Here is a 208,046-nt window from a genome sequence, read left to right as displayed (position 1 = left end):
TAGGCTGCCGTTTTCTTTGTATTACAGTGCGTAAACAAAGCAAGATGACATTGAATGGCATCTTTGCCCCCCCCCCCCCCCCCCCTCAAACCCATCTCTGCCTTTCGGACACTTAAGCAACAACTGTAACTTAGACCGACTTCACTGGGCTCTGTGTGGCCGAGGTATTCTGTTACTTTTTCCACCATTGGCATTCGGGACTGCAAGTGACATGTTAGATCAGAGGTGATTGGAGGGTATATTTACTTGGATCCAAGTTTCCCAAACTCGGGCTCCAAACAATTACGCTGAAGACATTTCAGAAAACTTAAAGGGGACATATTACAGAGCATTGACACTAGTTGCATGGACTGCATACAAACAGTTGTACCTCTGGACTGCTTGCCCACCCATCAAGTGTGAAAATTATACAACTAAATACATCATTTATCATCCATCCTGATTCAAAAAGTGTCTGAGCAAAGCAGGCTTTAAAATTAATGGGTGTCCAATAATTCTTGAAAGTAATTTGACAAAAGCATGTCAGAGACATATTATGGAAACTAGAGGTGTGAATATTAATATACAAGTAGTCGATCGATTATTCGACAAAAAAGAAAAAAGAAAAAAAAAAACTATATACTGGTAATATGTCTCCTTTAAGATGACATGTGGTGTTTACACCTACAAAAGCTGACCTCATACGTAAAAAACAAAAAACAAAAACAATCTTACAAAAATAAGCACTGGTGTTTTTCTCAAGAGGTATGACACGCACGTTCATAAATACAACAAAAGCATTTGGATTAAATCTGATAATTACATTGATACGTACATTTTTATACACAGCAGAACCTCCAAAGTCGAACCAAAGTGATGCAATTCAACCAAATTTTGTTTATCTAATATTGTGGCGCCACCACAGAAGAGTACTATTGACAGCACATGATAAAAAGTGAAACAAAACCAGTAAATGTCAATTACATATACAAGTTAATGATACAATTTCACTTAACCGGTCTGAAAACTATTTACTACAAATGATGTAGCTTTGTTCAGTTATCTATTGCAGCCACATATGGTGTCCACTTTGGAAGTTCTGCACCATTTGCATATTAATGTTCTGGAAATGGATTTCACATGAGCCGCTGAGGACATCTCCACACACACACACATTCAAATACACACGCTCGTTCGGAAGTATGGCTGTACCAAAAACACTGATGTTAGATACAGTAAGACCAGACTACTCGCTATTCACAAATTCACCCCGTGGAACCTCCCCTCGGCTATTTGATGAAAAATTGAGCTATTCCCGACTCGTTCTGTAAAATGGTACCGAAGTCGAATAGACAAGCAGTAACTGGTCTTTGGTAAGCGTGCAGAACTGATCATCTCGTTTAAGATTTTTGCATGTCAGGGAGGAGCTAAATTTATCCTGGGTTGTTCGCAGAAGTTACAGTCTTCTCTTCATCACATATTTTTGCTCTGCTTAGAAGCAATTGCAAAAAGCTCAAGCTAACAAATGGCGAGTGCGTTATATAGGCGCAATTCCGGTGCATTTTTAAAAATCTAATAATTTTTATCGTTATTGAAGTGTTTTGGGATTATAGTTTGTGATATATTCATGGGCGGCACGGTAGTCGAGTGGTTAGCACGTCCGCTTCCCAGTTCTGAGGTCTCCGGTTCGAGTCCAGGCTCGGACCTTCCTGGGTGGAGTTTGCATGTTCTCCCCGTGCCCGCGTGGGTCTTCTCCGGGTACTCCGGTCTCCTCCCACATTCCAAAGACATGCATGGCAGGTTAATTGGGCGCTCCGAATTGTCCCTAGGTGTGCGTGTGAGTGTGGATGGTTGTTTGTCTCTGTGTGCCCTGCGATTGGTTGGCAACCAGTCCAGGGTGTCCCCCGCCTACTGCCCAGAGCCAGCTGAGATAGGCGCCAGCAGCCCCCGCGACCCTTGTGAGGAATAAGCGGTCAAGAAAATGGATGGATATATTCATGGTTTAAAGGTTTAACATAAATATACAAATGTTTTTCAGGGTTGTCAGCTTCTCACGCTTTACTATTCGAAGCCGGGCTCGGCCTTTATCCCCCATTAATAGCGAGGGTTTACCAGAGTTGCCATGGCTGCTTTGCAGCCACAAATCCATGTAATAATGCTATTTCTATCAGTGGAATGCTAATCACTAGCTGTTGCAGTTGTGAGGTAACATTCTCCTCCATCTAAAACCAGGGGTTCTCAAACTGGGGTCAGCAAAACAATTTGGCATTGATGATTATGGTAGTATTATTAAAAAAAAAAAAAAAAGTACATACAGGGGGATTACATCAATTATCCCTGTGTGATTTTTTTGTTTTATAATTATTATAATTATTGTAATTATTACCACAGTAAAAAAATCACAATTTTTCAAGAATTAAAAAGTATATTTTTTCCAAGAATAGTCTTTATTTATTTATTTTTTTAGAATGAAGGTGTCTTTCGAAAAGTAAAAAAGTACTATATTAAGAGAATAAAGTTGTAGTTTTGAAATTCACTTGATAAAACGTGTTCTTCCCTTGCTTAAGTTAGACTATTACATATATTACACTGTTTTCTTGTTAAAAAAAAAAAAACGCTATTTTATTTTCTTAACTTTCATACTGTCAATTTATTCTCATTCCCTCCCCCGAAAGAAAATTCTATTCTTTCTAACATTATGAATTCTCTCTCTCAAAAATAAGCAACTCTTCAATTCCAATGGCGCACAAGGTACTTCGATTTGATTGCAGTTGTTCTCCCCTGAACCTAAAATTTTGTGAACCCCTGGTCTTGACACGTCATTGTGTTCGCCATCAAGGTAATGAGGAAAAACGGTTCAATTTTCCAAGCTAAAGAAATGAAATTCTCGAGGACGTGAAGTGATCATTTGGGGATGGCTTTGCTTTGTGGGGGGTTCTGGCTAGTTGTTGTTCTCTTTGGTGGTCACGGTGACCAGCTGCTTGGCGGCTTTGGCAATGTCGTAGGCGCACTGGATGACCTGCTGCGTGACCAGCTGGACGTCGGCGGCGGCGGGGGGGCACGGCCCGCGGCACTCGCCGTGCAGCCGGCCGGCGCTGGAGGTGAGCAGGGACAGCGAGCCGCGAACAGTCTCCGAGGACGGCCTCTGCCAGGGAAGACAGATGAGATGAGAGACAGACGAGGCGGTCGCTATGGCAACGGCCATGAGTAACCTCATTGTCAGTGATGTAGAATCAAAAGTGCCAAGTTAGCCACTTTTCAGACTAACCTAAGTAGTAACTTTTTCCACAAAACGCACATAGCGGCAACCTTCTTTTTTTTTTTTGTCAAATGCAGCAACTCATGCATTTTTCCGAGAGATTATTTTCTCTTCTAATTATAAAAAAATAAATAAAAAAAAAGACCTGCTTTTAGCTACATGCCCTGAAAATTAGTTGGAAACAATGTTCGTTTTGTGAATGTAAACTATCCAGTAAAAGCATTAACGCAAAAAGCAAGAGTCTGCATGTGTGCACATTGTGCGGTGTTGTTTAGTAAACACATGCTATTGTTGCAGGCTGGGGTGTTGTGTTACCTTGGGAAACAGAGCGGCCATCTCCTTCACAGCTATACAGATCTTCTCTGAACATGGTAGGAAGCTTCCAGGCAGACACAAATACATATGCATGGTCAGTGATATAACCGTGTCATTCATTGTATAAATACATACAAGTATGAATTGCCCTGTTGCAGGACTACTGGTATGGTACTGGGCTTATTTTCTGTTATTTAGTAAATGAGTATATATTAGGAAAAAATCACCACCACACATTAACATAAGCCCAGAGGTGTAGATTGAGGAGTTCATGGGTATACATCCTGTATTTATATAGTGCATTTTCCTGAGTGAAAACGGAAGACCCCACCTTTAATATTATTTAGCTACTTTATATTTTTTATTTATTCAGTTTGTACTTATTCTTATATTGACATTTTATGCTTTGTTTTTATAAGGTTATTAGCATACACTTACATGGCATTTAAATTTTATATATTTATTCATGCATTATATGTTATTTTATTGCATTTTTGTGTATTCTTATTAGCATATTTATTTCTTATATAAATCTTTAAATTTTTATTTTGAACATGTATAAAAAAGTCTGCGATTGGCTGGCAACCAGTTCAGGGTTACCCCACCTACTGCCCGAAGCCGTCTGGGATAGGCTCCAGCACCCCCCCGCGACTCTTGTGAGGAGCAAGCGGTTAAGAAAATGGATGGATGGATGGATAAAAAACAAGTGTACAAGTATATTACAGTAATGTGAAGAAATAATGTTTATATTTTAAATGTATTTATACATCTGTATCATCATTTATTTGCATCAAATTTGTATCTTTTTAAAAATGTATTTATTTTTCTTTAATTCCCAATCTATTATCCTGTTTTATTCCCCATTGGGTAAAGTGAATTTTCACACTGCTGCAACATGTGTAGTGAGTGTAGCATCAAGCCCAAACAAAGGAGCCGATTCACACGCAGGCCAGAGAAGACCGAGATGTCACGCCGATGGCCTCATTTTATCTGTCATGACTCTTGCATACGTTTTTTTCTACTTATGCTAACTGGCTGCAAATACGTACAATTGAATAAGCATTTGGAGAAGGCCCAAGCGTGAAAACGAAGGCAAATGGTGGCGAGCACAAAGGGTGCAATGTAAAGTTTTCTGAACAAAGTCAGCTTCAGGTCACTTCCCGATTGGCTATTGTTATGCTCAACGTCACAATTAGCGAGACTGTGATATTAAATAAAAAAATCATTAGATGTTTGCCAAAGAATATGGCTGCTTCTCATTAGTCGCATTAGCTGCTCAGTTGTGAAAGACCTTATGAATGAGGCCCAGCCTTGTCCTACGCCCTCAGGTCAAACATGACAAACTGATGACCTAGAAATAACTAAGATGTACGATAGACTTATTTAAAAAAAACAAAAAACACCAAAACTAATCAGTCTACTTCCATGGATAACTACAGAAATCTTGAAGACTGAAATTCCAACGATTTGGACAATTTTAAAATAAATAAGGTCTGTATAGAAACCATTAATTAGTTATCAAACTATTTTTCGATTCATTTGATGATTGTTTAGTAAAAAAAAAAAACAAAACAAAAACAAAACACACAACTGAAGGATGACATACCTTTCGTGTTTGGTTTCCTGGGCGGCCCTCAGAAGCTCCTGAATGTTCTTGGTGATCTGCTCTGTCTTACAGATGACGTCCTCCGTGCACGGAAGGGCGGCCGATTCTTCCTCGCCCTCCGTCTCGCCCTCCGCCGCCTCGGAGGCCGCTAAGGGGCTGCTGAAAGCGCACAAAATGGAGGGAGAGAGAGAGAGGAGCTTCACATCATCTAATTGAAGACACTTTAAAAAGTTTCAGAATTCAAACATTTTCGAGAAAAATATTTTGAGGCAATTCAATTCTGCGATCAAGTATTAAGAGAATAAGAACATGAGAGCCATAACAATATTGGTTAGCATGCCTTCCTCTCAGTTTTGAATCTGCTTTTTTTTTCAAATTTTCCTCCAACATAGGCATGACTGAAGACTCTAAATTGCCCATAGGTGTGAATGTGATGATATGCAATTGAGTGGCGACCAATCCTGGGTGTACCCAGCTAACTGGAAGGACTCCAGTTAGCCTATCCACTACTCTAATGAGGAAGAGAGCTATAGAAAATGGATGGATGGTTATTTTTTTTATCTACATATTAAAGATGATCACTCATTTTTGCATTCTCAATCCAGTTATAAAGCGCCAGTTTGACCGAAGAGATTTCTTACCCTGTATCCTCTGCCTCCGAGTGGCTGGTTGCAGTATCACAGTTGAGCATGGCGCTGTGTGCCTCCAAACTGCAGCCCTGTGGGGACATCAGACAATTACCATCCCATCCAAATGTGCACACAAAACCACACAATCATGCATTGGATGCAAAAAGGACAAGCGAAGGGATGCAATTAGTCGATGCAAACAAATGCTGGCAAGAATAGTGAATGTTTTTATCGAGAGCCAAGAAGCACATTTCAACTTTCTTTCAAGGACATTTGGACCCTGCGTCTGTATTTAAGCAGCTCTGCTTCAAGGGAAAGTCAACTTGAAACATTTCTTAACACTAATATGCTATATATGACCTCACCAGTGTAAATATGATATTCTGATTAATATTACATTTGTGGAATATGAGTTATGAAGCAAAATCCAGCCGTTTTTATCCATCTCAGGGGGCGGCCATTTTGCTACTTGTTGTCGACTGAAGATTACATCACAGTTGCTCAGGTCTCAGATAACGGCCAATCACAACTCAGCTTCAGAAAAAAAGGTGAGCTGTGGTTGGCCGTTGCCCGAGCCCTGAGTAACTATGATGTCATTTTCAAAAGACAAGTGGCAAAATGGCCGTCCCCTGAGATGTAGGGATGTGCAATTGATCCAAATTCAATCAAAATTTCAATTATTACATTCCACAATTACAAAAATAAGCATAATCATAAAAAAGGGATTATTAACACTAATTTTTAAGTTGTTTACATTTATAAATTTGCACCTTTTTAGATTTTAAAATAACTAATTTAATCAATTTTGTTCCATCCGAAACACACTTGCATAATTAGTGTTTCAAAGAATTTCATTAGTCTTAATATTTTTTGTTTTAACATTTTCTTGTTTTGTACCAAAAAAAAAATAATTGTCCTACAGTACAGTGCACATGTTGCAGCTTTTTTGTTTTTGCCAACATAAATACATATTATTATAAATATATTTTATTATAAATACTGCTTAGTCCAAAATGAAATTACATATTTATATGGTTTCCATTTTTTTTTAATTGGTCTTAATATTTTTAAACGTGTACACAGTTTCTTATTTTGTACCAAAAAATAAATGACCATCCTTCTGCAAAGTGCACAAGCTGCACTCCAACTTCAAGTTTTTGCCAACAGAAATAAATAAATCTATCTATCTATCTATATATATTTATATTATTATTATAAAAATAGATTATTATAAATTTTGTTTGGTCCAAATTGAAATTACATAATTATAGTGTTTCTATTTATTTTTATTGGTCTTTAATATTTTTAAATGCTTAAACATTTTCTTGTTTTGTACCAAAAAATAATCATTTGAATAACTGATTTTAATTATTGCCAAAATAATAGTGTTTATTATTTTTTCCATAATCGAGCAGCCCTACTGAGATGGATAAAAGCGGCTGGATTTTGCTACTTAACTCATATTCCACTAACGCAATATTAACCAACAAAATACCATATTTAGACTAGTGGGGCTGCATAGCACATATTGTCATTTTTTTTAATTTCCCCTTTTCAGCACAAGTCAAAAGCGAGGGTGCGGCCAGCAAGGCAAGCCAAGCTGCTTTTAAAGAGACGAACGTCAGGTGAGAGGCGACTAGCGAGGGCGGGGGCTGCTTTTTCGTGGAGCCCTCCAAGTACTTAACCCTTCGAGATCTCTCATCCCGCGACCAGGACAGGGAAGAGGGGAAGGATGGCAGGGAGGAAGCGGCTGTTCCCAAAGGACCCCTCCCCATCTAGAAAAGGGTCACACCAAGTTGAGCCAACTCCAATGAAATGAATGAATGATCACAAAAACAAAAACAAACAAAAAAAAAAAAAAACACCACCAGCTCCAAGCCAAGCATTTATACCGAGTCGCGTCAAGAGTCGAGCATGAGCTGCAATGCCCCGGTGGCGCTTACGTTGGTCGGGAAGGGCTGTAAGATGACACCGTCCTCCCGCCGAGCGGTGTCGTCGCGGTGGGGGCACTGTCTGGGGGCGGAGCCCGTCTCGTACATGGACATGGCGCGCCCGCCGCGTGCCTGCCGTCGGCCCGCGGGGCCCTGGACCTGCTGCTGCGCTGCGGGGCCCTGCCACCGCAGCGTCGTGTTCTCCGTTTGCAGGGAGTTCAGCTGGGGAGAAGTGGGACAGAAGGGGGCATTAATAATGGAGGAAATTGCAGCCAAACCTCAAGGAAAAAGCATTTCAGGCTATTTCAGTGCTTCTCAATTATTTTGTGTCATGCCCCCCCCCTCGGAAGAAGGTGTGTCACTTGAGGGTCTGCTACACTTCATACTCGTACTCTGTGCTGTGTGCAAAGCGCGCATGCTCAGTGCAAACAAAACCCCTACACCACCGGGCGAACGCTCCCTGCGCACACTGCCAACGAGAGCGCCACTGCCCCCTAATGTAGTGGAGGTGCAATTGCACTTTATTCTAAGACAGTAAAAAAAAAAAAATAAAAAAATAAAATTAAAAAAGCATGTTCCCCGAGGTCAAATGCGCCCCCCTTGACGAAGCCTCGCGCTAGGGGGGCGCGAAGCTTCGTCAAGGGGGCCCGCCCCACTATTTGAGAAGCACTGGGTTATTTTGAGATACAGTGGTTGACTTACAAGTAAGGATTACATCAAATAATCCGGTCCAGGTTTCAGGTCTTGACTAACCTTGCCCTGCATGGCTCGCAGCTCTTCGCTCAGGTGACAGTTTACTTTGAGAAGCTGCTGGATTTTGGCTTCCGAGGCGGTGAGGGCGCTCTTCACGTCCATGAACTCCCGCACCGTGATGGGGCCGTCCGACAGGTCGGATGACTCGGAGCTCTGGTGCATGTCAAAGGAATCCAATTAGTCAATTAATCAATTCTAAAATTATTCGATAGTGAGCCTGCTCAGCACTAGTGCCTAGCCAAACCTTGGTCCTTCCGTCAGTGCCGTTGTCCCCGCGGGTTGCCTCTTGGATGGGATCCTCATCCGAGGCCACGCTGTCATAGTCGGGCTGGTCGTTATCTTGGCTGTCGCTGCTGTGGCGACTGTTTACGCCTTGCAGGATCAGCTCCACATTTTCTGTCGATATTTAAAGGAGTGAAGTTCATTGTGTTGTTCTAGTAGGGCTGCGCAATTAATCCAAATTTGATCACGATTTCAATTTTGCCTTCTCACAATCAAACAAAAGCCTGATAATCTCCCAAGTAATACTCCCAAGCCCTCCAAAAAATGAATGAAGGTATAGATCATGGGTGTCCAAACTTTTTCATTTGAGGGCCACATACAAAAAATCAGAAGGACGCGAGGGCCACATAATGTTATGAAGAGAAATTGTGTTTAGTCCTAAAAATTGTACAAATAATTTACTTGTGCTTTTGCATATTTAGAAAAATGCTACAGTATATAAACCAATTTATGTGTAATATGGCAGTGGGGTTATAGTTTTGGAATTTTTCATTTTAGTTAGTTTTTATTAGTTTTGAGGGTGGTTCTGTTAGTTTTTATTTAGTTCTCTAAAAAATGCTTAGTTTGTTAGTTTCAGTACTAGTTTTTTTTTTGTTTTTTTTTATGTGTATTACTTGTGCACAATATTTAAAAAAACACCATTGGCGCAATGTCATCTGAAGGTGCTTTTCTATTGGCTGCTGCTAAGATGACGTCACTTCTGTGTGACATAATTTCAAACGTCATTATTCCCGTTTATATCAAAATAAATCTACTAAAAATCACATTTAAAATCATCCCCAAAGGCTCATGCATTAAATTAATTACCAAAAGACTAAAACGAAGGACATGTTTGTTAATTATTATATTATATAATTATTATATTATTAATAATTATAGTTAATTTTAGTTAATTTGTAAACATAAAATGTAGTTTCAGTTTGTTTTCTGACAAGCATTTTCGTTTTTATTTTATTTAGGTAACAATATTGTTTTTTTAATTTTAGTTTTTTCATTAGTTTTAGTTAACTAAAATAACCTTTAATAGCACCTGTATTTTTTTGACACCCTCCCTTCTTACTTTGACCATCTCCAAACATTTTGTTTTGTTTATTTTATTTGAACTAAGTCTAATGCCATTTTTAGCATATGTCGCGGGCCACTGAAAAATGGACGCAAATGGCCCCCGGGCCGTAGTTTGGACACCACTGGTATAGATGAATTTTCGCACCTTTGGGACTTTCACAGGAGTTTCCCCACTGTCGCCGTTTGGCGTCTGTCAGAATGTCGATGACCAAGGTGGCAAATTCATGGGCGCTAAACCTCGCCAACTTCTGACGACCCTGAGTGAGGAATTCACGAATTAAATGAAAACCGTACACACCGATATACGGTTACCAAAAAAAAACTTGCTTGGTTTCTGGTGGAGGAGTACTCTGGGTTGACTGGCAGGAAAGGCACCACCGTGGTGTCTGTTACCAGCGTGCTGTGGTTCTGAGTGGCCAAACACACTAGAAAACATGACAACAGACAAATATAAGTACACATACTACAGAAGTAAAGCTTTTGTGAGCTGCCCAGTCCTGAATGTCTGTTTGTTGTCTTTGTATTACTGTTGTTTTGGGGTTTGTTTGTTTTTTTTTGGTTTGTTTGTTTATGGGAAAAAAAACATTATTCATTTTTCATTTGAACATTTGTTCAAATAGGAATGTACAAATGTTTAAATTATATACAGTAGGAGTCTACTTTATGTTTCTGATTTTCATTGGAGCTGGGAAGTATCTGATAGAAGATGGCTTTGTTAGTTAGGTTTAGATTTTTGGTCATTAATCTGTACTTTCTTTCCTTTATCCTTTTTTTTTCTATTTAAAAATTTTAAAAAGTCTATATATGACTGTATTGTAAAACTTGGCATCATGGCATTATGGTGTTTGTAGTACAATACAAAATAATACAATATATGCGTGTAGTCTCAAATTCAAATCAATATTGTTATGTAGTGGAATGCAATTTTCAAATTGCAAAGGCCGCAGTTTGAGAAAACGGCTTCATTTTGGTCAGTTGATATGCTTTATTTTCATTTTTTTATATATATGTTGTGTATTTATTTTACTTATATAGCGCCTAGATAAGTTTTACATGTCACTGTTTTATGAAAGATAAAAAGTTGAAGTGATAATGCCACAGATTTATTTATTTACTTATTCATTCATTCATTTAAATTAACCTTTTTACCAGGTAAAAATATTTGAGAACTAATTCTCATTTACAATCATGACCTGGACATATTTGTTAGCATTGTGATTGTACTTTGACTTACGTTTACACTTGTTGAAAATAATTTTGTGAAGTTGTCATATCGAGTGCTTAAAGGGATGCAAGTCAAACTGTTAACAAGTATGTCAGTTAACTGTAATCCAAGTAGATAAACTGTCTTTACATTGGTTCCTTTGCCTTTATTTTAGCGTAAGCCTAACCTATGAAATCAAACCTATATGTAAGTTTATATTGTTAATTTTGATTTTTTTTTTTAAATAATAAATGGGAAGACCTTTTATGTGTGCACCCCACCTTTTGACAAAAGTCACAAACTCACTCGCTACGAGGGCTGCACGATATTGGAAAAACGTGATATATTTGATGAATATAGCGATACCGATATTATTGCGATATTTAACTCATTCAATCCCAAAACATTTTTAAATAATTTGTCCTTCCCTCCTAAAAAACATGTTTTCACGTTTTTTTTTCGTTTTTTTTGTCTTTATGCAAGAGCATGCAGAAGGCTTTGATGCAGTTTCAGACATGAAGAGGTGGCTTAAAGCAACGGTAGTTATTAAAACGGCCAGCAGGTGGCTGCAGAGTATAAGCGATCAGCCAGGGCCATGCATGGCGCAACAAGCTCTTTTTATCATTGTTTTCACCAGGAATGTGAATATTGATGAAGCTTAGTTATATTCTAATGCTAATTGATGCCAAACAGAAACAGGTACAAATATACTTTTTTTCCTGATGAAAGAAGAGACTAATCTTTTTTTTTTTTTTTTTTTTTTTTTTTTAGGTTCCATGTTTTTACGATATGCATATTGCATGGGCCAATATCGCCATATCGATATATTGTGCAGCCCGGCTCGCTACCCCAATGAACATAATGGCTGACCTTCTTCAAACACCAATAAAAGGGCATCGCATATCTGGCTACAAATTACAACAAATTGCAATCAAAGTGTGCAGTGACGGTAGCCAACCAAATGAGATTTCTCCCTATTCTCTGCTCCACTGACAAACAATTCAGCTGGAATTTCATTTGGCCAAATGAGGATTAAGCAAGAGGGAGCCAAATTCAGACTATGAAGTGGGAGGGGCGCGCTGGATCCATTAGCAGCCGTGCTGCATTCGAGGTCACGGTGTTGTCACTCAGACATTTGCAATGACACCGGGAAGAACTAAGTCACGGTGACATTGCGCTTTCGTGCTTTTGTTAATTTCCTCTTTCAGAGTAGAACTTTTATGTTGCATTAAAGTCCATGGACTGTGTTTTTTGCTGCATTATACCCGCGTCCGTTTCCCGTCGGTCCACCTCGTCGTAAACATCCATAGCAAGCTCTTCAAACTGATGGTTACTTAGCTGGAACAATACAGGGGGAAAATATAGTTAAACAATAATATGGGATTGAAAATATGTTACAAAGCAGGAGGCCTTACAGACTGGAGCTTCTTCTTGGCAGCTTTTGCAAATTCGGACAAATCTAGACTGCTTAAAAAAAATGAAAAAAGGTTTAAAATAAAAGTTCATACAGTAACAAAAACATGCCAGATACTTACTTATTGCTGTAGCCGTCAAAAGAAGGCAGTGTTGGAAAAAGTATTTGTATTAACTACTATATCTACTCATTTAAAAACAAAGCATGGATCTCTGCTTTAAGAGACCCCTGCAAAATTATACCATAAGTATTGACATGCACTTTTTTGGTTTCTTTTTGTTTGTTTTCTCCAGAGCGCAATATGAAAAGCAGATGTACCTGTCTGCCATTTGAGGGATGACGAAGTGTTGCCCAAATCTGTGATCTGAAACAACAACATCAAAATCAATATCAATCTGTCAGTCACAAGGCCGATGCCGCTCATCATTACCTGGTCTTCGTCCACAAAGGTAAAACGTTAAGCGGTCAGTGAGTTCGTATTGGATCTCCACCAGGCGCTCGGCCAGCTCCTGATGCCCGGCTTGTCTGCAATAAGTTTGAAACATGTAAGGAAACTTCAAGTAGAAAAAAAAATTCTTAAGTACAAGTTCGGGATGCATAAACAGATTTTGTTGTCAGAAAGTTTAAGGATAATTCGACGCATACTGCACACATCTGGTTTTTGGTCCTCTTAAGACTGCAAACGACACACGTTGGCCCGGCTTTACCTGGCGTAGTCAATAGGAGTCTTCCCACTGGAGTCGAGAGCTCCGGGATCAGCGCCGTACACAGCTAACAGTTCGGCTTGTAACAATTGTCCCGCTTTTGCTGCTATGTGCAACGGCGTGTTTCCTTTCTCCTGCGACCCCATGGGGGGAGCGTATTATTAGCAACATGATATCACCTGAACAGGAAACTACACCAACAATAGTCTGGGAAGTTGCACTCACCGGGTGGAAGAAGTTGGCCTGCGCTCCCAGGGATAAAAGTCTCAAGCAGGTCTCAAGGTTCCCCGTCCGAACGCTGGAATGCAGTTGCTGCACACAGAGAACAGAGTTTGGCTTGGATTTACACTGCACTCACCAATTCCCATGTAATGCCAATATCCAATTCTTTTACTCTATTTCGATGTGCATTTCAAATAATATGGTCATGTTTACATACATGATTGTTAATACTTACCTTACTAAGGTCTTTGGCGGTCACGCTGTCGTCCTCCCGACAAGGCATGCGATGGACGTACGCCAACATCTGGTATTTGGCCTTGATGAACTCCGTCTTATTGGGACTAGACACAACAGATTTGGTTTGATTCTGTCATGTAGTATTGAGGAAAGATTAAAATGCCTCCTCTCTAATAGACATTGTGGCCCATTTAACTCATTTGCTCCCAATAACGTGTAAATACGTTTTGTTTTTTTTATGTTTCAAGTGTCCCAATGACGTATTTATACGTTTTTTTTTATGCTAGAGCATACAGAAGGCTTTGATGCAGCCTCTCAACTGCAAAGAACGGTTGCAGAAATGGTAGTTATTACACAACGGCCAGCAGGTGGCAGCAGAGCAAAAGAGATCAACCAGGGCCATCTAGAAAAAAAAAGCTCAATTACTTACAATTTTAAATAGATTTGGGAAAACTGATGAAACTTAACTCTCTTCTAATGCTAATTGCTGCAAAACGGAAACAGAAACGGGGTTTTTTCTGATGAAAGAAGACACTTTAATCTTTCTTTTGGTAGGATCCCTGCTCTTATAGCAATTGAACACAATATTCTGTGGGCCATGCAAAATCAGTCAAAATTCAGTAAAACAGCCCGGAGCGGATTGCTTCTGTGAAAACGGCTGGGAGTGAATGAGTTAATTGCTAGCGAATAATATTAACATGTAGACACTTACTGAACACGGTCTTGAGGGTTGGCTTTACGCTTGCCGCTAGTTGAGGAGGAGGAAGACGATGAGGGGTCGAGAAGGCTGTGCTCCCATATGGAATTGGCTCCATTGCCGTAAAGTGTCTGCACCATCTAAGACGAGCAATTAAACGTGACATTAATGTGCAGGATTGGTCAACAACTACAGCAGTGGGAGGGTCGGTAGCACCAGGGTCACCTGAAACTGGGAGGGGGGCCACACCGAGTGGGTCAGATGTCGGACTTGGGAGCTGTGTCGTCCCAGACCTCGATGGATGCTGCAGCATTCATCGCAGATCAGCACGCCTCGGTTGACTGAGGCCCAGCGAGGCTCTGTAAAGCACACATTGAGAGGTTTGCAAGTGACGTTAGTGAACGCCCACCATTCGTGGTGGAGAGGAACTTAGCTCGGCTGCGATTTGTAACTGCATGTAGATAACACAAGATGGCAAAAACAGATGATCATAAAGCATCAACAACATATGAATGTACACAATCATAAACACGTAGTACATGCAGTTAAATTGACACAACCCACCTTTACCATATCTTTGTTTAAAAAAAACGTAAATGTTATTTTAAAACTGAAATGTATTTGTATTTATAGTTGTGTTTTATTTTCTTTCATTTTCAGTAGGATACTTGATTACTTGTGCAAATGGAAAAACAAACAACTGAAATTGTTTGTTGTTGTTGTTGTTTTTAATACAAATATTTGTTGTAATTACTTTAGTGCTGATTCAGGACAGGGTACAACGCGTCAAGTTGCCCTGAATGGACAAATTCGGATTAGGTTGCCGGTGCAAAAACGCATACTTGTATACAATGACGGTTGACATGGAAACAGATGATGTGGAGTCACAAATAAAACAGATTAGGTCGTTACATGGATGGATGGATGGATGGATATGATAGATAATTAGGATATATATAGAGAAAGTTGCTTTACTCATCCCTCTTAAATCTCATCATAAACATTATACCGCCTCAGTGGTCTGTTAGCAACAAACGTTCCCATTGGTCCTCAGCAGCTAATCTACAGTTGACGATTCCACAACATTGGTAACCGATAAACATTCACGAATAAACAAAATATCGCGAGAAGCAGAAAAGTTCGTAACATCTCGCACACAAACGCATAAGTGTAAGACAATACAGGTAGTAAATAATCTAAGTGATCTTTAATATCAAGATTGTAATACACAATACATTGCACGGTGTATTTGTGATGTTGCGGTCGAGGTTAGCAAGTTAGCACGACGGCTAAGCAGTTAGCTTGTTTGACATACCCGGAGCGCTGCAGTCGGCGCAGACCTCTTTGCTTCGTACTCGCTTTGACATCCCCTCACAGACGCTTATTTTCGGCTACAAACAAAACTGAAGAAGACTGCGCGATAGTTAGTGCGCCAGCCGAGCAGCGGTTACTAATCGATGGCAGAAACAAAAGCAACAACTCTCTCGCTCTCTGTGCCCATCTGCCCTGCCTACTGTTGAACAAAGATGGGACGGACCCGTTCCGCTTCTCTCTCGGGTGCCTCCTTGTTCGCTTCCTCGGTCACTTCCGTTCTCGCGTCTTGGACATCCACTTATTGCCAATTATTCGAACCGCACCACGGATAATTCGGTTGATAATTAATTAAATGTGTAAATTATATTATAATTAGTATTTCATGTGTTATAGAGTCAGTCATTCCACATCTCAAATTTCTCAAGCTCTAAATCTATTTTACTCATTAAAATACTCATTATACAATTTCCATTCATTTCAAGTGGGAAAATATTATTTGAGATAGATTTTGACCGACAAAATGGGGAACCCATATTCTGAAGTCACATTTTTAACATCACCATCTTGCACTGGCTCTGTTTGGCCAAGAAAGTCCAAAACAATGCTGTCAACTGCACTGCTTTGTTACTGTTGCGTGGCCTGATCTCCGCGCCTCTTCATTAGGATAATTGCAGCGACTCTGCTTAATGAGGCAGCACCTGCGACACGTTAACCTACTACAATTTTACTGTAAACACCCCCACCCCCCCACCCCCTGCACGACAGGTTACTGGTGCGGGCTACTGTTTCTTTAAAGGGGTGTTGGTCGACGGAGAGGTAGCACATAGGTTTAATTTAGTCGCAAAGGAACACGGAGTACGTTTTATTTTTTTATTTATTTTTGGTGAGTGTTGTTGACCTCCGAGAAGGCAGCAAGCCGTGCGTGCAACCTGCAGCCATGGGAGGTAAGCCTTATTACGATTATTATTATCATCCATATGCATCGAGATGATCATTGCCTAAATGCACACACACGCAGTCCTGTATTGTTTGTCTATTTGTCGTGACAGAAGCGGAGACTCGTCAAAAATTGCTGCGCAGTGTGAAGAAAGAGGTGCGTTGTGCTTTTAATGGCCTTATTTTTGTGTTTTATTCACACATTAATCGGCGTAGAAGCTAAAAAAGACTTGCACACTGTATATAGCCATGACGGTGATGATGCTGATGACGATGGTGCTGATGATGCATGCGCGCACGCACACGCGCACCGTTTTCCATCACCCTTGCATTACGATGTAAATTATTGTGCCTTTTCTGTTTTCAATCTGGTTTGCATTGAAATGACAGCAGACTGTCATGAGGGAAAGAGAAAACATGGCTTGTTTTTCTGTCTTTTTTTTTTTTTTTTTTTAATTCCCAAGTGAGAAAGAATGGTACTTCCCCCTCACCTGTGACTCATTGCATCTCAAATATACGCACGAGGAGGGGCTGCTTCTTTGCATTTTGTATAGTTTATGAATATAGAGCCCCTGCAGGGAGATTAACTGCAAAACTATCAGTTTCTGATTTTGCCATTTGAGTAAATAGACGTTGTTGTTTTAATTATATAAACTACTGTAATAATAACAGTAATGTTACGATTTAGCTGCAGAACATAGAAAATGGTCACCATACCAAAAACAATAATGCTTACTCAGTTTGTATGTACTGTACAATGTAACATTATACATTTGTATCTATCCATCTCTACACCCATTTTTTATTTCGTTCTTATTTTTTGGTGGGGGGACTGCAGCGTAATTGTACCTTATAGACACTTAGTAATAACGAATAGTATACAATGTGAATAATGTAACAGTTTGTGTGTCATGATTTAATGCTGATATCCATTGTGCTGCTCCAGCTGGTATTTCCGTCTTGGCCGCCAGGAGGCAGTGTAATAGTCATGCAGACCATAATAAAGAATAGTACAGTTTGTACTTATACTATAAGTTCCTTGTTTTTACGCTGTAATATTATGTTTCATGGTGGACATGGTCTACATGTGTTGCAATTCCTCAAAAGTCCAGTTTAAAATGGCAAAATATCAAGTGGACTGAAATGGAGCACTTAACTCATTCACTGCCAATGACGACTATAGACGTCAAAAATAAAATTAAATAAAATTAAATAAAAATTTTAATTAAAAAAAAAGAAATTTCAATTTATTTTTAGTTATAGTCTTCTGACTAAATATAATTAAAGCCTTAGTCATAACTTAGTCACCTGATTGTATTTGAGTTTTAATCCAACTTTAGTCAAAAAAAATAAAGAGCAATTTTAGTCGACTAAATTGACTTCTGGAGGTCGAGACCCAGTTTGTGGTCTCAGTAAGACCAAGACCAATCACTATGCACGATGGTAGCACTTAGTAATGAAATTGTTGTCATTGTTGTTATTAATAACAATTGGGATTAATAACTCTGAATGAAAACAATGTATAACTAAAACTAAATTCAAATTTCTTGTCAAAATTTGCACTGGCTGTTTGCTTGGATTTTTGACGTCTATAGTCGTCATTGGCAGTGAATGAGTTAATTATGCTGGATGCTGTGAGAATTGTTAAAGGGGTTTACTTATTTAGCCATTTTTGGCAGTCAAACATGACTATTTTGCCTATAATAAATTTGCTATTTTCATTATTTTTCATGTACAATTAGTACCTTTAAAAACACATTTTGCAACTTACTGTCGACTGAAAATGACATCACGAGGGCTCAGGTAACTAATCACAACTCATTGTGAATATCACATGGCCAAACCTCGAAAACAGGTAAGCTGTGATTGGTTACCTGAGCCCTTGTGATGTCATTTTCAGTCGACAGCAAGTTGCAAAATGTGTTTTTAAAGGTACTAATTGTATGTGAAAAATAATGAAAGTCTCAAATTAATTATAGACAAAATATTCACCTTTTATTGCTATGATGGGCTAATAAAAAAGTAAAGTATCCCTTTAAGCCTTTTCACAGCAGAATCATCCAACTTGTTGCATGAAAACGCTGCGGCTATAACCCGAGGAGTTTGAATAATGTCAATTTTTCTTTCCTCCACATTGCAGACGATGCTCCCAATGTGTAATGGAAGTCGAAAGTGCTTCTTTTGATTGCTATTCTATCGGCCATGAATGAACACGGATGCTTGTGTCCCACAGGTGAAACAGATCATGGAGGAGGCGGTGACGAGGAAATTTGTGCACGCCGACAGCAGCCACATCGTTTCGTTCTGTGGTAGGAACATTTGCATATTTTCTTGGATGATTTTCCTGTTTTGTTGAGGGTGTCAACATGGCTGAAAACTCCAAATTAACATGTTCAAAATGTCTTGGCAAAGAGAAAATCTGTTTGTGACCCAGTGTTAATTTTGACACAACATTTTTATTTAGTTTTAGTTAGTCTTTTGACTAAAATTAATTAGTGTTAGTCATAATTTAGTCATCTGATTGTATTTTAGTTTTAATTAAATCTTAGTCGATGGAAATAGAAAGCAATTTTAGTTGATGAAAAAAGAGCAACTTTAGTCGACTAAGTTGACAATTTAGCCGACATTTTCCCTTAGCGTACATTTAAACTTTTATACAAAAAAAATATAACTATAGATTAATGCGCAAGGCATGTTTAATAGAACAGTGTCTTTAATTGTTTCAATGAAACATGTTGAACTGACATTAATATGCCATCTTATAACTTATTTTTCACCTAAATAAAAAAAAAAAAGTACATAATTGCTTGAGATTAATTAACAGCTGCACAATGAATGTAAACATGTTTGAATATTAAAGTGTAGTGAACACTGAATAGTTTCTGAGTGGTTCTTTTCTCCCACCGTGTTTCGTTCCTTCTGATTGGATTGTGTGAATTTCCGTCACTGAGTTGTTTTCATTTTCGTTTTAGTCATTGACGAATTTGTCAGTCATTTAAGTTATAATTATCTCAATGAATGGCTTCTATTTTAGTTTTCGTTTCATTTTTGTCTGAAAAAAACATTTTTGTGATGAAAAATATGTTGAAAATGATCACTGTTGTGACCTTTGTTGGCATACAACGTTTTTTAAACTGCAACAAAATCAACATTCGCTCCCTTTGCAAATGCTCAATGACATATGGGCTTTAATTGCCAAGATTTTTGTCTGCACCATTTAACTCATTTACTCCCAATAATGTATAAATACGTTTTTTTTTAATGTCTAAGTGTCACAAAGACGTATTTATACGTTTTTTTTATGCTAGAGCATACAGAAGGCTTTGATGCAGCCTCTCAACTGCAAAGAACGGTTGCAGAAATGGTAATTACACAAACGGCCAGCAGGTGGCACCAGAGTAAAAGAGATCAACCAGGGCCATCTAGAAAAAAAGCTCAATTACTTACAATTTTAAATAGATTTGTGAAAACTGATGAAACTTAGCTCTCTTCTAATGCTAATTGCTGCAAAACGGAAACGGATAGAAACATACTTTTTTTTTCCCTGATGAAAGAAGAGACTTTAATCTTTCTTTTGATAGGTTCCATGCTTTTATAGCAATAGAACACAATATTCTGTGGGCCTTGCAAAATCAGTCAAAATCCAGTAAAACAGCCGGGAGCGAACGGGATTGCTTCTGTGAAAATGGCTGGGAGTGAATGAGTTAATAAAGGCAGCATAAAGTTTTGTCATCACAGGATTAGCGATGAAAAAAAACAAACATGATTATATCTGGATACAATTACAATTCATTAAAATAGCTCTGCTTGTTTATTAACTACACATGAATGAAATGGCTTACAAGCTCTTTTCCATGTACGGTGGTAACCACGGTACATTTTACAAAAGTGACCAGATAAGAATTTTGTGTAATTGATAACACCCCTCGGAGGTGTTGATGCTAACCAAGAGTGAGGTGTGTGTGATTCACATCCCTCATATCCTAGCAACAGTGTTTTTGGTCCATTGTGCCACCTGTGCTTTCCTTCCACCTGGTTCGTCGTTTTTGACGCGCAGCTCACATCAAATTACTGTGGTACCATTTTTGTTCCGCGAACAAGGTTATAACTTCATTTACTTTTCTCGACCCACTGTATTGATGCTAAACTTGTGTTTGAACATTTGTGTTCGTAGCTGTAGTGGAGGCCTGCGTGTTGCATGGGCTAAAGAGACGCATCGCGGGACTGCTGTGCAGCAACAAGGTGGCAGCGCTCTTCATGAAAGTAGCCAAAAGCTTCACGCCCGCAGAGCAACTGTGCCACAAGGTCCAAGAGCTGGAGCAACTTATAGAAAACAGGTGCTCTGCTGCCTCTTTATATTTTGTAGGGCTGTGCAATTAATCGAAATTCAATTACAATTTCAATTATTACACTCCACAATTACAAAATCAGCATAATCGTAAAAAAAAAGATTAATACAGATTTTTGAGTTTTTTAAATTTATATATTTGTACTTTTTTTTTTTTTTAAATAACCAATATAATACATTTTTCCTTCATCCATTCTTGCATAATTATAGTGTTCCAAATAATGTTATTTGTCTTAATATTTTATTTTTTTTTATGTTCAAACATTTTCTTGTTTTGTACCGAAACATAAATGATGTCCTACTGCACAGTGCACATGCTGCACTCCAATTTCAAGTTTTTGCCAACATAAATAAATGTTATCTCATTTGCTCCCAATAACGTATAAATAAGTTTTTATGTTTTAAGTGTCCCAAAGATGTATACGTTTTTATTTATTTATTTATTTATTTTTATGCTAGAACATGCAGAAGCCTTTGATGCAGCCTCTCAACTGCAAAGAACAGTTGCAGAAATGATAGCTATTACACAAACGGCCAGCATGTGGCAGCAGAGTATAAGAGATCAACCAGGGCCATGTTGAAAAAAAAAAGCTCAATCACTCATAATTTAGATTTGTGAAAATTGATGAAACTTAGCTATATTCTAATGCTAATTGCTGCAAAACGGAAACAGAAACGTACTTTTTTCCTGATGAAAGAAGAGACTTTAATCTTTCTTTTGATAGCTTCCATGTTTTTATAACAATAAACACAATATTCTGTGGGCCTTGCAAAATCAGTCAAAATCCAGTAAAGCAGCCGGAAGCGAACGAGATTGCTTCTGTGAAAATGGCTGGGAGTGAATGAGTTAGAAATGTATATTATTATACCTTGCCTTAGCACAAATCCAAAGCAAAATATGCAAATTTACCTGGAAATTTTGCACTGAAGTGACACACCTTGTCCTCTTTATGATTTTAATTGGATCTGCTATCTTATGTCTTCCCAGCAAACAGAACAATTCCTCGCAGGGCAGCGAGCGCAGCCGGCAATCCAAGTTAAACAACCTTCCGCCTCAGGCCCTCAAACATTTGTGGATTCGAACGGCTCTGCTAGAGAAACTCCTGGATAAGATCATCCTGTATTTAGTGGAGAACTCCAGGTCTATCTAGATGCATAATTTCTTTATATATTGGTCAGGCTGGAGCACATCTCAATGAGCTCTCTCTTTTCATTTTTTTTCCTATAGTACTTTTTATGAGAAAGAAGCCATGCTGATGGATCCTGTGGATGGACAAATTCTTGCATCGCTGTTGGGTAATTGCAATTAGCGTTACTGCATAGCTATTTAGCATGTTCATTCTGTTAGGATTTAAACTCAAAGATGAATATTCTTTGCATAACATATCATGTGTAGCCTTGACTTGTATTTGTAGGTGACAACTAGGGCTAAGACTAAAGAAATTGAATAATCAATATCAAATTTATCTTCTTTTGAGCCCAGTATCAAGACATAAAACCATGAATCAATTATTAAAATATATATTTTTTTCCCCATAAATTCTTAAGAAAATAGAATTTTAAAGGCTGATTTTTTTTGTATTTTACTTTTTTCTTTCTATCTTTTTTCTTTAAATTTACAGTTCACATGAATTTAAAAGTATTTTCTGAAATTTATGAAAGACCTGACTTATTGCACTTTAAGTCAATTGAGAATATTTTAAGTTATTTGGATTATGAAAATATTTTCATTTTATCCTTGCTGATGCCAATGTTTGTGTAACACTTAACACGTGTTACTTTAATGAATACACTAACTCATTTGACCAATTATTGTCTCCGCAAAATTTACTTTGGAACTTAATATTTGTAGAGTTTTTATGATGTACTTGACATTTAAGAAGAATTGATGTTCCATAATTAATCGATAGCGGATTGAACTGAAGTGGATCGAATTGGGGAAAATCGAATCGAACAGAACTTGTTAATCAAAATCGAATCGATTGAGGAAATTAGAACGGATACCCTAGTGACAACAGATATTTTACAGATTTGTGTATATCTTGAGTGACATGCTCTTTGACCTTTCCTTCCAGTCGGTCCCTGCGCTTTGGAGTACACCCACGTCAAGACGGCCGACCATTTCTGGACAGACCCGTCAGCTGACGAGCTCGTACAGAGGCACCGCATCCACAGTGGCCGCTGTCGTCAGGACTCTCCCTCCAGGAGGCCCGCCCTGGTTCGTCACTCCTTCAGCGAGTGCCGATTTGAAGTGCGTGAGCCTCCTTTTTGTCATGGTAGATTCAAAAGAGGCAGTCCAGTGGCAGCATGGACGATCGTCCTCTGGTGTGGGCGAGGGAGTACGTGGAATCGCTGCATCAAAACTCCAGAGCCACGCTGCTGTTTGGCAAGAACAATGTCCTGGTGCAGCCGGTATGTCGGGTGCGAGTGTTTGGTCGTTTGAACGCATTTTAGTTAGCACGTTGCTCCTGTGCGTCTTCAGAGAGACGACATGGAGGCCATTTTGGGCTATCTCTCGCTGCATCAATCGGGAGAGCTGATGACACTCAAATGGACGCCCAATCAGCTGATGAATGGCAATGTGGGGGAACTGGATTCTGAGAAGAGGTGGGCCGAACAATGAGTTGCTCTAATGAGCACAAACTTAATATTGTGAGTTTTCCCCCCTTACAGTGTCTACTGGGATTACGCCATGACAATTCGCTTGGAGGAGATTGTATATCTCCACTGTCACCAGCAAGGTAATTTATTTCTGACATCCTAGTGTTAATTTTTTTTAAGAGCGCTCAGAATTGTTCATTCAGCAGCCTTACCAAAAACCCCATTAGCCTTCACCTTAACCGAATACTCCAGAGTCTCGCCAGAGTCGTGAAGGTCAGGAGACCAGAGGAAAAGTTCAAGGAAAGAAAGATGAATCAAAGTGAAATCCAGCACCAACTAAACATCAGCTGCCACCCACATGGCCACAAAACCAGAATCTTACACCAACCCCAGAGACCTCTAAATTCCAACAGATTAGGGAGATCTCAAGAGACCAGAGGAAAAACTACAGAGAGGAAGGAGAGAAGGATAGATGAAGCAGAGGGAGAAGCAAATTCTGATTTAATTTCAGCAGATGCTGGCATGATGGATCTGGCATGCAATTGCCCCTAACACTTTGAAACCTTTCTTCCCAGTGAACAGCGGCGGAACCCTGGTGTTGGTGAGCCAGGACGGCATCCAAAGGCCCCCTTTGCACTTCCCCAAAGGGGGGCACCTGCTCCAGTTTCTCACCTGCCTGGAGACGGGCCTGCTTCCTCACGGCCAGCTTGAGCCACCGCTTTGGAATCAGAGGGGGAAGGTACATCTTGGTTGTTATGTTCTGGAGTTGGCATGGAGGATTCATGTTTGGTTTTGTTTCACAGGGAAAGGTTTTCCCCAAATTGCGCCGGAGGAGCCCGCATAGCTCATGCGACTCTGTGTCCGATAAAGAGGACGATGAGGCAACAGATTACGTGTTTCGGATCCTCTTTCCTGGCAATCAAATGGAGTTCAGTAAGTGTTCAGACTCAACCACATGGTACAGTTGGCTGTCACTTGTTACAGAATAAGATGATTCAAATGATCATGATTTGTCAGGCTTGCTGATGAGCTGATCATTTGAATCAGGTGTGTTGAAGGAGACGATGATGGTGGGGGGGGGGTCTCTCGTTCTGTGCAGTGCCTTTAGAGCTGATGGACCAGGGAATGAACATGTGGCAACCGACGACACCCAGGAAGTCCTCTGGCTCTTCCTGCTCGCAGACTGGATCTTCTGATAGCTCTCTGCCAAGCGGCTGCAGTCAGGAAAGGTATGACCAGTGCCTCTTAACCCACCAAAAAAATAATAATAATAATCTTGTTGCGGATCTCATGAAACGTACTTCACCAGGGCTCCTCTGAAGCTCCTCTGTGACACCATGAAGTACCAGATAATCTCCCGTGCATTCTACGGATGTGGGTGCAAATTCCACTCCCAATCTTTCATTGACTACAACAGTTGTCTTACAAGTTTTTCCTCTCCAATCCAGGGCTGGCGTATTGCCGTCACCTGTCCACAGTTCGCACCCACCTCTCTGCACTGGTCAACACCACTATAGTCTTTCCTGATGTGCCCTCGGATGCCCAGCGAGGGCTCTCTGCCGACGTCTGGACCAAGTTGCTCCAGGACAGCTCTGTAAGAGTTACATAAAAAAAGGCTAAAGTGAGGTACATGTGGAGAAATCTGCATGCGTGTGTACTCAAGATTATTAACAGCATAAGTATATACAAAACAGGAGTCTGCAACCTGTGACTGGAGCCACATGAGGCTCTTTAATCCCTCTTCTGTGGATCCATCCATCCATTTTCTTGACCCCTTATTCCTCACAAAGGTCGTGGGGGGTGCTGGAGCCTATCTCAGCTGGCTTTGGGAAGTAGGCGGGGTACACCCCGGACTGGTTGCCAGCCAATCGCGGGGCACACAGAGACGAACAACCATCCATGCACACAAGCACACCTAGGGACAATTTAGAGCGCCCAATTAATTGGAATGTGGGAGGAGACCGGAGTACCCGGAGAAGACCCACGCAGGCACGGGGAGAACCTGCAAACTCCACCCAGGAAGGCCGAAGCCTGTACTCGAACCCAAGGCCTCAGTACTGGGAGGCGGATGTGATAACCACTTAACCAACGTGCCGCCTCCCTGTGGATCTCTATTTTTATTTGAAATATTCTTATAATTATTAATTATTTAGATTAAAAAATAATAATTAAATATTCAAAAATGTCACTCCAAATTTTTGTCAGAAAAGAGATATCAAAGGTAGATGAAAAAGTTTTTAAAATTACCTAAATGTCCAAAAAGTAACCATAAAATGTCCAAAAAGGAAGAGGAAAAGCAGAACATTCCCATAAAATGTCCACGAAATTGGCAAAAACGTCAGAGAACTGAATTAAAAAAAAAAAAAAAACAGAAAAGGAAATGTTCAAAAAGTAACCATAAAATGTCCAAAAACAAAAGGAACCCCCCCAACACCCAAATTACCATAAAATGTCTTTTGGAATAGCCAAAAGTTGGAAAAATTATTTTTAAAAAGGCAGAAAAGAAAAGGTTCAAAAAGTAGCCATAAAATGTAAAAAAACAAAAGAAGAAATCCTGAAAATTACCATAAAATGTACAAATTTTGACCCAAATTTCAGAAAATTTACAAAAAGGCAGAACATAATGTAAAAAAAAAAAAAAAAAAAAAAAAAAAAAAAACATTTCCAAAAAGGAAGAAGTGAGGCAGAAAATAACCATCACGTGTCCGTGTCACGTGCCAAAAAAGTCTAAAATTTGACAGAACAGCAGAAAAGTCTACAAACGTATGAAAAACAAAGTTTGAAAAATAACCTTTAAAAATGGAAGATGGAAGGTAGAAGAAAATAACAGTTAGCTTGTCTGTTTACGTTAATGTGGTTGCAAACTCTCCTTGTCATTCGTATGGTGAACGACTGGAGACGTGACTCGATGCATGTACCCCGCTTTCGTAACCGCACCCGATTTTCAGTAGTCACGCCTTCTAGTTGAATCAATTGAACTCATTTTCAGGCCTATGAGGAGCTTGAGATACACAGGCTGGTCTATTTTGGAGGCGTGACACCTTCACTGCGCAAGGAGGTCTGGCCCTTCCTGTTGGGACACTACCGGTTCACCATGACTGAAAAGTGCAGGCTGGAGGTATATTTGTACATTTTTTTGGCTTTGTGGACGCTGGTGATTGTAAAACATTCGTTTGTCTGTGCTTCAGATTGACGAGCAGATGCGCCTCATGTATGAGCGGACCATGAAGGAGTGGCGAGGCTGCGAGGCCATCGTGCAACAGAGGGAGCGGGAAAAACACGCGGAAGCCCTTGCCAGGTGTTCGTCCGGCACCAGTGTTGAGCGAGGACCGGTGGTGGAGCAAGACTCGAGCACAGATGTAAGTTGATTTGATAGCGTACACGTGGCAAAGAGGAACTACTTTTCTGACACGCGGTTCTGCTTTTTTGTCGTCTTGTCACTCCAGTCATCGCTAAGCAGCAGCTCTAATCCGCACAACACGCAGTCACAGAGCGACTCCAGCAGTAGTGCGCCGGTAACATTCAAATGCAATATCTTTACAAGTTTTTCTTTGGTCACTTACCTTTCTTCCATTCGTAGGTGTTTGCATCAGTTGATACTGTGGATCCCATTGAGGCTAGAACTGAAGGAGATCAAATAAAGCACAATAGTTCAGTCAAGGACACCTCAGATGGTCCCTCTGGGTCCAGCAACCTCTCTTGCGCGGATATGTCGGAACCACCACCAGCAGCAGCTTGTGACAGCTACCTTCTTTTAATGGAGCCTGATGTTGCACCTGCAACCTTTCAGCAGTCGCTGAAGGCTTCGGACATCTTGAGTGAGGAATCTACGGTTGAATCACTGCCAGACGCGGTCAAAGTGTCAGGGGAAAAGGACAGCAAGATGGAGGGTAATGAAGCCGCTGAGCCCTCAGAAGCTGAGGAGAAACCTGAAAACACAAATATTGCAAATGCAGTCATTGACCTAAGAGCTCCACTGGACAATACCAATGTTATTAGGCTAGAAACAGAGATTCAGAATGAGTATTTCCAAGCGCCACCACTCGGTCAAACTCTCCAAGCACAAAATAGACAAGATCAAGGACCGGATTTGTCGGAAAAAAACGCAACAATCGGGAGAGATCCCGACAGTTCTGAAAGAGCAGAAACATTTGACAACCTGCGCTCGCAATTGTTGGCTGCCTGTCTCTTAGAAGTCCACAATGCAGAGTCTGCAGACCAAGGTTCGTCTGAAGCCAGAAATGTATCCGGCATGTCAAACTCACCAGTCAGACAGGTACTTGACGCTCTCCAGTCGGCATCCCGTGGGAGCCTCTCTCTCTCGTCCCATACCCGGCACTCCCCGGACTCTGACGACTCTCACTCCGCCCTGGAGATGGAGGACATTCCTGCCGGGGTGGCCTGCCTGAACTTCGAGGAACTGAACACCAGGCCCTTGACGGTCCTCGCGGCCCCGCCCGCGCGTCCGGCTCTTAGAGCCAAGCTGGCACGTGAGGACCTCGTCGTGGATCCAACTCTGGACACCGGTTGCAACACCAGCCCTGAGGATACTGACCTGGGAATGTCTGAAGACGAGCCTGATGTGGAAAATGAGTCTTCTGAGGTGGAGGCTGAGTCCAAACAGAAAGACTCCTCAGCTGAACAAATGTACTCTGTAAGTGAGCAACTTAAATACAGAGCAGCCGCAAGACTTTTAACTCATTCAAAGCCAGCCCAATAAAAATGGATCTTTTGACGTCTATAGCCGTCAATGGCAGTGAATGAGTAGTAAATCTATTCCATTGTATTTTAACAATTAAACTAAACCCTCTGACCTTTTCATCACATGCAGCAAGAAACCATGGACATGTATCTAATCAACCTGCATCGCATTGACAAGGACGTCAGACGATGTGATCGTACTTACTGGTACTTCACGCCGGAAAACCTGAACAAGCTGAGGAATATCATGTGCAGGTAACCAAGAGAACAGTTGAGTCACAATGGGATGTACTTGTCATCACTCGTTGGGCTGTTGTGATGCGTTTCATAGCTACGTGTGGCAACACCTGGACACGGGTTACGTCCAGGGCATGTGCGACATACTGGCTCCCCTGCTGGTTATTCTGGATGATGGTCAGTGTTTCATCGTTTCGCCCCTGAGCATTGAGTTGAAAGTTATACAACTGTTTACCGCTACATTGTTGAACAACTCTTCATTTGGTTGAACTAGAGGTGATGGCGTTCAGCTGCTTCACGGAACTGATGAAAAGGATGAACCAGAACTTTCCTCACGGGGGCGCCATGGATTCCCACTTTGCCAACATGCGCTCGCTCATTCAGGTATGCACATGATGAGTCAAAAGATGCAATGTTTGTGCTAATTTGTTTTTACAACACTTAGATCCTGGACTCTGAGCTGTTTGAGTTGATGCAGCAGAATGGTGACTACACCCACTTCTACTTTTGTTACCGTTGGTTCCTACTGGACTTTAAAAGAGGTGATGATGCACCAACGTAACATTGCACGGGATCCTTCTTGAGCTAATCAGCATTTTTGTCCGATCCAGAAATGGTGTATGATGATGTTTTCTCTGTGTGGGAGACCATCTGGGCGGCGGCGTACACCACCTCTGAGCATTTTGTGCTTTTCATCGCACTTGCACTGGTGGAAATGTACAGGGACATCATTCTGGAGAACAACATGGACTTCACTGACATCATCAAGTTTTTCAATGGTAAAGTAGACCACAGTCATATGAATTCTGAGCAAATTACGTCAGATGCCAGGTGTGACACAAACGAGGTTCGTATCCAGACAAAGGTCTCCATCAAGGGATGCATTTCCAGTTAATCCACATGCATTGGGGCCCAGTCGGGCAATGTTGGGATGTTCATTAATTAGGCATTACCCCGCTTTTGTCTTCTCAGAAATGGCCGAGCGACACGACATCCCGCAGGTCCTGACGATGGCTCGAGACTTGGTCCACAAGGTGCAAACGCTCATAGAAAACAAGTAAATCTTAACTTTGCTGTTCATATGCCATTCACTGAACTATCACAATACAAAAATATGGTGTTAAAATGCAGTAAAGGTCTTTAGTGGTTAAACCTAATTGTCAGCTGAAGACGTTCAGTTGTTCCCCATCTCAACTGAGAGAGACAGTTAAACGCCAGTACATTGATTTTTAAGTGTTATTGTTCACCTAGTGAATGTGCCCTTGTTGAAACGGCTTCAGGATGTTAATTTTGCCTTAAATGTTGCCATTTTACAGGGATACAGTTTCATTTTAAGTTATAAATTTCTAATGTCTTATGGCTCTTTGTTCGATTTCAATCACAATACAGTACCTCAAAAAAAAAAAAAAAAGTGAAAGTGCTGGGTGTGTCCAATAACCATTGTTGGCACTCATCTTGAGTTTGTAGGATATTTTTGGTGCTTTTAATTTTCTTAAAGCTTCTTAATTACCACCACTCACATTGTTTTCCGTCCTGGTACTGCTTAACTGCAAAAACGTCATTCCACAATTGTCATTTTGGTGCTCACTTTCAATTAAGGTCAACTTTTAATATCTCATTTAAACACTGCTCACTTACAGCCAATTCGTACATGCAAAATTATGACAATTTCTTATTTTGATGTTCACCTTCTCTTTGACACCTAATCATGCTTTTAAGGTCAACATCTTGCATCTTGAGTGGTATATTCTCAGTGGTTTGTGGCCATGCAGTTACATTTGAAGGTTCTGACTGCTTATGTCAGGCTTTTATCCAAATAAATGTGATATGGAGTTTGAGGTGTTCATGTTGGGGCCGGGGTGGGGGGTGAGTCCCCATTGTAATGCTTAACTGCAAGAAATGTTGCAGCTTTGACCAAACTAAACGATCAATGTTGGCCTCCAAAAACATTTTAATGACTGCCAATTAGTTCCAAAGCCTTGTTTGGTATCACCAATGTTGATCATTGCTTACGTGTCACCATGTGTTCCCCCGAAACATACCAGTGTTGTGGATTGCTGTGCTCCTTTTGTCAAATTTGTTGTATACAACGTAAGACCCATTGTACAAAGCTAGCACATTTATCAAATGCAATACAATGTCTATACATGGAGTTTACTTAACCTCAGAAAAATATTCCATTGGAGATATTTTTTTTTTCCCGTCTTGAAAATGTAACTTGTTAGAATTTATTTATTGTGAATTAAAATATTCTATTTTGCATTTCATGTGCCTTGGGTTTTGTTGCTCAAACTGAAATAAATTGTGGCATTCACTGAAAGGGCAATTTAATGTAAGCGGTACTTTATTTGAATAAAGTTTAAGCCAGTGGCATTTGAAATTCAACTTGATTGGAAATAGCCTAAAAAGTCAAATTTTGTGACATCACATGAAATGCTGATTTAAAAAAAAAAAAAAAAAAAGAAGCCAATCTTGGAACCTGAAATTAAGTTTGTAGTGATTTTACTTGTACAGTGGAGTTTCCTGAGAAGAAAGATAGCTGTTAATGCACACCAACATTTGAGCTACTGGCAAGCTTCAGCCTGCGAGATGGTGGCAGACTATACCACCTCCGCTCAGCATCCTGCATTACTTTTTTTTTTTTGTTCAAACTGAACTCGAACTATTATGTCAACACACCACTGTAGTTGTATTATACGGTGTTACACTTTTACTCTTCCCTAAGAATAAATGGCGGCTAACTGGAAACTTCGACTGAGTAAAATAAACTTTGAATTAATGACATAGTAAGTTAACATTTTATTGGTAAAGAAAAAGATGCACACAAAATGGTATTTTCGTTTCAGTCAGATGCATTGCTTACATTAAAAAAGAAAAAGAAAAAAAAAAAGGTGCACAGTCAACGTAGGAAAAGCTTCACTAATTTGTTCTAAATCAGATTTGTCAAACAATTTCTAAGATAAAACTGAAGAAAACACCTACTTGATATTTTACCATTGTGAGAACTGGTTTAAGCAAACTAATTTACTATGCCTATCAAATGGGTCAAAATTTTGCTTTGAGACAACACACAAGGGTATTAAAATTACACACAAAAATCAAAAGGGAGTAGCCCTGGAATGTGTGGCAAAAAAAAAAAAAAAAAAAGATTCTTACGATGGCGGCGATGGTTTAAAAAAAAAAAAAATCCTTGGTTTCCTCCATGATTCCTGAACCTTTAGCGGTAGTGACGAGGAGGTGGGCTGTGGTTGGACGATCCATGTCTCCTAGGCGGACTATGGCGCGACATGCGAGGAGGGGACTGGTAGCGTGGCGGCGGCGATCCTCGGAAGGGCGGCGAAAAGCGGCCTCTGGATCTGGAGCGGGACCGCGAGCGACCCCAATTGGGGGTGCCTCTATCCTCGTAGACGCGGATGTAGGCAGTCTCTCCCTGCAAATGAGGACAATAGTGAATGCGGGCTCCAGTGGCGGGCCATACAATGGGGTCTTCCAACTCACTTGGTGAGAACGGAACTCTGTGCGGTCCAGTCGGCGCAACGCATAATCCATGTCTTCACGGCGGAGGAATTCCACCACACCCTCCCCGTCACGCTGCACATCGGCAAAGCAGACGTCCCCTGCCTCGCGCATGTGATCCTTCAGATCCTGCCAACTGCCACTTGGCGGTAATCCTGAGATGGCAAACACCAGTTATGAAATCAGTAACTACTTCTGACCCAACCATACTTTTTGATGTTCGTCTACTCAAGTTAGCCCATAAACTAGTCCCAACTAACCCTTCCTTGTGAGATGCAATTCTACCAAATTCTCTAATAATTAACAGAACTGGATTTTGATAGTTGGGGACAATTCTAAAGGCCTAAACTTTAAGGGTCCGGCTGATACAAGGGGTTGAAAGATAAGATTGACAAGGACAAAGTTAAACCTACCAGTCACTGGTTTGGTGATTATGCAGATTTCAGTAACTCTCAACGTGAAATCCAATTAAGCCACCTTGACCTGGAGTCCACGAGGACAGAAATGCAACTCTCTTTAAGACGTCCACATATTTAATGCTTTCGGTCCGCCACAAGACTTCCTTTAGTCCGCCATCAGCTAGACCTGCCTTTGACTTGCGGCATCCATCTACAAGTCCCTTTATCTTCCAGTCTGCCATAAGTCCGCCATGAGAAATGTCAATGACTGTATTCCGCTTTTCTACTTGTCCACTTACACTGCAGTCCGCCATGAGCGAAGAAAAACAATTTCCTACGATTTTGTGCGTTCTTCTTACTACTGGACCCTTTGTCTTTCAGTCAGCACTTTGCAAGACCTGCCTGACTCATGACTTGCACCTATGGGTATGGGTTACTTTATACGGCCATCCCCATGAATGAATGAAAAACATCCGCCAATGATTTTGTATGTCCTTTCTAGTAGTCTCTTCAGTCCACCATTAACGAGACTGACCGCCTATGATTCATGTTGTCCTCTACTTGTGCCTTTGTCCGCCATGAGCGAATGATCAGACGACTAAGGACATCTATCCACTTGTCCCTTCCTCCTCACGATCTCCTTAAGTAAGCGAGACCTATCTGCTTCTGCCTGATTCATGACTTCAGTCTACAAGTCAGATGATAAGTCAATGAAAAATATCTGCCAATAACTTTGCATATCCTGCTATATACCGGGCTTTGTCCTTCAGTCCATCTTAAGCGATACTGGCCTAAGACTTGTGAAATCCATCTAACAATTGTCCTCCAGTCCGCCATGAAGGAGAAGGATGACGCGTCTATGATTCAAGGTTTTCTCTACTTGTCCCTTTACACCGTAGTCCGCCATGGGAGTAAGAACCATCCACTTCTGAATGTCCACTATTCTACCTGTCCTTTCGTCCTGCGGTCCGCCAGAAAAAACTTGACGGTGACTGTAAATCCACTTTGCTCCTAGTCCCTGTATGCTGCAGGTCGCCATTGATGAAAGAAAAATATCTGGCATTGACCTTGGACGTCCCCTTTTGACTTTCAAACTGTAAGCTCGACCTGCCTACAACTCTTGACATCCGTCTGCTTGTCCTGCGGTCCACCATTAAAGACCAAGGGGGACACACCTGCCAACAATTCTTGCCTTGTATCTTACTAGTCCCTTTGTCATTCGGTCCGCCATGAGACACAGTCGCCTGAAATTCCTGACTTCTAACTACAAGTCCCTTTATGCTGTCGTCCGCCATGGGGGAGGGCAAGAGACACCTAAGACTGCATATCCACTTCCTAGTGGTCCACTTGACATCCAAGGTCTATTATTAACGGACTACCACTGTGGATGTCCACCTACCAGTTACTACTACACGGAACTCAGACCGCCGGGTCGGGGGTCCAAATCTTCCTCTGGGTCCTCCTCCTCTATCACCACCACCACCACCACCGCCACCTCCCATTGGATTAAATTTATTAGAGGATCGAGGATACTCCACACGCAGTTTAGAGTCTCCATAGCCATATCCATTCCTTCCATAGACGGCATCATCCGCATCCCTAAGAGAAGAGAGCACAGAACTCCTTACCAAGGTGGGCCGGTTGCAGACATGTGGATCCATTTCCTGCTGGCAGTCACTTGAGGTGCTAGAACAAAATAAAACTTGATACCCGACGGGGACGAAGCTGGGCGCATCCCCAAAACTCACCGTGGGTCTTCAAATCGGATAAAAGCAAACGGGATAGTGCCTCGGTTGTTCTTCAATTCAATCTCACGGATTTTTCCATATTTGTAGAAGAGATCCTCGATATCCCTCTCCTGGACATCCATGGGGAGATTCCCGACATAGATCCGGCCCTCCGACATGGTGAAGGAATAAGTTGCACTGCTGTTGACACAGACAGGGAATGGGGGGCACCTGTTGACTTTAAGTTCATTTATTGTTTTTGTAGCAGTAGTTGGTATCCTAATGCTAGTCCAATCCTCCAATTCCTTATTTTAGTCAGTGATTTAAAAACGATAAACCAAGGCTTGTGATCAGATGACTTAGAATCCAGACCTGAAAGTTTTAAAACACAGTGAAGGTGAAATACAGCTTCAAACATTTAGTTCTGCATGCACAAATTTGAATTATATGCCAAACACATGCACAAAAGCCAGTCATTTATTTTATCTATTGCAGGGTACACAAGGTCCAATCAAGGTCAATATAAGGTGTGACCCTCAAATCCAGATAGTGCCTTTCAAGAGACCCAAGGATGCTTAACAATAAATCATGGCAGTAATTAAAAATGTTGACTACTTTAGGAGTGCCATGCTAGCAAGAGTAGTAGCTACTGTTGGTCACCAGCTCCAAGGAGCCTCTCCTACCTGTCAGGCCTCTAATGGAAGTTTCACCAGGCTGCTAATGGCAGTCTAATCAGCCAGCTCAAGTTTAAGAATCTTTTGAGTTTCTCAAATTTTGATAGGATAAACACATTTTGGACAGCGTCATTACAAAAGAGCTAAACAAAATTATCATATCAGTTTGGGAAATGGATGGATAACATACAGGCAGAAAAATTAAGTACTCCACTAGACCTGAAAAACCACAATGATTTAAGGCAGTGCTCCTCAATTATTTTCTGTTACACCCCTAACGCCCAAAGGAACAAGAAAATATTCTGTCCCCCCTAACTCTTCGCTGTGACTATAAATGGTATATTTTGTCTATTTTTTACAAGTACACCTCTGTATAACATGTTATCCTTGGTAACATTTAATACAAATATATATATATATATATATATATATATATATATATATATATATATATATAAATAAATCCGGGTTAAGTTTATTTCCACTGTTTATATTGCCTCCCTGCATATACCGGCAATGATAGGGTTGGGAAACATTGACCCACACAGCTGACCAGTTTTCCTGGGCATTGACTTGATCAGATTTGTTTGTGGTAAACGACAGCATTGGATCGAAATTTAAAGTTTATTATATGAGTAACACTTTTTTTTTTTTTAACACAATCGTTAAGTGCATAAAAAGGACAAGAGTCAAGGGGGGGACTCGAATCTCCATGCCAAGAAATACAAAGGCGATAATGGCAAAAGTAGCGTTTTCAAAACAATGTTAAACAGCTAACAGGCGAATAGAAATTGAGAAAATAGCCGTGATTGATAAACGTTGTATTTAGGTGCCCAATACACATGGCGATGGCCGACACGTTGACAAAGGGAGACGTCGGCCTAGTCAAGCTCGAAGCGTTGCTAACAAAGTAGCTCGTCACGCCCGTGTCGCTTTGTGCTAAAAGAAGTCTACTTGGGAGCAGTTTCAACACGCGCGTTTATAATAGCAACTGACCTAAAAAAAAATAAAATAAAAAAAAAAACGGCCGAAAACAACAAAATGAGAGCGAACGGCGAGGAGCGAGTACCAGCTGGGTATTGTTCATTTCACTTTTTTTTTTTTTTCTCGAGGCTTCGAGACACCGTCTTAATGCCTTAACGCAAAAACAGACATGAGAATCTCACCGCGTTCGCTAGCTTAACAAAACTATCTTAATTACACTTTGACGCATTGATTAATTACCGTGGAGGATGAACCGAACACCTTATGTGGCGCCAACGCTACCAGCTCGAGCTTTGCTCCGCTTCCGTGTAAGATCGCTAGCTAGCAACCTTGGCTAACATAAGCGCTTCTGGCTTCTTCTTCGGGTCATTCCAGGCAGAAAAGAAGGGGACGTTCTTCTTCTACGATTAAAATCCGGTAGATGGACGTGGACGTGCTGTCGCAGTGCTGCCGTCTTCAGAGAGGAGCGTTTATTAATTAAAAAAAAACAACAACAAAAAACGCGTTTCAAGGACAGCGCAATAATTTTTACGTTTTTTGTTATTCGTTTGGTCTTTATTACAAAATACCAGGGGTGGCAGAAGTACTCAGGGAGAGAGAGAAAATAAGACTGGTAAAAGGCATTGAACTCCTTTCATCATGAAATGTACTAACTAAAAGGTAACATTAATGTTTCATAAATTTTAGTTGCCACAACGAAAAAAAACACATCATTGTTATTAACTTAGTTGTAAATAAAATCCTTAAATTTTATTTATACAGCTACACCTGTCGCTCCAGACACGGGCTCATCGAGCCACCATTCAAGCTTGCCCTTTCATCTGAGAGGTTCTTTTTCCATTTATTAACATCACATGCAGACGCACACTGTCAAGTTAACCGTTGATTGAAAAGCATGTTGGTACTACCACTCTGGTGGCGGTGGGGAGGGCTAGTCGATTATTTTATTAGTTTTATTTATTATTTTGATTGGGATGGATGGTTATCTACCTGTTTGCTATCCTGGTCTGCCCTGCTGTAAATGCCCATTTAATCTTATCTGATCTCTATATTTTTTATATTTATCCATTTATACTCATAAACGAGGTGTGATTGTTATTGTTCTTTCAATCCAATGTTCTGTTTAGTGTTTAAAATTGATATAGTACCTTTAAAGTTTTATTTAAAAAAAACAAAAAACAAAAACACAGCCACTTATCTGTATACATACAACCCACGAGGGTAAACATTTTTTTTGTGTCCAAAATATTTGAGACTAAAATTTTTAAACATTTACAAACACATCAGAGGCTAACAGCCAGTGGCAAAAAGTTTGACTTTGTGACGTCAGTGAAAGCTTTATTAGTGATCACTCTTTTGGAAGGGGCGGGGCTAAGGGGCTGTTGTTATTACATAACACGTCCACAAGGGAGAACCCACCCCCATCTTGAGAAAACATGCCACTTGCCAAGTAAAAGAGGCAGACGTGCGTTTCCACTAGACGAAAACAATGTCGTGCGCCAACAAGCTGTTCACCGCTCTCGTCCGGGCCAACAAGGCTACCAAGCTCCGCTGCCTCCCGGCCACGAGATGCAGGTCAACGGCGGCGGCGTCCACTCAGGGGAAGCAGCAGCAGCAGCAGATGGAGGACGGACGATGCGCCGTGGTGGAGGCTGAGCCCGTGGAGGTCATCAGCCCGGGTAAGAGTGCCCACGGCGGGCTGCCGCGAGGCAACATCAGCGTGGACTTCAACAACACAGAAGAAGCTTACAAGAGTAAGGACAACGTGGAGCTGCTCAGGAGTCTGCTGGTCTTCAAACTGTGCACCGTGGACGTCCTGGTGGAGAAGAACAAAGAGGTGAGGCACTATTCATGAGAATGCAAGGTGGACATTGGATCACATCTGAATGAATATAGTAGCAAATTTACCTTGATACTTAGCATTTAATAACATGATGATTTTATATTATTTTTAGTTATTAGTAGTAGTAGGAGTAACATTTAATTGAAATTAATTAGACAGTTTAGAGAAAATAAAATGTCTTAATTTCTTTTAGAGCTGTCAAAATTAATCGACAACTGTTTTTAAGAATCGAATAATCGTTTGGAGCCATTTCTTAATTCAAAATTGTCCAAATCCTCAGCATAACAACAGTAATTGTTCACTGATTTATGTAGTCTTGCATGAAAAAATACTGATCATCTGTGTTTCATCAAAATAAAACATTTGCAAACATCTGCTTTTACTTTGGAAAACAATAACCGAACCAGTAACATAGTACAACATCAATCCCCAATTTTTAATCAATATATGAATACGAAGTGCAAAATAAACACCAGTTATTAGGGGGGAAAATGCTTTTGTAATACACTTTAATGCAACATTAAAATTAATCTGATTAGTCGATTGAATAATCGATTGTAATAATATTTGATAGTGGCAGCACTAATTTCTCTAAATTCTAATTCATACAACTGTAGGTACATAAGAATGTATTTAAATTACTGTTAGCGCCAATAAAATAATTTGTACATTGTGATTGTGAAGCTGGATGTTTCAGTGATAAAGCAAATTACTTGAACAAATACAGTATGAATTTCAGTGATTAAAAAAAAATTGCATTTTATTATCGCAATGAACTTTTTTGTAGTAATTAAACGTTTACTTTTTTCCTTAACATTTACAATTTGCTTCTTTGTTGTATTGTTTCGCTTTTATGTACTTTACTGTATGCCCTGTTTCCAAATCCCAGCAGGAAGTGTGTCAAACAATGTCCCACAAAAATAGACAAAATAACATTTTGCCCCTGTTGTGCATAATGTGGCTAACCTTTAATGCGGGGTATACATAAGAATGTGTTACATATTTACAGTTGATGGCGCTGAGCAAGAAGGTGCTGGGCAAGTGGCTGTTTGAGAAACTGATGAAGATGACCTTCTACGGGCAGTTTGTGGCGGGCGAGGACCACAACGCCATCAAGCCTCTGATCCAGAAGAACCAGGCGTTCGGAGTGGGCGCCGTGCTGGACTACAGCGTGGAGGAGGACCTGACACAGGAGGAGGCCGAGAAGAAGGAGATGGAGTGAGTTCATGCTTTGACGAGACGACTGTGGAATGTGCTGCTTGTTAAATCCCGTCACGTGACGCTTGTTTTGAAACTGAGCGTGCCCATTAACACGCCTATGTGGGTGTAAGTTACGCTGTTATGTAAGCAAAATCGGGAAGGAGGGGTGACTCTAATTCCCTGAAAACAACAAACATTCAATTCTAAAAACAAGACTGCATGTCCTGCTTCCTGCACCACTATCAAAAAAGGCACAACATGTTTGCTACGCACAAACGCAAATCGGTTGCTCACACGAGCTCGCCCTCTATTGGCTGGTCAGGACAGACCCCTCTCTTCTGATTGGCTGGTCGGATTCTTGTAGGGTTATATAAGGAAAAAGGAAACGTTTCGTCACCTCAACACAAACACAGCCGTCTGCTGGTGTCACCCGCAATAAAAACATTGCGTCTTTGGCTGAATGACAATGCAGATAGCAGCAATCGCTTTTGTAACAGTTGTTTACGTCTCTTGTAATCATCTTTCTTTTGCTTTTTTTTCAGTTCATGTGTGTCTCAAGCTGAGAAAGAAAGTCCAGGTGAGTTGTGTACAGTGAGTGTTCCTGGAAAGTTAGTGCAGGCCATGCATGGTATGTTGTTCCATGCGAACATATGAGCTATATAGGTTATATTTGGACTTGCAGGGGAAGCTTGAGAGGACTTGCCCACTCTTGATTCAGAGAAAATTCTGGTTCGGGTTACATGGAGAAAGCGGGATCATATATTACCTTTACCAAAATAGTAGACACATCTCAGTTCAGTTTAGGTCAATGCAAACTGCAAGCTGGAACATCCGCAGCTGTCAGTAGCCATCCAGTTTCATGGAAAATCTTGGAAATGATCATCAAAACTTTGTATTTGGCTGAAAAGCTTCAAATTAGTATCGAGGCTATGGTGGACCAAAAATGCCAACATAAAAAAATAATTAAATAAATGTGAAAATAAAAACAGATATAAAAATATAATTCAAAAATTAAATGCAAAAAATAAATATTAATGGAATAAAATGGAAATTGAATAAAAATTGGAATTTTTATGTTTTTATTTCCGCTTTTATTGCAAATCCTCAGCCCTGCCTAAAATGGCGTCTTTAACCCAAAATGGCTGATATTCTGTTCAATTTTAGACATGCCTCCTTGAGATTTTATGTGCATCCTCTTGTAAATAACAAGTCTACCCAATGTTGTGTCAATTGGTGAAACTTGGTGGCGGATTTCCCCCCATTTCCCCCCAATTTTATAAAAAAAAATAAAAGTAGCATCAAACTACATGCACAAATGGTGTAGGTTGAAAATAGTCACAATTGTATGTTACCTGTTTCTGCTCGTTTGGGCAAATTCGCTTGGAAGAGTTTGTCAACCTTGGAATTGATTTGTTATAGAGAGGATAACTGCTATAGAACGTTTGCCCTGGGACCCCAAAAGTTCTCACCAGGATGTTCACACTGAGAGATCGAACATTTTGTTTTAGAACCATCCATCCATTTTCTTAACCACTTACTCCTCACAAGGGTCATGGGAGTGCTGGAGCCTATCGCCGCTGGCTTCGGGCAGTAGGCGAGGCACACCCTGAACTGGTTGCCAGCCAATCCAGGGCTGTTTAAAATCTTGCTTGTTTATTACAATACCTACTAGATTACAATGACCCTAAAAACTTAGTAAATCCTCTTCATATGTTTTCCTGATGTCAAATCCACTTAGCTCAGCTGACTCCCAGCCATTTTCACTGAAGAAACCACCTTTACTGGATTTTGACTCATTTTGCAAGGTCCACAGAATATTCTGTTCTATTGCTATAAAAACAAGGAACACACCAAAAGAAAGAATAGTCTTTTTTTTTTCATCAAGAAAAAAAGTATATTAGTATCTGTTTCCGTTTTGCAGTAATTAACATTAGAATACAGCTAAGTGTCATCATTATTCACAAACCTGTTGAAAACACGGGAAAACAGCTTGTTGCAACATGGCCATGGTTGATCTCTTATACTCTGCTGCCACCTGCTGGCCGTTTTTCTTTTTTTGTAATAACTACCATTGCTTTACGCGACCTCTTCATGTCAGAAGCTGCATCAAAGCCTTCTGTATGCACTAGCATAAAAAACATTTTAAAAAAAAAATGTATGAATACATTTATGGTAGTGCAGGACAAAGTATTAAAAACGTATTTATACGTTTTTGGGATTGAATGAGTTAATACTTGACTCATGTCCATGTTAAATAAAAAAAAGATTGTTTGCCTTTTTAACCTAACACATACAAACAGTGGCTGTATTTACTCGCTAGACGCTGATCACCGCGAGAAGAAGTACAAGGCCCATCGGCAGTTCGGCGACCGACGCGGCGGCGTCATTAGCGCCCGCACGTACTTCTATGCCGACGAGGTCAAATGCGACAACCAGCTGGACACCTTCATCAATTGCATCAAAGCCTCGGGTAAAATTATAACTGTACCTCCTATACAAACTTATCAGAAATATATGAACTTATAGTATGAATATGACGTTCCTTTCAGGTGGAGCTTCTGCAGATGGCTTCTCGGCCATCAAAATGACAGCTCTGGGACGCCCACAGTTTCTTGTGAGTGGAACACAATGTCCTCCATATTAAAACTCTTTGACTGCCAAAGACGTTTCATGATGATTAGTAAAATTCCAATGGATGGAATGCGATCTTTCATTGAGTAGCCACATTGTATATGTAGTAAAGGCAAACAATTCTTTTTGCCTTGAAAGATGAGTTAAAATGCTCAAAAGCGGCTGGCACTGTGGATTTTTTTGTTTTGTTTTTATCACGCCTGGCAGTCAAAGAGTTAACCAGAATGTGTTTATATAATTGGTTAATAGGTTGTATGATTATTGGTAGCAACGGAAATCTCAATCTGTAATGACAGTTTATCTCATTAGGGCAGTCAATCATTGGCCATTTATCTGGGAATTATCTCAGGTGGTACATTTGAAGTGGGTGCCAACATATATATATATTTTTTTATGATTGTACTTAAAGTTCATTACATGTTGTGTTATCATTAAGTTGCAAAATAAAGTAATCTGCTTGTTGTACAACAATGACACTATGCAGAAAGAGCTTCTACCAGAATAGTGTCAAAATTGAGCACAACAACCAACCAATAGAGAAGATGATGAATGGCAAACATGTTTTGTTTTTCGAACTCTCCAGGAGGGGGGAAGTCAACTTTAAACTTTTCTTTACAAAATGTGATCTCACTAGTCTTACCATGACATTCTGATTAATATTCCAGTTGTGGAATTTACAGCCGTTTTTATCCATCTCAGGGGGCGGCCATTTTGCTACTTGCTGTCGACTGAAGATGACATCACAGTTACTCAGGACTCGGGCAATGACCATTCACAGCTCACCTGTTTTCTGAAGCTGAGCTGTGTTTGGTTGTTGAGACCTGAGCAACTGTGAGGTGATTTTCACTCGGCATCAAGCGGCAAAATGGCTGCCTACTGATATTGACAAAAACTGCTGGATTTTGCTGCTTAAGTCATATTCTACTAACCAAATAATAACCAGAATACCGTATTTAGACTAGTAGGGCTGCATAGAACATGTTGTTGTCAATAAATCTTTTTTTGGAGTCCCTTCACATATCACATTATATCAATTTCAATGACACTTTTATACATCTGTGTAATAATGTGAAATAACCTTTGAAATAGTCTTTCTGCCTTGCGCTACACAGCTTTTCTGTGATCAGAAATACTAATTAAATCCCATGACCAAAGTTTTGTGATAAATGTGTATGCACAGCTCCAGTTTTCCGAAGTCTTGGTGAAATGGAAGCAGGTTTTTAAGTTCCTGGCGGCTCAGCAGGGAAAATCCGAAATGACTGCTTTGGAGCAGAAACTGGAGCCGGGACAACTCAAGGTGCGTGTGGAGGGATGTTCAGTCAAATTAAAAATGCGAGAGTGTGTTTTGCTTTTTATCATTGTGAAAAATAATGTATTTGTAGGAGACTTTGACTAAGCTGGGTGTCGCTGCTGAGGATGACATTGAAAACTGGTTCACTGGAGAGAAGTTGGGACTGTCAGGGTAAGACGTTGCGATACTTCAATTTTTTTATGTGTTGCAGAAATTCCTTTACTGGAATTGTTTATTGTTTTCGATATCTCAGTTATTCATTCCGTAGTAATTAGTTATTTTTTTCCAGAACCATCGATATGCTCGACTGGAACAGTTTGATAGACGACACAACCAAAATCTCCAATCTTCTCATGGTGCCAAACCTTCAGGTATATTTATAAAATAAAATAAAAAACGGAAAGTTGCAAATTTTCTACCCAGATAAGAAGTTTAATTTATTTTTATCTTTCTGACAGACGGGCCAGCTGGAGCCCCTCCTGAGCGCATTCACATCTGAGGAAGAGCGGCAAATGAAGCGAATGCTGCAGAGAGTCGACGTCCTAGCCAACGTGAGGGCAGATATAAAAACAACTTCCGATGTATGTCGTCATGAATAGTCACAGTTTGAATGCTCTGTCCGTGCGCGTGGCAGCATGCCCTGGAGCGCGGCGTGCGGCTCATGGTGGACGCCGAGCAGACGTACTTCCAGCCCGCGATTAGTCGGCTGACCCTGGAAATGCAGAGGAAGTTCAACACGGAGAAGCCAATCATCTTCAACACTTACCAGTGCTACCTGAAGGTTAGATTTCTTACTCACTAATTGGACAGATAGGAACAAACGTTAGCTCAAAAAGTTTCTCCTTTAAATACTATATTGTGTTTCCATTGAAACATACTTATCTATGGTCCAGATGGTTGGGTAAAAGACACACACAGGTTGGTAAAAACATAGGTAGGTAGTAGAGATAGACAAATGTGTTTTTATTTTATTTTATTTTTTTGGGCCGATGTCGATGCTGATTATTTGTAGTCAAGGAGGCCGATAACCAATATTTGGAGCCGTCAAAAAATGGCGTCAAAGTTTTTAAAAATACAAATGTCAATCTTGACTCTGTTGTAATGTCTTAAAGCATGTTTATAGAACAATTTTTCATACTTTTAAAAATGTAGAAGTTTTTTATCTATTTTTATTTTTTTTAATTTTTATACAATAGACATCCTTTTAAATTTCTAACAAAATATTGAGTGCGCTCCCAAGGTTATCAGTACGTCTTAAAATCTATTATTATTATTATTATTATTATTATTATTATTATTATTACTATTACCACCTTATGTTTGAAGTTTATTGAACATGTAAACATAACATATAAACATAAACAAATAGCAAATAAAAATTGGGAGAAAGAAAAAAAATGCCAAAGGGAGTTGGAAGAAGTTAAAAACTTATCTAATCCTACCCCCTTATTCTTTACATCTTATTTCAACAGTAAATTAACACATCACAATAAAAGAAAACGTGCAATCATCATCATGTGGACAACCCCACTTCAACACACGTACAATTGCCAATAGCGCATGTGCATGAATATTAACTCTTTGACTGCCCCACGTTATCAAAAAAACAAAAAAACAAAAACAAAACGGTGCCAGCCGATTTCGAGCATTTTAACTAATCTTTCAAGGCAAAACGAATATTGTTTGCCTTTACTACATATACAATGTGGGTACTAAATGAAAGATCGCATTCCATTCATCGTAATTTTACTAATCATTATTAATCGTCTTCGGCAGTCAAAGATTAATTTCGTTAACGAAAACTCAACAAAAATAATTTTGCCAATACACATTTTTCACCGGACTAAAACTAGACCGCAACCCTTGGGAGGAATAAGCGGTCAAGAAAATGGATGGATGGATGAGACTAGACTAGACTAGACTAAAACTTTCATTAATAAACAATAACTTGGACTAAATCAGTATGCATTTTTGTCGACTAATGAAGACGAGACAAAAATGTACTAAATAAAAAGTGGAGTAAAATCTGTGCACATTTTAGTTCAAGAACAAAGACGAGATGAAAATTATATGATTTTGTACAACCAAGTGACACATCACTTTTCAAATCTGCAGCTAGGGAGTGCAACATGCACAAACATATGGGACAGACAGGAAGTGGATTCATGGTGAAAGGTTAGAAAACTGAAGAAGGAAAAAAAAAGTAAATAATTTACTCCCAAAAACGTATAAATACGATCTATTTTAAATATTACCATGCTCCCAAAGATGTATTTATACGTTTTGGCTTTGATGCAGCCTCTGAGCTGAAGAGAATGCTTGAAGCAATGCTAGTTACTTAAAAAAAAACAAAAAAAAAACGGCCAGCAGATGGCAGCAGAGTATAAGAGATCAAAAAAGTTCTTTCCCCTAGTATTTTAAAAAGATTTGTGAATAATGATAAAACTTAGCCATATTCTAATGCTATTTGATGCAAAATGGAAACAGATTGATGTACTTTTTTTCCTGACGAAAGAAGAGACTCAAATCTTTCTTTTGCTAGGTTCCATGTTTTTATAGCAATAGTACACAATACTCTATGGGCCTTGCAAAATCAGTCAAATTCCAGTAAAACCGCGAAAATGTCCTGGAAGTGAATGAATGAGATAATAGTTGTAAGGTAACATTAATCAAACGTTCCAACAATAATGTTAATCCAACCGCTAGCTAATGCTGGCTAATTTACTAGCGCATAGCATGGAGTGTGAACTTGTTTTTCATCAAAATGATGACAGAAAATTTTATGCGAAATAGTTCAACATTATCTGCTGACAAAAAAAATACACAAGGGTAAAATGATTGTCCTGACTTTAACTAGACTAAAACATCAATAATTTTTGTTGACTAAAACGATACAAATAAAATGTTTTCTTGGACTAAAATCAAAACTATTGAATGCTAGATTTATAGTTGACTAAACGGTATGAGGTTTACTAACTTTGATAAATGGTGGTTTAGTCAGTCTTAAGTATCTGCACTTACAAAATGTAAACAATTCCAGGAGGCCTACGACAACGTGACAGTGGACGTTGAGCTGTCTCGGCGGGAGGGCTGGTACTTTGGTGCCAAGTTGGTGCGCGGGGCCTACATGTACCAGGAAAGAGCCCGAGCAGCGGAGATTGGCTACGAGGATCCCATCAATCCCGACTACGAGGCCACCAACAGGATGTACCACAAGTAAGCGCGCGCTGCTTTGAGGCAAAGTCGTCTTTGCTACTACATTTCTTTATTGTATGGCTTTGTGGCAGATGTTTGGAGTACCTGCTAGAGGACATCGAGCACGGTCGCAAATCAAACATCATGGTGGCCACTCACAACGAGGACACGGTGAAATTCACCTTGGAGAAGTACGTGTTCGTCTGGGATCGTCTTTGTGTCTAGCGTTGCATAACGTAACGTGTGACGTGTGTCGTTTCGCAGGATGAATGAGATGGGCCTTTCACCCACTGAGAATAAAGTTTACTTTGGACAACTACTTGGCATGTGTGACCAGATCAGCTTCCCGCTAGGTATGTTCTGACCCACTCACTGATACCAACAATAAACAGACGTATGGAGGGCTTGCGTCACGCCGTTATGTGACCAGTCGCTTGGTGTTCTTTGAAGCGGTTGACAAGAGGTGGGCCTATCGGAGATATCTCAGGAACAGTTATCAAGTCCAGCACGTGTAATATTCATACATTTGATGTTTCACAAATTGGACCTCAAGAGCAGATAGATATATAGCAAGTAGTTTTGGAAATTCTTCCACATGCAAGTTCTGTGCCAGATAATTAATAGTTTTGGAATTTTCATTTTAGTTAGTTTTTATTTCGTTTTGTTTTTTAAATTTAGTTAGTTTTAATTAGTTTCCAGGGTGATTCTTTTAGTTTTATTAGTGGTGTCAGGCAATTAAAATTTTTAATCGTAGTTAGGCAAGGCAAGTTTATATGTATAGCATATTTCATACACAAGGCAACTCAATGTGCTTTACACAAGGAAAGGCAACACATAAGCATCAACAAACAATAGTTAACATTCAGAGGAAGTAAAATAAAAATAGGTTACAAAATTTACTAAAAGTTAATTTTCCATTACTTCAATAGTTAACTCACGAATAATCTCAAATTTTATGTTCTAAATGTAAAGTTTTCATACTCTTGTTAACAAAAGTGGAAAAAAATGAAAGTAATTGAAATGAAATATGGCTACATCTTTTAGTCATTTCATTGGAATTCACAAAATTGTGTTAAAATTAAATAAATAATTTGCACTGTAAAATACAAGTGTGATACTACTGATTTTTGTTGAGGTCATCATTCTGCCACTAGATGGCGAGCTATCTAATCTTTAACATGAATTAACTTGTGAAATTGTGCACATTTTTCAAATTGTAAAATACAACTTGACACCAGTCTCCACAAATATATGCATTGTTATTAAATCTATTACTGCTAAATTTTGACTTGGACATGTTGACTTGTGCTGCGTTGCGACTGGAATTCCCCAGTACAGGCTTTTCAATTGAGTCATTAATTGAGCGTTTAAAAAAAAAAAAAAGTGTGGCGTTAAAGGAAGTTTAAATTAACGCAGTAATTTTGACACCCCTAGTTTTTATAAGTTTATTTTAAAAATGCCTAGTTTTAGTTACTTTCAGTATTAGTTTTCGTTTAAAAAAAAACTTGTGTATTACTTGTGTGCAATATTTAATAAACGCCATGTTAAAAAGAAAAAAATAACGCATTTCTTACCTCGTGTTGCATTTTGGTTGAGTTAAAATGAAAAAGCAGGCGAGCCGAACCATTAGAGCCAAAAGTCAAGCACGCAAAATTGTCGCCTAGGAGCGACGTCATCTAAAGGTGCTTTTCTATTGGCTGCTTCTGAATGACGTCACTTCTGTGTGACACACTCCTTGTTCCGGATAAGATCAAAATAAGATCACATTTAAAATCAAGACCAAAAGCTCATGTATTAAATGAATTACCAAAGACTAAAATGAAGGAAATTTCGCTATAATTATAGTTAGTTTTAGTTTTGTAAACGTAAAATGTATGTTTGTATGTATTTTATTTTCTTAACGAAAATGTATTTCAGCTCTGTTTATTTTATCGTGAGAGGCAAGTGCGTCATCCATACGTAAACGATCAAAAGCATTGACTGGCCACAGGTTCGCAGATCCTGGGCAGTGACTTCACCAAAACGCATCTCCTCAGGTCAAGCGGGTTTCCCGGTGTACAAATACGTCCCGTACGGCCCAGTGGATGAAGTCATCCCGTACCTGTCGCGCCGCGCTCAGGAGAACCGCGGCTTCATGAAGGGCTCGCAGCGTGAGCGCAGCCTGCTGTGGAAGGAGCTCAAGCGGCGCTTGCTGGTGGGGAAAATATTCTACAAGCCTGTTTACTGAGTCGCCGGAGGCCATCTTGAGCCCAGTACCCCATCTTGGGATGGCGGTTGTACAACTTTACAACAAGGGTACCCTTATTGGTTATGTGCAGTTTTAGTTTTACTTTTGAGTCCTTCAAATGGTTATTAAACAAGCTACTCTAACGTTCTCGTTGGCCCTTTATTAGTCATAAAAATAATTAACAACAACCTACTAAGTTCAACTTAAGCCATTAAGCCACAAAAAGGTTTATTTCATTTATAATAGGTAACTAACAATAGTTTAAGTTGTGTGATCATTATTTGGCAAGCAGGAGCTGCCCCCTTCCATTTCTAAGAAGTTCATTTATGACTTAACAACCAGAGTGGCTGCTCACTATTTGGCAAGTTATCTATTATAGTTAAGATTGTGATTGTTCATGTAAAGTTTGCCAGTTTATCTGTTTGCTAAATAGTAGGCTCACTACTTTGCCCTGTCAAGTGTTTATAAACAGGTTGCCAAAGTCTTGATAGGCGCTTTGTTAATAATTCATTAGCAGTTATTTATTAACAAAGAAGTGGCTGCTCACTATTTGGCAACTTGCCAAAGTAATTTTGAAAAGTACAAGCAAGTAACTATTAGATGACGAACATAATGATTGGCGCACTGTTTGGGAAGAAAATAATGAATGGACACAATTTCTAAGGGTGCTGCTCTTATTGTAAAGGTTTTAAAATTGCATATAATGCATAGATAAGTTATTTTCTTACGTACTTCTGAAAAGGTGATTTTGTTCTCTTGTATTGCTGTCACTCCAACATGCCTTAATACTTTACGCACAAGATTAGTGATGCAGGGATCCATTTGATGTTGATATGTGTAATTATGGTGCAGTGAATAGATTTCAGTTGCATAGAAACATTCTGTGTTGTAGTAAATGCAGCATGACTGTGTCAATAAGTCTATTTTTGTCCATTTGTCTGAGCCAAAGAGTAGTGTTACAATGTTACATTTCAGTTGAAGCATAGGTATAAATATGACAATGTCATCAATTTCTCATACAGTGGCATAAGAGTTAAGAGACACATTATCACACAAGGATAATGGTCAAACATGTTGCTCTTTTTGTTCATTTGTCTTTTTGTTGCTGGTTGATCACAATTTTGTACAATTGTAAAAATATTCTTTTGATTTAATTAATAAAAATCATTCATGAACCAATGTTGACCTGCATTTTTTTTCTTTGTTGAATGTAAGATCAGAATTGCACATTTTTTATTATTGTGATAGCAAAATAAGAGGCACCATGCAATTGCATTCTGTAGTATGTTGTAATGTTAGTATTATATTGTATAATGTCATTTATGATAGATAGAAATGGATCATGCATTGAATAGTTTGTGATAGAGTGTGCGGTGGTAGGTCACTGACAAAAGTATTGAGACAATGTGGAAGGGAAGAGCATGTGGTTCTCCATTAATGAATGTTTTTTCTTTTTCTTTTTTTTTTCTAGCGTTTTGTTCGACAGCACTGTTCTGTTTAGGGTGCTCAGTTTAATTTGGATGTTTGTTGACTTTGGAATACAACAACAACCTCTGTCTCAGCCAATCAGGACAAAGCAGGATTCTTTGACTTGTTTTGTCACTCACGACCTGCTGGTGTGTCAGTGCTCATCTTCAGGTAAATTCACATCTCTTCTCTGGTTACTTTGGCGAATGCTAGCCATTATACTGTAATATATAACAAAATAATTATTGTTTTTTACATTAAATGTGACAGGATGCCAAGAATGATCACTAAGGGAGACATCTTGTAACAAAATGCCTTTTTGTCAATAGCCGAACAAACTTTTGATGTCTATTTTGGGTATTTTAACGTGATATAATATTATATAGTGTGGTGTGAAATGTGACTCTTTCCATTCCCAACTATAAATATGTTTCAAGTGTAAACATGGGGATTGTCTTTCACTGAGCTCAGTTGTACTCTCTATTCCTGTATCTCTCCTGGCTTTGCTCCCCTTATTTGTTATCTGTTTTCAAATGTCATTTCAGGTTCTTCTAGTGGACTTAAAGAGGTTGTATCTGACATTGCTACAAGGGCTAAAAGGGGGAGGGGCACGTGTCTGACCCCTGGCGAACGTTCGACGGTACGCCGGCGCCATCTAATGGTCATAGGATGAGTTTCCTTAAGGTAATACACAACTGACATTCTCAATGTGGAGTATTCTTTTAGCCATTTTAACTAAAATAATAAAATGAAATTACTTCATTCTATTGTGAGCAGCTTTAACCTAAAATCACAATCAGGACACAAAAGTGAGTACTTCACTGTCAAAATCTCACAAGTATTTATTTTTGAGAACAATAATTTTCCCTTTTTGGTCATAAAATAAAAATACATCTTCAAGAAAAAAAATAAAAGTGCAAAAATATATTTAGAAAGCCACTAAAATTTAGCTGCATTCCTTTCGTTGTGTTCTACACACACACCCACACACACACACACACCCACGCACGCAAGCTAGCTTACCAAGGAAGAGGTTTTCCACCCAAAAAGCGTGGCAGTAAAAGGTCTCCTTGTGAATTCCCGAACTTCTAAAATCACATTTAGACGGGTTTACAATCGCGGACAATTCAATGTTAGATACCAAACAAATGAACTAAGTTTCCTTACCGTTTTTCTTGTTTTACATCCAAAATACACAGTAGAAATCAGTAGCCAGTGCTCATTGTATTTGCGAAGTTAAGCTTCAGTGAATATTTCAGAGCACTACTTCCGGTTTCTTTACTAAATAAACTGCCGGTTTTCAAAATAAAATGCATACGACTAAAAAAATAAAATACAGTAAGTTCAAATAATGATTGGAAATGAATAACGATGATTTGATACTCCTCACAAGGGTCGCAGGGGTACTGGAGCCCATCCCAGCCGGCTTCGGGCAGTGGACGGGATATACCCTTAACTGCCCATTTGAAGAGTGACCCAGAAGGAAAATGGTACTATCCAGACTGTCGTGAAGGACGCCTCCTCCAAAGTTTGCAGAACCTGAAACGTTTACAGCTATTGTGTGATGATCAGAAATGACTTCCTGAATAAAAGAATAAAAAACATCGGCAATGTTTTATTTTTATTACATTTTAAATTCACATTTAATTTCTTATCCAGGTCATCTTAAAAATGTTTCACATAAATATGCAGTCAAAAGGGACAACTGATGGGCACAAATATGTCAAGGCACGGCAAATATTCCAGCTGCAATGGTCATCTCCAGGTTTAGTTATTAGTCAATTAGAGAATTTGATGTTGCCCTGGGTGAACACTCATCAGAGAGACTCCCCAGGGTGCCATTTAGGAACCTTTCTAACTGCATATGCATTTTCTTTTACAAGTCAAACAGGACAAAACGAAGGTTTTAATTATCGGGTCTGAAACTCAGAGAAATGTTTACCCAAATTAAAAGCATTATGTCAATCCTTCACAAGTTAAAAACCTGGGTGTTATTTTCAACTCTTCATCCTGGTTTTTTGTTGGAACAATGCTTATTTGTGGGATGTGGGATTATTGGGTAGTGGCTGGGCATGTATGGTGGATTGCTGGGGCGTGTAGTCAGGAGGTGACTCTTCCCCTGTGTTGCTGGCGCCTGCAACGGCAATCTCAGGTGTAGTGGAGCCCCTTTGCCACTTAGGCCCGTCTCACCTCCCGGTGAGTCCAAGCAAGTCCATTGGTAAAAGTGGGCCTAATTGGGTTGGGTGGGAGGTAGGGTGGAGGGAGTGGGTGGTTGGCCTGGATGTTTTTTTTTGTTTTTGAATTTTACATTTGTTTATTTATCTATTTATTTATTTATTTATTTATTTATTTATTTATTTAGTAGTAAAACATCTTGTGTTCCAGTTTTATGATAAGGTGTTATAGAAATAAAGTTGACTTGACAAAATCTATGGCACAGGTGTAAAAGTCCCGTCCTCGAGGGCCGGAGTCCTGCATCTTTTAGAAGTTTCCTTTGTCCAACACAGCTGATTCAAATGATCAACTCATCAGCACGCTCTGCAGGAGCCTGATGATTGAATCGGGTGTATTGAAGTAGGGAAACATCAAAAACATGCTGTACTCCAGCCCTTGACAACCAGACTGACACCTGTGAATGGGCAGTCACTTCACTATTTTACTTTTTGGAGCTCCACAGCTTGCTGTTGGAACTTTTTTTTGGGCTATACTTTTACTGAAGCAGATAACAGATTTGTACCGTAATAATGAAATTGCAACAATCAAAAATGTGTGATGTGAACCTCGGACAAAAAACAAAACAAAAACAATTTTATCCCAGTGATAGATTTAGCTGTTTTTATTGTGAATGTGGTGTTTAGTAGTTGCGTAGTGTTTAATAGTAAAGCTGTGGGTGGTTTGTGAGGGGAGGTTTGCTTACGTTTACAGTGCAGCAGATAAAAGCGTCGCCATATTTAGTGACCAAGCAGGTGACACATTTTGGGTTCAAAATAGCATATTTTGCCGAAAGGTGAGTCATCTTTAAGCCTGGAGACACCTTTTCAGCCGTACGTGCACATCATGGATGATAGGAAGGCGTTTGAAGAGGAGTACTTTATTCAAGATTATAATCATATCGCATATTGAAAATCCCTTTCAATCAATCATTCATTCACTTACTGGTTATGAACTTCACACGTGTTGCATAAATTGGTCTCATAGTTTTCACGAGCCAAATGAAATCACGACTCGATGGGATAAACAACTCTCGGTCGCCTCTAGGGGCAACACAGCTGTTTAATTTTTTTTTGTTAGGCATACGTAATTAATCGTTAAAATGAAGGAGCTACATTTAGAAGTTTGCGATTTGTTTGATTAGATGAAGGACTAATAATTTGTTCAAACACACGCAGTTTAGACTGGTCTTTGTACAACAAGGACAGGTTTATTCACTATTACTACAACATATAAGTTCAATGCAGTATCTAAACTACAGTTACTTTCAGGAAAAGATACGCATAGAACACAGTGAGTGGTTTTGGCACAAGTCATCATCAACACTTGCCCATGGCACACATAAGAAAATACTAAATACAAATAGATACAACACAAAAATGTAGATTCTTTAAAATCACTGTTCTAACTACCTTGAATAATAATTATGGACAATGTAATTGAAAAACATGGCCGATGATAGTCTTCAAATAATTTTAATCTGCAGTCAGTCTCCCCTGTTAGGTTGATGTAACATTTTTAATAAAAAAGGGGAAAAAAAGAAAAGAAAAAAAGGGAGTAAACTGGGACACGTACAATAAACAGTACAAGTTTACATATAATAGTTTCATTCAGCAGGAGATGCAATTTTTGCACCATCTTTTAAATGTTAATTCAAAATGAGATCATAAAGATTCACTCATCGCTGCTATTCTCACCAGCACACCTGTGCCTACAAGCTTTGTCCTTACTTGGAAATCTTTGACCACAAACTGAACAGGTAAAAGGTTTCTCACCAGTGTGGGTTCTTGTGTGTTGTTTTAAGTGTCCCTTCTGAGAGAAACTCTGGCCACAAACTGAGCAGGCAAAAGGTTTTTCTCCAGTGTGGGTTCTTGTGTGTTGTTTTAAGTGTGCCTTCTGAGAGAAACTCTGGTCACAAACTGAGCATGCAAAAGGCTTCTCTCTAGTGTGGGTTATTTTGTGTTGTTTTAAGTGTGCCCCCTGAGAGAAACTCTGGCCACAAACTGAGCATGTAAAAGGTTTCTCACCAGTGTGGGTTCTTGTGTGTATTTTTAATTGTGTACTCGTAGCAAATTTTTGCCCACAAGGTGAGCAGGCAAAAGGCTTCTTACCAGTGTGTGTTCTTGTGTGTATTGTTAAGCTTCCCTTTTGAGCAAAACTCTGGCCACAAACTGAGCAGTCAAAAGGCTTCTCACCTGTGTGGGTTCTTGTGTGTATTGTTAAGCTTCCCTTTTGAGCGAAACTCTGGCCACAAACTGAGCAGGCAAATGGTTTCTCACCAGTGTGGGTTCTTATGTGTTGCTTTAATTGTGAAGCCACTGTAAACTTTTTATCACAAACTGGGCAGGAAAAAGGTTTCTCACCAGTATGGGTTCTTATGTGTGTGTTTAAGTTTGTATTTGTAGAAAATGTCTGACCACAAACTGTGCAGGCAAAAGGTTTTTCACCAGTGTGGGTTCTTGTGTGTCTTTTTAAGGTTATATTATGAGCAAATGTTTGACCACAAACTGAGCAGGCAAAAGGTTTTTCACCAGTGTGGATTCTTGTGTGTCTTTTTAAGTTTATATTATGAGCAAATGTTTGACCACAAACTGAGCAGGCAACAGGCTTCTCACCAGTGTGTTTGCTCGTGTGCAATCTTAAGCTTCCCTTTTGAGCGAAACTCTGGCCACAAACTGAACAGGCAAAAGGTTTTTCACCAGTGTGGGTTCTTGTGTGTATCATTAAACTTTGCTTTTCAGAGTATTTTTTATCACAAAATGAGCAGGCAAAAGGTTTCTCACCAGTGTGGGTTCTTATGTGTGTTTTTAAGCTTCCCTTCTGAGCGAAACTCTTGCCACAAATTGAACAGGCAAAAGGTTTCTCACCAGTGTGCGTTCTTTTGTGCTTTTCTAAGTTTGCCTTCTGAATGAATTTTTGCCCACAAACTGAGCAGGCAAAATGCTTCTCACCAGTGTGGGTTCTTTTGTGTAGAATTAGTACTGCATTCTGGGTGAATTTTTGCCCACAATCTGAACAGGCAAAATGTTTCTGACCAGTGTGGATTATTTTATGTGCATTTAGGCTTGCATTACGAGCAAATTTTTTATCACAAATTGAGCACGCAAAGGGTTTCTCACCAGTGTGGGTTCTTTCGTGCGTTTTTAAGCCTCCCTTCTGAGAGAAAGTCTGGGCACAAATTAAACAAGCAAAAGGTTTCTCACCAATGTGGGTTCTTGTGTGTATTCTTAAACCTCCTTTGTGACGGAAACATTGGCCACAAATTGAGCAGGTAAAAGGTTTCTCACCAGTGTGGGTTCTTGTGTGTATTTTCAAGGTTACACTGCGGGCAAATTTTTGACCACAAACTGAGCAAGCAAAAGGTTTCTCACCAGTGTGGGTTCTTGTGTGCAATATTAAGCTTCTCTTCTCAGAGAAACTGCGGCCACAAACTGAACAGGAAAAATGTTTCTCACCAGTGTGGGTTCTTTTGTGTACATTTAAATGTTCTTTCCGAGCAAATTTTTTGCCACAATCTGAGCACTCAAAAGGTTTCTCACCAGTGTGGATGCTTTTGTGTGCATTCAAATTTCTTCTCCAGGCAAATCTTTTGTCACAAACTGAGCATGCAAAAGGTTTCTCACTAGTGTGGATTCTATTGTGTTCCTTTAGGTGTGACTTACTACCAAATTTTTTGTCACAAACTGAGCACACAAAAGGTTTTTCACCAGTGTGGATTATTTTGTGTGCATTCAAACTTCGTTTCCAAGCAAATTTTTTGTCACACACTGAGCACGCAAAAGGCTTTTCACCAGTGTGGGTTCTTGTGTGACTTGTTAAGCTTCCCTTCTCAGAGAATTTTTGGCCACAAACTGAGCAGGCAAAAGGTTTCTCACCAGTGTGGTTTCTTGTGTGTCTTATTAAGCTTGCATTCCTAGAGAAACTTCGACCACAAATTGAGCAGGCGAAAGTTTTGTCACCGGTATGGCCAATCATATGTCTTCTCAATTTATACTTGTAGCCAAAAGTTTTTCCACACTGAGAACATTTCCAACGTTTGCTGTCAGTGTGAGATGTCCTATCACCTTCAGACTGTTCATCGTCATCAGTGTGAGAAGAGAGTGACAAGTCGTCGCCATCTGACATTGGAGCTAAGTCTGCTTCTGATCTTCTTGAGCTGCTGCTTGGAAGCTTCACTCCTGGCAACTTTGTGAAATCTTGCTCATCTTCTTCAAGTTGAAGCGGCTCCAAGTCCTCCTCCCCTTTAACGCCAGAGGACACTGGCTTATGCCCCTCAGGACGAAGATATTTTTCATTGACGTCTGCGGGACAAAAGACGTAAAGTAAAAGTCAGTCTGTTGTGACTTTGATGTTGTGTATCTTATATTTTAGATTATTGTTTATTGTTATTAGGGATCCTCATTAGCTTATACCAGAGTGGTTGCTGTTCATCCTAGAGTCACAGATAAAAATCACAATTCATGTGAACATTACTCCATCACATTAAAACAAATAAATGCAAACATTACAATAAAAAGCAAAAACACTGCTTGCACTCAACATGTCTAAAACAAATGAAAAACGACGTCAAATACCAAGTAACAAATGGATATTTTCAGATTAAAAAAATAGAACATAATAAGAGAGTAGATTTGATAAATGACAGCTAGACAGTCAAAACACGCTCGTTGGTGCAGTGTACATACGTGCTGGTCAATGTATGTAGTGTTGTACATTAGGGGTGTTAAAAAAAATCGATTCGGCAATATATCGGGATACTACAGCACGCAATTCTCGAAATCGATTCAATAGGCAGCCGAATCGATTTTTTAACATCCATTTTTGATGGAAAAATATTCAACAAAACATCTAACTTTCACACCTTAATAAGCATGAAAGAATATTATATAAATGGAACATTAAGCCTTTATATTTTATTTCAACGCTGTTCAAACATGAAAAAGGTTACAACCTGTTTGTTAAATACAGTGGCTTACAGTTATAAGACTGAAGTTTCAGATTAATAAATAATACATTTCCATACAAATCTTACAGTGTGCATGTAGAAGTTTACTGAATGGTTTTTCTAAATTTGAGTAAAAAAAAATTGCAACAATCGACTTGTAAATTCACATCGGGATTAATCGGTATCGAATCGAATCGTGACCTATGAATCGTGATACGGATCGAATCGTCAGGTACGAGGCAATTGACACCCCTATTGTACATACACATTTCATCTTCCTGTGTTATATAAAATTATGAAACCTCACTGAATGTTATTTTTTAAGACTATTCCATATGTCAAAATGAAACAATGAACAGCACAACCTGTCAAGCATCACTAGTCCTACAGAAGTGTACCGTAGATTGTGGTGTGAAAGTGGACAGAGAGATTTTTCATGACTCGCCCACAGCTAAATAGTCGAAAAGAAGTTTGAAGTTGAGTTTTTAGTGATATTTATTATCAATTAGTTACACAAACATGATCAATAAACCATGCAAAACTTTATTGTTGATGAAAATACACCTCGAGTCTGATGTACAGTGTTCCCTCGTTTTCCACTGGGGTTAGGTTCCAAAAAATACCCAAAATTCGTGAAGCTGTTAGCTTGATGTTTTAAATTTATTATACGTGTTTTAAGGCCCAAAAACCCGCACCACACAGTTTCTACACTTCTCTCGAGGCATTTACATTTTCTCAAATTCTCTCTTGTTTAAACATTCTCAATGTTCAAACTTTCATAAATGTTATAAAATGTGTATATTACTGTGTTAAAAAAAATAAAATAAAAAATCTTCAAAACAGCAAAGCCATGAAAAGTGAACCGCGTTATAGCGAGGGAACACTTAATTTAAAAAAAAAAAAAAAAACATGGCCTCTTTGTCGCCGACAGCCTGACTAATTTGCCGTTCCTACTGATCACTTATTAACAAACCAGGGTTACTCAAATTTGATATTTATTTAGCTGACAAAAATTGCTATTGTGGGTCTGATGTCACTTTAGTTCCATTGAATAAAATCTATGGGAAGAGATTTGTCTAAAATCTCACTGTTTCAGAGGAAAATAGTTTGCTGACAAGCTTGTTGATTAGCTATCCAAAAATGAAAAGCAGTTGGTTGTTAATTACATGCAAATGTGTTTTTTGTCTTCTGTATTTATACTTGTTTAACCAAAAAGTAGGCTATATACTGTACAGGTAGGTTTTTATTTCTATCCAAATACCCGATTATTCGTTAGAATTTTCAGCAGGATATCCGAATACCAAAATATTTGATAGCTGCAACCCTAATAATATTAATTTTGAGTTGTTTTGAGGCACGCCCACACAACTTATTTCACCAACCACCCCTGTCAAAACTAGATTGCACCCCACAAGTCATATTGCACATGCTGCACCCCAACTTCAAATTTTTGCCAACATAAATAATCATTTATTATTATAAAGTCTGTTTGGTCCAAAATGAGCTTACATATTTTTTTTATTTGTCTTAATATTTTCAAATGTTTAAACATTTTTTTGCTTTGAACAAAAACATAAATAATCGTTTTGAATAATCGTGATTTCAGTTATTACCACAATAATCGTGATTATTATTTTTTCCATAATCGAGCAGCCCTAGTAGTTGATAAAGTTAACTTGTTTTGAGGTTCTTAAGTATTAGGTTATAATAAATGTTTTGACTTGACGGTAGTAGGCAATTACAGTGGCATGAAAAAGTATCTGAACCTTTTGGAATTTCTCACATTTCTGCCTAAAATCACCATCAAACGTGATCTGATCTTTGTCAAAATCACACAGATGAAACAACAGTGTCTGCTTTAACTAAAACCACCCAAACATTTACAGGTTTTCATATTTTAACAAGGATAGCATGCAAACAATGACAGAAGGGGGGAAGAATAAGTAACTGAACCATCACATTTAATATTTTGTGGCCTCCCTTTGGCAGCAATAACTTCAACCGGACGCTTCCTGTAGCTGCAGATCAGTCTGGCACATCGATCAGGACTGATCTTGGCCCATTCTTCTTTACAAAACTGCTGTAGTTCAGTCAGATTCCTGGGATGTCTGGCATGAATCGCTGTCTTGAGGTCATGCCATAGCATCTCAATGGGGTTCAAGTCTGGACTTTGACTTGGCCACTCCAGAACGTGTATTTTGTTCTTCTGAAACCATTTTGAAGTCGATTTGCTTCTGTGTTTTGGATCATTGTCTTGTTGCAGCATCCATCCTCTTTTTAGCTTCAACTGTCTGACAGACGGCCTCAGGTTTTCCTGCAAAACATCCTGATAAACTTTTGAATTCATTTTTCCATGAATGATTTCAAGTTGTCCAGGCCCTGAGGAAGCAAAACAGCCCCAAACCATGATGCACCCTCCACCATGCTTCGCGGTGGGGATGAGGTGTTGATGTTGGTGAGCTGTTCCATTTTTCCTCCACACATGACGTTGTGTGTTCCTCCCAAACAATTCAACTTTGGCTTCATCAGTCCACAAAATATTTTGCCAAAACTTCTGTGGAGTGTCCAAGTGCCTTTTTGCGAACATCAAACGAGCAACAATGTTTTTTTTAGACAGCAGTGGCTTCCTCCGTGGAGTCCTCCCATGAACACCATTCTTGGCCAATGTTTTACATATAGTTGATGCATGCACAGCGATATTGGACTGTGCCAGTGATTTCTGTAAGTCTTTAGCAGACACTCTAGGGTTCTTTTTTACCTCTCTGAGTGGTCTGCGCTGAACTCTTGGCGTCATCTTTGGTGGGCGGCCACTCCTTGGGAGGGAAGCAACAGTGCCAAACTCTCTCCATTTGTACACAACTTCTCTGACTGTCGATTGATGAACATCCAGACTTTTAGAGATGGTTTTGTATCCTTTGCCAGTTTTATACAAACCAACAATTCTTGATAGCAGGTCTTCCGACAGCTCTTTTGAGCGAGTCATGGTGCACATCAGACAATGCTTCTCATCAAGACAATTCTAACCAGGTGTGTGTTTTATAGTGGGCAGGGAAGCTTTAAGCCACTCATCAGTGATTGGGCACACACCTGACTTAAATTGTTTGGTAAAAATTGGTTTCAATTGCTCTTTAAGTATCCTTAGGCAGAGGGTTCAGTTACTTATTCCTCCCCCTTCTGTCATTGTTTGCATGCTATCCTCATTAAATTATGAAAACCTGTAAATGTTTGGGTGGTTTTAGTTAAAGCAGTAGGGGTGTCACGATTCGCCAACTCCACGATTCGATTTAAATTTCGATTTTGGGGTCACGATTCGATTTTTTTTTCGATTTTTTTTTTTTTTTTTTTTTTTTCTCCGCTCCCCCACTTTATAACACAGAGGCATATGCTTCTGTAGGCTAAGGCTAGTCTATGATCATTGGTTCTATTCATTGTACAGTAAATCTTATTTCAAAAGATCGGCTACATATAGGTGATGCAATTTCCATATTATTTTTGTGTAAATTTATGTAATATATGATAATTGACATTAGGCAGGAATGATCAAATTCAAAGAATTTATTTACAATATAAAGTTAACCGTCTTGTTCTTACTGAAGTGTAAAATAAAAAATAAAAAAACAAAAACAAAAAGTCACAGTGGGTGCCTGCCATCTATTGACTGTTTTTGGTTACAACAGTGTGCTGTGCGTTCCTCTTAAAATAATGTGCAATGTGCAACAACAACAAAAAATATATTGTATCCAAAGTCATGGAACAAATACAGCCTGAACAAACTATATCCCAACATTTACAGTTGCTGGGCATACTGTAGCGTGGTTCAAGTACACTAATTAAATGTTTGAATCCAGCGTTTTCCAAGGCTGCAGGTCTGCTGCTATAAATAGACCTATGGATCTGGCGTTTCGCGCGAGCTGAAGTGTGTGGAAGTTTCACTGTAAATGAGGATGAAATAGTTGGTTGGACCGTTGTTTTCCCACTTCTAGTTGAATTTGATAAATCTAAATCTTTGTGATGCCTGCGTAAATGTCCCGTCATGTTTGTCGTGTTTCCCGTTGTTACGGCTGGCGGCTCGGGCCATTCAGTTTGAATGCGCCAGCGCGACACTCTGATTGGAGGACTGTGCCAGCGCGACACTCCGATTGGACGACTGTGCCAGCGCGACACTCCGATTGGACGACTGTGCCAGCGCGACACTCCGATTGGACGACTGTGCCAGCGCGACGCTATTGTGTATCCGTGTATTATACCCCTATTAGTTATTGTTTCTCCTCCGTTCTGTCAGTTCTGTCAAATGCGGTTATTATTTGTTCACCTTCCACTTTCACTCCCTTGTCAAACCCCTGCCTGAAATTTCAATTAAAACTACTCAGATGTTAAAGTCGACCCGTGTTTATCTACTCTATATTTTCTGTTATTGTGTTACTTCCCTTCCCCTTGACGAGCCGGGCGTAACACCGTGGCCGAGTACAGTACGCGCACATAGCATATCTTGCAACTGTGGTCTTTTTATCGACAACGTGAACGTTGTCGACATAACTCACCGGGAACGCAAAATGTTTCCAAACTGGTGACGAGAGAAGCGGGAGCGGCTTGAAGCACCATTGCTGTGTCTGTCCGCGCTTGCCATCATGACTGCAGGAGAAGTCAGCTAACAAGTGCCGTTAGCTAGTAGCTGAATGGCTGCGTCTCATTTGCTTTCCTGGGAGGTGGCGGTGGCGGCGGTGGCGGCGGGCGCGGGGGGGGGCATCGAATCGTGTGTCCTCTCTTCTATTTCGATGCTCGAAATCGTGACGTAATTTCGATCGATTTCGATAAAAAATCGAAATCGTGACACCCTTATAAAGCAGACACTGTTGTTTCATCTGTGTGATTTTGACAAAGATCAGATCACGTTTGATGGTGATTTTATGCAGAAATGTGAGAAATTCCAAAAGGTTCAGATACTTTTTCATACCACTGTACCTTTAAATTCGTAGTTACCTAATAACCTGAGGCTGAGTACAGTACATACTGGTGAGGAAATGTCACATCTCAGGCAATAATTGCATCATTTCATTATCATCATTATAGTAATTATTTTCTGCAAAACACGACCCTCCGCAACTTATAGCGCAGTATCACTTCTGAGGAGACATTGGCAAGAAAATATTAAAGATGTAATTTAAGTAACAAAATGTATGGGCTGAGTTTGCAAAAATGTAAATAGTATAAAAGCAGGATACTTTAAGATTGAATAAATAATGAAATAGATTGAAATATTAAATTCGATAAAATAAATATAAAAGAATGGAGGTAAAATAGCACAAATGCAAAAAGTAAAAAAAAATATTTACTCCAATTAATTTACTGCAATGGGAGGAAATATTGTCAGTTGACGAGCTAATGTGTTCCTGTAATCATTACGACTGTTTTTGTGATGTATTGTGATATATGAACAGCTAAATAAGGATCCCAAACCAACGTGAACACATTTGACACTGCTCGCTTGCTGTACTGACTCACTAGGAATGTAATGGGATCAAAAGTAAAACGTTCGTCTTTATTAAAACCTGTAGAACTAAAATAGTTTCTTTATAATGCGTCAACAATTTTTATAATTTATTTTATCTTTTGCGCATGCGCGTCACCGATCGTGCCGGGTCACCGATAGAGTCTTGACACCCCCGACAGATTTGTGTAATATCCAAAGATGGTTGACCTGTTTTCATGTCAAATGCTTATTTTTTTTATTTTAATATCTTTAAATTGTACAACGATTTTTGTATCTGGTATGTATACAAGACGTATTCTTAAATGTAAAGCTGTGTTGAACTGTGTTAATAAAAGCTTTAAAAAAAAACAAAAACGAAAGAAAAGAAAAGAAAAAAAAGGCCCCCCGACAACAAATTAAAAAAAAAAAGAAAAGAAAAAGAACAAAAAAAAAGAATTCATCTTTTTCAGATCTCAGAGGTACCTAAACTGAGAAAACTGTAAACGTAACGCCACAAAGCGTTTGTTTACAGATTCCTTTCAAAATACAAACGTATTGTTGAAAAGCATTGATAAAAATAAAGTGACAAACCTGCTCTGTTCAACACAACTCGAGGCTGCTTGCTGACGGCTTCCAGCAGTCGACGTTGTCGCTCGTTCTCCTCTTGTGCTCCACAAACATCCTTTGCGTGCATGACGTTCCTTCTTGCGCACATTTCCACACGAAATTCACGACATTTTACACTCGCCCTGGCGTCTGCCGAGCCAAATTTGTCGAAAGCAAACGCGTCTCCTTGGGCGGCTAGTAAGCTAAACAAAGCTGAAAAATGTCGACGGGAATTTCTGAGACGACTAGTTTAGCCGGGTATGAAATGTTCTTTTTGACTTCAATAAATTAGTGACGTCAACAAACCCACGGTGTCGAAGTTTGAGTTTGTCCAGGACGAATTCAGGATTAATTACTGTGTGACACGTGTGTGGCTAAGATACTTAAGAGGAGCTGCAAACTGGAATGGAGGATTTTCTGTCACGTGACATCTACGGCAACTCCACTTGGACAAAACCCACGTCGCTGGGCTCCAAGTGGACGAGTGTGGTCTGTCAATACGTTATTTTTCTTTTTTCCCTTTTTTTTCTTTTTTTTTTTTACTGTTTGTGTGATGTTTTTTTTCTTTTGTATTTTACATGTTTGGCTTTTGATTAAAATTTGGTCAATTAAAAAAAATAAAAAATAGGAATTAAAAAAAAAAAAATGGGACTGTCAATACGCTGTGACCCTGCACGATCGGTGACACGCATGCGCAGAAGATCTCACCATTTTGGATCGCTAACTACGGCAGCCCCTATGGACAATAAGCGATGTGCACATTAAGTTTGCGCATGCGTGGAGGAAAAAAACGAGGCTACCATCAATTTGAATGTCAGAGATTAGAGTGGTGACAATCTTTGCGTAACTGTACACTTTAAAGCTTGCAAATCAACTTCCCCGATGTCAGTAAACCACATGCTATGCATGTTAATAAAAAAACAGCAACTTTCCAGCGGTTGAAACGTTTCTATCAGAGCTGATTCCATTGGATCCAATTCATTTTCAATGACCGTTGGGTAGTTTCGCCTACCCAAAAACTACCCATAATGCACCTTGATTTCAAGATGCGCACATCGCTTATTTAAGCCGCTGGTAGTACGCACGCATGCACGAAACATCGCTATAAACGAGTGTCTCGTGAGAGGAAGCTCGTGTTTTGGAGACTCTGGTTCGATTCCAGCATGAGCCTAAATAAATATCACTTAAACTGTTCAAACGTTGCTTTTGGAGTATTCTAAATTCAGTTTAATAAGAAATCGACACCATTACATGACTAAATGAGTTTTGGTTTTTTATTTGATATGAAAGTCAATACAAATCAAAACATGTCATTGTAGGCATATTTGCCATTCTATTTTAGGAAGTTCTAACAAATATGCCTGTTAATTTTTTTAAGATATGCATAAAAAATATAGGAATGTACGACGGCAAAAAACACAAACACATATTGACCTTGCTGTTGCAATATTTTTGAAGGGGAATATACTGTATTTAATTTGAGACACTTTATAATTAAACATTGTTACAAATCCGCACCACCACACCAGTTTAGCTCTCAGTGGAAAACTTCACTTTCTAGCTTAACGTTCCATTCAAAAGAGGATTTCAATTTGCAAGCCAGCTTTGGGGCTGCACCCATTTACATGCAAATACTAGACAAAAACAACAAGCAGCCCTGCAGTTCTTCAGTCCAGTCACCTACAATGTGGATCCCTGCCAGCCCCAGACATCCATTGTTTCCATCTCACGAGTGAAAAACTGTGCGCTTTGTTTCTCAGACCAAGAAAACGTGGATTTCAGGCTCCATCCAAGCAACAAACGCGCTTCGGGTTTCGCTTCACATCAAGTCAGGCTCGAAGTAAAAGCATTGCTCCGTCCACAGGATGAGTAGCCTTGGAGCTTAGACGTGGGGAGGACCATAAATCCAACAATGCTAAGTGGGATGTAAACAAGGATTGCAGGAGGGAGTCTCCAACTCTCCAACTTGAGGCGTTCACATTACAGACGTCTCGTGAGCCTCTTTTTGCCCCGATCATGGCTCAGTGTGCAGCTCATCCTGCTGTCCTCATCGTTATGCTGGTGATCAGTCTGGCTGCAGTTCTGCTTCTCACTGTACCAAGCGAAGACATTCCCAGGGTTCCCGGATTTATGGTAAGGTCGGTCCCGCGGGTTATTATTGGATCTGTGCTCGTGTCAGGTTAGTTTTGTAAACAAAAACTGTATAAGTGAAGCTGTCTGGAGGAATCTCTGATGCTAAACACTTGGTTTGAATTTAGATCAAGGTTTGAAATGATATTCTTTTATTTTCTGTACATTACAGTTTATGTATTCGTCACACCATATTGAAATTCACAGTGTTTATGCATCCATTATACATCTGCACAAAGTAAATAGCCATTTTTTTTTGTTTATTGAACATATAAACAAGTAGCAGAAAAATTAAAGATTTGAAAGAAGGAAAACCATATACAGTCATCATTAGTCACGGTTTACATGTTCCAAAAGGACTAGGAAGAAGTTGAAAATGTATCTAGTCCTACCCCTTATTCTTTGTATATTTTGACATCATACACTTACAGCAAGAAATAACCATCAGCTTGTAATGGGTGAGTGGTTGTTGGGTGTACAGGAATAGACTCGTGCTTTACCCTTATTTATGAGCGTGTATTCAAATTTTGAAGAAAATGACATTTCAATGAATACGATATTGAATGAAATCAAATACAGTGGACGTTCTAAACACCCCTGAGGTTTTACAATGTGCAACTCAACGAAAATACACGATGAAAGGACGTTGCACAAAACTCAAGACTTTGAACTGCCGTCATGTATAATCTCTCATCTGGTGTGACCTATTTCAGCTTTTGACATGTGTTAAAGGTCAACTCGGGTTTCTGCTGCCTGTACACAATCAAGGCCACAAACTGTTTCTTATGATATACTGTGTGTGTATATAAAATGTGTACACACTACAGCAGAAATAGTACTGTCACTAATAGTTTTAGAATCCGATTCATTTTAATTTTTTTCCTCGATTACTGTTTATTAACCAGTGATTGGTGTTTATTTGGTACTTCATATTCGTATAGTGACTTAAAAAAAGGGGGATTGATGTTGTAGACTACTATGTTACCGGTTTGGTCATTATTTTCCAAAGTAAAAACAGATGTTTACAGAAAATAATCAGTCTTCTTTCAGGAAGTACTACAGAACGGTGAATAATTACTGTTAATATGAGAAAATCATAAGCTTTGGACAATTTTTAATTAAAAAATGGCTCTAAACGATTACTCGATTATTAAAATATTTGTGGATTACTTGTCGATTATTCGATTAATTTTGACAGCGCTAAACAGAAAGGTTGTAAGACTGGTGTCACAAAAAATATATTCTAAAGCCGTTATGCTCCTGATGATCAACAAGCACGTCAACAAAAAGATCCTGTAGGCTTCGTTCAGTGTGTGAAAAGAGATGAGGAAAACTCGTGGCTGTTGTGCACTTTTTAACCACTTTTATTTGTTCCCTGATCTTGTAGTACGGAATTGTTTTGGATGCTGGATCATCACACACATCCTTATTTGTATACAAGTGGCCTGCAGACAAACAAAATGGCACCGGTGTGGTCACCCAACACAGTGAATGCCATGCAAAGGGTATGTTTTACCAGATTCTCTTCAACCAGCATTTTCTAGACCACTTGTTGTGTTTGCTGCCATGCAGTACCTTAGCAATGATTTATGTTTTATTTTTTAATTTACTTTCCAGGTATGATGCTCTAGTTACAACATGAATCGTGTAATGAAGTGCTTCTACCTCTTTCAGGGGGTGGGATATCCAGCTATGCAGGCCAACGGGGAGCGGCAGGGCAGAGCTTGGAGGAGTGTCTAGACCAGGCGGCGCACGATGTCCCTGCGCACAGACACAAGGTCACACCTGTGTACCTGGGAGCCACAGCTGGCATGAGACTTCTGCAGTGAGTTTGTGGACAGTTGAGGTGGAACTTTGCATTATTTTTATTTTTTATTTTTTATTTTTTATTTATTTTATTTTTTTTAAGAGCTCAGAATTGTTCATTCGGTAGTCTTACCGATTCAACGTCTTATCATCATTGCTCTTTTTTTTGTGTGTGTGTGTGTGCGCGTGCGTTTGCGTGTGTGCGTTTGCGTGCGTGCGTTTGCGTGCGTGCGTGCGTGCGCGTGCAAATACGTATAAATTTATACTCATTAATTCACCTAAAGCCTTATAAATATCCCATTACCCTTCGCCTTAACCAGGTACTTCAGAATCTTGCCAGAGTCGTGAAGTTTAAATGGTCAGGAGACCAGAGAAAAGGTCAGAAAAAAATAAAGAGAAAAGAAAGATAAATCAAAGTGAAATCCAGCACTGACCAAACACTTCCTGCCTTCCCCATGATTACAAAATCAAAGTCTTACGCCAACCCCGGAAGCCTCTAAATTCCAGCAAATTTAGCGAGATCTCAAGAGACCAGAGGAAAAACTAAAGAGAGGAAGGAGGGAAGGATTATTTTTTCTTATGTATCTAGAACAGTGGTGTTCAAACTACAGCCCGAGAGCCATTTGTGGCCCACCATCCATTTTTCAGTGGCCCACGACATATATGTACTAAAAATGCCATTTGACAAAGTTGATATTAAAAAAATAAAATAAAATAAATGTTTGGAAATGGTCTAAGTAAAAAAAAAAAAGAAAAAGAAAAAAGGTGCCACTGTTACAAATAAATTAATTTATTATATATATATTAGGGGTGTTAAAAAAAAAAATCGATTCGGCGATATATCGCGATACTACATCGCGCGATTCTCGAATCGATTCAATAATCGGCAGAATCGATTTTTTTTTTTTTTTTTTTTTTTTTTTTTTTTTAGGATTCACACCTTGAGCATGGAAGAATGTTATATGAACGGCACATTAAGCCTTAATATTTTTATTTTAATGCTGTTCAAACATGAAACAGATTACAACCTCTATAAGACTGAAATTTCAGATAAATAAATAATACATTTTCATATAAATCTTACACTCTACAAGCTTACTGATTAGTATTTTCTAAATATGAATGAAAAAAATTGCAACAATCGACTTATAAATTCGTATCGGGATTAATCGGTATCGAATCGTGACCATTCGTATTGGGATTAATCGGTATCGAATCGAATCGTGACCTGTGAATCGTGATACGAATCGAATCGTCAGGTACTAGGCAATTCACACCCCTAATATATATGTAGCATTTTTCTAGAATAAATTATTTGTAAAAATTTTTAGGACTAAACACAATTTCTCTTCATAACATTATGGGGTCCTTGTGTCCTGATTTTCTGTATGTGGCCCTCAAATGAAAAAATTTGGACACCCTTGATCGACAACATCATGCTTGCTTGCATCCTGTGTGGGTTTTCTCCGGGTACTTCCATTTTCTCCAACATTCCAAAAACAAGCTTACAACATTTTACAAGATAAATAGCTTTACATGGAAGTAAATTGAATGAGGTTGTTTGGTGGAACTGGTCTGTGATAATGTTTTTGTTTCACCCTCCTAGCATTTCCAGCCCAGAGCATTCAGCTCAAATTCTACAAGAAGTTGGCCAAAAAATCAAATCATACCCTTTCAGCTACCAGGGGGCCGCCATTCTGTCCGGTCAAGAAGAGGGAGCATATGGCTGGGTGACTGTCAACTACCTCTTAGAGAATTTCATCAAGGTAAGGGACTGTAAAATCATTAGCAATTTGTCTATTAAACCCCTTTCACGTTGAGTTGATGCTAGTGCTGCTTTTGTAGCTTCACATTGGCAGAGAACTAAACAAGAGTTATATTACACCACCAAAATAATATCCATTGTTTGGACAAGTGACGTGTGGTTACCTCTCAGAAAACTAGACTTAGAACTCCCCTGATGTGCCTGTCACATTTCAGGTCTGTATTAAAATTGATACCAAGTGGTCAGCTTGGTCAGTGAACAAGGAACCAAGGAACCCAGGTTTACAATGTCATTGTTGTCAGAGCCACCAAATGGTAGACTGTCCATGACTTCTTTTTTTTTTTTTTTAAAGGCACATACATTTGAATGACATCTGCATAAAAGTGGAACAATATTCCATGTTTCCTGATGGAGGAACCAAATAGTCAAGTAAATAAAAGTAAAAGTAAAGGGGGCCTAGAATTGAGCCCTGTGGGACACCACATGTGATCTAAAAGTCAGAGGCTAGTCAGTCATTCAAAAGATTTTCTTCCACCTGTAGAAAAGGGATGGTACTATCCTTCCGCCAGTTTTGTGATTGGATCTTTTTACATTTAAATACGAATAAAAAAAAAAAAAAAGTGTTATTTCTGGTTTTAACACCGAACTAGCACTGGCACCAGATCAGGGTGAATGGGGTATGAGCGTCTCATGACGGACTGGCTAAAAAAGGATGGTTAAAAGTAGTGTTGTTCCGATACCGATACTAGTATCGGCAGAGGTGCCGATACTGCATTAAAACAGTGGTATCGGTATCGGTGACTACTCACAAGTAACATGCCGATACCTTTAATTCCAACGCTAATATGGGATTTTGGATGCAGCATCTCGTGTGCACGACATTCACTGGTATGTGACATGTTCACTGCATGCCGATCTAAGATATCCTATTGGCCCTTGAATGCTCTGAACCAATGGCAGGACAGCTTTTTCATGTTGAGGAAAAAAAAAAAACTTAAGTATCGGTATGGTATCGGTATCGGCCGATACTTTAAAGCTGGGTATCGTATCGGTATTGGGAGGCAAAAAAACGGTATCGGAACAACACTAGTTAAAAGCTAAAAGTCATTGTTAGACCGAAACGTGTCACTTTTTTGACTTGCAGAATACTAAAGTGGTGTCTCCCTGTTATACTGTAATTCCCTTCTAGTATGGCTTTGTCGGGCAGTGGCTCAGCTCTGGCAGGCCCACAGTGGGGGCCCTCGATTTCGGCGGCGCATCCACCCAGATAACATTTGTGACTCGGGAGCAAGTCGAAGATGAGAAGGACATGATGAAGCTGCGTCTGTATGGTCAGGAGTATTCCCTGTACACGCACAGCTTCCTCTGCTACGGGCAGGATCAGGTCCTCAAGAGGCTGCTGGCCCACATTGTCAAGGTACTTTACTTTATTTTTTATTTTTTTTTATTTCATTATGATGCATCCCAATACATTCTATTTTTAAATTTAGTAAATTGTCCATCCATTTCTCTCAGTCTCAAGGTTATTCAGGATCAGTCACTCACCCGTGCCATCCTACAGACTCTTCTATAAAAGTAAATCTGGACAGTATATTCAACTCTCCATGTACAGCCAAGTACAAACCGAGCACCCATGAAGCGCAAGACTCTTTGCTTATACACGGCAGTGGAGATTATGAGCAATGCGTGGGCAACGTGTCAGAGATCTTCTCCTTCGACAGATGCCCCTTCTCTCACTGCTCCTTCGATAAAGTCTTTCAGCCCAATGTGACCGGCAGCTTCATGGTAAGAATCGGTAACATTGGGCTGTTGGAGACAATCAATACAAAATGCCATTGAAATACATTTTGCTGTATGCACTCACTGTACATGCAATTGTCTCATTTATGTTCTTGAACAGGCGTTTTCGGCCTTCTTCTACATTCATTCCTTCCTGCAGCGCATCACTGGAATCACAGTGAGCACTCCAGTACAAATGGAGGATGCTGCTCAAGCAGTGTGCAAGATGAGTTTTGCTCAGGTAATGTGTAATGTTTCGTTTGTGGTTTACGGCGTCTTGCAACAATCTCGCAAATATATATACATTTTACATACATAATTCACCCATTCAAATGTATGCTTTGCAGATTCTTTCCTTAATATAAAATTCAATGAAATGGTGAAAAATCGGTACTTGAACCCTCAAAGTAGAAAATAATCATTAAGTCTTTTACTGCCACACTTTATCAAAACAAAACAACCCCCACAGTGCCAGCCGATTTTGCCGATTACGAGCATTCATCAGATTTCATCAGATTCCGTCATGTTTCATTGTAGTTCCATACACCGGTAGCGCATTGAAAAGAGACACAATGCTGCCATCTACTGGCCATTGTTAGTTGGTTGGTGTTTTTGATTCCATAACCCATTGACCAGGCAGACGTTGCACTTAACATAGATACAAATTTAAAAAAAGAAAAAAAAAGTAGATGTCATTTAACGTTTAAGGCGGCATACATCGTGATTTTACTAATCGTCATTAAACGTTTTTGGCGGTCAAAGAGTTAAAAGTATTTTAAGTTAAAAATGCCACTTTTCAAAATGTGCACTTTTGTTCAAATCCCTACTCAGTGGAAGTTTGTGTATTCCGTGTTCTTGCAATGGCTTTATGTAGTGCAGGTTTATGTAACCACTCCAATTTAAAAAATAAAATAGAATTTGAATGTTTCTGGTATCATTTTTGCTTTCTTTACACTAACACGCCATTACATAATTTTTTTTAACACATTTATTCAGATGCTGGCTCTTGCTCCAGATCAAGCATCTCGTCTGAGGGACTATTGCGCTTCATCTGTATTTGTCAAGGTTCTCCTACTCAAAGGATACAGCTTTGATGAAAAGTCATTCTCACGCATTTCATTCAAGAAGAAGGTGAAAGCTTTAGCATGTTTTAACAGCCGGGTGTATCAAAGATGCTCTCATGCCAAAGAAGTGATCTCATTTTGTTTTTGATCCTGCAGGCTGGCGATACGTCAGTTGGATGGGCTCTGGGCTACATGTTGAGTCTGAGTAATTTGCTGCCATCAGAAAAAGTTCAAACATGGAAGGCATTAGCTACGGGAGTATGGGAAAGCCTTACCGTTCTTTTTGTGCTGCTCTTGGTCACCGTCCTGGTCTTCATCGCACTTCGAGCCTGTGAGTGGAAAAAAAGAGGACTCAACAGAGCTATCTAGACCGGCGAGGGCACACGGTGCAGCCAAAGAAACAATTAGACTGCGGCACGTTTACACTGTTTCGGCTCTGTGTATATCGCCCTGGATTTAAATATGAATGTGAAGTTTCAAAAATGTTTTGAATTCATGATTTCACAGGACCTCAAACTTGCTTGCAAAGTGACTTGACATGTCTCACACTGCAGACGTTTTACTGTAATTTCACAACTACTGTACAGATAATTTCTGTGGTGGAGCGCACACACAATGTAGAATATGTACTACAAAAGTTTTATTTAATTTCTAGAGTATATAAACAAGACAATTAAAAATGTGTTTCTAAAATATTACTGTAAGACCACACATTACCCTCTGTTTTATCTTAACTCAATTGTATATATTTTTTTTCCAGAAATTGTGGTGATTATACAGTTCGTACTATTCCTCTTGTACAGTTATTGGGGGAATCTTTCAGGTACTACTCTACTTTTCCTTATGTCACTTAAAGACGAACATGTGTTTCAGTAACAGACGTTTTATAGTTGATAATTCAATTGAAATTATGTATCTAAAGTTTTTCATTCTTTGGAATAAATAAAGAAAGCACACTTCTGTAAATGATCAGCAAACGTGGGTTCTAAGTCTAAGCAGAGATTTTTTGTCTTCAATTATTAAAAAGGATGTTATTAGGCTCTCTCATGCTTTCTGTTGGATTGTTGTCAGGTGTCCTTAATTGACGTAATCTACTACTGGGTGTGGGCGGGGTTACACACCGGTGTTCATTCAAATAAATGGCTGTGCACTCAGTCACTATGAGAGTTGCATGCAGGCCGAACGCAAACTGCTGCTGTCTTGTGTTTTCCTCCGTCTGCCGGCATTTCCAAGTCCTGAGGCATGGCTGCGCCAACAGGTTATGGGCCCAGTAGTAGATACGGGAAAGATTTTGGAAGCCGATGGAATCGTTTATGTTTTGACGGAGATGAAAAGAATTATGAACTGTGGGAAACAAAGTTCCTGGCACATTTGCGTCTGCTCGATCTCAAGAACACGATCTTGAGTGAACCTCCCGATGCAGACATGGATGATGCAGATGAAGACACCAGTAAAAATGAAGAGGCGTACGCAGTTCTAATTCAGCTGTTGGACGACAAAAGTTTGTCACTTGTGATGAGGGACGCCGCGGATGATGGCAGGAAAGCGCTGCAGATCCTGCGCGACCATTACGCAGGTAAAGGAAAGCCGCGCGTAATTAGTTTGTACACTGAACTGACATCTCTTCAAAAAGGTGTGAACGAAAGTGTCACGGACTACATTATTCGCACAGAGACTGCCATTACAGCGTTGCGTAACGCAGGAGAGACACTGAGTGACAGCTTGCTGACCGCAATGGTTTTAAAGGGCCTGCCTGACACGTTTAAACCGTTCTCTGTTCATGTTACGCAGAGTGACGAAAAGATAACCTTCGCCGAATTTAAAACAAAATTGAGAAGCTATGAAAGCACCGAGAAGTTTGGAGCTTCGAGCTCAGGCGAGGATAGCGTGATGAAGGTTAAAGGAAGAGACAATTGGGCCGCAAAGATCACCTGCTTTAAATGTGGACAAAAAGGCCACAAAGCCGCGGAGTGCGCATCGACTGGAGAGCGTAGAGAGAAAAGACAATGGTGCAGTCTCTGCAAGAATGCTACGCATAAGGACGCACAATGTCGGCGGAGAAAGCGGGATGAAGCGAAGCAAGCGGTGGACGAGGAGGACCACACGTTCGCATTTAAGGTGCACGAGCCTGTCAGCACAGTGAATGCGAAGGGCCTCATGGTCGACTCAGGAGCGACGAAGCACATCATCACCGACATCGAAAAATTTGAGGAGTTTGATCCAAGCTTCAAACCTCAGCGCCACATTCTTGAGTTGGCTGACGGAGCGCGGACAAGCGGGATTGCGCTGAAGAAAGGTACGGCCAAAGTGCGCATAAGGAACAGCGAAGGCCGCGATGTCAACGTGAACTTGATGGAGGCGCTCTACGTCCCGTCATTTTCCCAAGACGTTTTTTCGGTCACAGCGGCAACGGGGCAGGGAGCCACAGTCATCTTTAAGGAGGGACAAAATAGACTCATCCATAAAGATGGTATGATTTTTGACATAAATACAAAAGACAGACTATATTATTTGAGTACCATTCAAAATGATATTGATGAGTGCAATGTGTGTTATGATGTCCAGACATGGCATGAAATATTGGGTCACTGTAATTATGATGACGTGTTAAAGCTGGAAAGTGTCACAAAAGGTATGAAAATTGAAGGGAAAAGTCAGAAATGTAATTTGAAATGTGAAGTGTGCATCAAAGGTAAATTTGCACAGAGCAGAAACACAGCCTCTGATGAAAAAGCTAAAAACATTTTGGAACTTGTTCATGCAGACTAGGCTGGACCTATAGAACCAGCTGGAAAAGATGGTTTTCGATTTGCTTTAGCATTTACAGATGACTACTCAGGAGCTATGTTCACTTATTTCCTCAAAACCAAGAGTGACACAGTTAAAGCTACGGAAAAATTTATAGCAGATGTTGCTCCTTATGGGAAAATAAAATGTATGAGATCAGATAATGGAACCGAATTTACATCTTCTTTGTTTCAGTCTCTGCTCAGTCGAAACGCTATCAAACATGAAACCTCAGCTCCTTACTCACCCCATCAGAATGGGACTGCAGAAAGAGCATGGAGGACTCTGTTTGAAATGGCAAGATGTATGTTAATTGAGAGCGGACTACCAAAAGAGTTGTGGACATATGCAGTACAAACTGCAGCTATAATTAGAAATCGATGCTTGAATAGACGTCTTCAACAAACCCCATATTTCATATTAACTGGGAAGAAACCCGATTTGTCCAAAATGAGAGCATTTGGTACAGAGTGTTTTGCCTACAAATATGATAAGAAAAAGTTAGACACGCGCTGTGAAAAGGGAATATTTGTTGGCTATGATAAAAACAGTCCTGCATTTTTAATCTATTATCCAAATACGGGTAAAGTAATGAAAAACAGGCTAGTGAAGTTTGTCACAAAGAATACAAATGAATGTGATACTCAGACAGATGATTTGCACGACTATTTCCAACACAAAATGAGAGCTGACCTTCAGCAACCGAAACTTGATTTGTCCAATGTAATTCCACAAAAAGTAAAAAGCGAGTTGTGTGAGTCCAATAGTGATCTAAAAAGTGATGAGGGAAACCAAAGTCCTCGCTATCCAAAGAGAGAAAGAAGACCCCCGCAGTATTATACTGATTATGAATACGAAGTAAAAACTGAAGATGAAGGGTCAATAGATGTTGATTATTGTTATCGTGTAACTTGTGATGTTCCATTGACAGTACAGGAGGCTTTGAGCTCTTCAAAATCAGAGCAGTGGGTTAAAGCCATGAAAGAAGAAATTGATTCTTTAACAGAAAATGACACCTTTACATTAACATCTTTACCTGAAGGTAAACATGCAGTGGGGGGAAGATGGGTTTTTGCCATTAAAGATAACCCAGTTGAGACCATTTACAAGGCTAGATATGTGGCAAAAGGTTATAGTCAAGTGGCTGGTATTGATTATAATGAAACGTTCTCACCTACTCCTGATATGACCTCAGTCCGTGTGCTAATGCAACTTGCAGCTCAGTACGACTTAGAGCTCCATCAGATGGATGTTAAAACTGCATATTTGCATGCCCCTATAGATTGTGAAATTTATATGGAGCAGCCTGAAGGGTTTGAGGTGAAGTCGAAAACAGGAAAGAAATTGGTGTGTAGACTCAATAAGTCACTGTATGGTCTGAAACAGTCAGGACGGAATTGGAATAAAATGCTTCATGACTGTCTAATTGAAAATGCCTTTGTTCAAAATACAGCAGACTATTGTGTTTACAGTAAAGAATCGGACAATGAAAAGATCATCCTGATTATTTGGGTTGATGACATTATCCTTGCAGCGAGTGATTGTCAAATACTTCAAAGTGTGAAGGAAATGTTGAGAAAAAAATTCAAAATTAAAGATCTTGGGAAGTTGACACATTTCCTTGGCATAGATTTTACCCAGAAACAGGGGCAAGTAAAAATGGATCAGAAGAGATTCATAACCTAGATTTTGGAAAGATTTGACATGACTCACTGCAAAGCAAGATTAACACCATGTGAAATGAAAATGAAATTTGATAATGAGGGTGAACTTGCTGATTCAAAGAAATATCGTGAATTAATTGGCAGTTTAATCTATGTAATGACTTCTACTCGACCAGATTTGAGTTTCATCGTGAGTAAATTGTCACAATATCTTTCTGAACCAAAACAACAACATTGGGTAGCAGCTAAACATGTGTTAAGGTATTTAAAAGGCACAGTGGAAAAGGAATTGTGTTACAGGAAACATGTCAATCTTAAACCTGTTACTAAAGTGAGAATGGATGCATTTGTAATTTTTCTATTTGGTATTTAAATGTTTGTATTGATAGAAAACTGAATTGTGTGTTTAAGGATATGATGCACTGTTTTGTAATTATGTCAATTTAAGAACAAGTGGGGGTGTTGGATTGTTGTCAGGTGTCCTTAATTGACGTAATCTACTACTGGGTGTGGGCGGGGTTACACACCGGTGTTCATTCAAATAAATGGCTGTGCACTCAGTCACTATGAGAGTTGCATGCAGGCCGAACGCAAACTGCTGCTGTCTTGTGTTTTCCTCCGTCTGCCGGCATTTCCAAGTCCTGAGGCATGGCTGCGCCAACACTTTCATTATCGGGTAAAACTGATGACTTTGACCTGTTGTGTAGCTTGTATGGTTTAAAAAAAAAAAGAAAAAAAAATAGCGCACCTGGCAAACAGTTAATTCAGCCTGGAATAATCGATCACATACCTGAAGACAGTTTAAGTTCCCCATAGCCTACTACTAAATATTGCAGCCCCCTTTTTTTGTAAAATACACTAAGTGGGTGTCAGACAAAATGAGTTTTGAAAATAAAAAACAAGCCAATATTGATGTGGGCTTCACACTGTAGGGCTGCCAAGAGACTAGTTGACGATTACGATTACAGCCAAGATTAGTCGACTAGTCACGATTACGGTACATCAGCGAGCAAAGTCATCGGCAATTAACTAACAAACAACATTGTCGAGAGTTTTTTTTAAATTTTTATATCCTGTACATATTTGAGCGATAAAAAATATTGAGATACTGTATGTTGTCCGATGGTTGTTCGTCTCTGTGTGCCCTGCGATTGGCTGGCAACCAGTCCAGGGTGTCCCCCGCCTGCTGCCCAGTGCCAGCTGAGATAGGCGCAAGCACCCCCCTTGTGAGGAATAAGCGGTCAAGAAAATGGATGGATGGATGGATGGATGGATGTTGTCCTTATTGAATTGAAGATGTCATTAGAGAGTGTGGCCCTATGTGACTCAATGCCTCTAAACCCCCTAACCCCTCTAGTAGCGCTACCGAAAAATTATGCTTAAATTGCCCATCAATGTTACAGTATTTCACAAAATGTTAATTTATATGCACACTGCACCTACACTAACATTGTAAAACAAATAAACAACAGCAGCAGCAGCAGCAACAACAACAACAACAACAACAACAACAATAATAATAATAATTATTATTATTATGTTATGACGATATGGGCAGGAGGAACTATCTGTTCTGGCTTCGTTCCTTTCATAATAAAATTTTCAACTTTCGAATGTTGTTTTATTCGCATATTTGCAGTAAAATACTATATATATTATTGATTTTTAAAAAGGCTGATCAAAATAAAATTAGTTGAAAAATCATCCCAATACAATAGCCTTCTATGTTGTCAACATCAGGTTGATCGAATGGAGTAAACCAGTCAACGAATACATTGCTTTGAAAACCGTAAACGGAAGCAGATTGAAGTTAACGGAAGTGAGTTGAATACGAAACACTGTAGTTGAAGGTATAGGCAGCATGCATGTAATGGTAGCAATTTAGTAAATTAGATAACTCGCGTGTTTACTGTTTACGTGGTGCATTTACACAGGCCTAAACGGATTTTGCAGTTAAAATAGAAACCCTTAATTTTCTATCTCACTTGCTCGTGTGGCTGTCGAAGTTGTGCAGAAATGTGCACCCAAACGAAGGCAGCCGCTCGCATGGTCAACATCCCGCAGGCAGACATCGATGCCTCCGGTGTGTTTAAGTACGTCCTCATCAGAGTCCACAGCAAAGAGGAAGGAGACGACACAGAAGTAGATATCGTCCGTGGATACGGCTGGGCCGAGTACCACGGTGAGTGCTGCTGATGTGTGACAAAATATAGCAACCAAGAAAACAAAAGTACGACTTCTACATCTGTCACTTTGTACTGCGGTCCATCGGTGCAACCTTTAGTAATAATGCATCACGTTTATGAGGTTAATAGGATTTTACTGAATAATTTCAGGCTAATACCACAAGATATAGGTCATAGCTTCATCTGCACACCACGAGATGGCACCCCAACACCACAAACTCAGATAATGGTCATGAACGCGGTCTACTCTTGCGGGAAGAGAGGCGTAAGTCAGTGCAACAGATTTAATTAAACTGCATAAAAATGTGCAATGGTAAAGCTTGGTAATAAAGTTGGTTCAAGTGAAAAAACACAATTGTTATCTTTTTTTTTTTTGTATAGTTAAGTTCACATAATCACCTAAAATGGTTCCTCTTTGCATGTCAGCGGATATCTACGAGAAGGTTTCTGACGAGTTGGAAAAGGATGGCCTCCTGGACTGTGAGTGTGTCGGCGGGGGAAGGATCAGACACGATGCCCAGGCAAAGAAGATCCATGTTTACGGCTACTCGATGGTGAGTGAATTTTAGCACACTCGCAGTCCTTTCAAATCGTGACGAACAGTGTAGTTACAAGTTACTATGTGTAGTGTAAGTGACCATTTCTGTGGTGCTTTTCCTTCCAGGGGTTCGGAAGAGCAAACCACGCGATAACCACTGAGAAGCTGAAGGTTCGGTACCCAAACTATGAAGTGACCTGGGATAACGAAGGATACTGAAATGAACTGCAACAAAAATATGATAGACGCTCCTCCACCGACATAGACTTTAACACCATAATCATAGTTATCATGGACCTTTCGGTGCCACAATTAAATCCTGATATGTCTTATTTATGTCACTAATTAATCCAGTGAAGTCAGTTGTCACCTTTTTTTGCCACATGGTGTCAGTGTTGATTTCTCTTTGTGGGATGTTGAAAGATGAAATTAGGCAAGGGATTGTTTAATAAAGTACTAAAGAAACACTTCAGAATGGAATTTATTGCCATTGTCAGTTTTTACAGCTTCAGTACAGACTTTTAAATGTATTGAACATATTTAAAGGCGCAGTCTGCCGGGTTCACTCAGGAAAATGCACTTTTTAAATACAGGATGTACACACTTTAACTTTCAGTCTACACATCTATGTTTATGTTAATCTTTGGTGGTGATTTCGTCCTAAACCATCACCCCCCCAGCTTGTATTTTGCCATTTTGTGTTTGTTTTGTAAACAGCGGGATGTTTCTGTGGAAAGACAGTGTTTACACCCCTCCAGCCAATCGCAGGGGGGTGGGTGCGTGTCGCAAACGGGGCCGGGCAAACGTGTCAGCTGCGTGACGTCACTCCCGTGGCAAATTGAAAGCACGCACGGATTTTTTTTCCTTCACTCACTCATTCACACACGTAAGCTTCTGTTGATAAAACAAACACAAAATGGCAAAATACAGAATGGGGGGGTGATGGTTTAGGATGAAATCACCACCAAAGATTAACATAAACACAGATGTGTAGACTGAGAGAAAGTTAAAGTGTGTACATCCTGTATTTAAAAAGTGCATTTTCCTGAGTGAATCCGGCAGACTGCCCCTTTAATTGTTATATCCATACCACCATCATAGCCTTCATTTGCTTTGAAAGTTAAGGCAGGATTTTTGATATAGCTCTTGCATCGGCTCTCATTGCATGGTGGTCATGTAATATACCTGTCATGGACACTTGAGTTCATATCAAATAAATGCACACCATGCAAAATCAGTGATTCTTCTGATTTCATATTTACTATAATAGATGCAGACATTGTTTTTGTGATTTGAAGTATACAGGAGTAATTTCTCCTTTTCATAGGCTCAAAATTATATTCATTGTACATCTTGTATTTTGTTTGAATTGAAGCGTTTGACCTAACACGTACCAAGTAGGTTTTACTGGAAATACCTAAAGAAGAATGCCTCCTGTTATGTAATCTGTTTAATTGTTAAATAATTTTTACAATTAGTGACGCTGCCAATTAGACTGCGGTATAGCAAAGCATTCTTTTTATATACAGCTGTGTTTAGCGAAACTTCCACTTTTTGCCTTTTGTGAACTCTATATTTACATGACGTATAAATGCTGCAAGATATTTGATATGATTTCATACCCAAGGATGAAGCAGTATCAGGAGGAACAATGCTTCAAAACTATTGCTAGTTGGGAAGTTCAATACCGCATTTTGTCAGACTGATAGCGTAACGAGTACTCAACTCTTGAATAGTCACCAATACAGATACCAAGTACCGTGTTTTTGATACAAAATACACCTCCTTCCCCCCAAAAATAACATTTTAAAGAAAGACCTACAGGTGTATATCACAATATAGCATTTTTTTTTCTTAAAATTGCATGAAATTAATGACATTTTCTTCTACTTTCTAATTCCTAGTGATAAAATATCCATAAAAGGGCAGCAGATACCGGTATCAGCCGCCGTTGCGAGTATTGATACATTGAAATAAGGCCGGGTATCGGCCCGATACTTAATATTGGTACTCACCCATCCTTAATTGAAGATAGTCCACCCTTGAAAACGAATGCTTATATGCAAAGGCAAAAATTAAAAATTATTGCCTAAGATTGTGTAGAAGTTGAGATCACAAATGTATACGGCGTATGTAAAATCGCTTCATAATTATTTGCTACTGGGCCTTATTATTACACTGCGGTGATTTTTACAACGGAGTTGCATGCTGGGAAAACTTAAAGTCCAGTTGTTATCTTTCAAGTCATAGAAAGGCATTAAGCAAAAGGAAGTAAAAGTCAGAACGTGTCAGGTTGTGCTCCGAGTTGCTAATATGTGGTGGAAGAGGGTTCCACAAATGAGGACCCAAGTCCTCATCTTGGCTTTGATTCTGCGCTTGGGTAAGTGAAATGCTTGAACAGAAAGTGTATTTTTCACACTTTCATTTGAATTTGTCATCAAGATCAAATCATTCATTCTCATTCAATGTTCATCTTAGGGCTAACTGACACATTTTAAATGCATATTTGTATAATTTTAGTTCTTGTGTTAATTAGTTCTTTAGTTTAGTTTAGTTTTAGTTTAGTTCTGTTACTTTAATACATTACTTTAGTATATTCAAATATTGTTCTGCTATAGACCCTTCCAGTGTGACGTCACGTTGAAGTGCGCCCAGCGGTGGGGGTCAGTGTGTCAATGCGAGTGAATTAGAAAACAATCAGTGTGAGCTAGAAAATAGGTCAAACAGTTGATAAATCAGTGAGCAACGCTATGGTAAACTTGTGCACGGTCAACGGATCCTCTCATGGCTCAAAGAGAGATGAGAGCATCTTTTCAGCTGCTGGCAGCGATTCTAAACCTTGTGAAAGACAGTGAGGAGTAAAAGACTAGCACAGCGGCTAGCGTGAAACTACGACGCGACGCTTACTCTCCTCTCTCAATGTAATCTTAGTAGAGACAGCCCCCTAGTGGTGTAGCTGTACTTATCTAAATTAACTCTAATCATCACAACTATGATAACTATGGACGTTTTTTGGTACATTTGTTATGTTTAGACGAATCTATCAGCGAAAACGATGCTCCCTCCGTGTCTTCCTATACATTGTTTGACCACCAAGAGGGTAAGCGGTCACTAAGCATTCTGGGTAAAGTGACGTCAGCTGGAAGGGTCTACAGCTACACAAGAGGCTAGCTAGCTAGCTTAGCTAGCTAGCTATTATAAATAGTTAAAACAGATAAATTATACTGCTGTCAATAAGTATAAAAACACTCAACATTTTCCACAAGCAAATCCATGTAAGAAGAACATATTGTAATGATGTAATGTAGTCTTCAACACATCTGATTGAGAGACCTTTGGATGCACAGGTGGCATTTTGCCTTCATTAACCTCATTACTTTCCCTCTGGCCTTTGAAACTGCTGCAAAGAACTCTGACAGTCATAAAATCTGATAAGAGATCAAGACGTCAACAAACGAATGACGTGGAATGCCACAGCAATATTGATTTTCAGAATATAAATATGAAATATGATATCATTGACACCGAAGGCTATTTTTTAGATGTTTCACTTTAGTTAAACAGAACCATTGAAATGTCTGTATATTGACTGTCCTCTGCCCGCTGTTCTTCCTTTCACACAGCTGCTTCTCATCCATGTCTCAGCCCTGAGAGGAAATGTGACTTTTTTTGTGACTGTATTATGGATTGCAATGATGAACAGGACTGTGGTATGGTTCTTGACATATAATTATTATCCAATCATCCGTTCCCGTTAAAGAGGAAGTCACTCCCCCCAAAAAAATGTGTTAAAAATGCTCTATGCAACCCCACTAGTCTAAATATGATATTCTGTTTCATATTGCGTTAGTGGAATATGAGTTAAGCATCTAAATCCAGCAGTTTTTATCAATACCAGAAGGCGGCCATTTTGCAACTTGCTGTCGAGTGAAAGTGACATCACAGTTGCTCAGGGCCCGGGTAGCAACCTATCACAGCTCAGCTTCAGAAAACAGGTGAGCTGTAATTGGTGGTTGCCTGAGCCCTGAGCAACTGTGATGCCATCTTCAGTCGACAGCAAGTGAGTGGCAAAATGGCCGGCCACTGAAATAGATAAAAAAAAATACAGCTGCATTTTGCTTCATAACTCATATACGACAAATGTAATATTTATGAGGTCACATATAACATCTTATTGTCAGCAAATGTTTAATGTTGACTTCCATTTTAAAGTCAAGGTTGACCTGGAAATTATCCCACACCCTGTTCAAATGCCATGTTTTTATGATTTTGAAAAAACAGACATTCATTAAAAAACATTTTTTCTGTTGTTTAGGTTATAGATAATATTGTCGAAAAGGTTCTGAAAAGATTGACCTTGGTCTTTGGCAATGAAACAAGGGTGTGTAGACTTTTCATATCCACTTTATATCCCCCCTTCCTCATGTCTCTTTTTTTTTTTCCCCCCCATCTTAGAAATTTGAGACACTTAATTAGCAAACCGCTGTACTTCAATTGCAACATAGTTTGGTTTTTGTTTTTTTTAATAAAGCAATTTTTTTTTTAATTGAATATGGAATGTGACTAGTGGAGTAACTCTGTTTATTCCTTTTCAAGGCTACAGTGGCGAGAAGGGATTCCAGTGTGACTTTGAAGACACAGGAATATGTGGATGGGAGGACCAGTCCTTGAATGAAGAATACAAGTGGGAACGGCGTCAGAGAGGTGACACGCTGCCAGACAGCGGGCCGTCCTCTGACTTCACCACTGGGACTGCCTCAGGTATCATTTACATCAATGTCACATATGTCACTTCCAAAAATAATTAGTTTAAATCTCAGCACTATAATCCAGTTTCTGTTTTGCAGTTGTGGTGAAGTTAGTATGAGTAAAATTAAAATTCTGGGAACAAAAGCATTATATGGACTATACAAAACTATAATAAATATGTAGGAACAATGTGATTTGCATTTTCTGTGTATTATCCCACAGGTTGGTTTATGGGTGTGACAGCAGTTACGTCCACAGCTGTCAAAACTGCAGTCCTTGTGTCACCAAAGATTCAAGAGTCCTCACCAACATGTCGCCTTCGTCTCAGATATTTCCTGTGGGATTCAGGTAAGCAGTTGTATTTTTCTCAAAACCATAGAGACGTTTTAATTGCAGTGCATGATGAATGATGTATGTAAAATGATGACAGCAGATCTCAGGTCCAAATGTGACATCCCTCTAGGTGAAACAGGACTCGGCTCCTCTCCACTGTTGGTATCTGTCTTCCACCAAGATTCTGAAAAAGCCATCGTGTGGCGGCCTGAGGCCACCAGCGTCCGAGGGTGGCGTGAGGCTACCGTCTTTCTGGGCCGCATCGCCGCACCTTTTCAGATCCATCTTTACTCAAACCGCTTAGAGGGGCGAAGAGGAGATGTTGCTGTGGACCAGTTGGAGTTTCTGGACTGTGCTTTGCCATGTGAGCATCCAAATATGTGTATTTCTTCTTGGCAATGCTATAGTATCTATTAAATGGCTGTTCTTGTGAGCGTTTTCTCCGGGTTGCCCTACTCTCTGGCTTACGCCCAAACCCTTTCCAACTCCTTACTTCTCCAGTGACACTCCCTGGCAAAGAGTGTCCAACCGAAATGCTGGCGTGTAAGCGTGGGGGTTGCGTCGACCAACGTCAGGTATGTGATGGCACTGATGACTGTGGTGACGGGACCGATGAGGAGAAATGTGGTGAGTAATCAACAAAGGTCACACATAGAGCACTCTCCTGTCACATAGCGATACAAAGACATTGGTCTCATTTGCCTTTAGAAATGCCATTTAAAACATTTTTGGTGTATATATAGACATTTTATTAGATTTCTTAAAGACATAGTTCATATTTTTTTTTACATGAATCTCTATTTCATCCTCACCTCCAGTGGTGTGCGATTAAACACTGGCTTACCCCCTGACAGCGTTCTGTGACACGAGTTCTGGTCCGGTGTTGGACGGGAGGAAAATAGTCCGGCCTCAAAGAATTCACTTCCGGACAGTTTGCATAAATAACTACAGTATCATACTGGGTTATCATTACCATTATTGCTCGCTTTTTACTGCGGAGGATTTTTAATCAAATCCACCCTCTTTGAAGAATTCAGTTTGGTATTGAGATCTGCTCTGTCATTCAAAAAAAGACACTGCATCAAAGTCAGAAGGGATAAACTCCAACTTACCTGTCAGGGTCGTGTTATTGTTCCACACCATTGCAAACTACATATGACTATCTCTGACCTCACAACACAAATAGATCAACAGTTAAAAGTTCTGTGTAACTTTGTGCGCGCACGTGTGCATGTGTGTGCAGACGGATATCGGCGCTGTGACTTTGAGAATGACGTGTGTGATTGGGACCTCAGGTCACTGTCCAATCTAAAATGGGTAAGGACGAGTCAGGAAAACATCTCAGTCACAGACCCTCTGAAAGGACCAGGCCGGGATCATTCCAACAACACCGCATCGGGTACTGCCAATTCTAATTCATTCTTCAAAAAATATCTTTGCTCCAGTATGTCATGTGCAAATTCTTAGTTGAATTAATTAACAACAATATTGATAAGTTACAATCTACTCAGACTAAAGTTAACAAATATTGCAGGTCACTTCTTGTATGTTACTGTTCCTGATGGAGGGCTCCGAAAAGATTGGGCTGCTTTCCAAAGTCCTCGCCTAGAACCCACCAATAGTACTCATCCTTGCAAGGCAAGCCCACATCTTCGTTTGTTAGTATTTGCATTCAGCTAATTTGAGCCACGTCCGTGAACTCCCTGCTGTAGATGGTCATGTATACACACCAGTTCGGGCCGAGGTCCGGTGGGCTGACGGTACTGGTGGCCGATAAGAGCATCACACCAGTGTGGAAGCGGGGCGGAGCTCTGGGTGATATTTGGGTAAAGGCTGAAGTGGAAATTGTCAATAACTCTACTTTTCAAGTGAGTGCTTATTATCCTGAACCCACACACACAACACACGTAATGGTATCTCATATGTATTTGTTTGAAATAACACTGTTGCTGTTGCTCATCTATGATACTTTCCTCTGATTCCGCTGTCACTCTTGTCACAGATTCTTATAATGGCAGCAATCAGGGAACTTGCATATGGAGGTGTCGCGGTCGACAACATTGTGTTGTCTCCCGAATGTCGTGGATCAAACGGTAATAATGACAAAAGTATATTTCATGTTTCCACACAATATCCTGATTCGTGACATAGTCTGCAGCGAGTGACACACTTTCTTTTCAGAAAGTATGTCATTGGAAGCATTTCCTAAACCTCCCAAGGACCCTTGCACAGTGCCTGAAAAGATGTGTGACTTTGTAACTGACTGCGAGGGCGAACAGGACGAAGCCGTGTGTGGTGAGTTTATTGAACTTGTTTGCTCACATTTATTTACTTGTATCAAGTTTCCTCTTGAACATTTTTGTCTTTTGAACGGGAACAGTAATGCGTCATTAGGCCTATTCAAATGGGACCTTTTTCATCAAACAAAGTCTAATTTAAACAAATACCAGTGTGCAAAAGAGAAAGTGGCAGACTTCTAACAACTGTCACTTTTGAAGTAGAAAAATAAGGCAAGGGTAGTCAAGTGAAAGTTATGTAATCGAGTAATTTATCCTAAGGGTGTGGACTCAATTGTCTGCATACCACACTTACACAATAAGATGATGGGTGGGGAGTTTGATTGGGGCGGTACACCTGTCAAACGGTAATGCAGGTGTCCTAAGGCGAGCTCAGGGAGGACAGAAAACTCCCGCGGAGCAGAAGGGCAAAAGTCCTATTCAAATTTGATCTTTTTCATCAAACACATGCAAACTGATATCATTTGTACGGAGCCCCTAAGGCAGTGGTGTCCAAACTTAGTCCTTAAGGGCCGGCGTCCTGCAGGTTTTGGATGTGTCCTTGCTACAACGCACCTGGGCCTTATCAGCAAGCTCTGCATACGCCTGATCGTGATCCTGTTGATTGGAGACAGGTGCGTTGGAGCAAGGACACATCCAAAACCTGGCAGGACGCCGGCCCTCGAGGACCGAGTTTGGACACCACTGCCCTAAGGTAACATGGTAGAAAAAAACCAACAACTTTGCGTTCCCTCGCAAAACACTTTGCGTTCTCTCGCAAAGAAAGACCACAAAGATTGCGAGCAGACGCTTTTTTTTGTAAACGAGTTAATGTACTTCCGGGTCATCTTCCGTGTGACCAAAAGCGACGGGGATGGAATGTAAACATGAAACAAAGCAGTGGGAAAGCTTTCCCGAAGCGATGAGGATGAAGCGTGTATTTTCCCACTGCTTTGTTTATACGCCGCGTCATCGCTTTTGGTCACATGGAAGATGACCCGGAAGTGTTTGCGGAAGCCCCTAAAGTTTGCGAGGGAACGCAATCTTTGCGAGACCACATAAAGTTTTTTGCGTGGGAACGCAAAGTGTTTTGCGATGGAACGCAAAGTTTTTTTTTTTTTTTTTTACCATGTCACCTTAGGGGCTCCGTACATTCCCACTCTCCAAGGTCTAAATTAACTAAATATACTAAATAATATATTAAACTAAACTAAATAATGTATTTTGATCTTGGACCTTGGTTATGCCTGCCTCACGAGCCATGTAGTTTTATTGTTGATGTTTTTTAAAAAAAAGCTGCAAAATTTTGGGATAGTTTGTCCTTGTTTTCATTGTAGCTTGAAGCAGGAAACAAAATGACAGTTTCAAGAATGCCACATTGAACAATTGACAATCAGAGATGGCAAATCCAGGTCCAGAAAGTGAAAACACGGCCACAGTTTGGCTTTAGCCCCTTGTGCTAGCTAGCTAGCTAGCTTACTAGCAGGTATCTGAGCACTGAGTAGCTAGCTAGGGAGCTCACTAACTAGCAGCATAGTGACAGGACTACAAGGACTACAGACGGAGTTTAACGATTATGCTAGCAATGACATTAAATACACATATTACAGCGGTGGCAAATCCAGGTCCAGGTGCTAGCTAGCAAGCTCCCTAGCTAGCTCCCTGGGTGTTTTGTTACCTGCTAGGGAGCTAGCTAGCTAGCTCTCTAGCACAAGCGGCTAAAGCCAAACTGTGGCAGCGTTTTTACTTTCTGGACCTGGATTTGCCACCTCTGGTGACAATACATATATTAGTGACATCCTATGTGATTTTATTAAGTAATATATGTGTTGGTGCAGTGCTATCATACTACCAAGTTGATTTTTTTTTTGCAGTGTCCAAATTGTTTGTGCATTACAATTAGTTAGAATTTACACAAGTGTTCATGTGTTTACGACCATATGAAAGAAAATGTAATTATCTTTCATTTGGTACCACTTTCAACACTATACTATTAACATCTGGGAAGCTACAGTGAAAACAAGGACATAATTTTGCAGTAAATAAAACAATGAAACTACATGGCTCTTGAGGCAGGCATAGCAAAAGTCCAAGATCAAAATAACTGGTATATTTAGTTAATTTAGGCCTTGGAGAGTGGGAATGATATCAGCTTGCATATGTTTGATGAAAAAGGTCAAATTTGAATAGGACTAATGCATCATCTTATTGTGTAAGTGTGGTATGCAGACAATTGAGTCCACACCCTTAGGATTATTTTCATGACATGCATCATCCACCCTTATTACTTGATTACATAACTTAAACTTGACTACCCTTGCCTTATTTTTTTTTTTTACCTCAAGAGTGACAGTTGTTAGAAGTATGCCACTTCTCTGCCACCTCTCTTTTGCACACTCGCACCTGCCATACAACAGTGTGAATGGCACTGGAGACAACTGACAGTTTGGTTACATGGACGGGCTTCTCTACCTCCTGATTTAAATTATAGAGTGATAACCACTAAGGCATATGTTTATTTAAAGTAAGTGGTAACTTTTTATTCGTCAAGATTTGTTTTTTCATAACCCTTTGCTGTAGTTGACAACTTACCGGTACTTGGGGTTTTTACATCACAAATAAAACTTACATTAGGACATATTCTCTTGAAACTGAACATGTGGTTCCAACAGAACACTCAAACCGGAAGGCAATTATAGTGTTTGTTATTACCCGACCAGGGATTGAACCGACATCCTCCCACTCTCAGGGTAGACACTCAACCACTAGGTCACTGAGCTGGTTATGTAGTTTCATGATATGCAATATTTGCGAGTAGTGTAGTTCTGATTCAGCAGTGCCATCTTCATCTTTTTGTTGCATGGCTGTGTCAATGTAAAATGTGCTCGAAAACAAAACAAAAAAAATAGCGGTGTTCAAACTTTAATTGGCATGTTATTCCCTAATTTCTCAATTGAGAAGTTGTGTAATTGGTTTTACTTTTAAAATAAGAAAAAAAAGAAGTCTTGCTCTTCTGTTGGTCATTTTATGCAAACCGATATTTGAGATTGTTATGAGTTTTTTTTTTCTTAATATTAGTTTTAATGTCTTAAGAAATTAGACATTATTTTATGAATTTGCAATCAATTTTCTAATGCAAACATTATTTTTCAAAATTATTTTTTTTGTTGGGCAAAAAAGGAGAGAAAAAATTCCCACAAACAAGTTATTTTTGCCTTAGAAATCCTTTTTTGCAGCGTGCTCGCATGGGATTTTGCCATAGACATGCTAATTGAAGATTAAAAATTGTCCAAAGGGCTCCAGGTTGCACTTCCCTAAGCATGTCACAATTGTCACAGTGGTTATGCTCTGTACTTAAAAAACAACAACAACAACAACAACAACAAAAAACCTGGAAAACTTGGACTTTTGAATGATCACGCCAATATTATTTTCTGTGTCACAGGGGACTTCTCATACAGTAAAGGCAGCTCAGGCTGGACAGACACAAGCATTGGGAGTCAAGGTTGGGTGCTTCACCAGAATTCTACAGCAAAAGGTACAGATTGACAGTTGACACTGTTTATTTAATTGTTTTTATGTGACGAAACCACACGATGAACTGTTGCTTATTTTTGTCAGAAGAGTACTTATATGTCGCCAAGTCCCCAGGCCAGCAGCTGACAGAGGCGCAAACACGCACCCCTCTGCTGGGTCCATCTGGGCCGGCTTGTACCTTGCAATTTGATTTTGCACTCACTGGAGAGCCAGCTCACATCGGTACACTTATGAATTAATTGCACTGAATTTCTTCTTGTTTTGCATACATCAAACATTTGACTATTATATCTCTTGCCTGCAGGTGACCTATCGGTTCGGGCGATAGACAGCATGTTGGGTGTGAGGCCTAAACTGTGGGAGTTCAGCGGAAAGACTGGAATAGGGGAGGCAGAGTGGCAATCTGCACAAGTTGCCATCGGAGCCAGGAAACATCGTTTTCAGGTGCATATTTTCTATGATTTGATTGTTTTTGTGACAGTGATGAAAATATATAATATATATGAAATAGTGTGTATGAGAAAACACTGAATTAGGTAAAATATTTTCCACCTTGGCTCATCTTTTCCTCTTCTCCCCATCAGCTGGCATTTGAATCTCGTGCGGTGAAACTGTCTCCTTCCACCGAGATTAAAGTAAAAAATGTTCACTTCTCTGGTTGCTATGCAGATTATTTCCCATTCCCTTCAACAGGTATCAATATTTTGTCATCAAGAGATTCAGACAGAATGGTCCATAACACATTTGTTGCAATACTTGGCTTTCTTTTACATGGTTATTGGGAAGCACTGTCATGTAACTTTGAGGATGGACTGTGTGGGTGGCACCAGGACAACAGTGACAACTTTGATTGGACATTGCTTGACGGGATGGACCACACCATTGGGATTGGTACGCTCATTTAACAGCTCTAGATGATGCTTGTAATAAAGCTTCACCAACAACTTAGAGTTTATTTGAATGGAAAAAGGAATATCTAAAATGGTAAACTGCTCTAATTGTTTTGATTCAATCCGCTCTTGTGATAGGTAAAAGTCTTGTGGTGGAAATGTGGAGTTCCTCACTTCGTGGTGTTTTTGGGCGTTTACTGTCCTTGCCACTAGTAGCAGATGATAGCGGACACTGTCTGACCTTCTTCTACAAAATCTATGGGACAAATGCTGGTGAGGTACTCAGCCAACTAGGATCAGTAGCGTTGTGCTATGAACTCAAGTATAGGAAAAATAATAGTTACTTCTAACATACACCAAAACACATTTCACACTCACTTAACTCATTCAAAGCCAAATACATTTTGTTGTTGTTGTTCTTTTATGCAAGAGCATATAGAAGGCTTTGATGCAGCTTCTGATATGAAGAGGTGGCTTAAAGCAATGGTAGTTATTGCAAAAAAACGACCAGCATAGCATAAGAGATCAGCCAGGATCATGTTGCAATAAGCTGTTTTTTTGCATGTGAATGAATATTGATGAAACTTAACTGTATTCTAATGCTAATTGCTGCAAAATGGAAACAGATACAAATATATTTTTTTTTCCTGATGAAAGAAGAGATACTAATCTTTCTTTTGGTAGGTTCCATGTTTTTATAGCAATCGAACGCAATATACTGTGTGCCTTGCAAAATCAGTCAAAATCCAACATCTTCTGGTTCGATTCCAGAAGATGCTGGAATCGAACCAGAAGAAAGATCAGCACATGCGTGAAGATGAACTGATTGACCTTCCAAAGAGCGCTCACAGGATTATTATGTGAGCGTTTCCTTAATGAGCGTGGGAAGTTTTCTGGTATGACAACTTGTTTGGGTGTGACTGAGAGGTTATTTGTTGTGTGTGAGATGTTTTTGGTTAGTGTGAGAGTTTTACTGTGAATATGTGAGATGTTTTTTGCAAAAGTGAAAATTTTTATGTGAGATGCTTTTGGGTTAATGTGAGATGTTTTTTGTCAAGTGAGAGATGTTTTTGGTGTGTCTAAAACAGTTTGTGGTGTGTCTTTTTTTGTATGTGTTTTTTTTCACTCACAAAAAAAAGACTCAAACTTACACACACACCAAAAACTCTCTCACTTGACAAAAAAACAAAACAAAACGCCTCACACTTACCTAAGGGCATCTGAGATAAAATAAACTTTGCACTTTTGCAAAAAACTCTCATGTTCACCCCCCCAAAACATCACTCACACTAAAACTCTTGACACTCACATAAACACATCTCAAGAAAAGACATCTCACAAGAAAATAACAGCGTAAAACCATGCACCTAAATATGTCTCATACTGTCACACACAAACCATAAAACTCACTCACATAAAACAAAACCTCATATGTACCAAAAACTTATACACAGACGAGCCTCTCAAACTCCCCACAAAAACTCTCACAAGCAAAAAAAAAATAAAAAAAAATAAAAACATCTTACACGTAACCAAAAATGTCTCACGTGACCTCTCACACAGCAAACTCATATTGTGTCATTATGGTGTAAGGAGCCTTGAAATAATCTGAATATCATTATCTTCTCTTAGGGACACTCAATGTGAAGTTATTTGATAAACAAGGTTATGAAAAGTTGCTGTGGACCCGCAGTGGAGCTCATGGCAACATGTGGCATGAAGCACACTGCCCGGTGCCACACCAGTTCACAACATACCAGGTATGCTGCAACACCCACATCTACGTACAAAAATGATTACTTACGAATCGCTTTCTCGAATATTTACTCCACCCACAGCTGATGTTTGAAGCTGTACGCTCCGGTTTTGACGGCCAGGTGGCCATTGATGACGTGGCGCTGGTGGACAGTCCTTGTTCTGTGCAGAGGATGTGTTCGTTTGAGGATCATGAATGCGGCTACAGAAGTTCTGGTCAGGTTCATTGGGTTCGTAGAAACGGACACAGTGCAACAATGAAGGAACCCAAAACCGATCACACTCTGGAGACAGAACTGGGTAATAAAAAGTTGATTTTTTTGTATTTATAATGCAATGAATGAATGACATCTAATGAAGAATTGAACAATTAACAATGTTTTACGTTTTGCACATATCTTCTGTGTGTATGTTAGGTTTCTACATGATGGTTAAAACTGGAGGAAGCGACCTTCCCGCTGGTGCTACCGCAACCCTCACATCGCCTGTTCACCAGGGAACTACCAGAACTGAGTGTCTGAATTTTTGGTATCACATGGGAAGTGAGAATCCCGGTGAGTCTGACAAAAGCAATAAAAACTTTGCACGCAATCTAACGTAAATGTGAATCGATTGCAGGTTCTTTGTCAGTGTATATGAAGCCAGTGGAAGGCGTGAGGGTCAAGATCTTTACGGACAGTCTGAACCAGGGCGATGTCTGGCGTCATGGTCATGGCAACATCTCCAGCAACATGATGGACTGGCAGGTACGATGTAGTGTCAGTTAAATACTGGGAAATGTATGTATTTTAAATATTGGCATGCATTTCAATTTCTAAAAGAAGACGCATGCAGAATGTATCATATCACCACCCAACGTAAAATATTTTCTTGTGATGGGCTAGAACCAATATCAGGTATTGTTATCTTGCTGATACCAGACCTTATTTCAAGGTATCAGTACTCATGACAGCAGCCCATACCAGGCTGTTTTACCATCAGCAACTAGAAATTAGAAGAATAGAAAACTGGCACTCATTTTATACAACTTTAACTCATTCACTGCCTTTAAGAAGTATATGTGTCAATTATATATATATTTTTTGAGTGGGTGATTTGTTCCACTGTAAATGTCAAACTTGGAAACAACTTTACTGATGCCCAACCACCGGTAGATGACATAATTGCCCCATTTTATACGAAATAAACACAGTTTCAGAGTCCATGAGAAATGGCTGTATTTTGGCAAACCTACATTTTTCTACTGGCAAATACAAAAGAACGGGATGAGGCAAAATGTAGGGAGTCTATTCTGTTATTTGGTAGATTCAGTTTATATATAATTATTGAACGTAATATCGCGTTGGTATTGAAAATGTTGAAATTTTCTAAAATGGCTTGCAGTGAGGGCGGCACGATGGATGACTGGTTAGCACGTCCGCCTCCCAGTTCTGAGGACTCGGGTTCGAGTCCAGGCTCCGGCCTTCCTGGGGGGAGTTTGCATGTTCTCCCCGTGCCTGTGTGGGTCTTCTTCGGGTACTCCAGTCTCCTCCCACATTCCAAATACATGCATGGCAGGTTGATTGGGCGCTCCGAATTGTCCCTAGGTGTGATTGTGTGTGCGCTTGGTTGTTCGTCTCTGTGTGCCCTGCGATTGGCTGGCAACCAGTCCAGGGTGTCCCCTGCCTACTGCCCAGAGCCAGCTGAGATAGGCTCCAGCACTCCCTGCAACCCTTGTGAGGAATAAGCAGTCAAGAAAATGGATGGACGGATGGATGGGCTTGCAGTGAATGAGTAAGGAAAAATGTAGGTCTTTTTTGTCATTGTTTTATTTTGTGAATTCTTATGTATCAATAGTACTAGTGGTAACTGTATCCGTGACTATTCAAGAGTTGAGTTCTTGTACTGGTATTGGTCAAAAAAAAAAAAAAAAAGTGGTATCAAACATCCCTAGTTTTCCCCATAAATGTTCATTTTTAAAAGCATGTCGCAGGTGTCAGGCCGAAACCTCATATGTAACAATTTGGTAAATTTCACATGTTGTGTGTGGGTGTCATTTTTACTAATTATCGGCTTAACCAAAGTATTGAAAATGTCTTGCTCTCTTTGATAACACAAAACAAACAGTCCTGGTTTGAATGCTGTGTAATGCTATATTAAAAATATAATCCAATGTAAGTTTATAGCTATAATTTTGTCATTCATAATTATTTTTCCATTATTATTATTATTTGCAATTATTTACATTGCAGTTGTAAAATGCAGTTTCAAGACAGGAAAAAGGGGACCTTTTGTACACAGTCTGTAAATGAATTTAAAAATTAAAAAACCCCTAGAGTACTGGAAATAACATCCCCTAAAAGCAAAACCTTAAAATGTATTATGTTCTCAACACGGTATTCTGATCAATATTGTGTTTGCTGAATATGAATTAAGCAGCAAAATTTACCTGTATTATTCATCTCAGAGAGCGGCCATTTTGCCACTTGGTGTCAATCACAGTTGCTCAGGTAACGGCCAATCACGGATCGGCTTGCAAGCATTTCAAACTCAGAAAACAGGTCCATTGCCGCCGCTCCCTATACGCAGCGTGCCCAGACCAATGTCTCTCTGGTACTTTGCTCAAACTTGAAATGTTAAGGAGATCATATTTATGATATAAGGGAGGCTGATGCGTTGATTTATTTATTTTTCTTCTTCAGCTGCAGTTTGAGGTGATAGGAAGAGGCGGCAAAGACACTCATTTTGCGATTGATGATATTTTCCTTTCTGCTCATCCATGTGAAAATCAAGGTTTGTGAGTTCAAGAACAATTTCATCAATCTACTTGTATTTATTTATTTATTTTTTTAGTTTTAATTTTCAGTTCAGCGAAATTGTTGATCTATGCCGTCTGTTTTGCATGCTACAAACTGGTGTTTGTGTTGGACATTTTCATAGGTTCAAAGTGCAGTCTTGAGAAGGGAATGTGTACATGGAGTAACACTCAAAACATCAAGTGGGACGAACTGGATTGGGAGTTGACGAGTCACGAAAAAGAGAAGCACTACCTTACCCCCTCGGAAGACCACACCCTCGGAACAGAGAAAGGTCAACACCAGAACCAAATCGCTCCAAATCAGAGGAATGCCAAGCGACAGGGTGACCATCTTCCCTCATTTCCTTTTGCCAGGCCACTTCCTGTTCATTCCAAGTAGCAACCGGACAGCGGCCAATCAGAAAGCTCACCTGCTGAGCCCTCACCTACCACCCACAAAAGGCACTTGCCTTAAATTCTGGGCGTACAAACCACATTCATGTAAGAGTCTAGTATCCATACATTTTTTTTTTAGCTGATTTGAACAGAATTAGCATGTAGCAATGTTTCATTATTCTGCATCTTGTAGCGGACAGCCAGCTGAAGGTGTGGACATTGTCCAAAGGTCTTCTCAATGAGCAGCAGGAAGTCAAAGAGCTCGGGGGCCCATGGAGACGCTTTGACATCGACATTGTGTCCAATGAAGAATACCAGGTTCGACTCTCAAGTAATTTAAATTCATTCATCCCTGTTGCGACAACTGACTGCCCTCCATTTTGTTTTTGTTGCCAGATTGTGTTTGAGGGAATCAAAGGTGCCTCTGGGTTCTTGGCCCTCGATGATATTGAGTATACCATCGGGGTCAATTGTGCTAAAAAAGTCACTGATGGAGCCACAAGTAAGGAAAGACATTTTTTTTTGTTGTGCTGAGTGTGCATTTAAAATCCTCATTCCGTTTCCTTTGCAGCCTCAACTAAACCTAATGCAGGAGGGATTGCAGCATCAGTCATTGTGGTCCTGCTGCTGACTGGCACATTGATTGCGCTCTTCATTTACTACCTGCGGACCCACATGAGGGTCAGGGCTTTGACCGAACCATCGCCGTCATCAACTCCCGAAGCCCCAACTGGTTTCAGTAATAACACCTATGAAGCGGATCTCACGGCAAGTTCATCTCATTAAACGCTGTGGTCGAACCTCAATCCATCGACCCGTCCTCCATCTATTACCTTGGAGTAATACAAGGGTGTCAAACGTATGGTGTATGGGCCAGAACCGGCCCGCCAGGGGGCCCAAGCTGCAGTTTGCCACTCAAATTAACAAATTAATTTGTGTCCACTGGAATGTGCACTGACAATCCATTAAATGACATTCTGGAATGTGGCTGTTGGGATTTGATGCAAAAATTAACACTAATTTTTGTTAAGAAATTTCATATAACTCCAAAATAAGAAAATAACAATAATAATAATAAAACTAGAATAATTTAAGAATTTATCTGTAATTATTTGCACAAAAAAAAGTAAATATTTTGCCCTCCTTTTATTTACTGTATAGCTTATTAGGGCAGAGACATTCTGGTCCGACCCATAGAGATGTCCGATACTTGAGATTTAGGTATCGATCGATACCAATTCAATACTGGTGCCAATGTCGCCGATACCGATACCAAGTACTTTTAGGTTAATAAAATATAGTATTTTAAATCACCCCCCTCCCTTTTTTTTTTTTTTTTTTCAAAATTAGACTTTCTTATTCGGTTCTTAAACATGCCATAATATAATATCCTCAATGGAAACACACCTGGGCTGTTGATTAAATTTGCAAAGCATTAATAATCTTTATACCCACTCTTCTTCATTCAAAGTAACATTAGCCACCGAAATTCCTCTAGTCTTGTCACATTACATAAACGATACTTACATGTTGTGCTACACAAATACTTAGCTCAACTAGTAGTTGTAAAAGTTCAAACGAAGCATAGTATGACTCATTGTCATATTATGTCATTCACAGTAAAAATAATTAATTGTTACCGCCAGTGCCGCCCACCGCTGAGATTGGCAGGCCGGCACATGCACGTGTGCTACAAAGAAAGGGACCGCAAGGTACCCATGAGAAACCAAAATAAATCAATCAATCTAAAATATCGATAGTAGCGCTCTGGTATCGCTCCGATACCGATAGTCACGTTAGTATCACTATTATCGAGACTTGCACAGGCCTAGGCAACCCATATGAGATCTAATTTGGGTGTGAGCGGCCCCTGAATTCAAATGAGTTTAACACCCCTGGATTAATAATACATTAATAATGTTCTCCGTGCGAACAGGAAGACCACATGAGAGTTCCACCAGCACAAACTCCCCCCATGGCAGTTGGGTTCGACAATGTCTCTGTAAGTGTCGAAAGCTAAAGCTAGCATTTTTACGAAGGGTAAGCTCATAAATCGATACGGGGATATATCGTTGCGGGGCTATTTGAGTATAACAGTACAGTTTTCATTTCATTAAAATGCACATAAAGTAATCTTCAATATGAGGTTGTTGATGGCCTGTATCTGGATATACAGTACGATTATACGTGTATCGCGATACGTTTCATATCGTGACCCCTGTATCATGATACGGGCCTATGAGTGTTAAAAAAAATTTATTCGGCAATATATCGCGATACTACATCGCGCAATTCTCGTATCGATTCAATAGGAGGCTGAATCGATTTTTAAACTTCCATTTTTAATGGAAAAATATTCAACAAAACGTCTAAATTTCACACCTTAAGCATGGAAGAATGTTATATGAACGGAACATTGAGCCTTAATATTTTATTTTAATGCTGTTCAAACATGAAACAGGTTACAACCTGTATAAAACTGAAGTTTCAGATAAATAAATAATACATTTTCATACAAATCTTACACTCTTCAAGTTTACTGATTAGTATTTTCTAAATTTTAATGAAAAAAATCTCAACAATCGACTTATAAATTCGTATCGGGATTAATCGGTTTCGAATCGAATCTTGACCTGTGAATCGTGATACGAATCGAATCGTCAGGTACTAGGCAATTCACACCCCTATTGTATCGTGAGGTTGTTAGCAATGCCCAGCCCTACTTTTTTACGGTTCAATATATGGACTGCTCACCTCTACACAATATTGTCTCTGCAGGTCTCTGCTGATGTCAGAGCGAGGGAGGTGGCGTGAGACCGGAGGAAAGTCGGTCCCGCTACCAATCGGTGGCTTTGTGAAATTTAGGTGACATCACAGCAGAAGAACTGTTTGTGTCGACCTTGCATCACACACACATACAAATACTTACACTAATCATGGTATAATCACCACATACTATTCATTTAAATTTGGCAATGGCCTCAAGGCTGTGCAGCTCATTGCCGATGGGCCGACAGAGGCGGAGGTCCAAGTAAGAGAATTTGTTTCATGGGTGGAATCTGTCTCTGCTTGTCTAAGCCTGAGCATTCCCCGAGATGACAGAAGACGTGAAGTAAGTTGCCCACATCCAGTTTGAAAGACAAGAATTCATGAAGAGGTGTTGTCCAACAGTAGTATGGATCATAAGGACAAAGGTTTACAAGGACACTTCTAAACTGATAGAGTGCCCTGCCGGGAATGAGGAAGGAGGAATCATTGTCAAGATAAGAAAGGTCAACAGCTTTTGGAAGGATATTTTACATGCTTGAACATGTTTAACTTTAATGACATTATTAAATTGATGAGCATTGAAATGGTTCTATCTGTGTCTTTTTTTTCTTTTAATACATACTGTACCTGTGAAAATAATAATAATAATAATAAATGTTAAGTGTTTTCATTTGAATTCAATTGTATTTGAATATAAACTTAATACAACCAGCGTATACCAATTCTAAGTTATGTATACAAGGTGAGTCAGATATGTTTATGATATAAGTTTCCTTTGGGTCACTGCTTGACAAAGGATATCCTAATCAGATTGGATTCATCTTTATCAATATCAAACCCAAATTCCAATTCAGTCCATGGCAAAAAAAAAAGAATTTCTTCAATGCCTTTTGAATAAAGTGTTACTAACTACTGTATCATATGGCCACTCTATGGATACTTTATATACAATTATGTTCAACTTCATCACCCTGATATAACATGTAACATGCTCAGTAGAGATAGACCAATATGTTTCTTTTTTTTTTTCAGGGCCGATACCAGTTATTACTAGTCAAGGAGGCCGGTAACCGATATTTGGAGCCAATATTATTTTTTTCCTATTCTTTGTCGTAATGTCTTAAAGCATGTTTATTGAAAAAAATTCCAGACTTTTCCAAATGTATAATTTTCTTTTCCATCTTGGACAATAGACTCATTTTAAATTTCTAACAAAATGTTCAGGGAGCTCCCAAGGTTATCAGTATACGTCTTAAAAGTGAAATGGCAACTTAAGTAAATACCATAAATCTCCATAGTTTTCTACAGTAAATTTTTCCAAAATTTTAAAATATCTGAAATCTTAAACTTTAAAATTTCTTTGTTTTAATGTCGAACAAAAACAAACGGTTCAGAAGATTCCCAAGGTCAGCAGAATCTCTCATAAAGTTAACTGAAAATTTAAATAAATTGTTCCCTGGGATTAAAATGCTTTTAGATTTATCTTATATGAGCTGGCAGATCTTTTTTTTTAAAGGTTGATACCGATATTCATCAAAAAGGCCAGTATCAGCGCAGATAAACAACTAGCCCGAAAGCTTAGTCTAAAAAAATCTGTTTCTTTCAAGAAGGGAATGACATCATCCTGTCCCTAGCAACCATCTGGGCTCAGTAACTCTCATTCAGATGAAATACATTCATTTCAAGGATGCCCGTTGTCATGGTTGCATGGAGAGTGTGGGACCACATCTGCAGCCATTTGTGTCTGGTGACATGAAGGACCAAAGAGCCGGAGTCGTCAAGGGACACAAAAATAGTGCAGCGTTATAGTTTCTTAAGGAGTGTTTTGTTCATGTTTCAATTCACTTGAATGGATCCATCTGTGCTCATCTTCTGGCTGTATGTGATGATCGCACATGAGCTGCTCTGTGGATGGATGAATTACCGGAGACGGAGTGTCAAGCTCTGCAATCAGGCTGGACCTCAGCTACACCCGAGGTGTGTCTATGTGTGTGTATTATTTGCTTTAGTCAAAGTTATTCCTTTCCAGTTCAGCATTGGGGGCATTTACGTTGACAACACAGCATCGGGAGAAACGGGGAGCTCTGCATGATTTATTACAAGACAGCCACTTTACCTGTGAGGTATCGCAAACTCAAAAACACACTCACGCAGAGCTGAACTAAGAACCTTGTAACACCAGCATGACTTCAAATGACAGCGCTACACCGGGCCTTAGGTGGTGTGAGACATCACTGCACTACAGAATGTTACATTTGTTTTGTGTGTTTCCTCATAGTGGCCAGGGGCGTCAAGGATCATGGTGGAGAGGCAACCACTCATTCAGCAGTACCAGACGAGGCAGGTGCCTGAGCAAGTCCCGACGCATTATTCGAAAAACCTAAAGAAAACAATCATGGGCGAACATTTTTAAAGGCCTACATACAGCAAACAACAAGGGTCCAGTTGCCTCGATGCAACACATCAACACTCAACCATGACCTCAATGACTGAAAATCTCCAGTTTTTATGTTTTAGCAAACATGTAGGTATTGATTGATTGGTGGATTCTTTTTTTCTTTGTGGAGCAGTTTTGCTAATCAATGACTTAATCTGATGAGCAACATTGTAATTATGTGAAACTTTTTAATCCCAGGTGTCACGTGCTGGCGGGGCGAAAGGACCCAAATGCAGGCGAATCAGGGCACGAGGGCAGAGGAGTCAAGGAGGGTTTTTATTAATGAAACCAAAGCAGGAGGCAAATTAGGAACTGATCAAAACATAAATAAACTCCAAACAAGGGAAACTAGGGCAGAGCACAGGACAGGAGAACGGCAGTAATTCACGGAGGAAAACAACAACAATGAACCAACAAGAACTGAACCGAAAACAGGTGACTAAATACACACACTAATTGACAATGACTAGACACAGCTGGGCAAGACACAAGTGGCAGGGGAAGCTGATTGGTAGATACACTGGGAAGGGAAGACACACCGGTGGCCAAGGTTAACAATAACGAGACCAGGGGAGACAAACCGGAAAGCAGAAACAGAAATGTAGGAACATGTCAAACTAAAAACTAGAACCCCAACCCAAACCATGACACCAGGGGCCTAAAACAATAAAAATATAACAAATTAATAATTGGCCTCCTTTTTAAAATAACCAACCATTTTTATTTCTTAAATTCTCACTGTGGAGCAGCAAACCGTACTTTATTGTAGCAGGATATCATCTACTGTAATGTAATGTAATTTTGAGAGCATTTTATGTTGTGCAGACCCCGGAAGTCAAAATCTAAACTTAGGACTCTGTTCAGAAAACAAACAAATAGCATTGCTGTTATTATATATTTTATTCTATAATAACATACATTTGACCTAATAGGCCACTCCTCCTGTCTGAAGTATGGCGTGGCATGATCAGTTCTGTGTAGCAAGTTGATTTTCTCACCAAAGTCCAGACACTTATTTGCCTGCTATTTCGCTATTCCAAATTGGATGTTCTACGCTTACGCATGGTTCCACCCAGGGGACTGTGAAAGAGGGTTGAGCACTTAATTTCAGTGTTAAATATGCTAGCCGCGTCAGTCTTATGCCGAGCTGAAACTACACGACATTTTGTCTTGTCTCATTTTGTCAGATTACCCGATAAATTCGCTCTGTGTCGTGGACCGGATGTGGTGTCACACTACAAGTCTGAAACCAACAAGATCCCACCCGACCATCTCATGCTGTGATGCTTTGAGCACGTGTCAGCACTGGTTTTCGGGGAGGCAGGACTAAAAAAAAAAAAAAAAAAAGAAGAAGAAGAAGAAGAGGCAGAGCAGGGACTGTTTGTTTGAATGGAGCAAATGACAAGTGTGGCCATATACAGTCGCTGGAACTCGCAAAATAAAGTGAAAGGCATCGCACGTAGGCTGTCAAAGCAGCTCTAGAGGAATGGAGGCATTGGCTGGAGGGTGGCGAAACTCCCGTTGTTGTCTGGACGGAGCATAAGAACCTTAAATACCTCCACCAAGCCAAAACGAAAACTCACCAAGCTCGCTGGTCCATGTTTTTTTTGTAATCGTTTCTCCTTCATACTGACTTACAGACCAGGATGAAACAGGCAGCATGATGGGAGGAAACCATAATGAATCGACACAGACAGAGAGGAGACAAGAGACTAAATACACATACCCGAGTTGACACAATTAGACACAGCTGGGCAAGACACAAGTGGCAGAAGCTGCTGATTGGTTGACACATGAGGAAGGGCAGGCAAACACAAGTCGACCTGACAATGCTTGACAAGACTAGGGGGGCACACAAGGACAACCACACAAAACACAGATCATGACTGAAACTAAGAAAAACACAAGGATAAAATCAAACAAAACCCAAATGAACCCTAAATGATGACATAATAAAAATAAATAAAAAACAAAACCCAACCCAAGCCATGACATTGGGCTGTTGAGACGAATAGGTTTTGTCACAATGCCTGTGTTCTATTATGCATTTTTGCATTCTTTTCGCTCATAGAAAACATAGCATTCAGACATTCACTTACCACAAGGGACAACAGTTCCTGCATGATAATTAATTTCCTTGCTTTGACAGGGAGTGTCTCTTACAGTTAATATATGCATGACTTACCTTCTGCATAATTATGTCAGATGTTTGTCTTCATTCAGTTCACATCATAGTTGAGCAGTGACATAATGGTAATATGAAATGGTACCCGGGGCATGAGGGTTTGAATATTTCTACATCATGTGATGCCAAAAAGGATGAAAAAGGGGAGAAAAGTAATGACGAACCTGAGGGAATGTACACAGAGAAACGGAGCAAATTTAATTTTTAACTCTTTGACTGCCAAACGTTATCCAAAAAACCCCCAACGGTGCCAGCCAATTTGGAGCATTTTCACTCATCTTTCAAAGCAAACAGAATATTGTGCGGTATGACGACATATATATGGTGGCTACCATATCAAAGATTGGATTCCATTCTTTCATGAGAAAAAAAAAGTATGTTTCTACCTTATTCCGTTCTTTAGTTATCACCATTTGAAATTAGGTCATTTGAGTGACATAAGAGAAAAACAAGCTTTTTGTGAAAAGATACATTTTTTTGCACAACAGTGACTTTGACACTAATATTTTTTGCTTAGTGACAAGGTAGTGCTGCACAAGACGTTGCGCTGCCCGTTCAGAGAGAGAGAGAGAGAGAGAGAGAGAGAGAGAGAGAAAAGTAATAAACGTAAATTAACGTTTTTGGCGGCATTCATTAGGATTTTGAATACGTCATTAACCGTTTTTGGCGGTCAACGAGTTAAGAAGCCCCAGTTCTCTCGTGGCAGTGTGCTAGCACCACCACCGACAATCTAAAAACCGCAGACCAGAGCCATTTTCTTTGACTTAGGTAATCGTCTGAGTTTCATTCCGAAGCATAACTTCTATCTACCTTGTCATCTGTCTACATGAATGTCTCCTTTCATAGTGTTTTTTAATTCCCCACCATCTTAGAGTTTAGATTTTACATCACATTGGCTTTTTATATCGGCTCCATTTCTGTGTGGACATGGCCTAATTGCCCATGACTTACAACGTTGGATTAGGTTATAAAATCACGTTGCAAGAACAGGTGCAGAATGCATCATTGAATTGTGGAGCATCAAGTTCAAGAACATTATTTACTGCCAAGTAACAAAGCCTGGGGCAAATGTTTCGTGCATAAACAGTAGCGCATGGTGTACCTTTTGTCACTTAATTGCTTCTCACCCTCAGTCAACTCGAGTAGGCTGCAATTACACGCAACTTTAACGAGTACAAGTGATAAGCAAAATAGATAAACATGTTCAACCAGTCCTGCATGAATCAGTAAGACGTCTGCTTACTAATATATAACACACATATAGCATCAATAAAACAAACAAACCTGGCGAAGTTTGTTAACAGTATGTAAAAGTGCTTACATGTAATTCTGTGACACTTTCTCGCACTTTGTGTTTGAAGTCATCATCATCCTGTGATGGAGTCTCTATGATCCGCTCGTGATTCACAAGAGCACTTTGTATTTTGTGTTGTTTTCCGCTCTTGTGGATTAACATGCTGCTGAGGCCTGTGAAGTGAAGTTGCTGATATCTTAATCTGGTTCTTGCATGAGTTGTTGGTTTTCCATCATCATACTTAATTTAACTGAGGTCACTGAGCTGCAAACCTTGACTCATCTTAACAACTCATTGTCACCCACTACTAGCAGCAGGCACTATTTTAATGAGTGGTTGTTATGTTTGTCATGAAAGTTTATGTTCACCTCAGCTAAGCCTGTGCATTGTACTGAATAATTAGTTTATTTTCACATGCCTATATTGAAGTTTTTATGTTTTTCTTTTACTAACAGCTGGAAATTGAAATTTACTGAATTGCTTGGTTTGTCTTTGGATTTTATCACATTGTCTTGATGTAATTCAATAAATTCTAATTCAATATCTTAAAATGTATGTTGTAATAATTCCAAAATGTTGTATAATTCCTAATTACAAGTACAATAAAATAACAGAACTGTGGGAATCTCATAGTTCATGCAGACACATTTTGAGGCAGTCTGTCTGTGACGTCACATTCTACGTTAGACTACACTTGACTGCTAATTATTTGCATGCAGTTAAATACCGTAAACAGGTTTTGCCCTGTGCTGATTGAGAGCTGCCTGTAGACAACTGAAGTCACCTACGATAAAGTAAGTTGTGTGCTTTATATGGAATACCTGCTGTATGACTGGAGAATGCAATGAATGCAATTTCTAAGATTTTTTATTTCCTATTGAATTAAAACTAAAGGCATGTCAGGAGGCTGTAACAATAATCACACTATTCTTGCTCGAGGAATTATAATGAGTATAAGTATCTAAATATTAGCAAGATTGACAAGAATCATACGATATAACCGCAAAACTTGAACATCTTCAATAAACAACTATATTTTTTCTGTTGAGTTGATGATCTGACAAATGTAATACAGGAAAGATGACTGAAAATGACATTGCCACACACCGAACCACCAGACATCGCCCAAAGGCAATACAAGAAAAAAAAAAAAAAAAAGTGTTACACATGATTAAAAAGGTGTGGTTACGTGAGTCATTAACATTATGAGTTCTTTGTGCTCTTTAATAAAATTATGTATTAAAATTATGTAATTACAATAAGTTATGAAATGCCATTTCAGGATAGAGACTTCTAGGTAAAAATGGCATCAACATCGATCAGCTCTTCCTTTAACAAGGTTGTGCGCGAGCATTACATGACGCTGCCACAAGGGGACAAATGTCAGGTGACTTACATCTGGATTGATGGAACTGGAGAGGGGCTTCGCAACAAAACCCGGACCCTGGATGCTGAACCAAAAAGTATACAAGGTAAATATACTGTTTTAATGATCGCCTACTTCACAACCGCCCCTGATATAAGGACATTATAAACGTTGAGGTTAATGCTGTAATTTGAACACAGTGGTTCTTAAACCTTGTTTGGAGATACAAAACCCCGTCAGTTTCCTAGCCTCATTCATCAAACCATTCAAATTCAGCACGTAGGAATTGGATTTGGTGAATAAAATGAACAGGGCGAGTGCTCCTTTTGTTTTGTTAGAAGCTAGTTGTGCTGGACTAGAAGCGCTCAACAAATCATGCAGTTAAGGCGCTGAGTCCCATCACGTAATTCAACTCTATATTTATAGAGGACTTTAAAACCATCTGTCGCTGTTTTCTTACTCTGATTGAAGTGTCGATCTGATTACTGGTAGATATTCCTGAATGGAACTTTGATGGGTCAAGCACATATCAGTCCGAAGGCTCCAACAGCGACATGTACCTGGTCCCAGTGCGGATGTTCAGAGATCCGTTCACTCTTGACCCCAACAAACTAGTCCTCTGTGAAGTTTTCAAGTACAACCGCCTTCCTGCAGGTACCCCCTCTACTTTCTTTCTTGACGTATTTTATTCTCCAATCTGAGACAGGAAATTTGCAACTGTTTTTGTGTGATGTGTTTAGAAACAAACCATCGCGTAAGCTGCAACAAAGTCATGGACCAGGTTAAAGAGCACCAGATATGGTTTGGCATTGAGCAGGAGTACACACTCATGGGAAATGATGGACGTCCATTTGGTTGGCCAAAAAATGGATTCCCTGCACCCCAAGGTCAGTATGTTGACAGTGGACAGCATTGCAGTACAATTATTGACCTGGCAAAAGTTGCCCACTCTTTCTGTAAATACACTATGGAACATTGAGTACGACTGTACTTCACCATCTCCATAAAAGTCAGAAATGTGAACAACTACACTACAAGGCCAATCTGGTATGCGCACGCCAATCTCATCTCTCGGAGCCCAGCGAGTCAATTTGCTTCCGCAATGTTAAGAGCGTCGTGTGCTACTACCTCCCTGATTTTGATGCGAATAAAGATGCCACTACAATTGGTCGGGAGTCAGCTACATTCCATCCCATAATGGCAAACAATGTCGCACATTGGCTTAAAGGTCAAATTTCAAACATTTCCATGTTAATCTTGAAAGCACCTTTACGAAGCACAATTACTACGTGACCAGTGGATATGAAAAGTCAATCTAGGTCGGGCGGGATTGGCGACCCAGCGATGGATAGCCAACTCTCCGGATTCAAGCTAGGCTAAGTACCGGGGACCCTTCAAAGGGCAACCGATGCAGAGTCCCGGCAGGACTGGTAATAACTTATTATTAGGGATGTTCGATACCACTTTTTTTTCAGACCGATACCGATACTCAGACCATCAGTTCTCACCGATACCAACCGCCGATACCAGTAGTACATTTTAACAAATAAAATCACTAAAAGATATTTTTAAACAAATATATTTCCTTTAATTTTGACCAAAAAAAACAGCACAGTCACTCTTCAATAGTCTTAACACTCAAAATAAAACACAAAAATGCTATTTTAGTTTAAGATTCACAATTTTGAAGTATTTCCAAACCGGTGAAGTTTTGGTGAAAAACTGCTGCAAGCTAGCGCCAGTTACAGGCAAGGAGGACTCACTTAACGTCTTCCCCCTCTGCCATCGGTCGCTCGTACTCGTCTGCGTCACGAGTACTCGAGTACTTGAAAAAAGGCCTGTATCGGCCCATACCGCTATTTCCTTGTTGACGGCATTCAGGCAATAGCCAAGGGAAAATGTGTGGGAAAATTAAGTCACACTCTGTGCCACAACGTAACTCCACATTTAATAAAAAGTTATAAAAAAAATAACCATATATTTATCAGAGTCCTTATTGGGAGACAATGTCCGATTCCGATCGAGTTAGCAACCACGTGATGTGATCATGTGATTCAATCTGGACATTCATAGTCCTTAGTGTTATAGTAACATATTAAGAATATAATGTATAATACTAATACTGAGCTGTAATAGTGTGCAGCAGCAGTGACAGGTTAGGAGCATCCCCAACCAAAAAGAGAAACCACCCAGGCAAATGTGACAATCACACAAACTTGGTTAGGTTACCCCGGTCTTAGTAGTGGAGCACAGCATGTGAAAAAGGGGAAGGTGAGCTCACGAGCCATGTCACCTTCTCCTAGCAAGCTTCTGGTGTTTGGTGTCCTAGTCAAGGCAGGGCAATAAGAGAGTATTCAGAATGCATCTCTTCAACAACTAGTGGCCAGGTTGTGGCTCTCCAGTTGTGAAGCACCTTGTATCGTTCCGGTAATCTCAAGGGCGATGTAGACATTAAACAACTTATTGTTTGACTTTTTTCAAGGTCCCTACTACTGTGGAGTGGGCTCAGACAAATCTATTGGACGGGACATTGTGGAGTGTCACTACAAGGCATGTCTCTATGCTGGGATCAAGATCTTTGGAACAAATGCTGAGGTTTTGCCATCTCAGGCAAGTATGGAAAGGAAACATAATTTACATCGCCATGGTAATTGTTCCTCTAGGAAATGGTCTTATTATACATCCCTGGAAATCCTCTTAGTTAACACATTCACTGCCATAGATGGCTTTAGACGTCAAAGATTCTTTTTTTTTTCCTGCACACGCAATAAAACAATGTGTAAAAAAGCTTTTTCGTTCTGCATCAACTTGGTATTAAAGCAACAACAGTAAATTGCAGCGTTTACTACACATAGTTAAAAAAAAAAACCAAAAAAAAAAAACCTTTTGTGTCGTCTCCCAGAATATTCAAAACATGCGGACATCCAACTTTAACACATTCACTGCCATAGACGGTTTTAGACGTCAAAGATTTTTTTTTGTCCTGGACTGGCAGTGAATTAGTTAATTACATTTTGTCATTGTCTTGATTTCAAATTTCAGTGGGAGTTCCAGGTAGGTCCCTGCGAAGGTATTGAGATGGGCGATCAACTGTGGGTTGCACGCTTCCTGTTGCACCGTGTATGCGAAGATTTTGGGGTGATTGCAACACTGGACCCCAAACCTGTGACGGGTAACTGGAATAGTTCTGGTGGCCACACAAATGTCAGCACCAAGAAGATGAGGGAAGAAGGAGGACTGCTGTGAGTAAACAGTTCTCCCAAAAATGTGCAGTGGGGGTAATTTGTAACACTTGTAACTTTCTATAGTTCTTGTATTTCCTCAAACAGTAATGGAGCTACTCAACTGCAAAAGGGGACCAAGCTGGGGAAGGAGCATTTATTTGGGGACAAGTCATTTGTTAAAGTGGATGATACACAACATCATTAGAGTGGAGGTCACTATTTGAGGAAATATGGTATAAGTTTATCTTGACACAGGAAAGAAGACCTTGCAGACCTTTTCGTAGACTTTGCGCCGGTAGAATTAGCTGTAACGGGCGTTTTGCGCCGTTTTGCAACTTCCGTTTTCCAGGCCAATCGGAACAGCCTCCCTCATTTGCAGAGGGAGGAGGGCTCGGAGCGCAGTCAACCCGAGTACACCAGGCTTTACATTGTGGAAACAGAAACTGATAATGTGATGTGGGCACCCACGATGCGTTGTTGTTAAGCATTTTATCTACTGTATACCAGTGATGCCCAAGTCCGGTCCTCGATTTCCCCTATCCAGCCTGTTTTCCATGACTCCCTAATTCAGCACAGCTGAATCTAATGACAGCTAATCAGCAAGCTTGGCAGAAGCCTGATAACGATCCTGATCACGAATCAGGTGTGTTAGTGGCGAGAAACATGGAAAAAAGGCTGGATAGGGGCTCTCGAGGACCGAACTTGGGCACCCCTGCTACCATATGCATTTCATCTGGTGAATCTACTTGTTAAATATATCGAACAAGTAATGACCCATTGACTTATGTACTTTTTGATGACAGATATATTGAGCAGGCCATCGAGAAGCTGAGCAAAAGACACATGGAGCATATTAAAGTGTACGACGCACACGGTGGTCAGGACAACGTAAGACGTCTCATTGGACGTCTTGAGACCTCCAGCCTGAATGAATTCTCTTCTGGAACTGCAAACAGAGACGCCAGCATCCGCATTCCTCGTCACGTGGGTCAACAAAAGAAAGGCTACTTTGAGGACCGTCGCCCTGCAGCCAACTGTGACCCGTACCTTGTGACCAAGGCTATCGCTAGCACCTGCCTGCTTGATGATTATCAAGTAAAGGGCAATTAGATAAGGCAAGACTTTGAGGTGGTTTAGGGGTGCTATAAAGACATTTAGGGGTGGTTGGTTGCTACAAAGGGCGGGGGGTGGGGGTCTATAGTTTGCTGCGTTTTGGGGTACTGTACTTCCTACTCCAAAAATTGTATGGGAAGTCAGTTAGTAAACCAAATCTAATAAACATTATGCAAAGGAGAAAAGGACTGTAATAGTAAAATTATAAACATCCTAACTCTAACTTATGGGTAAAGGTACTCTTTTTTTTTTTTTTTCTTTTCTTTTTTTTTTTTTGATACAACAGCTTTGTACGCATTGACAGTATGCATGTTTCTGGAGTAAACCAGCTCCCCACAATATACAGTGAGAATTGAAAAATGGATCTTGGACATGTTTGTTTTCTATATATTGCTTGTCTGTACTTTGTGATAAAGGGAATATTTACATTAGCATACACTTGCGATTGGCTGGCAACCAGTTCAGGGTGTACCCCGCCTACTGCCCAAAGCCAGATGAGATAGGCTCCAGCATCCCCCATGACCCTTGTGAGGAATAAGTGGTCAAGAAAATGGATGGATGGACATTAGCATACACATTAAAAAAGAAATGTGCTTGAATCTGCAAAATAATATTGCATGTACAAGTCTGTGTATGGGTCAAGAGCAGACACAATGTATAACATTTTAACAGAACAATGTTTGATGTGATAGAACATTTTTTTGCCGTATTATTGGAATTAATAGTTGGTTTTGAAATGGAATAAATTATTATTTCACCACTAGATGGCGCTAAATATTACACACTGTCAGTTTAAGAGAATTAAGAGAAGTGACCATTGAAGTAAAGGTGCCTGAGGTAGGAATGGAAGAAAAATTACAAATACAGTATGCATTATATTGAGAAGACTACAATTGAGATAGGTCTAACAGAATGACTGTAACGGAAGCTTTGATGAAGGATGTGCAAAATGTACCAGTGGTGTTTACTATACGCATGAAATAGTCGTTAAAATTATTTTTAACTAAATCATCAAATTTGCGGTATGTTAAAGGGATCGTTCGGATTTTTTAACATGAATCTCAATTTCATCCTCACCTCCAGTGTGTGCGATCAGCACTGAATTACCCCTGACAGCGTTCTGTGACACGAGTTCTGGTCCGGTGTTGGACGAGAGGAAAATAGTCCAGCATGCTGGCTGGGGTCTCGGAAATAATGCGTTTTTCTTCTAAAAACTATTTGTGTTCAAAAGCGTGATACATTTCCATCACAATACTCCTTTTCTGAAAAAAGTCAGACGCCATTACCGCCAGCCACTACTTTTCTGTTCGTTCGTATCACTGCGTGTCGCCCTGTAGACGGCTAACTGACGCACTGCAGACAGCTGATCCTTCGAAAAGACAAACAACATCTCGCGGAAGGATCAGCTGGCTGCAGTGCGTCAATTAGGACGACTGGGAGGAGTCCTCCCAGTCGCTGAATTTTCACAAGAGTTGCTATCAACCAGAAACCAGCTCTTGCTTCACTTCAACGAGCTAAACTAAGTTTCATTTGTGACCAACATATCACTATTGCCAAACTCTATCAGGGAAACATGACATCAGTGTTGATCGCCTCTTACCTGAGCAAGGCTGTGCGTGAGCATTACATGAGGTTGCCGCAGGGAGGAAGATGTCAGGTAACGTACATCTGGATTGATGGAACTGGAGCGGGGCTTTGCAGCAAAACCCGGACCATGGATACTGAACCAAAAAGTATACACGGTAAATATACGGTTTCATCACATTTGTTGCATTGTTATCAGAAGAAGATGTGAACATGTTATGATAAACCCATAGCCTTTCATTTGCTTTTTGGTGTTATTCTGATGTGTGGTCATGTGATTACTGGTAGAAGTTCCTGAATGGTACACTTATGGCCGAAGCAACCAGTCCAAAGATTCCTGCTGCGAACTGTGCCTCACCCCAGTATGCATGTTCAAAGATCCCTTCAATCTTGACCCTAACAAACTGGTACTTTGTGAAGTTTTCAAACAAAACCACATCGTTATAGGTACCTTCTGCACTTTTTTTCTTCACATACGCTATTCTCCAAATTGAGACAGGAAATCAACTGTTTTTTTTGCATTTTTGTTTAGAAACAAACCACCGAATGAGCTGCAAAAAAGTCATGGACCAGGTTGAAGAGCATCATATATGGTTTGGCGTAGAGCAGGAATACACACTAAACCAGAACAGATTGGCAGCCGTTTTCTTGGCCTCAACAAGGATTCCAAGGTCTGTATGTAGATAGGTTATGTTGTTTTTCTTCAACTTCAATATTTTTTGTTGTTGTAAATTTCCATCAAAACACACGATGACTACATTCAATTTCTCAACTGTTCAGTTGGCCATTGCCAGACACACAATACCCCTCTCCAACAACTGTTTGCGATTTGTATCTGTACATAACATGACTCAAACTGGTGTCGAGTTGTTGCTCCTTGCACTGTTGACGTAATCCCAAAGGAATCCTTGAATACTTTTTGTTTGCCTCTTTATAAGATTCCAAAGATATCGGACGAGACATCGCAGAGTGTCACTACAAGGCATGTTTCTCCGCTGGGATCAACATCTACAGTCTCTTTTATTTGCCCTGTTTCATTGTCCTAACTTCAAACTTCAATGGGAGTTCCAGGTAGGCCCGTGTGAAGGTATTGAGATGGGAGATCAACTGTGTGTTGCACGCTTCTTGTTGGACCGTATATGTGAAGATTTTGGGGTTGTTGCAACACTGGACCCGAAACCAATAAAGGGAAACTGGAATGGTGCTGGTGGCCTCATTCATGTCAGCACCAAGCAGATGAGGGAAGAAGGACGACTGCAGTGAGTAAACAGTTCTGGGGGAAAAAAAAATATGCAACTGAAACAAATATTTGGAGTGTGCACTGTGACTTTGTGTAGTGATGAACAATTGTTTGAACTGCTGTATTTCCTCGAACAATGATGACGGTGTTTATTTACTGCACTGGACCAGGCGCATCAATTCAAAAGACTTGAATGCATTCATACTAAGAACATGGTGTGCGGCCAAATAAAAAAAAAAAAAAACGTACAGAAAAAAAACATCCTGATGCATGTATGCATGAATCCAAGAACATTTCTTTTGAACATATGGAATAGTTGGAGTACCAGACTAGGGTTGCCAACTTTCTCATCCCAAAATAAGAGACAGGTGCACGGCACGGTGCCATGGTGGTGTGAGCATGATGTGTGAAATCAGCGTATATTCTGATTAGATTCGAAATGCGAAAAAAGTTCGTACATTCCCTTTAATCGTTACTGGAGGCCATCATTATGTAACCTCATACAAAACCTCAAAGAAACCACAATTTGCCTCTTTACCGAAAAAAAAAAAAAAAAAAAAAAACAGGTGCAAAAAAAAATGAAATGCAAAAGAGGAGCGTGATTCACCAAATTTCCTTTTTCCATGGAGACTTTTCTTTCTTTTCTTTCTTACAGGTTTATCCATTCTCTCTTCCTAACCAACCAGACAACACTACACATTATTATTCTTCATCTTATTATTATTATTATAGCCACTTGTGCAGTATAAGCAGCTACAACAAATGCACGTGACGATGCCTGATGCCTGTGATTGGCTGACAGGTGCCGTGCTTCGTGACATTGCCGTTTTAGCTGATCAAGGAGCTGTAGAGTGCAGTTTGCTGTGTTAAGCGCTGATTGTGGAACTTGCCAGCAAGCTAAATTCTCGCAGTATTTGTTCATAAATAGTACGAGAATACATCAATACATCTTGTATTGCTCCCGCTGATATGTTTGCAGCCGACATATTAAGATCGGCGTTTGGAGTATAGGTGACATAAAGCTGTGACGAAACCAGGAAGTGCCTCTCTCTCTCTGTACTTACCTTCTTTTTTTTTTTAAATATACCCACTCACACGCGTAGCCTACTTCTTGTAGGCCACATACATGGGCCTCTCCCAGGCGGAGGATCGAACCCACGCCAACCGGCACCAAAGGCAAGTGACGGGTCCACTCCACCTGGAGCTCTGTAGTTACCTCTCTTACCTTGCAAGATCTCCACATAACGTCACACCCAGCGACTCATTTTATTTGCTACGAGCAACTTCCTTGTCACTTGTCAACCTACGGGAGCAGCCGTGGTCCAAAAATGGCAAAGATGCCGTTTGCTGCATTTCGTGTAAAATTGAGAATTATTTTTCAGGACTTTTGAGGTCCCGTACGGGACATAACAATTTAGCCCAAAATACAGGGCATCCGGATAACACGGGACAGTTGGCAACCCTATACCAAACCCCTACCTTTCCGCACCCCCATATAAATATGCTATGCTATGCTAATATGCTAATATGCCATATAATTATAACTTAGTATAACTAGGGCTTGCCGGTGGGAATGATGTTTAGATAATCACATTATCAAGCCATGAGTCACAAATGAAGAAAACAAAATGTAACAAAATGTGAGGTAGAGATTACAAATATTATTTTTGGAACTCTGTACTCGTGAATCATCAAATCATTATGTGACAAAAATCCACACTGGTCCACTCGGGAGCACATTATCAAGCCTGTTTTCTTGTCTCCTGATTCCAACGCAGGTGAGGATCGTTATCAAGCTTCTCCAGAGCTTGCTGATGAGCTGTCATTGGATTCACCTGCGTTGGGATTTAGGAGACATAGAAAACAGGCTGGCTAGTGTGCTTTTTCAAATATCGCTGAGCTTTCCATTTATTTAATGTACTATTGGAAGTGCTCTCACTATGCAGACAATTTTGCCAAAGTGAGCGTCGGGAGTAAATGTACTTTCTAAATGCAGACAACAACATTCATGTGTGTACTTTCTGAACACAGATTCATTGAGAAGGCCATCGAGAAACTGAGCAGGAGGCAGCAAATTAAAGCAGAGCATATTAAAGTGTACAACCCACGCAGTGGTCAGGACAACATGAGACGTCTCACGGATCATCATGAAATCTCCAACATGCAAGAATTCTCTGCTGAAATTGCAAACACAGGTGCCACATCTGCATTTCTCACCAGGTGGGTCAAGAAAAGAAAGGCTACTTCGAGGACAGTGACCCGTACCTTGTGACCAAGGCCATCGCAAGCATCTGCCTGCTTGATTATGATGATGATGATGATGCTGTGAAGGGCAATTAGTTGAAGCATTTCTCATACTGGCCAGGAGATGGCGACAGCGTGGCGTACAAAAACGATATAGTGTTGTCATGATCGATCAATATCCACAATTCCACAAACGCTAAGTACATACTTAGAAAGAAAGAAAGAAAGAAAAAAAAGTTGACGGAGTAATAAATAAAACGTTACAGAAAATTAACTAAAGAAAATGAAACGTTGCTTTTGAGCTGCGGTTCAACAGCTTTATTAAAAAAAAAAAAAAAAAAAAAAAAAAAAAAGAGAAAGAAAGAAAGAATAAACACTCTTGAAAGAGACCTGGACAAAAAAAAATGATGGTGCCCCTATGGTTGAAAATAATTTCACTATAGTGTCATGTTCAAGTTGTGTCGATTAGCATCACAGATATCTTCAAACTTATAAGCGGCCATTTGGGAAACATTTCTGACACATTCTTGACTATCACTAGGTCATGACTGCATTCTCAAGGTTTTACTCACAAGTTTGCAGCACGTCAGAAAATGAGCAAAAAAATATCCCCCCCCCCCCCCAATGATTTCTTCTTTTGCTTAAAACACAAAGATAACTTGTTTGCTTTTATGGAGGACTAAGGAAATCAGATGTATTCACATTTGGTTTCAGGTCAAATTTTACTGTGACACAGAAAATTTGCATTTTACACAGGTTTTTCTTAACCACAATTTGAAAAGAAATGTCTTATTTTCGTTGGATTATTATTATTATTATTATTATTATTATTATACTCGCATTAAAAAAACGGGTACCATAAATGATCTCCATGTGGTTTGTGGAATTTGGCTGGAGATGGTCATACAGAAGATATTATTTGATTTTAGATGGCAGTGCTGCGATTGGCTGGCAACCAGTCCAGGGTGTACCCCGCCCAACGTCAGCTGGGATAGGCTCCAGCACCCCCCGCGACCCTTGTGAGGTCAAGAAGATGGATGGATGGATGGATGGATAGATGCCAGTGTCGCCAACTCCTGTTCAGTATGAGAAATGCTCGCGGTGACAACTTCCGGCAATAAAAAAAATAAAATAAAATAAAAATACGGGCCGATTTTCGATTTGTGTCTCCTGCTATAAACGGACCTAGGTGGTGCTATTTACTTTCTTCACGATTAACATTGCCTGAATCAAATACAAACGCTACAACAGACTCAATCGTGGTGAGTGTTGATTTTGTGTTTTAAGTCATGCTTTTAAATATAAAGTAGTTGCCTTTGTTTTTCAATTTGTTATTTTTCGTCAGCTTTCCTAAATTAATGTGAAGTGCAGTATGTCAGATTAGGAATGTATTTACAGGGTTTCTGCACAATTCACCTAGTCAGATCAAATCAGATTTGACGCTTTTATTTTATTATTATTTTTAATGTTAACTTAAAAAATAAATAAATATAAAAATAAAATACATCCATGTTCTAAAAACAAAAAGTTTTGCATGTAATTTTGGGAAGTTTGAGGAAAAGTTCACTCTTCAATTACATTTAAAATTCTATTTTCTTATGAATATATGGGGGGAAAAAAGAGATATTAAAAATAATCTATTCATGGTTTTATGAATTATTTTCAGGCTCAAAAAGGAAAATCGATTCAATATCGATTATTCGGTTTACCCAGCCCTAGTATTTTCATGAAAGTATGTCAAAGGAGTGTTTGTAATAGAAAAAGAAAAAAAGATTAATATGTCTCCTCTGTGATGTCACTTCTTTAATCTGGCGGATGTGGCTTGCTTGGACCCTAATTGTTTTTGCCCACTCAGAGAAACCTTACACACTCAGTAGATTACAGTGAATCAATATACAGTTCTGCTTGGAAATTTACATTATGAGCACAACTGTAGATAGAACATTTTGTGAAATATTTTCTCACGAAAAACAATATTAATGTACAGTATATCTTTAAGTTACTGTGTCTTGTATAGTAGTATTGTTTTCCAGGTCCAATATAGTTATGAAAATATTGACACTCTTATATGGTAGCGCTGGAACATGTTGCATTAAAGACATTTTCAAAACTTGCATCTGAATGTATCATTCATTACTCACGTCACTGTTCTCATTTGTTTATTCTCATAATGTCTCCGCTTTTGATACCTGCACTTCACTATCTTGTCACATGCCATAATAGGACCTAGGCTAAGATGTTATCACTCAGTTGGTAGCAATGTTCACCTCTGCCTTATATTAAGTGGAGGTGACATAAGGTGTTAATATCCGTTACTTCCTGACATATAATCCAATCACTCTTGGGGGTACTACTTTAGAATGACTCATTAATTAATGAAGCTGCTTGAGCGAACACTTTTATGACTAAACAAGAGCAGCAGTGTGAATATACGTAGACGGCATACCAGATTTCCATGGATACAAGGGAGTAACTTGGCAACCATTGTGCTTGTCTGTCGTCATAGAAAGATCTGTTTCAGGGCCCTTACTAGATTAACAGCCTGGTGGGCTGTTAATCATGGAGGTATTTCATGACCCAATCTTTAGGTACATGTGAAATCTTAGCTAATGTCAACAGGAAGAGAGAATCAAGTTCCTTGTGGTTGTTTTATTCTGAAATGTTGGTCTCTTCAACAGTTACTTATCAATGCAGGTGCTTATCTTCAATGGTGACAGACAGTAAGTACAGAGTCCAAGAACATAAAAGTATACAAGAATTGGGAACTTTTTTTTTTTTCTAATAAAACAATTATGTAAACAAAATTCAGACGACAAGCTTAGACAGTCATCCATAGAATAAAGTGCAATTTCTAAACTGTTGTGGCTTTAATAGATATATTTGCACGTTTCAATTTTAGCCTTTTAAAAGGGTGTAGCTGCGTGCAACTGCAGCATTTGATGTTCATTTTTACTGATTGTTTATTTTTGAGTAGTTTACTACCTCAAAATATAGTTCTGATTACTTGTATAGTTAACCACCTCAGTTATTTGTTATTGAAGTTTGCTATGTGTGTTTTTACCAGACAACCAAAAATGTTGTCATGTGGTCATTTTTGTATGGTGTATTTTTAATTTTTGTTATTTATAATTTATTTGCATGTGAAAAAGTGATTGTCATTTTTTCATTTTCTGATTATTAATGATCATAATAGTATTTAATTGATTATTTATTTGGGGTTATGTTAATAAATATATTTTTCTATGCATTTGTCTTTTTTTTTTTCTTTTTTTTTTTTTTTTATCTCTGTGGTATCAAAAATGGTATTAACTATTTTCCTGGGTATCGATATCAAGTTTGAAGTTTTACTATCATGACAACCCAACCAGAAAGTAAAAACACTCCCACAGATTGTTCGGAATTTCGTTTACCTGCCGATTGAGTAGAAGCACTTGTGGTTAAAGAAAAATTGTGGCAGAATTTTACTTTCTAGACCTGGATTTGACACTTCTGGGTATTATTCCAAGCTTACATCACAAGTCAAAATGGTGGTCAACTCAGTGAAAGGAAGCTCTCCTCTCATTGAAAAACATTGGACTTTGGATTATTGTTATTTGATATGTGCTGATTATTTTGATTTTAAAATGTGGTGAAATATCTTTTGACTACTGCCTGGTTTGCATGCTATCCTGCACAGGCAAAAACAATACAATACATCATTTGTTTACGCCGTGCAAGGAATCATTTGCATTGCATTGCATTGCGGAAATGCCCGGATGTTCGTAATTGTCAAGAGGCTAAATGTTGTGGAAAACAAGAAATCAACTGGTTTTCTCAAAACAGAGTGAGGTCTTGTCTCATAAAAATGGCCTTGAAGCAGTTGATATAAAAAAAAAACATGTTTTGTACCAATCGTATAGCCTAAAATATATTCTTAGGTTTACTTCTTTTATCGTTTTTTTTTTTTTTTTTTTTTTTTTTTTTTTTTTTTTTTTTTAGCAATATAGACTTTTGAGTTGAGGAACTCCTCTAGTTGTTGATTTTCTCTTTTTTTATCAGATTAAAATGTTGACTATCACATGTAGACAGAGATGTGTGGGTGCTAATCAGTTTCCTGAGGACTTTGTTTGTGGTTTTGCTTGGTGCAAGCCACCCCCTCTCCTTTTTCATTTTTTTTCTGGCATCTCTCCTTGTCTATTCAAGGATCAATTTGTCTTTGTGTGAAATAGTCGGCCAAGACATGGGTAGGTGAACCGTACACAAGTATGAATTTATCTGGACCGTCAGATAAGTGAGTTTGTCCCTCCCATGACTGACAACGCACCGTTCAGTGACGTCAATTCTGCTGGCGGCAGCAGGTGAGAGTCAAGCATCGCGTCTTCGCGCAAGCCAACGAGTAGCTGAGCGCAACCATGGGAAAACTGCAAGAATTTGACATCACTTTCGCTAACAACAAGGTGGTTTACAGTCCGGGAGAGTCTATCGGCGGAACTGTCAAAATACGAATCAGCAACTCGCTGCAGTACAAAGGTAATGTCTGCTCGAACATGAACATGTTGTTAAAGGAGAGAGTGTTGAAGCGCGCATGGATACACGAAACAGGGCAAACTTTACTGTTGAGGCGGAAATGTGGAAGAATACAACACAGTGTTGTTGGGCTGCAATGCGTTTAAAATACCTTCAGAACGTTGTAGAATGTTGTGTTTTCACCTTTTTGTTTCCCCTTATATGGCTTCAGAGCAAGTCGGTGTTGTTGTCGAGACGCGTGAAAACCACATCCTAGACTACATCCTGCTTGATACATGCTTACACTTGTTGTGTTAACATGACTAACTTGTTTGGCTGTGGGACTTGGACTAACAGTCCTTATCAAATAGAATAGTGGGTGGTAGCGTACACGGGATGTGCATTTGAAATAGTTGTCTGTCAGAAACGTGAAGAAGTGAATTGAATTCAGGTCATCTGACAATGATGGGATTCAAATAGAAGAGTAAAGGAGGTCTCAGTAGTTGTCCTTGAAATGAACAATAGGTCCATTGTTTGGAAATGATCCTTTGGGGTATTTTGTGACAATCGAGGGCATGCTTTCAACATCAAAAGAAAGCTGTGTATTATTATTTTTATTTTTATTTTTTAAAGCGAGAAATCCACTATTTGGGAATTGCTCGTCAAACAAAATACTCAAAAGTATCTTGCCAAACTTTGTTTGTTTAAAGGCTGGACCGAATCTCCAGTTTGTTGACATTGTCATGAAAAAACAAATTCATGACACCTGCTTAATCAATGCCTCTATAAGCAAAGAAACTATACCTCTGAGTCACGTATCTCAGAATGGGATTGGTTTAAAAAAAACAAACAAACAAAAAAAAACGTATATGAAGTTGATCAAAACTTCTGATTCCAAATCACTTTTATGCAAACAGGGCCGTCACACAGGATGTCAACATATTGCACAAGTCCTGAATAACAGTAATTGGTAATAAACAAGTGGTTCACATGGCTGACTTTTATGTAGCCAATGTGGGATCAATTCCCCCTCGACCATATGTGTGAAATTATGTGAGTGTTAACAGTTGTCTGACTAATCTGGGTGTAGTCTGCCTTTCTGCCATGTCAGTTCTGAGATAGTTGGAGGTACTCATGAAGTGACTCACCTTCACAATTGTCTACTATCTTGCTTGTAAAACATTGTCTGATTTCTTGATGCCTACACAGGTTTCGGACAAAAATGTAATGGTTTGGAGAAGTGGGGGGCAATTAATAAGAAACAAATAAGAACAAAACATATGTAGCCTCAATTTTATTCAAACCAAATCTTCCTGGCCCTCTTTCCTTCACCAGATTTAACAGGAAACGCCCACATTTAAGCACACAAGAGACTATGACTATACGATTTTTCTTTTTTTCTTTTAAATGTGTTTTTTTTTGTGGGTTTATGCTGGCTTCAAAAGGAACATTATTCATGGTATTTAGAGAAATTGTGTGCTCATTTCATTACAACTACAAATGAGTAATGGATGGTTGTTGATAAAATGCCAATAAGGCAGCAAGCAGCAGTTGTGTGTGTTGCACTGTGTTTTCTTAGGCGCCGCACTAGATGAGATATTTACAATTCATTGGACAGGGCGAGCAAAAACAGAATTCTCCCATTACCACATCCATCTCTTGTTGATCGCTTATTTGAATACAGGTGAGATGACAAATTTGTCTGTAATCCTCAGAAGTGCATTCAGTGGGAGATGTCTAGTTAGTTAAATTGTAATCTGCCACGGACCTCAACAGTACTATTGTAAATATAAAAAAAATTAAAAAATAACGTACTTTCACATTGATTTAGGAGATGTTTTCATCTGTCAGGAGTTTACATGTTCTCCCAGTGTTTGTGTGAGTTTTCTCCCATCTGCCAAATGCATGATAGTTTAATTGAATACTCTAAATTATCCACAGGTGTTCATGTTTTTTTTTTTTTTTATCAATATGTTCAATAGCACTTTTTCATAGAGATACCAGTACGAGTCAACTCATCACTGACTAATCATCATGAGTAGTCACCGACACTAATACCAAGTACCGATACCACTAGTACTTTAGATGTATAACATTTTCCCATAAAAACAATGGCAAACTATTTTAAATAAAGACATGTATACCAATATAGCATTTTTCTTAACATTGCATGAATTTTTTTTACAATTTTCTATTCTTCAAATATCTAATTTGTTGAGTTCCTGATCAAACCACAACAGGGTGGCTGGGTACCAATACCTTGAAATAAGGTCATGTATCGGCCTGATATCGATACCTGATATGAGTAAATTCCAAGTCTATATGTACCCTGTTATTGGCTAGTGAGCAGTCCAAAGTGTACCACGCTTCCCAAGTCAGCTGGGATAGGTGCTATACCCTTGTTACCCTATCGAGTATAGGTGATATACAGTAAAAAAAATAAAAAATAAAATACAATATTAATAATTATAATACTTGGATAAAACACCAACAATTTAACATCTGTGTCACGGTTCCGGTGCGGGGTGGGGACCCAAATGCAGAAAAACAAAAGGAGTGAGTTGGCAAAGTTTTATTGCAATAGTGGACGGCCAGAAAGTGGTTGCAGTCCGTTGGGTGCTGGGGGCTGGTTCTGGTTGGCGAGGCGTGTGTCAAGGTCGGGGTCTGCGGGCAGGACGACAGGCTGAAAAGGAGGACGGAAATGCGAGTCAGAAAAGGTAAGTAAAAGTTGATTTCAAGGTCTAGCTGGATGTACAAACTCGTTCAGGAGTTGTGACGATCTGGCGGTGTGGTGGAGTCAGAGGCTGGCTTAAGTAGGCTGCTGATTAATTGGACACACCTGCTGCTTGACTCCAATGCACCACACCTGGAAGACACACGCACACTCAGCGGGCTCGGCCCGCAGGCCTGACAGTACCCCCTCCCCCACGAGCACCACCAGGTGCAGAACGGCCCAGGCGACCAGGATGGGCACGATGGAAGTCGCGGATCAGCGACTTGCACAGGACCTGGCGAGCAGGGATCCAGCTGCGCTCTTCCGGTCCGTAACCCTCCCAGTCTACCAAATACTGGAGGCCGCGACCGCGGCGACGAACGTCCAGGAGGCGGCGTACCGTGTAGGCGGGATGTCCATCAATTATGAGAGGAGCTGGCGGTGGCGGCACAGGTGGGGACAGAGGGCTAGATGAAACAGGTTTTATCTGAGAGACATGAAAAGTGGGGTGAACACGGAGAGAGGTTGGGATCTTGAGACGCACAGCACAGGGATTGATCACAGCCGCAATCTCAAAGGGGCCGATGAAACGAGGGGACAGCTTCTTGGATTCCGCCTTTAGCGGGAGGTTCCTCGTACTTAGCCACACCTTCTGGCCGACAGCATAGGAGGGTGCAGGAATGCGGCGACGGTTGGCGTGTACCTGTATCCTGGCAGATGACCGGAGTAAGGTGAAGCGGGCTTGCCTCCAGACCCTGGAGCATAGGCGCATGTGGCTTTGCACAGATGGAACGGAGAGGTCAGGGACCTGAGAGGGAAACAGTGGTGGTTGGTAGCCCAGAGAACATTGAAAAGGGGACAAACCTGAGGAGGCGTTGGGCAGGGAGTTATGGGCGTACTCTACCCAAGCGAGCTGAGTGCTCCATGAAGCGGGATGGGACTGTGAGATGCAGCGGAGGGTGGTCTCCAGTTGCTGATTGGTACGTTCACATTGACCATTAGTTTGTGGATGGTAACCGGACGAGAGGCTTAGGCCAATGCCTAATGCAGCACAAAAGGCCCTCCAGACCTGTGAAGTGAACTGGGGCCCCCTGTCCGACACAATGTCTGAAGGGATGCCATGTAGACGGAAGACATGTTGGACTAACTGGTCAGCGGTTTCCTTGGCAGTTGGGAGCTTGGGAAGAGCAAGAAAGTGGGCTGCTTTGGAAAATCTGTCAACAATGGTGAGAACTACTGTGTTACCTCTTGACGGCGGAAGTCCGGTAACAAAGTCCAGGGCAATGTGGGACCACGGGCGTTTGGGAATAGGAAGCGGGTGGAGCAGGCCAGAGCTAGGTTTGGAGGAGGTTTTGTTCTGGGCACATACCGTGCATGCCGAGACGAACGAGCGGGTGTCCTCCTCCATCGTGGGCCACCAAAAATTTTGGCGGAGGAAGGCCAGCGTCCTGCGGATTCCCGGGTGGCAGGTAAGTCGCGAGGAGTGAGCCCACTGTAGAACCTGGGAACGGACAGGGTCAGGGACAAACAGGCGGTTCTGCGGAGCCCGGGGGGGTACAGTCAGTCCAACCTGGGCCCTCCTCACCAGGGCTTCAATTTCCAAAGTGACAGACCCAATAAAACAGGTGGAAGGCAGGATAGGGCCGGGATCTGACCTGGTGCCCTCTGCTGCAAACTGGCGGGATAGGGCATCCGGTTTTGTGTTCTGAGACCCTGGGCGGTAGGACAGGGTGAATGCGAACCGATCAAAGAATAAGGCCCACCTGGCTTGACGTGAGCTTAGTCTCTTAGCAGAGCGGATGTACTCCAGATTCTTGTGGTCTGTCCATACAACGAATGGCTGCTCGGCCCCTTCCAGGAGGTGTCTCCATTCCTCCAATGCCGCCTTCACCGCCAGGAGTTCCCGGTCACCAATTCCATAGTTCCTCTCGGCTGGAGAGAGCCTGCGGGAATAGAAAGCACACGGGTGGACCTTACCATCCTCCAGAGACCGCTGGGACAAAACCGCTCCGACCCCCACCTCCGAGGCATCCACCTCAACTATGAATTGCCTCTGCGGATCTGGATGGACAAGCACAGGAGCAGTGGTGAACATACGTTTGAGCTCGCTAAAGGCCAGGGCAGCTTCCTCAGACCACTTGAAAGGCACCACGGTGGACGTAAGGGCGGTAAGAGGAGCTGCTGCACGACTGTAGTCCTTGATGAATCGGCGATAGAAGTTGGCAAAACCAAGGAAGCGTTGCAGCTCCCTTCTGGATGTGGGTCTGGGCCATTCGGTGACTGCAGTCGTCTTGGCGGGGTCCATTTGGAGCCGTCCCTCAGCAATTACATAGCCCAGAAAGGTGGTCTTTGTTACATGGAAGTCACACTTTTCAGCTTTCACGAAAAGCTTATTTTCAAGGAGTCTCTGGAGAACTTGGCGTACGTGTTTCTTATGTTCGGAGTCAGAACTTGAGAAAATCAAGATGTCGTCAAGATATACAAAGACGAACCTCCCAATCATGTCACGCAGAACATCATTGACCAGGGCCTGGAAGACAGCGGGGGCGTTAGTTAAGCCAAAAGGCATGACCAGATATTCGTAGTGCCCTCTATGTGTGTTAAATGCTGTCTTCCATTCGTCGCCCTGCCGGATACGGACAAGATGGTAGGCCTGGCGCAAGTCCAACTTGGTAAAAATGGTGGCTCCATGAAGAGGTGAGAATGCGGAGTCCATCAGGGGCAGGGGATATTTGTTCTTTATGGTGATGTCATTCAGACCACGATAGTCTACACAAGGGCGGAGCGTCTTGTCTTTCTTGTCCACAAAGAAAAACCCAGCTCCCACTGGTGACGAGGAGGGCCGGATAATACCTGCTGCCAGTGATTCGTTGATATAGGAATCTGCTGCTTCTCTCTCCGGCCGTGAAATGTTGTAAAGCCGGCTTCGTGGAAGTGGCGCTCCGGGCTGGAGGTCGATAGCGCAGTCGTATGGTCGGTGAGGGGGCAGAGAGGAAGCATGGTGTTTGCTGAAGACCAATGCAAGGTCGTGATAATCAGCAGGGACGCCGGACAGGTCGGGTGGTTCTTGTTGGTTTTGGCCACTGGGTGGCACAACAGCAGACAGCAAGCAATTTCCATGGCAGTAATTGCTCCAAGAAATGATGTTGGGCACTGTCCAGTCAATATGTGGGTTGTGGAGCTTGAGCCATGGCATGCCCAACACTATGGGAACTTGGAGGGAGTCAAATACATGTAAACTGATTACCTCTTGGTGATTACTCGAGAGCTTGAGTACAACTGGTACTGTTTGTTGTCTGACATGGGAGATCAGTGCACCGTTTAGGGCTGTGGCATCCAAAGGAGTGGTCAAGGTTTGCAGGTCTATAGCCATTTGTTCTACCAGTCGGTGATCAATTAGGTTCTCATCGGCTCCGGAGTCTACAAGGGCAGACACGGGCAGAGACATATTACCCCAGCAGAGGGTGGCAGAGAGCATAAAACGGTTAGAAGCAGGGGAACTCATAACGGGACTCACCAATACGTTCCCCATTACTGGTGAGTCAGTCCTTTTGGCCGGGAGGGGCACTGAGAGATGTAGTGGCCGCTGGCTCCACAGTATAGGCACAGGTTAGATGAACGTCTGCGCGCCTTCTCCAGGTCCGACAGACGAGCTCGTCCCAGCTGCATAGGAACGCTGCCGGTGTCTGGGGACGGGCCCGAACCGGAAGCCGGAGCCGGTGGCATTGGAGGTGGATCAAACATGGATGGCCCGGCAATGGGCGGGAACATGGGCGGAGTCTGTGGTTTGGCATGACGCTCTCTTTTGCGCTCCCGGAGGCGACAATCAAGCTTTATGGCTAAGTCAACGAGCGAGTCGAGACAGCTCGGATCATCCCTCGAGGCCAATTCGTCCTTGATGTTTTCATTTAATGCTCCCCGGAAGACTTCCTGGAGCGCTTCATCATTAAAGTTGCTCTCAGCGGCGAGAGTCCGGAACGAAACTGAGAACTCTGCCACGCTACGAGCACCCTGTCGTAGCGACATGAGGCGTCTTGCAGCCTCCCTCCCACGGACCGGGTGGTCGAAGACCTTCCTCATTTCTTTCGTAAAGGCGGAATAGGTTGTGCAAGCAGGGGACTGTTTGTCCCACTCCGCAGTGGCCCATGCTAGAGCCGCGCCCCGGAGGCAGCCTATGAGGTAAGCTATCTTAGCGTGGTCGGAAGCATATGACAGAGGCTGCTGACTGAAGACTAGAGAACACTGGACTAGAAAGGGACGGCAAGCTCCTAAATCACCATCATAAGGGGCCGGTGTGGGCACGTACGGTTCTTTAATGACATGGGGAGGAGGTGCGGCGGGCGTGGCAGGTGTAGCTGCGGATTGTCTTTGTGTCTGAAAGGCCGCATGTTGCTGTTGGAGGGTCGTGAGGGCTTGTGAGAATTCACGTACCTGTCCAATCAAAAAGTTCAGGGCGTTGTCATGTTGGTCCAAAAGCAAGCCTTGTCCGGTCAGGGTCTGACGAACGGAATCGTTCTCTGCTGGGTCCATGGCTGGCCAGATCGTGCTGTCACGGTTCCGGTGCGGGGTGGGGACCCAAATGCAGAAAAACAAAAGGAGTGAGTTGGCAAAGTTTTATTGCAATAGTGGACGGCCAGAAAGTGGTTGCAGTCCGTTGGGTGCTGGGGGCTGGTTCTGGTTGGCGAGGCGTGTGTCAAGGTCGGGGTCTGCGGGCAGGACGACAGGCTGAAAAGGAGGACGGAAATGCGAGTCAGAAAAGGTAAGTAAAAGTTGATTTCAAGGTCTAGCTGGATGTACAAACTCGTTCAGGAGTTGTGACGATCTGGCGGTGTGGTGGAGTCAGAGGCTGGCTTAAGTAGGCTGCTGATTAATTGGACACACCTGCTGCTTGACTCCAATGCACCACACCTGGAAGACACACGCACACTCAGCGGGCTCGGCCCGCAGGCCTGACAATCTGGTGAAATTACAATATTGCACAGTATATTAAATAGGGGTGTGCCAAAAAATCGATTCATAAAAAATCGAGATTCTCATTTATTAATCGAATCGATATTATTATTATCCAAAAATCGATTTTATTTAAATTAGAAAAGAAGAAGAAAAGGAAAAGGCAGTTGTAGCCCACATTCTGTTTTTGTGGAAAAAGGCACTTACAATACAAAATTAATGTTAAAAAAAAAAAAAAGACACTTTTATATCTCTATTTGTCATTTTGTCTGGCAAAGCAGACTGGAGTAGATCATGACAATGTTGTGCATATCTGTAAATTGAAGCAGAAATCATTTGTCAATCAAATAATTTTGAATCGAAAATCGTTTGAATCGAGAATCGAAAATCGATTCTGAATCGAATCGTAGACCCAAAAGTCGTAATCGAATCGAATCTTGATTGATTAATTTATAAATTTTTAATTTATTAATTTATATAGTGATAATATGTCTGAATCACATACATCCTGCAGTCCTCTGACCTGTTCACGGAGGTATTCGAGTTAAGCCGCATTGCACTCCATTTCAGGCTTTCAGAATTAATGTGCTGTAATTGCTGAGCCTGCATTTTGTGTTTGATGCCATAGCGCCTCTTAAGCATGACTGCTGATTATTCAATCGCCAAGAATGCTTGAATCATGCTGAGCCAAGAAAAGAGCTCGATCCATGTTGTGTCCACACCGTTTGCATTTTGCAGCTGGCTTGGTGAGTGTGCCTGGACAGTTATTGAAATAGGTCTTTGCTTTACCAGGGCCGGATCATTCAGTGAGATGACAGGAGGACGAGCAATAGCGTTTAAACATAGATGGAATTAGACCACTAATGTGCACTAAGAGGGGGCAAGCCCTCATAACACGGAAGCTCCGTATATCATTTCCAGACTCAAGATGGTTCACTGGCAGCAGAGAATTAGTTGCTGAGGGCACAAGAAGGTGGATTGTGAATGTATATTGTGGTGTCTGTGCTGTGCTGTCTTTTGTGTGTGAGACACACTCGATATTTTAGACCAAATTTACTGCCTCACTGTATTATTGATGATAACACCATTAGACAGGATTTCTATGGATTGTCCTTTCAGAGTCGAAACCGTCATAGTTACAAATTGAACATGTGCCGTAGTTGTGTTACTCGTATTGTGATGTTGATGATCAGTGTGATCAAATGTATTGCTTGGATGTCATCAAATCGCAGTTCAGACTTTTCTGTGTGGAGTTTTCCTCTTCTCCTGGTGCACTAGGGTCAGGGCACAGACTGCAACCTCCCACAACAGTACAACTACAGTCTATATTGCATATTTATTTGACTTCAAGCCAATCGTTAACTTGTGAATGCAAACAATTATTTCAAGCTTGACCCAAGGAGAAAGGAGCAGACCTAATTCATCATCTTCGATTTGTCTAATAGAAAAGTATTTTGAGCCGTTGGAATGGCAATGGCTGTAAGTACTGTTTAGCCCTTTTAAAATTGCAGTGAATTTATGTCAGTGTTTGAAAAGCTGTATAATAAAGCTGAGTTGAGTTCTGATCAAATGCACATTGAATTATCCTATTACCGTACATTGGCCCAGAAAGGTGCAGTATACTGCTTTAGTCATGCTCTCTAGGGGGGGCAGTGCGGTGCGCTCATATGGATAACGCACATATATTTGATGAAAAGATAAAGAACCTCTCATTTTAACTGCAGCAAGAATGGATGCCTGTGAAGTGTGAAATTATGTTTGCTATTTACAGAAAATGTTTAAACTCCAACATCAATGCTATTAATTAGCAGCTTTATACAAGCATACATTGAGTCTGTTTGAAGAACAGTTTGCTATCTGTCAAACTGCACGATGTATGTTTGCGAACCTGACGGGAGAGCGCATTCGATGTAACAATATCCAAACATCACAATATATTATCACAATATGAAGGTCACGATACGATAATTATTACAATGTTGTGGTGAGGTAGAAAAAAGGTCACAATATTGTAAAAAGAGCTCATACTAAAAAACAAAACAAAAAAACAAATACAATATTGTATTTTTGTACATTACGTTCAATTGCATATAAACAGCCTACAATCTCGAATAACACTTACTTGCTAATGCACGCACACATTGAGTTCCTCCACATATTGACTTGCTTCACATACATATTACGTTCCCCTTCATCTGATTAGTGTGGATTTTAAACATAGAAGGGCCAAAACATGCCATATGAAAATTAAACTGCATAAAAAACTAGCCACCAGAGGGTGCTAGAACTACAGAAATGGAAACCAACCTGACTTTTTAAAAAGATGTGCTGCTTTTAATATTGTGACATGACGACGATGATATATTGTGGAAATTTTAATATCGCATTATCACAATATTGCTGCTGTCGTTACAACACTCGAAAAGGTTTGACCCTCAGTGGGATACGGGCTTTACCACACTCACCATTGACGTTAGCTAGCCTCAGCCTTCTTAGACTTTGTACAAAGATAGCATAGGTAGTATTTTGTAAGTGATTGTACTAATGATGTCATTAAAAAAAATTGCCATACACTTGAGGCACCGCTGCTGATTTGCTACATGGGCCAAACACCAGTTGATTGCGGCGAGGCGTCCGTGTCCAAAGCACGTGAGTCGCGATTAGTCAACCACAAGCTATAACCGTCATAGCACAGTTGGTTCAACGCCTGCCCTCTGATATTTCACGAGGAATAACTTCACACCAGTCAGTGTACCGTGTCCAAAGATGCACCACAGTCTGAATATTTGCAGCAACTTCACACTCTCTCACCGTAAAATTAATATCCATGCATCTTTGACCCCCCACAACCAACAGTCTCGCTCCTCTGCCAGTAATTTAGGTCTGTTGTAAGAAGATTCCCGCTCACTCCCTTTGTTAAGCAGAGACACAGCCCCGCAGCCACTTTCAACACTGCCCTATTTATGCAGTAAAATGAGACTGCAAAGAGGATGTGAGCATTCTGTGGAAACAGAACAAAATGTTGATTATTCCCTGTTAACAACAACATTAAAAAAGACCATTATTTGTGTATGAATGTTCTTCTTTCTAAATACATTACAGTACTTTTGAGATGCATAGCAGTGACTCACTGCAGACTATTTTATATTTTTATTTATTTTTTTTACTAGGAGCGTATTAACACCCCAACTGGAAAAGTTATGGTTTAAGTGATGGTAACAAGGCTGAATTGTGGAGCAGAAATTTTTCAGCAACAACAAATATCCAAGAAGAGCAATTATATTACAAAATAAAATAAAATAAGTAAATTCACTGGATGCACTGGCATTGTAGCTGCACTGTCTCAAATTTTAGATCGCCATTTTGGGGCAGTATGGAGCCCTGGGTAGCTTTATTTATGTAGCACATTTCACTTAAGGTAACTCACTGTGCTTCATATAATTAAAAGCACATTAGAAGACGCAGTTACAATCAAGAGTTAAATGTATTTTAAAGATGAGGTCCGGAGTTTTGACCGTTTCTGTTTGTAAACAAACAATTCAAAATGGACCCCTCCCATGGCTCAACCTACATGAGCTCAATGTTCACGCCCCCTGCCTCTGACCACACTCAGTGATCGCTGACAGGGTTAATAGCTCAAAACAACATTAGCCTTTTCGTTTAGCTTCAGCTTCAATGCCAGGTGTAAATATAAGGACATGAGAAAAGGTCGACCCTCGTTCTATATTGCCGAGTTACCCTTGTCAAAGTGACTAAGCCTAGCATGTCGCTAAATCAGCAAGCTAACATTTTATTTTCTGTTTGTCACTTACCTGTCTAAGCAGGCCAACTCTGCGTCACTCTTCAGCCCAAGCCGCTCCTAAGGCCTCGGAAGCGAGTAAATGCAATCCCAAGATTTACTCTTGCTTTCAACCGTGCATGGATTGTTAATGCTACTTATCGGTAACGCATTGACCGACAGTCCATTCATGTGTAAGTACGTGCGTGCTGGCTCCAGGTGGAGGAGTGGAACCGTCACTTGCCTTCGGTGCCGGTTGGCGTGGGTTCACTTCTCCGCCTGGGAGACCATCTAGCTTACGTGATGTGAGTGAGTGAATGAGTGAGTGAGTGAGTGAGTGAGTGAGTGAAAAAATAAAATAAAAATCCGTGTGCGTTGTCAAGTTGCGGCGGGAGTGACGTCATGCAGCCGACAAATTCGTCCGGCCCCGTCTGACTATAGTGAGTGGAACGCCCCCGGACCCCCCCGCTCTGTGATTGGCTGAAGGGTAAACAACTGTCTATCCACAGAAACTTCCCGCTGTTGACAAAACAAAACAAAAAATGGCAAAATACAGACTGAGGGGTGGGGGTAGAGGAAAAAAATCACCACCACACATTAACAGAAGCCCAGAGGTGTAGATTGAGAAGAAGTTCATGTGTATTCATCCTGTATTTATATAGTGCATTTTCCTGAGTGAAAACGGGAGACCGTGCCTTTAAAACAAAGTAAAGAAATAATAAGTATCTTACTAATATTATTAAAAGAGCATGCAGTACAAGAACCATATTTTGGAAAACATGATTTTAAAAATGCTTTGAATGACCTTAGTCATAGGTATGGTATGTTGTGAATCTTTATTTGTTCAAATTATTCAGTATGATAATGAAGGACACCAGCAAATAGACGCAGATACTATTATATACAAATACAGTGGAAAAAAAACATGCTTTTTAAGGGTGATTTGGGGGCGGGGGCTCTTATAATGTATAAGGGAGAGAATATTATTTACAAGAAATTATGGTAGTGTGCAACAAAATGTGCAGATTACATACTACATGGCCGCTAGTTGTTTTATGATGTAACTTTTTCAGGGATAAACCTCTTAACCCTGCATGCAAACATGCAAGGATTTGTGTGAGTTGTGTGCGTATGTGTGTGTGTATTGTGCATACAGATGTGCTTGTCTCTCATCCATTTAGAGTCCAATCTGACTGCATTGCTCAGCAAATAAGAACAAATTAAGGGTACCCTGCATTTAAGGAGTTTTCCGGAGTGTTTTTGTTTCCTAAAAATAGTTTCTGAAGAGCTGTATTGTACAGCAGACTTACCACATTCTTTACGATAATATCCTGTTTTTTGTTTGGGTGATGGCGCTTGAAACTTCTTTTGTTGTGTATTCAAAACACCATTATCAGCTCTTTGAATCAAAATATGTGCCTGTCAATGAAAGGTTGGCTTACATGTTATTAGGCATTTACTGTAAGTGTTAATTCATTGAACATATGCAAAACGATACTTTTTTTTTTTTTTACAGTAATGACAACTTCACATTTCGGACAGAAAACTATTTTGTCTATGAATTGGACTTGACTACTTGTTGTTCTTGGTTCTTCGTCCAGGGAGACGCTACAAGTAGTTGATCACACCATCGCTTATGCGGTATCTCTTTAGTTGACATGCCACCCTGCTGCATGATCGCCTCCGTCGCTACTTTATGATGTTAAAACTTTTGTGCGTGTCTGATAACTCGTGGGGCGGCTGCCTCCGGCCCGGCCTTGTGACGCAAGGGGAGTTAATCATCCATGTCTGAGCATAATTTGCATAGTTCCTACCAGGAAAATACACACTGGTTATGTAGTATCTATGTGTAGTATCGGAGCATTTTTATGAGTATTGTGTACTGTAAAAATGTACAGTATTGACACTGCATAGTATTAGTAACAGTGCAAACTTAGACACAACCCTGTCCACAACCCCATCAAACACCTTTGGAATAAAGTCAAATGGAGAGGCTGACCTAGCAGAATTATTTTATTGCTCCTTTTGTGTGAACTTTTGACCCCAGGACTTTCTGTGCTACAGTTCAATTATTCAATAAATATGCATTTGAATTACTAGCGACAGGCAATGCTAACTAACAACAGTGGGGCCAAACAGGTAAACACTTTAACAGGAAAATATGCCCTGAAGGATGGAATTCCTGCAATGGGTGAATAGTTTTTGTGACAAAGAAAAAGAGCTCAACAAGCTCAGGCTGGTCAAAAAGCCCTCGTAACATTTAGAGGCCAACGTGTGTCAATCGGTCGGATATTTTAAACGTAAGAATGTTCCTTTCATGGTATTTTAACACATTCGCTGCCATTGACGGCAAATGACGTCAAATGATGCATTTTTGCTGGGCTGGCAGTGAATGTGTTAATCAGGCACCAGTCTGTGTGGCTGTGTGTGGAAAGTAGTAGTTTTGATAGTAATTAGAAGATACCCAGTGTACACCTATTTCAGTCAAGTATTTAACTACCATCTAGAAAAAAAATCAAAAACAAAACTGTTGACGACATCCTCTCTGACGGTTAGTAGCGCTAGGATTGTCTCTGCTCGCGTACACTCTCACTGAAGCATAAAGAGGATTTGGATGAACTCCAATGTGTTGGTAACAAATCCAGCTGGCTGCTGAGTCAGAGCATGTTCGACACACAGCATCCTGAGCACTGGTGAGAGACAGTCTCCCTGCAGATTGTACGGTTCATTGTGGGGCTCCGAGTTGATATTTGTGTGCCACCATGTTCCACTTCCAGCTGATCTAAGCTCACTGTGTGTTCTCTGTTGTGCAGCTACATGAAATTATGTTATTTAAGCATCCCAAATCAATTTTTACATATTTTGACTGTCATGTTTCGGTTCGGTGGGGTTGGGTTTTTGTTGTATTTTGGGTGCTCATGTTGTCTTTTGTCTGGTTCGTCTTCCTGGTCTCGTTATCGTTAAGCTTGTCCACCTGCGTGTGTCTTCCATTCCCAGTATGTGCGATCAATCAGTGCCCTCAGCCTAATTGTGTTTCCCAGGTGTGTCTTGTTAGTGTCTCGTTAGTGGTGTATTTAGTCAGTGTTGTTTGTTCACGCGGCGTGGGGGCATTGTCTTGTCTTGGCGTGCTGTGTTGGTTGCTGTCAAGTCAAGTCAAGTCAAGTCAAGTCAAGTCAAGTCAAGTCAAGTCAAGTCAAGTCAGGTCAAGTCAAGTCAAGTCAAGTCAAGTCAAGTCAAGTCAGGTCAGGTCAGGTCAGGTCAGGACAAGTCAAGTCAGGTCAAGTCAAGTCAAGTCAAGTCAAGTCAAGTCAAGTCAAGCCAAGTCAAGTCTTCTCACGTCCAAGTCGAGTCTTTCCACGTCCAAGCTAAGCTTCCACGTCCCAGCCAAGTCTTGGTGCCCAGTCCTCTGACGTCCCATCCCGTCTTTTATGTATTCATTGACAGTAAAGTTCCTCATATAGCCATCCCTGTCTGTCTCCCTGTAATGTTTCTCCGCCATTGGGTAAATCTTCCCTCACCCACTCGCACCACCCATGGTGAGAATAACATGCTTACTACAATGTTTGCAGTTTTTAACATTGCTGCTTTTTACTAATTGACCTACCAGTTTCAAGATGCAGCATCTATTGTAATGCTGCGTTCGAGGATGGTCGGAAGTCGTATTTATCCGAGTTGTTTTCCCCAGTTCCGACCTGAAAGCTTTCAAGGCGAAAGTAAACAACCAAAATGGCGATGATAAATTGTTTTTTTATCTTGGTCCTTAAAACTCATTTTGCTTTCTCGCAATTTTGCTCTATTTATTGTTTTTCTCTTATTCCATAGGCATTTCATAAATGTCATTATTCAAACAAATGTGTCAAGTTTGTCAATGTCCATCTGGCTTCTCTAGCTCCCTGAGTATGTCAAGATGGTGCCCATTATTTATCTGTAGACAGACAGTCTCTGCTGAAATCCCCTCAGACAGGGAAATGTATTGTTTCTTCTCGGATGTGAACAGATTGTTGCCACAGTTACCTTGAAAAAGTAACCTTGCCGAACATAAAATTGCCTATCGAGATTTTTTCTTTAAACAGCGATGTTTAGGAATGACATTTCTTTTATCATTAAAATTAAAGACAATTTTTTTTTTTTTTTTTTTACTTAACATAAGTATTTTTATTTAAAACAACACGTCTTTAGTTGCTATGTGTTTTACTGAAATAAGATAAATAAATAAATAAATAAATAAAGCCTTTCTAAACTTTACATACATATTTTTTAAGGCAGTCTGTTTTGGCCTGAAATACTGTAAACTGTTAATGGCAAAAATAACATTTACAGTACAATACACATTTCTATGATAAAATATGAGGAACTCGTACAGTAAATTGAGGACCTCATGCAGAAAATATATATATGTTTAGACTGGGGTAAGGCATTACTTTCTTTCTTTAATTGCGTGTCTTCATTTGTCTGCATTATTAGAGGACTCAACTATGTTCTGTGCTTTTGTTGTCGGTTCTCCCACCTTCCTGAAATTGTGCCAACAATCTGGCGAGGCCATCTGCCTCCTTGTGTGTGCCCATGTTTTGTTTTTTTGTTTTTGTTTGTTTTTAGCGAGACTCGCGTAATTCAAAGCTGCAAAGGAATGCTTGGTCAATTGTTCTTTCACATTGCATTTTTCAAATGATGCTGGTGTAGCCCCTTCAGACCTGCATTTTTTTTCTGCTGGGCAAAATTTCGTTCTTTCTTTCTTTTATTTTTTGCTGATTTTGACTGTTTTCCCACATAAGAACAACATGAAAATTTTGGGGGAGTCATCTCATGTTTTTAGTTATAGTGGACGCCAAGATAGTATGGCTGTAACGTGTTGTAAACTTACCAATCTTATATGCAACATTTTCAACATGAACATCATGCAAATCAACATGCGATTGTGATTGGTTAGTTAAGATCCAATCATGACCCAGAAGTGCTGACATGTGTTTTATTGGTTTAGAGTAGGCCTAATCTAAATCATATTGAACATCTGTGGGAATAACTCAGACATACAGCTGTGAGAAGGTGCCTTTCAAACCTGAGACAGCTGGTGCAGTTTACTCATGAGGAGTAACAGGTGCACAAGTGTCATTTGGAATTACAGGAGTATACTACCAATATTGTCCATGTCTGTAACGGTTGAGTATCTTTGATAGCTGTGAATTTTTTTTATACCCATATTCAAGGTTAGGACTGAGGTTAAAATAAATATTGGGAATTATCTTTTCATACTGCTGCTTGGCTGCCTCTCTGTTTAATCCTCTAGCTGCTGTCAGACTGTGTGTGTTTGTGTTTGTGTATTTTATCAGATGGTTTTCATATCCTCACAGACAGAAAGGTCGATGAGAGATGACACAGAAAGGCTGTTATCACACTGCAGATGTACTTCATAACCAAACACTCCAGATGTTTTGGTCTTTCGTGCTGCTCTGATTGATCGGCCAGCAATCGTGATCGGCTGATTTCCATGAAATGTATGTTATCGGCCGTGTGACGCCGTCAGTGCCTTTCATTGTCGATCACAAAAAACAATAGTTTGCAGCTACTACTTTCATCAATATGTGCCAGTAATACATGTGATCAAAATCGGTATCAGGCAATCTCACTTGTGGATCATCACTATCGGAATCTGCTGATCGGAACACCCCTAGTCTATACAGTATACCTCAATCAAATGTGATATTGATTGAATAGTGTGGAATGTTGCAAAAGCACCCTTTAGATTAGAAAAGAGCAAGTCTCTTATAATAAGTGTGGAAATTACAAATTAGATCTCAATCACAACATATTTTTATTGTTTTTTCTCTCTTTTCGCAGCCATCAAGGTGAACTGTCAGGGCTCGTGTGGGATCTCCAACAAAGTGAATGACACTTCATGGACTATTGAGGAGCAGTACTTCAACAGCACTTTGTCTGTTGCTGACAAAGGTGATTGAAACGTCTTTCTAGCATTTTTTGTGTGTGTGTGCCTTCATTAACAGGCATAATTTCATTATTAGAAATGGGAGTTAATCCAGCATGCACAAAATGTTACAATTGTTTACAGATCTACATCATGGGCATCAATAGATCTGTTAATAAATGTTAAAGATGATGCATCATTTTCATATAATTGAATCAATAATTTTCCTTTTGAGATTCAATTGATTAATTCGTATAGTCTGACACATTTGTTTTGGCCTGTCCGGGACGTTTCTGGGCGGAGACTCAACGTTTTCCCTCGACTATCAGTGGCATATGCTAAAATCGCTATGTGAACCCTTGCTCCTGATTGGTGGACTGGTTTCACGCTAGTTCCTGGTTGGCTGCTGTCCTCGGCTTCCTCGAGCGTCAGTTTTGAATGTTCACTTGTGTCATACCTTAAATTATTGGCAGTTTTCTCATTCAATCAGTAATACTTGTTAGGCTACTTTGAAACCCCCCCAAAACAAAACACTTTAAACATTAAACACCAAAATGTATTAAATGTACAGTATTATTATTTTTGACATTGTAAAAGCATTGCATAAATATACAATTATTCCAAAATATTGCTATGCAAAATTGTATTATTCTAGCAGCAGTTACAGTTGGACACAGTCTGGACTGCCGTTGATTGGTTCAGTTTGCTGTCTATATTGTAAACGGATTAATGGGCTGCTCTGTCTGAATTAGGAGGCTAGCCTATTTTGGTGAATGGAGGTAAATATACTGCATTTGCCCCAAAAGATGCCAGCCCACCGGGCAACTGTCTGTATGTCAGATGGCCAGTCCAGCCCTGGTTGTACAGGTTTAAAAAAAAAAAGAAAGAAAGAAAGAAAGAAAGAAACTGCACATTTGTAAATAAATGAGAATTGGAGCAATAATACAACCCAATCAAGCCGTCAGTATGCACTCCTAACAGAGCAGCACATAAATAATGCATGACACAGCCTCTCTCTGTCCTCCCCTTTATCGCTGCAGTTTTTCCGTCTCTCAATCTCTTTCGAAAATGGCCTGCTTTGCCCCAAGGACTGAGCAGCGTAAGCACAGCCAGACAAGTAAGGTGAATAACTTGCACACAGATATCACTGCTACATCCTCTTAAGCCAAAAAATAAAATACATAATAAAATGTCCATTGTGGACAAGGATGACTAATGTGGTGCCTGGAAAAATGACGACAAATATAAACGTGTCAGTTTCAACCCTTCATTTTGTCAATATTATCAGTTAATGACCTAATCTTTTCCTCCTGCTGCTGCTGTGCAAATGTGACCTTAAACCACGCTTGCTGGCGCAAGCTGATAATAAATAAGTATTTAAGTTAACCTTCCTCTTCTCCGATATCATTTTTCTGTCACCAATATTGTGAGTCAATAAGAAATAAATTACATGTGGTGGTCATGGTATACAAGGATTTCATTATGTGTCTAATTTTTTTCTTCTGAGTGCCACATACAAAAAACTTCGAAGGATGCAAGGGCCACTTTAAAGTTTTTTCATATCAGTTGCATGTTGTTTATGTTAGTTTTTTTTTCTCGTTTGTTTGTTTGTTAGTTTTTTTAATCTGCTTTGTGAGCAGCTGATGTTGGGGTAGTCGTTACCCCACCAGAAAATATCAGCCTCATCACTGAACAACAGCCGAATCTCATCTCTAGATTCAAAACCAAATCAAGAGCAAACTGTTGTAAGATGAACGTTTTTCCAAGCAGTTACTTGGGAATAATTCAAGCGATTGTTTCACAATTTAGACCTTGAAACAGAGCAGATTTTTGATTGTAAAAAATAATTATTTTTATTCACCACAGTGTTATGAAGAGAAATGTTGTTTTTCATTGTAAATAGTTTATTTGCATATTTAGAAAAGCTTTACAGTATATCCAAACAAATTTATTCGTAGCAGATTCTTAGTCGATGCTGCAGGCCGCTTAAAAATGGATTGAGGGCCACAAATGGCCCCGGGGCCATAGTTTGGACACCACTGTCCTATACGGTACATAAATTGATATCATTGAGATTTGGATCTCTTTATTTTTATTTTTTGTTTTTGGAAGCCATGATGTTTTAACCTGTTAGCTAGTGGACAGAAAACAATCTTCATATTGATCAACTTTAACTTCATGCCATCGATATTACTCATCTTGATCATTGGCTACACTATAGAACAGCGAGATGAAGGGAAAAAGGCCAGTTATGTGTTTATGTTCACACATCGCTGTCTGTCCACAAGAAAACACGTTCACACACGATGAGGCACATGAGAAAAAGCAAACCTGCAGAAAGTACGAAAATGCAGGTTTAAAAACAAACAAATCACCGATATTTCTTTTTGCTTCATTTTCCATCTTCGTGTCATCCAGATGTGTGGGCTATAATCGTAAACATGATGCAAATGACCTCTCTCCCCCAGCTCAAACAAAGACCAATTAGAGAAAGTGGCAAGTCGTGAGGAAAGATGTATTACGCTTTGACTTAAATGAGTTGTCATCGCTCTACCACAATAAATTATGTCATTGGCTCAAGGTGTTTGCGTTGTGGTGGGAACATGAAAGTCAAACTTCTGCAGCTGCTCTTGCTAATTCCGTTAAAAATGCAACTGTGGCCAACTCCGTTAGCATGCTGTGCACGCTCTTAGCTTCTTGTTTAAACTCAACGGGCCTCAGTCACTAATAAATGCGTGGGAATTTTTGTATCCTACGCACATGTTGAGCGCATACACAAAATCACAGCTGGAGTCACATGTGCGTACTGGACCATTTTCTTCATACCACTGTGCATATGTTGATGAATCAGAATTCAATCAAAATGGCGATGTCTTTTGCCTTTTTTTTGGTCCTTTTTGTGGCACCTCAGTTTGCATAACTCACGCGCATTTTCAGCCCAAAAAGGGCATCCGGGATATTTGACTCATTCACCAGTAAAAAGTTAATACTTTGTCTAGCATTAATTTGATAAACTTAAAGGTGCATTGTACCGTTTAAGAAGGTAATGTTAAAGCTTTAATATCATACATGCTCCACCAATGCCCAAATGAGTATGAAGAGCCCTGGCTGTTTTACTGTGATTGCAGCTTTTATCTTTACTTTATAGTAGAGTGTGCGGACCCTGCTCACTCCACAGTTTCTTTGGGGAGGGGCGGAGTCTTTCTTACCTCATTTGAAGTCATGTCTTTGTCAACTGCGTTGTTTTAAGATCATGCACGTATTTGCACGCGCATCATGAATGAGCCTGACAGAGGCTGCAGTTACGCTTTGGGCCAGAGGTGGCAGTCGCGAGTAAAAAAAAAAAAAACAAATAAAAAAATAAATAAAAAAAATGCCAAACTGCACAAAGATCCTTTAATTATTTTGATGACATCACCATCTGTGCTGAGGAAATGGGTAACAACCAATCACGGCTCACCTGTTTTCTGGGTTGGTCATTATTTGTTTCCTTAGCACAGGTGATGTCATCTTCAGTCGACAGCAAGTGGCATAATACATTTTTAAAAGTATTAATTGATCATGAAAAATAATGACATTTTCTCTTTTTTATAGAGAAAATATCTTCTTTCTGTTGAAAATGGCCCAACGAGTCATGTATTACTTAATTATCACTGCACAGAGGTTTAAAAAAAATAAAATAAAAAAAAATTGTTATATGGCCACTAAACATCCATAACTTCTCAGTCCAATTTTCCTAAAGTTCGTATCAACCAAAAGCTTTCTAAACTTGCTGAACACAAAACCTGAGCCCATAAAATAATGACATCGGTCATTTTGAATTAATTCCGAGCTTATGTGTCAGGATCGTGGTAGAGGTTGTGGACCCAAATGCAGAAAGACGTCCGAGAAGACAGGTTTGCGCAGACAATGTTTAATAGACAGGATTACCAGTATAAGTGGTGACAGCAAACGAAATGATCCAACAAGAACTGCACAAAAACCAGGAACTAAATACAAGCAAAGCAACGAGCCAATTAGAAACACCTGGACACAACACGAGTGGCTGAGGGAGCTGATTGGTGGACACAGGGGCTGACAAACAGGTGGACACAAAACCATAACGAGAAAGACATGATCCACAAGAAGCTGATTGGTGGACACAGGAGCTGACAAACAGGTGGACACAAAACCATAACGAGAAAGACATGATCCACAAGAAAACAAGACATAAAATGAAGCATAACTAAATCTGACGCTCAACAAATAAGGATCATGACATTATGAGAGAATGCTGTACACAAAACACACGTGCATGTGTAAGCCGAGTTAATCGATACAAACAGACAGGAATGATGCATCGTCTTGTAGTTTTGGCATCATTAACCCAAACTAAGAGATCATTATTTTATCATCTATAAGGGCAGGTGGTTAAAAGGATGCTGACCCAAAGTTGTACTGGTGCAGAGGAATGCTGGGTCGATAGCTGTTTTGCTTTTCTTTTCTTCTATTTTTTTTTTTTAATCATTGATTAACTTTGCCGTGACTCACCGGGCTATTAATCACCCTTGTTGGCTAGTTTCAATTGAGAGCGGGTCACTTCAAACAACATATCAGTTCAGCTGTCTTCTGAACAACATAACCTTTATCAGTGAAACTCAACCCTACTGGGAAAATAGGCGTGGCACCATCGGGACATCCAATGTTTGCATGTAGGTACAAAGGGACTAACACTTGTGCTTATCTCTGCACCAGCAAATGATTGTTTTTTCTTTTTCCGTGTATGTTATTTATTTCACTGGTGTTTGCTCTGTGCTGTAAGTGATAAATCGTTTTGTTTTGTTTTCACAGGAACTCTGGCAGCAGGCGAACACAATTTCCCTTTCCAGTTTCTTATCCCAGGTGTGAACTTTCTTTCAATGATCTGTTTAACTTCATTGCTGTTCGGGGCACACCTTGTGTTTCTTAAATTGTTGTGTGGGCTTTTATTAGAAACCCAGGAGAACTGATAACATAGTGCAATATGGCACAAAGCAGATCTGTGATTGGTGGGTTTAAGTCGTGAGGTGATTCCTGGTTAGGAAATGTGTGCGTTTTATCTTTGCATTGCCCTTAACATACGTCTTCTAAAGGCGTGACTGTGAAAGTAACCTCGAGATCAACACAACATACTTATTAAGAGTGAAGTTTGCTATCACACACACACACTTAGCGTGGGCTGAGGCACAAGGGGCTCGGTTTATTTTTAGTCCCTCTCCTGTTGTGCAGTCGGGGATTAATTGGTCGTCATGCCCCCTTGCTTTTCCTCGCCCCCTCTCATTCGCTCTGACTGACAGACTTTGCATCAGGAGAGCCAGGTGGTGAGTTGTAGGAAGTGTCAAGGTGGAAAAAACAATGCCCACAAGCTCTGTCCCTTTATGAGCGAATAATATTTGGTAGATTAGCACTGAGACAAAAGGTGGAACCTTGAAAGTGAAACACTGATGTTGTCGTTTTAATCCCTAAAAAGGGTACAGTGCAGTGCACCCTCTCACTCAAAGTCAAAAGGATGGAGGATGGAGGATTTGTTTATCTTTATCAATTCCTTGAAGATGTTACGTTCTGAGGTTGGATCCCAAAATCGCAGACACAAATAAGATTTTAACTCTTTATTCACATAACATCAAGAGGTGTAGAACAAACTTGACTAGACAAGAAACAATGAGAATGCATCGAGAATCACAAGACGGCAAGCCCCCTTTGGGCTGTGGAGATGCACAGATGAACAGAGGTAATAATCGGACAAACACACACTTCTCAGTTTGGCTTAAATAGACAGTGAATCGATCTCATTGGTTGTGGCTAGATTTGTGGGTAACAGTACTGGCATGGAATCATCTGGTTGGCTGTTGACCCAGTAAAGAGATTAAAGATTCCTGACATCACATAGCATCACATAGCCTAAAACCAGTTGAAACTAGATGATGGTTACATCAGTACAAAACAGACACTTGACCTCCTGGTCATGACCCAAACATAACCCTGGCATGACCCAGTCATGAGTCAAGACCCAAACACTACTCCTGCATGACCCTAGTCATGACAGTACATGTATGAGGATTCCACCTGACGCCATCCATAACTGTATGAGGTGGTTGCTTAGCAGTACTGTAACTTAAGTTTTTTTTTTTAATATTATTTTTATATATCTTCTTAATGTGATATGTAGTGTATAAAACTTGTCATGTGTTTGGTAACATTTACAGTGCTAACTATCAAAAAAACGATAACCCAAGTAGATGCATTTTAATGGTCTTAAGGGGTGGGGGGTGGGGGGGGTTCTAATGTAGCTGTAACAAAAAAAAAAAACAATACAGTACAGTACTTTGTTGCTTCAATGGATGGCCCAGCCAGTTATTCAGTTTTTATTGATCAAATAAATTTTTTTCACACAGGGACAGCTAACTTTGAATGTGGTTTCCATAATAAATAAAACCACCATTTAAAAACTGAATGTAATCTTTATTTGGTTATATTTGTCACATATTTACACCTGTTTGATAATCTTAAACATTATAGTGAACTTTTTGAACTTAAACTCAGAAGGACTTTGGAGGGTCAACTGTATCTTGTTAAAACTGTTCTAAATAAGTGTATTTCTTTAGTTTTATCCCACAAGTGTGTACATGTATGTACAATACGTATATATTTATTTACAAATGATAAATTCATGACATTTTAATTTTATCTACCGTATGTATTTTGTATTTTTATTTGATTGTATTTTACAATACTGACAAATAGTATTTTTGCCCAGGGCAGTCTGCTTTTTCCATGTTGGACACTGATTGTCCAATGTTGAGAAATTAAGTAACTTTGTCTTGGTCATTTTTCTAGTGAGGGTGGTAGCTAAGATAAACTCAAAACCAGCATGCTTAATACTGTATTAGAATGATGCTTAGAGGAAACAATGGTTGTCTAGCTCCACAGGGACATACGGTAGATTATGGGTGGAGAGTAGAACTCCAAAGATGAAACAGCGACACAGAAGTGTTCCTGTTTAGTGTTTGTAAGATGACATTTTGTTGTAACTATGAGAACACTTTTTGGATTTATTTGAAAGGTGAGACAATGTTTTACATAAGTCGTAAAACCTTTTCTTATCAAAACATTTCACCCAACATCAAGCTGTGATTTTTGCAATGCAATGAATATCCGTGTGGAGCATCTCCTTCGGGAATGTTATTCTGCTGCTTGCTCTGCTTCTGCTGCCAGGCTGTCTGCACAATGACTGCAGCCACCTGCCTTCCCTGGCTAATTCTAAAAGCAGACTTCTCCCTTGAGAAATTTCTCAATGAGGAACAGGCTGGAAGCAATACAACAACAAGCTCAGCTTTTATTTCGGATGCTGCCCCTAATACTGTTTAGGTTAATTATTTGTCAAGGTAAAACCACATTTTACATTTATCACTCATGTGGCCTCCAATATCCTTGTCTTGAGTCAGAAAAATGCAGTTCAGACAAAACACGCTGAGTGCATTTTTAAAGCCGTGCGTATTAAAATTCCTTTATTTTTTCCCTGGCATTCCATCAGCTGCAGCACCAACTTCTTTTGAAGGACCGTTTGGAAAGATTATTTACCGTGTGAAAGCTGCCATCGACACCCCTCGCTTTGCCAAGGACTACAAAGCCCAGAGGCCCTTCTACCTTCTCAACCTGCTCAACCTTAATGAGGTGCCGGACATTGATGTAAGTCTACTTCTTATTAATCAAAGAGTAACCTTTAGCTGTGATTAAGGTTTGTTTGATTGATTGCACATCTGAGGAAGATCTCAGCACAGCACACAGACACGCACATTAAAAGGCTCCACCCATTTTGTGTGGCATTTTCATGTTCCTTTGGGAATGAATGATAGCTTGTCCTGGGTGTACCTCTAGGTTAGCTGGGATTGGACTGTGGCTTTAGTAAGACCTTGAAAACTGGATGGATGGATGGATGGATGGACAGACGAATGCTGTCAGTTTCTTGATACAATCATTCAACTTGCTTCTCTATATTTGCAGCACATGAGCTACGCTGTCACCACTAAGAAATTTAACTACCTTCTGGTGAAGTCTGGGACCCTCATGCTGAAAGCTCGGAGTGACCTCAGGGGTTATATTCCTGGTCAGGTGATCAAGTTAGCCACTGAGATCCACAACAAGTCTGGAAAAGATACAGGATGTGTCCTGGCAAGTCTTATACAGGTAAAGTCTGAAACCCTGAATGAAAGTAGGGATTTTTGATACCACTTTTATTCAAACCGTAACCAATAAGTGTAGTCTCAACCCTTGAGTAGGACCGATATCAAGTACCGTTACCACTAGTACTTTTGATACATCAAATAGCCACCAAAAAACAGTGACAGATAAACGTCTCATAGTATTTTCTTTAAAATTACATGAAATTAATGGAATTACATTCTTCTAATTTCTATTTCCTGAGTGTAAAACAGTGACAAGAGACCGCTGTCGTGAGTACTGATACCTTGATATAAGGCCTGGAATTGATAATACAGTACTTATGAAATGTTTGCTGAAAATTAGGGATGGGCGAGTACCGATACCAGGTATCGGTATCGGGCGGATACCAGCCTTTTTTCAAGTACTCGAGTACTCGTGACGCAGACGAGTACAAGTGACCGATGGCAGAGGGGGAAGACGTTAAATGAGTCCTCCTTGCCTGTAACTGGCTAGTGCCAGTTTTTCACCAAAACTTTACCGGTTTGGAAATACTTCAAAATTGCGAATCTTAAACTAAAAGAGCATTTTTGTGTTTTATTTTGAGCGTTAAGACTATTGAAGAGTGACTGTGCTGTTTTTTGTTGTTGTCAAAATTAAAGGAAATATATTTGTTTAAAAATATCGTTACCGGTATCGGCAGTTGGTATCGGTATCGGTGAGTACTGAGGGTCTGAGTATCGGTATTGGTATCGGTCTGAAAAAAAGTGGTATCAAACATCCATCCATCCATTTTCTTGACCGCTTATTCCTCACAAGGGTCGCGGGGGCTGCTGGCGCCTATCTCAGCTGGCTCTGGGCAGTAGGCGGGGGACACCCTGGACTGGTTGCCAGCCAATCGCAAAGTACACAGAGACGAACAACCATCCACACTCACACGCAGGGACAATTCGGAGCGCCCAATTAACCTGCCATGCATGTCTTTGGAATGTGGGAGGAGACCGGAGTACCCGGAGAAGACCCACGCGGGCACGGGGAGAACATGCAAACTCCACCCAGGAAGGTCCGAGCCTGGACTCGAACCGGTATCAAACATCCCTACTGAAAATGCTTAAAGTGGAAGTCAACCCACCAAATTATTAATATGTTCTGTGCAGCCCACTAGTCGAGTAAACACGGTACAGGACTGTCTCGGAAAATTAGAATATTGTGATAAAGTCCTTTATTTTCTATAATTTTGTTCAACGCTGCAATAGCTGGAGAGATTTATGAAAGCATTTGTAGTAACTGTCACATCTTTCTGTTCTCATGTCTATGATTCTTTCCTTACCAGAAAGTGACTTACAAGCCCAAGCGGCACATTTTTGACCTCCGAACCATCGCAGAGGTGGAAGGAGCCGGCGTGAAGGCAGGAAAACACGCCGAGTGGAGAGAACAGATCATTGTCCCGCCTCTTCCTCAGTCAGCGCTCACAGGCTGCAGCCTCATCGATATTGACTATTTCATTCAGGTTTGCGAGTCTGATTTGATGGTTTCAAGTGGAAGTCAACCTTTAACATTTGACAATAATATTTTACATGTGACCTCACGAGTCTAAACATGACAGTCTGATTAATAATGAAGCAAATCAAGTGGCAAATTGGCCGCCCCCTGAGATGGATAAAAACCGCTTTTGCTTCATAACTCATATTCCACTAACACAATATCAACCAGAATACCATATTTAGACTAGTGGGGCTGCATAGAACATAATATTGTCCCAAAAAAATGTTTTTTTGGTTTGACTTTAAAGATCCTATGACACTCTTTTTTTTATTTTTTATTTTTTTTATTTTTTTTTTAATTGGGGCGTACAGAATGAAAATACATTATAACGTTACGGGTGGAAAAAAGTGACAATCATTTGCGTTGTTGCAAAATTTCAGACACTTTTTCTTTATTATAAAATTTCCCAACCTCTTAATTGTACACATACATACCCATCCATAGTACTAAACCATTTACAGCTTCCATTTGATAATAATAATAATAATAAATACATGGACAAATTAGTGTGGGATAAATATTTCCAGTGCTGTCTTTAAACATATCAATATAGTCAGAGTAGATGACTTATCAAAAATTATTTAACAAGGAAATGACAATATTATTTTAGTTAACTAAAACTAACGAAAAAAACAAAACTAAAATTAAAAACAACTATTTAGTTACCGAAATTAAATAAAAACGAAAATGCTTTTTTAAAAATGGAAACTAACTGAAACTACATTTTATGTTTACAAAACTAACTAGAAGTAATTATAATTATAGCAAAAATGTCTTTCCTTTTAGTCTTTGGTAATGAATTTAATGCATGAGCCTTTGGGGATATTTTTTAATGTGATTTTAAGTAGATTTATTTGGATATTAACCGAAATAAGGACGTTTGAAAGTGTGCCACACAGAAGTGATGTCATCTATTAGCAGCCAATAGAAAAGCACCTTCAGATGATGTCGCTCCCATGATGTTTTTTAAATATTGTGCACAAGTAATACACATAAAAAAAACTAATATTAAAACTAAGCATTTATCAAATAACGAAAACTAATAAAAACTGACAGAACCACCCTGAAAACTAATTAAAACAAACTCAATTTTAGCTGATCTGCACTATATTGTAGTTGTTAGGAATTTTCACATCGTACAAAGTAAATCCAATTTTTGTTCATGACAAATTTGTTTGTCTGAAGGAAAAACATTTGTGGTTACAGATAGCACTAAAATCTCCGGATGCAGTTGTCACCCTGCCCATCTACATCGGCAACATTGCCGTGAACTTGTCTCCTGCAAGGACTGTACCTTCGAGTCCAGATCACTGCGGTGTGGCACCCAACGCGGAAGGGGTGACACCCAGTGCCCCTCCGGTTGAGGACGATGAAGAGCTGTGTGCAGGCGGCACCGCCAGCGAAGAGATCCCCACCAAAAGTCATTCTCAGCAAGATGCCTCTGGTCAGCCTGTCACCATGTCCCCGAGCGCTTTTAGCCACGCGCCCAGTTCAGTGCTGCTTCCTGGCCGCAGACAGCCCGACGCTTCCTCGCCCCTGTTCTGTGTTTCAACCGGGGCCACCATACCTTTCTTCACTGATGGAGACCCCACACCTGTGCCTACTTCCTGTTCGCTCATCTTGCCACCAGAGTACAGCAGTTGGGACTATCCACACGGTAAGCGTATGGTGACAGAGTGATTTTCCTCAGTGTGGCAAAAGAATACATTGATTTTCATAGTCCCTACAGTTGACCAGTAACCTGTGGGATGACAAAAATTTCAGGACTATGTGAGGATTTTATTTGAACAGTACAGTTACAGTTACAGTAAATGTAACTGGTTAATTCTGAAACCAGCCACATCACCACTAGTGTTAATTTCGTTAACGAAAATATAACAAAAATATTTTCGGCAACAACACACATTTTTTTCACTGGAAGATAACTAGACGAGTCTGCAACCTTCATTAATAAACAATAACTGCGACTAAATCAGTATGCATTTCAGTTGACTAATGAAGACAAGACAAAAATGTACTTCTCAATAAAAACTAGTGTTGTTCCGATACTGATACTGGTATCGGCAGAGGTGCCGATACTGCATAAAAACAGTGGTATCGGTATCGGTGACTACTCACAAGTAACATGCCGATACCATTAATTCCAACACTAATATAGGATTTTGGATGCAGCATCTTGTGTCTTGCTCGTGCACAACATTCACTCATATAAGACATGTTCACTGCATGCCGATCTAAGATATCCTATTGGCCCTTGAATGCTCTGAACCAATGGCAGGACAGCTTTTTCATGTTGAGGAAAAAAAACCCTTAAGTATCGGTATGGTATCGGTATCGGCCGATACTGCAAAGCTGGGTATCGGTATCGGGAGCCAAAAAATGGTATCGGAACAACACTAATAAAAACTGGACTAAAATCTATGGAAATTTTAGTTCATGAACAAATACGAGACAAAAATGATATGATTTTGCAAAATTCTGTCTCTGCTAATCTGTCACTGTGACACTGTCATGTGACACCACCTTTCAAATCTGCAGCTAATGAGTCCAACACATAGGACAGATAGGAGGTGGATTCACAGTGAAAGGTTAAAAAATCAAAACAAAACTATAAATAATAGTTATAACGTACCATTAATCCAATGGCTATAATGTTCCAAGTTCACCACTAATTACAATAATAACAATAACTAACTAGCTCGTAGTATGGAGCCATATCTACTTGTTGATATACTGTAATTGTGTGTGAAGATGAAAGAAAATTTCTTGTAAAATAATTTCAGATCTGAAATGTTCAACATTATCTGCTGACATCAAATATTCAGTTGTAAAATAATTGTCCTAACTAAAACCAGACTAAAACGTTGACAATTTTTTTCAAGTGTGATTGAAACTGAGACTAAATTTTAAAATGTTTGATAAAATTAACACTTATAAGAAGATGTACACACATGTGCAACTACATTTCCTTTGTTAGTCATTTTTATTTTACTTAAAAAAATAAATAAAATATATATATAATATGTATATGTGTATATATATATATATATATATATATATATATATATGTATTTACAGTTTATAAGTCACGGTAGTGGAAAAAGTTTTGAAATGATTTATTTTCTTTGTTTCTTTTGTTATGTCTCAAAAACTTACCATTTGGACTGGGGTGTGTAGACTTTTTATATCTACTATAGCTCTTCAATTCCGACGATAAATTAACTCAACTAAGATTGAATTCATTCATTGACAGTATAAATTGTAAATATAATCAATTTCTTCTAAATACACACACAAAAAAAACCATGAATAGAATGAGTTAGTATAGTAATCATATTTTCATGTTGCAATGACTTTGCTATTCAAGTGTGAGATTGCAAGTAAGTTTTTGTCCATACCAAATTTGCAGTGACCCTCCCCCCCCCCCCCCCCCCCCCTTTGGTTGCTCAAAGGTTAATAGCAGTACTTTCAAATATTTCAACAGCCTTATTCAGCCCAGTACGTTTTTATTGTGAATCTTTTTTTTCCCAAGTTCCCCAAGTGACTCATGAAAGTAACGCAATCTGACTTCCTTTCTGGTTTAAATCAGTGTCACAGAGCCTCCACCCACTTGTGAAAAAAGCTGCTAGAGCACCAACTTCAGTTTAGAAAAAAAAAAGACAATAGAAGAAGTACACGATGAAGCAACTTCTCTGAATGAATCACGAAAATAACGCAATATGTCACCCTCTCGTGTTTCTATCTCTGTGTCGCAGAGCCTCCGCCCACTTACGAAGAAAGCTGCAGTAGCACCAACTTCAGTTTAAACAGTGGACAATAGAAGAAGCAGATGATGAAGCCCCGCCCACGGCTCGTGGAAATACCCTATTGAAAAGAGGACCGGCTTCAAAACACCAAAGATGAATATGTCCTCGACAAAAAGGGATCATGTCTTATTGTGAATATAAGAATCATATTTTGATCGAACATCCGCAGCTCAACACCACTGTGCTTAAACTAACGTTGAAGAAAAGCGATTGGACTTTTATCTAATATAAAGGAAAAGCGATGTGAACACATTTGATTTTATGTTTCTGTGCTTCGGCGCATCGTAGCCAAACAAGGTCTTACCTGCTGACATGACAATGGAGAAAATGGAACAGTGATAAGTGACCTAACCTGAAGTGATGTTTTGCGAATACTGACTGTGGGAGGAATTCACTCCCTTGCTGCGTTTATGTCACGTCATAGCGCCTCATCAAGGAATTTGTCCTGGATCCTGAGGGAATGCTGACCTCGGAATATGTTCACAGCCTCAATTGTGGAGATAATCACAGCGAGCACAACATCAGCTGGACTTGTAGTTTGACCTCTAGCAGGCTGTACTGGACGAACATTCCCACACAAAGTACGAGACTGATCCATTTGTACTTATGAGTGAGGATGTGCCTGAATTTACACACAGCTCACGCAAAACCTTGTGGTTGAACAATGAAACTTCAGATTGAATAGCTGTACGAAATGAAACAAATGTTTCCCAAACATAGTTTGAGCCATAGATAACTTGCACTCACATTTCAATGAAAGCAAAGTGCCATCATGTGTGAACAGGAAATGATTTTATTTATTATGCTCAAATAATCTGTGATTTAAACGGGTTGGAGGAATTAATTCAAGCACAATTCATTCATTCTACAGAATAACTCTGTGGGTGTGTGCCTCCAATAAGAGCACATATGTGGTAGTGACATCATGTATCAACAGCTTGCAATTGGTATATCCAAAAAATGTGCTTGTCCTCCTCCAGTTAAATAAAGATAATTCTCATCAGTGGGCCGTGATACCATTTTTTTTTTTTTTAAATCATGCCACGTCTTTTTTTTTTTTGTAACATCTGCAATAATTGTTCCAAACTGTACTATTTATGTGTCACTGTCAGTTTTCTAAATTCTCTTTGCCATGATTTAGGATTTCTTAAAAAGACCTCTGCCACTATATTAGGGATGTAACAAGCGCGATATCGCGATATTGTGATATTAAAACTGCCACAATATCGTCGTCATCATGTTCACGATATTTTAATGCAACACATCTGTTAAAAAAGTCAGGTTGATTTTCATTTGTGCAGTTTTTTTTAGTGCAATTTAATTTTCACTATGGATGTTTTTGCCCTTCTATGTTTAAAATCTACACTAATTTTCAAATGAAGGGGAACGTAATATGTCAGTGAAGCAAGTCAATATGTGGAGGAACTCAATGTGTGCATGCATTAACAACGTAACATAATAATAATAACAACATAACAAAACATAATAATTAGGGCTGCACAATATATCGAAAAAATATCGATATCGCGATATTGGCCCTTGCAATATGCATATCGCAAAGGCATGCAATAAGTTTTATACTGAATTTTATGCTTTTTATATGAATTTGACCAGTCATATGTTAACTAAAATGTGCATCGCTACGCAATAGTTGAAAATTATCAAGACATAATTACAATTAATTAACTAAGATTACATAAAGGTTGCTTATTTTGTCGCATGAAAAATGTTTTTCTTTCATTAGATAATAAAAATATAATTTCTTTAGGTACATGTTAAATATCGCAATAATATCGATATCGCTACGTTCGGCAAGTATATCACATATCGCATGTTTTTACAATATCGTGTAGCCCTAATAATAATTTAACATTGCTGTTATGTATATAAGCACAATATTGTGAGCTCATTTTTTACAATATTGTGACCTTTTTTAAATATCGCCAACCTCCCCACAATATCGTGATAATTATTGTATCGTGAGATTCATATCGCGATAATATTGTATCGTGACATTTGGGTATCGTTACATCCCTAATATATAGGGCCAATTAGAGTGTGTCTCAGTACAAATGAGACTGACTTGAAGTCGAGGCCTATGCTGCATTCGAGGAACGTGGGAAGTCGGATTTATCCCACTCGGATTGTCTCAGTTCGACCACAAAGCGTTTGAGGCGAATGACAACAACAACGATGGCTGATTCCGATAAATTGTTTGTTGTTTTGGTTCACGCAGTCCATACAAATCACATTGGGTAACGCAGTTACTTATTTTATTAAACTATTAAATATTGAAGCTCGTCTGTGAAGTGCAGGGTGGCAGTGCGTAACCTTAAAGATAAGGTGACTGGTTCAGACCCTCATAAGATGCTCACAGTCAAGACGCTCCTCTCTAAGATCGATCTAAGGTTGTTCCAGTGACTCGGTCATCTCATTATGATGCTGCCTGACCACCTTTCAATGGAAGTGTCCCTACATACCCTACTGGTAGAAGACCTATTAGTATACTCGGATTGAATTCTGATGATATACTATAAAGAAGAAACATACGTAGGAGGTAGTGGTTATAATTTCTGCCTCACAGTTCTGAGGTTTTTGGTTTGAATCTTTGTTGGAGTTGGTATGTTTCCATTGTGATTTTATTGGCTTTTTTCTGGGTTATCCAGCTACCACCACAGTCCACACATGACCAAAACATGCATGCTAGGTGAATTGAAGACTTTAAATTGTCCGTGTTGGTGGTTGTTAGCCTAAATGGGCTGTGTAATTAGTGTGCAACCAGTCCAGCGTGTACCAAAACTGTTGGAACTTCAGCCCTGTAGCGTGAAACTTTTTTTTTTTTTTTTTTTTTTCCCATACTTTACAGTATGACACGCAGCAATCTAATTTCTGGTATATGACATTGATTTTAGGTAACTTTCACATGGATGTTGGGAGAGACCTGAAGACCAGCTGATATGAAAATTCTGTATTATTATTTATAATTAATTCCTGTCTGAAATTAGAAACTGGCAAATCCAGAAACCGTGGTTTTACTGTAAAAGTAAAACAGCAATGGTACTTTTGTTTGACATCATAGTGAATGTACGTCTTCTACTGTTCTGGGACTGCTCATCATCTTGTTGAAAAATATAATGAAGTTCAAGTTACTCCTTGGCCATAAGGTAGAAAGCTTCTGTTGCTTAATGTGGACTATGCCAAAAACAGTTTATGTATAAAAACAATGGACTCTTATGGCTGTTGGAGGAAATATGTGCAATACCCAAGATTGCCAAGAGACGCAGCAATTTAGCTAAAAGGATTTTTTGCATTGCCTGCAACATTCTTGATTCTCACATTTTTGACCAAAGAGTACAATAGTAGTGATTAACCACTTTTTTTGTGCAGTTTTTATACTCACCCTTTCTCACATATTTAGAAGTGGCATCTGGTTTTGTATTTTTTTTTTTTTAAATACTTGTAACTGGTTTACAGGTGCAGTATGCAGATAGCAGTAGTAGCACCTTATGTAATATACAGTACTGTATCAAATGTGTATACAATAGAACAATAAAGTTATCTGACTTGTTTGGTCATTTGTGAACAATGTCACATTCATAGCCTTCAAGTGTTTCCAAAAACACTTAAGTCTAATTTGCTCACTTAGCTATAGGAATTCTGAGATGGTATATTGTGGTTGTAGACATTGAAATTAAAAAAATATCAGTCTAATTAGATTGTGTCACTTTCTTGTTTCCTGTGCACTCTGGTACAAACCAATGTATAACAAATCTGGTAATTGTATTGAGGTCTGGATGGCTTCAGGTCCATTAACTCAATTAACCTGGGTTAGTTAATCACGCTCATCAGTACAGCTTTGTTGATTGAGCCGCTTGACCACCACTGTGTAAGTTACAGTATTTTGTCCACCGTGTGAGAGATATGAGAACGATACAATATTTTAACGGAATCACAAAAGGGATAATCTTAAATTGTTGTTAATACTAATGATAATGGTCCTGTTTCATATATAGGCAAGACAATCAGAAACATTCTATTTTATAAAACATGTACATAATAATATGTCATTTATTCGTATGATAATAATAGTGGAAGGAATGTTCACATATGTGCACGATAACCTGGCTCAACAAGAATAGAATCAAGCTAAGTACTGGTGTACTCCTGACCTCTTGTGGAAGAGACAAATACGACATATATCAATTAGCTGTGAATTACGTATCAGTCCAATAGAAAGGGAAACTGAAATATGGTGTTGTTTCGAATATTATGTATATAATATGTTGTCAACATGACCAACATTGCACCTCTATTCTGATTCATATTATGAAACCGCAATAAAACTACACGCATGCGCACAATGTACATAAACCGGAAATGTTTTGACAATCGTCCCTCACCGGAAAAACTCCATTGCCCGTCAGCCTTTTGTTTATTGTCTGAAGTCACGAGGTACAGTGCTGTAGTTTTTGGGCGGATTTCGTTTGTCTGCCTTACTCAAGAGTGCAACAAAAATTGTCTCATACTTGACATTTCATTGTCGAAGCATCAAGAGTCAGCCAAGCCAGAAAAAGCAGTCCGCAATGGGTAAACGGAGTTAACTACAGTACAACAACTGACGCTTTCCTTCGGTCAGCAAGTTCAACATGATGCCCGTGAGTTTCGTTACAGAACATTTTTGAGTGTGACTACTCGAATCCATGCGTTTCCCTACGAACGTCATGAATGCGTGCCTTGAAACTCTCTTGCCTGTGTTTGCCTATTGAGGCCAGCATTATAAACATACAAACGTAATGATGCATGCATTATATCAACGCATAAGGAACCAGAACATTAAAAATAAAATTTGTGGGACTCATTTACAACCCATGCATTTTAATTCACAATCATTATTGAAGATTGAAGCTTTTACCGTTATTTGTGGACCAATGTAAAATGGTTCACCATTCCTCAACACCGATTTGATTAAACAGTCCTTGTTTTTTATTTTATTTTTTTTAAACCACCTGTCATATTTTCCATATAGACCATCCAGAACTATTACGTTTTGTCATGCGCAGTCTTTCATTTACAAACAACTTTTCATGTTTTACCGTTTTGAACGGAAATAAGGGATTTCAAACAGAAATTCACCCAAGTTTGAGCCATCTTACTAGGCAAATCAGAAATTAATCAAGCATAAGATTCAACCACTAAGACAGTTTTTATTTTCCTGGTCAGGACTGAAAGTAAATAACTATAATATGACATATTAATCAAAGCATATTAAGTGACTTGAAATGTTTTAAGTTATAAATCTGCCACTTTAAAAATTCATACTAGATAATCAATCATTATGCTTTTGCATTAAATATATTTCTGTGACAGAACTTCTATATCCAGTATTAATAAGTGCAGAAACACAATTTTGAATGTGACAATTTAGGGCTGCTGTGGCATAAACCTTAATATGGTTATTAGGGGTGTTAAAAAAAATCGATTCGGCGATATATCGCGATACTACATCGCGCGATTCTCGAATCGATTCAATAATAGGCAAAATCGATTTTTTTTTTCTTTTTTTTTTTTTAGGATTCACACCTTAAGCATGGAAGAAGGTTATATGAACGGAACATTAAGCCTTAATATTTTATTTTAATGCTGTTTAAACATGAAACAGATTACAACCTCTATAAGACTGAAATTTCAGATAAATAAATAATACATTTTCATATAAATCTTACACTCTACAAGCTTACTGATTAGTATTTTCTAAATTTGAATGAAAAAAAATCGCAACAATCGACTTATAAATTCGTATCGGGATTAATCGGTATCGAATCGAATCGTGACCTGTGAATCGTGATACGAATCGAATCGTCAGGTACGAGGCAATTCACACCCCTAATGGTTATGGTGTCCTCATGAGTTTGTTAAGCATTGCCCTGTCTAACACTCAGACATTAAAGCCAATGTGCTCTTCTCTTTCGAATGTCTTATTTCATTTTTTTTGTACACACAAAAATACAAAGTATATTCAGGGAGCCGACTCACCAACTCTCAAAAACATAATAAAATATTGCACTCTATCTGCAACTTTGTATCTAACATTAATCTGTGCTAATCTGTGCTAACAGCTGCTGCTGTTAAAGGAGGGGCAGCATGGCTTGGCTTTTTTTTTTTAAATTTATTTATTTATTTATTTTTAAATGTTGGTCTTGCATACTATTTCAAACAGATAAAATGAAAGTACCGAAAACTGAAAAGATCATTGGTCTGATTAGTAGTACACTATACATTATATTTGCATGTTTTGGTGACCAAGCAGCAAGCGTTCATAATGACATAAGTTGGGTTTAGACCATCGCGAGACAGAGTCTATTTTATCTACTGATGTGTTGTTGAAAAAGTAAGTAATGAAAACTGCCGAGATATACCCTAAATCTGACGGGATACAAATCAGTAGCTATTTCTACCTGCAATTGCTACATGACTCTCCATGCAAACACTGTCCATGTGCTGGTCTTGTGTGTCATTAGAATATGAGTACAGAATATGAGTAGAGTGCTATTTGCAGAGGATAGTGACTGGGCTGGCCCGTAAATAGACCTGAGGTACGCCCTCAAAACTTGTCGTTTGTCAAATATGTACTTGTGTATACAGTTCCAGAACTTTACAAAAGTCAACAAAAACAAGCTGGATGTGAAAAGAGTGACAGGCGCAAGAACATTGTCATTCCGTATGTATCAGGTCTATCTGAAGAACTCAGAAGGAATTTTAGCTGACTCAGCATTTGGGACACTTCAAAGTCAAACCTGGTAACACCTTGAGTAAGGCTGTGCAATTAATCGAAATTCAATTACAATTTCAATGATTACACTCCACAATTACAAAATCAGCATAATCGTAAAAAAAGAAAAAAAAAAAAAAAGGATTATTAATGCCAATTTTTGATCATTTACATTTATACATTTGCACCTTTTTATAATAATAAAATAACTAAATTTAATAAATTTTGTTTCATCCAAAAGTAACTTGCATAATTAGTGTTTAAAATAATTTTATTTGTCTTAATATTTTTTTTAATTTGTTTTGTTTTTTTTAGGTTTAAACATTTACTTGTTTTGTACAAAAAAAAATCATCTACTGTGCACAGTGCACATGCTGCACTCCAACTTCAAGTTTTTGCCAACATAAATAAATAAATAAATAAATATTATTTTGAATATATTATTATGAATTCTGTTTGGTCCAAAAGGATCTTACATAATTATAGCGTTTCTTTCTTCTTTTTTCTTTTTTTTAAATTGGTCTTAACATTTTTAAATGCTTAAACATGTTCTATTTATGGACCAGAAATGCACCAAAAAGTTTGAATAATCATGATTTCAATCATTACCAAAATAATTGTGATTATTATTTTTCCCATAATCGAGCAGCCCTAACCCTGAGACAAAGGCTTGGTACACCCCAAAGACCGGACACCCCTAACCCAGAAAAAAAAAAAAAACAATCTTGGTGTATGCTGTTCAGTGCACTGAGAAATTTGCTTATGTGTATATTGGGAACACTGAGCAGGCATATGGTTTCAAAACAGAACAGTCAAGGTCGAAGTTGATTATGCACTAGAGCGCAGTCACATATCTGCATGCATAAAAACAACTAAGTAAATGCAATGGTGGTGACATTTGTGTGATAATTTACCTGATTAAATATGGACATGAATATGTCATGCAGTATAAGTGTTGAAGAGCTCCTCCTATATTGTTTTTCATGCTTGTAATGACTGGAGTTATTTCAATTGAATAAGTGTTGAAAAGTGTTGTTTTAGTATCAGTTTTTAAACTAAACACCTATTATTATCAAACCAATTGTTTACTGTAGTCTGTCAAAAATAGTTATCCGCACTGCACATTTAATTTCTAATGATGTATGGAACAAAAAAATTTGTACTGTTTATACAGCATGTCATGTTCTGGAGAGTAGTGTGTACTTTCTTGTCCATTAACTCAAGAAATCATTTTCCTGATAACTTGATGCATTGAGCGGCTGCTTCTCAGTAAATTATGCTGTACTTATCTGACAGCTGTTTTGCTTTATGCTCGTTATTAGGGAAAGAAAATGTCATTATTTAAAAAAAAAGAAAAGAAAATGCACATTTTTTGAACTACTAGTTAACTTGAAGTTATTATGCTTTAAAAATATCCTATATAATGTATAAGATGTGCAATTTAATTTTCAATAAGATGGAAACATTTCATCTTCTTTCCCTGTTGTTACATGCAAAGCTCTTTTGTTGAAGTGAGGCAGTCGAAACTTGATGAAATGTCTCCAATATATTAATTCCATTAATTTTGGGGGTGCTGAAACACCCCTAAAGTAAATCCAAGCACCCCCAAAATTTGAGCGCTGTGAAGATTTCCCTCCCACCTCTTCTCAACTGAGGTGCAAGACAAGCACTCGTTCGTGTGCAGTCTTCCGCTCACTTGAAGTAGTTTGAGTGAGTAGCTCTACTACCTTACTTAAACTAATATATGTAGCAAATTTCTTTTTCTACCACTCAATAGCAACATACTATATTATTGTAACGAATATTTTTGGATTGACTTCCCCTTTAAATAGTTTTGACAGCACACACAGAGACATTCTTTTTGTCTGTCACACTCACACGTCTACTGCAGCAGCAGGGAACACAATGTGCTGTTATTTTGTTTTGTAATTGGGTTTGATGTCATGTGAATTTCATTTCATTTCAAAGTTGGCAGTGATGGAATTCTTTTCTGAACTTTGAAATCCAGGAAGAAGTACAACAGGAGAATCGCATGCGACACCTGCAGGGCATTTTGCGCTATTACGTCTTACAAAAAAAGCCGTTTTTTTTTTTGTTTTTTTTAAAATCCATGTCAGTTGGTTTGTTTGTAGGTCTACATGACTGCAAACAACCAAAAACCACAACCGTGAAAGTTCTGTGTACATGGAATGACTTGCCTCACATACCATTGTGAGGTAGAACCAATTCACCTGTGAATTTATATTTTATTTATTTTTTAACTTTACTCAAGGGCAATCTGGATCATTGTATGAGGAATCATTATATGTGGAGCCTAATCAAATGGTGTGGATGTGCTTAAGCAATGATATTGTACGAATATGTGACATTTTATTTGACATTGCCTGAACATCTTTTGTATATTTATTTTTCAGATGACATTCGAGGCGTCAAGTAACGTGACACTCCTGTTTGACTTCTGGCATGTGAGCGGCCCTGGAGGTATTCATATGCAAACCCATTCCAAAACATTTTAATATCATGGAAAAATTCATTTTGTTTTCCACAATTCCATTCAAAAAGTCAATTATAGATTCAGGGACCACAATTTAAGTGATTTTGAGTATTTATTTGTTTATTGTTACATATTTTGGGGCTTCCAGCTCATAAAACCTAAAAAATAACAGGATTTCCAAAAATTAGATTACAGTGAAGAAATCGCCATAAATACTTCTTAGTTTTTGTAGGGGGAAGAAAAAGACAGAAATTAGGATCACATCAAATTAATGCAATTTTTAATTTTTTTTTAAATATGTCAATCTTTTTATTTATTTATTAATCTTATTTTGTGTTATTTTGTTCACTTGTCTTTACTGATTTGTATTCCACGTACACCACTTTGTATGCAGCAAAGGTTGTTTTAAAGTGCTTTATAAATAAAGTTGAGTTGAGATATTTTATATAGCATTTCCCCCCCCCCCCCCCCCCGCTGGATGGTAGTTATTGTAGTTTATCTTAAACCAATTTAATACTTTTTCTTATTTTGATTAGGTTAAAAAAAAAAGATAATGTGATGAACTCACATGGGAGCGCCCCAAAATTGAGTTTGTTTATTTGAACATGAAAAAAAAAATACTTTAAAAAATAACAATAATATCTGGAGAAAGTGAAATTTCTGCAGAAATTCCGTGGGAATGTTGAAAGCTGAATGCTAATAAAATATTTCCCAAGTGAGATTTGAACCAACGCCCTTGCATGTCTCCATAACGCCAGGCAAGTATTTAACGTGAGCCAATTTGGCTTGTTGAAAATCATGGTTAATGGCCTATTTATATGTACAAGTGTTATCTGAAAGTACTCTCCATTCATTTAGATGGAACAATGGAACGAATGATATCCAATGTAAAAATGCAAAAAAATAAAATAAAATTCACACAATAGCGCCACCAAGGCACCCACCATTCATTTACCTGGAAAATAGGAACAAAGATATTTGGTATACATGTAATCACTTAGCACAATTGCCATGGCTACATTTGCAATGTACAGTTGGAGGTGGGATTCGAACCCACGACCTCCTGGTTACTGGACAATATATCGTCGTCGTCATGTCACAATATTAAAAGCAGCACATCTGTTAAAAAAAAAAAGTCAGGTTGAATTCCATTTGTGCCGTTCTAGCACCCTCTGGTGGCTAGTTTTTTTTTATTGCAGTTTAATTTTCACAAGGCATGTTTAGGCCCTTATACGTTTCCACGCTAATGGTCAGACGAAGGGGAACGTAATTTGCTTGTGAACCGAGTCAATATGTGGAGGAACTCAATATGTGTGTGTCTTAGCAACTAAGTATTTATATATTTTTATATATATTCATATATTTTTTTATTTTCATTACTGTATTGTACAAAGCACAATATTTTTTTTGTATGAGCTAATTTTTCATTTTTTTTTTTTTAACAATTTTGTGAATTTTTTGTATCGCCATCCTCCCCACAATATTGTGATAATTATCGTATCGTGGCCTTCGTATCGTGATATCGTATAGTGATGTTTGGATATCATAACAACCCTACTGGACAATGCATTTTACAAAGTGCGTCACTGAGCAATATCACAGAACTGGTAATGAAGAGAAGTTGTATGTATGGAAGTGGGCGTGGAAAATGGGACTTAGAAAAAGTTCAACGTCAGTCCCATTGAAAATGAATGGGGAAAAGTGGATATTTTAACATTAATTTGTGCGAATACAAAAAGTTCTGTGAAATCAGACGATATATATTCCCAAGATGGCGTGAATTTTAGAAGCAAGTTGAAATTTGAGCGATATAAATCGGAAGTATTATATGGGAGTTATTACATGGTAAAAAAGTGTGGAGAATAAAAAGACGAATAAAATATGAAACCATTCGCACAAAAATTCAACAAAATAATAAGTCATCTCCATGTTTTCTTAATTTATTCTTCATCCAAAATTGACTATATTAAACCATAAAGATTTCACGATATAGTTTCTGCTCGAAATCTTTGTATGTCCCCTCAGGTATGTTTCTGTCAGTGCTGGTGGTCATGCTGCTGACAGTCTTCTACGAGCTGCTCAAAGTGTGGAGGGTGTGGCTTAACAGGAGGAGCACAGCGCCGGCTCGGTATTCCACTCCTTATGCTAGCGTGCCGCCGGCCTGCGGGAGCGACAGCAATCCTGCGCTGGAAAGCAGCACCTCTCAATCCTCGTTGACTCCCAAAGAATCAAGCCCTCTCTTTCCAAGCAACAGGAGAAGGTATTTTCTTTCTAGTCGCCACAACTTGGTTTTTTTTTTGGACAGATAATGCGCTTTTTTTTGTGCCAAATTGTTGCTATGATCAAATGACTTTCTTTTCAAGAGACTTAAATAAATGGATAAAATAATGATCTGCATCCTGTCCTCAGCTGGTTGCTCCACGGAATCCAGACATTGCTCCACTTGCTGCAGGTGACGTTGGGCTACATGTTGATGTTGTGTGTCATGTCCTTCAACATTTGGATCTTCCTCGGCGTCATCGCAGGTTCCACACTGGGTTATTACATCTCATTCCCGCTGATAGATCAGCATTGATGGACAGTACAAGCTAGGATGTTTTCTCCCTAGCATTAAAAGGATCATGTTTTTGGTTAGGATGTGCTGTTTTGATGCTTGGGGGTTAGTTTTTGCCAAATTGTGAGGGAAGCAGTTGCTTGTGTTAATTTTGTTGTACACCAGATAGAACACTCATTTGTTTTGTTAAAATAAAGGGGAAAAACAATGTGCGTTAAAAAATGTCTCTGATTCAAAAGTCATTTAATCTTTGCACACTAAAGTTGAATTCATTTGTACACATGATATCAGTTATCTGTTGCAAAATACTGCAGTGGCCACTTTGAAGAATTTAATTGTGGGATTTTACTCACGCTGAATGACTCATCAGGAGCACTTGGACGATTTTTATTACAATGGGTATCACCAAAAGTAGAAATAATCTAACGGCACTGTAACAATTGTACACCCTGTCTGTAGGAAATGACATATTAAAGAGGTGATTGATGATGTGCCTTTGGGGGAGTGGTTGAATGCCTGATATGGAAACTGTCAGATCTTTTTTTTCCCCTTTTTTTTTTGTAAATAAATTTCAGCAAAATTGCCACAAAGTCCGTTTTCTTGTTCACAATGATAAAACATGAAGAGCTGACTGAAAATGAATGTCCTTATCAAAGCAATTGATGATGCATAATGGATAATACAGGTGCAGTAATAAATGTTAATCATTGTAAATCTTATGTTTTCTCATACTTTGTGAAATAATGGGTGTGATCTTACAAGTACATTCAGTTGTAGTTTTGATTAAATAGAATGCGAATATAATATTCACATTCTATTTAATTATTTAATTTTTCAGTTTGTCAATATTCAGAATATTGATGTTGGAGGGAAAAGAAATCTATTTTAGATTGCTAGCCTACATTTGTGGGCTGTTGATCTGAGCCATGAAACTCCAGGGCTGAAAATGAGTCCCACTCTAGTCCTGCTACTGTGATTAGTTGTTATTTTAATTAACTTTATTTAAGCTATTTTTAAGATCATGTTTTTCTGTAACGCAAATAAAGTTGAGTTTAATCAAACTAATGTTAGTGTTATAGCTGTTATTTTCTAAAATAATTAACATTTTCAGATTTTGGGTTCATTCATTTTTCAAATTTGCTCTTAAGTAAAACTCAACGCGCAATTTAATAACGTATAAATCAACGTGCAACATACTGTAACTGAATTTATTTTTTATTTTTTAAGTTAATTCATAAGAAAAAGAGCGTTTCAAGTGACCATGTGGACAATAAAATTCCACCAATTGAATTTGCGGGTACTGAATCGCCGTTGAAACCGTCCAATGGGCGACAGTTTTCCTCGGCTCGGAGAGGACCAACTTCCTTGGATTTTAGCGTATGCGGTGAGACCAGTGTGTGTATGTGTACGGCTACATGTCAAGCACGGCAGCAGGACCGATATAGAACCAACACCGGCACTTACATCTTGCGTTGTGTGTTTTACGAAATTATTTCGTGAGCGGACTGCAACAGCGCCTGGACTGATATGGCGACAGATATAATCAAAGGTGTGGACAAAGTGTCTGTTGGTAAGGAAGAAACCAATGAAAATGTGCGTGCTAAGTATGTTAGCCACCTAGCTGCTGATGACATGTGTACACTACCAATTGCATCAGTCACAGATATGCTAACAGTTAGCATGCTAGTAACTCCCCAGTTCTCAGATTCACTTCTGTTTAGACGAATTTACGATGAATTAATATACTGCCTACGTGCTGTATTACGTGCTAGAGTTAAAACGGACTTATGAAAATGAAGTTATTGTAGCGTAATGGTAACCATCACAGCTGTCATTTTGCTGCACAGAACGTACTGTTGCGTCAGTCAATTACGTTCACTTATCATCACGACACAGTTTAAAGAAATCCTGTCAAATAAACGTCATTAGTCGCCAACTGTGGTATAAATCATTGTTTTGTGAAGAAGGAGATTGAATGAATAGAAGAGACTAATATTGTGCATTCCTCATAATAATAATAATAATAATAATAACTATTATTATTATTATTATTATTATTATTATTATTATTATTATTATTCATTTTTTATACATTTTGGAACAACGTCTTAAGGCTCTTATAATAATTAAAGCTAACAGTTTGTGATTTATTGTTTCACTAGATAAAATGGTTGTTACACTCAATCGTTAGGTGACGTCATTTGGGCTACATCATGATGCAGTACCTAAACCGAAAATGAGTTCATATCGTGCGACCAAACTCAAGATTATTAAAAGGCTTAAAAAATGTTTTTAAAAAGAAGGGAATTTCAAAATAAATTTTCTTTCATGTCAGCTGACCGGAATGACCAAATCCAACACAGTGGCTACCAGCAATTCCATTTATGTTAAACTTTAAGGAGAGTGGACCATGAAAGAATAATAAGAAATATGGTTCGCTCTTTTTTCATTCCATTAGTACATTACATTACATTTGTACATTGTTATATTCCTTATATGGATAAGTTATATATATATGTATATGTATATATATATATATATATATATATATATATATATATATATATATATATATATATATATGTATATGTGTATATATATGTATATATATATATATATATATATATATATATATGTATGTGTATATGTATAGGTAACTTTCATTAAATATTTTTTTGTAACTATTGCCGAAATATATGATTCTGCTTCCATCCATCCATCCATTTTCTTGACCGCTTATTCCTCACAAGGGTCGCGGGGGCTGCTGGCGCCTATCTCAGCTGGCTCTGGGCAGTAGGCGGGGGACACCCTGGACTGGTTGCCAGCCAATCGCAGGGCACACAGAGACGAACAACCATCCACACTCACACCTAGGGACAATTCGGAGCGCCCAATTAACCTGCCATGCATGTCTTTGGAATGTGGGAGGAGACCGGAGTACCCGGAGAAGACCCACGCGGGCACGGGGAGAACATGCAAATTCCACCCAGGAAGGTCCGAGCCTGGACTCGAACCGGAAACCTCATGACTGGGAAGCGGACGTGCTAACCACTCGACGACCGTGCCGCCGTTTCTGCTTCGATGCACAGAAAAAAAAACAAAAAAACCCCTGCTCCCTTTAGTCACCAAAGCATACATTCAATAACAGGAATAGAAACAATCTCGCGCACTCACTGTACAGTAGCTATATGCAAATTTACAGCAATGTACGTGATTTGGGCGTTTCATATCATCTTGCTGACAATCAGTACCACCAATTGAATTGGTGGGTACTGAAATGACTTTGAACAATGTCCAATGTGCGTCAGTCAGAGAAAAGGACCTCCTTATTTCGATTGTAGCAAATACAGCAGCAAAACCAGTGTGGAGAGCTACTAGTCGTGCACTACAACAGGACCAAGCAGAGACCGACTTGCCTCTTTTGTTATTTTTATTTTTTTTTAACATAATAATATAGTCACCGGACTAGAAAAGTACCTGGACTGATATGGCAACAGATATAACCACAGATGTGGATCAAGTGGCTGATGGTAAGAAAATCAATGAAAGTCTCCAGGCTAAGTACCACTATATTAGTCGCCTTACTTCTGGTGACATATGTAGTACCTTACCAATTGTAACAGTCGCTAACATGCTCGCAGTTAGCGTGCTAGTAATTCTCAGGATCTCAGATTGACTAACGTGCTGAATTAACGTACTGCTGAAATTAGTATTGTTTTACATGATAGGATTATAAAACCGACATCCAAAAATGAATTGTCGCCGAATGGTAACCCATTACAGCTGTCATTTACCGCACCGGATCTACTGCTACATCAATGAATTTCATGTATTGCAACATAATTGTTCTCACAATTTCTGTAAAATAAATCACGTTTCCTATCACCTGCAGTATAAATCATGCAGTCATTGTTATGTGTAGTGATGCAATAAAAAATTATTGTGCATCCGTACAATGGCTTCCCCGAAATGATCATTTTGTTGTCACGCGAGGCACAACATTCAATGTAAAAAGATAGACTGACAATCATTTAAGATAACAGTTTGTGATTTCATTGCTCTAAGATCCAGTGCATGTAAGTGTTTTACCCCCTTTTATACAGGTTTGTATTATGGATTTATTAGTGATTTAGCTATTCAGATTGAAACCGAAAATAGCAGTATCCTTCCTTATCTTTGTTCTAATATGCTCGAGCCTTTATTGTCCAGCAAAGTGAAACCTGACTGGCTTGCTTAACCTATTTCCTTATCGAGGTTACTTATTAGGGCCTCAATAAATTAATACAGCCGAGATCCGGATGCTTTGGGTATTGTGCTGTAACAAAAGAGTATTGAAAAAACAAAAATGAAAAAACTGTGAAATATACAACACAAACAGGTCGTCTTTAGAATGGCAGAAACAAAAGGGAATATTTTCAAATCATTTAACTACTGAAACCAAATTAATTGCAGGCTTAACCCTTGCGCGATTATGAGTCTAATAAATTAAAATAAAATACTTTCAACCAGACCAATTAATTTTGTTGTTGTAGCACTTATTTAGTAATAAATTACTACATTTTCCTTTGTAATCAATCTCAAAAGAAGAGCTGTGTGTAGGTTTAGTGTGTGTATTACAACTGTACTTGTGTACCCCAGGGGAAGTGTACGTGTCGGACAAATGTGGCAATGACCAGGATGGAGATGGGTCCGAGCAGAAACCATTCAAGACACCTCTCAAGGTAAACAAATATGAACTCAAATTCAAAGATGCCTATTGCCAAGGTGATTTGTGTCTTTTTTTTATGTGAAACCACTTTAACTAATTTGCTCCCAAAAATGTGTAAAAACGTTCTATTTTAAATATTGCCATGGTCCCAAAAACATATTTATAAGTTTTTTTTTATGCTTTTTTTTTTTAAATGCTAGAGCATACAGAAGGCTTTGATGCAGCCTCTGACCTGAAGAGGTCGCTTTAAGCAATGGTAGTTATTACAAACAAAAAAAAAAAACGTCCAGCAGGTGGCAGCAGAGTATAAGAGATCAACCAGGATTATGTTGCCACAGCTCTTTTCCCCAGTGTTTTCAACAGGTTTGTGAATAATGAGGAAACTTAGCTATATTCTAATGGTGTTGGCTGCAAAACAGAAACAGATAGAAATATACTTTTGTTTTTTCCCTGATGAAAGAAGAGACTCTAATCTTTCTTTTGGTAGCTTCTAGGGGTGTTAAAAAAAATCGATTCGGCAATATATCGCGATACTACATTGCGCAATTCTCGAATCGATTCAATAGGCGGCTGAATCGTTTTTTTAATTTTTTTTTTTATTTTTTGTTTTTTTAAAGAGCTCAGAATTGTTCATTCGGTAGTCTTACCGATTCAACGTCTTATCATCATTGCCTTTTTTTTTTTTTTTTTTTTTTTTTTTGTGTGAATCGATTTTTAAACTTCCATTTTTAATGGAAAAATATTCAACAAAACGTCTGACTTCGGGTTAGAATTCACACCTTGAGCATGGAAGAATGTTATATGAACGGAACATTAAGCCTTAATATTTTATTTTAATGCTGTTCAAACATGAAACAGATTACAACCTCTATAAGACTGAAATTTCAGATAAATAAATAATACATTCTCATATAAATCTTACACTCTACAAGCTTACTGATTAGTATTTTCTAAATTTGAATGAAAAAAATTGCAACAATCGACTTATAAATTCGTATCGTGATTAATCGGTATCGAATCGTGACCTGTGAATCGTGATACGAATCGAATCGTCAGGTACTAGGCAATTCACACCCCTAGTAGCTTCCATGTTTTATCGCAATATAACACAATATTCTGTGGGCCTTGCAAATTCCAGTAAAACAGCGAATGGGGTTGCTTCAGCGAAAATGGCTGCGAGTGAATGAGTTAAAGTAAAATACCAATACCACAAAACACTCTGATCTATTAATCTAGTATGAAGTAACAATTTACAAGGTCAAGCTATCCTCCAAACATAGCCATCCCCAAACTTAAACTTATTAAATGCTGATTCAACTGAACACCAGTGAGGTACACTCACATACCATGGGCATCAAGGCATCAATCATCATCATCATCATCATCATCATCATCATCATCATCATCAATCAATGGTGTCCAAACGTGGTCCTCGAGGGCTGGAGTCCTGCAGGTTTTCGATGAGTCCCTTCTCCACCACACCTGAAACACCTGAAGCTCATCAGCAAGCTCCTCATAAGCCTGATAACGATCCTGCTCATTGGAAACAGGTGCGTCGGAGCAGGGAAACATGCAAAACATGCAGGACTCCGGCCCTCGGGGACTGATTTTGGACACCCCTTCTCTAAATGAACTCCAGCGTTTTGAATTACATTTTCAACTCCCATGTATTTATTTTATTTTATTTTTTTCATAAACGTTATATTGTTTTTTTTTCTCTCAGGAATGGTACTAAGAATGTTAGTGATATTTTCACTCAGATATCTGATGATTGTGTTTTTGATTTACCTTCACAGGCTCTGCTCTTCATTGGCAAAGAACCATTCCCTACAATCTACATAGACTCACAGAAAGAGGAAGAGGTAGCAGGATTTTTTTGTACACATTTTTTTTCTTTTACTAGAGCTTCAACTACCGGTAATGTTTATTTCAATAATTGAATAATTGGTGTATTGTTTTTCTATTAATCAGTGAGTCACTTGTAAAACCAAACATTTTTAATGTCTATTCTTTTATTAAAAACAAAAAAACAGGGCGTGACTTGAAATTAACTGCAAAAATGTGCAAAAAAAAATAGCTTCATGAAAATCAAAAGCGCTCTTAAAGGGGAATTGAAGGGACAAGAATATTTTTTTTTTGCCTATGTTGTATGTGGCAGAGTGCATTGAGCAACACAGCGAGTGACTTACATAATAATCGTGCAACACAACAAATTGATCATGAAATTTTTGCAAACACTTTTAATATGCGATTATTGTTGCAGTGGTATTTCTCATTTCTTCTTTCCTGTCCACTGAGTAAATCATTCTGTAGTAAATTTAAGTGTAATGCGCTCTTTTGATATATTTATATACTACTGTATACTGCACTACTTACAAATATGTATACACTCTAAAGAATTGATACCTACAGCATTGTACCTAACAAGTTGTAGTAAGTTTAACTATTTTTGGTATCGTCTTTGTTTCTGTCAGCGTTGGGCTGTGATCTCCAAGACGCAGATGAAGAATGCAAAGAAAGCTTTTAACCGTGAACAGGCCAAGAATGAGTCCAAAGAAAAGAAAGAAGTACGTTCATCGGTTGCTGCAATACCTACTTTTTTGTCGTTGTTGCTTTCTTCATTAGTCTGACTGTTGTTGTTGTTGTTTGTCCATGTTTGTAATACAGGCGGGAGACACTGAAAGGAGAGAGAAGAACCTGGAAGAAGCCAAGAATATCATTATTGAAAAGGACCCCAGTTTGCCAGATCCGGAGACGGTTCGTCTTTGGTTTTAATGTTGTTTAATCCACATTCATAACTACATTTTGATAAATGGAATGTTAATATATAAGCAACATTCTTAATGTCAGAGCGGGAGTCACTTGCGCTTTCCTTTCTTCTTGTGTTTTTGCAGGTAAAAATCAATGCTCTGGGACCAAAAAGAGGTCAGAGAGTCAAAGTGTTTGGATGGGTTCATCGCCTTAGGCGACAAGGTTGGTGGTAGTAGAGCTGTCAAAATTAATCAACTATTTTAATAATTGAATAATCATTTTGAGCCATTTTTAATTTAAAATTGTCCAAAGCCTCTGATTTCAGCATATTAGCAGTTGTTGTTCACTTATTTCTTTCGTCCTTCATGAAAGAAGACTGATTATCTTCTGTGGTTAATCAAAATAAGACATTTGCAAACATCTTTTTTTCTTTGGAAAACAATGACCGAACTGGTAACATAGTAAATCAATTATCCCTTTCTTAAATCACAAAATGAAAATAAATCTTATTAGTCGATTAATCAATTTAATAATCAACAGATTCATCAATTCACAAAATATTCGAGAAGTTGGTAGACTTCAAATCACACGTGGATGGATAGTGACTGCTCTCCAAAAAAGTTAACCTATTTTAATTGAATTGTGTTTGTCTACAGGGAAAAATTTAATGTTTGTCGTGCTGAGAGATGGAACTGGTTTCCTGCAGTGTGTGCTGTCTGATAAACTGGTAAAAAGAACCCATTGTGACCTTTTTTTTTTTTTTTTTTTTTAAAGATTGATAGTGACTGGCATCACTCATTGTTCTCCTGTGTAGTTATTGTTACACAATTTCACAATATTTATTTTTTTTATTATTATTTTAAAATCTCTGTATATAAACGTCTACCAACTGACTGGTCTTGTTCTTGTCTCCAGTGCCAGTGCTATAATGGCTTATTGTTGTCCACGGAGAGCAGTGTTGCACTTTATGGGACCGTGACGCCAGTTCCTGAAGGAAAGCAGGTGAACACGCCTGCTTATCATGCACACAAGCAGGAAAAATGCTCATATATTTATATGTATTTTTTTAAAATATTTTTTTCACCATTTTATTCAATGTAAAACACTAAGTTTCCGTTACTCTCCTAGGCGCCAGGAGGTCATGAACTCCACTGCGACTTCTGGGAGCTGATTGGCCTGGCGCCAGCAGGTGGGGCCGACAACATCCTGAACGAAGAGTCTGACGTGGACGTCCAGCTTAACAACCGACACATGATGATCCGAGGCGAGAACGTCTCCAAGGTCCTCCGAGTCCGATCCACGGTCACGCGGTGCTTCCGGGACCACTTCTTCAGCCGGGGTTACTACGAGGTGAAGCACGCTTTCAAGAGGTCATCTTAGTTTACTACCTGGTGGTAATGCAGGACCAGGTGGAGGGTTGAGCCTGGACAGCAATTTTTAACAAAACATTTTTTTAAAATGTGGGAAAAATATTAGAAACCTGCTTCCTGGTTTTTCCCGGCTGTAGCACGAGCTTCATGTTGCTTCTGTTGTGCTTCCATCACAATTTGGGAGTTCATGAATTGTCTGACATTGATGTTGGCCATAGAAGAAATTGTTGGCGTTTAATATGAATTCATTTGCCCCCAAAAATGTCTAAAAACGTTCTATTTTAAATATTGCCATGGTCCCAAACATGTATTTGTACGTTTTTATGTTTGTTTTTTTAATGCTAGAGCATAAAGAAGGCTTTGATGCAGCCTCTGACTTGAAGAGGTCGCTAAAAACAATGGTAGTTGTTGCAAAAAAACGGCCAGCAGGTGGCAGCAGAGTATGAGCTCAATCAGGGCCATGTTGCAACAAGCTCTTTTCCACAGTGTTTTAAACAGGTTTGTGAATAATGAAGAAACTTAGCTAATTGCTGCGAAACAGAAACAAATGTACTTTTTTTTTTTCTTGATGAAAGAAGAGACTCTAATCTTTCTTTTGGTAGGTTCCGTGTTTTTATAGCAATAGAACACAATATTCTGTGGGCCTTGAAAAATCTGTCAAAATCCAGTAAAGCAGAGCGAAATGGGGTTGCTTCAGTGAAAATGGCTGAGAGTGAATGAGTTAAGAAGGAATGTTCAATATCACATTTTTTTCCCAAACCGATACCAGTACAACCACCAATCTATTGAGTAGTCAGTGATACCATTTACTTTTGAGTAAATTCCCCTCACCCCCAAAAATAAATAAATAAATAAATAAATGACATTTTAAAGGATGATCTATATGTTTGCATTTGTGGTTGTGGATACAGAGACCACACTAATCCATTATTTATACATCTAAAAACTTTCAAATTTGATGAATTGATGTTTTAACCTTAAAATATTATTTAAAGCCCATCATGAAATTTTACCAGAAAATATACAACTAAAATTTTTCAAAAGAGAAAGTGAGTACAAATTAAGAGGAACAGACATTTTTTTTTCCGAACCTAAATATAAAACAAAACAAAAAGAATGATCTATTTCAACTCAAGGTGTCAGTCTAACAATCTGGATTGTTAAAACAAATTCTTCTCAGTCAATTTGGATTTTTAAATAATGTATAAAAGCTGCAAAAATATATGTAGCATAAAGACATGCAGTTGAATTATTTTTTAATTATTTTGTAGTATTGTTACACTGAAAGCATCATGACCACTCACTGTCATTCATTTTGTGTTGAATCTTTGTGTTGATCGGGGCAGACAAAACAAGTTTTACTTAGTTCTGTCCCCTTTCATTTCTTTTACTTTAAAGACTAAAATAAAATTTGAATTGAATTGAATATATATCGATAGCATTTTTCCTTTAAATGGGGACAGAATTTCATGTATCAAAAGTGCAAGTGGTATCAATCCTTTGGTATCGATTATTGGTGACTTCTACTAAGTGCTGAGTATAGTACGACTATTGGTCTGGGGAAAAAAAGTGGTATTAAACATCCCTACTAAAAGGTTTGTCTAAACAGTTAAACATATTGTCAAAAACATTTTTTGACAATATGTTTAATGCAGCCCCACTGGTCTAAATATGGTATCCTGGCTAATATTGTGTTAGTGGAATATGAGTTGAGCAGCAAAATCCATTTTTATCCATCTTAGGGGGCGGCCATTTTGCCACTTGCCGTCGACTGAAAATGACACCACAGTTGCTCAGGTCTCAGCTAATAACCAATCATAGCTCAGCTTCAGAAAACAGGTGAACTGTGATTGGTCGTTGCCTGAGCCCTGAGCAAGTGTGATGTCATCTTCAGTCGACAGCAAGTGACAAAATGGCCGCCGCCTGAGATGGAAATTGCTGTAGTTTGCTTCATAACTCTTATTCCACAAATGTAATATTAATCAGAATGTCTAAACTAGTGTGGTCACATATAACATATTATTGTCAATAAATGTTTATGATTGACTTCCACTTTAAGTAACCTATTTGCTTACTTATTTCCACGCACTTAATCAAGACAAGTCTTGTGACATCCACTTCCTGATTCCTGTGCAGGTGTTTCCTCCGACTTTGGTGCAGACTCAGGTGGAGGGCGGCTCCACGCTGTTTAACCTCAACTACTTTGGCGAGCAGGCGTACCTGACGCAGTCTTCCCAGCTTTACCTGGAAACGTGCATCCCTGCGCTGGGCGACAGCTTCTGCATTGCGCAGTCATACCGAGCTGAGCAGTCGCGCACCCGCAGACACCTCTCAGAGTGAGCATTCCAATCAATCTACTCTAGCCAAGTAAAACGAATGGGACTAATTTCCTGTACAGTAAGTCCACATTCTTGAGTGAGTAACCTTAGGGTGAACCCATAAAAGCAACCAGGTTAGTCACAAGTAGTTGTTGTCAGCTAATTTCTGTGTTAAGGTGCAGCACCGGCTGGCTTTGTACGAGCATGCCAAGCAAAATGAGGTTTGTGTGAAGTGGATGCTTCTTTTATGATGTATCGTCTCCATTATTTTCTGCGCAGGTACACTCACGTCGAAGCCGAGTGTCCCTTCATAACCTTTGAGGATCTGCTGAACAGACTGGAGGATTTGGTGTGCGATGTTGTGGACCGAGTGCTAAAATCCCCTGCCGCCGAACTGCTCTATGACATCAACCCGGTACCAGGCGACATCAACTTGGGGTGTCGGAGTCGGGGAATTGCATCCTAAAGTTGCCATTTTACTTTCGGATGATGCATTCCTATATTTCAGGACTTCAAACCTCCAAAAAGGCCGTTCAAGAGGATGAACTACTCCGATGCCATCAAGTGGCTCAAAGAACATGACATCAAGAAGGATGATGGAACCTACTATGAGTTTGGAGAGGTGAGCATGACACAGACAATGTTATTTGAATATTTTGCTCTCATGGAATCATAAATCTTAAGTCTGTAATTCACAACGGGTGGCTATAACATGGTGATGGTTATTCTACAAAAGTATTTATTAGATTATCTTGGTGGATAAACAGAACGAAAAGAGAGGACATTACAAAGACGTTATCTACCAAACAAGATGGCTGCTTGGTTAAATCTAAAGCAGACACTGTAATTCTTCCGATGGATGGATGGATGGATGGATGGATGGATGGATGGATGGATGGATAACAACCGACACAAGATTTGATTTAAATTTAGTGACTTCTTTTTGAGAACAGATCTTTACTATGATCTCAAACAAGGACTTTTTAATTTTTATGTGCACACATCTTTATTTATAGCTTAATTATTTCCTTAAAAAAGTTTTTTTTAAGTCTTTTTTTTTAATTCCAAATAATCTGAGAAACAATTGTACAACTGAAGTTCCAAAGCTTAAAGGGATACTTCACTTATTTAGTCCATTATAGCAATAAAAAGTTAATATTTTGTCTATAATTAATTTGATACTTTCCTTATTCTTCACGTACAATTAGTACAATTAAAAACACATTTTGCAACTTGCTGTCGACTGAAAATGACATCACAATGGCTCAGATAACCAATCACAGCTCACCTGTTTTTTAGGTTTGTCTGTGACTCACAAGCTGAGCTGTGATTGGTTACCTGAGCCCTTGTGATGTCATTTTCAGTCGACAGCAAGTTGCAAAATGTGTTTTTGAAGGGACTAATTGTACATGAAAAATAATGAAAATATCAAATTTATTATAGGCAAATATTAATGTTTGACAGCCAAAAATGGCTAAATAAGTAAAGTATCACTAATAAATTAGACAATGGCACCACACTGTTTTTTTTTTTGTTTTTTGTTTTTTTTCCAACCAACATTTCTTTTCACTGATTAGGGTGTACTTGACTGAAAAAAAAAATTTCACAGGGGGTAGGTACATCATTGAAAAAAGGTTTGCGAACCACTGCCTTAATTCACCTCAACAAAGAGTAGTTCCTAGCCAGCAAGATGCCACAAGATGGCGCCATCCATTCATCCATTTTCTTGACCGCTTATTCCTCACAAGGGTCGCGGGGGATGCTGGAGCCTATCTCAGCTGGCTCTGGGCAGTAGGCGGGGGACACCCTGGACTGGTTGCCAACCAATAAGATGGCGCCAAAGCAATGCTAATTTATTATACAAGAGTTTGACATGAACACTTAAATGGGAAATAGTTTTTCAACAAATAACGGGGGATACGGTTCCCCAAGATGTGCATTTACAAATGGCAAACTGAAAATACGTGTTGGTTCACTGGATACTGGAGCAGTGCTTCCTCTCAAAATGATAATTCACTAAGATCGGCCATGAATTCCTTTTATATTTGTCTTTGGTGTTTTTGTGTCTGTCAGGACATCCCCGAGGCCCCCGAGAGGCTGATGACGGATGCCATCAACGAAACAATTCTGCTTTGTCGTTTCCCAGCCGAGATCAAATCCTTCTACATGCAGCGCTGCGCTGAGGACAGACGGCTCACAGAGTCGGTAGGCACCATTATTGATCGCGCTGGCCTCAATTCAAAACTGTGCTCAACTCAGCCAAGGCCGAAAGATTCCTATTGGATCGAAAATTAAATTGCGCACCTTAGCGACTTTCTGCTTATGCTATATTGTGAGCTTAGTAGGGGACCTTATTTGCCTCTTCCACTCAATCACACTGCATTTTCATCGATGTATCAACTTGACCGTTTTGCCATGTCCGCCCCTCGCAGGTTGACGTTTTGATGCCAAATGTGGGTGAGATTGTGGGAGGCTCGATGCGTATCTGGGACGCTGAGGAGCTGTTCGAGGGCTACAAGAGGGAGGGCATCGACCCGACCCCGTACTACTGGTACACTGATCAGGTAACTGACCACTTTATGGTTGACTTGTTGCCTCCCCTATTAACTCATTCACTCGCAGGATTAGAGTCTCTTCTTTCATCAGGAAAAAAAAAGGATATTTCTATCTGTTTCTGTTTTGCAGCAATTAGCATTAGAATTTAGCTAAGTTTTATTATCATTTACAAATCTGTTCAGAATTATGGGGAAATCAGCTTGTTTTCAACATGGCCGCGGTTGATCTCTTATACTCTGCTGCCACCTGTTGCCTGTTTTTGTATTTACTACCATTGCTTCACCCATTCTCTGCAGTTGAGAGGCTGCATCAAAAAACTAGTATTAAAAAAAATATATATATAAACACGTTTTTGGGTTTCTTAAAACATTTAAAATATAACGTATTTATACGTTTTTGGGAGCAAATGAGTTAATTGAGCATTTTTCCTACTTGATATGAATTTTTTTTATGTTACCATTCAGAGGAAGTATGGCACGTGTCCTCACGGTGGTTACGGTCTTGGTCTGGAGCGTTTCCTCACCTGGCTGCTGAACAGACACCACATCCGAGACGTCTGCCTTTACCCAAGATTCATCCAGCGCTGCCGGCCCTAAACACGCACACATTCACTCTGACCATTATGTAAACGTCAATATTGAATCAAACACAGCAGAATTATAGATTTGTCCCGGTGTTTTTCTGTTGCCAGCTTCATTACTGGTTCCCAATATGGTGCTCATCCACGCTTCTGATTATGTCCCCGCAAAAGTGCAATCACGTTAGCTTAATCATGTCTACTTGCGCTGTCGACAACAAACAAACACATTTCCCCGTAATTGTGAAATACTGAATGTGCTTGATCGTTCCCTGCCTTAAATGTAATCTTTCTAGCTCTGTCTGTGCTCGGACTGAAGCTTTGCGATTATTCTACAATATGGTTAGTACCAAGTGGCAACAAGACTCAGTGTTTTTTGTTTGTTTTGTTTTTAGCAATTGTTTGTCAAATTTTCCTCTCCTGTCCAAATATCCAAGGAGGAAAAACTGGCAACATTTTCTTGTGTCTTTGGATTGTTTACAGAACAAATGTCTCTGGTTTTGATATAAGAACATATTGGAGGAGGTGTGGCAAGAAAATACACATTGCACACGGGTATTGATGATGCTGTTTATTCATAGTTGGGAATCACTTAAAATCACTATAGTAACATTGGCAATTTTGAAGTGCTGAAGAACATTTGATTACTGTCTTGCAAGGAAATGAACAAAAGTCGGGGCTGCTACTGGTGAATCAGGTGATTACGGTTACGTACTTAAATAAAATGATGCAAACAAACTGAGTAATTATTCTAGGGTTTGGTGTGTTACTCATTTAGTGAAACAACTTGAGATAATGAAAACACACACACAAAAAAACTCTTGACTATTTGATTAAACTATGCTGTTGATGTTATGAACATATAATTTGATCTTCTCTAAAGTTAAATGCAAATGTAAAACAGTTTCAATACGTTTTGCAAAACTTGTGGTTCCTAAATAGGAACTAAATGACACAATTCACAACGGGTGTTTCATCATGAAAGGACCTCCAATACATTTCCTGGTTCAGTTGGTGGCCACTCTGTGTCAGCAGCAGGTTGTTGCAGATAGAGACTGGACGAGTTGCAGAAAGTCATAGAAATGAACAAAGAGTGCATTTTAGGCTTGTGTTATGAATAACGATAACCAGTAGATGGCAGTAGACAATGCAAATGGTGATGTAATAGCATTCTACCATGTGGTATTTCGACACGTGTTTGGACTTGTATGGCATACATTTCTCGTTTTCACGTGTATGACAGTAAGAAAGACTACAGAAAGAAGGAAGTGCTTCAAGTAGATCAAGAAAAACCGGTAGAATATAAAACAAACGTAAAATCGAGGCACGCGAATATACGTACAATTACTAAAGTGCGTGTATATATTTATGCTTAAACGAACACTATATAAATTTGCATTTTAGTTAGAACATAAATGGTAATTTACACAAACGATCTCCACATTGTAAACATACATAACTGTGAAGTCAGTGGGCGTGTCGACTACAAGCAAGCAGTGAGGGTGGCGCTATGTTTTGGAGTAGGGTGACGTAGCAAAACGTAATTGATTTACATCACGTTGTCAAGCTAGAGGTCGTTGTTAAACGGAAGTGACACTATTTACCCGGAAAATAAAGTTTAAACAATAGATGAAAAAAAAAACCGAAACGAACAGGTGCTTTTTTTAACCATTAAAATACAATAAAAGAATTCCGCTTTGCGTGTAGAATATTCCATTTATTTTCATTTCAACTGTAATACTAAGCAACTTTGTTTCCACTTCCTTTTAAATTTCAACCTACACAGTAAGAATACACAATCCTGTTAGTACGGCATATACATTCGTTATTTGGGGGAGAGAAAAAAAAAATAACGAAGAACATGTAAACAAGACATTTTGGAGCAGTCTTTACGTTAAAATAATATCCGGAAGTAATAACCATGCCGCCGAACTTGACATTGTTGAGACACAGCCAGCTGGATGCGATAGCTGAAGGAATCTCGTTGACATATAGGACGGCGAAATACGCGGGAGGAGGAAACACTCGCGGGAACAGTTGAAGAGACCAGAAGTGCACGACTTATTTGTCAGCGTGTTTCTTGAGGGGCCATAAAAATTGGAAACTGTCATAATGACAGTCCTGGGCAACGCCGGTCGCTTGATCCAATGTGAGTAGTACTACCGAGCTAAGTTAGCGCGGACGGTCTATGTATAGACATACGAGTTGCTATTTATGTACACACATTTCAACGGAGTAAACTACTGTTGCGTCTGCGGTGTAGCCTAGGTAGAGTTACAGGTAATGAATTGTGTAGCCTTGCATAGAGTAAATTACACATCATTGACATTGGCGTCAGTTTCATAAATCAGTGGCAAGTTAAATGGTTAAAGACGCTCTATTTCCGGTTAGCACTTTCCAGAATTAAAAAAAAAATGTTTGTAACAGTAATTTGCGTCTCTGTAAATCTACGTTTTTAAGGCCTCTAATTATTTTTAAATATTTTTTGTGATTCACATTGTTGTCCATTTACGTTGTTCCAACGCTATTATAAGTTTAAAATCATAGGCCATTCTTAATAATTGTTTTATTTTTGTAAACAAGATTTATATTTCCGTTCGTCGCTAACTTCAAATTGAGTTTGCCTTTAACGGCAGCTCAACACGAGTGTGTTTTTAATGTTCACTGTTACCTTGGCGTAATTTAAAAGTACATCTTGATTTCAATATCCTCTTCTGAGTACTGTCTGTTTTAACCAGAAACGTTATAATTTACTCATTGGCGCATTTCGTCTGAGTTACACAATTTCGGCATTTTAAACTTGCATAATCCCAATCTGCACCCTAGCGGCCTTTTAGGGTATTGCAGCATGAGAAATGTTTTTTTTTTTTTTTCAGAGATTGTGTGTAGAACAGTAAAGTAAAAATTACCGCTGATTGTCGCACCACCTAAGGGCCTGTCAACAGTCAACAAAACAACGTTTCTCTGGATATTACAGCTCCCTCTGACATTCCAAAAACATGTATGAGTCTAATTGAAGATTGTAAACTGTCCATAGGTGTGAGTGTGCATTTTTTGTGTGTTTGTGTACTCTGTGATTGACCGGCAACGAGTCCAGGGTGTGATGACAAACATTCTTCCAGACAAATCAATTAATTGAAAAAGGAATAGTGTGAAGCACCAGGCTATATGGTCTGCTTCTTCGATTGTGTAGTATGCTTCCCCAATACTGGTCCCCCGATGGCAGTAGACATGCAAGTTTTAGATGTTACCATACTGCAACACAGCTGATACCTATAATCAGCTAATCAGCAAGCTCTGCAGAAGCCTAATAACGATCATGATGTTTAGAATCAGGTGTGTTGGAGGATGAAAACATTATCCCTGCAGGACTGCGGCCCTCGAATGCCAGGATTGGGGAAGCCTGTACTGTACAGTACAGTCCAGTGATAATTTCATCGCTGAAAAATTTTCGGCATCATTTTCGTCACATTTTTTTTTTTTTTTTCAGAAAAAAATTAAACGAAAACTAAAATGGAAGCCATTCATTTAGACTATAACGACAACTAAAATTAACTGACAATTTCGTCAATGACTAAAACTAAAATGAAAACATCACAGTGATGAAAATTCACACAATCCAATCAGAAGGATCGAAACGCTAGTTGAAGAACCAATCAGAAACTGTTCAGTGTTCACTGCACTTTATTTATTGTTCAAACACATTTACATTCATTGTGCAGCTGTAAAATTAATGTCAAGCAATTATGCAATTTTTTTTTTGTTTAGGTGAACACTTAAAAAGTTAAAAACTTAAGTTCTATTATTGTCAGTTCAACATGCTTCATGGAAACAAAGACACCGTTGTATTAAATGTCTTGCATTCTAGTAAACTACAGTTGGTGTGTTGTAATTTTCTGTATAAAAGTTGAAATGTATGCTGAAGGAAAATATCGACTAAACTGTCAATTTAGTCGAGTAAAATTGCTCTTTTTTTTTCGTCAACTAAAATTGCTCTTTATTTTTGTCGACTAAAATTGGATTAAAAGTACAATCGGATGACTAAATTACGACTAACACTTTCATTAATTTTAGTCAAGACTATAACTAAAACTAAATTGAAATTTCTTGTCAAAATTAACACTGGTACAGTCCCATAAAACAAAATATACAGTACATTTCCTAGAGTAAATTTCACTTAATAATAAAAATCTTTATTATTATTATTATTATTATTATTATTTAAAAACTAGAATAGGTCCCCCATTTCAAACAGAGTAAATTTTACACTTGGAAGAGGGTAAAATATTGAAAAAAAAAAAAAAATCACTCAAGGTTTGAAGAACGATCCCACAACTTTCAACATGGCAGACAGCTACTCTACCACTTGAGCTATGCCACGTACATAGAAATATTTGTCCAACACCCATTTAGGATTTTTTTTTTTTTTTTTTTTTTTTTTTTTTTTTAAAGACTGTTTTCTCCATATGCATAGTTTGAAATAGAAAGTGACTATAAAGTGCTGTAAGTTGACATATTTTACTGAGTAACTGATATGTCAGATTAATTTTATTTTGATCTTCTGCAGTTGCCAGGAGCAGTGTCAGTCTAAGCATGAGGACTCGTGCCACTGTTGCGGCTTTGGCCCATAACGCGACGCCAGAAACACAAGACAATAGGTGAAAAGCATGCGCACACACACAAATAGCATTTTACTACTAAATTAATTTTAAATGATTGCATCACCATTTGAAGTTTTCTCTGATAATTATAGACAAAGTTGCGTAATTGTCATTTCACGTGTCTGTTGGTAGCTGAGGTCCCAAGCAATAAGAAACCTCTATTATATTGTATCCCACCTGGGGATCTATGGAGGTTGGAGTTGGATGACCTCATTTCGCAACACAAGAGAGGAAGTAAAAATAGAAAATTTTAACGTATATAATTGTTTTTTACAGTTAAAGAAACTTTTGGGTGGCGATTTAAATATTTGTTAAATCGAATGTTGTGAGTTATTGTACCATGCAAATATATTACCAATAAGTTATTATTATTATTATTATTTTTTTTCCCTCCTCTTCCTGGGGAGGTGATATAATGATATCGACTCACTTTAATTCCTGCTTTTGAACTTGTTGTGCAGGAAACCCAAGACAGGCATCCTAATGCTGAACATGGGAGGACCCGAGAAACTCGAAGACGTACACGACTTCCTGTTGAGGCTCTTCATGGACACAGACTTGATGAAACTGCCAGTACAGAAGTACGAAATGTAGTCGAAAGCATTTGTAAAATATGTTTTTAAGCGCAATACATTACTGATTTTATATTCAGTTACAACAGATACAAGGTGACGGTTCCTCTGCATTGTGTGCCTCATTGTAACTCAAGGTTGATCAAGATTGTGTTTCTTGGACGCAGTGTTCATTTCAGGACCGCAGGATGCAACCTTGAAAGACAGAAAGCAGTTTTGTGTTCATGTGACTCAAAGTGGATTTCATCTTTTATAATGTCCGATTTGGACCAATAGTGTGAAAGGATTCACTGTTTGTAATGTACATTATATTATGTGTAATTTATTGTCGTTCTGTGCCCCACAGTAAGCTCGGCCCATTCATCGCCAAGCGCCGCACGCCAAAGATCCAGGAGCAGTATAGTAAGATTGGAGGAGGCTCGCCTATCAAACGCTGGACCGCCATGCAGGGAGAGGGCATGGTCAAGCTGTTGGACGAAATGAGCCCTGAGACTGGTGAGAGCCAGCAGCCATACAGCTCATTTATTTATAAGAAGCTGTTGCCATTTAGCCTATCATGTTCCCAAAGAAAGAAATTCATTTTTACATGTGGCCAAAAAAGCAGGCTCCATGTATTCTTATGTATATCATCATATCATATCACATTGTATATACTGTAATATCATATATAATAGGGGTGTAAATTGCCTAGTACCTGCTGATTCGATTCATGTCACTATTCGATTCGATACCGAATAATCCCGATATGAATCTATGTCGGTTATTGCGATATATATATATATATATATATAATTCTATATATAATTATATATATATATATATAATTATATATATATAATTCTATATATAATTATATATATATATATATATATATATATATATAATTATATATATATATATATAATTATATATATAATTATATATATATATATATATATATATATATATATATATATATATATATATATATATATATATAAAAAAAATTATTTATTTTTTATTTTTTTATTTAAAAAAAAAAAAATTTTTTACCCAAATTTATAAAATACTAATCTGTAAACTTCTACATGTGCACTGTAAGATTTGTTTGAAAATGTATTTATTTATCTAAAACTTCAGTCTTACAACAGTGAGCATCTGTATTTAACAAACGATCTGTTGCAATCTGTTTCATGTTTGAACAGCATTGAAATAAAAATATTAAGGCGTTATGTTCCATTCATATAACATTCTTCCATGCTTAAAGTGTGAACCCTAACCCTAAGTAAGACCTTTTGTTGAATATTTCCATAAAAAAATGTTTTAATATCGATTCAGTCACATATCGAATCCATTCGAGAATTGCAGGATTTAATATCGCGATATATCGCCAAATTGATTTTTTTCAAACGCCCCTAATATATAATATAATATAATTAGGGTTGTCAAAATTAGTGCATTAAATCACAAGTTCATTTATAGTTCCTTTAATGCCACAATTTTTTTTCGTATAGCAGACAGGTCTATTTAAAAATTTAGCAGTAATAAATATTATAATAATGCAGATATTTGTAGAGATTTGGGTCAAGTTGAATTTCACAATTTTAGAAATTTGCAGAATTTCACAAGTTACTTCATGTTCAAGATTAAATAGCTCTTAATATGAAAACAAAAATGCACTGAGCTGTCACCAATGTCTACCAAATATAATTATGCCATCTAGTGGCAGAAAAATTACCTCAACACAAATCAATATCACATTTGTTTTTTACAGTGCATCTTTTTAATTTTAACTCAAATTTATGAATTATTATGAAATTACTGTATCAATGACTAAAAGATGCAGCCATATTTCAATTAATTAAATTTTTTTCCACTTGTATGTATAAACAAAAAATATTTTATTGTACAATATTTTATTCTACACGCATATTGAAGTCATGTGATTTAATTACGATTAAAAAATTGACACCCCTATATGCTAAATTCTGGACCACAATAACTTGAACTCGGGTTCAGACTAGCTGCAGTAGTTGGTTGAACGACTGTGAAATTACATCTACTGAAATAATAGTTTCAGACTTGTTGTCTGCATCAGCAGCAGTCTTCGGGTGCACACTGAAGATAGCACCACGTTGAAGGAGTGGTCGCTCACACGCCTGCTTCACACCTCACTGATAACACAAACTGGAGCCGAAGATCAGTTAGAAATAAACTGACGACTGGCAACCAAATTCAAAACTGATGTTGCGGATAACTTGTCCCAGGCAGTCTTCCTGTCCTCCATACCCATAAAAAACGTATAGTGTTAACTTGACATCTCATTTCTTTTCTTTCTCATCAGCCCCTCACAAGTTCTACATCGGGTTCCGGTATGTCCACCCGCTGACCGAGGAGGCCATCGAGGAGATGGAGAAAGACGGAGTGGACCGAGCAGTGGCCTTCACACAATATCCTCAGTACAGCTGCTCCACCACAGGTCACAGACGCGCGTCGTCTGTCGTTGACATGTTTATTTTCCCATAATGCACCACGCTAATGCAGTGTTGCATGGTTTACTACAATAAAAGGTGGCCAAACAGAACGGTTTTGCTAGAATTTCAAAACAAAGATGTCTATCATCTAAGATTTAAAAAAAAAAAAAAAAAAAAATCATTTTGCAAATCAATCTGAAAAGTTGTTTAAAGAACATACACTATAAGATATTTCAACAAAGTCAAAGTTTGTATTTTCTAAAATATTGACGGCAATAGTTCCCCTTTTAGTGAAAGTGAATATTGGGTCCTTGACTACTAATAATTGATATCGACCTTAAAAAAAAAAAAAAAGTCTATCTCTAACCATGACCAATGTTTTGTCTTTCTTCAATTGAAGCTAGATGTAGAGCAAACATTTTCACTTACATTTAGCAATTTAAATCATATTATATGTCTTTAGTTTGGATGTTGTTGTCAAGCGTTCTTAAAATGTCCACTCTGTCATCGAAAATACCAGTTGATTGAAAAGAAAAGAAAACAAATAATCAGAAATTCAAAGTACATTTGTTTAACAGTATACTTTAAGCTTGCTGACTGAAGCATGTTGCAAAGTGGAAGCCAACCATGTGATCATAAAATGCTATTAGCCAAAAATGCCCACCCCTGTCATTGTCCACCCTGTCAGTTATCTCGCATATGATGTTGTTTTTGTGTACAATTGTTTTTTTGTTTTTGTTTTTTTTAAGTGTAGGAGCTTGACATTTTACATTTTTTAAAGCATATGCTGTATTTCATACAATTATTACGAAGTTAAATGGAAAATCTCTAAATATTTGGGACGTGAAATGGGGAAGCTTCAAAGGCACCTTACGGTGATATTCACCCTTTTGCTAAATTCTGTTTTGATGAAATGTTTTTATTTAAAAAAAATTTAACACCACCAGATAGCAGCCAATTACTGATCAACAATAAATTCAACAATAGCTTTGCTTTTGGTGATAAAACTACAACTAATAAGATTTTATTAGCAATATTAAACTATATTTGTGTTCTTAATGTGATTCTTTGTTGTCCTTTAAACAGGTAGCAGTTTAAACGCCATCTACCGTTACTATAGAAACCGAGGCGACAGGCCAAAAATGAGTTGGAGTGTCATTGACCGTTGGCCCACACACCCTCTGCTGGTGGAGGTTAGACACGCACGCACACATGTACACACACTAATGGGGCAGAAAGAACAGGGCAAATGATTAAAACCATTTCATTTAGGCACAAAGTTGTCATAGTAACGAGTTAGTAGAAAGTGGTTGCAAGCCTCATTATGTCATTTTAGTAGAGGAACGCTGCTTTTTTTTTTTTTTTTGCGAATAATAATTGCCTTTTGTGTGCGTATGCACAGTGTTTTGCAGAACACGTCAGTAATGAGCTGCTGAAGTTTCCTGAAGCAAAAAGGGACGATGTCGTGATTCTATTCTCAGCCCATTCACTTCCTATGGCTGTAAGTGCAACATGATATTTTGCCTGTCCGGCTATTTTTATATCAAATCGACTATTACGGACTCATTCTGAAAACGTTTATCGTACAGTAAAGTGAATTGAAATATATATTTCAACCTAATTTCTACACGTTTGCTCCCCAAACGTACCGACAGCGCTCCTGTTGTGTAATGTGTGCAGGTTGTAAACAGAGGTGACCCCTACCCCCAGGAAGTGGGTGCCACAGTCCAGAGAGTTATGGAGAGACTTGGACACTGTAACCCTTACAGACTAGTGTGGCAGTCCAGGGTAAACATCCACACGCTTAAGAATCTAGTGGTAACCTACAGTTTAGCATTAGAACATGCAATAGGTCACAGTGATTCTCAAAAGTGTCAAGTGGTACGCGGCTCCCTCTAATGGTGCTCTTTGTGTGGCATGAGGCAAAGTCCCGAGCAATGCATGAAACAGACATATTGTAAACTCGAGATACACATAGAGATGTGCCGATACAGACCAATTATTAATAGTCACGGAGGCCGATAACCAATATTTGGAGCCGATATTCACTTTCGCTATAAGGGAAAATATTGGCATCAAAATAAAAATAAATAAAAACTTCACATTTTGCAAGAATGTTTATTGAATAACTATTAACTCATTCGTTCCAAGCCATTTTCACAGCAACAACCCCCTTCGTTCTCGGCTGTTTTACTGGATTTTGACTGATTTTTGCAAGGCCCGCAGAAACTATTGTTATAAAAACATGGAACCTACCAAAAGAAAGTCTCTTCTCTCACCAGGAAAAAAAAGTATATTTCAACCTGTTCCCGTTTTGCAGCAATTAGCATTAGAATATAGCTAAGTTTAACAAATTTTCACAAATCTATTTAGAATTGTGAGTGATTGAGTTATTTTCCAACATGGCCCTGGTTGATCTCCTTTACTCTGCTGCCACCTGCTGGCCGTTTGTGTAATAACTACAATTTCTGCAAGCGTTCTTTGCAGTTGAGAGGCTACATCAAAGCCTTCTGTATGCTCTAGCATATTTATTTTAAAAAAAAACAAAAAAACGTATAAACACGTCTTTGGGGCACTTAAAAAAACGTATTTATAAGTTATTGGGAGCAAATGAGTTAATAGTCAAGGAGGCTGATAACCGATATTTAAAGCCGATATTCACTTACACTACAAGGGAAAATATTAGCATAAAATAAAAAATAAATACAAGCTATTCATTTTTCAAACATATGTTATTGAATAACTATTAAGATTTACAAAAATATTTATATATTTTTTTTTCTTGTTTTAAAATTCGAAAAAACATTCAAGGACCTCCCTGGGTCATTAGCAGGTTTAAAAAAAAAAAAAAAAAAAAAAAAAAATTAATAAAAATAGCTCGCTATTGTTTTCGACAGTAAAGTTTTTTTAAACTTTCAAAATATCTGAAATGTAAAAGTTTCACTTATCTCACTTTTAGTTTCAAAGAAAAATGGAAGGTGCAGACAGTTTCCAGGGTCAGCATCCCATATAAAATTAACAGATTTAATTTAAATAAATACTTCCCTTAAATTAACAGTTTTAAATTGATTTATTATCGACCATCACATTTTTTTTTAATATTGGCGCCAATAATCAGTCTGGCTGATAATCGGTCTATCCCTATCGTAAACCTCTTTTTACAAATGCAAACCCAGCATTTGAGAACAAACTATTTTATTTATTTTTTTCTCCCACTGAAAACATGCACATGTACATGACCAATGAACCTTTTATGAAAATCCTGCTTTTGGTGTTAGTGCTCTATTTTACAGTAGGTGCTTATTAATTTACAGTCATTAATGTCTGTTTAAAATAACACTTTTTTTTATTTATTTATTTTTATTCACATATTGCATATTCAGTAAAACTTTGTCCTCTCCAAGTTGATGAATTGTATTTTGTCACCTCAAGATGGAGCCACTTGTCTATGTAATAGAGAGAGCCATAGCGGCACCAGTGAGTCGCCCCCCTCCCACCTCGCTGAACTGAATGCATCACGTCCTGTGTTCCGTCCCTCAGGTGGGGCCCATGCCGTGGCTCGGCCCCCAGACGGACGAAGTCATCAAAGGCCTTTGTGAAAGGGGGAAGAAGAACCTTCTGCTCGTGCCAATCGCCTTCACCTCCGACCACATCGAGACTTTACACGAGCTGGACATCGAGTATGGACAGGTGCTGGGTGAGGAGGTGAGAAGAAAAATCATACTACACAGTCTGCCTGGATATTATGGAAGATTAAACTACTAATTAAGATCAGCATTTTACTTTTTAGGAACAGTTGATACTTAATACACTCACCAAGTGGATATTCAACTTTTTTTTTTTTTTTCCCGAGCTCAAGAGTCAATTTGGAAATACGGCTCCTCCTCTGGTCCAAACTAAAAATAAATAAATACAAAATATCAGCATATTGTCATAGCGTCAACATATACCATATACCAGTACATAAATGAATAATGAAAGACACAAAACAAAGTTTAATAACAAAACTACCTTAACCTTTTGTATTAATATTTTGGCAGAATAAAATAATACAACGAAGGTTTCAGCGGGTCAATAGAAAGTATTACAATTCATCAAATGGATTTGGCTAAAATTAAAGACTTAAATGGCATTAAAAAGCATTGAGTAAGATGCCTAGAGGCATTAAAAATATAAATACAATTGATGTCAAAACATTGTTGTTCATGCTTTATCTCACAACTTTGTGCAAAGTCTCTAGCAACAATAAATGCGATTTAAGAAAAAAAAATTAGTAGCAATAAATTTCAGAATAATGCATATATTTGTGGAGACTGGGGTTATAAAATTGTATTTTACAATTTTAAAAATGTGTATAATGTCACATTGCTTCATGTTCAAGATTAGATGGCTCTTAATATGTAAAGACAAATGCACTGAGCTGTCACCAATGTCTTATAAATGCGATTATGCCATCTACTGGCAGAAATATGACCAACACAAATCAATATCACACTTGTTTTTTACAGTACAGTCCATCTTAATATTATTATTATTATTATTATTATTATTATTATTGTCTTTTAATTTTATGGTAACTTGTGGCTAGTTGTAATATACAATTAACAAAATAGTCTGGAGTCCACTAGTTGCTTAATACTCCAAATACCAATTGCTTTAAATTTGAAAAGGAAAAATGTACTATTTCTGTCACCAACATCCAACATAAAACTCTAATGCCCACTAGTGGCCGAAAATTACCGCAACACAAATCTGGTTCAATATTTCACACTCTGTTTAACTAATTATATATTTTAACTTCAAATAACTCTGAATTAATTACCATAACCAGGATTTGTATTTGGTAACTGTATTTGTCTACTTTTATGTTAGCGAACAAATTTGAAAAATAATGTAGATAGAATGTGTGCGATTAATTGTGAGTTAACAATGGAAATCATACAATTAATTATGACAAAGTACTCCCACAAGTGTGTGAAATTTATTAAACAACATTCAGCACAAATAAGTAGACCCTGAGAAAAAGAAGACTGATAACGTGTTAATTCCAGACATAGCAGACATGTTGCTTTCCATAACAGTCATGGAAGGCATAGAAAATACTAGATGCAGTCGTTTTTGGTGGGTCAGTCTGGTCTGGACCCTTCTGCTGTCTACAGGATCAAGTAACATCGCTGGTCTCCAGATAAATTGTTCAGGATGTGTGTTAGGTTCTGTCTATGTCCAGCAGACGACGTGTCGTGTCTGTCGGCAGGCACCGGCAAGGTGACCGCAGATCAATGTGACTGGTGCCACAAAGGCACACACGCAATTGGCTGCAACTAGATCTTTATTCATAAACTACCAGTCTGTTATTCTACTGGTTTAGATTTTTAATCTGATTTGGATTTGAATGTTGTTTCCCCCCCGTATGTCAGTGTGGTGTGGAGAACCTCAGAAGAGCAGAGTCGTTGAATGGGAATCCTCTATTTATGAAGGTACACGCACCCACGCACTCATATTTAAGCAAACACTTTTGCATTTCTCCTACACAAAGCAATTAGAAATAGAATATGCATTATGCAATACCACTTTTTTCAGGCCGATAGTACAAACACTCAACTCTTGAGTAGTTACAGATACCAATACCGTGTATCAATACAAAATAATACTTTTGATACATAGAATGGCCCCCAAAAAGCAATGAGAGGATAATAAAAAAAAAAAAAAAAAAAAGACCTTTACATGCCAATATAGCCTTTTTCGTTACAATTGCATGAAATGTATGACAATTGTCTATTTTTTTATTTGCTAATTTACTTCACATTGCTTAAACGTTTTGAAAATGACCAAAAAATACTTGGTCGATAATTAAAATGTAGTGTTTTTTCAGCTGGTGGCACCATTAAAATTAGGGCTGTGCCGATATATAGCATTGTGACGAATATCAGCATCGGCCATTTTGAAGAATCATACGGCCGATAAGAGATCCATTTTAAAAAGTGTTTGGGGGGAAATCAGTGAACTATTTATTTAACCCTGTGTACTCTTTCTTTGAAATTAAAATTAGATAAGAAAAATTTTAATCCTTCAGATTTTTTGAAATGTTGAAAAACTTTATTTAGGGAGCTATAAAATTTGTATTTAATTTTTGAAGACATACTACTGCCCCTGGAAGATTCCTGAACTTTTTTTTTAAAGATTTGTAAAACTAAGATTTTTTTACTCCAATATTTTATGAACCCTAAACGTTGTTCAAAAAAATAAAAATAAAAAACCTGGATCTTGTATTTCTTACATTTTTTGATGACAATGTTTTCCCTTTTAGTGAAAAATATCTGCTTCAAATATCGGTTATCGGCGTCCTTGAATACTAATAATTGGTATCATATCGGCCCCAAAAAAACATATCTGTCTATCTCTAATTAAAATAATGCATCACTGCTCGCAAATGGGCAGTAGAAGCGAGCAGACTCGGACGTTAGCCGAAAGCTACTTGAGGCTAACCGCGAATTACCGCTAGCTTACTATTTAGTCAGAGAGCCATGGCACATGTTTACTACTACTTATTACTTGTTTATGGGGCTACTTATGTAGATAAATACAATTTCTTAAAGCCATTTTACTCCTGGAGTTGAGTATTGTATGAGCCTACTAGATAATTGTACCACTTTTTTTCCCATTATCTGAAATTGCTAATGGCTAGTTCACATGTACAGTATGACTTGCAGCAAGTATGTTCATAATATGTGGAGAGGAGGTGGGGGCAAGACAGTCACGTAGGAGACCACAGCAGGCCGTTTTGTGGAATAAGTAAACTCCAAGCAGGTTGCTGTCAATAAATAGATTGCCTCCCGCCCCTCTACCCGCTTTCCTATCTTCTGCCTTTCGCTTATCACTTCTTCCATTCTTTTTTTTCTATCCCTCACTTCTACCTACTCCACTGCCTCCTTTTACTGTCTGCCCTACAACAGCTAACAGCTCCAACTCTAATAGTTCTTTGAGTGTTGTATTTTGTGTGTGCTCGCCCGTGAGTGTGTGAGCGAGAGAGAGGTTTATTAAAGCAAGGAACAGATCAATGGGAATCTTAAGAGCTGACTACAGTAGAACTGAACTGCCCAGCTGTCTGGCTGGCCAAGCCCGCCTTTTGCTCAGAAGACCCCATGGCAGGCACATGTGTGTGTAAATCAATAGCAGAGGAGGAGCATGTCTTCTATATTGTATTCATTTTTGAATAACTTCTCCTCCGTTGCCCCTGAATGTTTGTTTATTTTTCGAGACCTCAAGTGTGCGTGTCTGTGTGATGATCGTGTCATTGTACTCATGAAAAAGCCAATAGATGGAAAGCAGGCTAATGGAAATTAGCATCATTGTTAAGACTAGAGATGGGCAAGTATCAATACCGGATATCAGTGTTGTGTGCAGTGTTGTGACACAAATAAGATTTTATCTATTTATTCATATTGAGAGGCAGAACCTAAGAGAGTTGTACATCGGAACAGTTGCGCAATAATCCGGCAGAACACACACAATTCTCAGACCCTTAAATAGACAGTCAATCAATCTCATTGGTTGTGGCTAGACATGTGAGTACTAGTACTGACATGGAATTCTCTGATTGGCTGTTGACTCCGTAATTACAGATCAACAAACATCATATAGCATAAAAGTTCCTTGACACCATATAGCCTAAAACTAGTTGAAACTGGATGCTGTTACATCAATACCAAAACAGATGCGTAACGGGTCGTGAACTCTGGCGCACGGTCATGAACGCTACTCAAACTTAACCCAGGCGTGACCCCAGACATGAGACAAGATCCAAACATTACTCCTGCATGACAATCAGTGCCAATACCAGCCTTATTTTAAGGTATCTGTACTCGCAACGGTGGCCGATACCACTATCGGCTGCCATCTCTTGTGGCCATTTTGTGATCAGGAAGTAGCTATTACAAATTAGAAGAATAGAAAAGTGCCATCAATTTCATGCAATTTTAAGTTAAAATGCTACAAAGTATTCTCTCACTTTTCGTGGGTAATAGTGATAGGTGAATTTCAGCAAAGTAGAGGTCGCTTAAAAAAACAAACAAAAAAAAAAAAACTTGTTCCTCCCCACCACCTTCAATAACACCAACACTGTCTGTGACCTTAATGAGCTCTTCTTGCTTAGTTCCTTCAACAAAAGCTTCATTGAAATTACAGTAATTCAATTAACTTGGTTTTCTACTTCTCCTGCGAGTGCATGTGTACAGAGGGAGGAGAAATGAGACACATGCTTTGCAGACAAGTAACGAGAAAAAAAAAAAAAAAAAGTTAAATATCAAAAATAAATTTTAAACTTGTGGTACACGGTTCTTAATTTACCAAATATTCTCTATTTTGATTAAAAATGTAATATATTGTGTTGAATGAAAGACGATGCTGTTTATATTTACTCAAATATTACCAAAAAGGACAAAATAGCAGCATAATTACGGTAAATAATTTTATGGGGTACTCACTACTGAAAATGGGGGCTATAAAAAATATCCGATTAACCGCAAGTCAACTATCATTTTTGTCTTGAGTTGGAGTTTTGTGTACTTGTAGTATTGGTATTTGGTGACTACTTAAGAATTGAGTACTCTTACTGGTACTGTAAAAACCCGTTTAGAGGCTGTTCACTGTATACTTTCCACAATGCTGCTATTTGATCTGACTAACTGCTGTCACACTCTTATTTAGTATACTAGCAAGGTAGAAGTGGCAAAATAAATGGCAGTCATCCATTAAAATAAATAAATCAAGTTTGGTTGTCTTGTCCAGGCTCTGGCAGAACTGGTGCAGTCCCACCTGAAGTCCAAGGAGCCCTGTTCCCGCCAGCTGACCCTGCGCTGCCCGCTATGCACCAATCCCACCTGCGGAGAGACCAAGGCCTTTTTCGCCAGCCAGAAACTGTCGTAGAACATGCCGCGTGCACGGACACACATTGTGCACCCGTGCGCTCGGCTCATGCACTGTCCAATGTGAAGAAAAAAAAAAAAAAAACATCGAATGAAGGACGAGGTGTTCATACAGACTTGTACCTTCTAAAGGGAAAAAAAATGTCAAGAGGAAGATGTTGAAAGAAGCTCTGTCAGCATCTCATATTTTTTTTCAGGTTGTCTTTTGTTTGCACAGGAACAATTTGTTGGTCTTTTTGTTTAGTGGAATCGGGAAGGTGTGAAATGCATTCAAATAAAAAAAAAAAAAATTAAAAAAGGCAGTCAATTGTAAATTGTCTACCCAATTTTAAGAAGTGATACTCTTAAGTCCTTTTGGGCTTTTTTTTTTTTTTTGCAAAGGTTTGTTCTTACATTCCATCATCACCTTTTTGTTTTTCTGCTGACTGAGCACGGTCGAAAGGTTGCGATGTTTTCCTTTGCAGCGTCGAGACGGGCTGGCGTAAAAGTGTTAATCAAAATGATGCGCTTCAAAAACATCCTCGTCTCAATCCTTGAGATAACTGCTGAACTTTTTGACTGCTGTTTAGTACATTCTACAGATTTTTCTAAACTTCCATGCTTGGTAGCAGGTTCTTTCGAGGTCAACCGTTTCATGATTATGTTTAAAAGGGACAACTCTTGCTAGTAAGAAAATTGCTTCTTGTCGCGAGACTGCAATTGAGCATGTGCATCCCCCCCATCCATGTTGCCATTATAATGTGCCTTTTTCTCTTGTGAATGAGATTTTCTTTGTATTTAGATTTTTACAAATTAGTCATGAGAAGAGCGACCTTATCAAATGACATGTCTAAACATTTACAGATTGATGCTAAAATAAGTAACATTCTTGTCTAAGGGATTTTGAACCACATTGAAGTTCCACGTTTCACTTTTGGCACCTTTCGTAAGCACTGATACTCGGTATCAACTGCCTCCTCCTAAAATGCATCCCAAATTGCACTTTACAGCAAAAATTCTCTCTTTGCATAAATCATAGATGCCCGCACTTCCAAAAGTTTGATAAGGTTGCTAAAAAAATAATAAAACAAAACAGTCCTTAAACACTCATGTCTGTATGTACAACTGAGGTTGTATATGTCAATATCAACATTGTTTTTGAGTTTCCAGACTAATTAAAGCAATGTTTGTGCGCAGCTAATTACAGATAGAAGATGTGCTATGTACTAAAAAATAAGCTAAGTTCAACAGGACAAGTCATACCACTAGATTGCAGCGCACAATTGAGGGGAGAAACAATGTTAAAAGGGGTTCGCTCGTATCTGCTGCCGAATGTTGCAGTGCAAAGTGCATTGAGTAGAATTACTTTAAATTTGAGATTGTTTTCCCCCAAGTGTTTGCATTTATTTATTTGCTTTTGATTTGTTCTATTACATTTTTCTGCATTGTGTAAAAGAATAATTGAGTCATGGGGTGTCAGCATGTCTTCCTGTATAGTCAAATAAATGGCAAAACGTCATATGAAATCTGTAATTTCTGGTGATTGTGAAAGAAGTCATTTCAATTGACTGGAATTTTAAAAATACAACCAATCCCGAGCTGCAGCGTTCTGAATGAGTTGCCGCTTTTTGATGCACTTCTGAGGAAGGCCAGTCAGACGTTATAGAGTCTCCTGTATGGATAAGCAGCTACCTAATTATTGTTTTAGTTTAGCTGAAGGAGATTTTGGTTCATCCACCTGTTAATTGAACTACTGTCATTTGGAGACATTGATAAATATAGCAAACATTGGTATTCTGAAGCATTTCACTCGAAAGTAACATACAGATGGAACAAAAGAGGACCAATGATTGACCCTTGTGGGACGCCACGTCATGGCCATTTGATCTGATCCAAAATTTCCGTGGTCACAACGTAACTCATTTCCTCCAAAGTAGGACCTGAACCATTTTTAGGATTGTTCCATTTAATCCTATACGATAGCTTGTATGTTTTGTTTTGTTTCTCCACACTGGTCAGCCAGCATCTGCTAAGTCATCTGTTTAGATGGCTGATGCAAGGAAACAAATCGCAATTCTCCATGTTGTGATTCTCTCTCCTTTGTTCGGATTCACTTCCTTCCTCCGCCCTTCTGCCATTTTCCTTCTTGTATTACATTTTTCTGTTTACTATATTCATTCTCCTCTCTCCTCCAAACATCTTCTTGTCCTGTTACTTTCCTCATTTTCTTTCTCATCCTCCCTTTCTTCCTCCTTTCTAAGCGTGGTCATTTTCTCCTTCCACCTCTCCTCTTTTCTCCCCTTTTTGTCTGACCAATCTTCCCCCCATCTCCCTCTCCATTGCCTTCCACACCTTCCCATTCATTTCTATCAGTTGGCCTCCCCCTCAACTCCCTCCAAGCCCCCCCCCCCCCCCCCCCCTCCCAGCAGCCCCCCTGCGGTGTTGCAATCACCTCTGCTGCTGTTGATTAAGCCGAGAGAGATTGGCTGTCCACGACCCAATAACCCCTGAGGTTGCAAGGCTTGGCGCCCTCTCCCCTTTTCTCCCCCATCCTCCAATTTTGCACCCCCCCCTCCTCAGCATCTGAGCCAACTATCGTCTTTCTCTTCATTTTTTTCTGTCACTGTCACCTCTTATCTTTCTCTCTTTCTTGCTTTTGTACCATCCTTGTTCACTTTTCTCTACTTGTCCCCCTTTTCTGGCCTGTCATCACACGTTCACAACTTATCATTTTTTCTGACTCATTGTCCTTGATTCAATAATATTTCCTTTATTCACAGTCCTTCCAACCTTTCCAGTCTCATTTTATTCAGTCAACTTATCATCTTCTATTTTTCTCTCCTTCAGTCCTTGTTTGCTCTCCTGTCACATCTCCACTGACCTTCTTCCTCTCTTTGTTGTCCGACTTCTGTTTTTCAAGACTTCCTTACCTTCACATTGGACTCCTTTCGCTTGAATTTTTACAAGACACGCTTGTGGGAAATGTGATCAAGACTACGATTACATACATTTTATTTAGAGATATTTGCTCCCCAAAAAGTATAATTTAACACATTTTACAGGAAGTCACATATATTTGTTCCTCAAACATTGAGCTAGTGCCTCTACATACAGTAGGGCTCAGAGACGATACAAATTTCCTGATTTGATTTGATTTCGATTCACAAGGAGTTCAATTCCAGTCATTTGTTTTCTCGATTCGATTCAGTTCAATCCGATCCAACATTGATTATACATATATTTATGGAACATTCTTCTTAATTAAATTCCAAATAAAATTATGCGGAGGCAGTAATTGCTTTAGTTTATTTTTGTTAATTTAACTAGCAGGTGTTATAATTACGTAAAGAGATACTTCACTTATTTAGCCATTTTTGGCAGTCAAACATTCATATTTTGCCTATAATAAATTTGATATTTTCATTACTTTTCATGTACAATTAATACCTTTGAAAATGACATCACAAGGGCTCAGGTATCCAATCACAGCTCAGCTTGTGACTATCACATGACCAAACCTAGAAAACAGGTGATTGGTTACCTGAGCCCTTGTGATGTCATTTTCAGTCAACAGCAAGTTGCAAAATGTGTTTTTAAAGGTACTAATTGTATGTGAAAAATAATGAAAGTATCAAATTAATTATAGACAAAATATTAACTTTTTTATTACTATAATGGGCTAAATAAGTGAAGAACCCCTCTCAGCGTAAAAATGTTGAATTGTGATGGTATTGTATTGCTGTTAATGTTTTATGTTGTGTTTGTTTTGTTGTGTTTTCTGTAAAGCGCTTTGTGACAGCTAAGGCTGTTTGAAAGCGCGATATAAATAAAGATGACTTGACTTGACAATGTGCAATAAGTCAGGTCTTTTGTAAATATAAGAAAATACATAAAAATTACCGTGAACAGTAAATTGCAAGAAAAAGCAAAATAATAATAATAATAATAATAATAATAATAATAATGTAGGTCTTTAATTATTATTATTTTTTTTTATATAGTTTTCATGATTTTATGGGAAAAGACACAAGGTAATCAATTTCTGGTTTTATGAATCAACCGGGCTATGAAAAGGAAAATTCCATTAATCAATTTTTTTCAACCCAGTTCTAATATACAGTGTGCACCATAAATTATTATGCCTCTATAGATTTGTTAGAAAATCTGAAGTTTCTTTTCAGGATGAATTTTTCCAGGATATTCTTTAAACTTTCCCACAAATGTGGGTCATTGATTGCAAATCCAATTTTTCAACATGCACAGACAAAAAACAAAAACAAACCCAAAACGAAACGTCACAGTATGACAAAATGAGTAACCGACCGTGTAACGGTTCCTTGGCCTGACTTGGTTCAGCTCCTCCCCTGGTGGAGGTGCGATGCGGCGTGAAACGCTTGCCGTCTTCCGATGTGTCCTGTGATTGACTGCCAACTCGTGGGAGCGCTTTTGCCTGAAGTCAGTCCAGTTCCACTGAACATTGAGCAATATAATCGAGCCATGTAATTGAGTAATATCATCTAATTCCACAGCTACCATTCCAAGACATTTATTTAGTCATTCAACTACAATTTTCAAATATTTACACACTTCCAACAAACTGCACTGACAAAGGAGGATGATAACACGTGACTCCATTTGGAGTCAAAACGTTTCTACTTTGCCCTTGTCTCTTATTTGGCTTTCTTGCGTTCTCAACACCCAAAATCGCTCTTCTCCTTGCTCCATTTACTCTGTCGGCCAGCCATGCAGCCCAGGTGTGTGTGTTCACAAGCACACGTGTGTATTGTGTGGTGACTGCGGGCTGCTCGTAATTGAAAAGCTGCAAGGCCAACCCGGTGACCTCCTATTGAGAGAACGGCCATTGATTTCTGCAGAGAAAGGGAGCGAGGTATGAAGTGGAAAAAGAAAAACGGAGAGGACGGGTGAAGAAATTGAGGGATGAGAGGAGGGGTGGATTAAAAACACAAAAATCAAAGTAGGCGAGTCTTGTGTTGGTTTGTATCGCCCATCAACTTGAGTAATATCATCCAGTAACTTAACAGTATTGATGCGATATTATTTCATCCAAACCAAATTGTCATGGATTTATTTCGCCGCACCTCAACAAGTCTGGGTTGGGGAAGGGGGTCAAACCAGCAATCTTGTAATTCTGAGAAGGACACTCGAGCCCTCAGACGTGCGTGTGGCTCAAGTAGAAATGATCCAGACAGTGGCGACTCTCGTGAATCGCATCCCAGCGCTTGATTTCATATTGTTGAATGAGGGATGTTGCTGAAGTGTGCACTTCTCCACCACTTCCAAACCGCGTCCACAATGATCAGCAAAATTGAAATTAATATCTCGCCGACAGTGATGTATAACTGAGCATTCATAACTTTAAATATTGAATTGAATCTCATCAGATTGGGTGTTGAACGAAACGTGAGATGATTCGATAACGTTCTAGTTAGAGGTACAATGATTAATCAACATCTAATTGATTATCAAATTAATAGATCATTATTTTTAGAATCAATGAATCATTTAGTTATCTTTTTTTTCATTTAAAATTACGCTTTACACCGAACTGATCTAATTTTATACAAAATTGGTGTAATGTCTTAATTTGTCCGATCGATCAATGACGCCATTGATCAGCTCTGCCAAATAAGACAATACATGTTATATTTAATGTTTATCACTATTTTGTTTTGCTTTTAAGAATCCCCCCCACCCGCCTTATATGTGGAATTTCGCTATTCGTTGGCTGGTGAATGGCGGTGGTCAACTGTAGAGTTAATATGAAAGTTGTTGTTTTTTTATTTTTTATGGTTTTATATATATATATATATATATATATATATATATATATATATATATATATATATATATATATATATATATATATATATATAAAATCAGTTATCATTTTTTAATATGCGATGATTGGTGATCAGCAAAAAATGGATCGTGTAAAGCCTACTTTAAATTGTGCTTGTAATTTCAGCTCCTCAACAGTTACTATTCTTTAATTTCTAGTCATCCATGAAAGCATCATTGTCAGGTTTACCTGTTTGACGTCTATTAAACACGACACAAAAAGGAGAGAAGACACTCAGTTCAAGGCTCGCGAGGAGAGGAACTGATTGATACAATTCACTCCTGCACTCTCTGAAGATTCTTCTCCTCACCCTCTCTTTTTATTTGGTTTCCACGCTGCCACGCCCCTAATTACATGGGTGTTCCAACCCTAAAAATGCAAGGCATAGTTGGAACACAGCGTACTTGTTTGTCTACGTCTTGTGCATGTGAGTGGAAGATTACTGAGTACATGTGTGGTCAAGTTTATAATCATTTCTGAACAGAAAACAGGTGACCTCAGCAGACTGGCTCGAACCATTCTGCTGCGTTAGATGTTGTGGTCCTTCAGCTTCTTGAGTCATCTTCATAGAGCTATGCTATGTGAATGTAAGCGGGAACAGAGCAAAGCATTCTTTATTGCAGCAAATGTATGCTAACTAATTATTTACAATTATTCCTACAATCATGATCATATATTTTTTTCACTTTGAACTAAAATAAAACAATTTTAGTTCACTTTAGAAAACAACATTTTTGCTTATTTAAAGTAATGTCTTGTTTCTGATTGAAACGGATGGAAGTGTAAATGTTTTCCCCGATTCATCAAAAATATTAATAAATCGATTAGTGAAATAATCGTTAGCTGTAGTCCAACGCACAATGCTTCTTTTGTATGTTATTCCAGATGCAGCAAGTGAAGATCTACAATCAGACTGGATGAGTTTTCAGTATCTCATTTGCACTCAATGACGACATTAGACTGGGGTTGAAGATCCGTATCAATAAATTACAACCACAGTATTCCATAAAAATATCTGTATTATTACCAATCATTATTTTTTCCCCTTATTGGATTGTGCAGGATTACAGAATGAGTACCGGTATATATTCTTGGTATCATTTTCATCATTATTTTCCCCTTGCAATCATTTCTGACTCCATCTCTGTCCCTTTCCGGGGATTGGCCCCAATCTGATGATATCTCAGGCTCGCCCGCAGGGCTTAATCAACTTCTTTCTGATGGAATCAACAAAAGAAGAGCATAGCTTCACAATGAGGGGCTTAATAGCACATCTGTGCGAGAGGCTGTTTAGATGCCTGCAGATTTCTTATCAGTGTACTTACAGCAGTGAGAGTCATATTTATTTGCCACAGTAAACATTTCCCCCTCTGGCTCTTTTGTCACTGCAGGTTGTACGAATTAAGACAGCAGTGTTTTACAAACGTTTAAACTGCAGTCACTCTTAGTTTTCCCACGCTTTGTCCTCTTTATCAGGCATCTGACCCACAGGTAATAGAAAGACAATGTCACCAGATTTAACAGCAACCCAATGGCCTGCTGTTTCCTTGGCAACGCTGGGAGGGGAGCAGGAGGAGGAGGGAGGAGGGCCTGGAGTGATTAAAAGGAGAGCCGAGGAGGAGGGGGAGTTTAAAGGTGAAAAGTGATGAGGTGGATTGATGATGGGAGGTAGATGCTCGGATGATTACAGAGATGGAGGAAAGCAGCTGATGGTGAAGTAGATAAAAAAAAGGGGGAGGGGGATATCTGACATTACTATTCAAGTTGTCACTGTTCATGTAAATAAATAAATAGTTTATGGCTTTAAAGGAGCAGTAATAATGACTCGCCTCCTCCAAATCCGGTGTAGTACCAACACTGAACTGTGAGAGGCAGCATCGTGGTACAGGGCATCCAAACTACTGGAAAATGTAAAGAGGAAGGAAGAGTACTAGTAGCAGTAGTCTTAGTAGTCCCCCCCCCCCCCCCCCCCCCCCCCCCCCCCCACTCACACAAACAAACGTGGTCTCGCAGGCGGAGAAGCAAACCCGCGCCAACTGGCACCAAAGGCAAGTGACGGTTCCAATCTTCCACCCAGAGCCCAGTAGTCTTAGTAGCAGTAGTTTTAATAGCAGTAGTTTTAGTAGTAGTAGTAGTAGAGGAACAAATCGAAGTTAAGCTAACACCACGTTAATCGCTCAGGCTAATCATTCGTAGAAATTGTACAAGCTGGCCTTTGTTGACGTTGATTGCAAGCTAAATGCTGCCTGATTGTTTAAATTGCACCATTCAGCACGATAGACAAACTAGTTTTTGTTTCTTGTTATATTTATGGCAGAGAAATGTTTTTCATGCGAATATTTACTGAAACTATACCTTTATTATTTCATTGGCATAGTGAAGACTATGGCGTGTTACAACTACACATTTCGGTAACAAGATGGCCACCTTAGGAACACTTCTTGTTTGTCAGTGTTCTCACACAAATTCCAAAGGAGTACCAAAGTGGTACACACAACACATTCGAGACTTCAAAAAGTAGCTAGCTAGGTTCACTTTTCTATATCGCTTGTCCTCATTAGATTTGCGAATGAGCTCAAGTGCTTATTCCAGCTGAATTTACTGAATAACATGAACACAAATTTGATATAATGAAATATCTACACATTAAATTTTGTTAAACTGCTACATTTCCCTCCAAAAGTATTGGAAAAATGTCAAAAGATGAATGCTGTATGAGGTAAGAAAACAACATTTTGTCTTATTAATTAATTAATTTCAGGTCTCTAGTTTGTCATGAAAGTTAAACAATTTTTAGGTGATCAGTCTCTCACTATGTCAAAAAGTTACTCTTTTATCAACTGGTATTTGGACATCATGTGGTATGAAAAATAATTAGAATGAATTTCCCAGCTGGCTTTGAGCAGTAGGCGGGGTACACCCTGAACTGGTCGCCAGCCAATCGCAGTCTGTAGATATATATTTTTGACAAATACAGAACAGTAATGAGACAGGAATCATGTTCATGGATAAGACAATTGTGATGTTTTTATTGAGCCCCCCCATCTGTCATACATAGAGTGGAACAATCACCATTCTCCAATTATCTCCTTCATGTTTGATCATCATTTTATTCCACAACCCAAATTTTCAGTTCTCTTTTCCTTTACCAACTAAAATGTAGAAAATGTAAAAAAAAAATTGTTCATTTGGTTTGGATATACTACTGGAAGTGGAAACTATGGCAAGAATGGGCTACAAAAACAAACAAACAAAAAAAGCAGAATGTAATGGTGTTGATGACATTTTAGAGTGAGAGAGCTGGAGGATAAAACAAATCAGTAGCAGATGACCTTTGACCCTTTACTAATGGTGTTGATGATTTACAGAATCCAGTTGAAGTTTGAATTGAGAAATAAATAATAAATGGTCACTTAGCCATGTAAATAAATGCATTGAATTATGCAAGTTTTGTATTAGCAGGTCAAAGGTCATACTAGACGCAACAGGCTACACTAATGAAGCGATGATGATGCTGATGAGAATGAGGTCAAGAATAGAGTCACTATGCATTACATGGATAGTTAACTGTAAATACACTCATGCATAAACTGGCCAATAGCACTGCTATGTATGACGACACTGTGATGCACATGTAAAGAAGGACACTGACATAACAATTGAAAGTACGTAGGTATAAAAATACATTTCGCATGGTTGAATATTGAATTCAAACGTTTCTAAATGTTCCCAATTCCAAACATATAGTCGCACACAATCACCCCTATACATCAACCAAACAATACATTTCAATTTTAAATTAAGCCCTCCTACCTCCATCCTGTTTGAATGGCAAAAATCGTTTTACATCAACAAGAAACAGAGCATAGAAGAAGACAAGCATTTTCTCATTTTTGGTTTATCAATTACAAAAAAAGTATAAAGCTTACCTCCCAACCTCAGTTTTCCTTAAAATTACCAAAAAGAAAACGAGAGTAGAAAGAAGACCGACTCATTTACGACTATTTTAACATCATTATCATCATCCTCGTCCTCATCATCATCACTAGCGTCTATGAGGTATATCTGCAACAGTTTGGAAAGGAGAGCACAACACTCAAATGGGTTTGGGTGTTTTAAAGCTTTACAACCATCAGGAAAAACAAAGCAAGTGCCTTAGTTTGGCATTTACACAAAAATACTGAGCTTAAGTCATGAGAGGATGTTCACATCTTGTTCACATAAGTGGCAAAGCAGCTCAGATTAAAGTGAAAATAAAAATCACTGAGAATTTCTTTTGAGACGAAACTACAAGCGGCAGCGTTGAGGTTTGTTTTGCACAGGTAAAAGTAAAAGTCAGTGGAAAGTATAGACTTCACTTTGGCTCGAGCAAGTTGCTACTAAAACTAATGGTTTGGGTGGAATAATACAGCAAATGATGTAGATTGGAAAAAAGTAAAAAAATAATGTTTGCAAAATATTTTAACTTAAAAATGTGATTGATTGAGATGTCAGGACAAATGATAAAAATATTCTTCATTTTCTGCAAATTTTGAGAGAGCCAAATCGACAGTGAGTCTGGTTATTTTTTCAGTATTATTTATATTTGTGCCACTTCTCTACATTTCTGAACAAGAAAGAGAAAATGTGTATAATTTAGACTCTTTAGTGATGATTTTGTAAAAAAAAAAAAAAAAAAAAGACATTAAATGGCTGCCTCATTCACATGGGGAAGATAAAAAAAAAAAAAAAATAAAAAAAAAATAAAATCTGCATTACCATTACAAAATCAAGAGTGGAGCTGTACGCGGACGTCACTGATGAAGAAGAAGAAATAAAATTGTTTTCTTTGGTTCATCAAGACAATCAAAAGGACAAATGGAAATTCAGTGAGGTAGCCTCTCTGGCTCTCACTGCTGAAATAGACTTTTGTTTGTTTTTACACGCACGCACACTCATTCTCGGAAGTGACTTTTTCATCCTAACGAGACAACCAAATGAGTCAGTGTGTTTGCGTTCCTGCACACTCACACTCACACTCACACTCACACACTAATGTCCTTATGAAATCTGATCGATGTGGCAGATAAACAATGTGGAACTGGTGTGTTAGCATCACATCCCTTAAACAATAACCTGGATAAGCTCTTAAGTTTTGTTTTGCTATGTTGAGATATCACACATCTTTAATTTGAATTCCTGGAGAATTTTAATCACACTTACATTTGACATATTTTGTAAAATGTAAATGTCTATAGTATTTTTAAAGAGATGTTTGCAACTTGGTTTAAGGGAAAAGTTAAGCCCCGAAAAAAAAAATAAAAATCCACAATATAGTCAAAACACGGCATACTGATTAATATTGCATTTATGGAATATGAGTTAAATAGCAAAAATCTCAGGGGGCGGCCATTTTGTCATTTGCTGTCAACTGGAAATGACATCACAGTTGCTTAAGTAACGACCAATCACGGCGCAATCTCTTTTCTGAAGCTGAGCTGTGATTGGTCGATACCGAAGCAATTGTGATGTCATTTTCAGTCAACAAGGCGCAAAATGGCCGCCCCCTGAGATGGATAAAAAAACAAACAACAGATGGATTTTGGTGCTTAACTCATATTCCACAAACACAATATTTATCGGTCTTTAAACTAATGTAGGCATGTAAAACATTTTATTGTCAATTTGCAGGTTGACTTCCCATCTGTAAGCATAAAAATAAGATAACAGAAATACCAACTAACTATTGTTATATGTGTCTGCTGGATTTTGTTACAAAATATGTTGCTGGTGCGTATATTGTGACAAAAAAAAAATCTGGTTGACAAAGTATAAGCCAACGTTTTATGTGTTGAATTTGTTTTTTGTGTGTGTTTTTTTACATCTATTGAATACATTAAATGCAAAATAAATACTCTAAATGAGTAATAGAGCCACACTGAGAAGAAAAGCAAAACATGACCAAAGCTGAGCATTTTTAACCCCTTCAGACCATAGATGGTTACAGTGGACATGACATATTTGTGTGTTTAATCCAATAATACGCATAATTTGAATGATGTCAACACTTCTAGTTCATTTTTTGATTTTATCACAATTGCAAGTTGATTTGCATGATGTTCATGTTAAAAAATGTTGCATATAAGCTTATCATCAATGTTTTATTTACGTTCTAAAGTATATGAACCAATTTATTAGTAGTCGTGGCACCCATTTTTTCAACCCTCCTTTCTCACTCTGCCCACCTCAACCCTTTTTATTTATTTATTTCAAATGTAATTTCTAGTATACGCTGTGGGCCGCTAAAAAAAAGTTGCCATTGTTTGCACAATATTCTCACCTATGGAGTTTTCACTGGACTCAACATGACTTTTGGCCATGTGGGTGGGACATTTGAAACAAATAGTAATATTTAAAATTAAAAGTTTGCTTTTGAAATATTATCACTGAGCTTGGAAAAAAATAAAAAATAAAATTTCAGCATGGCTTCTTCAAAAAAATTACCAAGTTATCGAAACAACTTATTTTGTAAAGGAGTAATTGACCAAACTATTTAATACTATAGAAAATGCAAAAATACGTTCTTAACCAGGGTATGAGTTGCATGGATGTAAACACACACAGTTTATTTGCCTCTCTCAAGGATTCCAGTTATCTTTGGTAGTTCAGTTACATCAACGTGTGGCCCGCTCTTCACCTGAAAGTCATTGCTTATTCAACAATGGTCAGCAGAATGCAAACAAATGACAAGAAAAGACCAATTTAAACAATAAGTGATCAGGAACAAAGAGAGATGCAGTGCTCATCATTTGTTGGCCTTTTCCTTGGTTTATGTTCACAAATAAAACATCCCCTACGACAAAAAAAACTTCAAATAAAAATACTGAGCGCATGAGTGGACATTCAGATGCAAGTCTAGTTTAACATTCCTACATTGTTCTGTCTAAGCATTCATAAAAGAATGTTTGTTGTTTTTTTTGTTCATTTTTGTTTTTAAAATAAAGCTAACTAAGAATAAATTAAGAGGCCTGGCATAAGCACTGCATCTTTGATGCAACTAACATTCTTAAATACATAAATATTCATTGCAAACAATTACATCTAATTAAATATCATTAAATTATCATCAAGTACAAAGCTAGTGTGTTCTAAACACCTTATAAATAAATACAGCATCAAACAGAAAGAAAAAGGAACATACAATGTAAACTTTGGCAAAGCTAATCTTCATCAAAAGGGTAAAGGGCTCAGTGGGAGATTTGGCAACACAATTTGTTCGCTTAAATTAGAAACATAAATTACATAAAATAAAATAAAAACACACATTTTGCAAAAAAAATCCCATGTAGGAATGTAATACTAGACATAATTATTGGCAATAATTTTTAAGTACTTCGAGCAAACAAGCAATGAAATCCTCTTTGGAACATTTTTGGTTTCATACTCCACTTTTTTTTTCTTTCTTTTTTTTCTTTTTTTGTTTTGGTTTTTGTTTTGCCTGTATTACATCCAGACAGAATTGCAAGTGAGAATGGAAAATGGCCGCCACCCCTGGCTCCATAAACAACACCCCTCCATTGGGTATTGTCAACAGGATTGGAGGGCTCAGTGGGTGGGGGCATCTCTTTGGACTAGAAGCTTTACATACAGAAAGAGAGAAAATTAAGGATAAAGCTATTTGACCGATATTTGAGCAGTTTCTCTCAGTGTGTGTTGATGTTGTGTAATTTTGTTTGGTTTCATTTATTATTGTTGTTCATTATGGAGCAGCAGCAGAGTTCCCCTCCTCTTCAAAAACACACTAATGTGCATCTTCCAAGCTACATGGTCTTTCTCCAAAACGGCAAGCTGGGCTTTTGAGCAAGCTACGCGAATCGACAATGAACTCTGACAAATTTCCTGGTGGAATTTAGTTCAATTAGTCAGAGTAGAGTATGTTAGTGTTCTAGTATAGCAAAGAGTCTTTGGTATAAACTGTATGTCTCACATTAGCATCATTGTCACTTTTCTTGATTTAGGAAGCTCAATAAAATCAGTCAGCAGAAACATGAATGTTTCTTGTTGGACTGGATGGAAGCAAAACATAGCTGACGGAAGCAATTGTTAGCTAACTGTTAGCTGTAGCTGCGTGTTAGATGTTGTTGTTTTTAAAATGGTGACTGAATGAACTGCCTCCTGCTCAAATGTAGTATAAACAAAAAAGTGGGAATTCAAAAATATTCCCTGCATTGAAGCATGGGAAATTCGGAGGTAGACTTGCCTTGTGGAGAAGCTAACAGCCAAGGCTAATCGCTTGGGAAATTGAGTCAAACACTCGCCGGCAAGCGAGTTACCAAAGATTAGCAAACTTGACTGGACATAATGTAAACCGCAATATTTTGTAAGAAACAATGTAGGTCTTGTTGAAAAGTACAACAGTACATGGAAGAAAACGCAAAGCACGTCATGTGACAGGTGCTGACAAGCGGCTTCGCCAATGTTGGGCTGTTACAAGAGGAGGAGAACTGCTTCTGGCGTTAACAGTGAATCTTTGGTTTGTTAGCTGAGGTTTCTGTTGTTCGTTTAACCATTTTTACTTTGAAAAACTGCATAGGCACACGTTAAAGACACTCTTCAACCGTGAGAGACACATTAATGTTTGGACATTTTGCGGGCCGGAGGGAAGAACGTTGATGATCCCGCTTCCTTCTTCCCTCCTTCCCGTGTGGTTTTCCCTGTTTCAGTCCCCAACTTGGCCGGCCTGACTTGACGTGAGCCAGAACAAACCTATTCCTCCATTCTTGTGATGTCGTCCATTCCTCGATCCTTGACATCGCTGAATCCACTCTTTTTTTCTTTTTTTTAAACTTTTTTTTTTTTTCTCAAATATTTTTGTTTGTTTTTGGTAGTAATACTCTTCCATCTTCAGTCCGTTTGTTGGAACAGTTAGGTGCAGAAAAAGGTTTTTCTTTGGTTTTGATTTGTCAATAAATAGAAAAAGTCTCAATGTCCTTTATTCCCCTCAATCTCAAGCCTTTGGCTTGCTTCTAACCAGGCTTGGAGACTGCCTGGGGTTTCTAAAGGAGCAGGGGCTGCTGACTGGCGCCTGTGCTTTGGTTTGGTTGCTATTATTTTTTTGGTTTGATAGCTCATGTAAGAGATGATTGATGAGGTGATTATGGATCGTAAAGGCTGCTAGAAAACAGTAGGAGGTGATGGCGGTTGAGGTGTTTTTGTGGGGGCTTTGGTATTTACACCATATGCGAAAGGCTATACAGCGTGATCGTATAGGGCATACAGTATTTTGGTAACAATACGTGCTGGCTGACATTCGTATGGACGTCAAGACAAGCCGAGGCTGCAAACAAATGTTGATCAATGACGATCGAGTCTTTATCAACCTGATTTGTTTGAAGCGCTACGACCTGTCCTTTTGTTTACTAACCTAATGATCCTCTGCA

The 208,046-nt window shown here is 39.0% G+C and overlaps 13 protein-coding genes, 4 long non-coding RNA genes and 1 pseudogene across 30 annotated transcripts; 13 read left to right on the top strand and 5 right to left on the bottom strand.

The window, feature by feature from the left end:
• Positions 1-221: 221 nt before the first annotated feature.
• Positions 222-15,886, bottom strand: LOC144002085 (ARF GTPase-activating protein GIT2-like). 4 transcript variants are annotated; one of them, XM_077496955.1, is made up of 20 exons: positions 15,613-15,886; positions 14,523-14,656; positions 14,313-14,437; positions 13,599-13,704; positions 13,367-13,453; positions 13,145-13,275; positions 12,868-12,962; positions 12,756-12,801; positions 12,439-12,490; positions 12,289-12,361; positions 10,147-10,244; positions 9,965-10,076; positions 8,717-8,868; positions 8,473-8,625; positions 7,732-7,941; positions 7,474-7,563; positions 5,801-5,877; positions 5,160-5,318; positions 3,554-3,617; positions 222-3,124 (listed from the first exon to the last, which is right to left on the bottom strand). In XM_077496955.1, exons 1-20 carry the CDS (start codon positions 15,662-15,664, stop codon positions 2,921-2,923), a joined length of 2,220 nt encoding a protein of 739 aa, XP_077353081.1. In that variant the 5' UTR covers positions 15,665-15,886; the 3' UTR covers positions 222-2,920. The 4 variants fall into 4 exon arrangements, with proteins under 4 accessions (XP_077353081.1, XP_077353082.1, XP_077353085.1 ...); XM_077496956.1 differs by having other exon boundaries at positions 5,160-5,315; XM_077496959.1 differs by lacking the exon at positions 7,474-7,563 and having other exon boundaries at positions 5,160-5,315.
• Positions 15,887-16,391: 505 nt separating this feature from the next.
• On the top strand, positions 16,392-30,696 carry sgsm1b (small G protein signaling modulator 1b). Of its 3 annotated transcripts, XM_077498346.1 has the most exons (25): positions 16,392-16,555; positions 16,661-16,704; positions 18,781-18,856; positions 20,722-20,884; positions 21,884-22,036; positions 22,124-22,191; positions 22,971-23,113; positions 23,176-23,307; positions 23,378-23,502; positions 23,569-23,636; positions 24,072-24,235; positions 24,300-24,429; positions 24,596-24,725; positions 24,806-24,870; positions 24,945-25,090; positions 26,486-26,614; positions 26,685-26,855; positions 26,943-27,011; positions 27,077-28,150; positions 28,328-28,452; positions 28,529-28,611; positions 28,709-28,818; positions 28,880-28,976; positions 29,046-29,213; positions 29,407-30,696. In XM_077498346.1, exons 1-25 carry the CDS (start codon positions 16,549-16,551, stop codon positions 29,493-29,495), a joined length of 3,729 nt encoding a protein of 1,242 aa, XP_077354472.1. In that variant the 5' UTR covers positions 16,392-16,548; the 3' UTR covers positions 29,496-30,696. The 3 variants fall into 3 exon arrangements, with proteins under 3 accessions (XP_077354472.1, XP_077354471.1, XP_077354473.1); XM_077498345.1 differs by having other exon boundaries at positions 29,046-30,696; XM_077498347.1 differs by having other exon boundaries at positions 16,630-16,704; positions 29,046-30,696.
• LOC144002792 (uncharacterized) lies at positions 21,479-28,783 on the bottom strand. Its single transcript, XR_013278812.1, has 3 exons — positions 27,245-28,783; positions 27,060-27,119; positions 21,479-25,088 (listed from the first exon to the last, which is right to left on the bottom strand). It is a non-coding gene; the product is annotated as an uncharacterized LOC144002792 (long non-coding RNA).
• Positions 30,697-31,213: 517 nt separating the features above from the next.
• On the bottom strand, positions 31,214-36,127 carry srsf9 (serine and arginine rich splicing factor 9). Of its 2 annotated transcripts, none has more exons than XM_077498350.1 (5): positions 35,974-36,127; positions 34,097-34,276; positions 33,748-33,947; positions 31,933-32,105; positions 31,214-31,864 (listed from the first exon to the last, which is right to left on the bottom strand). In XM_077498350.1, the coding sequence occupies exons 2-5, from the start codon at positions 34,252-34,254 to the stop codon at positions 31,652-31,654; spliced, it is 744 nt and encodes a 247-aa protein (XP_077354476.1). In that variant the 5' UTR covers positions 34,255-34,276; positions 35,974-36,127; the 3' UTR covers positions 31,214-31,651. The 2 variants fall into 2 exon arrangements, with proteins under 2 accessions (XP_077354476.1, XP_077354477.1); XM_077498351.1 differs by having other exon boundaries at positions 34,097-34,306; positions 35,974-36,108.
• A 133-nt stretch (positions 36,128-36,260) lies between these two features.
• Positions 36,261-49,299, top strand: LOC144002788 (proline dehydrogenase 1, mitochondrial-like). Its single transcript, XM_077498349.1, has 15 exons — positions 36,261-36,393; positions 36,496-37,570; positions 38,586-38,794; positions 39,319-39,353; positions 41,097-41,246; positions 41,326-41,390; positions 42,588-42,704; positions 42,790-42,869; positions 42,988-43,069; positions 43,157-43,249; positions 43,333-43,479; positions 45,739-45,914; positions 45,986-46,084; positions 46,158-46,246; positions 47,930-49,299. Exons 2-15 carry the CDS (start codon positions 37,223-37,225, stop codon positions 48,118-48,120), a joined length of 1,881 nt encoding a protein of 626 aa, XP_077354475.1. The 5' UTR covers positions 36,261-36,393; positions 36,496-37,222; the 3' UTR covers positions 48,121-49,299.
• LOC144002790 (uncharacterized) lies at positions 43,049-50,846 on the bottom strand. Its single transcript, XR_013278810.1, has 3 exons — positions 50,755-50,846; positions 50,611-50,675; positions 43,049-43,410 (listed from the first exon to the last, which is right to left on the bottom strand). It is a non-coding gene; the product is annotated as an uncharacterized LOC144002790 (long non-coding RNA).
• On the top strand, positions 49,766-51,216 carry LOC144002791 (uncharacterized). The gene is made up of 2 exons (XR_013278811.1): positions 49,766-50,271; positions 50,981-51,216. It is a non-coding gene; the product is annotated as an uncharacterized LOC144002791 (long non-coding RNA).
• A 1,770-nt stretch (positions 51,217-52,986) lies between these two features.
• On the bottom strand, positions 52,987-63,207 carry LOC144002513 (uncharacterized). Its single transcript, XM_077497814.1, has 2 exons — positions 62,805-63,207; positions 52,987-56,099 (listed from the first exon to the last, which is right to left on the bottom strand). Exons 1-2 carry the CDS (start codon positions 62,926-62,928, stop codon positions 53,473-53,475), a joined length of 2,751 nt encoding a protein of 916 aa, XP_077353940.1. The 5' UTR covers positions 62,929-63,207; the 3' UTR covers positions 52,987-53,472.
• A 1,270-nt stretch (positions 63,208-64,477) lies between these two features.
• On the top strand, positions 64,478-72,354 carry LOC144002340 (ectonucleoside triphosphate diphosphohydrolase 2-like). Its single transcript, XM_077497499.1, has 9 exons — positions 64,478-64,952; positions 66,337-66,454; positions 66,624-66,774; positions 68,362-68,521; positions 69,710-69,937; positions 70,036-70,305; positions 70,421-70,540; positions 71,296-71,430; positions 71,520-72,354. Exons 1-9 carry the CDS (start codon positions 64,836-64,838, stop codon positions 71,730-71,732), a joined length of 1,512 nt encoding a protein of 503 aa, XP_077353625.1. The 5' UTR covers positions 64,478-64,835; the 3' UTR covers positions 71,733-72,354.
• Positions 72,355-73,817: 1,463 nt separating this feature from the next.
• Positions 73,818-98,512, top strand: mamdc4 (MAM domain containing 4). 4 transcript variants are annotated; one of them, XM_077498215.1, is made up of 28 exons: positions 73,818-73,833; positions 82,854-82,919; positions 83,135-83,299; positions 83,510-83,635; positions 83,751-83,984; positions 84,122-84,247; positions 84,864-85,019; positions 85,155-85,258; positions 85,333-85,488; positions 85,623-85,713; positions 85,802-85,915; positions 89,342-89,434; positions 89,518-89,655; positions 89,738-89,877; positions 90,018-90,126; positions 90,220-90,324; positions 90,462-90,596; positions 91,956-92,083; positions 92,162-92,378; positions 92,495-92,632; positions 92,697-92,824; positions 94,760-94,850; positions 94,998-95,147; positions 95,230-95,355; positions 95,444-95,568; positions 95,647-95,752; positions 95,822-96,018; positions 98,029-98,512. In XM_077498215.1, the coding sequence occupies exons 4-28, from the start codon at positions 83,518-83,520 to the stop codon at positions 98,062-98,064; spliced, it is 3,261 nt and encodes a 1,086-aa protein (XP_077354341.1). In that variant the 5' UTR covers positions 73,818-73,833; positions 82,854-82,919; positions 83,135-83,299; positions 83,510-83,517; the 3' UTR covers positions 98,065-98,512. The 4 variants fall into 4 exon arrangements, with proteins under 4 accessions (XP_077354341.1, XP_077354340.1, XP_077354339.1 ...); XM_077498214.1 differs by lacking the exons at positions 73,818-73,833; positions 82,854-82,919 and adding exons at positions 80,831-80,918; positions 82,162-82,248 and having other exon boundaries at positions 89,521-89,655; XM_077498213.1 differs by lacking the exons at positions 73,818-73,833; positions 82,854-82,919 and adding exons at positions 80,831-80,918; positions 82,162-82,248.
• phpt1 (phosphohistidine phosphatase 1) lies at positions 76,398-79,005 on the top strand. The gene is made up of 4 exons (XM_077497415.1): positions 76,398-76,490; positions 77,821-77,996; positions 78,427-78,554; positions 78,665-79,005. The coding sequence occupies exons 2-4, from the start codon at positions 77,831-77,833 to the stop codon at positions 78,755-78,757; spliced, it is 387 nt and encodes a 128-aa protein (XP_077353541.1). The 5' UTR covers positions 76,398-76,490; positions 77,821-77,830; the 3' UTR covers positions 78,758-79,005.
• A 1,222-nt stretch (positions 98,513-99,734) lies between the features above and the next one.
• LOC144002596 (uncharacterized) lies at positions 99,735-101,245 on the top strand. The gene is made up of 3 exons (XR_013278775.1): positions 99,735-99,996; positions 100,298-100,543; positions 100,655-101,245. It is a non-coding gene; the product is annotated as an uncharacterized LOC144002596 (long non-coding RNA).
• A 3,449-nt stretch (positions 101,246-104,694) lies between these two features.
• Positions 104,695-109,672, top strand: LOC144002206 (glutamine synthetase-like). The gene is made up of 7 exons (XM_077497214.1): positions 104,695-104,729; positions 105,218-105,407; positions 105,794-105,955; positions 106,042-106,188; positions 107,784-107,911; positions 108,344-108,543; positions 109,329-109,672. Exons 2-7 carry the CDS (start codon positions 105,239-105,241, stop codon positions 109,633-109,635), a joined length of 1,113 nt encoding a protein of 370 aa, XP_077353340.1. The 5' UTR covers positions 104,695-104,729; positions 105,218-105,238; the 3' UTR covers positions 109,636-109,672.
• A 1,401-nt stretch (positions 109,673-111,073) lies between these two features.
• On the top strand, positions 111,074-114,935 carry LOC144002240 (glutamine synthetase-like; annotated as a pseudogene). The gene is made up of 5 exons (XR_013278697.1): positions 111,074-111,380; positions 111,511-111,669; positions 111,755-111,917; positions 112,161-112,481; positions 114,494-114,935. The product of XR_013278697.1 is annotated as a glutamine synthetase-like (transcript).
• A 4,007-nt stretch (positions 114,936-118,942) lies between these two features.
• On the top strand, positions 118,943-153,656 carry arrdc1b (arrestin domain containing 1b). The gene is made up of 8 exons (XM_077497974.1): positions 118,943-119,215; positions 136,468-136,578; positions 141,383-141,433; positions 144,105-144,259; positions 144,575-144,757; positions 146,064-146,240; positions 147,482-147,932; positions 150,031-153,656. Exons 1-8 carry the CDS (start codon positions 119,098-119,100, stop codon positions 150,093-150,095), a joined length of 1,311 nt encoding a protein of 436 aa, XP_077354100.1. The 5' UTR covers positions 118,943-119,097; the 3' UTR covers positions 150,096-153,656.
• Positions 153,657-154,497: 841 nt separating this feature from the next.
• On the top strand, positions 154,498-162,617 carry slc31a2 (solute carrier family 31 member 2). 2 transcript variants are annotated; one of them, XM_077498236.1, is made up of 5 exons: positions 154,498-154,736; positions 159,265-159,331; positions 161,370-161,604; positions 161,754-161,796; positions 161,870-162,617. In XM_077498236.1, the coding sequence occupies exons 1-5, from the start codon at positions 154,728-154,730 to the stop codon at positions 161,903-161,905; spliced, it is 390 nt and encodes a 129-aa protein (XP_077354362.1). In that variant the 5' UTR covers positions 154,498-154,727; the 3' UTR covers positions 161,906-162,617. The 2 variants fall into 2 exon arrangements, with proteins under 2 accessions (XP_077354362.1, XP_077354361.1); XM_077498235.1 differs by having other exon boundaries at positions 154,500-154,736; positions 161,754-162,617.
• A 640-nt stretch (positions 162,618-163,257) lies between these two features.
• nars1 (asparaginyl-tRNA synthetase 1) lies at positions 163,258-176,920 on the top strand. 3 transcript variants are annotated; one of them, XM_077497932.1, is made up of 15 exons: positions 163,258-163,447; positions 166,537-166,619; positions 168,403-168,468; positions 169,081-169,173; positions 169,274-169,363; positions 169,501-169,579; positions 170,014-170,084; positions 170,273-170,359; positions 170,486-170,707; positions 172,864-173,063; positions 173,325-173,460; positions 173,554-173,667; positions 175,119-175,250; positions 175,478-175,609; positions 176,066-176,920. In XM_077497932.1, exons 1-15 carry the CDS (start codon positions 163,426-163,428, stop codon positions 176,195-176,197), a joined length of 1,659 nt encoding a protein of 552 aa, XP_077354058.1. In that variant the 5' UTR covers positions 163,258-163,425; the 3' UTR covers positions 176,198-176,920. The 3 variants fall into 3 exon arrangements, with proteins under 3 accessions (XP_077354058.1, XP_077354057.1, XP_077354059.1); XM_077497931.1 differs by having other exon boundaries at positions 163,259-163,468; XM_077497933.1 differs by lacking the exon at positions 163,258-163,447 and adding an exon at positions 163,473-163,491.
• A 1,196-nt stretch (positions 176,921-178,116) lies between these two features.
• On the top strand, positions 178,117-194,293 carry fech (ferrochelatase). The gene is made up of 11 exons (XM_077498054.1): positions 178,117-178,327; positions 180,746-180,836; positions 181,301-181,420; positions 181,758-181,906; positions 183,735-183,869; positions 184,951-185,057; positions 185,267-185,365; positions 185,545-185,652; positions 187,405-187,569; positions 189,282-189,341; positions 192,652-194,293. The coding sequence occupies exons 1-11, from the start codon at positions 178,291-178,293 to the stop codon at positions 192,787-192,789; spliced, it is 1,209 nt and encodes a 402-aa protein (XP_077354180.1). The 5' UTR covers positions 178,117-178,290; the 3' UTR covers positions 192,790-194,293.
• Positions 194,294-208,046: the final 13,753 nt, after the last annotated feature.

The sequence above is a fragment of the Festucalex cinctus genome, chromosome 15 (assembly GCF_051991245.1).
Source record: "Festucalex cinctus isolate MCC-2025b chromosome 15, RoL_Fcin_1.0, whole genome shotgun sequence".
NCBI lineage: Eukaryota > Metazoa > Chordata > Actinopteri > Syngnathiformes > Syngnathidae > Festucalex > Festucalex cinctus.
Note: the sequence above shows the minus strand (reverse complement) of the source record. Positions and strands in the feature narration are given on the sequence as shown.

What these genes read in the sequence shown, in the direction of transcription:
- LOC144002206 (XM_077497214.1), top strand. Translation starts at nt 105,239, where the DNA reads ATGGCATCAACATCGATCAGCTCTTCCTTTAACAAGGTTGTGCGCGAG. An exon ending in GTACAACCGCCTTCCTGCAG is followed by an intron (nt 105,956 to 106,041) that starts GTACCCCCTCTA and finishes TGATGTGTTTAG; the next exon opens with AAACAAACCATCGCGTAAGC. An exon ending in AGGGAAGAAGGAGGACTGCT is followed by an intron (nt 108,544 to 109,328) that starts GTGAGTAAACAG and finishes TTTTGATGACAG; the next exon opens with ATATATTGAGCAGGCCATCG.
- nars1 (XM_077497931.1), top strand. Translation starts at nt 163,426, where the DNA reads ATGGCGACAGATATAATCAAAGGTGTGGACAAAGTGTCTGTTG. An exon ending in AGTCCAAAGAAAAGAAAGAA is followed by an intron (nt 169,174 to 169,273) that starts GTACGTTCATCG and finishes TTTGTAATACAG; the next exon opens with GCGGGAGACACTGAAAGGAG. An exon ending in CAGTTCCTGAAGGAAAGCAG is followed by an intron (nt 170,360 to 170,485) that starts GTGAACACGCCT and finishes TTACTCTCCTAG; the next exon opens with GCGCCAGGAGGTCATGAACT.
- fech (XM_077498054.1), top strand. Translation starts at nt 178,291, where the DNA reads ATGACAGTCCTGGGCAACGCCGGTCGCTTGATCCAAT. An exon ending in CGCCGGTCGCTTGATCCAAT is followed by an intron (nt 178,328 to 180,745) that starts GTGAGTAGTACT and finishes GATCTTCTGCAG; the next exon opens with TTGCCAGGAGCAGTGTCAGT. An exon ending in GACAGGTGCTGGGTGAGGAG is followed by an intron (nt 187,570 to 189,281) that starts GTGAGAAGAAAA and finishes CCCGTATGTCAG; the next exon opens with TGTGGTGTGGAGAACCTCAG.
- mamdc4 (XM_077498212.1), top strand. Translation starts at nt 80,852, where the DNA reads ATGTGGTGGAAGAGGGTTCCACAAATGAGGACCCAAGTCCTCATCTTG. An exon ending in GGCTTTGATTCTGCGCTTGG is followed by an intron (nt 80,919 to 82,161) that starts GTAAGTGAAATG and finishes CCTTTCACACAG; the next exon opens with CTGCTTCTCATCCATGTCTC. An exon ending in ATAGTACTCATCCTTGCAAG is followed by an intron (nt 85,259 to 85,332) that starts GCAAGCCCACAT and finishes TCCCTGCTGTAG; the next exon opens with ATGGTCATGTATACACACCA.
- phpt1 (XM_077497415.1), top strand. Translation starts at nt 77,831, where the DNA reads ATGTGCACCCAAACGAAGGCAGCCGCTCGCATGGTCAACATCCCGCAG. An exon ending in CGGCTGGGCCGAGTACCACG is followed by an intron (nt 77,997 to 78,426) that starts GTGAGTGCTGCT and finishes TTTGCATGTCAG; the next exon opens with CGGATATCTACGAGAAGGTT. An exon ending in ATGTTTACGGCTACTCGATG is followed by an intron (nt 78,555 to 78,664) that starts GTGAGTGAATTT and finishes TTTTCCTTCCAG; the next exon opens with GGGTTCGGAAGAGCAAACCA.
- LOC144002340 (XM_077497499.1), top strand. Translation starts at nt 64,836, where the DNA reads ATGGCTCAGTGTGCAGCTCATCCTGCTGTCCTCATCGTTATGCTGGTG. An exon ending in ATGTGACCGGCAGCTTCATG is followed by an intron (nt 70,306 to 70,420) that starts GTAAGAATCGGT and finishes GTTCTTGAACAG; the next exon opens with GCGTTTTCGGCCTTCTTCTA. An exon ending in GCATTTCATTCAAGAAGAAG is followed by an intron (nt 71,431 to 71,519) that starts GTGAAAGCTTTA and finishes TTGATCCTGCAG; the next exon opens with GCTGGCGATACGTCAGTTGG.
- LOC144002513 (XM_077497814.1), bottom strand. Translation starts at nt 62,928, where the DNA reads ATGTGCGCAAGAAGGAACGTCATGCACGCAAAGGATGTTTGTGGAGCA. An exon ending in AGTTGTGTTGAACAGAGCAG is followed by an intron (nt 56,100 to 62,804) that starts GTTTGTCACTTT and finishes TTTGTCCCGCAG; the next exon opens with ACGTCAATGAAAAATATCTT.
- srsf9 (XM_077498350.1), bottom strand. Translation starts at nt 34,254, where the DNA reads ATGTCGGAGGGCCGGATCTATGTCGGGAATCTCCCCATGGATGTCCAG. An exon ending in GTTCCGTGTAGTAGTAACTG is followed by an intron (nt 32,106 to 33,747) that starts GTAGGTGGACAT and finishes TTGCCATCTCAG; the next exon opens with GATTACCGCCAAGTGGCAGT. An exon ending in CAGAGTTCCGTTCTCACCAA is followed by an intron (nt 31,865 to 31,932) that starts GTGAGTTGGAAG and finishes CCTCATTTGCAG; the next exon opens with GGAGAGACTGCCTACATCCG.
- LOC144002788 (XM_077498349.1), top strand. Translation starts at nt 37,223, where the DNA reads ATGTCGTGCGCCAACAAGCTGTTCACCGCTCTCGTCCGGGCCAACAAG. An exon ending in AGCTGAGAAAGAAAGTCCAG is followed by an intron (nt 39,354 to 41,096) that starts GTGAGTTGTGTA and finishes TTTACTCGCTAG; the next exon opens with ACGCTGATCACCGCGAGAAG. An exon ending in CAATTGCATCAAAGCCTCGG is followed by an intron (nt 41,247 to 41,325) that starts GTAAAATTATAA and finishes CGTTCCTTTCAG; the next exon opens with GTGGAGCTTCTGCAGATGGC.
- sgsm1b (XM_077498345.1), top strand. An exon ending in AATTCTTGCATCGCTGTTGG is followed by an intron (nt 22,192 to 22,970) that starts GTAATTGCAATT and finishes CTTTCCTTCCAG; the next exon opens with TCGGTCCCTGCGCTTTGGAG. An exon ending in AGCAAGACTCGAGCACAGAT is followed by an intron (nt 26,856 to 26,942) that starts GTAAGTTGATTT and finishes TTGTCACTCCAG; the next exon opens with TCATCGCTAAGCAGCAGCTC.
- slc31a2 (XM_077498235.1), top strand. An exon ending in GCATGTGAGCGGCCCTGGAG is followed by an intron (nt 159,332 to 161,369) that starts GTATTCATATGC and finishes ATGTCCCCTCAG; the next exon opens with GTATGTTTCTGTCAGTGCTG. An exon ending in TTTCCAAGCAACAGGAGAAG is followed by an intron (nt 161,605 to 161,753) that starts GTATTTTCTTTC and finishes TCCTGTCCTCAG; the next exon opens with CTGGTTGCTCCACGGAATCC.
- LOC144002085 (XM_077496955.1), bottom strand. Translation starts at nt 15,664, where the DNA reads ATGTCAAAGCGAGTACGAAGCAAAGAGGTCTGCGCCGACTGCAGCGCT. An exon ending in ACTCCTCCACCAGAAACCAA is followed by an intron (nt 10,077 to 10,146) that starts GCAAGTTTTTTT and finishes TTCCTCACTCAG; the next exon opens with GGTCGTCAGAAGTTGGCGAG. An exon ending in TGCGAGCCATGCAGGGCAAG is followed by an intron (nt 7,942 to 8,472) that starts GTTAGTCAAGAC and finishes ACTTCTCCCCAG; the next exon opens with CTGAACTCCCTGCAAACGGA.
- arrdc1b (XM_077497974.1), top strand. Translation starts at nt 119,098, where the DNA reads ATGGGAAAACTGCAAGAATTTGACATCACTTTCGCTAACAACAAGGTG. An exon ending in TTTCCAGTTTCTTATCCCAG is followed by an intron (nt 141,434 to 144,104) that starts GTGTGAACTTTC and finishes GCATTCCATCAG; the next exon opens with CTGCAGCACCAACTTCTTTT. An exon ending in CAGTTGGGACTATCCACACG is followed by an intron (nt 147,933 to 150,030) that starts GTAAGCGTATGG and finishes TCTGTGTCGCAG; the next exon opens with AGCCTCCGCCCACTTACGAA.